The sequence below is a fragment of the Manis javanica genome, unplaced genomic scaffold (assembly GCF_040802235.1).
Source record: "Manis javanica isolate MJ-LG unplaced genomic scaffold, MJ_LKY HiC_scaffold_35, whole genome shotgun sequence".
Lineage (NCBI taxonomy): Eukaryota > Metazoa > Chordata > Mammalia > Pholidota > Manidae > Manis > Manis javanica.
In genome coordinates, this window is record NW_027332181.1 from 232,300 (window position 1) to 500,000 (window position 267,701).

A 267,701-nucleotide genomic window follows, 5' to 3' on the forward strand; every position below is an offset into this window, starting at 1 on the left:
ACATTATTTCCCTTTCCCTTTTTGATTTTAAATCAGATTCTGCAAAGGATGGCAGGATGGAGTGCTGGCCAAAGGTAAAAGCTATGACAGTGCAGACTCACCCTTCTAAAATGGAACTCTTTGCCCTAGAGGGTCACAAGACAGAGGAGTCTGGTGGGTGAAGTACCTCCATCTCCTATTCTTCAGGAGAATGACCAGGTGCCAGGGAATGACACAGAAAGGGCCTTCTGGGTTGGAAGTTTGACTTGGGTCACTTGAGCTATAGCTGGTGCTCATATCCTTGAAGGCCATACTCCAAGGTGGCAGTGTGCAATAGTGGAACAAATGTGGGCTTTAGCCCCACAGAGGGACAGGTCCACATCCTACAAATCCTGGCTCTGCCTCTTACTAGCAGTATGACTTCAAACATCCCAATTTCACTGCATTTATGTGTTGACTATGAGTATAATATCTCAAACCTCACAACTCAGCAAGATGATAATCCTTATTGCCATTTTACAAATGTGAAAACTGACATTTAGAGAAGTTAAATAAATCACTTAAGATCTCAAGATGGCTCCAAGACCATTACCCTTTCCATGGTACCATACTGCCTACCTTCCCTTCCGCCTCTAGTTTTGCATAATCTCCCTGAGCTGTCTCTCTAGTGTCCTGTAGTTTGTTTGCCTAAACAAATCAAACAAAACAAATCAAACAAGGAATTTGAATTTCCTGAACATGACACAGCAGAATGGAATGTAAAATCCACCTGCACTGGTCAGAGATGAAAAATCTGCTTTGCATAATTCAAAGAGCAGACAGCCAAAATAACTGAGGGCTGAATGTAAAAATGCTCTTGAGTTAGGGCAGATCACGCACTCACCATCCTATTTCCAGGTCTTCTTCACTAATAACTGGTGATTTACTTAATCATGATAATCCAGAGAAATATTTTCTATAAAGATATCATGGATTAGCAGGTCTAACCAATGCTACATATTTATTTGGCCCCCTGAGAATTTGTGTTTCAACTGGTTAGCTGTGTGAACATAGGTGAGTTATTTGACTTTTCTGGGTCTCATTTATTATTGTATAAAGAAATAATATCATTATCTAGCTCATAGGGTTGATATGAGAATGACATGAATATGTGGAAAGCACTTAAAAAGTGCATAGTAGGTGCTACATCCATTTTTTGGTTTGATGTTCACCCAGTGTGGACCACATTGTCTTCTGTGGAATTTTGACCAAAGCAGCCCAGCCTTAAATGCCCAGATAAGCACATGGCCATTTCATTTTCTATGTTCTGGTGTTCATAGGGTATGAGTATACTGGTTCCAGCCCCTAGTACCCTAGGACCAGGAATCCTGGCCTTCCATTTGGACTTTGCCCTTGGCTCTTTGGCCAGTCTAATCAGCCCTGGACACAACTCTGTTCAGAGGGCACACCCTGCTGGCAGCTAGACCCAGTGTACAGTCTCACATGGGCTGGGCACCCCAGCCTAGAACACTACCCCAGTTCATGGTTGCTCTCACAGGGCATGGACCCACTCTGAACCCTCTTCGTATCAGTCTTGCCTCACATGCCACAGCCCTCTATCTTCTGTTAAATTTATTAAATAAGGGGGTGGTTAAACTGAGGTGGTTCTGATGCCTTAGCAGCCTATGTAAGCAAACCAGAACCTAAGCCTGTAAGTGCCTCAAGCTTAAAAATTCAAAATCTAAGGACAGCTAATCACAAATAGCCAAGTAGGCTTTCCCCAGTAAGACAACCACTTAAGCTATAGTCAGTCAAATAATATCCTTGCTTTGCTTCTGCCTCCTCTATATGAAAGTCTTTCCCTCAGCTCCAGTCAGTAGAGAACTCCTTGCCACTTCTGGTTTGATGCTGCTGAGTACAATTTCTGTTCACATAAACTCCTAAAATGTCTAATATGCCTCCATTTATCTTTTAAGACTTCTCAGCTCCCATCACTGAAATTTTGCTTCCAGAAAGAGCTCACGAGGGCAAGCCTTTTCAAGTTTCCAAACCTGACCACATGTCAGAATCACTTTGTGAGTTTGTTAAAAAAAATACAGATTCCCAGGCCTGGTTCCAGATCTACTGAGTTACAATCTCCAGGGGTGGTACCTGGGAATCTATATTAAGTAGTGAGTTCCCCAAGTGATGTGGGTGCACCTAGCCCAACTCCTATTCATTCACTGGTATTTAGGAACAAAAGTGAACTAAACTCAGCCTTCCTGTGTGTGTGCTCTCTGATGCAGCAAATTCCATTTTTTGGATATCTCTGGCTTTGGTCTGTCTCTTCAAGTGCAGATGTTTTGGGGAGCATCTCTTATTAGTGACAATTATATATCTCTCACCAGTCTTACATAGAAAGAGAAAGGAGACATCGAAAAGGAAGTTTGCCCTCCCTGCCAGTTTACCTCAAGCCTAACTCCATGCTCCAGTTCCCTCTAGGCTGAGTTTTATGGCTGTTTCTAACTACAGATGTTCTTGGCTCCACAGCTATGCTTTGGGGGAAAAATACTTTAGTTGTGTGTGTGTTTCAAAAATCCTACTTGCACTGTTTTTTAAATAAGTTTACTGGTATTTGAAGGACAAACATTTTTCTAGGTGTAACAGATTTATTTGATATATCATTGCCTTTCCTTTCCAAAGATGAAAAAAGCAGTTGCAGTGTGAGTGAGAGGTATAGCCAACAAGATTGATGGTTCCCTCCCAAAAGATGCACATATGTCCCTCTGCAACAGCTCAAGACTCTCTCCCTGGCTGTCCCTCCAGCCAAAGTCTTTGCTCACTCAAAAGCATGCCTGCAATCCTTCTAGCAACCAGCCTGCAGCCCCACTTTCCCAGATGCTCATGTGAAGGTCACATCACATGATGCTTTGCCTTAGCAAACCCTGCAAGCAGCTTGGTTTCCTCCTAATTTGAGATGCAGTGTTTGTTACTCCAGGCTGTCCTGGCAGCTGCTGCTATCCAATCTACGCTGAAGTCCTAGTGGAGATTCGTCTTGGGATGAGCAGTGTCTCTTTGCTCTGGCTTCTTTCGACTTCTCTGTGAGCATACATTCCAGCCCTTGAATGGCTAGAGGGCTGCCTGGCAGGTTGATCAAACAGTTATGAAGTGGATGTGTTGAAATCTGTGGTGTGTCTGGATATGAAATCTCAGAAGGAACTTCTGCTAAGCAGATCTTAGGATTTCCCAGTATGTGGGCTCACTCTTGCAGCTGTCCAGAGAACTTTCCGGATCCATTTCTCCACCAAGTCCTCTCCAAAGCAAATCTTGAACTTCTGTGCAGGTGAGGACATACTTGCCTTTGCCCTCAGGAAATGGAGTCAGAGATGCCCTTCTAAAGGCCAAAGGAGTTTGTCCTATCCTAGAAATATTTTTTATTTTAATACATCTTTTCCATCTCTAATCACACTAACAATTGAGACAACTCTGCAAAAGATATGGAGAGAATTTTTTAAAAACAGAGCCAAAAATCTTTGCCTTTGAATCATATAACTTCAATTTAAATTACTCACTAGGTCAAGTCTCTGTTTTTCCCCCATGACTCACAGTATCATTCTGCATTTCTCTTCCCTCTGTAAATCACTGAAAAGGGCAGGATGAGAGAGAAGGCACAAAATAAAATAAATATGCAGAAATATTATTAAATAAAAAGTCCCTCAAGTGTCTCTGAGATCTAGATTAGTATTTTGATTTGAAAATATTTCTGTAGCACTTCTCAGCAAGTAAGCAGTAAATTAAGACAATCTGAATTGTTCAAAGGGCAAGAAGAAACTGACCACTGGTTTCTAACTCTCAGAGTGATCTCTCTCCTGCTTCATGAGATGAATCCTCCCAGAGTCTCTTTAAGCTCAGACTACTGACTCAAGACCAAAACCTTTCCTCTCTACCCTCAGGCCAACTTGCTGTGTTCTCAGAGACCTCCCAAATTTTATTGATTCATAGTTGTGTAGGGAGGATTTAAGCCTGTTCGACAGCTGAGGGACTTGCAGAGAGGAAACTTCCATGGAATGTACAGAAGACACTGAAGCAGGCTGCATGCTGAAGACAGTATCTGCCCCCATGGAGTAATGTCAGTCACAACCCCTCCAGTCTACCTTCTGTTAGCGACCCCTCACTTCAAGTAGATTGTTTTTTCTCCCTTCCAACCTGTATCAAATTTCCAGCATCAAAGAAGCTTCACTGAATCAGAGCCGTAGTTCTCAAACTAGCGTGCATCAGAATCATCTGGAGGGCGTGTTAAAACAAGGATTGCTGGGTACGGACCCCAGAATTTCTGATTCATCAGGACTATGTTGGAACCCCAGAAATTACATTTCTAAAGAAGTTCCAGATATTGCTCATGCTGTTAGCCTTGGTATCACCCTTTGAAAACAAATGAGTTAGGGTATTATGAAGACTGAGGTTAATGTACAAATATCTTAGTTAGAAGTAGCACATTAGGATGTTAATACCTAACACATAATAGAATTGAGTGTGATATGAGCTTAAAGTGATCCTGAACTAATAATAACTACCCCTTATTAAATGCTTATTATGGTCCTGTCATTGTGTCCAATAATTTACATCTCCTTTAATCCTCATAATGTCTTATGAGGTGATGATTCCAATTTACAGATGAGGAAACCCATGCTTAAAGCGAATTGAAACAACTCACCTAAGGGTAAGTGATAGTGACAGGATTTGAACTCAGATATGTCTCTTAAAAAAACCCATTCGTGCTGTTGCAAAGCTTTAGGAAAACCTAAGAGTCAAAGAAGACCAAAACTCTCAGGTCAACAAGATTCTTAAGGGTTCTCTTAATGTATCTGGAAGCCCCACATCAGCAAAGGATCTAATTTGACTCGTACAGGAGAAAAAATGCCAAAACTAGAGACAGCGATTTAGAATTTTTCCCTAGATACAATGAATTGTTTGGTGTAGATGCCCTCAAATGATCTGGTTTACTCTTGTATTTGAGAGTCTTGCAGGATTTCTACAAAGATATGCTTAAAGAGAGGCCAAATTTCAGACTCAAGACTGAACCTTGCTAAGGGAGAAGCCAAGGTCAAGGGTATCCCAAGAGGGACAGAAGGAGGGGAAAGTAGTGACTTCGTTCAGTGCTTCTCAAAATTCAAGAGTGTTAGAATCACCTGGGAACCTGATACAAGTGCAGAGGCCCAGGCCCTATTCCATTTCAATAGACCTGGGCCTCTACAGTCTATTGGATCTCCAGGAGAGTCTGATACACACCCGAGTTTGAGAACTACTACCTATGCAGTGTTTCTCAAACTTAAATACGCATATGAATCACCTGGGCATTTAGTAAATCAAGGTGGAGCCAGAGATTGTACATTTTTTACAGCTTTCTGGTGATGCTGATGAGCAGCAAGGTCTGAGTGATGGTTTTCAAGCATTTTTTTTTTAAGCATTGCAATTCTTTCCTTAACAAAATCTTAGGCAAGGCCAGTATATAATACAACGTTCTTCTCCTAGGGTTCCCCAAGACACTTCTACTACCCCTCTATGGCTCAAGGAACACTGATTAAACATCCCCATAACACTGGAAGTAGGTTCTAAAGATGCAGACCTGGATCTGTGTACATTTCACTGAAGACCAGAGCTTCTGTTAATTAGTACTTTGGGAATTTTTAAAAGTAATTTTTATAATTTTGTAAGTTCCTCACAGTTTGCTTTCAATAAGCCAGATCTGTTTCCCTGTAGTCACTGGAAGCAGAAACCTCTTAAAAATTAATAGGGATTGTGTTTATTTCAGACCTGCAGGTAGCACAAGAATTGGTAAAGCATGTGTCCTGTGTCCTGTGTCCTGTGTCCTGTGTCCTACAGTGCTCAGAGAAGCAATGGACTGAGAGAGGGAGTAGAGAACAGGCAGTGGGAGAGATTCCAGACCAATCCCTGCCAAGGTAAAGAAGTGTCAGATGAGGAGCTGGCCCAGACAGGGAGGGTTTTACTAGTAGGAAGGCATCATTTCCACACACGGCGTCTGAAGTCAGCCACGTCCGACTCTGCTTGTGTGTGTGTGTGTGAGTGCATGCATGTGTATGTATGCACACACACGTGCACATGTTCTGTCTGTAGTTTGTGGTTGATAATATTCCCTGGAGATTTTCCCAAGGCCTCAAACAAAGCAGGCCTCTGGAAGGTATGGCAAGGATTCCCCATGAAACAGCACTTGCTGCTGACTGGGTCAGCACACGCAGTTCTGTGTGGTCATCTCCGCAGTTGGGCCCAAGAGTAGCCTCCATGGAGCACCCGGAAAAGCCTAGATGGGATCAGCCCTGAGTGGATCAACCAACAATTGAGGACAGAGTGAGGATTACCTTTATTCCACTTCCCTTATTCAGCACCCTTTTTTATCCACAGGGCATATCTGCCATGCAAACTGGAAGCAGGCATCCTGGCTCTCTGTGGTCTGTCAACAGATTCCCACTAAAGCCTGCCTACTACAAGTGCGGTCACACCAGCAGCATCAATATCATGGGCATCACCTGGACCTTCCTAAAAATGAAAAGTCTAGACCCTTCCCACATCTACCAAATCAGAATCTGGTTTTAACAAGGCCTGGGTGATTTTGTGCACACTAAAATTTGAGACGGCCTGCTCTAAAGCAGCAGTTCTCAGCCTTGCTACATTTTAGAATGATCTATGGAGCTTTTAAAAATCCTGATGCCCAGACTAATTAAATCAAACCTTCTTGGAATAGAGCCCAAGCATCAATTACTTTGAAGCTTCCAATGTGACTCAGTGTAAGCAGCCCTGGGAGCCACTCTCTGAAGGAAGTGAAGCAACTGCCTCTCTGAAACATGTTTATATTTTCCTGTGGAACCTGGAAGACTGATATGACTTCAGGAATTCATTTCAACTGATAGAATCTGAGGGAAGACATTCTAATAGGAGAGAAAAGTTTCTGGGAAGGGAGAGCAAGAAACTCTCACATCAGAGAAAGAAAACATTTTCCTTTCTAATTGAAGTTAGCTTTGATCCCGAATTCATTAAGTCACCCTAAAGATCAACAACAAAAATTTGCTTCTATTTCATCAATGAGAAAAATGACTTACCCATTCCAAGTGTACTTCCAGAGCAGGTTACTGTAATAAATAAAAACACAAGCATTTAAGATATATATTTATGAATATACTTTAAGATGGTAAAGATATCACTTTAGAAAAAATAATGGGTAAATGAACTAAAGAATGAATAAGAACCAGCTTGGGTGATAAGAAAAGGAGATACCAACTATCAGGATGACCTTGGGCAAGAAACATCACTTTTCTGTGCCTCAGTTTATCTGCTAAGTAGTAAGAATAAGCATGTCATCTTGATAGAGTTGTTATGAGGAACCAGTGAGTTAATACATGTAAAGCGCTTAGAATAGTACCTGGCACATAGCACTCAATAAATATTAGTCATGATTATCAGTTACAATATTATCCTGATTATCAAAGGAAGGCAGCACTGATGTTGGGGGAAAAAAAAAACTTGCCTCAAATGCATGGTTTTTACCAGAGACAGAACAAAGATGGATTCTCTAACTTAATTCTAGACACCCATTCCTTGCTAAAGTGAAATGGCTGCAGAATTAAGCTAGCACCACACCAAAGGATGTATTGGAGTTCTAACTAACAAGGACTTTTGGTGGCTAACAGATTCTTAAAGGAATGACTCTCTAAGAGTTGAATTGTGGGTATGTGGCAGGGGAAAGAATAAAGACTTCCATTGCTCACTTACTGGCTGTATGATCATAGGCAAACACATAAACTCATTTATTCATTCTTTTTTTTTAAATTTAAAATATATAGGACAACAGTTGTGTGCTAAGCACTGAGAGTCCAAGAGATCACCACTTATTAGGGGAAATACAGTATATTCAACTCACAGTAATATGGTGTGGTGAAGATAAGGGTGATATGGGGTCATAAAGAAGGGAGGAAGGAGGCTCAGCCTGTGGGAATTTGGGGAGACTTCACAGAGGAGGGGAAACTTGGGCTGGTGGATTCCCTTGGTGGAGGTGAGATGGAGTGCCAAGCAAAGAGGAGACACAGCATTATCTCAGAAGCATGTATGGTATGGTATGTGTGTGTGGTAAGAGTAGGTGTGTGGATGATAACATGGCATTAAATTAAAGAATAGAATCCTCTCCAGAGCTCTCCAAATGTGGCTAGTCTCAACTGAGAAGTGTCATGAGTATTAAATGCACACCAGATTTTGAAGACTTAGTATGGAAAAAAATAATGCAAAATTTTTATATTGATTCCATGTTGAATTTATTATATTTTGGATATGTTGGCTTAACAAAAATATATTATTAAATTAATTTACCTATTTGTTTTTACTTTTTTAATGTGGCTACTAGAAAATTTAAATTTTTATATGTGATTTGCATTAAATTTCTAGTAGACAGTGCAGGTGTACAAAGACAGACTGGGAACAGATTATGAGGGACCTTGAATGCCATGCTCAGAGGTATTGGATTTTACCCTATGGAGGAAAGTAACACTTCTGAAGATTTTGAAGCATAAAAATAACACAAGCAGATCAGTGTCCTGGAATAATAACTCTGGTTATGAAGACAAGACGAACACAGTAGTCCAGGCGAGAGGTGGTGAGGGCCTAACAGTAGCTGTAGGAATGAGGAGAAGACGGTGGATTTAGAAACCGTCATGAAGTGAACAGAACAGGACTTGGAGATTACTTAGATATGAAGGATGAGGGAGAGTGAAGCTGACTCTAGGGTTTTCAGCTCATGTACCTAAAAAAGGGATAATGGGAGGAAGATCGGAAACTGCAGAAGATATAGGACTTCTTTTTGGCCCTGAGGAGTTGAAATGCCTGGGACACCTCCAGCTTGAGGTGACAAGTTCAAATATGGATTTAGAGCTTAGAAGAAGAGAAGTGCTGCAGATAGAAATTTGGGAGTCTCTGCATGTCAGTTTTTCATTTACAATTTGGAGATAATAAGATGTGTTAAGCCTACCTCATAGAGTTATTCTGAACATTTAGTGAGATATTCAATGTGAAAACACTTGATAAACTGTAAAAACATTATACAAATATGATGAAGCACTGTCATTGGGCTGTAAGTTCCTCTTCCTAAGGGTTCATCCTCACCCCAAGAACCTATTCCTGCCTCTTCCCACAGGACCATGCTTTGGGCCAGCTTGTCCTTCAGACAAGATAATGAAAAAGCAATGAAAGCATGACCATCAAGGAGAGTGTGAGCACTCCCTCAAAGAGGAACTGGCCCCGTTCTATCACCAGGAGCCATCTTAAACCTTCTTGTCACCTAACAGTACCTGGAAACTTTACATTGTGGTTATCAGTGAAGGTTTCTGAACCAATATTTATTCTTCTTATGTTCATCTGCAAAGTTCCAGAGCTTTATCATAGCTTTCCTTTTTTCAGATTTTAGAAATACATGAAAAATAAATGACTATGCGCTGGGCAAGGTAGCAGCAGGTGCTGGAATACAGAGCAGGATAGTGAGGCACATACCTACAGCAACATAGCACCCTTTCTACTAGCCCCTGGAGTGAAGAACTCCAAAGCTTACTGAGGCCAGTGACATATACCAGTGAAAGGCAGGAAGAATTTGCTTTAGAGCCATTAGTAGCAGAGAGCCCCTACTGGAAGGAGAGAGCCGCTATACCCAAAGATGCACAGTACACAGATGGCTCCAGCCATGGGCAGGCCCTGAAATGGAGGGCTGTATTCTCTAATGTGTTCCTGCCAGCTCTGGTGAGATGGCAATTGCTGACAGTCATGTTTTGTGATCACAGACTGTCTGCCCACTCATATTTCCAAACCTAGATTATGAATTATAATTCTTTTTTTCTGATCCTCCAACTCTTCCTCAGTCATAAGTCTGAATCTGTGCAAATAAAGGTTCGGTTCTCTAATTTCCAATATTCTAGGGTGCCTATCATTATCTCTGAAACTATGTTAAAAATCTACCCCCAACTCTCAGAACAGAAACTCATTTGAAATCTGCTTTATTATTTAAACAGCAAGCATCTGGTCCTTTTTCTGAAGGAGAAGAGAGGGACAGGGAAAAGAGGAGTGTCTCTAAATCAAATAATATTAAAACATCAACAATACCAAAGAAGCTTGGGGTCCCTGGTAGCCAGACTGCCTAAAGGATGTAGAAGTTTCACATCCTCTTTGACCTTTCTACTTGGCAAATACGTGGGATTGATCTGAATCTTAATTCACAGACTGAGTTGAGGGTTAGTTTTAAGTAAAGGGTCATAACTTGCTCTACCTGAGTATATTTTTTTTGGACAGAAAGTGACCGTCAGTCCTGTCTCAGCAACTGGTGAGACCATCACGGTATATACATCCCCACAGGGTATCTCAGCGACATCACAAAAACTGAGGCCAGGGCGTGGGGCACAAGTAAAAATGCCTTTGGAACCATAGAGGTCAGTGCTATAATTGGCAGAGCCCCTGGAGGCTTGCCAGTAGATCCGGATGCCATTAGGGCCCAGCCTATATAATTTCACCCCCAAAGGACAGCAGGCACCTGAAAGATAAAAACAAACACACACACAAATTACTTATTCCACCATCACACAAACATGGCCTTAATTGCTGCAGGGAAACCATATAAGTAACCTCTTCTAAAAATATATGACTAGAGCAATATTTGCAGAGGTACTCAAGCTCTTTCCATGGTGGCCACATGACTAGAAATTCACATGTGAGGGTGAGGTGGGGCATGAAGTTTAAATAGAGGACAATGGTGAGTCAGTCCACCTGAGGCAGAGATGTATGGTATATGACTCAAACTTTATTATGAGTCAAAAGCAGGAAGTTCTTGTCAAGGTACTTGATAATGCCCTAGTTTCATGATTTTAGTGGGAATGAATTTACATGTAATTAATTGCATTCAGCTTGAATTGAAAAGACCTATTTTGCTGAGCTGAGCAGCATGTCGCCTGGGGAGCAGTCACTTACACAAAGAGGCAGGTGACTAAGCTTTGCTCGTCCATGCTTCATCCATACTGGCTGACGTGGTACTATTTTTTTTCTTTTCTAAGAATCTTGAGTAGGCGGTACATTAGGTGTCAAACAGGGCACCAAATGGTGGATTCCTCAGTAACTAAAGTAATGATGTTATTGTATAATAATAAAAAATATTCAGTTACCATCAGTCTCATTTGATTTATAATTATTTTTTTTAAAAAGATGTTTTAGCCTCGAGACAAGTGCTGGGCATAGAAGCCACAGGGCATAAATCTGCAAAGAAGTAAAAAGCTAACCTTTTCAAACAATATGGCTTCTCTCTCACTTACCAACTTTACATTTCCCTGTATGGCCCCGGAAGATGGCTGGTTAGCCAGAGACGGGTAAGATTCCTCAAGGGAGGAACAACCTAAGACAGGCACAGTCGCAGGGGGGCCATCAGGTGAGAATTTGGGGATCAACAGAGGTGAGGCTCAGAACCTCACCCCCCCTGCTTTGAGAGAAATCTTCTGCATCCGTGGATGTCTTGCTGCCCTTGTCTAGCCTGGATTAATACTTAGTCCATAGGCACACACCTGATCATCTGATCATCTACATTTGCCCTCTTACAGCACTAAACTATGTTTTCTACCTTTATCTTGCATCTACCTACCACTTCAGCATTTTATTAAAAATAAAAATAATAATAATAATAGGAGAAATGTGGGATCAACATATAAATCAAGTACAAAAATCAAACGAATATTCATATTTGACCTGATTGTTTATAGGTCATAATGCATGATCAAAACCGATAGTTTCTGTGATGAATGCCCTTGTACTGTTCACCATGTAAGAATTTATTCACTATGTAAGAATTCATTCACCATGTAAGAACTTGTTCGTTATGCTTCAGAAGATTGGAGACTGACGAGAATTAGGCTTGAGATGGATTAATGATTGTACATTGAGCGTTGACCCCCCTATACTGAATTTTATTGTTGTTAACAACCATTTGATCAATAAATATGAGAGATGCCCTCTAAAAAAAAAAAAAAAAAAAAAAAAAGATGTTTTAGGTGTGAAGATAAGCCATGGGCCATATTTCCAGAATTGGGTATCAGGGTGAGAATTTAGGCAGCAAGTCTAATGGAAGAAATGGGCCACAAGAAAGTGTAAACCAGCATACATATGTGGAGCATGTTATACACGCTTTCACATTACAGTTATTCCTGTTTCTCTTACCAGTGAGGAAACAGAATCAGGGAAGGTAAGGCAAAGCAGCTTATAAGAAACCATGTCTTAGTAGGGACTGTGGCATCTTACTACACTGATGGACAGTGACTGCAATGGGGTATGGGGGAGGACTCGATAATATGGGTGAATGTAGTAACCACATTGTTTTTCATGTGAAACCTTCATAAGAGTGTGTATCAATAATACCTTAATTAAAAATAATAATAATAATAAAAGAAAGAAGCCATGTCTTTAGACTCCTAGTTGAAGACTCTTTCTACTACCCCTGGGATGGCAACATTATGTTTCACCTCTTCCATCCCATGCCCTGGGGCAGACACAACGAACAGATTATTGTACTCTTTCCTTGAAAGGCATCCTCAGTTTTTGTTTTGTTTTGTTTTTTTAAACAGTGCTCCAAGCGGCCACTTCAGTGGCTATTCCCTAATGGTTTGGTCTTTGTGAGGAACAAGATACAATACTGTCAGTCAACTGTGCTCTTTTAGCCTGTTGTAATAAGAAACTGTAATAAGAAACTGGAGTGGTTTCAAAGAGAGAGGCAGCAGCTTAAAAATAAGAAGACAAAAAAGTTCAGGCCAAATAGAATGTGTGATCCACTTTCTGGAAATTCTAACTCTGAGTTACTCTGTACTGCAGGGAGCTGGATCATATAAAAATCTGTTCTTTTGGAAAAAGTATACCCAAACCTTGTTATCAATGGGAGTTAATTCATCAACAACCAACAGAAGCCTCTGAAGCTTTGAGGTTCTAAGTCAAGAGAAAACTGTAAACATTTTAGGAAGTAAACAGAATTTTCAATGCAAGCTAGGCGGAGATGCAGCAGCTTCTTAAATGAGAAGGAAGGATTATAATAGTAGAAGTCATTATTGATTCTCTAGAGTTAGAGTTTGGAGTTCACTTACTAGAGGAATAGCTTCGGTAGGTGCAGTCCGCAGTCGACCCAGTGGCACTAACTGCTTTTAATGATACTGTGTAATTGACGCCACATGTGATGCATCCCAGGAGGCAGTGGTTTTGTTGGGTATGACACTTAGACACCCCAGTGCGCGACTCCAGAACTGTCACATAGGTTTGGGCCCCAGTCCCAACAGTCCAGCTCACATTGATTACTGACTGGGTGACCTGAGTTACTGTCAGACCCATTGGACAGCATGGCACTTAAATGGGGGAAAAAAAGAAAGAGTTGAGGATTTATTTCCACATATAACTTCCATAATATATTATTTCTGCTGAGGGTTATTTGTGAAAAACAGTCGAGAATGGCATTTTGCCTGTTTCAAAATCCTAATTTTCTCAAACCTTCAATTGTTAATCAAAATTTCCTTTTGTTAAGCAAAATTTTATTTCCTCTGATACATCTTTTAACATCAGCTCTATATGGTGGGTGCTTCCCCAAGAATGCAGAGCCCTAACTGGCTGTCAGTAATGTGAGGTCCTCCTGGTTATTTTTCAGAATAAGAAATTCTTCATTGTCTCCCCCAGTTTTAACAATTCCAGCTGTAAACTTCAAAGCACTGGTTGCATTCATCTCTTCTCCCAGTATAATATTTCACAGCACTTCAATTAAATGTATTTTGCCTTTCTCGTGCATTTCTAGTACATAATTGATATAAAAGCTTGAAATACTCTTGGCCACCTAAGAATACCATAGCCAGTTCTCAATTTTTCAGGGACCCATTATGCAGGACATAGGATGTCTAGACTCTTCCTGTATATTTGGTACTGTCTCTATTCTGCTGCTTCTTACATTCTGACTTTTATAGTCTAACGTGCCATCTATCATTGTATATAAGGGAAAATAATATCCAAAGGCCTTAAATGATTTACTAAGTTTCATTCACACATAATGCTATCAAGCAATGACAGCCTTCTTTTATCAAGCTCTTCCTATGCACCAGGCACTATGCTAAGCACTTTGTAGTAGTAACTTAATACAACTCTGTGATGAAGCTGTTATCCCCCTTTACCAATTAGGAAACCAATGCTCTGAAAGCATTTTTTTTTAAGTAAGATTTCAAAGGGTTGAGCCAAAGAAATGAATAATAAGCCAGCTCATTTGGTCACTTGTTAGTTGTTTTGGTAGACTGTGTTATGGGGGAATATGAGTTCAAATAACTGTTTTCACAGAATCACTGTATTACTTCTTTGGCATCAGTGTACAAATATAGCAGAGTCTTCTGACAGTGCTTTTACTGAACCTGTGTCCAAAGGTTGAAAATTTTATTTCTAAGACTGGGGCTCTTCAAAAGGCCTCTGAGATTAATGGATTTCTATCACATTTAGGGTAGAGCGGATAAGACAGTTCATGTCTTACAACAATCCTTAAGGAATTAGTGTTCAGGCTGGCATTGCTACATACCTGTTTCTAGGGGTACACTGTAGCTTGGAAGGCTCTGTCCTGCCTGCGTTTCGGCTACAGCGGTGACAGAGAACACAGAGCCGCAGGGCAAGCTGCCCATGGCACAGGACTCCCCTGTGCTACTGCACCTGTACAGCCCTTTGTCTCCCTGTGCAGTCACGGTGTAAGTAGCATCATCATTAGTGGATCGCCAGTGCACATTAACCATGGAGAATGCATCCTTTGAAACATTTTTTATCTCAGGACTGCAAGGAGCTAAGAGATTTTAGATTATTAATTCAAACAGTGAAAGTGAATAGTATCATTGTTGACCATGAGAGACAAAAATACCACAAGTGCCATTTGGTCTAATACTGGTTTTTTCCCCAAGTGAGATCTTACATTCAGCCACACCATGCATGTCAGCCAAACTCTTAGAACCTCAGTATGGATACGGTATTGGGTTCCTATAGAGTCAGACTAACTGGAAATGTTAAGAAGCATTTTAAACTCCAAAAAGCAGAAGTAATTAAGGCAAATATTTGTGATCTTAACCTTGATGGTATGAATACATGCATGCCTCCAAAGGTAGCAGGCAGTGAATGGCTGGGGTACTCACTGTGAAAACTTCCACTCTCCCGAAAGTCTCCTTTTCTGTTTTTTTCCTCACTTCCCCTCTTCCACTTCTTCTTTTGCCCATCCTTAGTAAGATAGGGGCTCTAATAGTCCCCACTAAGAGTGGCTAAGGGGAGTTGGCCTTTTCATAATTATTGCTGAATGCCCATCTTGAGGGACACAGAGGGAGTGAATTGTTCAGACATGAGTGAATGAAATTATAGCTGTATTGTACCTGTGGTTACAAATTGGGAAGTACATGACATATTGCTGCCCCGCACTTCACTGAAGGAATACACTGTAATGTTGTACGTGGTGTCACATTCCAGAGCTGAAAGGGTGCAAGCAGGAGCCGTGTCATTGCACTCAACCACGTTGAGCCCATCCACTGCCTTGGTTTCATAAAGTTCTGCACCACGGACAGGAGACCAGACAATCTCTACTCTGTCACTAGACACCAACACAGGGTTAATGTCACTAGGACAACAGGGAGCTGAAAGCAGGAGCAGAGAGAGAATGTAGGTCAAACAGGAGCAGTGATGTCAGAGAGGAGCATTGAGTCTGACTTCTCCATGCCCAGAGCCTCTGCCGCCGCCTTTCTATATTACTGCAAGAATCTCTCTCGTATCGTACAGCTCTGTCCAGTTCCAATCCTGGCCTAATACCCACTCCATAGAGTCCAACCTACATTCTGTCAATTCTTAAATATCCAGTTCAAGGCCACTCCTTCTGGAAGGCCCTCCTGTGCTCTTGAAACTATTGATAGCCTCTTATTCTGAATTCCAAAGACACCAATGACATGAGTCCCTCATCCTGGTAATATTTATTATAATCTAGATAACATTATATACATAATTATAGTACGCTTATTTGTAAGCCTAATTAATTTCAAGTCTCTCACTCCATTCATTCTTCAAATATCGAACATCTCCCATATGCTGATCACACTATGATAAGCACTGAGGATGAAGAGATAAAACAGAATCCCTGCCCTGTAGAAGATCCCAGCCTAGTGGAAGAGAATAGTTGTAAGAGTAATAATGATACTAATAAGAATATATGCATTGTGCTTTACCACATAGAAAGACTTTTCCTACTCATGTTCTCATTATTATTTGTCTCATTTTGCCATGGAGAATTGTAAAGAACTAGCAGGGTAACGTCATTATGCCCATTTTACACACGAGTTAGTGGCCAGGTTAGGCCCAGGTTGCGATGCTGATTTCCCACTGCAAAGCCCTCTCCAATAGGCAGCATCTGTGCCATTGCATCTCTGTGTCCTGGTCTCAGGGAAGAAGCGAACTGAGACAGGAAGACTGCATCCCCTTCAGCACCCAGCACAGGGTGCTGAACACTGAGCAGATCAGGCAGAGGGGTCAGTTTTTCAGAGCAGATTTGAAAACTCATTCTTTCCCCTCTCTTCACTCCTAAACCTTGCATTCTTGTTAGGCTTGTCCATGAAGCCGAAATTTCCTAGTCTGGAAAGAATGTGAGAGAAGAGATTCACTTTTCATTCTTGGCCCTAGAATGACTCCCAGCTGGTTTATGCAAATCAGTAAGTACAATAGGTGATTCGTTCTGCTGCTGAGTTTATGAACTTAGACCTCCTTTATAAGCATCAAGAGCAACTTACCTGTGGTATAATTGAACACATCACCCAAAGGACTCTGCCCTGCCTTGTTAAAGGCAAATATACTAATAAAGTAAGTGAAGCCACATTCAGATAAGAAATTGCACTGGGTGAAGGATGTGTTGCAGTGTACTTCCAAGCCATCGTCACTCTTCACAAAGGCCACATAGTAGTCACTCAGAGCTACACTGGACCAAGCCACAGACAGGTGGCCAGGGGGGTCCTCTTGGATTGTCACTCTTCCAGGTGCACAAGCAACTAGAAATGATAAATAATAAACAATTGTGAGAGTACTGCAAGAGATTTTTTTTGTATCTTTGCAATTGTTCAGGATACCAGATGCTATGGACAAAGAATAAACCAAATAGTATGTGCAAGCCAATGTGACATTCTCACATGTCCTAAAATTTATCTCACACAGTACATGCCAGACTATGTCAGAAACAGGCACAGATCATCTTGGCTAATATTGTCTGTGTTTCTAAACTATGTTTTCTACCTTTATCTTGTATCTACCTACCACTTCAGCATTTTATTAAAAATAATAATAATAAAGAGAGAAATGTGGTATCCACATATAAATCAAGTATAAAAATCAAATGAGTATTCATATTTGAACTGACTGTTTATAGTTCATAATGCATGAGCAAAACTGAAAGCTTCTGTGGTGAAAGCTTAATTGGTCTTAGGTGAATTTTATAAAAGCTCCCCAGATGCTCTTAATGTGAATCTAAGATTGAAAAACACTGGATGGTTCTCTCCTGCTTTAAATGACTAACTTGGAACTGCTGTGCTTTTGGAAGTGTATTTCTTATCTCTCCCCTCACCCTCAGCTATCCCATCTTCAAAATAATTTCTGATGTGCCATCCACATTAATTTATAGTGGTCAAAAGAGAAGCTGAATCACCAAGTGTAGGGAAAATGGAAGTTCCTATGGCCAGAATCCTCATCTGACCCTAAACTACTTGATGATGTAATTGGCCTACTGCTGGGCTACTGCTTCCACATCTGTAGGCAATGAGCTGTTACTGATTGAGTCACCATATAAAGAGCTCTGCCCAGTACTCTGGGCAGAGGCGGAGATGGGGGTGGATTACAGGCCTGCAGACTGCTGGGTGCAGATGTGATTCTAGTGTTCTACCAGCCCCAGTGAGATTAAAGCCGGGTATAAACCCTTTTACCCAAAGAACATTCTGTTGCCATTTCTCAGTCTCATCAAACCATAGTGAACTTGCCTGGGGCAGAAACCTTCAAGTGAGACACTAAGTGTGTTGTTAGTGACCTTAATTTAACATAACCTAAGAAACCGTGGCTCTCAGGTTGGCTGCACTTTTTTCCTGTGAAAGAGTGCATCAATTTGGTGATGCCTCTTTTCCTCTCTGTCTTTTAAAGTTAGAATGATGTAATTCTGACTGTTTGATAAAGTGGACATTATTGTAATATCTACATTTGCTTTGGCTTTGCTTTGGCTTTGAGGAGTAAAATCAGGCAAACTTGGGCTTGAATCCCAGCCCTACCACTTATTTTTGGAGTGCCCTTTGAAAAATGATTTCACTTCTCTGGGCTAAAATTTTCATATTTGATAAAGGACAACCTACTGAGTTGTCACGAGAATTATTTAAAATGATGTACTTACAGTGCCTGGAACGTAGTAGGTTTTCACCAAATGCTAGTTCTCATCACCAAAACAGAGATATTTCTAATAAAGGAGTAAATTTCCACATGTGTTAAGTCTTTATCTCTCTTAAGAATGAAAATGGGAAGACACCTAAACACAAATTCTAAGCTATAGATATTCCATCTTTATCTTAAAAAATAGCTCCCACCAAGCCCTAGGTCTGTGAAACATAACGAAAGAAGAGGCTGTTATCTGTACTGCACAGTTAGGCTATACATAACTCAAACTGAATCTTAGAATTTTTACAAAGAAAATGAACTAATTAGTGAAATATCTGGTCTAGGAGCCAGGCAGGCCTCCTAATTTTCGAAGAAGAGCTTTTCCCAAAGCACAATATCTGGGTTCTCTATTAACATAATTCAAATTCATCAGAATGTCTAATTTAATACTTTCACTTAGACCAGGTTTTCATTTTCATTTCACCCAGAGTGTTCTGGAACATTGTTGGGTGATTGTTTGTTTCCCTTATGGCAGTTACTTTGGCTTGCCAGCCCCACAGTGCTCTCACTCTTGTTTACATACCAGTTTTCAGGGTCACTGTTGAAGCTGATTTGCTTGATCCAGCATCGTTACTTGCTAAAACTGAAATCAAATACTCAGTTCCACACTGGAGAGAGGAGATGGTACAGGAACTGGAAGTTGTATTACAGCTCAGTTCTGAAGAGTCACTGAAAGCCATCACAGTATAGTTGAAAGCTCCTTCTGTCAGTGCCCATGAAACAGATGCCTTCAGAGCCCCGATATCAAAAAAGACTTGAATGTTGGCAGGAGCACGAGGACCTACATTTTTGAGGAACAATTAAGATTTTGTAGTAGGCTCAAGAACCCAAATAAAATTTGGCCTAACAATGTGGAACTTGGAGGACAAGGTGCCCTAATAGTAGGATAATTACAGGTGTTGAGAGCATAAAATTGGGATGTAGGGTACCTGAAAGCTGATAACACATCTGCCACTAATTATGCAAATTCATAACTAGCTATGTGACCATGTTACTTAATCTTTTTCTCATCTTAAAATGGACCTGATAAGATCAATCCTTAGCACACATTGATGCTACATAAGCACATTTTGAATGAATGAATGAATGAATGAGTGAGTGAATGCACAACCTGACAAGTGACTGAGATAAGTAAATGTGAAAGGCTTAAAGGGCCATGTGGGTAGTTATCTTTAAATGGTAGGTAAATACTTTCTCTAAAAAATTAGCTTCATAATATCCCTTCTTCACTTTTGACATCTGCTAAGCCTTTTTCTGTAAGAACTTTGAGGTCATAATTATTTCTAAGGGAAGACTTTCATTCTATTCTAAAAAAGGGAAGCAAGGAAAGTATCAAGTGTGATCACACATTAAGGTAGTCTTTTTAGTGTCTCCAAATGCTTCTTTCTACATTCTTAGAAATATGCCTTCTTATTTTAAGGATTATTGTTTTCAAAAAGCTTGAGGAGTGTCCTCCTGGGCCGGAACAGAGAGAAGTTGGCCTCAGTTCTCTGGAATCTTCTATAATAAAGCTCACCCTGCAGGCCTTAAAGATCTGTGTAGGCAACCTATGAGCACACACTAGCACCCACCAGACACACGTGGGGGAAAACAGGGAAGGCGCTGTTTGAGGAAACCAGGGACTCAACTCATCCTCTGCAAGGCAGGTGCCTGCCATATTTCTCCAGTAAGCCGTCTCAACAGGAGCCTTCCCCGGCTTCACGGTCAGCTTGTCTGCAGAGGCAGATCTGCTCTGAGGTAATTCTTGGCCCAAGGCTGCTAAGGGTAGTCTGCTATATTTTAGGACAACCTGCTTTTCCCTCATGGGGCAATGGGAAAACCTGGAGTAGTGGGGAGCTGTTTGGGGTTGGACCTGAGTCCCCTCTAAATTCCTATGTTGAAGTCCTAATGCTTAGTACCTTAGAATGTGATCTTACTTAGAATAGGGTGGCAGCGGATGTAATTAGTTAAAATGAAGTCAGTAGGGTGGGCTCGAATCCAGTCTTTACACAGAGAGGAAATTAGAACCCAGGCATATACATTAGGGGAGAGGAAAGCCATGTACAAGCCAAGGAGAAAGGCCTGCGGCAGATCCTTCCCCCGCAGCCTCACAAGGAACCAACCCCGCCAACACCTTGATTTCAGACTTCTTGCTCTACAACCACGAGGCAACACATTTCTGGTGTTCAAGCCTCCTGGTTTGCGGTACTTTGTTATGGCGGCCCTAGCAAGCCGGTATAGAGGCTAAATCTAAACTCTTCAAAACTTTTTAAGATATAGGAAACAAAGTGGAAGGCTTTCAGAAAACAGTCACTTCTGGAGCTGATTCTCTGTTCCCAGCCTGCTGTAGGTGTTCCTGTAACACTTTGTGTCTGGGCACCCTTCTATCAAAGCACTTGTAGCACAGACCTGCAGCCATCGATTTCCCCATCGGTTTCTCATAGAACACAGTCAGCTTTGTGAGTGTGGGGATCATGCTTTCTTTGATTTTGTATCCTGCCAGTTGAACTATGCCCAGCACATAGTGGGACCTCAACAAATGTTTGTGGAAAGAAAGAATGAATGAATCCCAAGAAAAGGTCCAGGGAAACTGGTCTGTCACAGACATACTGATTCATGGGGCCCATCATGAATCACCTATGGCCACCATGCTATGATTTCACCCAGAGGAATGTAAAAGGCAAACTTTTCTCTTCTCCCTGAACTTTTGCCTTGACCCAAAGACAGTGGGGCTTTCACTCCCCTCCAAATCTAGGAAATGTTGGAGAGAACATTTCTGATTTCTTTCCACCCTTTCCTTGGTGCTCCCCCAGGGATGAAACGGCTAGTTCAGTTGATGAGAGTTGGCACCTAGTAGCCATACTACTTGTCAGTGGGTGGCTTATTCTGCCTCCAGAGGAGAAAACACCTTTGTCCTTCCCTCTCTCTCCTTCTTGGATCACTCCAGCAGCTCCTTTGGGGACTCCGGTTATCATATAGTCGGATCCCCTGGCCGGGGTCCCTGCAGTGGGGCGGTGAGGGAACACACCCCTTGCTCCAGCTTCTCAGCCCCCAGCTGGAGGAGGGGCGACGGGAAACCCCATGTTAGAGCTTTAGGCCTAAGCTGAGGCCTTTGGGAAATGTATCTGAAATAATGATTCCTACTCCAGTACAAAGTACCGTAACAGCAATGTTGTTTTGTTTGCTGCTGTATCTCTAGAACAATGCCTGTTCGAAGTTGGCACACATTCATTAAATATCTACTGAATAGATGAATTCCTGTTGGTCCCAATTTTTTGGTTTATACTATCAGTCTGAACCCAGGAAGGGACAGGGTGAAACTAATACACTCCTACTGTGTGATATTGGATGTGTATGCTGAAACTAAGCTGGATATCAGAAGGGTAGGTGCCATGCTCTGTGTATTTTGAGCACCATTTCCTTATATATGCGGCAAGTATTTAAACTTCTGAGGGGGAATAGTCAAGGCCCTATAAATAAACTCATAATGAATTTAAATATCTGCTGCCAGTTGTTCTGTACTCATCACTTAACACTGCTCTTAAAGGCCACAATGCACAGCCTCTCCCATTAATCAAAAGGGAGATTGTTTGGGGCTGAGCTGAGAAGTCCTTACTTGTTCTCTGATCGCAAGTGGAGTCATCCCCTGGGGTTCCATTCGCATTCCACGCATACGCCTTTATGGTGTAGAGAGTCCCGGCATCTAAACTGGTGAATGTCAAGGAGGTGTTTGTGGTATTCTCTTTCCACATTCTACCCAAACCATTGGCTTGCATAATGGACACAGAGAATCCAACTGCCATATATACAGCTTCCCACTGCACAAGAATAGAGTCTGGACTTGGAGAACTTACTTCTAGAATTGGTGCAGCCAACACTACAAAGACAAAAACACATGCATTTGTGTTATGAAAGTGCAATAGAGAATAATTCAGATTTAGGAATAAGTGATTTGAGGTTGACTGTCCATATTATGAAATAGTATTTTGCATTGCAAAAGGATTCACGGCAAATTTCCACTAAATAATTGATGTCTAAATGTGTATTAATTATAAATGACTCATCAGAGGAATAGGAACAGAGGAACTAATACTAGGCATTACTTTCAACTGGAGGTTGGTAAGAAATTAGATGAAATATCCCTGTAATCATAATATAAATCAATGGGGGAAATGATGGCTTATACTATTTTAATGTGCACACAACCTTTCAGAAATATGCCTGGGTCCAAGTTCATCAAATTAAGTAACGATGATGACAAACTGCAAATGTTTTCATTTCAAACAAATCTAAGTGTAGCAAAAATCCCTTTTATGAGTTCTTCATTCAGCACGGTCTTTATGGATATGGGTGAAAAACACAAGACCCCTTTACAGAGATTTGAAAGCAGGAATGATTTTAAACATGCCCAGAAATGGGTTTTACTTTCCAAAGCATCTGGAATCTAAATACTACTTCCTCCACAGAAAGCTGAATTCCCCAAAAACATCGTTTGTAGCTTTCACTTGTGGGCCCTGATTTTAAGTACTCATGTGACACAAAATACCACCCTGTATTTACAGCCTCAGTGTAAGTGATTCAGGTCACAGTCGCTCAGCAGAGGATGAGCATCAGCTACCTGTGTTTGCCTGCTTTGGAGGGGATGCCTGGCTTCTCCCAGTGGCACTGACGGATCTGACAGTGACCTGGTACAGGGTTGCAGCCTTCAGGCCTGACACTGTGCCTGGGGACCTGGCCACCATGGTTTCAATGACAGTGTCTCCATCTTCAGCCATGAGGAGATAACTGGTAGCCCCTGGCACTGTTCCCCATTCCACAGTGATGCTATTGCTGAGTTTTGAATATGCCTGATCAATAGTGGGTATTTCAGGAGCTGAAAGAGATTTTGAAGTTGTACATTAGCTAAGATACCTATAAGGGTGACTTCTTTCATCATTTTACTCTTCAAATGAGATCATTCTCATGCCATCCTTCAGACAAACTTTGCCCTTATTTTGCAGATCAAGAAAGCAGCAGAGAAGAAAGGTAAAGCAACTTTCCAGAAGAGAGAACACTCAAACCTCTTGTTTAGAAATGGGGTTTCAAAGAGGTTTTCCCCAGGTGCCCCTCAGACAATTTGTACTTTTTGTATTTTTCAAAGAGTTCAAAAAAGAGTGGGGAGTGAGTTGAGGAAAGAACTCTGAGAGGAGAGAGAGAGAGAGAAACTGAGGGGCTTCAATCCTGAGGCTTCTGCTCTGATTGGGCATTCTGTGAATCCCCCAGCCAGCTCTGGCACTCATCTCCCCACCCTGCCCCACGGCTGTGCTCCACTGCGTCCAGCTCAGTCACCCTCCACGCGGCTTGTGGCCTCCATCTCCTGCACTTGGAACTCTTCCAAGGGGCATTTAATCTGGTGGAGGAAGGGAGATAATTGAGTTCTTTTGTTCTATAATTGCTTCATTGTACTTTCATATTATCAGAGTGGAACCATTTCAGACTCTTCTATGTAAAAAAAAAGTAAACTTTATTTTCCCATTTTTGATCAACACATCTGCCCCAGCATAAGAAGAAGATGCTGTGTTCCCTCCTCACCTGGGCTTGGCCATGGCTTGCCAGGGGTATATCAATGCTTCGTCACAAATTTACACAAGGCATTCCTGTACTTTGCGTATGGCATAGGAAAAACAGCATGGTAATTAGATTTATTACTCTGCAAAACGTCAGACACAAAAATGCCCTGGGTGTAGGAAATTCAAGTGGGGAAAAAGGTCAAATAAAAATAGCTGGGTTTTAGGCTTGAAACTGGCACTTAGCCTTTTATGTTTAATGTACTGCAATTGCTGGGGGAAAAAATCATGAGATATCAAATTCAAAACTAACGGTCAAAACAAAACTATAGGGTAAGGAGGAGAAAGAGCAAATACAGACCAAATATGTGCTTTGCCATTATCAACTCCCTCCCCTCAGCAGGCCCCCAGCTGCCAAATCCCTATGTGTATGATACAGACTCCTGTCTTTCTGTACCAATAGCCCTGAGACTTGGCTCTGGCAGCATCTCAGAAATAACCGTGCTGCAAGGATGAACAAAGTTTCCACTGTGCACTGGACAGACATTCCTTGAACATCACCCAGGGCTGTCTCCTTTGCCACTGAAAGAAAACTATGATGGTTATGTATGCAAGGGAAAAGTTGCAGGCCTGTTTATCTTTGGCATTTGCCAGCAGAAGCTGACTCTGCAGGAAGGGCCCATGTGCCCTCTCCCACCACAGGACAAAAAGCCCCAGCAGGGCTCCCACTTCCATCCCTCCCACACACTCATCCCTTTTCTCCTTCCCCAATTCTTTGTCCTGTGTTACATGCCTTCCTTCCTCTAACTCTGGTTTTCCTCAGTTCCTCTGTTTCCTTTGTCTCCACAGTTTCTCTTACTTCCTTTGTTATCCAGTCCTGCTCATCAGAATGGACTGACTTCCCGGAAAAATGACACCCAAACTAGCCACTGACATGGGAGCTCCACGCATTCATGGAGCTGTTTGAAGGGTATCTAAAAGACCAGCATGACATAGACTATCTCCCACAGGCCTGTCAAGGGGCCTGAGGACTCCAAACCTGCCCCATGGTTTTGAGCTGGGAGAGACACATTGACCAGATGGAACGCAGGGCTGCATGGCAGAAAAAGAGCAAAGGTTTGGATTCAGGAACTCTGGGTTTGAGCCTTAGCTCTGCCATTTACTTCTGCAGGTAAAAGTGTACAAATAAATTAACCTCTTCTAATCTCAGTTTTCTCCCTTAAGAATGTGGAATACTAATAATACCTTCATTTTGGGATTTCCTTTAACGTGTAAAATACCTACATTTTGGGATTGTTACAAAGATTAAGGGAAATAGTGTATGTAAGGGCACTTTGAAAGGCAGGAAGTGTTAGTGTGTACCAGGATAAAACAATTTTGTGTTTGAAAAAGCCAGATGGCATGACACTGGAGGGGTGCCAGGGAAGGTGTCTGGGGTAAGCACAGGCTACAGAGACAGACTGCCGGTTTTTTACTTGGTTCTAGGGCAGGATCTGACCACTAATAACGATGAAAGATCAACACCTTTGTACTATTTCCCTTAAACAGATGAGACGCTTGAGTGGGATGTGTAAGCCTCCAAACATTAGCTGTTCTCCATTCTTTCTTAGTTCTGTTTGGCTCATTTACTGCATTGGTGAAAGAGAAAACTTTATTCCCTAGATGTGCAATCAATCTCATCAGTCAAAAGTGAAACCCTTTGATTCTCAGCATCTCTGTATTCTACCAACTCAAAGAGTTCTAAATTAGCCCATGCAGGCCCCAAACAGATAAAGAAAGAGCTGATTCCAGAGCCCAAAGAGAACCAAATACACACACCCCAAATGAAAGATCCTATACAGTATTGATAAAACACATCTCATCTATTGAAAAGCCGGGATGAATCAATTAACAGCATCACTGTATCCCAGCCTGCCCAACTCTTTCTCTTGAATAGTGTGGATAGCGTGGGACCTAAAGGGAGCCTGTTCTGAGGGATCAGTGTGTCTTGGGAGTACTGGGACCTTCTAAGAGACAGTAGAGCTAGATTTTATCTACTCAAAGGCCACTTATTAGAAAAAGTCATTTTGTATATGGCCAAACAATCCTCATAGCTTCCCCTCAATCATAAGGTTTCTCAAGAATAAGATAAGTGAATAAGAATAAAGCAAGGAATAATAATTTTTAAAACCTATTGAATATGCATGGATTTTATGGATAAGCCATATGTCTATATCAAACTTTTAGTTGCCTTATTTACACTTCCTTTTCTGTGGTACAGAGTAATAAAAAGTGTTACTTATGTTGAATTGTTATGAGAGTTTATTGGTGATATAATTTATATTATATGGGTCCTCCAGATAATCTAAATCTCACTGAACATAAATTTCCATTCTGAGGGCTTAGATTTCTAGAATGTGTGAGCTAGGAAAGGTTTCCAGAGAATTTATCCTTGCCTTCAGTCATTTATTCAATAAAAATGGTGATAAAGTATTTGTAAAAGAAAGTCTTTTTCCAGCTTTGAGTTATCTTTGCATATTAAGAATACAATATTAGAAGAGTAAAATCCTTTTTTATTAATGTAGAGAATCTTGAAATTTTAATCAAAAACATTTTGAGTTTTCTCCTCTATTCTCCAGTAGACAAATAAGAAAAGTTATTTATGTAAGTTATACTTCACTATTTATGACTAAAATTTTGTTTCTTGGACTGGAATACTGATCATTGTAATACTTTAGTAATGGGTAACTGTATTTGAGAAAATACATGACTAGGTGACTCTATACATCTCAGTACAATAAGAATAACTTATCTTTTAAGTTTGATCCATGTATTTGCCTTACCAGTTACACTCATAGTGTGAATGCTCAGAAAATGTTGAATATTTTTCTTGGGAAAGCCTTTATATTTCAGGGTAGCCCAATAATTAATAATAGAAATCAAAATCTAATAGGAGGAAAAACTTGCTTTTCAGGAAATTTTACCTTTTTTTGCTGAAGCAATCTGAAAAGGAAAGTTTAGAAAATTAGAACTATAAATAAAACCATCATTTGGGGAAATGTAAAACATAAATCAGAGCAGTAATAAATTTGTCATATTTTTATATATAATGTGAGCAATATTTCAATCTATACAGAGTATTTACTTGCACAAATCATTTCCCAGCCCTCAAATCTACCACAAAGCAATCCAAAATAGAATTGAGAGGCTGGAGGCAGATCACATTACTATTTCATTTTTCTTCCTGAATCTGTCTATTGAACTAAGTCAGTAGCTGCTGACAGATTTTTCAGAAATCTTTGTTCTTGAAATATAATGATAATCTTGTTTTTTATCCTCTAGTAAATGACATTAAATTTCAAATACACAAACATATACTATCCTGGTATTTTGATTTTTATCTCACCACCCCCTAGTCCCTCAAAAAAATATAAATATAATATTTTTTTTTCCCCTAAAAAGTTACAGATCAGTTGGAATGGTGAACTCACCATTTTAAGACAGATGAGACTGAATCCAATTAAAGACAAGCATTTCTTGGGTCCACCAGACATCCTGTTTAATACAGCACTCACACTCACATAACACAGCAGGTGAGCAGGGTCCTCTGGTGCCCAGGAGGGCAGCACTGTTGGCCGCTGGGCTGTGGGGCTGGGCTGTGATGCTGGGAACAGACCCTGGGAAGTAGCTCCTCCCCTTTACTGTGAAGCTGGCCTGTAACAAGGGGCACTTGAAGACTGGCAGGGATGGACATTGCAAAGACTGAAAAAGAGAAAGTTGGAGAAAGCCACACCAAGCATGCCAAAAAGCTACTAAAGCTGGGCTTCAAGGTAATATGCAGAATGCTCTCCTTTTCTTTAAAAAAATTTTTTCTGCATACAAAATTTACAAAGCTCTTAGAAAATTGTTGATATAGTAGAATGATCATTTTTAAATGGGGGAATCCTGGCCAGTTTTACTTATTCTTTCTCACCTTTGCTGATTTTGTTTCAGTACAAAGCAATCAGTCTTGCTGTTGGGAGTGATTTGCTGCAAAGTTTCAGTATCTAAGATGAAAGTGTAGGGGGTTTGGTGGGTGAGGGAATCGGGGAGATTTGTTTAAAAGTACAAACTTACAGCTATTAGATAAATAAGTTCTAGAGATCTAATCTACAACATAGTAATTATAGTAAACAATATTGTATTATAAACTTCAAAGTTGCTAAGAGACTAAATATTAACTGTCCTCAACACAAAAAAGAAATGATAATTATGTGATGTGACAGAGGTGTTAGCTAATGCTACTATAGTTGCAATACGTAAATGTCAACACATTGTACATCTCAAACCTACAGGTTATATGTCAATTATATATCAAAAAAAAAAAGAACAGGCAAAAGTGTGTCCTTGTGCTAAGATAGTGAGAGGTCCTTGATGAGCACATTAAATTCATCCAACCCAATACCACCCTGCAGTACCTTTTATTTCCAGAGCCATCTTCTTAGTTCCTACTTTTAATAATAATTAAATTAGCATTTAATCTAAACACTATGATATTTAACTCTAACAGTAAACAAGTATGTAAATGAGCAATAAACATTATTACCTGACTTGTATGGAATCACACAGCTAGTAAATAATGTGGGACTAAAACTGGCTGGGATTTAAAATGGTTGAGATTAAAACCCATCAGTCTGACTTCTGCTTTCAACCAAGATAAGGTAAAAAGGACTGGATTAACCTCCCTGACTTTAAGACTTATTATGAAGTTATAATAATTAATACAGGATTCATTACAAGGATTGGCATCAAGATAGATAAATCAATGCAACAGAATAAATGGTCAAAAAACAGACCCACATATATACAGACAGTTGATTTTCAAGAAAGGTGCAACAGCAATCCAGTAAAGAAAGGATGGTCTTTTCAACAAATGATAATGGAACAACTGGACAAACATATGTAAAAGACATGAACTTAGATCCATATCTCACACCATATATAAAAATTAACTCAAAATAGATTATAGATCAAATGTAACACCTAAAACTATGAATCTTCCTAAAAAAATAGGAGAAAATCTTTGTGACTTTAAGTTAGATGAAGATTTCTTAGATACAACACTGAAAACATGGTCTATTTAAAAAATTGATAAACTGGACTTCAAAATCAAGGATTTTTGCACTATTAAGAGAAAGAAAAGACAACCATAGATGGGGGGAAACTATTTGCAAATCAGTTATTTAAAATAGCAGTTCATCCAAAAACTTTCTGTAATTAAAAAATTTTAAATATGTATGCATGTATGCATATATGTACATGCTCTCAAAACACAATAAGAAAACAAGTAACTCAATAAAAAATAGGCAAAAGGTTTGAACAAACACTTCACAAACGATATACACATGGAAAATAAGTGTATGAGAAAACCTTCAACATTCTTAGTCATTAGGACAATGCAAATTAAAACTACAAGGAGATACTACTACCTACTTATTAGATGCCTTAAGTTAGAAAGATCAACTATACCAAATGCTGGCAAGAATATAGAGCAACTGGTAATCTCATACCTGGTAAGAACATAAAATGGTACAGCCAGAAAACAATTTGGCTATTTTTTAAAAAGGTAAACATACACCTCTTGTATGACCCAATTACTCCACTCCTAGTTATTTACCCAAGAGAAATGCAAGTATATATACATAAACATATGTACAAATATTCATCATAGCATTATTTTTAATAGCCCCAAACTGTAAGCACACCAAATGTCCATCTACAAAGGTGAACTGATAAACAAATGAAATATTTCTCAGCAAAAAAGGAACAAAATTTTGAAACACTCAGTGTGGATGAATCTCCAAATAATTATGCTGAATGAAAAAAGCCAGGCCAAAAAAGTATATATAGAATATTTGATCCAATTATATAAAATTCTAGAAAATGCAAAATACGCAACAGAAAGCAATGGTTGCCTGGGGATGGGAAAGGGTGGGAAGGAGGGATTTTGAGAGTGCAAGAGGAAACTCTTGGGGATGAAGCCTATGTTCATTATCTGCATTGTGGTTATGGCTCCATGAGTGTATACATATCAAAACAATGAGTTTATGCTTTAAATAAGTGCAATTTATTGTGTCAGTTCTATCTCAATAAAGTTGTTTTAAAAACTCAGTCTAATTCCAACATTCTAAGGTCCTCCCACTGAACCACTCTTACCTTCTATGAGTTAAGGCATTTTTGTTTGTGCCTCCAAATATATAGATTGAGTACTGTGCATTAGGAACTATTCTGGACACTGGGGATATAAACATGAGCAAACCAGAGCCCTGCTCTCAGGAGCATATACTCTAAGAGAGGAAAGCCAAATAAGCAGCTGAAGTGATACATATCTAAGATGTCAGATGTTGCTAAATGTTATGAAGAAAGATAAAGTAGGAAACAGGAGAGAATATGGAGGGATAGAGTTTGGTTTATACACTGTGGTCAGGGAAGGCTTCTCTAGCAACAAGGGGCTTCTTTGGCACAGGCCCCAGGGAAGTAGAATGAGTCCTTTGGAAACAGGAAGAGAATGCCAGGCAGAAGGAAGAGCATGGGCAAGGGCCCTGAGAAGCAGGAGGGCTTGGCTAGAATAAGGCAGGCACTCATCCCCTTGACTTGGGGACTGTTGTGGCTGACGGCTCTAGCTGAGTCTCTCTCAGACTTGCCTGTTTTTTTCTGAGCAAGAGCTGCCTTGCTCAAAGTCATACCCTCTTCCCTGGGACAGCCCCATCTAAAGACTGGGAGGTGAAGGAATAGAAGTGCTCCTTGCCTGAATTCAGGACAACTCTGGAGGGAGATCCAAATGGTGCACTATGGCTTCCACCGGGACTGGATGAGAGTGAGGCTGGAAGTGCCAGTCAGCATGATTGCATATGCTCTCCAGTCTTTTCAGCCACTCGTGTGCAGGCTCAGAGTAGGCTGAGAGTTTATCTAAATAGGACGAGGGTATTACTAGGTAAGTATAATGGAGAAAGATGGCAGCAAGGGAATGGAGGGCATTTCAAGGGAGTGATTTACACGATTGGACTGTGGAAACTAAGCTGGATGGGCAAGGAAGTAAGGCTTGCAATGGCTCACTACCATGGACGCTAAGGGGACTGGAATGCAATGGAGTGAAAAGTTGGCAGGGACAATAGATTGGAGGACCCAGTGGGTTAAAGAATCACTGGAAAGGGTATTAGGGGAAAATAAGCAGAAAATGTAGGTGCTTAATGATTAGAGAATGGGATGCTTGAAATGGAAACTGTGGAGAAGTTTCAGTTATTGGTAATGGTCAGTTCTAGGATGTAACCATGGGAACTGGCATCAGAGGTCGGGTGGAAGAAAAAACCACTGTGGTCAGAAGATCAAGAAATTGAGAGACCTGGGTGTTGGAAAGATTGTTTAATGGACATTGGCAAGAATACTGAGGAAAAGGGTATTGAGACATTTGTTAGACTCTAAAATTTTAAATATTAGGGGAGTATCTTTCAAGGTCTGTGGATGACATGAACAGTTGTGGTATAGAGGATGGCATAATCTGATGAACTTTAGAGGGGCTAGCAGGTCCAGAGAAGAGGGAGAAACAACAGTCTGGAAGTACAGTGATTGGATGATAGCAACTGATTTCTGGCTAATGTCAAATTCTTGGTTGTCAAATAGGTTATGAGTGTTATGGCTGAACAGTTCCACTGGGAAACAGTGCAAATAAAGCCATCATTTTGTAATATAAATTTACTTTAAAACTTTGAATTACTAAATTTACCAGCTGTTTGAAATTCTCCTCTCAAAAATGAGATTCTGCAAAATAGTAAATGCTGGGGTTTAGGTCCTGAGGGGTGTGGAGCTAAGACAACTGAGAAGGGAAACAGCTACAAGAGTGAGTCTGTTTAAACATGCTTAGTGTACTGATAGGGTAATGTTAAGGTTCAGAGTGGTCAATTGATACAAAGGCTGGGAGAGGGCTGACAATAAAAGATAAAGGCAAGGGTCTGGAATGACCGGGATAAAATATTAGGATGCTGCATAACAAGAGCCATCAACTCTCTAGCCCACAATACCTGTGTCTATGCTTCATGACATACAACCACCTTCATGAAGCTACTGCTAAATATTTTAAGGTTTGTTAGTTGGCATACAATTCCAGATACCAAATCTGTGAGATTAGGATTAGGTTTTGCTGAGCATGACATAAGAGAGTGGCATAAACAGAATTTATATTCTTTCTGATATAAAATAAAATAGTGGAGGCAGAGTATCCAAGACTGGTGTGGCAATTCTATTCCATGGAGTCCTCAGGGACCCAGGCTCGTTCAGTTTTTGAGTCTGCCATCCCTAGGATTATGCCCTTTTTCTAGTTCCAAGATAAAGCTCAAGCTATCATACCAAAGTTCTAAGGAGCAGAAGTCAATCAAGGGAGAGAGAAAAAAGCTGAACAGCAAGCTCTCAAGAAAGGTTCCTGCTGCCATTTTACATCCCATAGGTCAGAAGTTGGTCTCATGATTATGTCCAGCCAAAAAAAAAGGCATACCCAGTGGAAAAATTCTATTCCTATGGAAGAAGGTAAGAAAGGACATTGAACACTTGACAGCCTCTGCCAAATGAATGAATGAATGTGATTCAGAGCATAAAGATAGAAGAATAAGCCTAGGGCATAATTTGCAACATTTAACTGAAGGATCAAAAAGAGGGAAGTAAAGAGGAAAAAAGGATAGATGTCATTGCAGCTAACCTTGCAGTTCTGGGCAGAGAAGCCAGGAAGTTGAAGGACTTTTCTTTTTTTAAATTAAGGTATCATTGCGTGATCAAAACCGAAAGTTTCTGTGATATGACTGCCCTTGCACTGTTCACCATGTAAGAACTTATTCACTATGTAAGAACTTGTTCACCATATAAGAACTTGTTCATTATGCTTCAGAAGATGGGAGACTGTTGAGAAATAGGCTTGGGGTTGATTAATGACTGTGCATTGAGTCCCCTACACAGAATTTTATTGTTGTTAACAACCATTTGATCAATAAATATGAGAGATGCCCTCTCAAAAAAAAAAAATTAAGGTATCATTGATACACAATCTTACGAAGGTTTCACATGAGTAACATTGTGGTTTCAACATTCACCCATGTTATTAAGTCCCCACCCCAAACCCCATTGCAGTCACTGTCCATCAGCCTAGATGCTATAGAGTCATTACTTGTCTTCTCTGTGCTGTACTTGCCTTTCCTGTAACCTACCTGTATTGTGATTGCTAATTATAGTGCCCCCTAATCCCCTTTTCGTTGAGGAATTTTTTCACCTGATCATTTGTGTGTGCGAAGTAGGATTGTGCTGAGGTGGAGTAGGGGATTTAAGAAACCAGTGAAAGTTTGCAGTAGACATTAAGGGAAAATACAAGATTTGTTTACTGATATACAAGGAATATGGAGTAGGAATAATTGTCCATAAAGATTGGACACCACGAGATTTAGTGACCCTGATTCAAACTCTATCCTTCCACCATACCCATACATCCCTCTTCTGACCTTGAGCAGACCATTTCTACCAAGGAAAAGCAATTGTAGCTGGAACTTTTATTTCTTTGTCAAGTCCAATGCAGTGATGACATTTCTATCTGCTGAGCCCAGATAGATAAGAATTAAATGTCAAGAAAACCTTCCGTGGTCAAGGCCCTGATAATTACGATAAAAGAAACCAAGATTAGGCTTGTGACTTCCAAGGAAGAGAAACTCAGGCCATCCTAAGGAAAACAAAGAAACTGCAAGGATATCCACTGAAAAAAACTAGGAAGCCAGCAGGAAGTGAGGCAGCTTCAGGGTGGTATTATATTGTGGTATCTCTTTCACGTGGGCATCCTCATATGACAACTACACAAGTCTTGTCCATTCTTCTAAGGACTACACAATTCTTGCTGGTCTCAACATTTTGGAAGGAGCCAGCTTGATTCACTTACATAATTCTCAACAAATTTATTGGATTAAGCTCTTTACACTTGTCTACACCAGGGTTATCAACCAGCTTGAGGTGGCACCATTATGATTGGTATCTTAGTCTACTCTTATCAGCCAGGCTCCAGCCGGGAGACAGAAAACACAGTAGTTTGAACAAGGCAACCTCGATATGAAGAATTACTAATGAGTAACAGGGGATTAACTACAAAGGGTGAACAGAACTCTTAAGAATACAGGAGCAGCCAACCTCTAGTGCTGAAGCAGAGTACCCAAGGAGGGTACAAATTTGGCTGAGGTTCTCTTGCAAGACTGAGATTCAGACTTGGTCGGTGGGGGTATGGTTGAGACCCACTTGTTGAGCTACTGAAGTCCAGGGTTGGAGAGGTAGGAATATCAACAAAATTAGTTAGGAAGCTACCTACTGGGGTGCCTCAAAACTTACTGGGACTGTGAGGTTGTCTGCTAGGGCACCAGCAAAACCTGCTGGGAAGCTATCAAGGGGACCGGTGGGCTTGCTGGGGACCACCCTTCCATTGAGGTGCCACTGGCCCCTCTATGCTACAGAAGAAAAATCCCACCAGAACCAGGGAGAGAAGCTCCTTTCTTCTACAGCATCCCTCCAGCATCACGCACCAAGTGTTAACATTGTGTCAGCAGGCAAGACAAATGTTTATGAAAGGGCTAGCCCCAGCATCACAAAGCAAGGCAGTGAGGGGTGGAGGGGCCTGAGAGCACATCGATGGTGGGCACACCACAAATCAGTGATGGTCTCTGCACAAGGCTCAGCAGACCTCTATTTCCCAGAACATGGGTCGGATAGAACACTTTATTTAGGAAGAAATTCACTCTAGTTCTTGGACTGGCTGGATGTATCCAGCATTTAAGAAATTTCCTGTTGATACTACTGAATATTCAGGACACTGGTGACTTCAGATAATTACTGAATAGGAGGGAAGGAGAAGGCAAGAGAACCTCTTATATTTGCTCAGCAAGCACTGTTGTTTTTGCTTAGATTTTATTTGGGAGATTAGGAGGGCAGGACTGGTGGAATTTGGGGGCAGGGGTGTGACTAAATCTACTGATCCAATAAAAAATAATTTCACCTCAGAATAGCCAGACTATGGAGCTTGCGTGAGGATTTCCTTGCAGAAATCCAGTCCAAGAACTAGTTCAGTGAATTTCTTCCTGAATGAAGGGTGGTCCAATCCCTTCTGGGAAATGGAGGTCTGCTGACCCTTGTGCAGAGATCACCACTGATTTGTGATGTGCCCATCAATGTGTTCTCAGCCCCCTTCAGGAAAGAAATCTCAAGATTTCTCTTCCTAATCCTTGTGTTAAAACCTCATGGCTTTCATGTTAACTGATGTTTTAAGGTCAACTGTAACATGGAGTATTAACTTATTTGTTGCAATAGGATGAAAAGACCTCCCCAAGGTGGATACGTTTCACCTGTGCATTATACATCATGACTCTGTAATAGAAGCCCTTCAACTACCAATGCGCCAAGAAACAGATTTTCAGCCAGCCATGACAGTAACATTTTTCAGTTGATTTATCATTTTCTACAGTAAATGTTGACAGCCAGTGATCCTAAAGTGAAAGGTGCCACTTCAGATGTATTTGCAAAGTGCTGTGAGATCTCATAGGATGGAATGATGGAGGAATTTCAGAGACAAGACTACCAGGGAAAAAGTTTCCTTCCTCCTAAAATCAGCTCTACTGAAGAGGGCCTCTAATTGGGTTAGTTATTCAAGGCTGAATTCATCATTTACAAGATTAAAGAACCGGGATTAGGACTAGAAGCAATTAAAAACCCATCAGTTTGCCAATATAACCAAGTGAAAACTGGTCAGCTAGTCGTTTAATTGAGGCTAGACATTGGAATCAGTTGAAAACTTAAAGACACAGCTAGTGTCCGGGCTCCACTGCCAACAGTCCAAATAAAAATTTATATTCATAAAGGACAACTCTTTTGGAGAAGGTGAATACCAATACTGTTTTCCCATTTCATCTTTTAAGTAAAAATAAAAACAAGCTATTGCCTTTGGACCCTTTGGGACATTCTCAGTAACTTAAAATTTGCCTTCATTCCCTATCACTCAACACCTAAGCACAGCTTTTTAAAAATTTCTAAGTAAACGGCACTAAAGCCCTACAGCAGATTAGCTTTCAAGTTGCATGCATTTTAAAGTACTTTTATTTTTCTAGACATGTTTTGTAACTTTCATTAGATTCCTAAAATGGAGCCCATAACTCAAAGGTTAAGAATCACTTAGAGAACTAAGAAACTAAACCCAACTAATAAATTATAAATTGGGCATTAAAATGGAAGTTTTATACTAAAATTTCAAGATTGGTAATACACTAACCCACGGAGAGAATTTAACTGCAAATTGAACATTAGAAAACAGGTGAAAGATATTTATACATGAAAAGGCAACATCATTTCAGTAAGCTGAGAAAAACTGGATGGAGACTCCTAAAATAAGCTCTATCAAAAGCTTTTCAAGTTTCTCATGTTGTAACACATAATCCTGAGAATTCTTTAACAGCCACTTGTTTTCCCAGTTTAGAAAGCTACTCTCCAATTTCAATCATGTATATACTTGACATTAACAGTATTACTTACATGCTCTATCAAAATGTTCCTCAAAAGCAAACATTAAAAATCATGTGAAATCACATGCAGCTCTTCAGTAGAGCTGATTTTAGGAGGAAGGAAACTTTTTCCCTGGTAGTCTTGTCTCTGAAATTCCTCCATCATTCCATCCTATGAGATCTCACAGCACTTTGCAAATAGTTCTGAAGTGGCACTTTTCACTTTAGGATCACTGGCTATCAACATTTGTTACTGTAGGAAGTTATAAAAGTAGCACTTTCACCTCTATTCGAAACAAATTCTTTCCACATTTTGCCTAAAACACAGTTGAATTAACATGTGAGGTAGACTGTATTCAAGAATAGCACCATGAATTTAGGAATGCTAAAGCTATTTTTATGTGATATATTGGTTTTCATATTCAAAGTCTTCTCATTTCTACAGTCTTCACTTGATGCGCAACTTAAAAGGCAAGATGACTGAATCTTCTCTTAAAAAAACATACATAGCAATTTCACAGAGGAATTCATTTAATGAGTTTTTTTTTGAAGTTAGGTAGGTATTCAAGCCCACATATGATGGGACTCTTCCAAATGTACTTATTTGCTTCATTTAACACTTTCACAAGGTGGCTTCTGAGTGCCCATAGGTTGGGTGATATAAACAGTGAAAGAAGAGAAATGTCAGGTGGTATACATTGTCAGGAACACAACTTTTAGTCCTGGCACTGATTGAACAAATCACTTTGGGTCTCTACTTCTCTGTTCTAAAAAGAACTGGATAACTTCCGTCTTCCCAAGTGCAAATTTCAAATGAATTCTAATCTGTAAATTAAATGTAAAGTACCTCAATAAGCACCTGTGATATTAAACTAATCACCCAATCCAAAGAACCAGCTAGGGACTCAGTACACCCACTGACAATGAGCTGCCATTACTAAGAAACCCAGTAAGGACCACTGACTATTACTAAGTCCAATTCTAGTTTACATGTTTAAAATTCACTTGTCATCTGGGCACTGAGACACCCCTGAACACCAAGTTACTCAGTTACTAACATTTTATCAACTTTCACAAAAATATTTTTTTTTAAACCTTGACAAAAGGGGGATAAGGCCAACACCCAGCATAGAGGATTTAATCCAGTATTTATTCCACACTCATGATCGTTCTCTGTAATCAGAATACAAATCATAAGAACAATCTATCAAATAATTTGCTGACAATCTCAAATAATGCAGCATAGCATTACTTTTAATACTTCTGTTCTAGATTAACTTTTAAAACTCAAACAACAATCTTCATTATCAATAAAAAAAGTTCTGAATTTTAAAAAAAGGACACTATACCAAGCTGTTACTCATAATTTAAGTATTTTCCATTTATAAAAATGCTTTGAAAGCTTGCGGCTTAAATCTGTTTTTCTACTACCTGCCCCACCCTCTCCCAATATCATGTTAGTACAGGGGTGCTGCAAGAATGTTAGGCTTTAGACATTAATTTTTCCTTTAACATAGTACTTTAAAATCTGAGAAATCCAAGAAAAAAAGGTTGCATGTCATGTATTTTTTTCAAATAAAAAACAACTGGGTGAGCAAATTTTAGGCATACTAACAGTGTCCCTTTGAGGTAGAATGCTAAAAGGACTTTTGATCAAATCACAGCCTAATTTAAACCTCTGCATCAGAAACTAACTTCTCATAAATTCTCTCTAAAGTTAACTGTGGAGAATATGAAGTATAACATATTAACAAGAGCCTTCCAAGATAATATACAGTGGACAAGAATGTTAATCCTACAACTGCTGCCTTCATGTACATTGAAAGCACGTAATTCTCCTATAATAGACATCAAAGATCCATTCTCAAAGTCTTTAGCATTCTATTAGGAAAAGCACAGCCATGCTAACTTCAGTACACAAACCATAATCCCACACCTACAAAACAAAAATAGAATTAGTGGCAGTTTATTGCCTTATACAAATTTAACCAACATGGCAACCATGCCAAAGGAATTAAAACATTTTCAGGACATATGTACAGACTGTACATCTCAAAATCAAATGATAAAAATGCAAGAACAATCTGCATCATGTATCAAACTCAACAACTGGGTGAAAACATCAATGCAATAAATGGGATTACAAAGGCACTTCCCTACACAGAAGAGGAAATGAAAATGCAGCCTACAGGGAGCTTGAAGAGTGCATTAGCTACTGCACAATCTCAACTCAGGAAGGGGGAAAAAAGCAGATTTAATCAAACATTTATAGGATTCAATGTGATCCACTTTTACAAAAAAACTTTCACGGAGTCTCGTCTTTGTTTTTATGCTGTTTTTCTTGGCTCTCTGGTTCTATACTTGGGCTCCTTCGGCGATCATGTTTGTCAGACTGGTCCTTACTATCACTGTGATCTCGTTTGTGGGAACGGTCTTTGCTTCTGCTACGCTTTCTAGATTTTTCTTTGCTGGGGCTGTGTTCCCGTTTTCTTGCTTTCTCAACACTGTCAGTTCTTCCTTGACTGCCACTTCGACTTCGCTTGTTTGGTTTTTCTTTACTGTCATTTTTATGTTTACTTGGTTTTTCTTTGCTCCTGCTTCTACTTCTTTTCCCTGCATTTCTGCTTCTGCTTCTGCTTCTGTGCTTCCTTTCTCTGCTTCTACTTCTGCTGTGCCTTTTCTCTTTCTTGGAATCTTTTTTGTCATCTCTGTGCCGCCTATCATCTTTGTCTTCTTTATGTTTCTTGTCTTCTACCTCACCCCTACTTCGCCGTTCCTTAGACCGTTCTCTCTCCTTTTCTCGGTCATTACCTCTTTCCTTGTCATAGTCTCGATCTCGTCTTCTACCTCTTTCATTTTCTTTCTCTCTTTCCCGATCCCTGTCCCTTCTATCCCCCTTCCTATCACGACTTCGACTACGACTTCTATGCCTTTCTCTACTCCTGCTACGCCTCCGTTCCAAGCCCCGATCAATACTTCGAGATCTTCGCCTTTCTTTCTCCCTTTCTTTGGCTTCACGCTCTAGTCGCTGGCGTTCTTTCTCTCTTTCTAATTCTCGGTCAAAACTAGAAGACCCATGGCCCTCCCGATGATGGCTTCTACTTCTTGATCTTCTTGGGGACCTCCGTGGACTCAGTGATCTCCTGGGAGACCTAATATTTGAGGAGAGAGAAGAGAATTTCAATGAATAAAGCATACTCTAAAACTTAATTTTCATCAGTGTCATTTACTTAGGTTCCCAAGTTACATAGCATGTCAATAATAATAAAGGCAAAAAATTTGCTAGTTCTCATTTACAGATGCATAATTTTGTTGAAAATGCCCTGAAAGGCAGAACACAAACTAATAAAATGTAGACTACAAACAAAATTTCCAAAGAACTTGCCACTGATTGCCAAGGACCTTTGTGGAGTATAAAGCATACCTTAAAAATAAGTGCAATTGAAGAGTTACATTACCTTGAACGTCTACGTTCAACATGTCTGTCTATTTCCTCAGCACCTTCCTTCCCATCTTTCTTGATTTTTCTAGGCCGGGTTTTAATCTGCTGATCAATATTCTTCTGAACTGGAACAGGAATTCTTGGGAACAGGGTAGAAAACCACTCCAGTTTTGTGAGAAAAGACCGGAGCATTTCTCCAATGGTCATTACACAGCCTCCACCAGCTTTCACATCTAGGTCCTACAGAAACACAAAAGATACCCTAGCCGTCAAAAAAAGTATTTCAACCAAAACATGAATACTATAAAAAATATCACCATCTTTGGAATCTCACATACAAAAAAATTCTACTGGAAAAACTTCAATTTGTGTACCCTTCTAATCTGGTAATGAATGATACAAACATTCAGGCTCAGTGTATGCATGCAGGTGAGAACGACCCCTGCAGCCTCATGGGGACAGACAGAGCTGACCTCACTCAGTTAACAAGAACATGGAACAGCCCCTTAGAGAATCAAACTACGTGGAACAACCAACTTAAATTTACATTCCACATACCTACTAAATAATATTTCTTTCTGTGGACATGTTTGCACACATCATTCCTAGCACTGTAACCTAGCTACATATAAACTACTTCAAATAATTTCTGTCTAAAGTTTTTCTTTTAACAACTATTAATATAAAATGAAGCCCTAATAAAACTGGAAGCAATAGCAAACCAACTGCCATGAAGCAGTGAGGTTTCTAATTTAGAGTTATGTAGAAAATAAATAAATGAACAAATAATTGGAAACGCATAATCCATGATGACCATTGTCTCTGAAAAGGGTCATTACCGCATGAAGGCCTTCTTGCTATGCCCTCTCACAGCTCAGGACATGTTAGTCAGCTATTGTCAGTCCCAAACCTATAGTGCAAGCACACAAGGAAAGTGAGATTTGTTATCTAAACAGGAAAACAAGAGCTAAAGGTAAAACTGCTTGCACTCACACACATTTAAGTGTTCAGATATACAGTATTTCCAAATATAATCGCTGCAGATATCTAAGGAAGAAAACAATAAGTTAGCTTAAGTAGAGATCCTCAGGTTTGTAAACACAGTAAAAAAACAGATTAAATAGAAGCATTCAGAAACAAACCTAATGCAATACCAATTATGAAGAGGAGACAGACACGCTTTTTAAATATAGAAGGGAGAAGTGCTTTGGCCTGAAAAATCTCATCTAAAAATAAAAGACTTTATGAAGATTGTGATTTGTCACCTAACACAGTTTTGCTTCTCCTGAGATAGTAAGTAAATAGCTCAATGAAAAGAGCACCCCCCAAATAATACAGAGAGAAGTTCTCCATGTCTACATGACTGAGTTTTTTTTAGGTGTGCATGTAATAGTAAAAACACACTAGGAAGATTTCTATTACAATTATCCTTTAAGTCAATGAATTCTTTGGCAAACTTTTAAACAGGACTACTGAAACACAACACTCAGTTTATTTTGTGAACCTTAAAATATAAATTAGTGGTGGGGGAAGAAGTATTTTTTGAAATTTTGGACTTCACCATGTAGGTTTATTAATACATATGAGATTTAAATCTCACACAGTGATGTTTCCCAAAGTAACTTTTCCCTTCTGAACATACATAACAAGTTCAATCCCATTAAGCTTGAATGGCAAACTAGATTTATAATTTTATTTTAAAGTTTAACAACTAGTTTAAATGAAAGTTTTCTTTCCAGCTTTATAAATATGTTTAATATAACAGGAGTCAGAAAGCTAGAAATGAAGTATTTTGGTCACCTTAAAAAGGGCATCCAAACAGCCAATTTAGTCCCACCTAGCTATTCAATTCTGCACATCTATCCAAGTGGTAACATTAATATTTGGAAGAAGAGGATAAAGAACTGAAAAGTTCCAAGAAAAAAAGCTGTATTAGTATTATTCTATGTGCATGTCTTATCACTTCAATCTCTAGCATGGCCCACCTTAAGAAGTCACTATCAACTATACAAGAGCAGTGCAATACACAGAATACAGGAAGAGAAAATTTCAAGTCACCAAAATACATTAAATCATTAAGAAATAAGAAAATGTAAGAAATTTCACCTAAGATATAAAAGAATGCATCAAGTCTTAGTAAAAGGACATTAATTATTAAAGTATTTCAGTGAAATATATTTAACTACAATAAATTCTAGAAGACATTAAACCTATGTAAGAGTAATCAGAAGAAAACTAATTATTACCCTTGTTGACATACCTCTTCATCATCAAGGAAGGATTCAAACCAATCCCACAGATCTGTAGGGGGCTGTGTGTACCTAGAATTACAAGATCGATTAGGCTTAAGTGAATTATAATGAGATACTGATTGGAAATGCAGATAAACACTTGCTCACCTTATATACATAAATCCAAGGGCTCTAATATATGGAGAGTCTGTGTGCGTTATGAGACCCATCACTTGCTTGCGAGTTAACTTTAGAGTAAATAATTTGTATAACAAGCAAAAAGCTGTAGAAACAATTCCTCCTGTTCCAACACCTCGAACCTTTAGGGGAAACAGAGTTAAGAAAAAGAAGCAAAATAACTGAGAGATAGTTAACACCAATTGAGTAATCCTGTTAGATATTAACAACAGGAGTAACAAATATACTCCAGAACTAAGAATGGAGCATAAAAACGTAATACTTGTCTAACCCCATTTATCAGGCACTTGAATTTAGATTAAAAAATAAAAAAAGGGCTTCTAAGACTTGTCAATTGACTGTCATTTGAGGAATTGTCAGGCTTTCAATTTTCTAAATATAAACTTAGTTATTAGACACAGAAATACTGAAAAAATGCACGTACTTCTACTTACCCCTCCGCACATCCCTGTTTGGCCTGCCGTTTTCCTGCTTCCTTTCTCCCATGGTTCAACATGTGTGACCTGAAAATAGAAAAGAGGAACACAACAAATATTCATACTTTGAATTTTTGTTTTAAGTGTGATTAAAGTGAACCCAAGTCTACAATAGAGCAGCTCTTCCAAAAGTTTGGAAGATATGTTAGTGAGTACCAATAAAGCCACTGGGGTTTAACAAAACCTCAACAGCTTTACAGAACAGAAATCCCATTCAAGTAGCTTTGTGGAGAAATCCCATTAAAGGATACATGTAGCTGAAACATGTGGAGCCAGGAATTTCTAGTCTCAAACACTTATTAAAAACACTTGGTAATACTATCAGCTTTGTATCTTATCATGAGTTTCTTCTAAAAAATCTCAGTTTAAAATGAACTTAAGGATCCAACCTAAAGCAAAACTAATAATAAAGCTTAAATATTTATTTCAAAAAAACCTTTTTTAACCTTTAATAGTTCAATCTTACAGTGCTTTAAAATTCATTATAAAATAAAAATATTTTAAATAAAAACTTGACGTATGCTAAAACAGTAACAGAAGGTACTTTTGATGCAAAATTATGGAACCTAATGCATGTATATATGTATTTTTTTTACCATGATCAGGCATTATGTTCATTCCTGATTAAAGTTGAAATTACAAAAGCCACACCTACACAGAGAACATTCCTGCTAGTTAGTGTACAATTTATTTTCTGCCTAATCCTGTGAACCAATTCAATTTTTTTCCCAGAATATAAACTGTGTCAAAAGCTAAGTAGGACTAGTCATTATACTCAATATCACCTTTCCTAAGGTGGGTACCCTTTAAAAACCACAAACTTACCCTAAAAATAGCAAAGAAAATTAACTCTGCAACAGATAAAACTCAAGGTGTTTTATAAAGGTTAAGATATCTATTTGCTTCTTAATTTAAATATAAAATGGTGTTCTTTCACTATGTATTTCCAAAACTGTATTTCCACCCACCCATGGTTACATTTTCTACTCTTCAGTGGCTGCAGCCAGGAAAGCATGCATTTAAATATAAGCACTACACTTTTGCTCAGGGGACTCCTGTATTGCTTTACTGCTTCACGTCCTGAGCCTCCAGCTTGCTGTATGTAAAAGATGTTTCAATTACTTAAAAGCTACCCAAAGGGGTGGATGCAGCACAAGATGGACTTACAAAACTGGAAGTCTACATATTTCAATAATTATTTAATCTGGACATATGAACAAAACCAAAATCTTCAGTTTTATAATTAAATTGAAATAATTTCTAGTACAATCTTGTTTCAAAACACAGTATTTTAAATTTGAAAACAAATTTTTCCTCTATTGCATTAACATTTGTCTGCCATTAAACAGAATCTGCCACAGCAAGAGCAGGAAACCAATTTTCGACTGTTTGAAGTTTACTACACAAATACAGCTAAGGGTTAAATATTCGCCATATTGTATCCATGGTGAAAAAGACCTTACCTTTTAAAAGCTAAAAAACTAGTTTGTAGTATTACAATTACTTACAATACTCTTGTAAGAGGATATCAAAATATCCGTATACTTTATATACCCAAAGTTGAACTGTATTTTCAAAATACGGTTTTTGTATCAAAAGGAACTTATTCCCCTCCCCCCACCCCGCCTAAATCCCCATAACCTCATGACTTAACTGGGGTGGGGATGGACAAAAACATAACCTAAAAGCAAACAGCATTTTCTTTTGTTAGCACCCTTACAGATATGTGCAGATCACAGAAAATATGCGGTCTGTTAAGTGTTTTAAGTGTCAAAAGAGACAAAACGGATTGTATTCCATTAGCAGCTCTAGCTTACATATTTAAAATCTTTAAGGCTACCAGTAATATTCTTTAAAATACAAACTAACCTTAGGAGGCCTGGAAGGTATTTCTTAAATTACATAATTTGCAGGGAAGTGGAGAAAGCCTATCTAGTCTAAGGAAAGACCAAAACCAATGGCCAAAAAAAAATCTAATTAGCCGTTCATTTAACCAGGGAAATGCATACATGGCGATTGAGCATGATTAATAGTGCATACCTCTACCTGCGACCCTGGGCTGCTCCGAGCCTCGCTGCAAGACTGAGTCAATCCTGCTAACGAAACAAGAACTGAGACAAGAGTGCAGTGAGGAGGCGCCAGGTGAGCTCCCCAGCACAGCCAAGCCAGCACCGACCCTGCCGCAGAAGCCCAGGGCCCAGATAATTCTAAATAAGCCCAATGCACAGGTAACTGAGACCACTTACTCCTGACTTCCTGCTGGGAAAATTTCCAGGCCTTCTGAATACCTCTTGCACTGGCACCTCTCCACCCTCAACCCTCCAGCCCCGCGCGACATACGCACTGACCATTACCCTGTCTGGACCGGAAAGTGAATACCAACAACACAAGGCAATCACTGAAATCAATACATGCCCTGGCCCGGGGTGGGGACGGGTGCAGCACCAACAAGTTGGCGCTGAGTAAATCCACGTCAAAAGAGTAATTTTAATACTGCAAACTGCTGAAAGGCTTCAGTTACTCTCTTCTCCTCTCCCCCACCCCTCCCGTCCAGATCCCCCTCCCCCCAGAGGTGGGCAGGAGGCTGGGGGAGGAGTGAGATGAGTAGTGGCGGGCTCTCTGTGCCCCGCAAACTGAAAAGGAAATGAGAGCGCGGCCCCAGTCTGACCCCTTGCCGGCCAACAAGACACCGCTCCCCATGCCCCACCTTCCCGCACCTACGGAGCCTCCAGCCTCAGGGGGCCGCCACCGCCCGGTTCCTCCGTATCCCCTCCTCCGAACTTAACCGCCCCCCGGCCGCCGCCCCGGCCCCAGCCGCTTCGTACCTTAAAGTAGATCTCGTCCACTACCTCGTGGTAGGTCTTGAGCTCGTAGAGCTGCACTTTGAAGTAAGGCGACGACAGGATATTGGTCAGGATCATGGGGTTGAGGTTCATAGTCTTCTCGTTGCCCCACAGCGGCAGCACATTGCCCTGCTTGCCCGAGACCGCAGGCTTCGCGGTGCCGCCGCCGCCGCACTGCTGCTGCTGCTGGGCCGCGGCCGCGGCCGCCTGGTGCTGTGGCTGCGAGTTGCCTGTCAGCGCGGGGCTGTTGTTAGCCATGTTGCGGCGGCAGGAAGGAGGGAGGGAGGGGGAGGGGGCCAAGCTCGATCTCGCTCTTCGGGACAACGGTCCGGGACCTACTCCATGGACCGCCGTCGGGAGGAGGGGCGCTCGCTCTGCCCCAGCCGGGTGAGGGAGGGTACCCGAGATACCAACAGATGGACCCCGGTCCAGAGCAAACGCCGAGACTAGGGCCGCGAGAACTCCGGCAGAAGGCGAGCCGGCGGCCCAAGAGCGCGATCTCTTCCGCCAACTGCCCCTGGGAACAAGATGGCGGTCCGGCGGAAATGACGGCACGGGTCCAGAGGTCTAAGCTGAGCCAGCGGCCAATCAGAGACGCCCAGTTGGGCCGGAGATTCCTCTTCCTAGTTCCGCGCGTTCGGAGCACTGTGCTGTTGCTGCTGCGGTCTCCAGTGCCGGGCGCTTGTTGGATTTTTCGCTGGCAATTTGGGGCCGAGGGGAGGGCACTTAGGCCCAATTCGTTTGTTTTAGTATTGGATTAGGGGCCCAACTTCTCCTCTCAAAGGCCGTGCAGGAAAGGTTTCGCATGGCTAGTTGCTTGCTAGTTCGTGACTCTGACTCCCATAGAGTATCCTAGTCTCCGAGTTCAGTTTTAAGATTCCCTGGAAGGGATGTTGGTTAGGACCTCATTCCTTCGTGTAATTCCGATGCAGTGATTACATCTCTCTGCCCTCCGCTGGGCTGTAATGTCCGGCCCGAGGCCTTACCTTCTGAGTCTAAGTTGATTCAACTGTAAAATCAGGATAACATCTTGCTGAGCATTAACAGAACTAGTGTAACTATCGCCTAGTAGAATGCCCCAAGCATTTGTTAGATGTCTTTATCTTTCCTCCCTACTCGAGTTCCATTCTGTGGATGCATTCTGGATGGTAAATACTGAGCGAAGCACTGAATGGGGGATGACGGTGAGAAGAGGTGGGGGAGAGGTGTAAAAATGAGGCAGAATTGCTCTCATCTTTCAAAAGGTGCTGTTAACCTAGAGAAGGTTCCTGATGTTTGGGAGTTAAGAGGAGGCTACAAGACGCACTTAGGTTTCCGTAGGTATGACTAGGCTGGGCAGTTTTATCAGCAGAGAGCAGCCTGGGCATAAGGAGAAGGGAAAATCAGGCTTGTTAGAGGGTGACTAGTTCGGTCGACAGGAGCCAGGACGTATGCTTATGGGAGGGTAAGACTGAATAAGGATTGTGCCACTGGGAAGTGCTAAGATAAAACATTTGGAGTTAAATGATATTTAAATTCAGGGGTTGCATAATTACATCTGTGACCCCAAGTCTACTTTAAGATGCTAATATTCCTAATATTCTCTGGCTCCAATCCATTCTTCGCAGTGTTGCCAAATTCATCATTCCAAAAGTGCAGCACTCCCTACTCAAAACCTTTGATGGCTCTCAGTGACATCCTAATTGCCAAAAATCCAATGACCATTTTCATTTTTATCATACTTGATTTCTCTTTGTAGCCATTTTTATCATCTACTCTTTCCTAGAAACCACTGGGGCAGGAAGTTTGAAGATGGAGATCTTAAATTTCAGCGGCTTATTTCACAGAAGAGAGGAAAAGGATAAGACAAATCTTGGGGCAAATCCACACTTGGTGAAGATGAACCATCAGGGGAGAGAAGACGAGAGAAGTAGGAGGCAAACCTGAAGACTGGTTCAGAATGTAAGGAATGATAATTGATAAATATAAGTGAATGATTGGAATGATTAGTATTTAGAGCTGGAGAATACATAAATGATCATTCTATCTAGTTCCTTTATTTTACATTGGGGAACTGAAGCTTTGAGAGAAGTGGGTTTTGCTTCCTTCTTAGTAGAGCTTGTTTTTCTATACATTACCTTACACCAACTTAACTTCCCAAGGAAAATGGCTGATGCCAACCTCTAATGAATTACCAAGTTAAAAATAAAAAGAAATTCAGTTCTTCTTTTTACATGTATTTTTTGCCTTGATAAGATTATTGAATTTACGTAGTGATATTCTAATGCCAAATCCTATGATCTTCAAAACATTTCTTAGCATATATGATCCATGTATTCTTAAGACATTCATTTACCCCTAGATTGTGAGTAAAAAGAGTTCAATAGAGGGGTTGAAGTTTAATAACAAAGTTTCTGTGACATCAACTAAAGGAACCAGACATTATGATAAAGTGCTTAGCATATTCAATGAATCCCTATAACACTCTGAAAATATTACTATTGTCCTCATTTAAAAAAACTAGTAATACTTACTTTGGGAACACTACATTGCATATGGATAAAACTGGGAAGTTTGGTTTGATCGGTGTTGACATGTGCATACCCATTGCCTTGGTCCATTCATGCTGCTATAACAAAATACTACAGATTGGGTAGCTTATAAACAACAGTTATTTATTTCTCACAATTCTGGAGGCTAGAGTCCAAGATGAAGGGACAGTCCTCTTCCTGGTTCATAGCTGGTCCGTTCTAGTTGTGTACTTATATGTTTGAAGGGGTGAGGGAGTTCCTTGGAACTCTCTTTATAAGAGCACTTAATCTCATTGAACAAAAAAACAATCAAGGGTGTTAGACAAACCTACCCTTGTTTATTAGGTACCTCATGATTTAAGCACTTCCCAAAGGCCCCAATTCCTAATACCATCATTTTTTGGAGGTTAGGATTTCAGCATGAGTTTTCCAAGGACACATTCAGACTTGTTAAACCATGACCACAATCAAGATAACAATCATACATTACCCCCAGCTGTTCTCTTCTGCCCTTTTGTAATCTATCTGTCCCTCTAGCTCCATCTCCAGACAGCCACTCTCTGTCAATATAGATTAGTTTGCATTTCCTTGAATTTAAATTAATGGAATCATACACTATGTTCTCTTTTTGCCTAGCTTCTTTGACTCAGCATAATTTTGAAATTCATTTTTGTTGCTTCTACGAACAGGTTGTAGTTTGTTTTTATTACTGGATAGTATTCCATTATAGGATTTGCCACAATTTGTTTATCCAGTCGTCTGCTGATGAGCATTTGGATTTCTAGTTTGGGCTGTTAAAAATAAAGCTGCTGTGAACATTTGTGTACTTGTCTCTGTATGAACATGTTTTCATTTCTCTTGGCTAAATGCCAGCATGTAGAGTAACTGGGTCAAGTGATAGGTGTTCCAACTTTTTAAGAAACAGTGAACCCTTTTCCGAAGTGGTTGTACAATTTCACATTCCCACCAGTGGTGTATGAGAATCCAGTTGATTCACATCTTCACCAACACTTGGTATGGTAAGTTTTCTTAAATGGTAGCCATTCTAAAGGGTGTGTAGTGGTGTCTCACTGTGGTTTTAATTTACATTTCCCTTATGACTAAGGTTGAACATTTTGTCAGGTGCATATTCACATTCCTGTATCTTCTATTGTGAAGTAACTTCTGTTGTTCCAACTTGAGGCAAGGGAGCTGACTTTCATACATCCACAGCACTCAGTCATTAGCAAAATGCTACCTCAGGGATGTAAATTCTGATACTCCAGCTTTCTGTGCATTTGGGGAAAAGTGCTCTAGTAGCCTCCAGACAGTTAGCTAAAGTGGCTCAACTGTGTCTGGAGTATTCAAGATGGTTCACTCACACGGCTAATAAAAACACAGGTTGATGGCTGTCAGCTGGGGTTAGGAGTGGGGCAGGGGCAGATTTGGTTTCTCTCTAATGGATCTCCCCAAGGGACTTTTTATTCCTCCGGCACAGCATGGCATCTGGATTCCAGGAGTGGGTGTTCCAAGGGACAGGAAGTACAAGTTGCCAGTTTCTTAACATCTGGCCCCAAACTGGCACTTCAGTATTCTATTCATTGGTAAAGCTACAAAACTCATCCGGATGCAAAAGGAGAAAGAATAGACCCTTTCTCAACAAGGATGTTAAAGAATTTGTGCATCTTCATTGTAACACTCCTCCTTCTGGTCACAGACTCTTTACATTTTTTTTACATACAAAAGATAATCACCCCTCCCAAGACCTCCAAATATTTCGTTATACTTAGCATCAGGCTCAAGCTGACATTCAGGATCACTTTTGATCACTTATTACGTGGCAGACACCTACACCTGCTGGACAAGATGAGCCATAAGAGAATGACCTTTGTTTTTTTCACTCAGATCAATATTTGGACTATAATATGTACACTATACATATTTACTGAATGTGTCAACTTATTTAAATCTCATTTTTCAACTGAAAAATTTGACATTCAGAGAAGGTTAAGTAAATTTTCAAATGTTAGAGTCTAACAGTCAAGTCTAAGGTCTATTTGACTTAAAACTTGTGAAAATGCATAATACAATCTATCTCAGTGAGACTGAGAATCTGATGGAGGAAGTAAGATTAGGCCTAATGAGAAAATGAGATGACAAAGGGTAAGCTACGGATTGGTTGTAGGGAGGAACAGATGCAACTGACAGCTTGAGGTAAAGATTTGGTGATTTGGGAGAGGCGGAAATGGCAAAGCCAAGGACGATTTTCTCTCTCAGAGAGTAGGAGACTAAGACAATAGACTAGGAAAATAAAATAAGCAAATCTGAGACAGAGCTGGACATGAGAATTGAAGTTCAATAATAATCCAACAGCAAGTAAAACAAGAACTCTATATCAGGGACTACTGCACAAATTATTTAAAAAAATTTTTCTTTAAAAATTTCAAAATTGCAGTAAAATATATATAAAACCTACCATTTAAAAAAAGGACACTTATAAAGTGTACACTTCAGTGGTATTGTCTCGTTCAAAGGTTTAAGCTCCAAGCAAGTTCACTATGGTTTCGGTGAGACCAAAAAATGACAAATGAGATTTGGGGGTTTAAAATAGGGGCTCATACCAAGCTTTATTCTCATGGTGGGCAGGTCAAGTGCTAGAATCACATCTGCCTCCATCTCTGCTCCTGGCTCAGCCTCTGCTCCCCTCTCCTGCTCTCCCACGTCCCTCTGTCCTTAGCACCAGGTGGAACTCTTCTAGCAATACCAGTAGTAATGGCTTATTGCCAACAGGTATGCAAACATGTGCTTGTGCAGTAGGTTAAGTACTACCTCATTGCACATACACAATGAGTATCAGGTGAGGATCCTGGCCAGGAACTTCCATTTTCCCTACTGAACACATTTTCACTACTAAGCACGTTCACACCGTTATGACCCATCCCCATCATCCCAAACTGAAACTCTAAACCCTTTAAACAACAACTCTCAAGTCCCTCCTCCTCTCAGCCCCAGGCAACTGCCATTCTACTTTCTATCTCTATAAATTTGAGTACCCTAGGTATCGGATATAAATGAAATACTGAAGGGGAGGAAAAATAATTTTCCTTCTACCCTCTGATTTCTTGACTGATACCCCTGTAATAAAAGACAGATTAACAAAAGAAAAAAAAAGTTTATTGGCATATATATTTCATGCATACATGAGATACCCAAGAAGAACAAGTAACTCCCTAACAAGGCCCAGGCCACCACCTTAAATACCATCTTCTGTAAAGACAAAAGAAAGATGTTGGGGTGGGGGCGGGGAGGCTAGGGATAGGACTTACCAGGAAAAGCACAGTAAACAAGCAGTAAGGTCTGTTTTGCAGATTTGTATCAGTGTCTTCTCCATTGACAAGATTCTTGTGATTTAAGCATCTTTCTCTGGCTGGTATAGAGAGGGAGACAGCCTTACAAATAGAGACTTCCTTTTAAATGTAAATTTCCTTAGCTTCCCCTGTGTTTTTAATCAACTTGAGTCAATCCTTATGCCAAGAGGCGTTTTTTAGGGTGGCATATTCTGTTACTCTTCATTCCTGCCTTTGAAATTTCCCAGTAAGTCTCACAGTCCAGAGCTTGAGTTGGTAGATTGTTCCATATCTCGCTGAATCCGTCTCTTACTCCTGAGAATGGGTCAGTTAAGTCCAAGATTTGTGTCTCAGTTCGGGAGCTGGTATTGCAGATGGGCTCCTAAAGTTAGTCTATATTGTGCAAGCAATCATATATTTAATAACAGGTATTTCTATGGAAACAAGAGAAAAACAGAAGGTTGTGAAAACAGACCAGAGGGAAGTTAATCAAGATTTCTAGTTGTTGGGCTGGAAGCGTCTTTAGTCAGAGTGAGGAGAGGCAATGGCAGTCTGATAGATTTGCTTGGTTTGCAGTTTGAGTATCTCTGGTGATGTCATAAGGTGTTGCAGTGAACTTTCTGAGTGGCCCACACAGCAAAGACACAAAGTTTGTCCATACACGAGCTGATGTGATTTCTCTGCAGTTTCTATCAGGTCATCCAGCTCCAGCTTTTAGGGCTTTAGGAAAAGGGCAGTTTTTGTTCTTAGTGAATTCAAGTCAGAAGCGTGGGAGCAAACTGGAAACGTTCGAGTCAGATATTGCAGAAACTAGAAGAATTCAAGATTCAGTTCAGTTTGCAGGTAGACAAATTGAAAGACATCTGATATTCACAAAAGTGCACTACTGAAAATTATTTTCTTTCCCCCTACTCCCCTATAATATTTTGTCTTTTTGTGACTGGCTTATTTCACTTAGCGTAACATCTTCAAGTTCATCCATGTTCTAGCATGTCAGAATTTCATTCTTTTTAAGGGTTGAATAATTTTTCATTGTATATATGTCATTTTTGTTTATCCTTTGATGGATTATTTGTTTCTACCTTTTGCTATTCTGAACAACACTGCTGTGAACATTGATGTATGTTATCTGTTCAAATCTCTGCTTTCAATTCTTTTGAGTATATACTGTTAATAAACTGAGGCATATTGAAATTTTTAAGAATTTGAGCAAAATCAATTCAGATCTGGTAGCTCCTACCACTGTCAGAAGGAAATAGAAGAAAGGCTTTATAGGGAAGGTGCCAAAGCAAAGCATGGAAATTATTTGATTCACTAGGCTCTAACAGGTGCCTCATCTGGGAAAGCCTCGCTGGCTGTTTGTGATTGGTTGTCCTGACTTTCCTATTTCTTAGCCCTGAAGCATTTGCAGGCTGAGGTTTTGTTTTGCCATTGTAGGCTGCCCCAGCACTGGAGCCCCTTTAGTCTAACTTTAACTAATTAAGAAATACCCAGAAGTAGAATTCAGTTACCAACCTTTAAAGGTTCTGTTTAAATGATATATTCCATGATAAGGAATACGCTCCTTTAATGAAGGCAGTCTGTTAAATCTGCAGTTTCCCCGGGCCAACAGGAACCTCTCGAACAGTGAAGCTGAACTTGAGTTACCTACTTTTTACTGGGACTAGATTCCTCAAGCATCGTCTTGTATTTGTGATACCTCAAAGCTGTTGGCATAGTGTTTTGCATAGTAGGTATTAAGTGTTTGAAAATACAGTTCCAATATATTTCTTACGGTATATTAACGGATTATTAATTCATTAGTAAACACAAGCTTTTGAGTCTTTTTAAAGTAGGTTCAATTTTTGCCTCCCTTCCATCCCCAAAGAACAGTTTCACTTCTCTCCCTCTCCTTAAAAACTCTTCCATTGCATACAAGAAGAAAAAACTGATTCATAAAGTGTCAAGTTCAATCTCTTCAGAAGGACGATGCAGTAACTTAGTTCTAAGAGATCAGATAGATGTGTCCCCAGCATGCGCAAATTACCAGTTGGAGGTTCGGCGGCTTAAAGTTTTTCTGAGTTGTGATGTTATTGGGCCAACTTTCCCAGCCCAGAGTCCTCTTAAGGCCCTAGTGGACGGACGGTCTGGGCATCCGAGTGGCGGCTGGTCGCTCCCTTGCCGCCTTCCATTGGCCGGGACTGTTTTCAGTTCTTTGATGAGCACGGGGAGAGTCAGTCTCTGGAACCGGCCGACCTGCTCGCGGCCAGCGACGCGCTGGTTGCGGCGCCGCCTCCGTCCAACAGCCGCGACTCCCGTACGGCCGCCGAGGGTCGCAGCAGCCTGCGGGTAGGGGTGTGGCGGGCGGAGGAGGTTCCCCCTCAGGCTGGGAAGGAGATCTGGAAAATGGCTTTGGGGAATACGCCATGGCGGTCGTTAAGAGACGCATAACCGACGCGGCGGGTCCCGGAGCTTGGAGGAATAGGGGTGGGCGCCGGCTCCGGGCACCTCGGACGGAGGACAGCGCCAAACGCCACGCAGCAGGCACAGGTGGTGTGGGCGGTGCAGGTGGCGTGGGCGGCGCAGGTGGTGTGGGCGCGGGCGGGTTTAGTCACGTAGCGAGACTGCGCGTGCGCAGGCGCCAAGGGCGGGGCCCGGAGTTAAATGGGGCTTCTGTCTGCCGAACCTCGTGGGTTTCGCTGCTCTGTGTCTTTTTTCTATTTGGCTTGATCTTCACTCTAAGACGACTCTTGCTCTGTGAAGGTACCGTTGGGTCGCTTGAGGAGGGCTTCGGAATACGAATTGGAGAAGAATTGAGAAGTTAGCTGATTGACATGTTGCCTGCATTTTAGCTCCGGTTCTAGTAGATAGGAACAGGTGTACAATAGAGAATCAAAATTTAAATTCAAGTCCATCAGTCAGTTGGATAAATGTTCTAACATCGTTAGCGTATCAGTTACTTAGGACATTCTTTCCTTCTGTATTTTGGCCAGGTGTGGAAGAGTAATTGAAAGCAATTTGAGGGAGATTGAGGGCTTTAATGAAATAGGGGATAGGATTGTTTAATTTGTATCAAATTTAATAGTAAAAGGGAAGAATGGGTGTTGTTGCATATACCTGGGTTTGACGTAGTGAAACGTTACTTAGACTTTTTGAGCCTATTTGCTAAAAAAAAAAAAAAAAAAAAAAAAGTCTGAAGTAATAGTTACCGAATAAATCCTGTGGAATAAATGGTAACATGTAAAAGAAGAAAGCCTGCTCTCCCTTCCCTGTTGATGTAGGGAGCTATTTCGCCCATTTTCCTCCTCTTTGTAAAAACTGTGTTTTGTATATACAGCCAAGTGACTGTTGATGCATAGAGCTTGAAGGATACGTCTACAGTTTTGTTTCAATGAAACGTGGGGAAAACATGGAAGAAAACGGCATAGAGGTAATACTACCCTTAACTGGTTTGTTTGACTCTCAAGAGTTATTCTGGTGATGTACTGTGAGGTAATGAGGAGTAAAATCCATCACATTTAGCTCCTGACATTGTCCAGGATGTTGGCTGAGCTTAACAAGGATGTACATAGATGAAATTTCACCTTTGGTGTATATAAAGTGAAATGTATTTACTTTTATCTCTTGTTTTAAGTAGGAAAATCTATAAGAACTCTGAGTAGTGTCTGTCTAATGTTAATGTGCTCTTGAATCACCTGGCTTCTTTGTTAACTGCAGATTCTGATTGAGGTGGTGTGGGTGAGGCCTAAGATTCTGCATTTTTGATACATTTTCAGATGAAGAGGACACTGGTTTGGGAACCACTTTTGGAGTACCTAGACTGTAGATCTGTGCTTTCCAATAGGTAGCCACTTACCACACAGTGTTATTGAAGACTTGAAGCAGTTGGCTTGTGTAGCTGAGGAATGGAACTTCATTTAATTTTAAGTTTAAAGAGGATACTCATTATACTTCATTATTGGAAAAGTTCTTAAGTATGTTTGGAGTAACTCAGGGTGTCAGTTTACTTTTTTTAAAAAATTTTTTATTAAGGTATCATTGATATACACTCTTATGAAGGTTTCACACGAAAAAACAATGTGGTTACTACATTCACCCATATCAAGTCCCCACTCATACCCCAGTGCAGTCACTGTCCATCAGTGCAGCAAGATGCCCACTATGTGCCTTCTCTGTGCTACATTGTTTTCCCCGTGATCCCCCCACACCATGTGTACTAAACATAATACCCCTCAGTCCCTTCTCCCTCCCTCCTCACCTGCCCTCCCACACCCCTCCCCTGTGGTGCTATTTTGTTCCTTCAGTTTTGCTTCATTGTTATACTCCACAAATGAGGGAAATCATTTGGCATTTGTCAGTCTACTTTTTAAATGTAAATTTTTTCGAGTCCAAATACAGAGCAAACATTTCTGAGGAAAAATTTGGAATTTAGATGTATAAGAGTAAAATACACTGGACTTTGAAGATTGAATATGAAAAACAAGAATGTAGTGTTAAAAAACAAAACTCAACCAAGTAAATTTGAAGATCTAACTGGTTTTAAGCAGCAATTCATGAATCATCCTATCTAGCAAGTAGACAGATGCTCCCAGGAGTTACACAGAATGGAAGGTTTTTATACGCAGGAGGGTGGGACAAAAAGTTATAAGCAAAAGAAGAGATTAGGGGTCGTTTCAGGTAAGGTCACTCTCCATTAGTAGGAGCAGGGGGTCTTTTTTGCAGATTCCCTCACTAGTGACTGGGAAATTCCAGACTGATTGGCATAAAATCCCCTAATTAGGTTGGGCTTTAAGCCCCAGTTTGGTAACTTGGCCTAGCAGAATTGACCTTATGTTGGGTCTGTGTTTTTCTTTTTTTTTTTAATCTTGCTTTCATCTTGAAATGATAGATATATTGTGTTAATAAAATACTAATTACAACTTAAAAACATAAAAAAAATAGGCTACAAGAAAATTGTATATTTGGCTTATATTTTATTTCCATTGGACAGTACCGCTCTAGATATTAAGTGCTGTTTGGACTGTACTCCTTTATAATACTTGTATTTAGGAACAGCAATAACAGCTGTTATGGATTAATCATGATTGCTTTTCTAATAGCATCATGTTAAAGAAAAATTAATTCTGATGATTGTAAAAAGGCTTTATTAGAAAGGAAGACTTTATTTAGAACTGTTTTAATAAGAGCATGCAATAGGGGCGAGAGATTGGGCTCTACTCCACATACAATAGACAGCTGGGGATTCATAGTCCATGAGCAGAGGGGGTCAGTGGATGGAAAAGAGAAATCAAGGTTGGGTGGTTCTTGCTGAAGACAGGCCAAGGTGAACAGATATCAGGGCTGGGGCTTGAGATGTTTGATCAGATATGGGAGTTTGGTCGGGGGTAGGGGGGATTCTCTCTAAACTGACTTAGGATTCTTGCTAAAACTGGGCTAGACAGGACAAGGTGGGTCCAGGCAGAGGCCTCCTCAGAAGCAGTCTTAAAGGAAGCTGACTTCCATTTGGTCAAGGAAAATCTTTGGTAGTAATAACCAGTTTCTAGTCTCCTGCCTGCCCAGTCCCCAGGCTTTGGCAGTTGGCTCCACTGAAGGTCCCCTGTGGCTAGGAGACTTGTTTAAATGCATTCATAAGTAATTTGACTCTAAGCCATAGGAAACAAAGCTAGACTTTCACTTAATAAAAGTCATGGAGGATGCTTAGATGAACTTGGAGGGGATGCAGTGTCACTTAATGTTTTTAGGACATAGGTGGGTGAAGGGCCAATGCGTTCAACAAAGTGATTGGGGGAAATTAAGCCTTTTTTCTTATTTAATTCCTGAAGTCAAGCATGATTAAGAACACTTCCTTTTTTGTTTGTAAACTTCCAGTGTAATAGTGTGGTTGATGGTAACTTTGAAGAAGTTCCCAGAAAGAAGGTAATTGAATTTAAACCTCCATTATACAGACAGCGTTACCACTTCGTTAAAAATTTAGTGAATAAACATCAACCCAAGAAGGTAGGTAATTCTCTTTACATTTAATTATTAACATTGTCTTAAGAAATGTTTTGTCAAACAGAAAACCTTAACAAGGACTTAGCAAAGAAGCAGAGACTATTCTGCTCAAAAAGAATATTGCAAGGAGGGAAAGGGATTTTTGCAATAAGGAGAATGCTGACCATAAGATACTTGTGTTGTAGTAGTTGGGCAAAAAGGGTTTTTCTTTGTAAAGAGGAGTACACTAAGCTAGGAAGAACTGGCTGAGGGGTAGTGGGATAAAAGGGTGGTGTATTTGGATGGTAGACCAACACCTGTTACCCTGAGGCCATCCTATTTTCTAGAAAGGACCCTTGAGTGAGGCTGCCGTTTGCTCAGGCTGAGGGCAATCCACAGTTCTGGGGTGGGGAAAGGAGAGACGCTTAAGCTAAATTGGGTTAACAAGAACTTTGTTCCAATTAACCAGTGGGACAAGTAGTTAGCTGATCATTCTTGGCAAAGAATGGGAACATGTGGCATCTGTGAGTATAGGGGAAAGTCGTACTTTCCAGAAAGCCCTCTTTGGGAACACAAAGTATAGGTGGATTCCTGTAACTTGTTTACCAGAACAGGACTCAGGCAGAATCAATGGTATTGCTGATTTCAAATGTAAAGAAAATCTTGAAATTTTATAGCTGGATGTGATTTTACGGGTTACATATTTCTAGAGAGTTTATTCAAAACAGGAGGTGAACCAATCTTTGGTCACAGGTATTGTGGTTCTTTATTTTTTCTTTATTGGAAAAAAGTTGATAATAATATATTGGTTTCATATGTATGACATAGTGACTCAGTAATTATGTATATATTACTAGATGCTTGCCAGGGTAAGTGTAGTTCCCTGGTACTGTACCAGCATATGACACTGTCATTGGTTATATTCTGCATGTAGTAGTACTTCCATTCCTATGGCTAACTTATTTTACAGTTTACAGTTTTTACCTCTTTATCCCCTTCACCTATTTCACCCATCCCCTCACCCTGTTCTGAGGTTCTTTTTAAATATGCAGTCATGGGTCTGCTCAGATAGTTTCCAGTGACAGTCCTGATTTCAAACAGTCTACTTATATTTGGCAGTAGATAACTGGTTACTAAGTTATGGATTGGATAGTCTGGATGGGGAGAAGATGCTGGTAAATTGAATTTCTAAATGGAAGTGTTTTTTTTCCTGTTTTACCTTCAAGATTCTGTGTGTGAAGGCTTCCCTTACTTCAGCTTCTTCCCTGTGGTTTTACACTTGCATACCACCTTGCAGTGACTTGTTTAAATCCTGTAGCCAACATGGCACAAGTATTCAGTTGAAGCATTTCAGATTGCCTTTTTGTTGGTCCCGAGTTCAGTACAGTTTTTCATATGGTTTGACCTAAAGTTTTGTTAAATAGGAAATTAAACGACTATCTCCTGTATGAGAAATGAAAGTAAAGAAAGTTTTCCTTTTGCTGAAGCATGATGCTGAGAGTATTTAAGTTTCAGGTTTTGATTCTGAATGGGAGAAGTGAGCGTGGACCTAATTTTTTCTCATTCGTGTACTACAAACACTAAGTTGTTCTGGAATAAGAGTGGTTGTGTCTGTGAAGAAATGAGTTTCCCTTCTTTGAAAGGGAATTACGTATGCTAAATCTCAAAAGGGAAATTAAAATCATCCCAAGAACTCTTCTCTACACACTGGTTCCTTTCTTTGAGCTCTTTTCTTGACCAATCCAAATTCAAACCTGCTTTGAATCTCTCCAGTCTTTAAGGTAAGTTTGTTACTTTCTGATCGCCTGCAGTTACTTTATGATCACCTTGCTCTTGAAAGCTTTGCTGTTAGTGGTAGTGGGTAGGGTGAAGGTAGTGGGTGGGGTGAAGTGGGAAGGGGTCCCTGACATCCTCATTCCCTTTGTACCAATGGTTCATGATCAGGGTTGGCACCATCTGCCCACTGGATTCTGTCTGGTCCTGCCTCCCTTCTGTGTCCATTGTAGAGTGTGTGGGATTTCCTAGGACCAAGAGAGTCCATGGACTAGCCCAGTGAACCTCTGAATTCTGCAGCATCAATTATTTAGCTATGCAGGCTAAAGAATGATAGACTTAGGAAAAATGGTTAGTAGTTTAATTCTTTCTAAAGAGTTACATAAAGTGAAACACCACGAACTTCTTTTTGCTAGGTTATTTGTGGCTATTGAAGGGCTCATGTTATATCCTGCTTATTAATAAAGTTTCAGCTCAATTCCTGCTTGAAAGAAATTGAGTATACTACATAAAAGCATAATCTAATGCTCTTAATGGTAAAATTTACTTTCTGGGACAAGGTTTTTATTTTTTAATTCTGTGTTCCTCTCCTCCCACTGTTCCATAAATGTACAGACTTCGAAAAAGGAAAATTACTGAATGAGACCAAGGGTGTCACATTGAGATAGACTGCAGGGTTTACTAATATGTTTAAGGAAAAGGGTCTGTAGTCAAATACATTTGAGGAAAAATTGGGTTAAAAAAGATAGAATGTGTCTTTATTCCTAAAGTTATAGTATGAATTTTCAAAGGGAAATTCGCCTTCTCTGGAAAACAACCTGGTAAATGCTGCAGTAGAGAATTGATCTTAGTTTTACAGAGTGCAGTTTTCTGATGGAATGAATTTTGAGATAATTTTAATCTGTTAGTTTTAACCCTTTGGAGCCTATTGTGTGTGTGTGTGTGTGCATGTTAAAACAATACATGGGATCTTCATGAGTGAGTATCCAGAAATAGTTCATAACCCACTTAAGGCTGCATATGAGCCAATTAGCTATCCTAGGAGCTGATTTTTAATTTTTTTGGTATGGTTACTTTAAAATGTTTAATATGAGTTTTATCTTCATTTGCTCTTTTTCTCATAAAGTGGGGCTCAGGGATTTAAGTGATTCAGCTATGGTTGATGAAGACTTTATTGTATGATGAAGAAAATCAGATTTAATAAAAATCTATAAGAATGCGTATCAATGCATTTAGGCGATTAGATTAGTCAGATTGTCCATATGAATTGTAAAGTCCTGGTCAAGATTAGGCTCTGTCCTTACATGCCTGGTAGGTAACCTTTTTTGTTTTAAATTATGAAGCTGCTCAGAGGTACAAAGTTTCCTTTTTGGGGATACCTGCCTGCCATGTGTGGTGTTCCTGTGCCAGGCTCCTGATCAATGATTTACCTGTACTCATCTGAATTACGAGTTTCTTATAAAAGCCCAAACACTCTTTAGTAAGTCAAGGGAAGTTACCAGGATTTATCCCTCTACCCTGCACCTCTAGGCTCATAATATCTCAGATTAATTTCCTTTTTGCGTACTTTTTCTATCAAAAAAGATCTTTTCATATAATGATTTTATTAGGGCTTTATTTCTGATACCTACTTGTCTCAAAAAAGGTTTTATCATATTTAAATGTCCTTGAAACAATGTTCTGTTTCATCTGCAGGTTGCAGACTTGGGTTGTGGTGATACTTCACTCATATGGATGTTAAAATTCCACAGTTGCATTGAACTGCTTGTCGGAGTAGATATTGATCAAGCTACGCTGCAATGGAGAAAGTAATGCCTAGGTTCTGAAAGAATCGTGCATTAATCTGAAAGTAGTGGCACAATTATACTTAAAGGAAATGTCAATTTTTTATAACTTGTTTTAAAAGATTGATACTATGAGAGTCTGGAGCTCACCAAATGACTCTGTCATAACACTAATTGACTATACATTGTGAATAATACCTATGTTATACTTCTACCATGCAGAGGGTATGGTCTTAATTCCAGTAGTCAAAGCATACTGGATAACTTGTAGCAAAGGACTTAAATTGCCTCATCTCCTTCAGTTTGAATCAGAGCAGCTGTCCAGTCTCATTCATACATGTGTACATACACACATAAATAAAATTAGACTTAAATGGATTGTTTCAGGAATGTTTTTATTCTAAAAGAACAAAAAGATGAAAGTCATTGATCCAAACTGAGCTAGATGACCGAAATTATTAATAATGAGAGCAATAGCAATGTTTAAAATCTTGTTTTCATTGGCCACTTCCCTGTGTGAGAGGAAGTTCCCCTATGATCTGGTGCTTAACACATCAAGTCATGGAAGGCAGGCTTTGTCAGACTTAATGCAGGTAGAAGATAACTATCAGAGGAGGAGACAGTTATCAGAATTCTATAGTTGATGAGATATTCTGAATAGATGATTGTGTTCAGATGTCCCTTACTTTTACAATAATGCTTTTTGCAGGAAGACATTGTCTCCAGTCATGGGGGAATATCTAAGTCCCCGGGATCTGGATTTGACTATAACCTTGTACCATGGCTCTGCTGTGGAGAGAGACTCTCGTTTGCTTGGATTTGACTTGATAACATGTATTGAATTGTAAGTATTAAACTGATTCTAATTCATTAAAAAATATGAATTAGTCTCAGTAAACTTGGTGAAGGGACTTCCTCTGGGGTCAGTTTGCCTGGTGCTGTGTTCAGATTGATTTTCAATTTTTAGTAATGTGTTCTGCAGAGCGGAGTTTACTTTTTATGTCTTTTCTATTACATATTGCTTGCCTGGCACATGGTAGGCACCTAAAGAGTGTGTGAAATGACTTATGGAAAATGTTAGAGCATTATTTTTTCATTGTAGTGATATATACAGAACAATTTACCACCTAAACTTTTTTTAAGTGGCATGAAGATTTATTTGCACTGCTGTGCAGTCATCACCACATCTATAGAACCATTTTTTGTCTTGCAAAACTGCAACTCTGTGCACATCAGCAATGACTCCCCATTACCTCAACCCTCCGCCCCTGGCAACCACCATTCTGTCTCCTGTCTGCGTGAGTTTGACTGTTCTAGGTTCCCTGTATAAGTGTAATCATGTAGTATTTGTGGTTTTGTGACTAGCTTATTTCACTTAGCACAATGAATGTCTTTAAGATTGATCTGTGTTGTAGCTCAGGTCTGAATTTCCTTTTTAAGGTTGAATACTATTCCATTGTGTGTATATACCACAGTTTGTTTATCCATTCATTTGATTATGGACACTTGCATTGCTTCCACATTTTGGCTATTGTGAAAATGCTACTATGAACATGGGTGTACAAAATATCTGTCCCTGTTTTTAGGTATTTTGGATAAATCCTCAGAAGTGGAATTGCTGGATCACACTAATTCTATTTTTAAATTTTGGAGGAAGCTTCATACTGTTTTCCATAGCTGATACACTATTTTATGTTCCCACTAATAGTGCACAAATGTTACAATTTCTTCACATTTTTGGCAACACTTGTTATTTTTCTTGTTTTTTTGTTTTGATGTCTCATATCCATTAGGATGGCTATCTCATTATGGTTTTGATTGTTTTTACCCCTAAGGCTTAATAGAGGATCTTTTTCATTTGCTTTTTGGTCATTTGCATATATACATATGGTCATTTGTCCCCTTTAGAAATATGATTTGCAAATATTTCCTCCTATTCCTACATTCTCAGTGCTTTTACACTGGATTAAATAAGATGGTATGGTTAATTTTTGCTAAATTCTATTTTGTAGCATGTGTGATACTCTTTTTTCTGTTTAGTTGGGCTTAACTCCTAAAACCTGCTCTCTTGGGTCTCTGTGTAGTTCTCCAGTAATTCAACAGAGGTTTTTCTTTCTTTTTATGCCCTTCTATCTTCTACACTTTCCCACCTCCCCAGATTGTTATCTAGGTAAGTCAGTTTAAAGAGGGGTTCCTGCCAGAGAATCTTACTCTGTTCTATGTCATTACATTCATTATTTATTAGTTATGTCTACATAAATCCTTTGGTCCTTTTATTTATTCCTTTTATTTATTAATTACTATGAAATTATATACATGTAACAAGTCTTCTAGTGCTTGTTTTCCCTTTCAACTTCCTACCTGCACCTTGAGCTTCTCCTTTACCTTTCTTGTCCTTAAAAAGGCAATTTACCCATTTCAAAAAATGGGTTACACTTATATATGATAACATTCTACAAGTACAAATAATAAATAGTAAAATCTCCTTCTTTCTTTCAGCAACCCATTTTCCCTCCCCAAGGCAGTCACTGTTAACACTTTGTTGTGTAGACTTCCAGAAATAGCCCGTCCAGTACAAATACATGTATGCACTTCAGTTTTCTTTATACAAGTGATAGTGTACTGCACATTGTATGTACCTTATTTCTCTTATGAGAATATCTGGAGATCTTCCATGTCAGACCTCAAGTGCTGCTGTATTTTATTGCTGTACATTTCCCACTATCTGAATATAAACATAATGTGCTTAGCCAGTGTCATGGGAGGAGTGCTTAGGATTACCTGATGTTTTGCTATTGCAATACATGACTTTGTATATTTCTCAGCTTTGCTCGTATATCTGTAGTATAAATTCCTCGAAGTAAAATTGCTGAGTCAAAGAATGTATTTGTGATTATGATAGCCTTTTTAGTTAGGGGGAAAGTTGAGATGGTAGAACACAGGCCCAAAAATAGCAGTTTAAAGAAAGTAGAACCTTATTTCTCTTACCTTATCTGAGCGGTCCATGATTGGCAGTGGTTTAACTCTTTGAAGTCAGTCAGGAGCCAGATTCCTTCTGTCTTGTTTTACCAGCCCCTGGAGTCACAGGCACATTCTTGTAGCAATTCACAGGAGAGGGGAAAATCAGAGAGGCATGTGTGACAGATGTTTATGACCCAGACCTGGAACTTTCACTTCACTAGTGAGAACTTAGGCTTGTAGTCACACCTTGCTTGAAAGGAGACTGAATATATCCTTTAATTGACAGCCGTATGCCTGTGACAACTCTTGTAGGTGAAGAAGAGTAGCATAGACGTGGTGGGCACTGCTAGTTGTCCACCTGCAAGCTGCTGCCCAGCTGCTGTCCCTAGTGCCTCTGTGGCACACTCCTACTGCCGCGTAGGAAGGCCTGCTTTCCTTGTCCTCCACCGGCTCTTTTACAGCCTTGTCCTTTCCAGCTTTCTACCTTTGACAATCTGATAAAGGAGTATAATACAATCTCAGTGAAGTTCTGATTTATGTTTCTCTTGGAGAAAAGGTAAACACCTTTCACATGCTCAAGTGACATTTTTTTCTCTGAACCATGTATCTTTAATGAATTTCACTATTGGGTTTATGATATTTTTCGTACCGATTCATATGCTCTCTTAGTACATTAGGGGAATGAATCAGTTACCCATGATACAGATTGCTGACATTTCCTCCAATGTCGGTTTTTTTTTAGTAGTTAAAAAAACAGTATGATTACTATTTTTGGGCAGAGGTACAATTCTGTGGCACATGTGTACTTTATGTGACCATCACTCAGCATACAGAACAGTTCCATCACCCCATACAACTCTACCTGTTTGTGGCCATCCCTGCCTGTCCCTCTGACCCCGGCAACCACCGCTTTGTTCCCTCTCATATACTTTTATTCTTTTGAGAACATGGTGATAATCATACAGCATGTAACCTTTTAGGCTGTTTTCTTTTGCTCAGTTAATGCCTTTGAGATTCATCCAGCTCCCTGTCAGTGTCATTGGTTTTTTCCTTTTGATTCCTGAGTTGTATCCCATTGTATAGCTGTGTCACCTTTTCAGCCATTTAAGGACATTTGGCTTCTTTACAATGTGGGGTGATTATAAATGGAGATGTTATAAATATTCGCATACAGGTTTTGTGATAACACAAGTTTCATTTCACCTGGGTGTGGGATAACTGGGTCATACGCTTTAGGTGTGTGTTTTGCTTTTTAAATGTTTGCTCTGTATTTCCTTCCATCTACTGATTGGGTTTCATTTGCTGTCTTACCCTAACTTTTTGAAATACGTACTTGCTTATTTTTTTAGCTTTTCTAATGTGTAAATTTAAAACAATGGGATTTCTCTCTGGATGCATTATAGCTGTAAGTTTCGATATTCCATATATGCAGTGATGATGCAGAGAAGTCAAATAGAGTAAGAAGACTCAAGAGGCTTCTAGATTTGGTAGCTTGGAGACCATCCATTACTGATTAGTGTGCCTAGTCATCAGTTCACCTTCCATGCTTCTCCCAGTAACTGGCTGAAAACTCATAATGCTGCCCCCCCCCCCCCGACCATCCTGTTGAGAAATGGTGTTTATGGGAGATGCACAGGCTTTCAGGAACATTTGCCTTAAAATCACCTGTCAGTTTATGTTCATCTCTTTAGAAACTGCATTTTTCAGGCAAACTCAGTCTCTCATATTGCCTCCATCTTCTCTTTTCCTCTCCAAGGTAAGGTTAGAGAGGTGGGTTGGGCGAACAGGTGGCATTGGGATAGGTGGGTGCTCCTCTGGCCTCCTCCTTGTCCTAGTGGCTGCCTGAAGTGGGATAGTTGATCTGGCCCTTGGGTGTGTGTGGGATCTGCAAAAGTCTATGGCGTGTGTGAGGCATGTTCTGTTCTCTCTGCCCCTTGGGGCTCCAGGGGAGCTCGACCTCCTCTCTTGCACACTTGAACCTACCCTGCTTATTGGCGCTGCAGACTTGCCAGGTCAGTCCCTGACCTGTGGCACCATCAGTTGGTTCTCAGGTATGCTCCCAGCCAGATAATCTGTACATCTTCATCTCCTTCCCGAAGCATACCCCCTTGGAAGCTGAGAGTGGGTCAGCTGTGCTAACTCCAGCTCAGCCTGTAACTCATTGCACCATGTTGCCACCTTTAGTGAAGTAGCCCCAGATTTCTTGGTAGAGTGATGTAGGGAGTAGGGAAGGAAGGTAGAGATGGTAGAAACCAATGACCCATGGGCAGCCTTGTGATAAAAGGGTTGTCCTGGAAGCCTGGGGAAGCAGATTGTCTTCCTTCTCCATATTCAGAGTGGCTCCATGTTTGTGGATTGGTTTGAAGCTCAGGTCCTTGTGAAGCACTTCTGTGGATAGCTGGTTTCTTTAGGACACATGAGTTTAGCTGGTATAGTACAACTACCAGAGCCATGTCTTGGTAACTTGTTATATAATTGCAGGTTTACAGAGAAGTTGCAAGAATAAGACAAGGAACTGCATGTCCTTTACCCATATTCACCAGTTGTTTACATTCGACTCCATTTCCTTTCTTTAAATGTATTTATGTACATGTATTATTTTTATCTGAACCATTTGAAAGTTAGACATCATGACCTTTTCCCCTAAATATCCCACTATGTATTTTCTAAGAACAAACATGGTGTTTTACATAACTACAGTATAATATCAGGAAATTTAACAGTGGCAACAATTCTGTTATCCAGTCTACGGTCCATACTCAGAATTCATCAGTTCCCGCTACTTGAAAATTGAGCTCTCATTTAAAATGGTTCAGAAGGGCAGTGCATTTGTCTCTTTGGCTTCCTTCAATCTGGGACAGGTCTCCTCCATCTTGCATTGTCTCATTTACTGTTGATATTTCTGAAGAGTCCTTGCTGTTTTGTAGGCTGTCTCTCAATCTGGTTGTGTCTGGTTCCTCATTGTACATTCAGGGAATGCTCTTTTAATGAGAAGACCACAGAAGTGATGTTGTGTTCTTATTGGTGCATTGTGTCAGGGAGGTACATGCTCAGATACCCTTTTTAGAGTTCCAGAGAATGAGGCCCAGAGAGCATAGTAAAGGACCTTAGTTAGACAAGGGGACCATGGATAGCAAGGATGAGAATATGTGAATATGTGATTTTATATCATTTAAGCACTCTTACATATTCAAAGAAGGGATAAAGCAACATAGAGATAGCAATTGTTTTTACTAAATTAACCTGGAAAATATGTGTAAGTGAAGCTATTTTATTATCTTTCTCATTAACCATTTTAGAATAGAGCACTTGGATTCAGAAGACCTGGCCAGGTTCCCCAAAGTTGTCTTTGGGTACTTGTCCCCAGCAATGGTTGTCATCAGCACCCCAAACTCCGAATTCAATCCCCTGTTCCCAACAGTGACTTTAAGAGATGCAGACCACAAATTTGAGTGGACCAGAATGCAGTTTCAGACCTGGTGAGTTAATAAGCATTCTAGAATGTTTTATTTGTTTGATTTTTGAGACCTCACTGGAGTTTAAAATCCTATAACGTAAATCTTGATCTCTATGTATTACTGAGATTTTTTTTTCCCAGTAAAACTGATTCCCAAAGTAATATGATCATGAAGGAACCACCACATTTGGGCAAAATAAACAAGGAAGTTTTATCTTAGGTCTCACAGGCGGGCCAGTGTGGGAAGGGTGTGTAGGCACCAGGTACCTTTTATATGAAGAATGAAGACTGTAGGGTTTTTTATTTGGAGCTCAGGAAACAAAACAGAGGGAAGGTGTGGGGTGAGGGAGGCTGAGCCTCATGACTTGGCCAACGGGTGTCTCCTCCCAGGGCCTTGTTTCTGGCTTTATTTCAAACCCCGTAGGAGATGGGATTGTAACCCTTGTCGTCTCCTTGTCCACTCCCACTCTCTGGGGTATAACTTTTCCTTTTCTCCTTCATATTCTTGTAGTTACTTGGAAACTGACACTTTCATTGCCTTGATGCCCCTCAGAGAACTAAGCAAAGATTTTTACAGAGAAAGTGTAAATGAATGTGGCATTATGTGGTGCTAATAAGAATTTCCAACTTAGAAGTATTTTAGTTCATTGTATTTTTCATATCCTATTCTACTGGAAGTTGGTTCACGATAGCTCTAAGTGTAGTGAAATGATTTCTCTTGTGATTTCAGGGCTTTAGAGGTGGCCAATCTCTACAATTACTCTGTGGAATTTACTGGTGTGGGGGAACCACCAGCAGGTGCTGAGGATGTTGGCTATTGTACCCAGATAGGGATCTTTCAGAAAAATCTAGCAAAGGCCACTGAAACCTGCTTTTCAGAGCAGCATGGTGAACACATTTATAAAGCTGTGAGTATTCTTTGTGAGGTAGCTATCAGGGCAAAAAGTAGTTCATTTATTAGGATGGTGAACTGGTTTTTTTTTTGAGTCCCCACTGTAAAGATAAATGTTAATGATTTTATTTTGAGGTTGACCCTAGGACAATGCTTCATGTCCCACAACTGCTGTCAGGGTTGGTCTATGACATGGTTTTGCCATGTCTCACAGCTTATTATAGAGAACAATCTGCTGGAGTCTTAATACTTCCAAGCTGTTTGTGCCAGCAAACCCCCCTTTTGTAATCTGTTAGGATCATCAGCAGGAAAGAGGGAAAGCCAGTTCCTCCACAGCTTGGCTCAGGAAATGACTATTGGAAATGAACCTCCAAGCTTCTCAGACCCTGTCGGTTTCAGGAAGTATGGTAAAGAATAAAAACATTTTCCTTTTAATTAACAATTTTTTTTTTACCCTTTTCACTCTAATATCAAGTAGGAATATTGGGTTGGTATGACTTGGTGGAAACCTGGCTTGGAGGTTTAGATCATTATAATTTTGAAAGCAAGTCAGATAGTTAAGGTCTGTATGTTAATAGCTTGACTCCCATTATAATTGTGGCATTCATGGTTAGAAGGGTTTGACTTAAGTAAATAACAGTTAATATGTACATACAGTTAAATTTTAATGTGGTAAAAGTTAGTAACGGTTTTGAAAAATTTCCTATATTCCAAGTGTTTTTTTCCCCTCAGGTTTTTACAGTTTCATACCCAAGTTTGCAACAACAAAAATTCCGCAAACTTGTATTGGCTAATGAGGTGCTCCGAGAAGTCGAAAGCATGAGACAGAGATTTGTCCAAAGTATGAAACTACAGGAAGATATGGAAACTGGTAATCAGTCAGAAGACATTGGCCACTCAGTGACCCACAGCACACTGCTTGGACAAGGTTACACAGAAGCCGAAAAAGCCAACATAGAGAAGTCTCCCAAACCTTTCCGTGTCGGAGATAGGTTCTATGTACCCTTGGAAAGACTCCTTGCTTACCCTAAGGTGAACCGACTGTGCAGTAATGTAGAGACTCTGCGAGTGCTCATTGCTGACTCAGTAGCACTGAACAGGGATGGGTCTGCAGTTAGAGCTGACCTGTGTGATGAGCTGGATGACTGAGCAATCCATATTTGCTGCACTTCAGCATTTTAGTAGTAGTTGAGCTCATGCATTTAAACTTTTTGTGTATTCATAATTCAAGTAACTTTTTATTTTGGAATTATTGAACCTTGGTTTTCTTTGAATAAGCCTTCATTGGGGTGGGGGCTTCATTGGGGTGGGGGGATGGTTGTAGAGAGTTTGTTGTATGCTTGGTTTTTGTTAGAGCCGTATGTTGAATGTGACATTAAAATTTTTAAAGAAAATTGAACTATCAAATTGAGTGTGTAAAACCTTGTTCCGGGGAATAAGAGTAGTTTTGAAGGCTTTTGAGGATTCTCTCCCTCCTTTGGTCTTAATCCTAACCTCTGTAATACTTGGCCTAGAACATCATAGAAAAACAGGAATGCAGTTGTTTGAAGGACTAGAAGGCTCTTTGTGATATAAACACTGGGTCCCTGGTTTTTGAGTGCCCTCTTCTGGCAGCTTGCTGGTTGGAATTAGGGTGGCAGTAGCAATGGGGGACAGAGAAATAACAGCTTCATGTATAATAAGGGAAAAACTGGTCAAAATGAGAGAGATTTCTTTCGGAGGCTCAGGAGTACAGAGGTAAGCAGGCAGGCATGGCGGCCTTGCCACTATAGGGACTGACGTGCCATCTTGCTTTTCTGTACTTGGCATGTGCTTCAGGGGTAAGATTGATGTTTGAGCTTTAGCTACCCCTTGCATATTCCAAATTAACCAAAAGGAAAAAAAGGTAGAAAAGGGAGCTGGGACATGTGCTGGCTGGCTGGTAGGTTTGCTGCGGGCTGTTAGATGTCACTACTGCTTGCTTCTTACCAACCAGAGGGGAGGCTCCTGGCCACGACAGCTTATGGAAGGGAAGCTGGGAAATGTAGTCTTTTCTTCAGGGAGGCTGTGTGCCCACTTGGTGGTCTTCTGCCAAGGAATGACAGGGAGAGAAAGAACTGTGGTAACTAACCAGTCTGGGCCACACCTGGAATTTCCCGACGCAGGCTGTGGCTGTGTGGAGTTGGTGCCTGGGAAAGGTCTCCTGGGGCCTGCAATAAAGGGTTTATAACAAAGTAGATGGAAAGTGAATTTGATGAGGGGGGAGGGGAAAGAAAGGATTCTGGAAGACAGTCTGTTAATCCCATAGCCACAGTTTACCAGCTCTTTTCGCCTTCCACTTCATAGACTGCGTCATTAGATCCCCCAACCTTTGTACTTACACTCATTTTCGTTCCTGAATTTGCATGATTGAGAGACTTACACTTCTGCCTCACCCCAGCCTCACCCCAGCCCCACAAAAGGCCGTGTCTGACCTCACCTTCCTAGGCCTCCGCATGCACAACTTTCACCTACGGACTTCCTTATCACTGTTCTGTTAACAACCACGCTTTCCAGCCAAGGGCAGCACTTTGTCCTGTGTTTCCTCAAGTCAACTGATTAACTTTGTTCGTGGTTAATCACCTAGAAGCCTTTAAATACTCAAGACTGCCATGGGGGTTGGAGCCACTGTCTCTTCCTCATGGCTTCCTCGTGTCTCCCCCATTATCTCTGCAACCTCAGTACCTGCATTCTTCTGGAAAGTTGTCTTTACCTCTCTATCTTGATACAGGACTTCCTTTGCACGTGAAAGGTTCATGAATGCTCTCAGTTGGGGGTCAGATATTCTTGTGGGGACAGTGAATCTTTGAAACGTTGTAGCTCCTCAGCTCTGTGAATTGAAGTGGAAAAGCAGCCATAGGTAATGTGTGAATAAGCGGACATGCTGTGTTCTGCTAAAATATTGTTTACTAGAAAAGGCAGCTGTCAGATTTTGTCCATAGTTTGCAGATTGTTTTAAACAAAAGCCATAGGCTCATACCCTTTAGCAGCACAGAGATGGAGTTCTTTCTAAAGGAAGGAAAGCAATCACAGATTTTCTGTTGGTATAAATGCAGCCAAAATCAAGTTTGCTAAGGGAATTCTTGACCCACTTGTGTATCATGGGGGCCATAACCCCATGGTAGAATTTTTGTAGGCACTAAGTGTAGAATGCCTAGCCCAGGGTAATGTTCCTTCTGAAGAAGCTATGTTAATCTTTAGGGGTGTGGTTAAGAAATTTAAATATCCTTTCTGGATAATAAGGCTTTCTTGTAACCAGGCGGCCACTATTCACAGCAATGCATATTGCAGACCTAGAAAGTGAACAGTCATTCTTATACAGGATTGTTTCTGGAGCAGAATGATCAAATACCTGATTGGTTTAAAGAAAAAAGAAAAGCAGAGCAGTGGCCGTCCTACACATGCTCCTCTCTGCTCTATGTGCAGAAAGGGCCAGGTATAGCTCACACAGCCATAGTTCACGTACCTCATAGGTATTTACAGAGGGTGGAACCTGCTGTAAGGAGCCCAGTCCTCTCCAGCCACTGCCTTTCCTACAGCTTTCCCCAGGGGGCAGTGCTGGGTGGCCCTATCCCTGCTCTGTATTTCGGAGAATAATCTTCAAGGAGCTCCTGAGAAAGGAGACATGAAAGGAATTGTGTTTTTATTATTGAATATCTGAAAATGTTTATTCTATCTTCCCATCGGAAATCTCACAATCATGTGACTTGGGAGTTTGCACATAATTCCCCCTCTGGCCCTACCTGCCTCCCTGGGCCATGCCTCATTTGGTGGGCTGCATATTTGTCCCTCTCTATCTGGGGACATGTATTTTAATTATAAAGTGTTCTTTAACAAAAATCTTCCCTTTGCTTTCCTGTTGGGGAACTCTTCCTGGTTGTATATTGTACCTTCATATGTTGGGTAAAGCAGTTTTGCTGCTGTCATAAAACCGGGGCTAAACTTTGGTTTTAGATTGGTTTGAGAAGCCTTTGGCTGCAGAGACTGGAGGGGAAGGAAAGCATAGTATATCTTAAACTTAAACTCTGGTTGAACTTGACATTAAGGTGTTTGAAATATTGGTGGGGAAGGCAATCGCTGCCTTACCTCTAGTCCCACTCCAAACAGCAACAAAATCCTGCTGGTTGAAAACTGTAAATTGTTTTTTCTACAGTAACAAAAAAGTTGAAATTAAGAAAGTAATACTGTACAAATTTAAGATAATTAAGAACTATATAGAATTTAAACTTTATATAGATTTTTTTTCCTTAATACCTGCCCTCCAACACTACCTTTGGAACTCCTGCCTCTCAAATTCACCACGTGTCTTGAAGGGAACAGTCTGGGCCACCATTCCTCATAGAATTCCAGTGGATAAAATGTCTCTTTTCTGATACCAATTACTTCACATAAATGGTATTTATTGTATATTTTTTGGTGCAGCTTCCTTAGCAATACTTTTGTAAATTCATTTCCATCTATTCTAATGATTACATGTGCTTCTGGGGAAAAAAACATTAATAGTAATGCAAAATTATGCGAAAAAATTTAGACTGCTCATAAGGAATGAAGAAGAAATTAAATGTTCCTCAACAGTTTGCCCCCCATCCTTCCATTTCACTCCCTAGAGAAAACTGAAAGGTTTCTTATGTTTCTAACCTGTTAACTACACGTGGACTCCAGTTTTGCAAGAACAGTGGCCTTTTGTGGTGGGGTTGGGGTGGGGAACAGCAGTTTTTCCTTTTCTTAGAGGAAAACCACTTGAATGGCTTTGTAAACTATGTAGAGAAACTTAGGATGTCTGCTCCAAGGCTTTAAACTACATTGTATGGCAATGAAAATTAATATTCTGTAGGAGGCAGAGTTTTATCTGTAGATGTTGCGTGGAAAGTTCTCACTGCCACAACTACTGTGGCCCACACCCCAGAATAAGTGTGAAATTTGGGTTAACAGATATTGGTTGGAACCTTCCTGGCCCTTGAGGATTTCTGCGATTTCCATTAGCTTGAGTTCTCACAGCACTCCCTGTCTTCAGGTTAAGTTTTCATACAATTGAGATGTGCAATTGCCTCCTCACAAAACACTTCCATACAGCAGCTGCCATCTCCCGTTCTTCCCATCCCTCCCACCCTTCTCTTTCCTCTGTTCTCATTTCCAATCTTCCCATCTACAGCATACCTAGCAGCTGAGCTCTTTTTAGGTATTGCTCTCAGCTTCTGGGACTTTCAGTTTTGTCAGTGATTATCAATGAATAATTACAAATAAAATGAATTCCCTTAGCGGGACTGCAGACACCAACTCCCTTGGTTACACCCGGTCCTGGGATGGTGAGACGGGAAGTCAGGGACTGAGCACTGGCAGCAGTGGCAAAGTGCAATCTTACCTGGATCTTCATCCAGGACAGTAGGTGTTAACTACGGCTAACATGGCTTTTGTTGTATGTAATGCACATCTTTGGGGAATACCCTGAACACTTAGGCGGAGATCTAGCAATACTCTAAGCTGGCGGGAGTGGGGAGTCCTACCTTTGTACAGTGAATGTTAATTTCACCTCTTCTGCAACTAGTTTTTGAAGCCAGTGGCAGGCTAGTTCTATACCTTTCTGTTGCTTGTATTGAAAATTTAACTCTCAATGCTCTCTGCCCATTTATCTGTTGGGTTCTTAACACTCCTGTCAGGGCGCATGTCCTCTTGGCCTGCATTGCTGCAGTTACCTCTACTCCCTTTCGTCTTGTGGGCTGTGACCCCAGCTGGAATTAGTAAAATTAAGTTCTGTTCATAATCTTGTCTTTCCTAGAAACACTACATTGGTCCTACTTTCCTACCTCAGCCCCCACCCAGTCAGATTCATTGCTTTTTTGAATAGGCTGATTTCCCACCACTGTATCTTGTCCAGTCTTGTCCTTCTTGAAGCCTCTATCATGTTGATCAACCAGTTTCTTTCTAATGGGACTCCTCAAGGAACTGAACTTACACAGAATCTTCCATTAATCCCATACTAAGGGAAAACAATTTTACCTTATTTCCATGAAGTATGCTTAAATTCTTGCTTCAATCAGGGCTTTCAAATCTTTTTATGGTTATATCAAATTTTTTAAAATACTGAAAAAATGTAAAATGTGTTTCTCCTTTGTTCTTAGTTCCATGAAATCAGGGAAAGAAGTGCAGACAGAGGTTCATTTAGGAGACTTGAGCTGAATCACTGAAGTTCAATACCAGAAGGTGGCATATTTTTCCCACTGAAAAGTAACTGCACTCCCCTGCTTTGAGGGCCCCCTGACATACATCATAAGAAGAAAAAGTTATACCAATTTTCTATAGAGGTTTGAAGCTTTTTGCAGTGCATACTCAGGAAGATTATTGCTGAAATGGTTTAAGGGTCTAGTGGTGAACGCAAGAGATACAGTTGAGGAAACATCTCAACCTAGCTGAGTTGTAATTGCATAGGAATGGGGTCTAAGTCATACAGGAAGGTCTCTGATAGTTCCTTATTTTATGGGTCCATATGGAATAGAGATCACTGATTCAGGAATGTCTAAATTTAAGCCTTATCTGTTTGTTTCCTAAATTTTTTGTTACCTTTTGTGTAATGCGGGATGGATTCACTCTGGTATGCAAATGGGAAAAAAGATTTCATGGCCTCATATGTGCCACTACCGTAGGCACAGGAAGAGGTAGAATAAGGTGAAGAAGAGAGGGAGAGAAATACAAAGGTGGAATAAGTTATAACTAGAAGGCTGGGCCTGGGTCCTCCATGCCTGAGATGTGGGCGGGCAGATCAGGAGGTCCTGCCCAGCTTTGCTGTCATCTGGCGCAGAGTGATCCTGTATGATCCTGTGTACTGGGAGGAGGTTTGCAGGGTTCCAAGTGCCCGTGCCCTACCCCACTATTCACAGCAAGACAATATGCAGAGAAAGATCTGGGTTCAGACTCATACTAAACTACAATATAGTTCATTAACTTTTAGTGGATATTGCAATTTGATTATCAGCAGAGAGAATGTGCTGGCATTGTTCTTCCTCTGTGCGAGGACACTAGTCAAAGCACAATCTGTACGAGGGAGCTGTGACACTGAATGTCATTTGTGGTAGTGACCTCTAATAGTGCCACATTTACGGACTATCTTCTGTGTATCTAACACTAGAATTCAGATACATATTTAGATGTTACACAAGGCAAATTTTGGCTTGCTAAAACACCGAGAGCCTACCAAGTGGCACAGTCTTAACATGAGCTCCTGTGTTCTTCATCACAACCCCAACAAATCAGAGGAACTACCCAATGCAGGCTCAGGAGGGCATGTGGATTCAGACTCAGGTCTGTGTGACTCCAGAGCCCACGGCCACACTGTGGCAGGGGCTGACCTGGGACAAAAAAATGTCTGTCACTGGAGACACTGGAGTCTGTCCTCTCCTATCTGGCAATAAGGGGAAACCCTCAGGGGAAAGTTATACTGGTCCTTTCACTTTTGTTTTCTTACCCTGGCAAGAATGAGACAGATTTCTGACAGAACTGTAATTGAAATTTTAAAGTAAAAAAAAAATTCTAAACTTTTAAGACACAATTTTTATTGAACATATATAAGATTCACCTTTACATTATTACAAATACTTTACAATAAAACATTAGTTTTTGTAAAAGAAAAGAACACATATCCTAGATTTACAGTTGTAGAGTAAAACAAAGACATATATAAATATAAAGGTCATTCTCCAAGTATTAGAACAGAATACTAATGGAATCACTTCAATAGTTTTTTCTAAAGACATTTACATGATTACCCACAACAGCATTAACTTTCAAAGGATCAAATAAATGCGTAATAGGAAGGTGATACCCCAAATTAAGATGTATTTCCAGAAAAATTGAATATATCCTAAATGTCTTCCTCTGCATGGGATTTGATCAATGACTATCAGCAGGATTTTCTTTGTTATATACATAAGATGGGCAAAGACATTTGTGAATGCGAACTGCATTGTCTGTAAATTAAAAATTCTGCCTGCTTGTGGCGTGGGGGCGGGGGTAGACTAGAGATAACCATAACCCCACATGACCATTTAAAATACACTTTGTATTTATCATGAAAAGTCACATACATAAGGGAATAATAAAGCCTTTATATCCAGAGCAGTCTCAAAACAGGGTTAATATAGGCATATTTCATCCTTTATATTTTAGACTTAATGTTTAACATCTCAGCTATTAAAATTATGCATAGTACCCATGCCAACATCCGAGTAGCAGCATAACAATTTCAACTACAGTACTTGATTCAACTACAACTGAGATGTGGGCGGGCAGATCAGGAGGTCCTGCCCAGCTTTGCTGTCATCTGGCGCAGAGTGATCCTGTATGATCCTGTGTACTGGGAGGAGGTTTGCAGGGTTCCAAGTGCCCGTGCCCTACCCCACTATTCACAGCAAGACAATATGCAGAGAAAGATCTGGGTTCAGACTCATACTAAACTCAAACTAAACTCAAACTAAGTTTTGAGTTTAAGAGAACTAAATATACCATTTAAGAGAACTAAATATAATTTCTGAACTGCCTCAGTTAAAGACCTGTTGAAATGCAACCCTGTTATATGAGTCCAATCTCTTTCAGAGCTTTATATTTACTGAAAGCCTAATACTTCAGAGTACTTAAGAAATGAAGTATTTAATATTACTGTCAGCTTGAGCTTGTAACAGTCTAGTTAGCATGGAAATCTCAAGTCTAGAATTACTCCTAGATGTTTTAATTAATACTCAATGCTACTTGAATATGTTTTGACTGGAGGATAGCTGGAGTTTTTTGCCTCCTAGCAACAAAGGGGCTAAGTGGTAGATCTCTGTGTAAGGCTGGAGGAAGGAAAAACAAGGACATACAAACAGAACAGAGAGATGCCATAGGGGGAGAACAGACCAGACCCCAAGGTCTGTGCCTTATATGGAAAGGGGACAGCTCTTCCTGAATTCCATCCTTCTGATGTGCCAACTAAGACCCAGATGTCAGCCTCCTCCTTCTTGGAAGGAAAAAGTTTCTAGTTGTCTATTTTGTCACCTTTAGCCAATCATACCTCTCCACACCCCCTAGGATAGCTTGCCCACTCCTCCCCCTCCTAACCCCTTATAAGGCCCCACCTACCTGACCGGGTGTGACTTCCCCGGCCTGTAGTACCCAGACCGCGGAACATCACCTGGGAGTGGCATTCAAATAAACTACCTGGCCCTTTGTTGCCACTCTTCGCCTGCTTATTTGGTTAAAATTTATCTTACACTCTGTGGTTCACAGTTTTCATGCAAAACAGAAGACAAAAAACATACAAAAGAACTGAACTTGGATACCATAACTCTCATAGAATTTGCTGGAATGGGACAGTGGACTTAAGGATTCTTAGTCAAGACTTTCTCAGATTATAAATACTAATCCACGTTAATTTCTATACAGAAGCCTTCAAGACCACCACAAAGGCAGGTCAACTGTCAAAGTGTAAACTGATGGCCTGGAGCCTTCTCTGTGCTTTACTACCCCTTCACATCCTCTCTGGTCTAAGTCACCTGCTGAAATCACAGAAAGTGGGCCCCCTCCTGCCTTTGTATTTCCCCCAAAACAAGGTATTTAAGACTCTTACCTGATCAAAATATATTGCTTTAAAATACCATTAAAATCTCTTTCTCTAGGATAGAATTAGAAAAAAAAAACTATTTTTTTTCACCCATCTGCAAATTCTCCAAATGGGTGATTTGAAATTTGACTTTAATATTAAAAAATGATTAAGATCTAATTTTTCAAATCTGATGTTTAAACTCAAAATGGAACCAAAAGTAGACTTGGTATTTGATACGCACATTTTTTTTTCAGTAGTTACATCATTAAGGTATAGCTACACTGTACATGTTCTAAAGAAAAAAACAGGAAATAAGGGAGGCACTTAAGCAAACATGAACAATTATTTTCAATATACTGAAATCTGATTGCAGAGTATGCCCTTGGAACACAAAACAGAGTATAACGAATCCAGACTTTCGCTGATGACAGAGGACATAGCCATTATTTTTTTTTCTTCCTAATCATTGGTTTTGTTTATTTTTTCTTGCCAGTCATTGGTTCTGTTCATTAAAATGTTTGATTTCCTATCATATGTCAAGATGTAGCTGGTGGCTGCTAAAGTTATAAAGGCATGATTTTTGTTTCTCAAAATCTCTCCATATTTTGCTTTTTAAAAATTATTCTATATCATTCTAAATACTGACAGCCAGCCTTGTATAAAGGTATGAGGCCAGGGGCAGCCAAGGACGAGTCAGACAGGCATCTCCCTGATCACAGCACCTTTTACACGTCTGGAGGAAGTCCTCACTAAACCTTGCTTACAATCCATTCTTTTATCATTTTCAAAACCGCAAAAGCATTTGCACAAGCGCCAACAAAAAAGATAGCCTAGAAATAACATTTTAAAGATAGAAAAATAGGTTTTTAAAATGTCATAAATATCTCTAAACAGTATCTTCATATCTGTGAAAAACTTTGATTTTTTTCCCTCACAATATACAGTGAATGTTATCAGTTCACTTGTTATTCACAGACAGCCAAGTCTTCACCACTTAAAATAACATTTTCCTGGGTTAGACTAAAATATTCAGTTCAATTTTTTTTACTTAACACAAATCTTAAAAATGAAGTATAATTAATGACTCAGGAAGCCCTATCTCTGAACATTCAAAATATTCTAAAATGGGGCATCATCTTTTTAAAAGTCTCAGCATCTATTTGTCATAGCAGTATTGGATTAATTTGGAATATTCAATCCAAAATGTTAACATGAACTATTCAAATTTTTCCAAACCTCCAATTTGGATATTAAAGTGTTTTCTTAATAACATATTTTTTCCCTTATTTTGGCAACATGAAAATATCCAGACCAAATTCTATTCTAACATATTATGTTTCTTGGACATCATTTTGAAAGGACTGGGAAATATTGGTTCCATAGAAACTACATTTTTCTTCAGTGACTGATTCAACAAAATTGAAACTGTCACCAGAAAAACGTTTAAGGTTTGGTTTTTCTGTTCTACTGTTAAACTGAACACAAATCAGACAGGTCTATTTTTGCCTCAAAACAACTAACTTTGATATAGTGAAGAAGAAAGCACAGTATCTGATCGTGGGGGGGCTGAAATAGAAGACCACAGGCCCATGTCAGTGATGTCAAGCAGCTGCCCCAGGTCTTTTTATCTACTACCTCCTTGGAATAATACTCAGTTTCAGATAAGTCTTAACATAGAAAAGGCCTCTCTGTTTCTGATCAAATCACAAATTTCTTCCTGTTTTTCTGAATTTTGACTCCTAAAACCAGCAGATATTAATTCAGTTAGTTAAAATAGCTCTTATGTTAAGGTGCCTTATGGTTGCCTAACATTTTAAATATTAAACTTATTCTGAATTTCTTATATAGTGCTAATGGGAGTTCGGCAGCTCACCTAGCATCAACAGGTAACAGTACATACTGCATAAAAAGGGCATTAGACCCATTCACGTGTCTCAGACTTAAACACACACATTATTCAAGTTATGACTGATGTGTTTATAATTAAACATTTTACTTGTTAAATTGTAGTATAACATTTTCCCAAAGCACAAACACCCATACTTTATATCGGTTATTGCATCAAAAAGTTAAACTTAGTACAATACTGTAGGTAGTATAATATGGAAGCTTTCCTTAACAGGAATTCTAACTATCTTGACAGAATTTATAGGGTTTAAACATAAAATTTAAGTAAGTGGAGCCCAACTCTGTTGAGCACCACTATTACAGGTCTTACATGTCACACATCAGGGTTACACTTGGAGGGTGTTCTTCTCCCCACCAGGATGTCTGAAAGAAAAAGCAGGCCTTTCCTTATCATGTGCAGTGACCACAGAGGCCGTGTCCCTCTAAATGCACACAGCACATGCCTTGACACCACCATGCCGGTATTTCCTTTGGTGAGTGGGGAAGGATGGGCTCTTTCAGGGAAGAAATCAATGTCGGCTTTCCTCTTGATAGATGAACATACTTGATTTTTAATAGGTCCATTTTCTCATAAGTGCTTGAATAAAGTACCTTGGTAGCTCAATTGCTCCACATCATAAACCCACAGCGAAGCTTCAGTTCACCAGCTTGACTTCTAGCGTTTGATCACCACTTGTTCATAAGCTCCAGATCCTGCCCTAAAACATTAGGAAAAAAAGTCAAAATTTTGAGCTGTAGTGTTTGAAATTGTTTTAGTTAACTTTGCCCTCAAAGAGTGCAGTAGGTATTTTCTAAGAGATTTTATTTCTGGCAGATAGGGTATAAAGAAAGATATCACAGGGTTTAAAGCAATCACTTACAGAAAATACTTGAAATATTAAATATTTATAAATGCACTGAGCCCTGATCCTCTGACACTTATTCCCACAACAGTCACTTACTGTTTCCTAAATCTCAACCTGTCAACACACTGTGGCAAGAAATCTCTTGTTCAAACATGTTTATATATAAGTCCTAAAATCAGTCACCCAAGAGCAGATGTGCTCTGGCAGTTTATCAGCCTTGCTCTTAGTTAATGGATGATAGTTCTTAGGTGGAAAAGTTGTGTGGCATCTTAACGTACTTTCCCGGAAAGTGTGAGATTCTTTTAGTCAACATGCAAATGTCTTTATACGGGGTCAAAAATGTAAATTACACCTGTGTAATGTAGATTTAAAGGAGAAATGATCTTGAAGAGGGGTGTTTTTTTTCACTGGCTTGGTTTGGCAGACTGGTGTCCCTCCAATCTGTTCTCCCCTTCTTTATGACTTAGCTGGGCACCAGTGCTTGGTGAGAGAGCATGTTTCTAAACCCCTGTATAGACAGGTATCGCCGTGTGACTAAGCCTCCGCCCATGGAATGTGAGTGGAGATGTGTCCACTTCTGCCTTACTTGCTTAAAGAGAAATGCTTGCCTTAGATTGGTAGCAGTCTGACTTTGACGATGCAGGTAAGGAGGATGGGGAAGGACAAAATGGAGGGTAGCTAGGTCAGTGCATCACCTTTTGAGGCAAAGTGGTCCCACTGTCTGGCCATTGTACTTTTGGTTATCTTTGTTCCTAGCAGCTTAGCCTTTGTCCTGACGTGCTAGGTACTGACTGCATTCCATTAATGAAATATGCCGAATTCTAAAAAACTTTAAATTGGCAAGCTTTGTGAATAAAGTACTTAGAGTTATTTAAACGGCCTCATCAGCAGTTTGTTATTGCTGATGCACCTAATACCTTAGTCCTATGTTACAATGGAATGAACCCATGTTCCCTTCATTGTTCTTGGTCTGGGAAGATAAAGGTTTTCTTTAAAAACACAGTGTTTTTTTGATGGCAGCTGGATTTATTTTTGGATGAGAATCATTCTACCCTTCTCTGACCCCTTGTGACTGATAAGGAGGAGAGTGGAAGTGATGGTGCTATGTGCAGAGGGAGGGATTACTGCTTACAGGTGGGTACCACTAGGTACCTGTCTCCTCCGGTGCCAAGATGTCAGGGGCTACTACCAGGCATTTCATTCGGAGTATGCCAGAGAGAAGTAAGACCGGAAGCAACCGCCACGACTCATTTCTTTCTTTAATGGAATTTTAAGAGGAAATTATAAAAAATGGAAGTTAGGTGGTAGTGGTAACCAGCCCACCATGGACTGAAAAAGACTTCTCAGTTGATTGTTCAGACTCCTGTTCTTACAGATTCTTCCTGCAGGAGAAACAGGAACATCCTCAACAGAACACCAGTGAGCACCCATCCATAGCCACAAATAACCAGAATCTGAAGGAGCCCTGGTGAGCGCCACTGCACACTGGCTTTTAAAATGCCCCCAAATGGTTCTGCTTTAGGCAGTGGTGGAGTTACAGGAACCAGACTTTCTCTCCTGCTTTAAATAACTAGAACACTCTATAGGATATATAGAAAAACAGTTTTCACACACTGGCCAACAGGCAGAGAAGGGAAATAAATGAAGAGAGTCAGGCATTGTCCTGGCTTCTTCCTGAAGCAGTTTCCTCCAGGATCACCTCAGCCCACAGCACAGGGAGGGAGAATTCAAACACAGCCAGGGCTCTTTCTGAGAGCTTAGCAAGGTTGGGGGCTAGGATCTGTAGGTTAGGATACCAGAAGGAGGGGTAGTGGAAAATAACTGAGGGAGAATTTGATGGGACTGTAAACCCACAGATTCCGGAGGCTCAATGGACCCTAAGCAAAGTAAACACAAAGAGAAACACACCAAGGCACATAAAAACCAAACTACTAAGGACATGGGATAAAGAGAAAGTCTCAAAAGCAGCTAGAAATGAAAGATAAATTACACAGAAAGAAATAAAAACAAAAATGAAAGTAGACTTACAGTCAGAAATTAAATGTCCTGAAGGTAAGCAAGGTTAAGCAGCCCTGAGCTGGCCAGGCCATATGCCGCACACTTAAAATGGATCACTGCAGATAGTCCTGCCCAGGTCCCTACCACTTCACTTGTCTGCTCTCTGCATTCTCCTGGGTTCCCTTTCGACGAAGGCACTATGGTCCTGTGCCTCTTATGCGCCCCAAGTAAATGATTCTGGTGCTGCTCATAGAATAGGCCTAGTGCTAACTCATTAGCTTCTATGGTGGATACCCAGTAGTTATGGAAAGCCTATGTGTACAAATACTGTGCTAGGCACATTAACTAGATTAATCTCCACAATAACTTTGCAAGATCAATGTTTAATTAGAGAACATAAAGTACTTGAGCGTTTACTGCATGCCAGATTTTGTTGTGAGCCTTTACACATCTTACCTCATTTAATTTAAACCGTGTAACTCCTATGAGATGTATTATTTTATCACCCAGGAAACTGAGGCAGAGAGAAGTGAAATAACTTACCAATGTCACACAGCTGGTAAGTCGTGGAGCCTGGGACTGAACCCACCTAACCCAGCCCCAGAGCCTGCGTTGTTAACACCAGTGATTCAGTTATCTTTTTGGTGGCAAGTGAGATATGTAATTTGCCAGGACCATGGCTAAGCTGGGTCATGATGGCTAAGGTAGGAATGAAGCCCAGGTCTGACTCCATGGCTCATTCTCTGATGCTCCTCAGCCTCTCTGTGGCATCTAACATTAATCATCTACTTCAGCTCCTAATTATTACTTTTTCTTGGATTGGGTGATGATTATTCATTTGGGAAAAGGTAGGGGCCAGAATGCTTTTCTTAGCTGCATAAATGCCTTCATATCTCAGTTCTCGATTCTCTCTCAACTAGAAGTTATCTTTCTTTCCTCTGAATAACAGCAGTACAAATAGCTAGCATATGTTGAGAGCTTTCTGTGTCAGGCACTATGTTAAATACTTCACATAAATTATCTAACTTAATCTTCACAAATATCCTGTGAGTTAGGTAAATTTATTTATCACTCCCACTTTACAGGTGAGGAAAACAAACTTATAGAGGTTAACAACATCAGTAAAATAAATGGGGAAAGAGTTACTACTTGATCCTAAGCAGTGTGATGAGACAGCTCATGCTTCTGAGCATTTACTATTTTGGTTCATTTTGGGGTCCTCTACCTAAACTAATACTAGCTACTGAATATATTACAGCATTTACCCTTTACAACAACCCCATGATTATCACCACTTTTCAACAGAGGTAGCTGAAATTCCACTGAAAGTAAGTGATTTTACCTAGGCCCCAAAAGTGATCTGGCTAAGATGTGAACCCAAGTCTCTTCAACTCAAAAACACATGTTCCCTCTACCCTCCTTATCATTGTCTTCATAAATGTTACTTTTCTACCTGTCTCTGCTACTAGTCTGTCCTTGCTCCAAACTACCCTCTACTTTATGGCCAGTTACTTTTTAAAAATGCCAATCTGATAGATCACTTCCCTCCTAAGGAATGGCCAAACTGTATACATGGTAAAGGATAAACTCTGTTATGGTGGCAGAGGCCCTGACAACCTGGCTTCAGAACACTTGCCAACTTCATGTCCCACAGCTCCCTTCCACATACACCTCTCCTCAGAAAAACCTGTTTGTTTCTTGGCAATTCTCTGAGTACGTTATATTATGCATTAACCAGTAAGAACAATGGTCAAGAACAATGAATGAGCTTTGGACTCTGAGAGATTATATTGAATCTTGGTTTTATCACTTAGTTTTAAGGCCTTGGGCAAACTGCCTCAACCTCTTTGAATCTGTTGTTTCTTCTTTTTAAAAAGCAGTAGGAGTACGTTGTGGGTATTCAAAGAGGCAGTGTAAGAACTGAGTGAAACATCTATGTGCTCGGCACATAAGTAAATGCTCAATAAGTGCTATCTGTTATTTTGTGTATTTATTATCATATAATTGTTATGCCTCTAGGTTCACTCTATTTGTTCCTACCACCAGGAATATTTGTCTTCCTTCCATATCCCCATTTATTTTTTATTCTCCCAAAGACTCTGAAGTGCCAATTCCTCTAGGAAGCTTTCTCTGGGTGAGGTCCCATTTATGTTCTCTGAGTTTACTCTACTTTGTGTTATAGTACATACCATACTATCACAAATTTTAGTTTATACATTTTAAATTTATAGTTCATAAATATGTGGTTTTAGTTACATAGATTTAGTGTATAATAATATAAATAATAGTTTGTCTATTCCACCTGATAGAAAGTCAGATAATAAATATTTTAGTCTTGATGATCAAATGGTCCTATTGTACTACTCAATTCTGTTCTTCTAGCATCAAAGCAGCCAGAGACGATAGATAAACAGGCGTTGTTGTGCTCCAATAAAACACTACTTACAAAAACAGGCAGTGGGCTAACTTGGCCTGTGGGTTGTAGTCTGCCATCCCCATGTGCTAGACCACACAGGTTGGTCCAATAGATAGTTTCTGAATTTAATGAGTGGATAAGACACTGAAATTTAGTGAAAGTTCTAAATTGGGTTTACATCCTCTATAAACCCCTTTTCAAATTAATCCTCATAGCATCTTTATATGTCCCTCTCTTACCTACCTATCACATCTGATTGTAGCTAGTTGTTGATGTATCCTTCAGGCCCTGCATGTGCTGGACAAATGAGAGGTACTCAATACAATGAGAATTGGTAGAAGTGAATTAAAAATTCTTTCAGGTTTTGAGATGAGAGAATAAAGTATCTGTCGGACCAAGGGGGCTCCTGACGCAACTCTGACTCACTCTGGAACTCTACATAAATATTACCTGGAAAGTGCGTATCAGGGGAACACAGCAAGTCACTTTGGATGTGATACTAATAACTAATATCAAACACACTGCAAACAAACATTCTTCTCCCACACCACAGAGTGGGGAAGCTGGGAAGTGATCAGAATTCCCTGGCATCTGTGCCCACTACTATTTGCTGCAGAGCTGGGAGTCAGAACAGTAAGTCTGGCAGGTGCCTTTTCTTCACCTGAATCTGAATAATGGCCAAAAGGATGTTTGGTTTTCCTGATTTTCCTTAGTATGTGTGTTAGACACTAGTGAGGTGGAGAAAGGGCTAGTACCAGAAAGCTTAATATCAGTGTGTGTTGCTGAATGGCTGTGCGACTGCTCATAACAGATAAGATCACTGACTGAGAATGTGATTTTGCTTTGCTCTTTCTAAAATATAAGACTAAGAACTGTTTTCTAAATGTCCTTTTTATATTGTATCTCCAATGCTCTTCTGGTCTTCTAGTAATATATTCTAAAGATATATCTACAGAAATCAACCAGTAAACTTACGTAATTTCAAACATACTCAGAATAAGGAAAACTAAGAATACCCTAAGAGCTGTAACTTTTCACACAGAACTACTAACATTTGTGTTTTCTAGCCTCAGTCTAATACAAACCTTGTAACCTTCATCTTCTACACATGAACATTTAAAAGAGAAAGTTTGTTATTTATTTAGTAAGATACTATTTGGACTACATACCTATTTGGAAGATGGTGACTACCAAAGGTCGTCCTTCCCCCAGGACCCACAAAGAGTCTCAGTCCTTCTTCTGCAATGCATATTTCAAACAGTTCTTACAGGTGCAAATCAAATAATACTCATATTGCACTAATTCATGTTTTGTACATTTTCATAATAAATTCATTATTTTACCTTTCAGTTTTATTGCAGAGATAAAAAACTTTAAAGAGCTACATGAGTGTTTTAAAGCACGCAATTTAAAAGATATCCTAGTAGTTCTCACCAACTCTCCTAGAGCTATTTTTCTTAAAACTAAGGAAGAAGATAGCTCCTCTTACAAATTTGCACAAGTAAGGTTTAATTATTTCTCCTTATGATCAGTTACATAATGAAACCAAGCCCATTGTTAACTGCTCACTATTGACACCAGCATGAACAATTATACCTTTCAAATTGGTGGCATGTAAATTTTCAGTTGCAGTGAAATTGCTAAGGAGGGAATGAAGGTTCTGTTATTCACTATCATTTCAAGATTACCATCCAACCCTACAAATTACAATAGTGACTTCAAATACTTATGTCTAAGTATGACAAGGCAGATATAGATATCATAAGGTATATAAACATGGTTGACATTGATAGAATTAAAAAATACAAGCTTTCTTTAAAATTGATCTTGTAAAATTTAAGTTCATTCTTTTCCAAATTGAATACCCACTTTAGAAAAATATGAACTACACAGTTATCTTCAGATTTTTATGGGCATGAAATTTATTTTACAAATGTGTAACGGTATCATGATGTACCAACTCTTTACTGCTGACTAATGGATTACACATACATATTCTTAAATTATATGCACACCTTCTGCACTGGAGTCCAGGCTGAAGTCTTGACTTTGTAATATTTTCTCCACAATGTCATCTGCATCCACTCTGGTGTCATCAACTCGCTTCAGCTGAGATTCTACAGAATCTTGTTTCACTGGGCATCTTTGAAAATAATTTTTAAAAATTTCTTCCTTGTTATGAAAACAAAGTTTTTCCCATCATTTATACAAAGACCAAAGGGATACCTGTTGAGTGTTTCTGAAGCTGAATCTTCTCTACCAACTGTGTCAAAATTTGGTTCAGCTATTTTTTGCTCAATTTCATCACATGGCTCTAGATTACTTTCAATTCCTGTTGATGTACTTCCCTCTGAGGTATTTCTCCTGTGGCAGAGCTCAGAGAAACTAGATGACCGAGAGTGGCATGTGCTATACCCTGTCAGAGAAAGTCACTTTGGATGTGATACTAATAACTAATATCAAACACACTGCAAACAAACATTCTTCTCCCACACCACAGTCATTTCAAGTCCCTTGAGGGCAATAAATATCTAAGGAATTCAATTTCACTTTTAGGCTCTACCTGATACTTTTGACTGCTGGCTTGCATAGCTTGATGTTCTAGAATGTCCATAGGCACCAATTTCATCTGGAACAGAGGCACTCTTTGCTGAAAGATCTGCAATATGTAATAACATAATGTTACTATAACTGCCAGCATGTCAATAGCCAATTTGTATTCTAACCTGTGGACTTAATGAACTGCCAAATTCATTATCAAGAAAAATAAGTTACGAAGTGAAAGAGATCCCTTTAAATCAGTGCAATGTAAATAACTGTGTTGCAATGGTATATAATTTAGTTTATTGAAAAACTATAGTATTTTTCATATGACTTAACTGTATTTTTCATAAGATTTACTACCTTAAGTAAAATGATTTCAGTTTTTATGTTCAGTATTTCTTCAATAAAAATGATTAAAATCTGTTCTTATAAACTCTCAAAAAATTACCAGGTTTTGTGTGTTTTTGAGGAAATCTTGCTCTCAAAAATCCATTACAGCAGTAAACTAAAGAGTGCTTTGTTACTTTAATGTTAGTATTGCTAGTGCTGGGCTGTAGTTTCTGCAAATGTCTGTAATTTAAATCAACACAGCATGGGATGTAGCACTGAGAATAAAAGTTCTTGAAAAATTGATTATAGTATTCAGTTTCAAAGTAAATGTACAAAAAAGCAGTGTCAAAGCCATTTCCAGTAGTTCTCTGATAATGTGCATATTCCAGATGCCAATTATCTATTTCCAGGACCAGGCTTCCACAGAATGCAAGAACTAGAACTGTTTTTCACTTAGAGGCAAAAGGAAACCAATTGAGTAACACAGCAATTATAGCAGCAGTTCTATAAATGGTATTAAATGCAGTTGGAACAACAAATGCTGCCAAACAAGCTACAGGGCTGACTTGGCCCTTCTGCAAAGGTTTCTCATTTATGGACAGACTGAAAATACAAATTGAAACCAGCATCTCTGGTCCTGCTTTACAGTGGCCCTAAACCCTAAGGTGAGCTACCACAAAATCTCAACTCAAAGAGTTGGTTCATACCAAGAATTATATAGGACTAAATCCTTTATGCCTAAGGTTGGCTCATCATTCAACCATTATCTATTTGTTTCCAAAATTTATTCATTTCATAAATATTTATTAACCTCTTACCAAGTCAGGAATCTAAGATATATGTATAGATATAGGGGGTACAAAATAAGTAAGACAAAATATATGCTCACAGTTTAGAGGTAGAAGCAGCTATAAATACAACATGACAAGTGCTAAAATACAAGCACCAAAAAGAAGCTATTAAGAATCCCAAAGGACAAGAACACTGACCACTACCTGGAACTGAGGGAAAGATCTCATACAGGATGTTAATCCAGGTCTTGAACAATGCATACGAATTCCTCGGCTAGATTAGGTGGGGAAAAGTACAGAGAAGAGCATCCTGGTTTGTCAAAGTGAGATAGAGCAGGGAAATGGGACAATGGTCATGCCACTATAAAATCTACTTAGCCTGTAAAAAAGGCCCAGCTTATTATTTAACTTAATTTATATGCTGTTTTTCCTCTTCTTCCAGCCCTTTAATCAAGTAACTTTGTAACCAGGACAGGAGATAGACCTCTGATGTATAAATAAACCTATGTGCATAAAGGATGCTGAGATCTGAACCAACACAATCTCCTAAGCAACCCTATTCTTTTTTTTTTTTTAATTTTTTTATTTTGGTATCATTAATCTACAATTACATGAAGAACATTATGTTTACTAGGCTCCCCCCTTCACCAAGTCCCCCACACATACCCCTTCACAGTCACTGTCCATCAGTGTAGTAAGATGCTGTAAAATCACTACTTGTCTGCTCTGTCGCACAGCCCTCCCCGTGCCCACCCCACACTATACATGCTAATTGTAATGCCCCCTTTCTTTTTCCCCACCCTTGTCCCTCCCTTCCCACCCATCCTCCCCAGTCCCTTTCCCTTTAGTAACTGTTAGTCCATTCTTGGGTTCTGTGATTCTGCTGCTGTTTTGTTCCTTCAGTTTTCCTTTGTTCTTATACTCCACATATGAGTGAAATCATTTAGTACTTGTCTTTCTCCACCTGGCTTATTTCACTGAGCATAATAACCTCTAGCTCCATCCATGTTGTTGCAAATGGTAGGATCTGTTTTTTTCTTATGGCTGAGTAATATTCCATTGTGTATATGTACCACGTCCTCTCTATCCATTCATCTACTGATGGACATTTAGGTTGCTTCCATATCTTAGCTATTGTAAATAGTGCAGCGATAAACATAGGGGTACATCTGTCTTTTTCAAACTGGAGTGCTGCATTCTTAGGGTAAATTCCTAGGAGTGGAATTCCTGGGTCAAATGGTAAGTCTGTTTTGAGCATTCTGAGGAACCTCCATACTGCTTTCCACAATAGTTGAACTAATTTATATTCCCACCAGCAGTGTAGGAGGGTTCCCCTTTCTCCACAACCTCGCCAACATTTGTTGTTATTTGTCTTTTCGATGATAGCGATCCTTACTGGTGTGAGGTGATATCTCATTGTGGTTTTAATTTGCATTTCTCTGATGACAAGTGATGTGGAGCATCTTTTCATGTTAAGCAACCCTATTCTTAAGACAAAACTTAAAAAGAATTATGAATCACCTGTATACATCATGCCTTATGCTGACCTCTATACAAAAAGCCCTATAAAACTGTAACCCTAAACTCTTACATGTGGCTCCTCTCTGAGGTCACCCAAACTCCTATCTGAGTGTGTACTGTCTTATATCAAATAAGCTTTCTTGTTGTATAAGCCCAATGCACTTGTCTCTGAACTCTTTTCCATGATAAAGACAAGAACTCTCCAACCTCCACCGCTGGTGGTAAATGTCTTTGCCACTTTGCTATTTCATTCAGCTTCCTAGTCTTAACACAATCCTCTTCTCTCTACCTGTTTTATTTCAGACCAGTAGGGAACTGAAAGTTCTCAGAACATAAACCCACTCCATCCAATGCTCTGTGGCTCCCCCAAATCCTGGGGTGGTAGGGACTTAGTTCCCATGCTGTGCAGATTCAGGTGGACACTGGATGCCAGGTGACCCTGGGTTTACGAGTTGGCAAGGGATTTGCCCTGTGCTGAGCTGAAGTTCAATGAATGTCCCTTTCCTCCCTTTTCTTCCTTGCTCTCAACTGCTCGAACAGCTGCTGACACTCACTTCTGTTCTTGCTTTAATGAATTCCTTCCTTACTGATACTTGTCTGACCTGGTTGGGAATTTTTTCTTGATCAGAGTCAAGCATCCTCCCATCTGGGGTGAGGTTTTACCTACTGCACAGGGACAGACCTCTCCCCACACAGCTGCCCGACAACAACAAAAAAGCAAATAGTTTGGTAAAGCTGGAATATAGGGTAGTGGTGTACAGGAAAAGAGAGATGGAGAAGATGTCTGCTAATGAAGGACCTTCTATGAGTTTAAAGAAGGAAATCATTCAATGGTTTTAAGCAAGTATATGACCCAATGACATGAGAAAGATCTACATTTGGGGAGCTAACTTTGGCAACAGGATGAACAAGGAGTAAAGGAGTGAGTTTTCATAATAATCTAGCTGAGAGTGAAAGATTTTTAGCAAGCACAAATGACAGAATGCAATTACTAAGTGGAAGGGTGTGTCAGGATAACTGAGATAGAAATATAGGAGGAAGAGTTAGGGGGACTTGTGCTGGAAATGGGGAATTTGAGACACATGAGGACACCCATTCACTAGTCACTGAATTTCTACTGTTTCCCTGGCATTATGTTGGAGATACAAAGACAAATAAGACCTGATTATGAAGAACTTAAGAGTTTAGCTGAGAATAAAGAAATAACAGATGGATTTCAGCATAACATGTGACATGAAGCTGGCCTTTCCAGAAGGCCTTTGGAAATATGCACCTGGAATTCAAAAGCGAGGTCTACAGTCAACACAGATTTGTAAATCAGAAATACTTAACTAATATTTACATGACTGTATTTACATTTGTGTGAAAAATCCAAGGGTATAGATGACACTGCCCAGGGAGGGTGAGCAGAGGGAACCAAACTCTGTGGAGCTGTAGAAAAAATGGAAGTCTATGCCAGGATTCCTCGCCTGGCTTTACTATTGCCCGCTGTAGACCTGAAAGAGCCTATCTGCATATCTATGGGATGTTTGCCAGACAGGGCAGCTCAGTCAGTTACAGGAGTACTGGCTCAGGGGAGGGGTGGAAAGGAAACACCCATTCTCTCCTCTCAGTTCCTGGCATGTAATTGGTTGGGTGTCCACCAGTCACCACAGAGACCCGCCTGCAGAGTTCCTCCTTGAGCTAGGGGTGGGGAGGCGGGGAGAACGGGTGAGAACAGAGAAGGGAAGACTAGAGGGAGAGCCAGGGGAGAGTGGAGGCTGGTGCACAAAAGCCTGGAGCCCTGGTGCCCCTCGAGGATTACTCCTGTGCTGGGGAGGAGGAGGGAGCGGTGCTGGGGATGGAGAGACTGAGCTGTCTTTGCCACTTGTACACAGCTGGGTGACTGCCCTGAGAATAAACATGGTTTGAACCCCTTTTACCACCCCCGACTTGCCCTTGTCTTTATTTGGTCTCATCAAATTGTGAACTTGCCCAGAGCAGGGAATCCCCTCCTCCTGGGGCAACAGGAACATCAGTATTTACGAGGAAATGGGAAAAGATGAAGAAGCCGCCAAGAACCTAGAAAAGGGAAGGTCAGAGAGGTTTGATCCAAGGGAATAGAAAGCTTCAAGAAAGAGTGAATGGCCAAGTCAGATAAGAGCAGGAAAAGTGCCCACAGAATTAGACACAGGACATCATCAAGAGAGGGCAGAAGACAGGAGCCAGACAGCATTTGTATTTAGGAATAAATGGGCAATACAGTCTTTCTAGAAGTTTGGTTATAAACAGTGTGAGAGAGAGAGGGAGGGAAGGCAGAAGAGCCAAGCACACAGAGGAGCAGCAGCTAAGGGATGTGGGGCCAAGAGTTCTTGGTTTCTTCTCAGTATGAGAAAGAACTCAGAATATGTAAATCCTGAGGAGAAGCAGGTAACGGAAAGGTTAAAAGCATACAAAGGATTCACGACACTAAATCAGGACATTTCACAGCCCTCATCATCTATGAGAAGCCTTATCTTTGCCTATCTGAAAAGGTGGTAAGCATGTTAATTGTATCGCTACACCTTTCTTTCCATTCTTTCAAATGATAACCCAGCTCACATAATATGAGAGAAAAAAGAAGCTCCTAAGTCCTTTTTCTCCAGCCAACTTGACATTTTCCTCCCCCTGCTTTTAGCTCCTGGAGCAGATTCTGACTGCCCCTGGGAGTTGGCCTGGAGAAGCGGTTTTCAAGGTGTGGCATGGGCCCAGCAGATCTACCTCATCAAAAACTCACTGCATAATATCTGGTTTAACAAGCTCACAAGGTGATTCTGATGTACCCATAATCAGTAACAGAGAAAAAGTGATTCACAGAAGAGAACCATCACCTAAGAGGTGAGTGGTAGAAGCTGCTGGGCATGTGGAATGGGAAAAATCCTGTAGAATCTTGTTCTGTCTGTGAGCAGTAGAAGAATACAATGGTGGGGGCATGTGGCACTACAACATTTAGCTTTTAATCCATCAAAGTATAACATTTTAGATGAAATGAAGTATTAGCTTAACCAAAAATTGCATAATTAAAACTCTGCTGGTAATTATCAGCCCATTTCAAATCATGTACTCACAGAATTTTACATCTGGGAGAGACTTTGGGGATCTTTTAGGATATCCAGTAGTACTTTTTCTCACAAATTAAAAAAATCAGTACTCTACAATCCATACCTGCTATTCCAAGATGGATTTTGAGAGTCTCTCCACCTTTTCTATCTTCTTCCAGAGATTCAGATTCACCAGCAATTGGTATAGACATTGATGTAGAAGGAGGCCTGTAAATCAACATTTCTGATCAGAACTTGATTTGAGCATGATCTGAAAGTCTGAAATATTGTTAGAGATTGGTGTGCAATCAGTACACAGCCTTAGAAAGTAATCTGATAATGTTACTGGTGACAGTAACAAAAAGCAATAAATGATACATGAGCATCATCAAAACTTGAATAAAATTCATGGTGGAAGCAACCTAAGGGTCCATCAGTAGATGAATGGATAAAGAAGATGTGGTACATATACACAATGGAATATTATTCAGCCATAAGAAGAAAACAAATCCTACCATTGGCAACAACATGGATGGAGCTAGAGGGTGTTATGCTCAGTGAAATAAGCTGGGCGGAGAAAGACAAGTATCAAATGATTTCACTCATCTGTGAAGTATAAGAACAAAGCAAAAACTGAAGGAAGAAAACAGCAGCAGACTCACAGAACTCAAGAATGGACTAACAGTAGCCAAAGGGAAAGGGATTGGGAAGGATGGGTGGGAAGGGAGGGATAAGGGGGGAAAAGGGGCATTATGATTAGCACACAAATGTAGGGGGGGCACACGGGGAAGGCAGTATATAGCTCAGAGAAGACAAATAGTGATTCTATAGCATCTTACTATGCTGATGGTCAGTAACTGTAATGGGGTATGTGGTGGGGACTTGATAAATACAGGGAGTCTAGTAACTATAATGTAATTGTACATTAATAATACCAAAATAAAAACTTAAAATTAAAAAAAAATTCATGGGGGAAAAAAAGGTTTTTTACTCAGCATAAAATATGAGATTAGAAAAGGCACTGCCTCCATGGAGTCCAGAAAAGAGAGGACTCTGTCAGTGTGTTCCCTGCACTATGAGCAGAGGGTATCTTCAACTGTCAGCTCAACTCAAAACAGGCAGAGAGGAATCTGTGAGGTGGGGCAGGCAGCCCCAAGCCCCTCTGTGAGGCTGGAGGAGATAGCTCCTCTTCTGCTCCAGTGCCTAAGCTCTCTTGCTGGCTCCACTAGCTTCTGAAACAGTATCCATGGTTTTATCTTCTTTCTTCTCTGTAAACAGTTCACCTGCCTCAGGGAGAGTCTACAAAGAGCCCCAGTTGTTGAGATTTGCCTTTGGGGCTGGGTGCTCTGGGAGTAGGTAATGGATATATTTTCGTTAGCTAATCCAAGGCTCCTATCTTAAAGTGGAAGCTGTGAAACAGGGAAGGGCAAGTTTTAGTTCTAACAATAATAATAAGAAAAATACCCTAACCTTTGGAGGTTGATATTCTACAGAAAAATCACATCTTAGAGACTATCCCTTGGTGACCCAGCCATTGAAGGCACCATGAAGCTGAACCAGTATGTGGCAATTCTTAAATTCTTACCATATTATCTCAATGGAATCCTCAATTAATTCAGATCCTTGGGGATACAGACACCCAAGATTGCCATTAAACCTATTTAATTTATAGAAAATTTCTATTTCAGGATCTCCAAAATGCCAAAGTTGCATATTCTTTGGATATTTTCAAGTACTTGTTCTGCAAGTACATCAAAGTCAGTATATCCTCAACTGAACTGATCTTCTTTCCCCAAATCTGTTTTCTTTTTGTGTTCCCTATCTCTGTGAGTACCATCACAATCCACAAAGTCACCAAAAGCAGAATCCTAGACAATGCCTCTCCTTTCTACTCACATTTCTCCCTATCCAATCAATTTCCAAATCCCACAGATTCTCTCTTAATATTTTTCCTGTTCATCATCTCCTCTCCATTGCCACTAGTTGCTTTAGTTTGGCCTTTGTGCCTTTTCCTGAATATCTGCAAAAATCTCCTAGCTCATCAACCTACCTCTATTCCACGCTACTGTTACTGTGGTCTTTCTGCAATGTTTACATAAACATGTTATTTCTGATTTAAAATGCGTCAGTAACTCCTTGGGGTAAAGCTCACACTCCCTAGAAGGACATGGCCCTCTGCAGTCTGGACTAGACCTACCTCTTCAATGACCAAAAGCTGTATTTTTAAATAATGTAAAACAGCTCGGTAAAAAATAACATGCATTCAATATTCTGTAAGACAAACTAATATGTAAAAGAAGTACAGTTACAAAGAATGGAGTTTATAGACATAATCCTTAATTACTGATGGTGAACATGCCTACCTATCTTTTCTTTCTAATGCCAGTTCCCTTGTTTGTGTTTCTGCAGGTGGTCTGCTTACAGGTCTCCATCCCTCTACTTTCTACACCTGCTTCCTAACCCTGCAAACTCCCAGCCTGTGGCCTCTTCACCTCCTTCCTCTCTGTCTCTGGCTCCATTCTTTCCTGTCCAGCGTGACTTCATAGCCTCACTTTGAGCAATAACAGTTTGGCACCCCTTGTCCTACAGTCTCAAAAACCTGGAGGAATCCCAACCCTTGATAAATTGCCATCTGGACTAACTGCACAAACCGCCCCTAAGCATTATAGAGAAAAGTCAGCAACCACGGAGATTGATATGAAGGCAAATTTAGAATGTAAAATCGTAGCTGGGCCTTGCAGCTCTCCTGAGTCTCCTCACTTATTTCTTTGCTCAACATCTCCCAGTAGCTTTTTATCTCATTCAGATTATAGGTGACCTAGACTATTTTAATAGTGGCCTCTTGGCATAGTGGTCTCCTGGTAGTTACTTGAACTTTCCAAACACACTCCTCCCTCAAGGCCTCTGTCCTTGTTCCCTCTACCTCGAATGCTCTCCCCGAATACCTCCATGGCCTGCTTCCCACCCCTTCAGGTCTCTGCTCAAATATTGCCTTTGCCAGGGAGGACTTCCCTGACAATAAAAAATAATTATACTTCTCACCACAGCCCTTGTACCCTGCTTTGTTATTTTTATATTATATATTTACTTGTTTGTTGTTTTTCTCTTGGAATACAAACTCTGAGACATCAGGGATGTAGTCTTATTTTTATTCCACTACTGTTTCTCTAGTATCTAGAATAAGGCGTAGCACACAGTAAGGAACTTACTAGGTATTTGTTGAAGAAATGAGCAAGTCCACAGAGGCCAAATTAAAATTTTTAATTTGTATAATTTCATAAAAACCTGAAGATGACAAAATACCTATAAGCTTAAATAGTTTAGAATGTGGACAATGTGCTTGCTAATAGGTAATGTTAACTTCTATGAGGGTCAGGTCAGTTTCTTAGGAAAGGAACTATGTCCCTTCACTGGTATTAATCTATAAACAGTACAAAATGTGAATGTAAAAATTTAAGCAAATAAATCACTGTTATACTTTTCAGATGATTCACTTATTAAGCATCAACTTACGTTTTAAAACATGGGTCACCAGACATTAGCTGCATACTGATCAAAACCTAAACATAAGAGAAAGAAATATGATTGCAAAAGATCTCTTGAGAGGAGAAGCTATGTCCTGCTCCTCCGTGCATTCTCCACAGCACCGAGTTCAGTATTTCCTATTTACAAAGGCTCTCATCTTCCCAGGAGTGCATAATACTAAAACTCATGGTCTTAATGAAGAACAGAAAATATATGTATGTATATGTTAGTGCTCGTTTCATGTATCTTTGTATAACCTCCTTTTATTCTTACCTCTTCACACCAGTGCCTCCACAGCTATTCTTTTTCTCTTTAAATGCTAAACTTATCAAATGCATGCCTATACCTATGTGCTCTTCCTTCACAGAACTCTACATTCTGGCCTCCAACTCCATCTGAACAGCATCCTTGAATATGCTGTATGTCTTAGGAAGGAGATGGACATGGCACATAGAATTTTTAAGAAACTGTGTAGGGAAGTAGAATAGAGAAGTGGAACAGTGGTTGGAGGAGGTAAGCTGATTTTTGTTTTTTGTTTGTTTTTTTAAATACAGGAGATACTAGAGCTGTTTCTTTATATGTTAATAAGGACGGTTCATTAGAGGGAGAGGTAATTGGGAGAAGGGATAATCTAAAGAGCAAACCTCTTGGGTGAGCACGCAAGCTTGGGAATCTGGAACCTAAGAGGAAGGATTGACTTCTGACAGGAAGAGGGATACTTCATTCATTGTAACAGGAGGAAAAATGATAATAGGGCTGGAGAAACAGGAAGACTGTAAATTCTGTGATGGCAAGATGAGATAATTTGAACTTAATGGCTTCTACTTTCTCAGTAAAGGATAAAGGAAGGCCCTTAGATGACTGCAAGAATGGTGTGGAGTTAGGAGGAGGGGAAGATATGGAACAGAGTATCTAGGAAATTGGGAAGGGAAGCTTACGAAAAAGTGGGGTACATTGTTTGATGTCAGTGAACATGACTTCAGTAATGCCAGCTGGACTGGTTGTGTGATCTTCTCCAGCAGTGCTTTGCAACTAGGATGCAGACCCAGAGAGGACAGCTGAGTTTGACTAGGGTTCGAGATTACTCAGGAGAGAGCAACGGAGGAAGATGGGGCAAAGGAGCAAGGAGTATTTTTAAGGGTATGATAATCATGGATCATGGAACCTAAGTGGGGAAAAAAGGGAAGTGAAAGCAAGTGGTAGAGAGTGAGAAAGTGGTAAGGTTAAGAGCGAAGTGACTAGCAGATCAAGAGGACTAGAAACATAGAGATGGCAGTAGGAGAGAAGAGTACTTCAAGCTGAAATTTTGGAGGTGGTGGAACTGTAGTGGTAAGAAAGTCTACAGTGTGATTATAGGAGTAGGAATTGAGGTGAAGAAAAAGAAAAGGTTGCTGGAGATGGGCAGTAATTTAAGAAACTGAGATTAGCTAGAGGGAGAGAATATACAGAGTAGACAGTCCACAAGGGTGGATTACTCACAGATGGTGAAGGCACCAAAAAATAATGGCACAAGGGCTGGATAGAAAACCTGTGAGCCAGGACCTAAGGTATCAATGCATGGGAGACAGAAGGTAACTAAGTGGCTAGGAGATGACAGGGATAAGGAAGGGAGAGACTGTGAGAGTAGAATGGTGTGATCTATAAAAGAGTTTGGTTTCTGCAGGACAAAATGGGAGGCATGATGTGAAAAGATCAGTGGGAACCAGAAGGAAACTACCCCATGAGCTGACCCTAAATGTGGGGCCTAAAATTAGTTATTCCAATTTTCAATGAAACACTGCAATTCAGAGAAGGATTATTCATCTTCTTATACTAGAAATATGAAGAAACTGAATTAAGTGGCTTGCTTGGGATAAGTCTAATAATGCACAGCATAGTCTGTTTATTTCTTACCATCATCTAAGTTACCCTGATGGGATAACCTATCTAAAATACACCAAAAGGTTTATCCAGTGAGTTTTACTGGGTACCAGGCACTTAACATTTTCTCAAATGATCTCATTTAACACTCTTACTAAGTCTCTGAAGCGTATATTCTCTCTGTGGCCACCAGAATATGTGGTTCCTGATGGTACTTGGAAACAACAGGGCAGATGCCCACCTGTTATGTCACTAGTTATAAGAGAACCCAGCAACTTTGATGTGCCCACAGCTGCTTTGGAAGTCACCTTTTGGGAACTACAAAGAGTTTAAGGTATTCTTTCATCATGCCTCCTCCTCCCAATGGGCCTTTATGTTGTCGTGGTTGTGTGTACTGTTCCCTGAAAGTTCACAGCACCAAAGAGAAGCGACTTAGGATCATGAAGGTGAACATCTGTCACTTCCACTGCTTCTGTGCTTGGGGTAGTTTTTCTCCCAGGTGTTTTAGCAGCATGGTCACCTTATATCTCAGGGTTGATTCCCATCTTGCCCTTGACAGGATATACCTATGCTAACTTAAAGGCAGAGAATCTCATTTGTTACATGTAAATCTTGAACATGCTTACTTTAAGAATGGAATTATCCTGTCTTGTATTTTTGGTATCATAGCCTTCCAGTAAACAGCGACGAGTGGTATTTCCTGATCCAGCAAACTCTGCCAGGTTTAGATCTGCAAAGCCCAGCTATGAAAAGAAAGAGCATTATATTAATAGAATGTCTGCTAGGCTTCTATCATATTCTCCTTAAAATAAACATTCAATCCATGCCCTAGACAAGTTTTCTCAAACTTGAGTCATTTGCAATTTTTACCATCTTAACAATACCTGTTCTATTATTTGCTTCATATAGATCTTTAAATTGCTCACTTTTGGTAAAAATTTACTACCTATTCTACTTCTGTCTAAGCAACATCTTTGAAATCACAGATTTGATGTGCTAAATATATATTTTTTTCTGTACACATTAAAATGTATAACTGCTGAAGTAAAAATATGCATATCAATCAATGAAAATCATTGCAAGCAGCAGTGGTACTCACCCTTCACTATGAGAAATACTATAGTCAGATCATGCTCCATTGCATATACATACAGAAAACTGATCAGACTTCCTTCTCACTATTCTGCTCTGGTTCTATTTCCAGGTAACCACTGGGCACTGCAGGTAATTACAGGTTATAAAGTTCTAACTCTCCACACAAGAGCTAGAATGATTTAGGTGTACAACATACTTTCTCTGGTTCATGCTCCACACATTTACCTTGCTGATCACCCCTGAGCTGAATCTTTTTCTATGAAATCTCTTTCTCTCATCCATCCCCAAAGCTGCAGCCCATACCGGCCCTTTCTGCTGCTATCTAGAAGTTTAACTCAAACCTGCTCCTCCCTTACCCAGGTTCTGTCTCCATTTTCTGCAGCCACCAAAAACTGCCATCTGCTCTTTCCTTGGATATTGCTCACCTCTATTTATCACTTCCAAGTGTTACAACAAATCAATCCCATTATATCATTTTTAAAAAAAAGGTATTTTCTACATGACTAAGTATATATAGAGTCTTGTATTAACAGAATGTTTTGACTTTGCAATAAATTTAACACTGTTGTTTTGCATGATACATTCTCTTGTAGATCTTACAGCTTTCTTTCTCACTCCATTCAGGTCTGTGTTCAAATGTCATCTCTCTAAAGGGGCCTCCCTGACCATTCTGATACCTGCCCCACCTCCTCCATCCCCTCCCCTGCAGTTGCCACCCTTTAGCCCTTATTTGCTTTATTTTTCTCCCTAGTAGTTATCATCACATCATGTACATACACATTTCATCTTCAAACACTGCTGTAATTTTAAGTTGCTTGCTTTCATTTTTAAAACCACAGATTGGGCACATATGAACAGCATTCAAGATCAAGATTCTAGTTGCAGGCTGGAGCATCATGTTAGTAGCTTTAAATGGTACAAAGGAAATGAAGAGAAAGAACTAAGAGACCAGTTGAAGGGCCATACGCCCCAAATGCAAAAGATCAGAGCACATCAAACCACAGGTAACACCTGCCTAATTGTCACATGGTCTTCCTGCCTCTGTTAGGGGTCCAACATAACAGCAGAAAAGGCTGGATCTGTCCGGGCCAAAGTCTACAGGTGAAGCCTTATGTGGCTATTTGATTACACATCATTCATATGGCCTATTTCATACATTGTCCTTTCTCTTTTAACCTCCAACTCCTCCTTTCCATCTGTACTCTCTGCTGATACCTCGCTTCCTATTTCACTCAGATGATAAAAGCAATCAAAAGAGCACTTAACTTCCACAAGCTCTTATTGCCAGCTGCATGCGCTCCCCTTCCAGCATCTGTGCCCATGCATTAGCTTTCCCATTTACTGTAAATGAACTGGCTGTGCTCCAATTTGAGGCCAATGGCTCCCCTCTTGCTTCCTCAAATTCTTTGCTTCCTGAATTCTTCCCCCTCTTTGCATTCTAAAATTTCCCTTCTCCATTGGATCATTCCCATCAGTACACAAACATGTTGGATTTTCTCCCATCTTAATGAACAAAAGAAAACAAAACCTTGCCCCACATCCCTCTCCAGTCTATCTGCTCTCCTTTGTGGCAAAACTCCCTGGAAGAGTTGTTTATGTTGGCTGTCTCTGATCCCTCCATTTTCTCACCACGTCAACTTTGTTTCCCCATTCTCTTCCTTATTTACCATTCTAGCCACAGTGTTCTTTTTCTTAAAAGTGCCAAGACCATTTCAGAACCTTTAACACTTACTGTTCTTTTGCCCATACATTCTCTTGTAGATCTTGTAGCTTTCCTCCTCACTCCATTCAGGTCTACGGTCACATGTCATCTCTCTAAAAGAGCCTCTGTGACCATTCTAATGCCTGCCCTCCCCTCCCCTGCAGCTGTCACCCTTTACCCCTCATCTGCTTTATTTTTCTCCCTAGTAATCACCACATCATGTACATATACATTTCACATTATTTTGTTTACTGTCTGTCCCCACAACCCTCCATTAGAATGTAAGCTCCACAAAGGCAGGGATTTTTATTTGTTTTGTTTACTGCTGCATTTCCAGTACTTAGAAGAGTGCCAGGAACAATACCTGGCACATGATGGGCAGTTAACATATATTTGTTGAATAAAAACAGCCCATTGGCTTACCATCCATTGTTGGAATGCTGGTATTACAGTGTCACTAAGCACAACATAAGTTTAAAAAAATAGAATCTGGTTAATCCCCACTAAAAAAACACATTAAAAGATAGGCTATGTCATGTGACATTTTAGGCTGGAGGTTACCAATGAAGGTTATGACGTTCCAGCCTGAAGGTCAACATTTACTGAGTACCTTTTACGTGCCAGGCCCTGTCCTAGACACTGGGAAACAGCGATGAATAGGACAGATAAGGATGTCTTGAGAGAGCTTACATTCTAGTAAGGTACCAGACAGTCCTTGTTTCCTTATGATTTTCTTGTTGGCCTCACTGAGATAACTGTCTCATTAAAGTGGCATATATACATAAATACTAGTTATACCTGTGGTAGATATTATTTCATTGGGCAAATAATTTTGAGCATCTATGTTCCAAGTCATGTCAGGCATTAGGAATGCAAATCATTCCTCTTCTCATGGTGCTCATAGTGTAATAAGAAAAGACAGAAAAGAAACAAATTCCTATAAAAAAGTTTAAGTGCTATGACAGAAGGAGGCACAATTACAATAAAGAGGAAAAGAAAATTTCTCAGTGGGCAGGGATGACTAAGCTGAGTTTTCAATGAGTTGACAGGACAAGAGAAGGGAGAAGCATATGCATGGTAGGGAAAACATTAAGTCCCAAGGCAAAGAGGCTAAAATAGCATGGCACACTCCAGGAGGTTTATGAAGGCCCCTGAAGTCTAAGGATGAATGAGTGTGTGAATGTGTGAGAGTGTGTGCGCACGTGCAGATAGGTGATTTGCAAACCAACATGGGTCTAATACGTAGGGTTAAAGACTTTACATTTCATTTCCCTTCACAGGCAAAATATAGCTCCTGAAGGACTAAAAGGGGGAATGACCATGTTGGCAGTTTAAAATGATCTCTGTGGCAACAACATAGTGGATGGACTGCAGGGACAGAACAGAGGCAAAGAATGAAAGATAGGAGGCCAGTGCAGGTTTTAAATAAGAAGGTGTAACCTAAGGCAGTGACCTAGGTAACAGAGAGAAGAGATGGTTTCAAAAACTTTTTAGAAGAGAGAAATCAAGGGGACTTGTCAATCGCAACAGACCCTGTTCTTTGCCTACCTACCATTCAACCCTCTGATATTCCTTGCTAGCAGAGCCCTGATTTTATTCTAGAGACCACTCTTAGCTCATCCATGTGCACTAGGAAAGGAACCCAAACTCTAGCTCATTGTTAAGTTGTGGTTAGTACAAACTAACCGTGGTAATCCATTCCTATTGCCCATGGCTGGTTTAGGAGTGGGCAGCATATGATGGTTGTGGCTAATGAAAGATGTGTGGAAATCCTCTGAAGGTCATCTCACAACAGTTTTCTCACTCAAAAATAGTCACACATGGAGGAACAGCTTGATTTTGTCATAATGTGAATGTGTTGACTGAAACTCCAGCAGCGAGTCACCTGATGAGGAGCTAGCCAAGGACAGACTTGTCACACAGAGAACAGGAGACTGAAAAGGGAAAAGGAACATGCGTCCCTGGGGACCTTCCTCAGTCAGTGGGTCAACCAATTTGGGAGCAGCTCTATGTCACATTTACAGCTTTAAAAATCTCTGAGTGAGGAGGGTTTTCTGTTACTTGTTGCAAAGAGCAGACTAACAGACATCATAACCCACTAGTTTTAGGGAGTTAGGAGACTTCATGGTTGAAATTAGTCTCCTGGTCTTTGGCTCAGAAAACTGAACTGAGACTGGAAATAAAGACAAGTTTGTGGCTTTCTGGTATTACTAATTACTAATTCCTTCTATTCAGCAAAAAGGTGAGCTTACTCATTAATTCCACTTAGCTAGTAAAAGTAGAAAGAACAATACTGATCAATCATATACAGATACAGCTAAGAGAGCAAAGAGGAGGGGCCCTATTCCACTTGAGACTTGGTATACTCCCTACCATGCATGTGCTTCTCCCTTCTCTTGTCCTATCAACTCACTAAAATTCTATTGCAATACTTCTCAGGGGTGACTGAATTAACAGATGCAATTGTTAATGCAAACTAGAGCTCATCTTCTAGTAGGGAAATGGAAATGTAAGAATAATACCCCATAATCTGTAATCAGAAAGAATATACCTATAATTTATTGTTGGATCCAACTATTCAATCTCTAAGCTGCTTTATTTTTGAAAAGCCAACTTGAACAGTAATTAGAAGAAACCATTTAATTTTTAAGTTTATAAATAGCAAAAAGTGATATTACAAATTCTGAAACAGCTAAAGCTACTTACCTTTGCATAAGCTTTTCCACCTTTTAATTCCTGCCAAAGATAGGGAACACTGTAAGGATATCATATGATTAAAGACTTTGAATTAAATAGATGTCAAATAATTCTGAAGTATAACAAATATAGATAGTAAAATTCTGATGATCTTATATCATCCAACTCTCCACCCTCAAAATGACCAGAATTTTTATTCAGAATTTAAATGAAATCTGAAAGAGACAAATGGTGAGAAGACAAGCTAACATTTAATCTATTTGCTGAAGAAGAAATTGTCAAAAAGTATCCTAGATTCATTTCAAGAACCTGAATCACCAAAGAAAACTTAAATTAATTACTTTCCTAGTTAGGCACATCAATACATTGTAGAAAGATTTTAACAAGAGTTGAAACCCATACACCAGAGGTCACGATTACCAATTTTTAGGAATTGTCCAAAAGATGCTCTATACATATATGTGTGTGTGTATTTTCCCTCTTTACTCAAATGATAGTGTACTACACACACAGTTCTATATTTTACTTTTTTCCACTTAATATGTATTGCTGTGGGTACTGTTCCACGTTAGTATAGTAGAAACCCTCTTGTCTAATGTGAACAAGACTGGAAAAAGCAAAATAAATAAATAAATAAATAAATATTTTAATTTAAAACATTTAACTGTAGATTAATTTGCCAAATCTTTGGATAACATATTACACAGATGTGAGAATTAAGGGTAAAACACTTAGAACAATGCCTAGAACACAGTGTACTCTGTGCATGTGTTTGCCATTACAGTTAAGACCAAACTCCCCTCTCCCCATTCACTTTAAAATATATGTTTGCTGAGTAGAGTTGTCTCTTATCTTTCTCGTATTAACCAGATACATAATGTATTATGAACCATTTTCATCTTTAAAATGGTGAATTTAAATAAACTGAGAAGTGATCTACTGAGAGTGAAGCAACTCTGTTATTCATGAATGCTTGCTGCCTCTCCCCTTCCCTGCCCCACTGATGTCACATGTAGCCAGGTGAGATCTATCAAATTTGCTTCTTTATTAGGTCACTGTCATAGTCCTTAATTAAATAAAGCAAAACAGGACAGAACTTTCTCCAGATGATCCTTTTCTCTTCTAACAATTCTTTTCATTGCTCCTCTCTACAGCCCAACTCCTCAAAAGGCTCACCCAAGCTCGCTGCATCTCACTGTATTCAGTCTACTCCAGTTGGGCTTTTGTCCTCACTTTCCTCTTCAGTGGCTCCTATGATCACCAATGATCGCCATTTTTATTCATGCAAAGATTCTGTCTTCATCTTACTTAATATATCGTAATAGTATTTGACCCACTTGGCCACTCTGCCTCCTTTCTTACATAATTTTCTCTATAAACTTCATGGTGCCACAGTTGTTTGGTTTTATTCCTACCTCACTGACTGCTCTTCTCTCTCCTTTGCTGGATCTAGTCCTGTTTTCAACCTCTGTAGAATGAATTCTAGTCGTACCCCTTACCTGTCTCCCCTTCTCCACAGTAATAGAATTCTCTGTTTGAGAATTCTACCTGGCTACCCAAAATAAAGTACAGTCGACCCTCAAACAACATGAGAATTAGGGCACTGATGCCCCTTTGTAGTTGGAAATCCTCATATAACTGACTCCCCCAAACTTAACTACTAATAGTCTGTTGTTGACTGGAAGCCTTACTGATAACATAAACAGTCACTTAACACATATTTTGTATGTTAGATGTACCATACAGTGTATTCTTACAATAAAGTAAACTAAAAAGGAAATGTTCTTTTCAAATCATTACAAATCTCCAAAAAATCTCCCAATATATTTATTGGAAAAAATCCACATATATGGGGACCTGCAATAGCATTTAACACACGTGGTCACTCTGCCTGCTAAAACTCTATAATAAGCATTCCTCACCCAATTCAAACTTATCCCAGCTTGCTGCATCCCACTGTATTCAATCTACTCTAGTTCAAGGATCAACTGTAATGATGACATTTTCTACCTGCTTTTTGTGCTATGGCCCTGTGACTAAGATTTGGCCAAAAGCACACAAGAAGTGGTAAGTATGAATCCCTGCTCCTTTCTTGTACCTACTAGCAGTAATCTCTAAGTGACAGTGATCAAGAATTTGCTCCAGGGCCTCCCATCTTCTCTAGCTACACTTTCTCTCTGGGTGATTTTATTCAGGTCTATGGCTTAAAATAACGACTGTATGTTGATGACCCTCAAATCTCTCTTTCTAGTCTGAACTTTCCCTGAGTTCCAGAACTAGTACTAGTTCCTAACATTTCATAGATGGCTCAAGTTTAACATGGGCAAAATAGACCTACTGTTCTCAATTTACCCATCCCCAATTATTCTGAATCTTCACCATTTCAATAAATAGCATTATCCATCCATGTACTTGGGCAAAAGGTCTAAGAGCTACCCTCAATTCTTTTTCCTTCACTCACCATATCCAATCCATTAGTGTGTGTGTGTGGAGGTCTACCTCCAAATATATCCTGAAGCATACCATCCAAACTGTTAAAACTCTATAACAAGCATTCCTCACCCAAACCATCCCAACCACCTAAGTGGTCTCTCTGCAATTCATTCTCCATATAGCAGTTAAACTGATCTTATAAAATCATGTCTCTCCTTATTAAAATCTTCCAACGGTTTAAATTATAATTAGAATAAAATTGAAGCTCATTACCATGGCCTATAAGGCCCTACCTGATACAGTATCTCTGACCTCATCATCAACAACTGGTCTTACATGCAAGATTTGTTGTTTATCCTAAATGGGGGTCAGGTACTTTTCAATACGTGCCTTGATATTTTTCATCAGTTTTAGAAGATTCTTAGCCACAATTTCTCATCTCCTTCTGTGGCTCCAATTACATATATGTTAGACCTTCTTACCATTTCCTATGTCTTACACTCTTTTCTTTATATTCTACCCCTTTTCTCTCCATGATTTAGCCTGGACATTTTCTTTTGTTTTATTTTTCAGTTTACCAATGCTCTCTTCAGTTGTGGCAAACCTGTTGTTAAATCCACCTGTTGAGATTTATTTTCATCTATTTAGCTTTAAATTTTAGTTACTGTATTTTTCAGTTCTAAAATTCAATTTGCTTTTAAAAAATAGTTTCTAGTTCTCTAATAAAATCCTCCATATTGTTCATTAATATATAGTTACTGTCAAAGTTAGTCTCTGATCTTTCCCAAATCTGTACTTTCATAGTCTGTTTCTATTACCTATTTTCCTTTTGATTTTTGGTCATGTAGTCATATCTCTTGGTATGCTTGGTATTTTTGTGCATGATAATTTGAAGAAATAATTTGAAATATTTTCCTTCAGAGAAGATATACATTTGCTCTGGCAAATAATAATGTAGGGCCAGATCACCTTCACCCAAGCAGGGATGGAGCTGATTGAAAGCTGAGTTCTGTCTTTGTAAGAGTTGATCTATATCTACTAAACTCCTTCTAGGATGAAACTTCTAGGGTGTCCCAAAGAAAAGCTTGGGGTATTTACCAAGGCCTTTCCTGATGATGGGCCCTGGACTCCAGGTTTCATCCCTTTAGTTCTATAAAATTGCAGGAATCTCAGCTCCTTAGCCTCTCAATCACTGCTTTTGGTACAACTTCTTGAGAACTGCTTGCAAATCAGCAAATGCTTGAGGGTAAGACAACATCAAACATCAGGCTAATCACTTTACTCTTCTTTGTCTCATTATAATAAACCTTTCAAGTCCTCACTGCCTTGGCAGCTTCTGATACCTTCAAGCACCTATTTTTAATATTTTCTCTAGTTTTTCTGATTGTTTTCAGAGGGAGGGGTGGTCTGTAAAAAGATAGTCCATTAATTTCAGAAGTGTAAATCCCCAGGTTTATTATTTTAAAGTTTATTATTATCCCTAGCCTTATATGGATTGAACTGTATATCCCCCAAAAAGATATACTTAAGTCCTAACCCTGAGTACCTCAGAACATGGCTGTATTTTGAAATCAAGTCTTTATACAGGTAATCTGGTTAGAATGAGGTACTACTCTAATATGACTGGTGTCCTTATAAAAAGGGGAAATCTGAACATAGACAGAGACACACACAGGGGGAAGATAATGTGAAGACACAAAAGAAGACAGCCTTGTAACTGGAATGATGTGTCGACAAGCCCAGGAATACTTGAGGCTACAAGAAGCAAGAAGAAAGGGATGGAACAGTTTCTTTCTTGGCACCTGCAGAGGGAGCACAGTCCTGCTGAGACCCTGCTGATTTGACTTCTGGCCTCTAGAACTGTAAGACAAATTTCTGTTTTAAGCCACCCAGTGTGTGGTACTTTGTGAGAGCGGCTCTAGGAAACTAACACAGGACTCTTCTACTTTTAGGTCTGATAGTTAATTTTATTGTCAACTTGTGCATGATAAGTCACAGGGTACCCATATATTTGGTTAAACATTATTCTGGATGTGTCTGTGAGGATGTTTCTGGAAGATACTAATATTTTAATCAGCTGACTAAGTAAAGCAGATTGCTCTCCCCAAGGTAGGTGGACACGATTCAATCTGCTGAGGGCTTCAGTAGAAAAAACATGCAGAGGCAGGCTGAATTCTCTCTCTCACTGTTTGAGCTGGACATCTGTCTTCTGCCCTCACTAGACTTATACCATCAGCTGCCCTGGTTCTCAGATTTTTAGGGTCTGGACTTATACCATTGACTTTCCAGGTCTCAGGCCTTTCGACTCAGGCTGGAACTACACTACAAGCTTTTATGGGGCTCCGGCTTGCAGACAGCAAACTGTGGGACTTCTCAGCCTCTATAATTGCATAAGCCAAATCCTTATGATAACTCTCTTTTATGTCTATGTCTATATCTATATCTATCTCCACTCTATTGCTTCTGTACAAGGTTCTAATCCTTTAGAATGGTGCTTTCCTAGATCTTTACATGGGTGCCTCCTCTTCAAATGTTACCCTTCAGAGAAGTCTTCATTGTCCCCTCCCCCAATTTCCTAAAATGATTTCCTCTTCCTAAGTTATTCTCTATTACATCATTGTATTTTATATATAACACTTGTCACTCTATCTCAAATAATCTGGTTACATGTTTACTATTTGTCTTTCTTACCACTCTTCCCTTAACTCCAACTAGAAAGTAGAGTTCTTGAGGACAGAACTTATTCCAGTTCACCACTGTCTGTTCAGTGCCTAGAATAGTACCTGGCACATGGTAGAAATTCACCTATTTGCTGACTTGTGATTGATTGCTTCCCTTTTTCCTAGGTGCTAGAGTATATTATCAAACTTTTTCATCTTTGTCAAGTTTATAGGTAAAAACTAGTATCATATTTGTAGTTTTAAAATATATGAGATTGAGTAACCTTTTATATGTTTAAAGCTATTCATATTTTCAGTTTTGTGACATGTATATTCTGTCCCTTGCCTATTTTTCTAAACGGTTTTTGACATTTCTTACTGATTTATTTGAAGGTGTTCTTTCTATGCTAAAGAAATCAGTCCTTTGACATGATTTGCAGGTATTTTCCCCTAATTTATTACTTTGCTTAAGGTTTTTTTTGCAAAGCAGAAAATGTTTGTATAGTTGAGTTTACTTATTTTTCTTTATCTTCCTTACTTTTATCTTTATTATTCTCATGTGGCTTTTTCTCTTTTCTCACTACTTGAAAGATAACAAGACTGGAGCCACTCCCTTGGATCCAGCAATGGGCACCAAATGGTGAGGATGGAGGAGCTGCTCTACCAGCCCTGGATCCCGTGCCTTATTACCCATGGGAGACATAAACTTCTATCTTCTTTAAGTCATTATATATTTGGGTATGCATTACATACACTTATAACATATGCCCTAACTAATATATCAAACCATGATAATCTGAGGAACTGGGATGAACAAGTCCTATCTTAAATAGAAAAAGGAAGTAAAAAAAAAAAGAGAGACTCTGAGTCTCTTTAATTAGCAGTTATGCTTCACTCTCAACTTGTTACATGTTTTCTTTTTCCTAAAATTCAAAGACCAACAGATCATCTTCCAAAAATCTTGATTAGAAATCCATTTAGAAAAGGTTTCAATGTGAGAGTTGCAGCAGTAATTGAAGTAGAAAGGCAAGAAGATAGGATGCTTTACTCATATCTTGGTTAATCCTTATAATATCTTTTTTTTCTTATAATATCTTGAGGAAGCAATTATTATGGCCTTATTTGAATGAAAAAACTGATTTTTGGAAAGTCAGAAGAATTGACTATGGTCTCATAGTTAGTAAGTGGAATACATGGGATTCAAGCCCAGTTCAGTATGATGCCATATACATGACTGCAGTATACTTCCTTAGGGAAGTCTCTAATCAATTATTGCTACTCCAAATATGACTGTTTCAGAGGTCTATTTTCATTAAAGGCTTAAAACCTATAAAATGTACATATATATTTATATTTAACTTATATAGAGCAATATAAGAGAATTTAAAATACAGCCACACACATCATAGTGCTACCAGTTCACTCAAAAAGCAGAATGAGAAAGCTAAAAAATGCAACTTCATATCAGCAACAGCAGGATGCAAGACTGGAGTAGAAAGAACAAGGCAAGGGACTTCTGCTTTTCATTCTAAATCCTTCTGTATTTAATTTTTGAATGTGTATTTGAATTGAATTTTTAAAAATGTATATAAGATGTAAACATAAGGTTTACATTTTAAAGTAGCTTAATTCCCCAGTAGTAGTGGTGACTAATGGATTCCTCTGTTTCATCCAAAGAAAGTAGGATCATATATTTATATATGTATATATATATATATATATATACACATACACATATATGTGTGTATACACATACACACACAAATTATATATATATATATATAGCTGAACCATTTGAGATTGCCATTTTTGTAGATTATAAGTAATATGCCTTAACCTAATATGTGGAAAGGAAATGTAATAAAAAGAAAACACGGAACTAGAGGGATTTGAGTCCCCTACTGTGCCATTTATTAGCCATGTAAATTTGGCTAATAACAACCTCTCTGAGCCTTGGTTTTCCTGAAAAAAATGGTAAAAATAACACCTATTTTCAGGGTTGTTATTAGACATGACATATGTAGTCCCTGAAACAATGCCTAACAGGAATTTAATGAATGTCAGGATATAAACATCTATAGCTTCTAAAATAATAGAAATGAGATTAATACTTACATGTATAGTGATAGTAAGATAACATCCCTGAATGATTTTAATTTATAATTTCAGATTCTTCACTTTATTTGTCACAGTAACTTAAATTATTGCTGTGGGGTGAAGTGAAATCACATATAACAGTTCTAACGATAAAGCAGAGCTAAGTAAAGTGAGTCAGTGATTATGGAACTAATTATGGTTTCTGAAAGGCGAGAAGTAATAGGCTATTTCTGTACCTTCCTCACAGATACTCTGTAGATACAAGGATCTAAGATGCCTGTGGTGGCACTTGCACTCATTTTGCACATAAATGAGAACTTCTTCCTCCAGTGAACACAGTTTGCTTGCACCACCTCCCTGAAGAAGAAGAAAAAAACAACCAGTTAATTAACTATTATTGATGACTTGTTAAAAAAGCACACATACTTTTTTCACTCAAGTCTATAAATGCAAAAGTGACATATTAAAATCCAGGATTTGGAAATAGTGAAACATGGAGAAAACAAATTCCTGACAATGTGATCTGAAAACCACTGAAAGATTTTAATTACCCACAAAAACTGAAAGAAGGCGAACTGGCTTATCAATTCAGTCCGTATAAATTGAAGCTTCACCATTTATTCATTCAATATACAACACAAATTTATTTTAGGTGTTTGGGTATGTGCTAGGTGCTTAAAATATGAAGGTGAGAATGTTAGCATTCCTAACCTTGTAGGGCTTACAGATTACAGTTAATGTAAGGGACAGAAATATAAACATACTTTTTCTAAAATACACTACTGTCACAGTTTTACTCTTATTCTAGCCATAAAAGCAACAGCAGCTACCATTTACCAACAGCTTACTACATGCTGTTTAATGTCACAACATCCCTAGGAGGTAGCTGGCATCCCCTTTATAGATAAGGAAACTGAAGCACAAGGAGAGAACTTAACTCAAAGTCACTTAGGTAGGAAGTAGCAGAACTAGCATTCGTACCATACCTGTTTACCTCATGAGCCTACTTGTCCACAAAGGAAAATCTATTATTTTTCTAAGAACTCTGCTCTTTCAAGTTTCCAGGTTTTTGTACATACTGATCCCTCTACTGTTCTGTGTAAATACAGGGGCCTTAGCCTTAGAAAGAAAGGATAATTATTTCTCTGACACAGGAAGAAAAGAAAGACAATGGATGAACACAGAAAAGTGGAGAAAGCAAAAGGGGAAGGCAAGAGAGGGCAGGTTGAAAAGTTTTGATCTTAGTGAAGTCATAGGTGAGGTTACCTCTAAGGAGTGAAGGGGGCTGATGGGTGAGGTGAATGCACATTTAGAGAAAGGATGAGGACAGTTAGGAATAACTGACATGGTAAATGTGATAGGGAATCAACTTGCAGCTGTCTCAGTGAATAAAATGGATTTGTACTGGGACGAGTTTGGTTTTATGGATTTCTCCATCAATACACAAAAATACATGAACAGGATTTGCAAAAACAAATATAATTTTAAAATCAAGCATGTGTTTGAGTGTGCTGTCTACATATATGCTTACTTATGTACCTATAAACAGGCACACAAATGGGAGAGGAGGGCATGTATTTTATCATAGGTTTCATTGTGATGACTTTAGCCATTTTATTTTTTTCATTAGGAGCCTTTAGGTGATTTAATGAATTACGATGTGAAGAAAACGTTTGTGTTCTTAAAGGAGTTTTTCTTTAAATCCAGAAGGAGTGCAATTTATTTGTATGGTCATAACAGGCTGGATGAGAATTATCTGACAAAGAAGGGAACTGGAGGTATTTGTCAGGCAGCATGAGACATCTCAAGTAAGATAAGCAGCAGCTAACCTGTGCACTCAAAAGGAAATGAATTTAGAAAAATAAGTGAATAATAATAACAAAGAGGAAAAAACTAGAATTATTTTCATTGTTGCCTTGCCCTCAACATCTCTTGGCTTCAAGACTTAGATGTATAACTCATGGCCTCTGGAGCTCTGCAAAAGTTATGCAGGTACAATGATGTGCTGGGCCCTGCAGGAGCGTGCTGTGCTTCAAGGCACTGCGTTTTCCTGCCACTGAGACCACTGAAGTATGATCAGAAATCAGATACAACATTAAAAAAGAAACTGGTATTTTGCTTCTCTTGAAAATTACATAAAACTTCTAGTTAGAGATGCAGGTTGAGTGCATGTATAGCCTCTGCTCCCTCCCAAACACCTATTTAAATTCTAAGGCACCATCTCAGGAGGACAAAGAGAACCAGATAGGAGGCAAAAATAAGTGGCCAGGGATGGATAAGTGACAACTGATACAGCAAATCAAAGAAAGCTGAACCTTAAAGCTGGTAATAGTGAAAACCACGATCAAGAATCTTATATTGTGTCAAAGTAGAATGAAGAGGGACAAAAGGCTCAAGGACTGATTAAAAACTGTTTAGAAACAGACCCTTAGACCATCTCCATGTCTCCTGCAGAAGACTGGGATTTAGTCCCTGACAAGGTAAACAAGAGGCATCTCTGCATTGCCTGACTTGGGTGTGGGAGATGGGGATGGCTAAGGGGATGCAAATGACTTTCTGATGCTGAGACCTCCAACCGTCTTTCCCTAACCCGGCTCTTCAGAATATATTCTTCATGAAGATGTGGGAAGAACATTCTCTGGGGAATCGAATCAGCCCCAAAGAAAAGATCTAATGAGGTAGATGGTAAGGGTTTCCAAAGAGGTAGCTCAGTCAAATCAATCTACAGTAAAAACCTGAGTCAACAAACACTCTCAACATGTACAAAGCTTCTAGGCAGTTTTTATTTCTTCACAGTTAAATATGAGCAGAGAGGAGAGTCTCTTAATAGGAAAAAGAGACAGAAATGAATAGCAAAAAGGCAATTTGAACAAAACGGTGTATGCTGGAAGAAGAAAAAAGATTCTCAGAGAGATAGAAACTGCATCTACCACACAGGAATAAGATGCTATTGAAAAAAAGAGAACCTACAGCGAAACTAAAGAAGTACTCACAGAAATAAAAAATTCCGGGCTTGATATTCTATTCGTCATTCCAAACCCACTCTCCCCTTCTCTCTGGCCCAGGAGGCTGGCCTGTATGAACTGTATCAACCAGGCTCCTTAGCCATCTGACTCTGAATCTGCCAGAGGGACAAACACCAGAAGGACAGTGCACTAGGATAGAGGAGTTGCTGTATTGATTCTCCTGGTTTCTTCCCTTACATGCCATGTGGGAAATGGGTAGAGGTTGGTGACTACAGTTTTCCACAATATGCCTTGTAGCATATTGTGCATTTATAATTTGGTTAAAAACCAAATCAACAAATTGAAAATTTCAACTGTCAAAGTACTAAATTCAGTTTTCAAGTACTGAATCTGAAAATAGGAACAAAAATACACAACACTGTAAGCCATTTTTTCTTACCTGCATAAAAAAAACTCTGAAAACTTTCTTTATTGGGTAACATGAAAATTGAATGGTGTCTTAAAATGTTATTCAGCCAATTATTCTAGGAATGATGTCATAAGTATATAAAATTCCATTAATACTAATTGCAAAATCCTAAAACTTTGCTTTATATTTTGTTACTTTTCACTTGTTTGTGAAATAACAATTCCTCAGCAATACTAATTATGGAAACACATCTTTAGATTTTTATTTAGTTTAAAACCCTCTTATAATGTAGCAGCCTTTCCATACCAAGTAGTATATACTATCATTTGCACAAATTGCGGGCAGCTTTGGCTGAGTAACATGAATAAAAGAAATCAAGTGAACTCTGTATGTGGATGTTTCTCTTAAAAAAAACACAACAAGAAGGATTATTTACAGAAATACTGATCTAGTTTAGTGATGGAATGGAGGAAGGCAACACTAAATCTGGTGGGCTTGTGAACAAATAAGAGACTAAAAAATTTCAGCATGGTATCATAAATGTGCACAGAAAACTAAAATTATGTTGTAGAACACAGATTAAGAATACATCTTAATAAAAAACATGACATTAAATCTTAAGGGAAAAAAATACACCTCGTAACCCTTTGTTCCCATCTACTTACTACCATTTTCTTTTCCTTCAGATCCAGGCTCCTTGGAGATGATAATATTAATGATGATAACAAGGACAGTATTTACTGAGTGTTTATTATATACCAGGTATTGTCATAAACATTTTCTCTGTATTAAATCTATCATCCACAAAAGAACTTTATGAAGAAAGTACTGTTAGCTCCATTTTATAGATAAAAGAACCAGGATAAGGGGAAATGAAGTGACTTGTTCAAGGTCACTCAGCTAGAAAGGGTTGGAAGTGGTGTTTGAAAAACTGTCTACAGTATAGACAATTTCCTCACCTGTCACTTTTCAATCACCTCTAATCAGGCTTCTGTCCCCTACCACTCTATTGAAACTGCTCACCAGTGAGCAACTAATTGCCAAAGCCATATACTGGATTATTCCCAGTTTCTCCTTCCTCTGTCTCCTTAAAATGTTGTGTCTACCAAGGTTCTACAGACTTGGCTCTTTTCTTTATACTTTTATGGCCTTAACTACTATGCATATACTAAGAACATATAAATCTGAAGTCTTCCACTTTTAGTCTTTGGATTCACGTAGCCACCTATTTACTGCTGGTTTCCACCCAGGACTACTAATCTCTAGGTAAGGCCTCTGACCTCTTTTCACCATGGTACTCACCAGCAACCTGGTTACCCATCAGCTTGAAGAGTTAGTTAAACTAGTCACATGGTTTGCCTAGGTGCAAAAGTGACAGAGACAGCCAGCTGCTTCTCCAACATCATCTCTTCCCTTCCTTAAAAACAGAACCCTGACTTGATTCAGAATAGCAATGTGTCCATTTGAAAGACTGCATTTTTCCATTCTCCTTTGTAGCTAGAGGTATGCTTACTACAAGTCAGTAAGATATAAAGAAGGTTATCAGGCATGACTTCTGAAAAGGCATAGTAAAAGAAAAACAGCTGTCCTTTTTACCTTACCCCTTCTTTCTTCCTCTCCCTGGAGAATGGTCATAATGATAGTTAAACTGTCAAAAGCTATCTTGGACCACAAGGCTACCCTGAGGAGCGCCATGGTGATGGTGCACAGAGATGGAAGGAAGATGGTCCCAATAACCATGTAGCCCTGGACTGTCTCCCTCCAAACTTTTAAAATCTTGTTTAACATGCTGATTTTGGGCTTTGCTATACACAGCTGAACTAAATTCTAACTGATGGAGGCTCAGTCAAATGATTCCCTAATAAAGGAATCTACAGGGTTCAAATATTAATTCACATTGAGGTAGTGCTCCAAGAATCAGTCACTAGCCTTCATCAGCCCACAGAAACGGTCTGAGATATCCACAAATAAACATGGGTTTGGGGGGGCCTTGCATTCTAGCTGGTGGCTGTGACACCAGTGGAGCCCACTGAGGAGGGCTGCTCTGAGAAGGCAGGCCCATGCCTTGGCTGGCGCTGGAACTTTATTAGTTTCCTTTGGTGATATCACGTTTACCTGATTCTTCACGATCTGTGTAGCCTCGCATTGTGTCTGTACATTTGAAAGAGCAGAAAACCCTTCTAGTAATTACAGACTGTTTTTTTTCCCCACAAAAAAACTGAGGGCTTTTCAATTTTCTCAAGGGCCACTTAAGCCTTCAGTATTCAAACAATTATTTTTGAGTCTCTCACTACTTCATTATCTTTGTTTCTTTCATTTAAAAAAATTTTTTTTATTGAAGTGTAGTTGATATGTGATATTACATTGGTTTCAAGTATACAACATAGTGATTCAACAGTTATATATATTATTAAATCCTCACTTCAGCTAGTGTAGTTACTACCTGTCAACATAGAAAGATGTTAACAGAAATATATTCTCTGTACTGTACTTTCATCCCCATGACTAATACATATTTTGATTTAGATCTTGTGCCTATCTCCTTCACCTATTTCACCTCCCCCACCCTCACCTGTCCCCATGGTAACCACGAATCACTTCTCAATTACAGACTAGTTTTGGCAGGTAAAGACCTTCTCTTGCAGGTTCCTGAACTGATAGGAATTCCTCTGGGATTGTGGTCAAGTGGGGATGGAGCTGGGTCACATGGCTGCTTCCAGGTCCACAGTGAAGGCTGACTCTGGTCCTGGCTGCTCAACTGGAAGAAGCTTGCCCCCTACAGACTTAGCACCAGCCCCATCCACCAAGGGATGGCAGTCCTGCCACCAGTCCCATCTATCAAGCGATGGAGCCACATCCATCTGTGCCTCCCAGTAACATGAGTAGCTCCATGATGTACCCAGCCCTGCTTGAACCATCTTGGAGATGGTCCTGTCTGCCCAGCGATACAAGAGAAGACACACTTGTTGGTGCCCTTGGAAATAGGTCTACTGACCACAAACGCAACTGCACACCCTGAAGCAGCCCTGTGGCCCTGCTCTAGTCCTACTGTAGTCTAGTGGCAGCCCTGCCTGCCCAGGGACCCAGTGGGAATCACGTCTGTACACCAGAAAATAGGCCTGCCAACCTTGAACCAGACTGTGTTCCCTGAAGGAGCCCTACAGCCCAATTCCAGCCCTGCTCTGTCATGGTCCTAAAGGTAGTCCTACCCACCCGGGGACCTGACAGGAACTAGCTATTATCAAAAAAGACAAAAGGTAAGCGTTGGTGCAAATACGGAGAAAAAGGAACCCTTGTACACTGTTGGTAGGAATACTCACTGGTATAGCCATTATGGAAAACAGTTATGGAGATTTCTTGAAAATTAAAATAGAATTACCATTTGACCCAGCAATCCCACTTCTTCTGGGTACATATCCAGAAGAAATGAAATCTGTAACCTACAGTGATATCTGTATATCTGTACCCCCCCCACAGTCACTGCAGAATTATTCACAATAGCCAAGATATGGAAACAACCTAAGTGTCTGGGTTTGTGGTCAAGTGGGGATGGAGCTGGGTCACAAGGCTGGACAGATGAATGCATAAAGGAAATGTGGTATATACATACAATGAAATATTATTCAGTCATAAAGAAGAAGGAAAGATGGTATCATGAATGGACCTCAAGGACATAATGCTAAGTGAAGTAAGCCAGACATACAAAGACAAATACTACATGATCTCATTTACATGTGCAAACTAAAACAGTTGAACTCACAGAAGCACAGAGTAGGACAGTAGTTGCCAGGGGTTGAGAAGTGGGGGTCATGGGGGAGATGCTGGAAAAAATCAGTTATGCAAGATGAGTAAATCCTGGAGATCTAATGTACAGTATGGTGACACAGTCAACAATACTGTACTGCATACTTGAAATATGCTAAGACAGTAGATAGATAGTAAGTGTTCTCACCAGAAAAAAAAAAGGTAGCTATATGAGGTGATGGATATATGAATTACCTTGACTGTGGCGGTCACTTCACAATATAGATGAATATCAAACATCAAACTATATACCTTAAATATTTACAACTGTCAGTTATGCTCAATAAAGGTAAAACTATTATGTGGATGGAACCTATATATTATATAGGCTTTGGAACCTAGTGTACATATTTTCATGATGTGTATAGCCCCATACCATGAAGCCACAAACAATCTCACATCTACTTGCTAGAGATTAAGACGCTACTGACACATGAATACTGCCTCCCAAGTAGTAGACTAACATGTATTCTAGGACTCTGGAACAGGTTCTTCTGTGAGAGTAAGAAAGTCTAATCAGGTTGGGATGAACTAGGGCTATGAAAAGTGTACTTGTTCATTAATTACTTCACATTATCATACAATAAAGGGTCCGTATCGGAGGAGGAACCCAGAGATGGTGAAAACAGAAAACAGCCCAGCAAAACACTCTGGACAATATACTGCCAACCACAGTAAACACTCAGTAAATATTTGTTAATTGAATGAATAAATATTGTGTATGGGCCACAAATAAAGAGTCCCAGCAACCAATTCTTGCCTATGTTATTTCACAATTATTCCTAAAAAAACACCTTTCCTGTGTCTAGCACCACTACCTTAATTCAGACCCTCAATAGCTCTGAGCTGAAACATGGTCACAGCTTCTTAAATGGTCCTCAAATCTACCTTCCTCATTGCTACCAGAGAGCTCCTTCTAAAATACAAGTTTGAAAATGTCATTCTTCTGTTTAAGATATCCTTCACTACTTCCCTCTATCTTAGAGGATTAGGTCCAGCCTCCTGAATATGGCATCTCTATGATTAGGTCCCTGCCTATCTTTAGTCTTATCTCTTGACCCTTTCTTTCTCATAAGACTTGTCATTCTCCATTTACTTCATACTATGTCTCATTTGTATGCCTTTATTCATGTTTTCTTTCCCTTGTATGCCATCTACTCTCCCTTTCAACTTCCCACATTCACCCACTTAATTCTAACTCATTTAGTTCACTCACTACCTCCTCTAGGAATCTTCCCCAACTTAAGCCTTCAGGTAAAGCCTGGTGTTTTGTATGACCTTGCCTGCCTTGGTTCCTTCACACCTCAGCATCCACAGTCCCTACCCTAGAGCACTGCCACCCAGGGGGCTGGCGAGAACTGGCTGAGTCGGCTTCCTTCATCATTCCATTCCATCCTTACCTCTCACAACGTGGTCCTAATTTCCTTTTTCCCTGCCTTGTTTCTGGCAGATTTTCCTCTGGTTACAAATATTTCAAATGAGCCAATATTGTAAATGAAATTTTTAAACTTATAAGTTTAAAAGATTGTGGCTTATGCCCATTCTTAATAGGAACTCAAGTAGAAATAGGTATGTCAATTTAATCAATCTTTAAGATTTTTATAAAATCAAAACAATAGCTCTGGAGTATTAAATAATTTGGCTAAATTTTCTTTTTAATGTGTGTCTACGGCAGTTACTCAGAATTTTTTTCATGTGATAATCTTTAATGAGTACATACACACTTGCACACACACATACATACACATACCTGCTAGAAAGCTGTCCAAACTACACAAACAAAAAATGTGGCAGTTAGTTTGTGACAGTTTGTTTTACTGATGGGTTACCCTGGAAACAAACTCAGACTACTTGGCAACTGAGACAAAAGTCACATTGATAAATGCTTTCCGTTATGTGAGTCATTAAATTTCCTATGAGTTTTATATGGTTGCTTAAACACTTTCAAAAAACAATGCAACAGAATATGATTTGTGTTGATATTGTAGAAAGCCAAGTATTACTAAGATAAAGTGATAAAGTTGCTGATTGTGAAATACGTAAGTAGAGGGCCTACCAGAAGATAAATGTTGCTATGGCCATTGTTAATGCTTCAAAGGAGTCAGAAAATCTAACAAAGTCTTTAAAAAATAAAAGTAATGTAAAATAAAATGAAAATTATGGATCCACTTTTTGTGACTACTTAGTTACTGTACCAACAAATTGCATTACTTACTATTCTAAGAATAACTTGCATATGTATAATCTAGGCACATATTTAAAATTTGCCATGTCTTCTTGGTAATTCAAAGTATTTTTAGCTTTTTAGAAAAGAGTTATTCAAAACCTGCTATGAGGAATGCAAGCTGTTTTGCCACACAATATTATTGCAAGGTTAAGAGTGTATATCCAGCGCCAGACCTCTTGGGTTCAAATCCTACCTCTGCCATTTGCCAAGTGTCACACACGGGACACATTCACTAACCTCTCAGCATTTCTGTTTCCTCTTCTGTGAAACTGGGATGGTATCATGCCTACATCTCGTGGGAATTTGGGGAAACCAAGTGTATTATTACACATGGTATTTGGAACAGTGCCTGGCTTACAGTGGATCTCAATAATAAATATTATTATTAGCAGTTGATATTATCAAGGATATAAGTAGTTCTAAGTCCACCTAGATTTGCCTCCAGAGAGAAATAATGGTTAAACTTACAGGTAGAGATTTTTTCTTCAATATTAATGGAAGATATTTCTATTTTACTACAGCTACAGATTCCTGAGAAAATGAACCTTCAGGAACTAAGGCAAAGACACATATTTTAAGACTCCAAGGATAAATTAAATCTATAAAATTCTGACTTTTAATTATAATACTAAGGATAAATGAATCTCTCACACTCCAGAGATATTTTTGCTTTAGTAATCGGGTAGACAATTAGCAGTCGTTATTATCAAGGATATAAGTAGTTCTAAGTCACAGAATTACCATTCAGTGGAAAAAATTGAACACTGTATTTCCTTCCTATCTTCCTCCCTCCCTTCCTCTCTCCTTCCCTCTCTTCCTTCATTCTTTCCTTTAGCTAAAGTGGTGAGGGAAATGATAATAACCATTTTTGGACATTTTGAGGTTGAAGAGCCTGACCGCCCCTCACTTAGAAATGTCCAGTAGGCAGTTAAATACAGAGACCTAGAACTCAGAGATGACAGGGCTAAAACTACACATGTGAAAGTCCTCAGTATGTAAATGCCCACTGAGGCCATGCGGATGGATGAGGCCATTCAGGGAGAGTGGGTGGGGCAGGAAGGGCAGAGAGCTGAGCCTGGAACCCCAGGAAACACCAAGGTGTGGAAGAAGGGGGTGGGGCTGGCCAAAATGACTGAAGAGTCAATGGAAAGAAGACAAGATCATGTTAATACCAAAACCAAGGGAAAATATTTGAAAGAAGGAATTGCTCAACAACATCAAATGTGGTAGAGAGATCAGGTAACGTAAAGATTAAAAAGCAACAATGAAGTCACTGATGACACTGGTAAGTGTAGTTTTAGTGAAAAGGTGGGGATGGAAGGCATATTACTATAGGAAGTGGAGACAGGGAATACAGACAATTGATTTAAAACATTTTAGTAATAAAGTGGAGAAAATTAGGGTGGCAGTTGATGAGGGTATGGAGAGGAGGGAGGACTTCATTTTAACAGGCAAGAGACTTAAGCATGCCTTAGTGCCAAAAGGAAAGAACCACTCAGTAAACAGAAAAAGTCAAAGATCTGAGAGGGTATGAATGAAGGCACCAGAGGGGATTATCCCGGAGCATGACAGCAGGCGTGGGATCCAGCCAGCAGGTGGGGGGATTGGCCCTGGACAGGAGGAGGGGCTCTTCTTGCATCATGGGGAGGGATGAGAAAAGAAGCTCCAAAGCAGGCAAGTTTGCTAACCAGTCACTGTTCATTGCCCAGAAATGAGAAATCTCATGTAAAAAGCACAGTTCACTTACTATACAGCAGGTCCTCAAATAAACGTTTGTGGAACACGTGCTTGTTATTAATATGCAGTATATATTACAAAAAAACTTCGAAGACTCATGCAAGAATGACTACGCATTCAGTGACTTGCCATTTCTCATGTCCTCATGAGAAATTTCATTTAAAAAAATGTATACAAAGTTATTCCTATTTTTTATGATAGTATGATAATTGCGTAATTGTTTTAACAAGTAAAAATATTTAAACTCAAAATATGAATTTATGTTAATCTAAAGAGACATTATTTAAGCTTCCTCAATTCTTGTCAAAGATAATTTTTTCTATATTTATCTTATTTCTAGACATTTAATACACATAATTAGAATAGCATAAAAAAGGGACACTAGCACCCAGTTCACATGTCAGTGTACGTAGAGTTTTCCATTCATAACTTTTCAGCTTCTCAGCCAGTGAAAGGAAAGCAGGGTGGTATAACAGAAAGAGTAAAGGGTAGAGAATCAAAATGTTATTATTATGAACTATATATAAAGTGACTTGACACTAGTCATGCAACATGTTGGGGCCTTAATTTATTTATGAAACAGAAGTGTTGAATAAGATGCTAGACAGAATGAAAATTTCATGATTCCACATATCAAAATGATATTTTTGACAAAAATATTTTATCATCCAAGAAAATTAATTTATTTTGCTGTGACTACACACATTCTACATAGCATCACTTCCTTACTTTCTAGAAAGGACGGTACAGATTAAGAAGACACAATAAAATGAAATAACAGGAAAAACAATCCTAATCTAAGGAAAGACCTCATACTAAAAATTTAAGAATACATATTATTGTTTAGAAAAATTTAATGAAAGAAAACTACTCAAAACTTCCAATGTAAAAATCCTCTATGAATATAGGAAATTAAAATCAGGTTATACATAAGAATGAAAATATGTCCTCCACAACTCTTAAAAAAAGGGACTAGGGACTAATCTTACAGAACTCAGAAGCTGATGTGAACTATAGATTCCATACCTAGCCCAAACTATGCATTGTGTATGAAGGAAAAAGATACTATTTCAGATATGCAAGAACAAAATGAAACAAAACAAAAAAGTATCACCAAAATACCCTTTCGGAATAAGACACTTGAAAATATGTGCAATAACAAGAAAATAAATTAAAAAGTTAGATTTTAAGAATAAAAAAGGGAAGAAACCAAGCCAGTAGGTTACCTGTTCATTAAAAAATACTTCATTTTTGAACAAAAGGGCTTTTTTGGTCCTTTCTGAATAGTCTAAAAAAAGTGTGAAAATAATAGCCATGAACAGTTTATTTAATCACAGTCAGTTTCCAGATTAAGAAATATATGGTTCCTTTTTGTCAGTAGACTAACAGCCAAATTCTTCAACTACATATTCAGCCTTCCATGGTTTGCCCTCAACTTCTCAAATTTGATCCCTTATGATTTACCTTCACTGAATCTTCACTCAACTGAAATACCCACTGTTCCCTACCCAGGCACCATGCCCCTGCATGTCTGCTTTCTTTCTGTCCTTTCTCTTTGGGATGCCCTCCCAAACACTTTCTGTCCTTTTCCTGCCAGCCAACCTCATGCATATGATAAAATGAAGAGGGAACAAATTTTAGATTCAGAAGACCAGGGCTTAAGACTAATGTCAACACTGAATGATTTTGAACAAATTACATAAGTTTCCTCTTTTACAAAATGTTTTGAAGTCAGCTATGAATTGGTAAACATATGTTGGTTGGGTTTATAAAATAGTATAAAATCTTACTTCAAAGAGTAGTTTGCAAATTAAGTGGTGTATATCTATATATATATATACACACACATATATGTATATATATGTATATGTATGTATATATAAAGTATTGTGTAAATCACAAAGTGTTATGAGTCAAGACTTCACTCAAAAGCTTTTCGTATGACACATTTCCTGAGTCCCTGGGTAAAATTATTCTCTTGTTCCTATAAACTCCTGGGACATTAACAAAACTTTTTTTATTAAGGTATCATTGATATACACTCTTATGAAGGTTTCACATGAAAAACACTGTGGTTACTACATTCACCTATATTATCAAGACACCCCCACACCTCACTGAAGTCACTGTCTATCAACGTAGTAAGATGTCACAGAGTTCCTACTTGTCTTCTTTGTGCTACAGTCTTCCCTGTGACCCCACACACCATGTACACCAATCCTGATACCCCACAATCCCCTTCTCCCTCCCTCCCCACCTGCCCTCCCCCACTCCTCCTTCTTTAAAACTCCAGGGACATTTTATATGTGCAGCTGGAGCTGCTTTGCAAATGAAACATAGTAAGAATGAAAGATAAGACTTTAATGAAGTTTTGCTGTGTGTTATAAAAAGTACTCCTCCTTTGGTATTTTCACAAGTATAGTTATTTAAAGGGAACTCTATAGTATCAGAAGTTTTCTAGTACAGTGATATTAAGTAGTGAATTTCAAAGAACATGTGTAGGCCATCAAGACCTATTTGGAGATACAGATAAGAAGACTGCAGAATAAATACATTCTTGAGTTGGAGAGTCAAATGAGCCAGTGACAAGCTGAACTGTGACAAAACAGCACAACGAATATTATAAACTGTATTGTGAAAGCTCTACTCTGGTTGTCTTGGTTATCTTTAAAATAATGGTTCTGATATAATAATGAGGAAAAACTCATGCAAATGAAGTAAATTAAAATCAAAGTCACAGCTAGTGTCGCTAGCTCTCCTTTGAAGGGAGATCTGGGGAAGAGCCTGGAAGAGATCTGTACAGAGGTGAAAGGATGAGATTACAAGGGAGTTGTACACAGAAGGACTGTGCTGAGCATACATGTTGGGGTATTTCTTAAGTGGCACAGATCTGGATTGGTATGTCCTGCTGACTTTGATCACAGTCAGCGTAAACTTCATGTTTATGCATCGCATTGTATTACTTGACATGTCTGATACCATTCCTCACATGACCCCAGTGGAAGCAGAGCAGGTAAATTAAGAGAAATTGCAATAAATATCTTTAAAAGCTTTTGCATATTTTTATTATTTGCATAATTTGTTATTTTGCATGCTGGTTTTATATGGGCCACCTTAGCAAAAATAGCTCTTGGATTCATTCTGGCTTACTATCATTTGGTACTAATTTACCATTTCTCAAATTAGGAGATGGCAAGTGGTGACAGTGCAGTTATTACTGAGTGCCTGGTTGCTTTTGCAAGGCTCATGCTTTATTAATATTATGAGAGAGTTTAAGTCCTAAATTGTATATCATTACAAATGCATATTATCTCTATCACTAACTTAATGGTTGAGTTTATTTTCCATTAACATAAATGCATTAATTGAAATTATAAAAGTAATTTATGGTTGCTTATAAGAGGTTCTTTACTAATTTAGTCTATAAGCAAATTTTGGAACTAATTACTTTCTTTTGCAAGGACTGTGAATAATCTTTTCTAACTACCTCTCTGGGGTTTTATTTCTAAAAGTGTTTCTGCCTTATACAAAGAGGAAATAGTGATGTCCACAGGACTGTCCAAGTAAGATAATCATTCAAGCTTTCTGGAAGTCATTCCTTTACCATAAGGAATAACCAGATTGGGGAGAACTTCATGTCCGGGAAGGTCCAGAGAGGAGATACCTTAAAAAATACAATACCTTGTGGGACCCTGAACTAATCTCAAAAGGTAACAACAGAAGATAAAATATTTTTAACTTTATGTTTAGACACCAGCACTAGAGAATTTCCAGAAACCACTGGAATGTGGTTATAGTCTGAATAAGGAAATACATAAAATTTTAACTAGGAAAAAAATGTTACTAAACTAAATGCCATGCTAGTGATGACTCACTAAAGAGAAATGAAGCAAACATGTGAAGTCCAGAATCAATACTATGGTTAGTTCCTCATTCCATTACGATAAAATAGGTCTTGAATGTAAGCTAATTTCTAAGCCACAATGCTAGGAAATAGCATTTGGGAAAAGCCTGAAAATTTCTTCTGAAACAGTAAGCAGTTTTTAGGACAGAAAAACATTTTTTTCAATATACAGACTTTCAATCATGGGTTTGTTTTTAATATTTGTATCCCTATTTTCTCTTACACTATTCCTTTGCCTCAACTTATAATCCTATTGGTCTCTATCCTAAAAATGAACACATAATGTAAAACTGTTGTTTGTTCCTGTTTTCCTCCTTATTCCAATTCTACCTTTCTTGTCTTCTTTAACAAAGATCCCCAAAGAACAATTAAACTCAGTGCTTCTGCTGCTTCACCACATGCTCAGTTCCTAAACCTTTAGAACCTGTTTTCTGCTCCTATGACTCCAAAGAAACTATTCTCTTAAGTTCACCACTAAGCAGCCACATTGAAAAGAATGAAACTGGGCTGTTCTCTTACTACAGATGGTAACAGATGTTAACTAAACATATAGTGGTGATTATCTCATAATAGAAACAAAGACTGAATCATTATGTTGTACTTCTGAAACTAACATAATGCTATATGTCAATTATGCCTCAACAATGAAAAAGAAAATTTCACCGAAGATTTACTGATTATCAAATAGAGCAGCTCTTACACCACTCCATCTGCCATACCAAGATAACATGATCAAGATTGCTCTTGACTACAGCCACAAAAATTAAGAATTATTAACAGAATTGAGATATGTGAAATCTGATTCTGAGAAAGTGGACTTTATAAAAATAACAGCCACTATACAGATAATGGCAGGTTAATACAAATTAGGTAGACATTATAATCTTTACAGTTTTATAACTTGTGTTTATTGTAAAATAGAAAAGAGGATAAATACAAAGGGAAATAATTTCAAAAAATAAAAACAGAAGTGAAAAAATAGAAATAGTTCAATTGCCTGGAATAGTGACTGGCACTAGACACTCAACAGATATTTTGTTGTTAAATGAAAGAGTAAACTGTTCTGTATAGAAAATTGTCAAGGAGTTAGACTGGCTTAGTAGAGCTTTGTTAGAAAATGTTTTTTTGAGATATATCTCAAAATACATTATTTTGATACCTAAAATATATCTTGGATATGTTTTTTTGAGATATATTAGTTTTATGGAGATGTAATTCACATACTATATAATCCACCCATTTAAAATGGACAAGTCAATGATTTTTAGTATTCATGAAGTGTGAAAACACCTCACAATCAATTTTATTTCATTGTGGCCTAGTATGTGGTCTATTCTGGAGAATGTTCCTTGTGCACTTGAGAAGAATGTGTATCCTGTTGCTTTTGGATGTAGAGTTCTATAGATGTCTATTAGGTCCATCTGTTCTAGCGTGTTGTTCAGTGCCTCTGTGTCCTTACTTATTTTCTGTCTGGTGGATCTGTCCTCTGGGGTGAGTGGTTTGTTAAAGTTTCCCAAAATGAATGCATTGCATTCTATTTCCTCCTTTAATTCTGTTAGTATTTGTTTCACATATATTGGTGCTCCTGTATTGGGTGCATATATGTTTATAATGGTTATATCCTCTTGTTGGACTGAGCCCTTTATCATTACATAAAGTCCTTCTTTATCTCTTGTTACTTTCTTTATTTTGAAGTCTATTTTGTCTGATACTAGTAATGCAACACCTGCTTTCTTCTCTTTGTTGTTTGCATGAAATATCTTTCTCCAACCCTTGACTTTTAATCTGTGCATGTCTTTGGGTTTGAGGTGAGTTTCTTATAAGCAGCATATAGATTGTTCTTGCTTTTTTATCCATTCAGTGACTCTGTGTCTTTTGATTGGTGCATTCAGTTCATTTACATTTAGGGTGCCTATTGAAAGATATGTACTTACTGCCATTGCAGGCTTTAGATTTGTGGTTACCAAAGGTTCAAGGTTAGCTTGTTTACTACCTTACTGTCTGACCTCACTTGCTTATTGTGCTGTTATAAACACAGTCTGATGATTATTTCTTTCCCTTCTTTTTTCTCCTCCTCCATTCTTCATATGTTGGGTGTTTTGTTCTGTGCTCTTTTTAGGAGTGCTCCCATCTAGAGCAGTCCCTCTAAGATACCCTGTAGAGGTGGTTTGTGGGAGGCAAATTCCCTCAACTTTTGCTTGTCTGGGAATTGTTTAATCCCTCCTTCATATTTAAATGATAAGCGTGCTGGATACACGCTTGGCCCTTGGTTCAAGGCCCTTCTGTTTCATTGCATTAAATATATCATGCCATTCTCTTCTGGCCTGTAAGGTTTCTGTTGAGAAGTCTGATGATAGCCTCATGGGTTTTCCTTTGTAGGTGACCTTTTTACTCTCTCTGGCTTCCTTTAATACTCTGTCCTTGTCCTTGATCTTTGCCATTTTAATTATTATGTGTCTTGGTGTTGTCCTCTTTGGATCCGGTCTCTCAGGAGTTCTGTGTGCCTCCATAGTCTGAGCAACTATTTCCTCCCCCAGTTTGGGGAAGTTCTCAGCAATTATTTCTTCAAAGACACTTTCTATCCCTTTTTCCTCTCTCTTCTTCTTCTGGTACCCCTATAATGCAGATATTGTTCCTTTTGGATTGGTCACACAGTTCTCTTAATATTGTTTCCTTCCTGGAGATCCTTTTATCTCTCTCTGCATCAGCTTCTATGCGTTCCTGTTCTCTGGTTTCTATTCCATCAATGGCCTCTTGCATCTTATCCATTCTGCTTATTAATCCTTCCAGAGTTTGTTTCACTTCTGTAATCTCCCTCCAGACATCTGTGATCTCCCTCCGGACTTCATCCCTTAGCTCTTGCATATTTCTCTGCAGCTCTGTCAGCACGTTTATGATTTTTATTTTGAATTCTTTCTAAGGGAGACTGGTTAGGTCTGCCTCTGCAGATCCTTTCTCAGGTGTAACTATCTTGGACTGGACCAGATTTTTTTGCCTTTTCATGATGATAGCAGTGGCTGTAGGCAGGTTGCGGGTGTGTCAGCTGGGAGAAGAAAGTCCTTTCCTGCTTGCTGGATGCCTTGCCCTTCTCCGCTGCCTGTGACGGTTACCTGTACTCCTTGAGCAGCCACCGGGTTAATCTCCTAAGCTGCTGTGGGCAGGGTGTCCGTCAGAGCAGTGCGGAGCCCTGCGGGGAGTGGCAGGCACGCCAGGTGCTCTCCTCCGTGCTAGCGGTGACCCTGCTGGGCAGCTGTGTGGCAGCAGCAGCCTTTGGGTCTGGCCCAGGTGGCTGTGCGTTGGGCTGGGATTCTGGTCGGCTCCTGGGAACGCGCCTGCTCCCTCTGGCTCCGCTGCCAGTGTGCGTGGGGCTTTTCTGCGCAGGCTTCTACCGGGTTCTGGCTTCACTGCCGCCGGTGTGCACGAGCCTTGCCCGGGCTGTTCGGCCACGCTGCTGCGGGCTGGCCCAAGCCTCTCCTGTGGCACACAGATCTGCTCTCGGTTCCTTCCAGCGCTTCCGCCCCCGGCGCGCGCTCCCACTCTCCTGCTACTGGGCCAGTGTGTCAGGGTCCGCGCCAGTTGGAGGAATGACTGGCAGGCTGCCTAGTCCTGTGAGGGGCTTCAGAGCTGCACTGCCTCTGTTTAGGGTGCCTAAGTTTCCCCGGTATTCCCAGCTGCCGGGACAACTTCGTCCAGCTGTGGGGTCCCTGTCTCTTTAAGACTTGCAGAAAGCATTCTCGCTTTTCTTTTGTCTCAGGGGTGCTGGTTGTGGGGACCTGCCCACAGGTTTTGCTTTTCCGTTTCTCTAATATCCAGCACCCCGTGCACCTTGTGTCTGCGTTCCAGGTGCGGATTTCTAGAGCTGGTTGTTTAGCAGTCCTGGGCTTTCACTCCCTCCCCGTTCCGACTCCTTTCTTCCCGCCGGGTTTTGGGGTGGGGGAGCATTTGGGTCCCGCCTGGCCGTGGCTTGTATCTTACCCCCTTCATTTGATGCTGAGTTCTCACAGATGTAGATGTATCCTGGCTGTTGTACTGCATCCACTGGTGTCTCTTTTAGGAATAGTTGTATTTATTGTATTTTCATAAATATATATGTTTTGGGGAGGAGATTTCCTCTGAACTACTCATGCCGCCATCTTCCCATCCACAATCAATTTTAGAATACTTTTATCACCTCCAAAAGAAACCTCATACCCAACAGTAGTCACTCCCCCCATTTTCCTCCTACCCACCAGCCCTAGGCACCACTAGTCTACTTTACATCTCTGTAGATTTTGCCTATGCTGGACATTTCATATAAATTGAATTATACAATATGTGGCCTTTTGGGCCTGGCTTCTTTCAGTTAGCATGATATTTTCAAGTTTCATTCATATTGTAGCATGAATCAGTATTCATTACTTTTTATTGCCAAGTAATAAAAACTACTCTTTAGACATTCCACATTTTATTTGTCTATTCACCAGTTCACAGACATTGGGGTTGTTGCAATTTTTTGGCTTATAAATGTGTTATGAAAATTCACATATAAATTTTTGTGTTGACATGTTTTCATTTCTCTTGGATGTATCAGTGGAATTGCTGGATCATATGATAACTGTTTAACATCTGAGGAGAAGGCAGTTGGTTCAAAGTGGTTGTACTAGAAAATGCTTTCTTGATGAAGATTTAGTATTGTTACTCTGCCCTATATATGTCACTTTTTAAAATGGTTTTTAACAATAAACCAAGTCAAAATGTTACTAGTCAAAATGTCTGACATTCTATCATCTTATTTCTCCTCTACTGGTTAAATCTTACTAAGCTTTCAAAGTGTAGCTCACATGCCACCTCTTCTAAGGAGTCTTCCCTACTTTCTCAGTCATAATAGCTCCCTTCCTCCTCTGAACTGTCATACAATTTTATTTGCATATTTACCACAGCCTGTGTCACCCTATCCTAACTGCACTTAATAATATATGTGTCAGTATCTTCCACTAAACTTTAGTTTCCTTTATGGTAAAAATTACATTTTATACCTAAGTTTACAGTAAAGATTATTATGAAGAATGTAGCACTTGAGATAATGAAAAGGGCTCATGGAAAAGATGAAAGTAAATGTCATACATAGAGATTTACAGAAAATTATCTACAAGATAATACATTTAATAAAAAAAATTTGAAATAATATTATAAATATATTCTGGTATTTGTTGATGAGTAACAAATAAAATATATCTCAAAACTTACATAACAAGCAAAAATAATGGCTTAGATAAGAAAAAAAAGGACTTTCCTAAAACTGTTAAATAAAAATGATCACTATATAAGTCTATGTATCTATATTTTATTAAATCCTATTAGTTAGTAGAATGACTGAATGGACTCATCTATGCTATTATAGAAAATTGATTGTAAAATGTCTCTAAATTACAAAGTTTAAAATAACAAGGAGAAAGCTTTATTTTAATCTTCTTTATTTGAATATACTAACATGTAAACAATTGGCTTGGCTTAATAAGAATTTGTGGGTGGGGGGGCTAAAATATCTATTCATTTTTTAAAATTGTGGTAACATACATGCCATAGAATTTACTATCTTAACCATTTTAAAGTGTACAGTTCACTAGTCTTATATACATTCATAGAGTTTTACACCAATCTTCAAGAACTCTGTTCATCTCATAAAACTGAAACTCTGTACCCATTTAACAACAACTCCCCATTCCTCCCTCCCCACCGCCAGCCCCTGGCAATCACCCTTCTACCTTCTGTCTCTATGAGTGTGACCACTCTAGGTACCTCATGTAAATGGAATCATACAGTGAATGGCAGGTGAATGGATATATAAACTGTGGTAAATTCAGACAACAGAATACTATTCAGTAAAGAAAGGAACTATCAAGCCATAAAAATATAGAGGAATCTTAAATGCATATCACTAATTGAAAGAAGCCAATGTGAACAAGGCTACCTACTGCATGATTCTAACTATATGACATTCTGGAAAAGGCTAAACAATGGAGACAGTAAAAAGATCAGTGGTCACCTGGGGTTAAGGGGCAGGGATGAATAGGTGGCACACAGATGATTTTTAGGGCACTGATACAATTTTGTATGATGCTACAAAAGTGGATATATGTCATTATACATTTGTCAAAGCCCTAATACAAATCATGGACTTTGGGTAATAATGATGTGTCAACGTAGGTTCATCGATTGTAACAAATGTACCACTCTGGTGTGGGATGCTGATAGTGGGGAAGCCATGCATGAGTGTGGGCAGTGGGTATGTGGGAACTCTGTACTGTCCACCAATTTTGCTATGAATGTAATACTGCTCTAAAAAAAAAGTCTATTTAAAAAAAAAAGAGGGAGGGCAGAAGTACTCTCAGAGAATTCAGTGAAGGGATCAGAGAAGTTGGAGGTTAAGGATTAGGATAAGGTTCAAGGGAGCCAAGACAGTCAAGTTTCAAGATATAGGTAATTATCACAGAATTCTGAATAGAGCACAAAGGCACAAAGGAGAGAATACTAACTAGGTATGGCAATTAGAGATGGGTGATGATATTAGCAAGGGCAGTTTTCACTACGTGGTGCGGCAGAAGTCAGAGTACGGGGTTGAGGGGAGGGGAGGAATGCTTAAGAGGCAGCAAATGCATATTACTTTCTAATGAAGTTTGGATCCGGATTGTATAGAGAGGGAGAGGGAAGTTAGATAGAGACAGATCAAAGGTACAGGGAAATGGGTTGGCACTGAAGAGGAGGCAGAATATTTTGTCCTGAAATGAGAGTGAAAAGATTAGTGAGGATGAAGATTAAATTTGTAGATAGATGATGTGAGACACACAGAAAGAGACACAGACAATAAAGGGGACAGGGCCTCTTCAGCAGTGGAAGGTAAGACCTAACATGACCTCATTTTTGCACTCCTAGAAGTAGTAGCTGGAGAAGCTGTCTTCTATTATACAGGCCTTAGATACGACATTAAATTATTCTATAACCATATTGGAAATCTTAAGGCTATTCAGTTCTTCTGTACCTTTTATCCCTGTAAAGACCAAAATGCAGGTCCCTTTTATCACCTATTCTCCCCAAATCCTGTCTGCTCTTCCCACCATTCTATTCTTTCTCTCTCTGATTGATTCTACTATTGCTGCATTCTTCCCCAACACATTATAGCATACCACCTGAAACTCTGGTTCCAGGGTTAAATAAACTCTTACTTTCTCAAATTCTTTACTTAACACTCTACTCATTGCCTAACTGAAACCTGGCTATCTCATGAAGATACTAGTTGTACTGAGGACAGAATAGATGATGCTTATTCTCCACCCGCATCTTCTACAGAAGGCAGTGCTAGCACTTTCCTAACTCCTCAATGACCATTGTAGGCTGTTAACTGCTCTGCTTTCAAGTTTGAGGCTTAAAGGCTTGAAGCACATGATATTTGGCTATGTCACACTCTTCCTCCCAGTTAATGTCACCTAATGTACCTATGTTTTTTATCTTTCTCTCTTCATCCCAACAGCTGCAATCATACTGGCTCTAACACCATGCAAATAACTAACAGCCTAGACTCAGAGTTCTTTGCCCTATGCCTATCTTCATACCAAGTCAGTAACACTCATACCCTGGAATCTTGCCACCTCTCCAGGACTACTTTACTGAAGGAATTTCAAGCATTAATATCTCTGAGCATATCTCCTACCCTACCAAATCTGTCACAGCTTCATTCCTTTTGTATGTACCCTCCTTTACAATCACTGAGCCCTTCATCTTTCAACCATCTTTTATTTTCCTGATTTATCTTCCTGGCCTGGTTTTTCCCCTTATGAAGTGTAGACCCCTTGATGATTCCTTAAATTCTTTCTCACCAGCACTCTTAATCCCCTTGCCTCCTTGGCCTTTCCACATACCTACAAACTTCTAAACCTTGATCAATCCTATCATCCATTTTCTCTTATCTCAAACCTCTGAGCACTGCTGGGGGCAAATGCATGCACATGCACATTGCTATCACTAAAATTCATGTTTTAAATGCCAGTTGGGCCTTTTCGGTGTGTCTTTGATCAGCTTCCTCTCCTCTTCCTTATAGAAGCTTTTCTGATCTTTTATCATTATCCTCATGTCCTTTACTCCACCTCCTCTGTTGGTAAAGACAAAGCTAAGGTCTTCAGATGAGAATTCTCTTATATTGCAGTCCTAAACCAACTTACTGACTTTGCATGAGCCAATCCCCTGCTTTTGGCTCCCTAAACTGTACAGCACCAAAGCAAGTCTGGACTCCTTGAAATGACCTTTCTCCGCTAGCAATAATACACCACTACTTTAGGTTGTCCCCCTAATTCACTGGAGATCTGTCCCCAGAGCCCCATGGATGCCTGAAACCATGAATAGTACCAAACTTTACATTTACTTATACATACATAACTATGATAAAGTTTAACTTAAAAATTGGGCACAGGAAGAAATTAACAGTAATAAAATGGAACTGTAACAATAGTACTAAAATTTATGTCAATGTAGTCTCTTTCAAAATATCTTACTGCCTTTTATTCACCCTTCTTAAAATGATGATGTGAGATGGTAAAATGCCTACATAATGATATGAAGTGAGGCAAGTGACATAGGTGTGACGAAGTGGTAGGACCTTCTGACAATATGGCAGGAGGATCATCTGCTTTAATATCATGGTTCACCGTGGGCAAATGAAAACGTGGAAAGTAAAGCTGTAGATGGGGTGGGGGCTAATGTATGCTCCCAGCACTCCCGGCACACACACCAGGCTGGTTCTTGCACTCTGTATACTATTCCTTCTATGTCCCATTTCCTTCTCCAGCTAGACTTTTTTCAAAACACTGCTAAGGAATGCTCTTCCATGACACTTTCCCTAGACATAACTCCTTATCCCCCAAAAAAAGTCAGTTAAATACTTCTACCTACCTTATCTTGAATGTTTTTCACTACTGAAAATTTTACATTGCATGGAAATGTTTCATAAAGGTAGGTAAAAGAATGAATTTGGGTGAAATGACAGGTAGAAACAACTAGAGGAATTGAGTGAGAAGTGAAATCATAGTGAGCAAAGATTTCATTCACTTAACAAATAACCAACATTTATTAAGGACATAGTATACATAGTAAGTGTTGGAGTGAAATGGGTTGGGGTTGTACTTTGGGATAATTGTAGGCATAAAGCTGATGAGACGTTTGATCTGAATCTTTAAGGATGACTGGAATTTGAATTATCTAAAAGAATGGTGAAGAAGAGGTGGGAAAAGGAGAGAGTTCCAAGGAGACAGAAATGCATGCACATTTGCCTAAAATAAGCTGATCAGTCTTGGCTAAAACAGGAGATTTAGGAAATAAAATGACAAGCTTAGTTACAGAATCTTGGAGTTAGAAAGGGCCTTAAGAATTAGCTAGGTTACCCATCCTTCTAATTAAGTAACATTCTTGACAACATGGACAATGTACTGAGGTAGCCCATTCGCTACGCTACTCTTCTGCTAGAGATTATTTTTTCTAATAATATACTGACCAGAAACATGATACCTTCTTTAACAGCTCCCCACTGGTCCGAGTTCTATCCTCTGATACACCCAGCATAAATCTATTCCCTCATTATGGGATAGTCTTTCAAATATCTTTCATTTAACTGATGTGTGATCTTGAATGAAATACATTGCTTTTCTGAGAATCAACTTTCTCATCTAAGAGTGGAGTAGTAGAGGTTAACTCTTCCATGATACCTGTTTGCCTGTTTTCTTTATTGTGATTGAATCCTTTGCTAGGCACATGGACACCCAGCAAAGACTGTATTTCTCAACCTTCCATGGACTAGATGTAGTCCTGTACTTAACTTTTGGTTAATGTGCTTTGAGCAAATACCTATTCCTCTTCTCTTCTTCCCAGTGGCTGGAGTTCAAATGTGGGGTGAGACAAGTTGGTCTCTATGGATGAGAACAATACCCTGGGTATAATAGAGCAAGATGATAAAAAGTCAGAGCCCCTGACAATGTGATGGAGCAGAGACACCACTTAAATGAAAGAAATAAACTTCTATTCTGTTTAAGCCACTTGTTATTTTTTAAATAACTATTTTGCAGTACCTGACATATATCTAACCCAATAGTATGTAATACCTCATAAAAGGGATTTTATAAGGATTAAATAAAATTAGGAATGTATACATATATACAAGGGTTTTTTTAGTTTTTGAAGACCCATTATCTTCTCTCTTGTGACTACCTTAGTCCCATGTAATTACATTATTCAAGATTCCTCAGAATCTTAATATATTTCCTTGGTCTCTATTTGATAATATCTCTGAAAGGCAGACACCCCCAAATTGAACATTAGTTCTTTATAAGTTGTGTACATAGAACACAAAACAGATCTTTTCTGCAAATATCTGCATTTTTCAATAAGTATTCATGAATTGCCTACTGTGCTAGGTTTAGTGATACAATAGTGTATATTAACTAACTGGTGTAAAATGGCATTAATATTTTTACAAGGCACAACTACCCAGTAATGAAACTGAATTTTGAAGACTTATTACTGGAAAGTCACACCTTGAAAAAAAAATATGCATGAGTATGTTTCTTATCTTTCATATTCAATAACCTTGGGGCAAATCTAGAGGGGCCAGGTCTAGTTGTGCCACATATTGGAACCAGTTTTCTGACATTGTGCAGGGAAAATGGAAGTTCCATGGCCAGGATCCTCACCTGATCCTAATATACCCACTGCCTATGTGCAATGATGTAATACATAGCCTATTGCACAGGCACATGCTTGCATACCCATTGGCAATAAACCATTATTGCCAGTGTTGCTATAAAAAGAGCTCTGCCAGGTGCTAAGGCAGAGGAGAGCAGAGTCTGGAGAGGAGAACAAAGGAGCAAGACAGCAGGAGAGAAGAGAGAAGAGGCTGGGAGAAGTGGAGACAGAGCCTGGAGTGGAGGCAGTGCCTGGGGCAGAGGCTGAGCCGGAGGCAGAGACAGAGACTTGTTTACCTGCAGACTACTGGGTGCAGAAGGGGTTCCAACACTTGACCTACCACCATGAGAATAAAGCTTGGTATAAGTCTCTTTTTACCCCTAACATTCAATTGTCATTATTCAGTCTCACTGAATCCAGAGCTGAAACCCACTTTGGCATGGAGCTACAGCCTGTTATTCAGAAAAAGTCATATTACATATATTTTTTCTACTATTTCATTAAAACATAAAAATGAGAGAACATGCAACATAAAATCTGAGACATAGCAGAGTTTAGTTATCAAGAATGTACTGTGGAGCCAGACTGCCTCCACAGTTCTGCCACTTTGAGCTGTTTCAGTACAATTTTTTTATCTCTCATCAGGAATGATGGTAATAACAGTTGCAGTAATAGTACCTTTCTCCTAGGATTATTTTGAGGATAAAAAAGTTTAGAAAAATTCCTGGCCCATGGGGAAAGTGCTCAATAAATATCAGCTATCATTATGATAGCTATAATAATAATAATAATAATAATATGTGAATAGAGGACCCCATTTCTGGTCAGGGCATAAAGAATTCTGTGCCATAAGGAGAAAAGGGGTCCAAAATGGCAGTGTAGGAAGATCCTGAACTCCCCTCTTCCCAAGGACACATCAATCTAGAGCTACAGATTTATCATTTCCATCTGAAACATAATGGAATACTACTCAGCCATGAAAAAGAATTTTATCTTGCCATTTGCAACATAATGGATTGTCCTTGAGGGCCTTATGCTAAGTGAAATGAATCCCAGAAAGGCAAATATCACATGATCTCACTTATATGTGGAACCTAAAAAATAAAACAAACAAAATAAAACAAAATCTGGACCCACAGATACAGAGAACAGACTGGTGGTTGCCAGAAGGGAGGGGATTTGGAGAGGTCAGCAAATGGGTTAAGGGAATTAAGAAGTACAAGCTCCCAGTCATAAAATAAATGTCATGGGGATATAATATACATCATGGGGAATATAGTCCTAACATTGTTATTTGTAAGGTGACAGATGGTAATCAGACTTACTGTGGTGACCATTTTGCAACATATACAAATGCTAAATCATTATATTGTACACCTGAAACTAATACAATATTGTATGTCACTTATACCTCAAAAAAAAATTCTGTGCCATGTGGTCAAACACATTTTCTAATATTGGTTATTTTTTATATTTGCTACTTAAGCCTTAAAAATACATATGCCTTTTCATTCAATAATTCCATTTCTAGTGTTAATCCTAAATAATAATGGATGCACACAAAATTTGGCTATAATGATGCTCACTGTTGTATGCTTATAAAAGTATTTAAAAAAGAAAGCAAAGAAGACTACCTTGAAAGGGGCTTGGTTCAATAAATCATGGAAATAACATACAATGGAATGGCAGACATCAATTAAAAATAGTTTTACAATTTAATAATGGTTTGTGAAAAAAACAGATAAGTACAGCATTTTAAATATTAATAATAGTGATTACCTCTAGTTGGTTCATTTTTATGCTTTTTTGGTTCTTTTTCTTTTCTACTTGCTATGTTTTCCATATGAATCTTATTAGTTTTGAGTTATGGAAAAGAATTCCTAAAAAGAAGTGCACAGTGCGCAGTGAACTAAAATCTTCAAAACATGAAGGCATACTCTGGCCAAAGACAAGAAATCCCTTTAGCTTGTTTATAAAGTAAAAGGTCTAATACACAGATATGCTCATTAACTTCCTGGGCACTCCCTGAATTCACGTTTTTTTATCATAAGCTCATGTGAAACTTCGAAAAGTATTTAGCTATGAGCACAAAAAAGAATGAACAAAATGAGGCAAACTTGGGAATCCTCCAAAATACAGGAAAATTTTTTTCTTACTATTCCTTTATTAAAGCAGACCAGGTGTTAAACCTGCTCTGACAGTCTTAATAAACCTCAAAAGTGATTTAAATGATTTCACAAGGGAAGAGTGCTCTGAAAAGATTTAAGTAATGTTTTTTGGAAAGGTCTTCAAAACACTTTTTTAGGCAATAATTTGGCTTCAGTTTATATGATTACTATAATAATACAATGTATTTTCTGAATGTTTTATTAACTATGGTATATAAAATCTGCCCATTTTAATATTTATTACAAATATTATTATACAAAGATTACCTTTTAGTCTTTTTATTTTTTTCTAACCTCTTTAATGGACACATCTTCCCAGGAGAAACTGGGTCCTTATAAAATTAATTTTCACTAGTAACATTTAAAAAGGCAAAATGATGTAAGGAAATTCTAGATGAAAAGTTCAGTAAGCAGGCTTATTTCCAATAGAACAAAATAAAAGAAATCCATAATAAATACATCTCCACCTGCTTATCAGACTCACTGTTACACTCACATATTGTCTCAGCGTAATATGTTAAACATACAGTTTATGTCCTCATACCCTCTGCCCATGATATATTATATTCCCCATAACAGGACAAAATAAAACAATTCATCTTGACTTTATTCTGTCATATGAGCAAGGCATCTGTCATAGCATTATCATTTCATCAGTCACTTACATGAGAAATATCCAAGTTCAAGTTCTTATTAGCTTCTGCCTGGGTTATTTTAGAAGAGTCCTAATTTCTCTCCCCATTTCTAATCTACTCCCATTTGAATTCAAAGAGCATCAGCCTGCCTGCCAGCTTAAATACCACTTTAGTCACATTACAACTTAGTGCAAGAATCTTAAATTAATTTTCATTCTATGGGCAGTGAAAAGCAAACTCTTTTTAATGGCATTCAGTCTTTATCTTCCACTTCTGTCCAATGCGAACTCTCTTTGCAATCAGGCCAATCGATCACCAACTCCTATTCATGACTTACTCAAGCTGTCCACCCACCCTTACTTCCTTGTCAATGAAAATGCATCCTTCCAGAATGCTCAACTGAAAAGCTAATATAGTTTTCAGTAACCATTACAACTGTAAATAAACTCTCTACCTTCAGAATTTCAACAACACTCACATATTGTCTGCCCCATTGATTAGGCACTAAATTGTACTGTCTCCTACTCACATGATTACACATCTAATGATCTAATTTTACTAAGAGGAGGTAATTCCCTTATGGGCCTTTATATTTGTTGTGCTTCTCATAGTCCTTGAGAGAGAGCTAGAAATATGGTAAATGCTCAATTACTATTTAGTGAACAATAGATGATCTACATCTTTAGTTTTTGTGCAAAGCCCAATATATTTATAATTTGCTTATACCTCTAAGGCTTTTCTCTAACAAAATGAATTATTATCTTATGTAGGCTCATGCATTAGGGATCCCCAAGGCCACCCCCAGGGTCAGTGATCCTTTAGGAGGACTCAGAGGACTCAGCACCTAGCTGTACTCATGTATAGGATTTATTACAGTGAAAGGATACAAAGGCGAATCAGCCAGGGAAAAGGTGCATGGAGAAAATTCCAGAGAACCAGTGGAGTCTCCCAGAACACAATTTCTCTAGCATCAAATTGTGACAACACATGCTTTCTATCAAGGAAGCTCATTAGATATGCAGTACCTGGGAAGTTTTTTTTTAAAGGGTTGGTCATGTAGGCACCTGCTGCCTAGCATAAACCAAAATTCTAGACTCTCAGAAAGTATTCAACATAAACAACACTGTTGGTAGTCTAGGCACAGCTGAGCCACTCTAAAGTTTTACTATCAGTGTAGAGAACTACTGACCATTCAAGTTTCCAGATGCCAGCAAAAGCATGTAAGCAGGCCTTTCTAAGGAAAGTAGTCTAGCCTGTTATGTTAACCCTTTTCTATGTAGTTCATTTTTATGGGAGGAATGTTACAGTGGTAACTATATTTGATTTATAAGAGGCACACAAAGTGACTTTTGAAAAAATTAATATTTAGCATTTAATTAGAGATGCACTGCCTAGATTGACACCCCAAAATTAGAAGTTTTGCTATTTTTAAGTAATTCACATCCTTTAGATATTTTGGGTTTTCCTTTTTTTTCTTGTAGAATGAGATCTTTTTCAACACTCTCATAGCTGTCAAAGGAATTGAGTATTAACAACTAAAGGAAACAAGCTCCTTGTCTTTTCTTCAATTGGTACCACAGCACTGCAGTAGTTGTTTTAGGTTCATCATCTTACGAAACCCTCACAACAACCCCAAATGCCAGTGATGATTTCTATTTTATAGCTGGAAGTTTTGAGAGGCTAAGAACCCACCCAGGTTTATGAGGGGAGAGCTGGGATTTAGGTTCTGATCTGCCTCATTCCAAACCTTTGCACTTAGCTTTCTACGAGCTACCTCTACCTAAAAAGTCGTAAGCTTCTTATGAATCATTTCCCTCCTAACTATAGAGATCTGTTTTTCTTTTTTAGTTGTTTGGTTACAGAGCACTATTCTTAACTTTACTGACTTTAATTAAATTCAAATTTTAGTTGGAAGAGAAAGGGGGTAAATTTAACCCCAGATACTCTGAGTTTTCCTTTCCAACTCTCGCAAATTACAAATCAGATTATACACACTGCTTGTTAAAACCATTAGGAAGCTCCTTTTTCAGCACAGTACACAATTTTCTCCATTTTATCTGACATCAATCTGTTTGAAATAAGACATATCAGGATCATGGCATTTCACTCTTCAGATGTGGGGACCTTGGGAAAGTTATGATTTCTGAATCTGTTTATCCACCCACAAAATGGGAATCCCTACCTCACAGACTTGCTGTGAGAATTAATAAGTAAGATAATATATTTAAAGGGCCCAGCCTATATATATTTGCGGAATAAACGACTGCCTCCAACATTGTAATAACTGACCGGTGAGTAGCAAAGCCAAATCAATAATCTGAGGGAGAAAGGACGTAGTAGGAAGTACCCTGACCACCAGGTGTCACCACTGGCCCAGAAGAGCTGGTCTAACTGCCAGATAAGGGGGTGGGACCCTGCAGCAAAACAGAGTAAGACTCAGGGTTAAGACTGTCACTTGAACCTACAGGATATTCAAGAATTGACTTCGAATTTTCAGCATAAGCGGGGGTACAATATTGAGCGCACCATTCTAAGTTACACTATTCTCTTAGTGGTGTGTTAAAAATTATTACAGTACAATTAATTAGCTGAATAACCATAGATTTGTCATCTCAGTTTAATTTTAAAAGCCATCCTTGGCTGACTGTTTTTTAATTCTGAGAAGTAAGTGTTTCATACATCCTTTGGCCTATTAGACATTTATGTTTCTGGCTTTCATAGACTTCAATATTGCCACCACTGACAATTTTATGGGCCTAAGTTCACAACCCACTGACATTATTTCCTTTACATTATTAATAGGGATGACAGGTAAAAGAAAAGCAGAATGAATATTTTTAGGGTCACAATAAAGTCGATGTACGGTAAATTTAGGAAAATAAGTATTAACTATTAAGCTTTTCCACTGATCTCAGGAATTTAAAGGCTCATTTTTAAAAAATCTGTAAATTTTCCATTTTCTTATGGAACACTTACCTTAGGGTAAATATGTTAACCTAGAATAACCCTGACATTGCTCAAGGAACGCTACCACTCCTGCCTTCAATCTATAACCTGCCAAGGACTCTCCCTGAGAGTGTCCAGAGGCTCCCTTCAAAATGAGGGCATGGTCTGGGCTCTCCTAGTTCTAAGTCCTCCACGCGGAGAGCCACTAGCGGCCACTTTAAGATTGGTTATTCAGCGAGGGAGAGCGCGTAACTGGAGATGCAGCTCTCCGATGAAGCACAGACTGTTGTCCCGTGGGCCAGGGAACACATGACCAGGCCGACCCCGGCTGCATCCTGGGCTCTCCAGTCCCCGAGGAACCAACAAGGGAGGAGTTAGGCTGGCACAGGCTTCAGTTCAGAGCGGGCATTCTCGGAACTCGAGCAGTTTGGGTTATTTTTGCTTTTGTTTTAACAACAGCTCAAGTTCCACTTTGCATTTCACAAACAAATCGAAACGTCTTAAGAGAAACCAGAAGCATCTTTTCCCTTCTGGCCATTGCTTCCATGCCTAGAGAACTTAGGAGGGAAGCGCAGATACCAGGAACCATTTAGAATTAGGAGAGCAAAAGGAAGCCCATCCCAGCCGAGGTGGACCCATTTGTGAAGCACTTTCTGCGGATCAATAAATTCCTGCCTGGTTTCAGACTGATCTCTAAAGAGCAGCTCACGAGGCTGGCCACGCTCCTGGAGCAAATGGGCCAAGAAAGAGATGCAGCCCATCAAACAAGCCCCCGCGGGGCGGACGCGAGCGCAGCGGCTCGGAGGAGCTGGCGGCGCGGAGGGCGCGTTACCTGGAGGACTCGGCGGTGAAGCTGCCGCCGTCCAGCAGCCGCATCTTGCAGAAGAGAACCCCGTTGACGAAGGGCACCGAGGAGAGCTCCTCGAGCTCAAAGTCCACCTTAAACTTAAACTTCTTCTTCTTCATCATCGTGAGAGCCAGACGCCGGCGAGCGGGATGTGGGGGCGGCCCCAGGGGGCGCGCGGGCCGGCGCCGCCCCCTCAGCTCGCCAGAGCCCTGGGCCCGCTCGACTCCACGGCCGGGGCCGCGAGCTGCGCGCGGGGGCGCGGCCGGGGGACGCCGCGGACCGGCCGGGGCCGCCGCCGCCGTCGCCGCCCCTCGCAGCAGCCGGGGCCGGAGCGCGGCGGCGCGGACCCCGCCCGTCCGCGGGGAGCGGTCGTGCTGCAGCTCGCCTGGGCGGCGGGCGCCCTTTCGGTGCGCAGCTCGCTGCCACCGCCACCGCCGCCGCCGCCGCCGCCGCCGCCCGTCCGAGAGCCGGCGATGTGAAGCTTAGAGAGCGGCCGCTGCCTGAGCGCCACAGGGCCCGAGGTGCCCCCAGCGGCGGCAGCCGGCAGCGCACCGCGGGGCGGAAGCGGGAGGGCGGGCTAGGAAATTCGGGCCGGCGGGCGCTTCGCCGGGAAACTGCCCCGCGACGGCAGTTAGCGCGTCACGCTTCTCTCGGGTTAAAGAAAGACAAACCCAACCAAAAGGGAGCTTCCTTCTACAGCTTCCTCTCGGCCTTTCTTTCCGTTTTTGCTCCGCCCCCTCTGTCCTTCCCCCTCCAGTGATATTTTTTTTCCCTTGGGTTTGAGAGTCATGGGTTAGTAATAGGGAGAATCAGAATCACCAAGACGTTTTCGTCAAATTGAAATCCTAAAACTAAAATTTCCTTTGGGTACTGTAAATTCATGAGCCTTCTAAAGTAAAATGAGGACAAAGTAGGAAAAAGGAAAGGGATTAACTTGTGTTGAGGACCTACCAAGTGCCCAGGCTCTGTACTGCTACAGGCATTTTCTCTTGTTTATACTTTAGTTTCTGTCACCCAGAATAAAAGAGTACAGAAGATAAAATAAAACCTTCCCTTATAAAAGTTGGCTGTCCATACTGACCACTGAAAAGCCTAAACATAGTCTCCGCAGATGCATATCAATTACCTGCTTTCTATAGGCTATGTTGTTACAATGTATGTTGCTTACTTGGTTATATAATGTTTGTGTTTTCAAACCAAGTTACTGTCCTTTTAACTCATATTCCCTCGCAGTAATCTCTGAGAGGGTGTAATTGAAGAGGTTCTCCTTCCCAGGTCACTCATTTATTCGTGCAGTCCTGTAAAAATATTTCTCAATCACTACAATGTTAAAAACAAAAGAAACCTGAAGAATTTTATAATCTAGTGAGGGAGACATAAGTAAATCACATTAAAAAAAAACACACAAAAAACCCTAGCATCAAGGTGTGTTTGTTCAGAATGAAGAAGCAATTTGTCTAGAACTCAAAAGAGGAAGCAATTAATTAGTAACCAGTGTTCTGAATTTCAAAGAATGAATAGGATTTAAGACAAAGTGGGAGGGAGGTGTTTCAGGTGGAAAAAACGGAATAAAGACTCAGAGGCAGATCTTAGGAATTTGGGCTGGGGGGTTGGTAGTTGTTGCAAATGGAAGGATGCCTTTTTATGGCTGAATAATATGTAATAAAGCTGGTTCCCCAGCAGGGCCAAGCAGGAGAGGCAGTGGGAAGAGCTAGGGAGATTTTAAGGTTTGTAACTTGTATAACTAGATGGATGTTAATTCCATTGACTGAACTTTGGAATCAGGAGGAGAGTGGGTTTGGAATGGAAGAGATAATGAGTTGAAGAATACAGTTGAGTTGAAGAATACAGTGTGCCAGGCACTATGCTGGAGACTAGAGATACATGTGGACAGGACACACAAGTTTATCAATAATGGAAGTTAACATGGATGTGCAAAGTTAACATGAATCAATTAGAGAGAGACAGTGAGAGAGAGATCTTCATGATCCATAGAGTGCAGAGGAGGGAGTTTCTAGAAAGTGCTGCAGAACAATTGTGGAGGATTTGGACTGAAAAGAAGCTATTAAATTGAAAAACCAGGAGGTCATTGGTAATCTAGGCAAGAGAAATCACCATAGAAGGTGGTGGCAACATTAGATTAAAATCGCCTGGGAAGTGAATGGAAGGTAGTAATGAGGAGTGGGTGACTAAAAGTTTATTTTTTTCTGACTTTTGTCAGCGAATGAGGGCAGTAGCTACAGAAGGAGAGTTCAAGCTTTTTCAATGACATTCAGGTACTATCCAAGATTTATTGAGAGCCTAATTTGTGCCACGCACGTTAATAGGTCCTAGGGATCTAAAATGCAGTCCATGTTCTATATTACTGTGCCTATTAAGTAAGCAGGCAGTTGCAGTACTATGTAACGTTGAGTTCTGTCTATATATCATGGTGAGTAGAGGCTGCTGTAGTAGCATATAATAACATCTAACGAGGATAAAAAGGCTTATGGAAGGCTCTCTGGGGTAAGTGACTCTTGAACTGATGTCCGAATGATGAGAGTGGGGGTAGGAAGTGGTTTCCAGGAAGAAGGTGGTGCGTGTGCAAAGGCTCCGAGGAAGAGAGGCCATGTTGCAGGAGGAACTGAGAGTAGTTCAGTCTGGCTGCAGCTTAGACTGTGGTGTTGTGATGGGGCTGTAGAGAGCCACTGAAGTTTTAAAACACGAATGACATATTCTGATTTGCATTTTATAAAGCTCTCCAAGTACAGTAAAGCTGGAGGAAGGGAGAGAGGCTAGTACTCGTTTTTAGACTCATGGTTTGAGTATTAAACACCTTGTATAAGTCAAGATCCAGGCAAAAATTAGACATCATACTCTAAGTGTTTAAAGAAAGTTTATGAAAGGACTCCTTACAGAACTGAGGGCAGGGTCAGGACCCACTGTCTGATGGGGAGTGCAGAGAAGGGGGGATAAATATCCTGACTACTTTCTCCTCCTGCTTTCTGCTATCATGTCACTTTCTGCTGGTCCCTCCCATGATCCAAAACCAAAGCCAGAGGGCAGAGGGATGTGATGAAGCAGTTCACAGAGGATGGCCTCCTGGGACACAGAGAAGGGCAGAGAGTGGATGGAGGTAAAGAGACAAGAAGCTACCAGCGCACAGCTGATTTAAGCAGGGTTCACTTCAGGAACCCAAAACCACTCTAGATATTTTAAAAAACTAAGGGATATCAGTCAAGCAATTCAGTGTTTCTGAAACCTGTTGAAGGAGGGGTGGAGTCAATAGACTACTGAATTAAAGGTCACATCATTTGTGGCAAATATTCCTAGTGTTCACTAATACCTGGTCCTCCTTTATTTCCTGGGCATATGGGGGTTTCTATTTCCTGATACTCTTGCAGTCATGTGGGGCCATGTGACTAGCTCTAGCTACTAAAATTTGAGAAGTCATTGCCAAGATGAGATAGTGAAAACCCTTTGAGCAATTCTCTAAACTTTCTCTTCCCTGTTGCAAGTCATGGAGGAAACCTTGGATTAAGATGTAGTAGCCACAGACTGAAGAACCCAGATCACTGAGTCAGCACATGGAGAATTACTGCCCACTCCTACAGTAAACATTTTTTCCCCAGTTTTAATTGAGGTATAAATGACATATGACATTGTATGAGTCTAAGCTGTACATTTAGACTAATGTAAAATATGATTTGATATAGGTATATATGACAATGACCATAATAAATTTAGTTAACATTAATCACCTCAGTTACAATTTTTTTCTTGTGATGAGAAGTTATAATTGCTAAGAGATCTACTTTCTTAGCAATTTTCCAATATATACTATGTATTTTTTACTATAATCACCATGCTGTACATTACATCCCCAGGAATTAATTATCTTATAACAGGTAGTTTGTACCTTTTGATCACCCTTCACCCGTTGTAACACCCCCTACTCCCTGCCTCTGGCAACCAACAATCTGTTCTGTATCTGTGAGTTTGGTTTTTGAAGAATCCACATTTAAGTGAGATCATACAGTCTTTGTCTTTCTCTTAGTTCACTTAGCATAATGCCCTCAAGATCCATCCATGTTGTTGCAAATGGCAGGATGCCTTTTTATGGCTGAATAATATTTCATTGCATATGTGTCACATTTTCTTTATCCATCTGTCAGTGGACCCTTAGGTTGTTTCCATGAGTTAGCTATTGTAAATAATGCTGCGATGAATATGGGGGCTCAGATATCTCTTTAGAATGGTGACTTTTTCCATTGGATGTACACCCAGAAGTAGGATTGCTGGATCATATAAAAGTTCTGTTTTTAATTTTTAAAGGAATCTCCATACTGTTTTCTATAGTGGCTGCACCAATTTACAATCCCACCAATAGTGCCCACAAGGGTTCCCTTTTCTCCACATCCTCCCCATACTTGTTGCTTCTTAAGCTTTTTTATAATAGTCATTCTAATAGGTGTGAGGTAATATCTCTTTGTGGTTTTGATTTGCATTTCTCTGATTATCAGTGGTGTTGAGTGTCCCTTTTCATGTACCTGTTGGCCATTTGTATGTCTTCTTTGATAAAATGTTGATTCAGTTCCTCTGCTCATTTTTTAACTGGATTGTTTTCTCTTTCTTTTCTGTTTTTTGCTAATTGAGTTGTATGAATTCTTTATATATTTTAGATATTAACTCCTTATCTGATATATGATTTGCAAATGCTTTCTCCCATATGAAGAGGCTGAATGCCAGGAACATGTCATCATACCTTGCTTGCAAGCGGTCACAGCACCAGAAAGATGGCCCTCAATTCATTTTCACCTGCTATTTCCATAAGTGCATCTTTTTGGCAGACCTGATTTGCACTTGGAATTTGAGTGGCAAGGGATTCTGAAGGACGTAATTTTTAGCTTTCCAACTTCTTCAGACAGAATGATGGAATGGATGCTGAGCAACAGATCTTAGGATCTACCCCAATACCTATAATAAAGTTCCTCAAAGGCAGGGATGGCTTGGTAATCATCTTTGTATGTCTTGTGTCCGGCCCAGTACCTGGTATTAGTGTGTATTCAATAAACGTTTCTTGAAATGATCTGAATTTATGGACCATCTTAAGTGTTTTACCTCTCAGATAAAATGATAAAGGTGTCAGACATGTGCTAAAGCATCTTGTGTCAGAGATTTGACAGTTCTTATAGCACCCTCTTGTAAGTCTCCAACTGAAAGGAGTGGGCAAAAGAAAAAAAATAACCATACCAAACAATTACAGAATAATTATGTAAGTTAAAGTTAGGATTCAGCTGCAAATAAAACTCAAACAACAGTGGCTTAAATGTGACAGAATTAACTGGATTGTTTTTTTCTTTCTTTCTTTTTTGTTTTTTGTTTATGAAATGTGACAGAAGCTCATTTCTCTCCTAATTAAATAAAGTCAGGGGGCAAACAGTCCAGTGCTGGTATGGAGCTCCATAATCATCAGGCACCTAAACTCTGTTACTCCATCATCCTTAACATGTGGTTTTCATCCTACAGCCTAAGATGACCACTTGAGCTCCAGGCACCATTTCTCAATTCCAGCCAGCGAGAAGATGGAAAGAAGAAAGGCTAGCCTAGAAGGAAGAAAGGTATTCTCTTCCTTTCAGGAACACTTCCTGGATGATGTACAACCCACTTTTACTTAACGGAAATGATGGCACCAGTTTCAGGCCCAGACCATAAAAAGCTCCCACGCATGTTCTTTCCTCTCTTCCCATATCTGCTGGTTGGAATTTGATGTCTAGGAAACTCTCAAAGTTACACACTGAGAAGGCAGAGCCTTTATAAGCCTGGGTCTCTAGGTTAACTGTGTGGCAAAGTGTTACTCCCTTACTCCTATATTCCCCCCCAGGAACAATTACATTGAATTGTAATATGACCCTTGGATGTATGTTTGCCACAACAAGCTAGTTTTGCCTTAATGTAGAAATATTCACAGAGGTAGGGTGCTATTGTCAAAATCTAAAATTAGGCAAGCAGGCAGTAGACAACAAGGAAACTATCATTAGGAGCAGGAAATGGAAACCTACAACAAGACATTGGATACAAGAGTTGCCTATGATAATTCAGAAGGCTAATAAGGTACCTACAAAGCCCATAGCTCTAGAAGGGATTGGAAAATGAAATGGAGAGAGTATAGCACTAGGGAAGAAGGGTGAAATGGATATTTGATGACCAAACGTGTGGACCATGGCATGGAGTGCTAGGTCATCACCAAACCTGTTTTCTTTCCCTCCAGAGTACATAGTTAGATTATATTTTCCAGTCTCCCTTACAATTAAGTGTTGCTGCAAAACGGAGTTCCAGCCAATGAAATGTGTAAAACTTCCAGGCCTGGTCTGGAAAAGCCAGCATGTGATCCTTTCATTCCTCCCCTGTCAGATGGCTGGATGCGATGTCAAGATTCGTTGGAAGATGAAGACAGCCTTTATCAGCCTGGTTCTTCCTATTAGCAGCTTATAGCAGAATTGATGGAATTTCAAATGATCAGCCGATAGTATTAATAATAAAGAACATAGAAATGAAGGCATCAGGCATGTTTGTTTATTAAAAACTACTCACAAGTTTTGCAATAAAATATATCAGAATACTTTGAGGTGATATTTCTTAGAAAAGGTTATTTTATGTTGTTATGTAGATAAAAATATGTATTTCTTTTAATGTTCTTTTTTTGCTGGTGTTTATCTACAGTGTCAGGTCCAGTGTTTTTCTATGCATTAGATCATGCCTTTTACATAAAACTGTCTGTGTAAATGCCTTAGATTGGATATAACATACATATTTCTTTAACTATTATTTATTTAGTTGACTAGTATGCAGCTTTTTAATTAGAACACACAAAAGCAGTAAGAGTTGGATCTTCTCAGGGAGTCCAGGGTAGGAAAAACAGAAGAAAGTTGAGAAAGAGACATTTATGTAACTATCAGAGTGCTTCAGAGGAGGAAGCAGTTACTTCCAGATGAGACATTAAGAGAAGGCTTCATGGAGGATGTGGCATTGAGCTAGACCTTGAGCCTTAAACGAAGCGTAGGATCTACAAATGCAGAGAAGAAAGGAAAGATTGTTTCTGACATGAGCCAAGGCAGCAAGCAGCAAAGCGTGAAGTTAGGGAGGAGAAGAGTCTGCACTGAAACAAAGGAAAAAGCAGCTATGAAAAGGAGTAAAGGAAAACCATGTCTGAAACATAGATTGTGGCCAGAACCTGGTTTTAAATGCTAGGCTGGGTAATCTGGACTTTATTTTGTAGATTGTGAAGCATTTGAACAAGGAATGAAAAATCAGGGTTGTTCATAGGAACATTGATCTTACAAGAGTATTTAAGATATAACGGGCTAGGGAGAGGCTAATACAGGAGCCAGTTAGGAGGCTAGCTGTTACATCAGTGCAGACAATAGGTTATGAGGCTCTGAGGATACTAGAGGGGCATTAGAGAGAGGACTCAAGAGAGGTTATTGTAAAACTAGAATCAATAAGCCCTAGCAACCTATTGCCTATGGTGGTGGGATAGGGGAAGAAGTAAAAAAAAAAAGGACTCCAAATTATAAATCTCCATGATAGAGAGGATGGTGGTATTTCAAGCAAATTTACAGATTGCAGGAGGAAAAACAGATTAAGACTGATACAGAAGATATGCTCTTGTTACGAAGAATTATATTTACACTATGTTCTGGAAATGTACATATTCAATTCACTTTAACTGATACCAGTGATGGAAATGTGAAGTGCATTGGGGACATCTTGAATTTTGCACTATGACAATGATGTGTGTTCAGGATACTTATATTTAATGCTATTTCCTTTATTACTTAAGTATATTTATGTTCTCAGACTGCTGAGTTTGGAGAAATGCCTCTTGTAACCTTAAACTGACCTTCTTGGTTAGCAAATATCTGAGGTATATAGATTTTTTTTTATGCATTCAAAATCTTTAACCAAGGAGACTCTTAAAATAGTACAAAAGATCTTTATCTTGAACAACAAAAAAAGTGCCCATCCATGTTCTTTGAATGCTTAAACTCAAGGACTTTCCAGATTTAATCTGCTGTAGGTAATATATTTCAAATAAATAGCTCATAGACAACTACTGTCACTATCATAACTAATGCAATCAAATATTATTCCCCAGTTGGAAAGCATAATTTTTATTCAGATAATCTTTTGAAGAAGGAATATTCTAGTTTCAGTAGAATTAAGATAAGTTTTTAAAGGTTTCACACTGTTTTACTAAAATTCTTCTACATAGGGAAGATCTGTTGTGAAAAGTGAGACCGTGTATAACACAAAATGTTCTAGGTAGTATCTAACTTCATATCTTTTCATTTTCCATCTGAAAAAAATTATAGTAGGAATATGCAGTAGCCCTATTAACATGATACTTTTAATGCCACATTTAACTTGATTCATTTAAAATTCTCCTTTAAATTCTTACAGCTATCTTTATAGGAAGTTGTGTATTTTTAATGGTTGTTTTGGGAGATGAGGGCCAAAACTTAAGGTATCTTGACACACCCACTGTCATTTCTTTCCTTTGATATGCTTCAAAATACTAGCTAAGAAAAGATGGGAGGTTGCTGCATGGCAACAAGATGGTTACACGCTTGACATGTCAGGTTGGTCAAGGGTGATTGTAGCAAAACCTTCACCCTGATGGTTTTACTACGAAGCAATAGAACAGAATAGTAATGTGGATGATAAAAAAGAAAAGAAAAAAGTTTTCTAATGGCAATGTAGGAAAGGAAACTGGGTAAACATTCAAACAACTGATTTAAAAGCAAGTTTTGTCAAAATTATCCAGTGATTTGCTTTCATTTTTGGCTTTATTTTCAGTGCAGCCTTGATTATTTAACCCGTATCTTAGCTAATCAGGCACCTCCGTTTGTGGAAACTTTTTGGGGGGCCAAAAAATTGGCCTTGCGCTAATATGATAAGCCTGGGCTAGAGCCATGGTGCTGCCTCCCAGATGGAAGTTGTTAGCAGAGAGGAAATATAGTGGTTATGTGGTCTAGAAGGGACAAGGGCAGGAGGAAGTAGTTCCCATCTGTCCTTGCTGATGAGAGCGGCATTTACTGTTGAGAATACAGATGTGCTTTGTCTTACACTGTAGATGTATTCCTGAAAAATTGTGTATAAACTGATGTTTACTGTTAATCAAATATGAATGGCTTTATTATGTCTTCAGAATTCCTTGACTTTCATTTCTGATTGATCTTTAATTGGGAGGGGTTTCTATTACATTAATTCTAAATTTCTCTATTATAGCTCACATAGTCAAGACCTGCTTTGTTAATCCTAAAACTTTTATTGGTTATGACTTTTAAAATTCCCTCATAATGTGAAAAATGTCTGTTTCGTCTACCATATCAATTTAAAGTTTGCAAACTGTATGTCTGTTATGCTGTATATTTACTGATCTTATTACTGTTATTTCATAATAGCATTTATTGAGAGCACTTACCAGGTACTAGGCATAGTTCTAGTCTAAGCACTTTCATGTACTCATTTATTTAAACCTTATCATTCAATGATGTAGATACTAGTCTTCCATTTTACATCTGAGGAAACTGAGTCACAGGGCTATTAAGCAATTCTTTCAAACCTACACAATCAGTAAGTGGCAGAACCCTGTACACCAGGGTTTCCTAAATGAAGTTTATAACTGTAATTGAGTCAAACTTGGAAGGCTTTATTTCTGGAAGTAGTCTTTTTCTGCCTACATTCCATTGGGCAGAACTTAGTCACATGGTTGCACCTAATTGCAAGAGAGGCTGGGGAATGTAGTTTGTGTTGTATGCCCAGGAGAAAAATGGAAATACTTTGGTAAATAGTTAAGCAGTCTCTGGACATACAACTACAAATTAGTAAACACACAATTAAATAACTTGTGATAAATGCTGTAGTAAAATAGTATGTATGAGTGAGAATAATGGAGTGGGGGTGGGGAGTTATTTCAGAAAAGTCTTCGATGATGAGATACTTAAACTGAGACCTGAAAAATGAGAAGACAAAGAATGGTAGGAGAAAGAACATTCTAGGCATGTAAGGTGGTTCTGAGGTAGGAAAGAGCTTAGAGAATCTGAGGACCTGCAAAACCAGTGTGGCTAAGCCCAGGAAAGAGTGGCATGAGACAGGCTGGAAGAGGTAGGCAAGGACCACATCACGCAGTGCTCCATAGAACATATTAAAGAGTTAGCATTTAATCCTAATAGCAATGGAAAGACATAATATTTTAGTATTTCTAACGTGATGTTAAAACAGGACTCTTTCTGACTCAATTTCAGCTGAGGGGCCAATTACCCCACACTCCAAAATGAAGTGTAAGAGTCACATCATCAATAGCAAAATTACAAAGAAGGTGCTACCAACCAGTTCTGTAGATTCTTACTCCCCTGCCTATCTTAAAGCTACATAAGAGCAAAAGGCAAAAGGAGATTCAGAAAAGTTTCATGGAAAGAATGAAGAATGTGTTGTGACCCTTCCCTATACCCATAAAACACTGGTGGGACAGGCGTTTCAGGTTCACCTCAGGCCTAGTGGGTAAGGTGTTAAGAAGAAAACATGGTCAGTTTGATTTGTGCCCACTGGATTCCATGGCACACAGAAATACTGGGAAAATAGTTTACTGACATCAGAATAAGGAGCTTGTCTTGCCAATGGGTTTCAGTCCCAGGGCAAGTGGGGCTGAATGGATTCTGTGTGGCCAAAGAAATGACAGTAGAATGTTCTTGGGGTGAACGGGTTATACTCAACTTTATTTCCTCAGTGGCAGGTCAATCACTAGAATACCATCCACTCAGAGCGAGTCTGCATGCAGCAAGCTGGTCTCTGCCTCTGGGCCTTTCTGCCTGCACAGCCATCTCAGTCTCTGTCTTTGGTGCTGCCACCACTCCAGTCTCTGCTCTCCTGCAGCCTTGCAGCCATGCCACCGTGTTGCCCCGAACACTGGGCAGGGCTCTTTATATGAGTCAATAAGGACGCATTGCCCTCACATATGTAGTGAGCTAGCAAACCAGGGCCACAGGAACCTTCACTTTATCCACAGAGCTGCATTTAGAAACTAACTGTAATCCCTTCATTGACATCTTAAAGGTATGAAATCCTTGGTAGGAATTGTCTTACCAATGGGTTTGAGCCCCGGGCAAGTTCACTATGGATTGGGTGAGACCAAGGAATGATAACGGAATGTTCTTGGGGTAAATGGATTCATTACCCGGCTTGTTTTCCCAGCGATAGGTCAAGCACTAGAATTACATCTGCATCCAACAAGTCTGTAGGTCTATAATCTTCCTTTGTCTCTACCTCTTCCCAGAGCACTGGGCAGAGCTTTTTATTTAGTGACTCAGTTAATAATAGCTTATTGCCTGCAGGTGTGGAAGCAGTAGCCTAGCAACAGGCCAGGTACATCATAAAGTACTTTAGGTTCAGGTGAGGATCCTGGCCATAGGACCTTCAATTTTCCCCACAGGAATATATGCCTATATTTAAATAGATCTTATTTTAAAAGAGCTATCTTAAATATCTATATCTTTAAAAATATCTCATTTAAAAAGAGGTCATGGCCAAGAGGCCTGCCTAAGGCAGACAACCTTAGCAGAAAGGGGCTGGAGATGTGCTATTAGATTCAGAAGCTGAAGGTGAGGCGGGGGTTGGGGGGTTGGGTGGATGTTTAAGTGTCCCACTAAGGTAGAAGCTTTGCTTACTCCAAGAAAGCTGTAGTCAGAGGATATCACAGGGGAATATCCCAGGTGCTCATAAAAGCTCTACTGAGAGCAAAAGTCCATTTTAAACACCTGCCATGGCCAGAGCATACCAATGCTAGATTACACGTGTGCCTGTCAAACAAGAACTCTCCCGCCCCTTGTCTCTTCCTTTTCTGGCCCCTCCATCCCTGGCTGGCCAAAGAACAGCTGAGAGAAGGAAGAGGAGGAGGGCAGAGGAGAGAAGCTGACTCCTACCACAAAGGCCTCCAGCCCTAGCAGTTTGGGAGGGTGGTGGGAGGAGGATTAACTGGAATGAAGTTCAGAGTTTGGGCCAACTCTGTGGACTGAAAATTTTTATTATTGAAATGAGACTAATGAGTGGCTAAAAAGTAGGCTTTTCATTAATGAGGGTGTGTCTTGCCAATGGGTTTCAGCCCCAGGCAAGTTCGCTATGGATTCAGTGTGACCAAAGAAATTGACAGCAAAACGTTCTTTGGGGTGAAAGGGTTTATTACCTGGCTTGTTCTCCGGAGGTAGGTCAATCACTAACGTCTCTGTCTCCGCCCAGAGCACTGGGCTGAGCTCTCTATTGCCTACAGGTGTGGAAGCGGCAGCCCAGCAACAGGCCAGTTACATCTTCAGGTGGTTTAAGTTCAGTGAGGATCCTGGCCATGGGAACTCCAACTTCCCCACAGGGTGCTGTAAAAGTCAATGGATTTGCCCTAGGCACCTGGAAAGAACCTCGCCTGCAGAGCTAGTTCATCAGGATGAAAAGAATAAAGCTGTTTTCTGTTCTCACCTAAAGAGTTTCTGATTCTAGGTGAAAGTTCCTTGTTTTAAACATTCACACTGGTCCAGTAATGAATATCAGATAGGAGGTGCCAGGTGTGAATGCAGAGGGTGAGTTAGGAGGTGATTGATGGCTTCTCTACTTCCTAGTTGGGTGACTTTGGGCAAGTCATTTAATTTCTCAGTGCATTTGTTTCCTCATCTTAAAGTGGGAATGTACTAGAATGCCTTATAGGGTTGTTGAGAGGAATAAATGAGCTAATATATTTTATATTTAGAGGAGTGCCTGACCCATAACAAGTATTATGAAGTATTACTATTTTTACTTTAAAAATTATTATTGTGGCAGCCCAAATGAGAGACAGTGGTAACTTGGAGTATCTTTAACCAGAGAGCATGAAAAGGTTCATGATATATTTTAGAATTACAGTCAACAGTACTTTTTAGGTGATTATTAGATATGAAGAGTTAGGTAGAGGAGAGGACAAGAATTGCTCCAGGTTTCTAGCTTGGACATCTGGATGGAACCAAGATCAGTGAGATTGAGGAAGGCAGGAATTGTGTATGTGCTTAATAGAGATTCCTGGTTACTGATACTTTAAAAAGTCTACATTTTAATATCATTGAAAGACTGGGGCACACAGGAATGGTTTTTCTGAAATGTAAAGTGCTCTAAAGCAAAGTTACCTCCTGACTCTTTGCCCCATTATTTTGGAAAATGGTAGTGGTGAGGGGATAGGCAATTAAGTGATAATATTGTTTTTTTTTCCAAGAAGCAAGAATGATCTCAATGGACAATCAATCCTTGTATATAATAAATGTCAGAAAAAATGGCACATTGTCAAATCTAAAAGTAATATTGTGACCTTTGACAGATGTCCTCCAAAATTTAGTTGTCCTGTATTTCATAAGCATAATAAATTACATAATAATTTTATCCAGTGAGGGCTTCAAGATAGTCTTCAATTTTTTTTCAAAACACACATGCAAATGCACAGAAAAAATATTAGTCTTTATTGTTTTTAATATCTTGAATGGCTTGTCACCTTAGCTTTGCTGTACTAAGCTGTTGTTTGTAACCAGGATGACTACACATTCCCATCCTAAAGATAAGCTGTGGAGATCAAGGAACCCTTTGTCCTTTGGTAGTCACTCCTTATGTTCTTCCCCACCCTCTGGTGGCACAGGGTTGAGAATCTGTGTTACTCTTCTGCCTGATGTCTTGCCGATAGCTGTCTTACCACACCCCGGGTTTGCTGGGGATTGGTGGAGCAGTGGTATCAAATGCTAGGGCCAACCAATGAATAAGTGGCTAAGGGCCATTTTTAGTCTGAATCCTTGAGTTTGTAGAGCTCTGTGTAAATATGCATACCCTCATTATCAGAACTTTCCTCCCAGTTCTCCTTGAAAACACTGCAGAAGGAGTGACTGATCCTTCAATGCCCTGTGAAAGTGGAAAGAAACAGGTTGTTCCCTGAGCTCTTGGTATCTAAGCATACACCATTTTCCAGGGCTGGGGCCTCTTCTTGGTTTAATTATTACAGTAGTCCTGTTGTAACAAGCATTCTTGTAGGTAAAAGTAATAAATCTCCTGCTATTTAGTGTCAGAAGTTTGGTTTGGCATGGTACTTTTCTTTTGACAAACTTGTACAGAGAAAAAGCCAACCCATATTGTTATGGGCAGACACCAGAACAGGGTCCTTGGTCTTTGTCTTCTTTTATTAGAAGAATTTAACACTGAGTCTTAGTAGTAGGCAAGCAAGCAGTGCACTATATTAGAAAAGTAAGGAAACAGAAACACCTTGATAGACCAAGGTGGGCTGATGAAGGGAGTCATCCCTGAGAAGAATCAGGATAGCTTCTATTTTGGGGAGTGAGAATGTTTATTCATTAGTTATTATGTCACCTAACATGAATAGGGAGGGTTTCAATTAGAACATGAGTGGTTAGAGTGAATACATACACGTATGTTGGAACATCGTTTCATGTAGCATTAGCATATAAAATCACCCTGGGAAATTTAGTATTATGAGGAAAAGGCAACCATTGAACAAGAAATTTTCCATATGCACATGTCACAAGTTGTTTGTGTCTTGCTCTATTGATTGTCTGACCAAGGGGTCTCTAAATATAGGACATGGTGGCTATAAAACTTCTTAAAACAATAGGTTGACATGAAAAACAAGATGTGCTGGAGCCTCACAGAGCTAGTGGTCCGAGTCACAGGGCCTTCTGTCAGGGCTTAGGAATGTGGGGTTGGACTGATCTCTCCATGTTTTTCTACCCATCCCAATATGACCCAAAAAGCAGAAAATAAGGTCAAAGTCTAAAATGCTAGATTAATTCTCTAGTGGCTGACAGGTGGACAGGAGAAGAGGCCTTTGCTTTCACACAGAGACTATTTTAGATAATAGAGAAATATTTTGAAATCCATAAAGATATATATTTGGAAGTTAAAGTGCTTAAAACCAAAGATTTAATGTTACTTCATCTTATTTTAATTCTTTAGCCATAGTGATCACTTTGAAAGTTTCCAAAGCCAGAATCATCTGGCCATGACAGTATGGTACTTTGGGGAGTTTGTTTATGTGCTTGAGTGAACCAAGAACTTTTTCCTCTTTTTAAATTCATTTTACTCTTTTATCAAAGTAATACATGCACATGGTAAAAATAAAATAGTATTGAAGAATTTATACTGAAAAACAACATCTCTCTGCCCCATTTCCCAGTCCCACTTTCCAGAGGCAAGCGATCTTCTTTATTTGGTAAGAAGATAAAATTTTTTGTAATAATCACTGATTTTTACCCTTTTATTCCTTTAAACTATCTCCTGAATAGTTACAACTGAAAAAAATCTAGTAATGTGGTATGTAGCCCGCAAAACTTTGTTTCTATGCTTATAACAGACATACACACACATGTATGGAGGGAGCAGCCACTTTTTTTTTTTACTTTTTTATTGATTTTTTAAAATTCTAGTAAAATATCCATAACAAAAATTCACCATCTTAACTATTTTTTTAAATTAAAGTATCATTGATATACAATCTTATGAAAGTTTCACATGAGCAATATTGTGGCAGCAGGAGGGTGACCTGAGGAGTTAGCGCAGTAACCCAGAGATGATGGCAGCTCTGAGCAGGATTTACTTTGATGAAACTATTAGCTCTTTTCTCCTTTCTTCCACTTTCCATCCTCTCTAACTACCATATTTTGTCAAACTATACTTTTGTTTCTACATTTTCAAAGTTAATACCAAGTTCATTCTTTGTGACCCATCTTTCATGTGTTGTTTATAGGCTGATTCTGAAAGTAAAAAATCAGCCCTTTCCTCAATTTACATTATTATCAATTTTGATTATTGTTCATTGCATAGACAAATAATATGCAAAAATTACATTAAAAATAAGTCCAAGGTCATGACCTCTGGGTTCCTTGAAGAAGAATGTTCTAGTGTCCAAATTAAATGAATTCTCTTTTATAATTTCAGAAACCATTTAAAATTATGCCAGCAGTTTAGCTGGTTTCATCATTGTATCATGAGTTTTTTTTTTTAATTAAAAAAAATTATTGTCTCTCAAGAGATTTTCCAATTATCTTTCTTTTATCTTGTTGAGGAAAAAAATACTTGTTTTCTTTACCATATCACTGATATCATCCATTTACATAGTCATTCTATCTTTCGCAGACTACATTTCATTTTTCTTTTAAAAACATTTCTACCTGAGGCCCACTGGCTTCCTGTTCTGATTTAGATCATTTTGTAAACCCTGTGCACAGCCTCACCCTGGAATTGTTTTACATTAGATGCCTAAGGTAGTTCCACTCTTTTTTTATAGTCCATATTTTCTTTTTTGTTGGTTTGCACCCTCATTTCTCTGAAAGAAAGTAACAATTTTTCACTGGAAAACACAGGGAAGATGAAATTTCCAAGTATTTGTAAATCTTAAAATGTCTTTAGTATGCCTTCACATTGATTTGTAGCTTGGCAGAACACAGAATTCTATAATCAAACACTTTTGTCCTCTTAGAACTGTGGAGGAATTGTTCCACTCTTTTCTAGCAGAATTCTCCATCAGAGAATTATAGATTAGAAGTTTGATGTTAGTTTATTGTGTTCCTTGGTATGACCTTTTTTTTCTCTTTAAAACCTCTCTAGAGGTTTTTAAAAATCTTCTCTTCCCATTGTTCACTGTGGCATTATTCACAATAATCAAGATGTGGAAACGACCTAAATGCCCACCAATGGATGAATCGATTTAAAAAAGCAAAAAATACACAATGGAATATTTTTCAGCCATATAAAAGAAGGAAATCCTTCCCTATGTGACAACATGGATGCACCTTGAGGACATTATGCTAAAAGAAATAAGCCAGTCACAGAGGGACAAATACTGCATGATTGTGCTTTTATTAGGTATCTGAAATGGGCAAATTCCTAGAAGCAGAGAGTAGAATGGTGCCTGGAGGGAGGGAAAAATGGGTAATTCATGTTTGTGGGTAAAATGAGTTCCTGTGGCCAGGATTCTCACCGGGCCCTCGTTGACTAGCTCACTGCACGCCTGTGGGCAATACATGGCTGTTGACTCTATATAAAGAGCTCCACCCAGTGCTCTGGGCACAACACAGGGGCAGGGTTGCAAGGCTGCAGGAGAGCAGAGCAGAGGCTAGAGTGGTGGCAACGCTAGGACAGAGGCCCAGGGGGTGACTGTGTGGGACGACTGTGCAGGCAGAGAGGCTCAGAGGACAGCTGTGCAGAGGGGCCCAGAGGCAGAGACTGGCTTGCTGCATACAGACTCACTGTGAGTGAACAGGATTTTAGTGACTGACCTGCCACCTGGAAATAAAGTTGGGTATAACCCTTTCAGCCCAAGAAAGTTTTGCTGTCATTTTCTTTGGTCACACTGAATCCATAGCAAACTTGCCGGGGGTTGAAACCCATGGGCAAGACACTGTTCAACAGATATAATGTTTTAATTATGCAAGATGAATAAATTCTAGAGATTCACGGTATGACATTGTGCCTCTCTTGCCAATGCGTTTCAGCCACAGACAAGTTCACTGTGGATTCAGTGAGACTGAGGGGCTTTAATTGTCATCTAGTTCCATGCCTTCACTGATCTTCACAGAGAGGAACCTGAGGTCCTCTGTGGCTGGTGTTTCAGCTGAGCTCACAGGGAGCAGCACTGGGTCTCTATGACTCCAGGCTCCTCACTGGGGAGCAGTGCATCTCCCACCTTGGATGAGCAAGGACTGGGCACTTCCAATGGCCACAATCACCAGGCAAACACCATCTGGAAGGAGTAATGCCTAAAACTGTTACTACCCTCTCTTTGGCAGTTGCTATTAATGTAGAAAAGGAAAAGGAAAATCAAAAGTAGGACCAGTCTACTGGACCTGGAGCAGCCCGGTGCATGAGAAGGGCAGTGCAAGCCACACGTGTGATCTCAAGTTTCCTAGTAGCCACATTAACAAGTAAAAGAATCTAAATATATTTTAATTCTAGTTATGTCTTAATTACCTAATTAATTCTAATAAATATTTATTTAACCTGACACACACAAAACATAATTTCAATATAATAATTAACAAGATATTTTACATTATTTTTGTACTAAGCTTTGAAATCTGGAAGGCATGTTACACATTTGGCACACCTCAGGACTGGCCACATATCAAGTACTCAACAGCCACATGTGGACAGCGTATTGGAGAGCATGAGCCTAGTGTACTCTCTGCTGGGTCTCTGCTGTTTTCTGTTTGCTGCATTAGTGTGGGGGGCTTAGAGGTCAGAGCCATCACCCTGATTCTTCATACCCTATAAATAAGAGGATCATATACTTTATTAGGCAATCTAAGACACCATTGAGGGTAAAAGGAATGGGTGCTCTTAAAAATAGTGGCGGACAACAGACATGCATCAGTGAACAGCAGCGCAGGACATGTGGTCTCTTTGGTTATAAAGACACTCCCATCAGAGCTGGGAGTCCTCAGGTAGCCCTGGGCGGCCAGCAGGCAGCATGAGAGATGGCAGACACCTGACTTGAGGCATCACAGCTACAGGGCACTCTATGCTGAGTCACCCTATCTGGTCTCCCTTCAGTATTCCCTGGAGCCCCAGGTAGGGCTCAGGAATCAGAAGGGGCATCGACAGACACCTGGGCAAAGTACTTGCAATTTAATCCAGGATGAAAGAGGCCCTTATCAACTGAGGAAGTGCAGAAAAGAGGAAATTAGCTTAAACTGCACAATGTAAGATTTATGTCAGACCCAGGAAGGATTGCCTGGTGCTGAAGAACACCGGCCAGGCTGCTCCTCTATCCAGAAACCACTCTGTGCAGCACTCTGTTTGTTTTCCATGGCTGTGCTAACAAAGTACCACAAAGTGGAAGGCTTGGACTGCACACATGTATCATCTCAGTTCTGGAGGCCACAGGACTGTCTGCAAGCCTGTGCACCTTCCTTGGCCTCTACAGAAGGATCCTCTTCTGCTCTTCCAGCTTCTGGTAGCCTCAGGTGTTCCTTGGTTCGGCAGCATAATCTCCATCTCTGCCTTCAGCTCCATGCGGTCTTTTCCCCTCTTTGAGTGTCTCTGTCCAAATTTCCCTCTTCTTATAAGGACACCAGCCATACTGGATCAGGGCCCAGCCTAACAACCTTCTTCCTAACTTGATTACATTTGGAAAATCCCTATTTCCAAATGAGGCCACATTTATAGATACCAGAGGTTAGGACTTCTGCATAGCTTTTAGGGGGACATAATTCAACCCTTAATACACATGTAGCTACAAGGTAGGCACACCAGGACCAGACAGGGCTGGAGGATACCAAGGGATGTTTTCAAGGGTCAAGTCTGGAAATGGTTTCTTTCACTTTCATCCATCTCCCCTTGACCAAAACCTGGTCAATGTACACTGAGATTTTCTTCTCAGAGAGCTGACCCATCCAGGTCTGTAATCATACATTTGTGTTGTTCTTTATTTAATGTCTTTGCACTAGCATCTGTATATCATGAGGCTGTATCTATGATTTCTTTTTCCCACTACTGTATCTTCAGGATTTTCTAGAAAGATTGCTTTAATTACTTGCTTTAAATTGTCACTGGAAAATTTAGCTGTGTACCTTTCATGTACCTTTTTGTTTATAATTACCCATCCATTCACTCAACAAGTATTTATTATCTACCATGTGCTAGGCATGTGCTGTACCCTAAGAGTCAGATAGATGCGTGGGGAAGGGCAGGAGGCACAAAGCTGGAGTTGTGTACATCTTCACAACTTCCCCCTCAGGGCTTGGGAGCAGGCACGTGCTTAACTTGTGGAATTTGAGAGAGCAGCAGCTGTCACTATACCAGGAGATGCAAGTCAGCCTCACCTCAACAGAGACATATGAAGAGGGGATACCCCCACTTCCACATTCCCTGGCTAGCACGCAGTAGCATCTACTTCCAGGAGTGGCTAGGATCTCCCATGAGCCCAGGCAGGGAGTCCACATGCCCCAAACAGATCTGGTGCATCCATCTTTCTGGCCCTCACTTTCCCAGGGTCCCAATTTCCTCACCACTTGATTTAAGTGGCATTAAATCTTTTCTGAGAGAAGTTGGATGTAAGTAAGTAAAGGACCTCTCTAAGGCAGCAGAGCTGGTTTGCCTACCTCACCCATACCACTGTTTATTTATTAACAGGCTGAATGTCACCCAAACTCAGAGCTTAAGAGGTTGATCCCCAAAACTAGCTGACATAAACAGACAAGAAACCGAACTTAATATTGAAGTTACTCTATACCACTCTGAAGGAGCTTTTCTGTTACCATTTTGCTCAAGATGATTCATATTAACTATCAGTTTATTTTCCTCAACCAGAGTAGGTGGCAGCCTCAGTGATGTTTTATGGAAGTATGGAGTTCCTTAACCACAAAATGTCTTTCACACATCAATTAGAGAAAAGTTTGAAATGCAGTTCCCATCAGGCAATGACTTAGCTTTACAGTAAGTATAAATTATTAGTAACTCATATTGAGAAAGAAGGGGAAAAAGAGAGAGAAATTCTAGCACCTGCAAAGGGTGGGTAGAGAGAATCCCTTAACTGACAATTAAATTCTTGAGTCATTTCTTAAAACTACTCTATTATTAAATATAGGCCCAATAAAAATTTTCTGAGTAAATGCGAATTGGGATAAAGGTGAGGGGAGAAGGGAAATTTTGGAAAATAGAAACTGATTCTACTTTAAAAAGTCATTGAACAGTACTTTGGCAACAAACTAGGAGGGAATACAAAAGAATTTCCTCCAGATAAAAAGAGAATCTACTAAAAACCCACAACTAGCATCATATTTAATGGAGACAAACTGAAAGCTTTCCCCCTGAGAAGTCCATCCTCACCATTTCTATTCCATTGTATTAGAAGTTCTAGCCAGAGCATTTAGGCAAGAAAAACAAAGGCCTTCTTCCTTTCTAGATTGGAAAGGAAGAAGTAAAACAACTTTTATTTGCAGATGACCTGATCTTACATACACAAAATCCAAAAGAAGCCACTGAAAAACAATTAGAACTAATAAGTTCAGCAGAATGTCAAGATACAGAATTACCATACCAAAAAAATCAATTGCATTTTTGTACACTAGCAAAAAACAATCCAAAAATAAAGAAAACAATTCTGTCTACAATACATGAAAAATAGAATATTTGGGAATCCATTTAACAAAAGAGGTGCAATACTTATGCTCTGAAAGCTACAAAAAGCTCTCTTTTGAAAGAATTTTAAAAGATAGAAATAATGAAAGACATCCCACACTTGTGAATCAAAAGACAATACAGTTAAGATGGTGATACTTCTGAAACTGATCTCTAGATTCAATGCGATCCCTATCAAAATCCCAGCTGGATTTTTTCAGAAATTGACAAACTGATCATAAAATTTATATAGAAATGCAAGGGATTCAGAATAGACAAACAATTTTGAAAAAGAAAAACTTTGGGGGAATACACACTTCCCAGTTTGAAAGCTTACAAAAAATCTACAATAATCAAGACAGTATGGGACTGGCATAAGAACTGGCATAAGAATCAATAGAATAGAACTGAGGAAAACCAGAAAGAAAACCTTACATTTATGGTAAATTTTTAACAAGGACTCCAAGACAATTCAGTGGGGAAAGGATAGCCTATTCAATAAATGGTTCTGGTACAGCTGGATATTCACATGTGAAACAATAAAGTTGAACCCCTACCTCTCATCACATACAAAAATTAATTCAAAATTAATTGTAGGCCAAAATGTAAGAGCTAAAACTATAAAATTCCTAAAAGAAAACATAGAAGTAAATCTTTGTGACCTTGGATTAGGCAATGATTTCATATATACAAACCAAAATCATAGCAATAAAAGAAACAGTAGATAAATTAGACTATATCAAAACTAAAATGTTTTGTGCTTCAATGAACACTATCAAGAAGGTGAAAAGACAACCTACAGAATGGGAGAAAACATTTTCAAATCATGTATCTGACATGGGATTTATATGAGAATACATAGGGAATGCTTATAAATTAACAACAAAAGGACATAAAGAATTTAAAAGTGGGCAAAGAACTGAGTGGACATTGATTCAGAGAAAATATACAAAAGGCCAACAAGTACTTGAAAAGATGCTCACTATCATGGTTATAAGGGAATTAATCAAACCTCAATTAGATACCTGTTTACACCCACTGTGATGGCTAAAATAAAAAAGATGACAATAACAAGTATCCATAAATATGTGTTCATAAATATTGGAGCTCACCTTCATTGCTAGTGGGAATGTAAAATGGTATAGCTGCTTTGAAAATAGTTTGGCAATCCCTTAAAATACTAAACATAGACTTCCCATGTGACTCAGCAATTCCATTCCTAAGTATTTACCCAAGGGAATTGAAAACATATGTTCATGCCAAGATCTGCATAGAAACGCTTATACCATGATCGTTCATAATGGCCAAAAAGTGGTAGCAAAGCAAATGGCCATCTACTGATGAATGGATTTTAGAAAGTGGGTTTGTTTAAAATGGAATATTCGTTGGCAATAAAAAAAAGAATGAAGTTCTGATATGTGCTCCAATATGAATGAACCTCCAAGTCATTATGCTAAGTGAAAGAAGTCTGTCACACATGATTACAAATTATGATTCCATTTATGTGAAATGTCCAGAACTGACAAATTCATAGAAACAGAAAGTAGGTAGGGGTTGCCCAGTGCTGAAGCAGGGAAAGAGTGGGGAATTACTACTAATATGTATGGGGTTTGTTTTTAGGGTGATGGAAATGTTCTAAATTAAGCTGTGATGTTTGCATGGCTGTGAATACACTAAAAACCACTGTACACTTTAGGTGGGTGAATTTTATGTGTATGAAGTATATCGCAAATCTTATAAAAACATACCTCGTCATAGGATCTATAAGGAAAATAATTAATTTATTACAGTACTTGATTTTCAAATTTGGATTAACATATTTGGTAGACTCTGGGAGCAGACTACCCAACAGCCATTCTGTTCTTGTTCTTGGGGGTAGAATCCCAATTTTGTCTAGGTAAGAGACATTGTGCCTGATTCCCCATGAGTATTGATTGGCTTAACTCCTACTCCATCATGATAACCTCATTTACCTTTAACAGTGAGTTTAGAGGTGGCAGGTGACCCAGTCCTGGTCACTGAACCAAAAGAGGAATCTTCTTCTGTGTCCTAATGGGATAAAAGGTTCTGGATATAAAGAAAGTTCCCTCCATTCCCTGCCTTTTAGCTCCATTTAGTAAGGAAGTAATACTTGTGCATACACATTCACAGGAAGGACAGAGGCTGCTCCAAAGCTGCTGTGTTAACTGTCTCTGCAATTACCTACCTCCAGAGTTCTCAAAAAATTAGATTTATTAATAAACCCCGCTGTTTAAGCCACATTTTGTCCCATATGCTATTTATTGTGGCCAAAAGCCTACTAACTGGTATGTTTCCTCACAAGTGGGAATATTTGTGAATCTCATACAATTACATTTTTCAGTCCTACAGCAATGTTCTTTAGAATATGACAAAAGTTGATCTGGATTTTATCAGAAGACAGGCCTCGTGCTAGTCAAATGAAAGATATAAGAAGGGAGCATTTTGCTCAACAGGAGAAACAACCTTCTGCACATGAAATGGGTCTGAGGATTGGTCAGGGTTTGTTAAAATGCAAAAGGGTTCCTGAGGGTCAGCTGTCACAGATGTTAATGGGCATCATCTGGAGCCTGGGCTAGATTAGAGTCTTCTTAAGATTCTAAATTCTATGCGCTTTAATTTTCACATGACAACCTCTAGGATCACAGACATTTTCATATGAAGATGAAATCAAGCAACTCTTCTTCCAGATGTTAATATTTTATAACTTTGTTAGCTTCAGCTCAGACTAACAACCAGAAGCCAGCTCTTAATTGCTTTTGTCTAATTATTTATGAAAATTAAAATATTCTTAGCATTCACCATTTAAAAATAATTTCATAAGTCATTTTAGAAGTGAGCAAGAAATAAATCATAATAGAAAAGCAGGCATTTTAATAATTCTGAGGAAAAATTACCATTTTCTTTAAATTGTTTATCTTAATAGAAAGTAGGAAATGTGTGAAAATATGTACAATTGTTAATGCCATGATGGAATCTATAAACCTGTAAGCATGGGATTTACATGTATCTCATACGTGATTTAATTCTTTACGTGTACAAATTCTTTGAGCAATATGATTTGACCTACATCAATGCAAAATTATGCTATGAAATACTGAGGCAATCTCAAATTTTATTTAATGATAGAATTAATCCAAAGCCAGTGTAACTGTTGTTATTTTTAACATTCAAGTTTTATGGTAAAAAGACAATTGAATAATCCTCTTCCCAAGCATCTAACAGCCGGATATGATGCCAACAGGGGCACATAGCTGAACTGGGCGATCAGGGAGAACGGCAGTCAGACAGAGCCCAGATAAAACTATCATCCCAGGGTGACCATGTACACGCGCAGTGCTGTGCGCTCTACATGAAAGGCTTAACACTGCAAAGAAAGTAGACTTCACTAAAAATGTCCAACGAAGACACTCAGTAAATAAACAGGCAAACAACAAAAACATGCCCTGGGGTTGGGAGTAGTCAAGCAAAACGCGGGCCCAGAACTTCGAGGGTCCCTCGATATCTGGTCTCCTCCAGGCCCGCTGCGCTGAAGTGACGGCGGGGCGAAGACGCCCGAAAAGGGCTGGCGAACCTAAGCACAGAGAGCGCCGCGTGAACTGACTCTCCCGGCGCTCGCGTTCCTACTGGTTGTTGAATAAGGCGGCGGGGGCGCCTGCAGCTACTGCGCACCCGCCGGACTGACGTATTCTGCGCGCCCGCCCAATGGCTGCTTGCGCCGCGGCTCCGCGCGCTCATTGGCCGTTGGGGTCGCGCTCAGACTACGTAAGTTCGGCGGCTGCGAAGTAGCTACAGGCGCCGCGTCCGCCAAATTCAGTAGTAGCATCGCCAGCGCCGCCTGCCCTCTCGGTTCCCTCCGTGCTTCCGTCCGCCGGCCCAGTCCGGGTGCGTCCCGCCCCCTGTCCCATCCGCTCAGGGAACCCCGCGGAGACCAGATGTTGATGGACCGTGAAGTTCTGGGCCCGTGCTCTGCTTGGCTGCGCCGTCCTCCCGGCGCGCATGCGGGGGCGGCACTGGCCTCTTCCCCCCCCCCCCACCCCCCCCACCCCCCGGCCTCGGATCGTCTCTTCGCGCCCGCTGGGCCCCCGGCGGCGCACTCGCCCCTTCTCGGCTCTCCCGCTGAGGGCGGAGGGCGGCGATAGGCCCGGACTTGGAGCCGCTGGCCCGGCTGGACTTCAGAGAGCTCGTCTGAGAAGCGGCTCCTGCTGCCGCAGATCTGCGGTGGAGGGTCCAGAGCGGGCCCCTCTTCAGGGGTGAAGGCGACAGCGACGGCTCTGCGGGCTGGAAGGTACGTGGCCCCGGGGCGCGGCGGGACCCGGACCGGGTGCGGGGACCCCTGCCTACGTCTGAGGGCGCGGGGGAGCCGGACGAGGGGGCGGCCGTGTGAGTGGCTCGGCGGGCAACGCGTGCCTCGCGGGGCCGGGAAGCGGCCGACGCGGGTGGTGGGCTCGCGGGGCCTGGCCGGGGGCCGGGAGTCGGCGTTCTCCGCGGGCAGGGCTGCCCGGGAAGGGAGGGAGCGGAGAAGGTGCTCCCGGGGTGGACGTCCGAGCGGCCGGCGAAGTTCGCCGGCTCAGGGGGGGAGGGGCTCGCTGGAGCCACTGCTCCTCAGTCCGGGCTCGGGTGGTGAGGGCGGCTGCTATGCGCCCCGCGGCGCGCGTCCTCCCGGCCTGGGGCCGCCCCGTCGACCTGCTACCGCCGCCTTGGACGGGCCCGCAGGGGGAGGGGCCGGACCGGGCTGCGCAGACGGGGGAGGCCGGTGGGCGTTTTGCCGTGTATGTGGATTTTCTCGGCGGGGGCCTTGAGGGCGAGGGCCGGGCGAGCTGAGGTTCAAGTGTGACCCGCGGCGGGGCGGCGGGGTAGAGGCCGCCCGGAGGCAGCGCCTTTAAAGTAAAACATTTTTTCGTGAGGTAACTCTCGTATTTTTTATTTGGGAATGAACTTTCTTTACTTTGATCTGGGAACTGACAGTGCATTTGCTTGTATTTAGAAATTCATGTCTTTTTGTAATTTCGGTTTGTAATTTGCAGCTGAGTAATTTGTAACTAGCCACAGAGATTCTGAGATGGGGACGGTGGGTAGTCAGAGTAGGGTGAGGGCCTCTGGAAAAAGACCACTACCAAAACAACGAATTAAACAGTTAAACTTAAGTCAGAGTCACATTAATTCTCTAAAGTAAAATATCAAACTGGGAGCATTCTTCATTGAAGATTAGTTAAAACTAAAAAGCCAGTAGTAACCTGGCTTGGAATGTTTGAACATCTCCCAGATAAGAAAGTACATCAGCATAGCCCATGTCTTCATGTGTCAATTAAATGAGGCTATTGTAAAATTTACTTTAGCCTGCTAAAAGGCCCAGTTTATCTTAAACTTTGCCCAAATGCTGCTTTTCCTCCTCCAGCCCCTAATCAAATGCTATATAACCTGGGCAATTAATATGGCAATAAGCCCAGCCACAAACAATATAGTAAAAGGTAGGAAGGATCCCATCTTAAAGATAAGATTGCATTTTAACACCTAGGAAGTTAACAAGTAAGATTCTTAACTTTCTCTTTAGCAAACAGACAAGACCTCAGCCCACCTTTGAGGAGCAGTGGAGGAGGAGGGGGAGAGGTGTAGGTGGGGTGGGGGCTGAGCAGCGTTCAGGGGTCGCGCGATCAGTGTTTGGAAGGCCGGGTGCTGTGTTTACAGGTGCCTGCTGCTAGGGCAACCCGCGTGTGTGTCAGTCCCCCAGTTCTAGGACTGAGCCGCCTCCTGTGTACAAAACCAGTTTTCATACTAGTCTTTATTTTGTAAAAGAATTCCCTACAGGATCCCTGAGAATGGCAAGCTCCTCCCACTCCATTCCCTGCAGGAAGGGTAAAATAAGGTTGACAGGTTACACTCCCAAACACCCCGACTTAGGAAGCACCCACTGTACGCCCGTGAGAAGCCCCAGGAGGGCAAAGTTTGCAGCTATGTAAGGCATTGGGAGAATGGGGGCAGTGTACGTGTGCATGTCTGCCCTCAGGTGTCTGAGCCCTGCTGGGTTCCTGAAAGGCTGTGTGGCCTTAGCTCAGTCCCCTTTCTTCTTTGGGCTAGTGACTAAGTTGGACTAGATGATCTCTTGCAGCCCCTGCCTGCCCCGACTCTTTTGAGAAGTGTGTTTGAAAGAAGTTTCACAGAAGTGGTGAGGGCTTGCAGAAATTGGAATTGATATGAGGAAAGAGTTCAGCCTTCCTCAGGGACCTTTGTCTAGAAAAGGCCTAGACATCTCAAAGGGCATGTGTCTTTAAAGAAATGGGAGGCAGAATCTAAGCCCAGCTGATCTGAGAGCCAGACAGACAGTAGGTGTGAATGTACTTGTGAGTGGTTGAGTGCTGTGCCAACATTACTGAAGCACTGTTGCTGTTGTGAAAGCCCCTCCCCCTCCCTACAGTAATTTTGCACCTTTCTTCCATCTGTTTCTCTGCTGTGCTGAGGCCCCCCAGGAAGAAAACTAGCACTGACTGGGGATGTGGAAGCTACAGGAGGCTTTGGCATGAAGCCTGGACTCCGGCTACCAAGATTTTCCCAGAATATTGTTTCTGCTAATTTAGTTTGAGTTCCTAAATTTTTGTTGTATGCCATCTTTTTTTTGAAAATTTTGGTATCATTAATCTACAATTACATGAGGAACACTATGTTCACTCGACTCCCCGCATCACCAAGTCCTCCCACATACCCCATTACAGTCACTGTCCATCAGCATAGTAAGATGCTATAGAATCACCACTTGTCTTCTGTGTTGTACAGCCCTCCCCATGCTCCCCCTACATTATGTCTGGTAATAGTGATGCCCCTCCTTTTTTCCTCCTTATCCCTCCTTTCCTACTCATTCTCCCCAGTCCCTTCCCCTTTGGTAACAGTTAGTCCAGTGAGTACCGTCTTTTATTTTTCATGGATGCTGCACAGAAAGGGGAGTGTGGGATTGATGCGCGCGCGCGCTCCGTCATTGGGGGATTGGGGGCAGCGCCCGAGGGGGGAGGGGGTCTGCCTGTAACCAACGCTGCGCACGCTCGTCCCACAAGCCAGCTCCGCCCACTTCCGGTGCCAGCTGCGCATGCTCGTCCTGCCGGCCAGCACCGCCTACTTCTGGTGCCCGCCATGTTTCCTTCTAACTGCGCGCAGAGAAGGAAGCTTCTTGCCTGAGCCCGCCTGTCGCTCGTCTGTGCCTCTTGCTCACACCGTTCTCGCCGGCTACTGCCGGGCCGTTGCCCGGCCGCCGCCAAGGCCTCCTCCCTCTGATGTTGCCGTCGCTGGCCAAAGCCCTGCGCTGCCGGCTGGAGCCCTCCAACAGCAGCCGTCCGCCGGCTCCAGGGGCTCACCTCGCCAGGGTCCCTGCGTCCTCTTCCTCACTCAGGCATGACCTTGCAGAGGCAGCTCAACGTAAGCAGCCACCCCCAGGGGGCGGGCGGCGTCGGCTCGGGAAGGAGTCCGCTGCGGGGAGCTGTGGGCTGGGGCTCCTTGGCGGCCGGGTCTGCGGCTGGGGGCGGAGTCCAACCGCCGTCTGCCGGTGTGCCGTGAGAGGCGGCAGAGGCAGCAGTGGGGAGCGGGGTTTGCAGTAGGTGGCAGCGTGGACAGGCTGTGCTCCATAGTGAGCCATGGCATCTGCCGCAGCGGGAGGCACGGGTGTCTGTGCCCGAGGTGGACCTCCGAAGCTGCTGTCGGCAGGTGCACAGCCAGAGGCGAGGGGAAGGGCGTTGGCAGTGGGAGGGTAGCATCCATGGCTGGCGATGGCGTCGGTTGGGCGGCAACTGGTGATGGTGAGCGACACTTGGTGGCAGCTGGCCCTGTCGGTTGGTGTTGGTTCTGGGGTTGGAGGGGCAGCAGTGTAAGGGGACGGAGTCTTCCCGCAGCTGAAGCTCAGCATGGCCCCCCCCCCCCCCCACGCGCCAGGCAAAGCCAGTGGCCTCCGACACTGCGGGGGGCCTCCTGTGCTCCCAAACGGGTCAGCGCGGGAGTCCAGGGAGTGGGTCAAGGTCCCAATCAGCCAGCTCCGCCCACCTCTGGTGCCTGCCGCGCATGCTTGTCTTGCCGGCCAGCGCCGCCTACTTCTGGTGCCCGGCATGTTTCTTTCCAACTGCACATGGCCCAGTGGTGAGTGCATTCCTGTGGTGTCAGCTGCCCTCCTCCATGTGTGTATGTTTGTGGTAGCTCTTGCGCGTGTGGTGGTGTGTGTGTGTTAGAGCACTGTGCGGCCTGGGACAGTGTTTGTGTCTCTGGGTGCCTGTGCACTGGGAGAGCTTGAGAAAGGCAGCTGGCTTTCCATAACTGCCTCGTAGAGAAGTCAGCTGGGGAGACCGGGGCGGGCTGCTGGGGAGATTGGCCTCAGCAGGGAGGCCCCTGGAGCATGCATAGTCCTAGGTGAGAGCATCCTTCCCCACCCCCTTCCACCTGGCAGGTTGCCTGCAAATCAGGGCTTCCCCTGTGACCCACTCTCCCTGCCTCCGAAAAGCCATCTGCTAGTGGACTGTCCTTTCTTAGTGGGGAATCCCAGTGGGTCAGGTTCACCCTCTTAGTGACATTTTTGTTTTTCCTGTAAGGTCTCCACAGGGAACAACTTTGTTTCTCTGAAGTCAACTCATGAAAGTTCTACTTGATCCATTTCTGCAAACATCTGCTGTTCCCTACCTCCAGGGTCACAGGCGGCAGGTAAGTAATTCCTTTAGGATCCTTAGCAAGCCACCATTCAGTGCCCTTCCGCATCCCTTAGCATGACAGAGAACACAGCTATTCTTTGAGAAACCTCCCTCCTGCTTTCCACGGTAGCTGCACCAACTTGGAGCCGTTGTCCCACCAGCATTCTGTTGTCTCCACATCCTTGCCAGCACCTGTTATTTTTTTGTTTCTTGGATTTTGGACATTCTGACTGATGGAATGTGACATCTCATAGGGTTTAGTCTTGCATTTCCCTGATGATGAGTGATATTGAGCATCTGTTGGCCATCTGTATGCCTCCTTGGCAAGTCTTTGAAGTAGGTGAGGGGTGAGAAAATGAGAATATTTGATATCTTGATCTAGGTGATGGTGATGTGTGTACATATGTCAGAATTCATCGAACTTTACGATTTGTGCATTTTATTGTATGTATTTTGGTGTAAAGTTTTTTTCAGAGCAAAAATTCTGGTCCTTTGACAAGGGTCACTGGTGGAGAGACACACCGTGTATTCTGGCACTCTAGAGGTGAACTCGGGCTGCTCTAATATACATGCATCTGTGGGTGTAGGAATGGGTAGTTTCTGTCTTGCAGCCCTCTAGGCGGGCTACTTAGTGAAGTGGTCATTCCTGCTTGCTGATGCAACTCAATCTGGTACATGCTATTAGAAAATTAATAAATAATGAAGTACAGTGTATGAATTAAAATTTTGTTCCATGGTGCCATCAAAACAGAGGGTAGCTTTGGGACAGAGGTGAGGCCTTAAGTGCACATAAACCCCTGACTTACAGACCCTGATGGGCACCGTGAAGCCCAGCCAGAGGGTCAGTTTCCTGGGGTAAACGTCAGGTAGCAACGAGTTCATTCTCCCTCTAGGCTTGTGGCTCCCAAGGCCTTAGCCTGAGTTGAAAGGGGCATGCCATGGAAGTATAAAGGACTTAAGACCTATAATTTAACTTTGACGAAGTTATGTAAATTTTACTCATACTTTAATAATCGAGAAAGAGGTTATGATACTGGTTTGAAACCATTTTTTGGGAGTTTGATTCCTTCCTTGTTTGCTTAAGTATACAAAGGCTGGCCCCTCAAATGTATGGTAAGGTGGGGAGCAGCTGTGTAATCATTCAAGATAAGTATTAGTTCTACCATGTGCACCTCTCATTTAGAAGCAAAAGCTTCTCAGATTATAAAAATTCTAACAGCACCTAGTGAAATCAAGGATCCTATGGACGACACAGTATTTCATGTTGTGTAAGCATCTGGGTAATCAGAATAACATGGCTTTCCTGAAAGTCTGAGAAAATGTTGAGGGGAAAAAATTATATTAACACCCACAAATATAATTGTAAAGTGAATCTTTGCTCATGTAGGGTTGAGGGTGTATCCTGAAAATAGAGGAAATCAATGTACAAATCCCCCCATAATAGCAAAAACATGCTCCTATGGAGAGCACATAATAAAATGGGCTCTACTACATAGTAAGTATCATAAAGAACAATATCTAATGATGAATTAACTAGTACAATACCAGTTAAGCCCCCTACTGTAAACAAGAAAATAAAGCTCAGGGCCCATAATATGGCCGGCGATCATTTTACATTTCTGCCATGCAGAGTTGCTAATCAACTGAATACTTTCACACCTGTTGGAATTGCAATAATTATAGTGGCAGAAGTGAAACAGCCTTGTGTATCAATGTCTGTGCCTACTGTAAATATATATGCTCATATAATGAAGCCTAGAAAGCCAATTGACATTAGTGCCCAGACTATGCCCATATACCCAAAAGGTTCTTTTTTCCCAGAATAGTAGGTTACAATATGAGAGATGATTCCAAAGCCAGGAAGGATTAAAATATGTACTTTGGGGTGACCAAAAATCAGAGTAAGTGTTGATATAAAATTGGATCCCCTCCCCTAGCAGGATCAAAAAATGTATTTAGTTTATGTTTTGTTAAAAGCATAGTAATGCTGGCAGCTAGAACAGGGTAGACAGAGACAGTAGTAGGAGTACGGCTGTAACTAGAACTGATCACACAAATAGTGGAGTTTGATATTGGCTTATAGTGGGAGGTTTTATGTTAATAATAGTTGTGATGAAGTTAATAGCCCCTAGAATTGATAAGACACCTGCTAAGTGAAGAGAAAAAATAGTTAAATCCACTGAGGCCCTTGCATGTGCTAAACTACCTGCTAAGGAATTTATATGGTTTAACCAGTTCCAGCTCCTGTTTCGACTGTAGAGGATGTTAGGAGAAGAAGAAAGGACGGAGGGAGGAGTCAAAAGCTTATGTTATTTGTATGGGGAAATGCTATGTCTGGCGCACTAATTATTAAAGGTACCAGTTTACAAAGCGCCCAGTTATAATAGTATCACCATAAAGAAAATTATTAAAAAGGTGTGCGCGGTTACACTTACATTATAGATGTGGTCACCACCTAAGAGGGTCCCAGGCTGGCCTAGTTCAGCACCATAAGGTTGGAGGCTTAGAGCGGGTCCCACTATTCCAGCTTAAGCGCCAAAAAGAGGGTATAATGTGCCGATGTCTTTGTGATTAGTTGAAAATAATCAACGATTGATGAACATGGCTAAGGTGGCTGAATAAAAGTATTAGACTGTAAATGTAAAGATAGAGGTAAAGGTCTCTTCTTGCCAAGTCCTGAGGTGTTTTACATACTGAATTGCAAATTCAGAGAAGCAGCTTCAATTCTGCTGGGACTTCTCCCGCCACCTTTTTTTTTATGGTGGGAGAAGTAGATTGAACCCAGCTGATTAGGGTTTTTAGCTGTTAAACTAAAGTTTCATGGGTTTGTATCCCATCAATCTCGTGAGGATTTAGCTTAATAAAAGTGTTTGATTTGCATTCAAGTGATGTAGGATACAGTCTTACAGTCCTTAGGATTAGAAGTGAAGTGTTTTATACTTGCTTAGAGCTTTGAAGGGTCGTGGTCTGTGTAACTTAAATTTCTAGTTTAGAATTGATATGGTTGGAATTAGTGGAAGTATTATTGTGGGTAGAATAATTAGGGGTGGAGCTAATTTTATGTGTTTTGTAGTTTCAAATTGTCACTTTTATGTTGTTATTAGAAATATTGTTAGTGTTGTGGAGTAAGTCATTGCATATAAAAACAAGTTTAGTAGAGCTATCACTGCTATTATTGGTAATATTACGTTGTTTCTGCTAAGTTCTTGAATGATCATTCATTTGGCTAATGGTGGAAGGCCTCCAAGTATAGTTAGGATTGTGAGCATAATCCTTTTAATTAGCAGTGTCTTATTTGATAGGTGAGACAAAGATAAAGTTGTTGTCAGTGAGTTGTATACTAGCATTATGAATATTGATAGGGTCATTATAATATAAATTAGATTTAGAATAGTAATAGTTGGATTATATGTTGTTATTCAACCTATGTGGGCAATTGAGGAGTAAGCTATAATTTTTTGTTATTGTGTTTTTAGACCCACTCAGCTTCCAATTAAAATTGAGAGTGTTGCTGTAGGTATTACCAAGTTTATGTTAACTGTGGGTGAAATTTGACACAGAACTGAGATGGGTGTGATTTTTTGTCGTGTTAATAGTAGTATGCCCTATGACAGCAGGGTTCCTTCTGCTACTTCTGAAACTCAGAGGTGGAATGGGGCTATTCCCAGTTTTATGGCTATGGCTATGGTAATGATGATAGATGCCATGGTATCATACATTTTTGTAATAGCCCATTGTCCAGAGAATATGAGGTTGATAGTGATGGCTAGCATTAGTAATATAGACACGGTGGCGTGTTCTAGGAAATATTTTGTTGTTGCCTCTATAGCTTGTGGATTAAATTTTTTTCATTAAAATAGGAATCATAGCAAGTGTGTTTATTTTGAGTCCTGGAGGAGACCTGGAGAGAGCCAGCTGGACTGCAGAGCTGTAGGAGATGCATCAGTAGCAGACAGTGCCTGGGGATGGGAAAGGGGAATGAGAGGATTTAGGAGCCCAAGGCCCTGGGTTAGGAGTGGATGCCTGGTCTCACCTTTTCCAGGAACGTGGCTGTGGGTGTGGACTCAGCCCATGTGGTTCCCTCTCCTGTACAGCAGCAGCTGAATGCTGGTGTTGCTGGGCAGGTTTCTCCCTGGGTACTAGGTGAAACCGCAACCCGGATCAGAAACAGTTCTTGACTCTGAAAGGGAAAGAATTTTAGACCAGGTCAAACGTGTACCAGGAAGAAAGGAATTCATTACAGCAAGAGTAGAAGCGAATGTCAGCAGCTGTGCAGGCAGTAGAGAGCAAGGCAGAGCAGAGGGAGAAAAAGAAAGTTCATCGAATTGCTGCACGGCACAGGGCATATTCCTTGGCAACTCATGAAGCCAGAGTCACCTGGCATCTTGTGTCCACTTGATCTGCATTGCGTGAGAATTATATCCCTACAATCCCAGAATTTGGGGGAGCCATGGAGCACTGGATGGAGTGAGATTATGTTCTAAGAACTACTGATTCCTCACTGGCCTTAAGTAAAACAGGGAGAGAGAAAAGGATTGTAAAACTAGAAAGCTGAATAAAGTAGCAGAGTGACAGAGACGTTTACTTGTGGCGGTGGAGGTCAGAGGGCTTTTGTCTTTATTAGGGTAAAGAGTTCAGAGACAAGTCCAGTTGGCTTGTGCAACAAGAAGGTTTATTTACTGTCAGACAGTACACACCCAGACAGGAGTACAGGTGACCTGAGAGAGGAGGCGCAGTTACGGGCCTTTTGGGTAGCTGTGGGCATAAGGCATGCTGCATACAGGTGATTCCTAATTGCTTTGAAGTTTTGTCTTAAGAGTAGGGTTATTCAGGGGACTGTCTTGATCCAGATCTCAGCATTTTTTATCCCCCTAGGTTCACTTACACTTCGGAGGTCTATCTCCCGTCCTGGTTACAAGGTTCTTTAATTGATAAGGGGGCTGGAAGAAGCAGAACAGCATGTAGATGAAGTTAAAGTATAAAGTGGTCTTTTTTCAGGCTGAGTATGTTTTACAGTGGCATGACCCTCGTCCCATTTCTCTGCTCTGTCTCACTGCGAATGCAGAGAGTGGATTGAGAAGGTGTATCAAAAACCTCTGCACTTCTGTTTGACAGTCAAAACTTCCTAGTAACATCCAGCTAGTTCTCATCTTGGTCACCAAGAGGCAGCAGCGAATGGGTAACGTGGGTGCTGTCACTTGGAAGTGGGACCTGCTGCTTAGACATTCTTTGTGCTCCAGTGTATTCAGAGCAGCAGAAAGTCTACTCATACGCAGGAAATTAAAATTCTAGATTTGGGAAATTTCCCCCCTAACTACACCCTATCGTGCTGTCTTGCCAAGTGCTCAGATAGCCAGGAAACATCTCTGCTGGAAGTGGAGCTTGCCTTGCCCCATTCGACATGGCAACTGGGAGTCACTGGGCCACCTCCTCTTCCCTGTCAGGTTTTTCCAATCTGAACCCTGAGAGGAGCGGAGCCACTCGCGTTGCAAAGCTGAGCACACACGGCAGCTGTTCAGCTGCTCTGACACCAGGATTTTGTTCTTTGCAGGCCCCTGTGTGTCAGGTTGGGTGGTGAGGTTGACAGCTGAGGCTGGGGGACTGGAGAGCTGCTGACAGGAAAACAGACTCCTGAAGCCATTTCTCCCGTCTTTCTGCCCCATGGCTCTGGGGTCCCAGGAGGGCCTCCTCGGCTTTGGCATATGCTGGAAGCCTTGACTTTATCCTCCTGAAAGGGATTGTCTTTCATGCAGATCAATGTCATGACTAGGAAGAAAATTATGGTGGAAGTGGGAAGCTTTGTGCCTCCTCTCTGGGAGAGAGAGGTCCCTGCTGGTATTATGGGTATTTGGGGGCACATGTTGTGATATAATGATTGATAAGTAAATATTTGGTAATTCAGATGACCAAAATACATTTCCTAGGTATTTTTTTTTTGTTATCGTTAATCTACAATTACATGAAGAACATTATGTTTACTAGGCTCCCCCTTCACCAAGTCCCCCCCACTTCCCCGTTCACAGTCACTGTCCATCAACATAGTAAGATGCTGTAAAATCACTACTTGTCTTCTCTGTGTTGCACAGCCCTCCCCGTGCCCCCCTACACTATACATGCTAATCGTAATGCCCCCTTTTTTCCCACCCTTATCCCTCCCTTCCCACCTGTCCTCCCCAGTCCTTTTCCCTTTGTTAACTATTAGTCCATTCTTGGGTTCTGTGCTTCTACTGCTGTTTTGTTCCTTCAGTTTTCTTTTGTTCTTATACTCCACATATGAGTGAAATCATTTGGTACTTGTCTTTCTCCGCCTGGCTTATTTCACTGAGCATAATGCCCTCTAGCTCCATCCATGTTGTTGCAAATGGTAGGATCTGTTTTTTTCTTATGGCTGCGTAATATTCCATTGTGTATATGTACCACATCTTCTTTATCCATTCATCTCCTGATGGACATTTAGGTTGCTTCCATATTTTGGCTATTGTAAATAGTGCAGCAATAAACATAGGAGTGCATCTGTGTTTTTGAAATTGGAGTGCTGCATTCTTAGGGTAAATTCCTAGAAGTGGAATTCCTGGGTCGAATGGTATTTCTATTTTGAGCATTTTGAGGGACCTCCATACTGCTTTCCACAATGGTTGAACTAATTTACATTCCCACCAGCAGTGTGGGTGGGTTCCCCTTTCTCCACAGCCTCGCCAACATTCCTTGTTGTTTGTCTTTTGGATGGTAGCCATCCTTACTGGTGTGAGGTGATATCTCATTGTGGTTTTAATTTGCATTTCTCTGATGACAAGCGATGTGGAGCATCTTTTCATGTGTCTGTTGTCCATCTGAATTTCTTCTTTAGAGAACTGTCTATTCAGCTCCTCTGCCCATTTTTTAATTGGATTATTTGCTTGTTTGTTGAGGTGTATGAGCTCTTTATATATTTTGGATGTCCAGCCTTTATCAGATCTATCATTTACGAATATATTCTCCCATACTACAGGATACCTTTTTGTTCTACTGATGGTGTCCTTTGCTGTACAGAAGCTTCTCAGGTTGATGTAGTCCCATTTGTTCATTTTTGCGTTTGTTTCCCTTACCCGGGGAGATATGTTCAAGAAGAGGTCACTCATGTTTATGTCTAAGAGATTTTTGCCTATGTTTTTTTCTAAGAGTTTTATGGTTTCATGACTTACATTCAAGTCTTTGATCCATTTCGAATTTACTTTTGTGTATGGGGTTAGACAGTGACCAGTTTAATTCTCTTACATGTAGCTGTCCAGTTTTGCCAGCACCATCTGTTGAAGAGACTGTCATTTCCCCATTGTATGTCCGTGGCCCCTTTATCGAATATTAGTTGACCATATATGTCTGGGTTAATATCTGGATTCTCTAGTCAGTTCCATTGGTCTGTGGCTCTGTTCTCGTGCCAGTACAAAATTGTCGTGATTACTATGGCTCTGTAATAGAGCTTTGAAGTTGGGGAGTGAGATCCCCCCCTCTTTATCCTTCTTTCTCAGGATTGCTTTGGCTATTTGGTGTCTTTGGTGTTTCCATATGAATTTTTGAACTATTTGTTCCAGTTCGTTGAAGAATGTCGCTGGTAATTTGATAGGGATTGCATCAAATCTGTATATTGCTTTGGGCAGGATGGCCATTTTCACAATATTAATTCTTCCTAGCCAAGAGCATGTGATGAGTTTCCATTTGCTAGTGTCCCCTTTAATTTCTCTTAAGAGTGTCTTGTAGTTTTCAGGGTATAGGTCTTTCACTTCTTTGGTTAGGTTTATTCCTTGGTATTTTATTCTTTTTGATGCAATTGTGAATAGAGTTGTTTTCCTGATTTCTCTTTCTATTGGTTCATCGTTAGTGTATAGAAAGCCACAGATTTCTGTGTGTTAAGTTTTGTATCCTGCAACTTTGCTGTATTCTGATATCAGTTCTAGTAGTTTTGGAGTGGAGTCTTTAGGGTTTTTTATGTACAATGTCATGTCATCTGCAAATAGGGACAGTTTAACTTCTTTACCAATCTGGATTCCTTGTATTTCTTTGTTTTGTCTGATTGCCGTGGGTAGGACCTCCAGTACTATGTTAAATAACAGTGGGGAGAGTGGGCATCCCTGTCTTGTTCCCGATCTCAGAGGAAAAGCTTTCAGCTTCTCGCTGTTCAGTATAATGTTGGCTGTGGGTTTATCATATATGGCCTTTTGTATGTTGAGGTACTTGCCCTCTATACCCATTTTGCTGAGAGTTTTTATCATGAATGGATGTTGAATTTTGTCAAATGCTTTTTCAGCATCTATGGAGATGATCATGTGGTTTTTGTCTTTTCTTTTTGTTGATGTGGTGGATGATGTTGTTGGATTTGTGAATGTTGTACCATCCTTGCATCCCTGGAATGAATCCCACTTGGTCCTGGTGTATGATCCTTTTGATATATTTTTGAATTCGGTTTGGTAATATTTTAATTGAGTATGTTTGCATCTACATTCATCAGGGATATTGGTCTGTAATTTTCTTTTTTGGTGGGGTCTTTGCCTGGTTTTGGTATTAGGGTGATGTTGGCTTCATAGAATGAGTTTGGGAGTATTCCCTCCTCTTCTATTTTTTGGAACCTTTAAGGAGTATAGGTATTAAGTCTTCTGTATGTCTGATAAAATTCCGAGGTAAATCCGTTCGGCCCGTGTTTGTGTTCTTGGGTAGTTTTTGATTACCATTTCAATTTCTTTGCTCGTAATTGGTTTGTTTAACTTCTGTGTTTCTTCCTTGGTCAGTTATGGAAGGTTGTATTTTTCTAGGTAGTTGTCCGTTTCTTCTAGGTTTTCCAGCTTGGTAGCATATAGGTTTTGATGGTATTCTGTAATAATTCTTAATATTTCTTTGGTGTCTGTCATGATTTTTCCTTTCTTATTTCTGTTTCTCTTTATGTGTGTTGATTCTCTTTTTCTCTTAATAAGTCTAGCTATATTTTGTTTTTATTCTCTGAGAAGCAGCTCCTGGTTTCATTGATTTTTTTCTATTGTATTCTTCTCAATTTGGTTTATTTCTTCTCTGATCTTTATTATGTCCCTCCTTCTGCTGACTTTAGGCCTCATTTGTTCTTCTTTTTCCAGTTTCGATAATTGTGATGTTAGACTATTCATTTGGGTTTGTTCTTCCTTCTTTAAGTGTGTGTGGATCGCTATATACTTTCCTCTTAAAGACTGCTTTCGCTGCATCGCACAAGTTGGGCTTTGTGTTGTTGTTGTCAGTTGTTTCCATATATTCCTTGATCTCTATTTTAATTTGTTTGTTGATCCATTGATTATTTAGGAGGATGTTGTTAAGCCTCCATGTGTTTGTGAGCCTTTTTGCTTTCTTTGTAGAATTTATTTCTAGTTTTATACCTTTGTGGTCTGTAAAGTTGGTTGGTAGAATTTCAATCTTTTGGAGTTTACTGAGGCTCTTTTTGTGGGCTAGTATGTGGTCTATTCTGGAGAATGTTCCTTGTGCACTTGAGAAGAATGTATATCCTGTTGCTTTTTGATGTAGAGTTCTATAGATGTGTATTAGGTCCATCTATTGTAGTGTGTTGTTCAGTGCTTCCGTGTTCTTACTTATTTTCTGTCCATTGGATCTATCCTTTGGGGTGAGTGGTGTGTTGAAGTCTCCTAACATGAATGCATTGCATTCTATTTCCCCCTTTAGTTCTCGTAGTATTTGTTTCAGATATGGTGGTGTTCCTGTGTTGGGTGCATATATATTTAGAATGGTTATATCCTCTGGTTGGACTAAACCCTTTATCATTATGTAATGTCCTTCTTTGTCTCGTTACTTTCTTTATTTTGAAGTCTATTTTGTCTCATACTAGTACTGCAATGCCTGCTTTCTTCTCTCTGTTGTTTGCCTGAAATATGTTTTTCCATCCCTTGACTTTTAGTTTGTGCATGTCTTTGGGTTTGAGGTGAGTTTCTTATAAGCAGCATATAGATTGTTCTTGCTTTTTTATCCATTCAGTGATTCTGTGTGTTTTGATTGGTGCATTCAGTCCATTTACATTTAGGGTGACTATTGAAAGATATGTACTTATTGCCATTGCAGGCTTTAGATTCGTGGTTACCAAAGGTTCAAGGTTAGCTTCTTTAGTATCTTACTGCCTACCTTCGCTCGCTTATTGAGCTGTTACATACACTGTCTGGTGATTGTTTTCTTCTCTCCCTTCTTATTCCTCCTCCTCCATTCTTTATATGTTGGTTGTTTTATTCTGTGCTGTTTCGTATTTCCTTTAACTGCTTTTAGTGGGTATTTGATTTTATTTTTTGCCTTTAGTTAGTATTTGGTTGTTCTGCTTTCTTTGCTGTGATTTTATTTTCTCTGGTGACATCTGTTTAGTCTTAGGAGTGCTCCTGTCTAGAATAGTCCCTCTAGAATACCCTGTAGAGGTGGTTTGTGGGAGGCAAATTCCCCCAACTTTTGCTTGTCTGGGAATTGTTTAATCCCTCCTTCATATTTAAATGATAATCGTGCTGGATACAGTGTCCTTCATTCAAGGCCCTTCTGTTGCATTGCATGAAATATACCATGCCATTCTCTTCTGGCCTGTAAGGTTTCTGTTGAGAAGTGTAATAATAGCCTGATCGTTTTCCTTTCTTTGTAGGTGACCTTTTTCCTCTCTCTGGCTGCCTTTAAAACTCTATCCTTGTCCTTGATCTTTGCCATTTTAATTATTATGTGTCTTGGTATTGTCCTGTTTGGGTCATTTCTGTTGGGAGTTCTGTGTGCTTCCGTAGTCTGAGCAACTATTTCCTCCCACAGTTTGTTTAAGTTTTCAGCAATTATTTCTTCAAAGACACTCTCTATCCCTTTTTCCTCTGTCTTGTTCTTCTGGTACCCCTATAATGCGGATATTGTTCCATTTAGATTCATCTCACAGTTGTCTTAATATTCTTTTATTTCTGGAGATCCTTTTATCTCTCTCTGCCTCAGCTTCTCTGCGTTCCTGTTCTCTGATTTCTATTCTGTTATCGGGCTCTTGCATCCCGTCCATTCTGCTTTTAAGTCCTTCTGGAGAGTGTTTTATTTCTGTTGTCTCCCTCTGTACTTGCTCCTTTAGCTCTTTCATATTTCTCTTAAGATGCATCAGCATGTTTATTGATTTTATTTTGAAGTCTTTTTCAGGGAGATTGATTAGGTTTATCTCTGCAGATCCTCTCTGGACTATTTTGTACTGGACTAAATTTTTCTGCCTTTTCATGGTGATAGCGGTGCCTCTAGGCAGGTTGCGGATTTGTCAGCTGGGAGAAGAACGTCCTTTCCTGCTTGCTGGATGACTTGCCCTTCTCCGCTGCCTGTGTCATTTACCCGCACTCCTGGAGTAGCCACCGCATAAATGCCCTATTCCTCTGTCAGCAAGGTCTCTGTCAGCAGTGCAGAGCCCTGCAGGGAGTGGCAGGTACGCCAGGTGAGCTCCTTGGCGATAGTGGCACCCCTGCCAGGCAGCTGTGTACCAGCAGCGGCCTTTGGGTCTGGCCCTGCTGGCTGTTCGTTGGGCTGGGATTCTGGTCGGGTGCTGGGAGTGAGGCTGCTCCTGGGATGCTGTGCCACCGCCCCTGGCTCCCGCAGGCTGTTCCTGGTCCCCTCTGGTGCCACCACTCCCTGCACGCGCTGCTTCTCTCCCACTACTGGTCCGGTGTGTCGGGGTCCGCCCCAGTTGGGGGAACGACTGGCAGGCTTCTTAGTGCCATGAGGGGCTTCAGTGCTGCACTGCCTCCCCGGGGTTTAGGGTGCCTAAAATTCCCCTGGATTCCCAGCTGCTGGCTAAGTGTGCCGGGACGACTTCGTCCAGCTGTGGGGTCCCTGTCTCTTTAAGACTTGCAAAAAGCACTTGCTTTTCTTTTGTCTCAGGGTTGCCGGTTGCGGGGACCTGCTTGCAGGTTTTGCTTTTCTGTTTCTCTAATATATAGCACCCTGTGCACCATGTGTCTGCGCTCCAGGTACAGATTTCTTGAGCTGTTTGTTTAATATTCCTGGGCTTTCACTCTCTTCCCGTTCGGACTCCTTTCTTCCCGGCGGGTTGTGGGTTTGGGGGCGTTCGGGTCCTGCAGGCTGCGGCTTGTATCTTACATCCTTTGTGTGATGGTGAGTTCTCGCAGATGTAGATGTAGCCTGGCTGTTGTACTGTATCCACTGGTGTCTCTTTTAGGAATAGTTGTATTTTTTGTATATTTATAAATATATATGTTTTTGGGAGGAGATTTCCACTGAACTACTCACTCTGCCATCCTGGCTCCTCCCCATCCCTTCACTTTTAGGCTGTATGTCTTTGGGTTTAAAGTGAGTCTCTTGTAGGCAGCATATAGATGGGTCTTGTTTTTTTAACCATTCAGTGACTCTGTGTCTTTTGATTGGTGCATTCAGTCCATTTACATTTAGGGTGATTGTCGATAGTTATGTACTGATTTCCATTGCAGGCTTTAGATTCATGGTTACCAAAGGTTTAAGGTTACCTTCCTTACTGTCTTAGAGTCTAACTTAACTCACGTAATATGCTATTAGAAACATAATCTAATGGTTCTTTTCTTTTTCTCCTCCTTTTTCTTCCTCCTCTATTTGTTATATATTAAGTGTTCTACTCTGTACTGTTTGTCTATCCCTTGTTTGACTTTTGGGATAGTTAATTTACTTTTGCATTTGCTTATTAATTAGCTGTTCTACTTTCTTTACTGTGATTTTATTACCTCTGATGTTAAACCTTAAGCCTTAGGAACACTTCCATTTATAGCAGTCCATCTAAAATAGACTGTTGAGGTGGTTTGTGGGACGCATATTCTCTCAACTTTTGCTTATCTGGAAATTGTTTAATCCCTCCTTCAAATTTAAATGATAATCTTACCAGATAAAGTAATCTTGGTTTGAGGCCATTCTCTTTCATTGCATTAAATACATCATGCCACTACCTTCTGGCCTGTAATGTTTCGGCTGGGAAATCTGATGATAGCCTGTTGGGCTTTCCTTTGTATGTGATCTTTTTTCTCTCTCTGGCTGTTTTTAATAGTATGTCCTTATCCTTAATCTGTGGCATTTTAATTACTATATGTCTTGGTGTTGTCTTCTTTGGGTCCCTTGGTTGGGAGATCTGTCCATCTCCATGGCCTGAGAGACTATCTCCTTCTGCAGATGGGGGAAGTTTTCAGCAACTACCTCTTCAAAGAGACTTTCTATCCATTTTTCTCTTCTTCTTCTGGTACCCCTATAATGTGAATATTGTTCCGTTTGGGTTGGTCATAAAGTTCTCTCAATATTCTTTCATTCTTAGGTACCCTTTTTTCTGTCTGTGCCTCATCTTCTTTGTATTCCTCTTCTCTAGTTTCTATTTCATTTATTATCTCCTCCACCATATCCAATCTGCTTTTAATACCCTCCATTGTGCTGTTGAACAATTGTAACCATGACTGGAATTCATTCCTGAGTTCTTGAATATCTTTCTGTGCCTCCATGAGCATGTTAATGATTTTTGATTTGAACTCCCTTTCAGGAAGATTCATGAGGTTCATGTCATCTTTCTCAGGAGTTACACTAATTTTACTCTGAACCAGGTTCCTTTGGCATTTCATAGTTGTATATGGCGCCCTCTAGTGTCCAGAACTTCTACTCTCTGGCGCTTCTCAGCCCCTGAAGCAATGTGGGTTGCAGGGTAGCAGTATTGGTGCCTGGGAGGAGTATAGAGTTGTTTCCTGCTTCCTGACTGCTATGCCTGTCTCCACTGCCTGAAGTAGTGGGCCAAGCACACAGCTATAAGCCTCTATGCTTTGGTTTGTAGTTGCTGTAGACAGATCTTCCCTCTGGCTGGTCTAAGACCAGAGTAGTGTTTGCTGGTTTGTGAGCCAGGTGGTGCTGGCCAGGAGAAAGGCACAGTAGGCTGCGTATAACAGATGGGGTCCTTGGAGTTGTGTAGCCGGCCAGGGAGCTGGAGCACCTGGAAATTGTGAAAGCTCCCAACCTGCTGGGCAGAGTGCACCTGGAAAATTTTTTCTACCTGTCCTTTCTCCTGAGCAGTAAGCTCTGTGCAATCCTTGCCCCTTTAGTATCCCTGTTGCTAAGCTCTTCTTTGTTAGGAAGTCTCTCAGGGTGCCCACCTTTCTTCTGTCCTAGAGTAGCTGCATATGGATCCCTGCTTTCCCACAAGTGGCTGGAATCTCAGTCTCTCCAGGAATTCTGCCTGTCTTAGCTTTCCAATCCCTCAATCATGAGAGTATCATGAAAGCATTATGAAATGTGGGTCTTTGCTCCCAGAGCAAATCTCCGGAGTTAGGTATTCAGCAGTCCCAGGCCTCTACTCACTCCCCGCTCCTTTTCTCTTCCTCCCACCCGTCAGCTGGGGTGGGGGAAGGGCTTGGGTCCCGTCGGGCCACAGCTTTGGTATGTTACCTTGTTCCGTGAGGTCTGCTCTTTTCTCCAGGTATATGCAGTCTGGCGCAGTCCTCTTTCCTATTGCTCTTTCCGGAGTAATCTTATTAATTATATTTTCTTACTATATGCGGTTTTAGGAGGTAGCCTGTGTCTCACCTCTCCAGCCACCGTCTTTAATCCCTCTGTCTGTATGTCTTTGTTGTAATGTATTGTGAAATTCATTGGCCATTTCTTGAGTAAATTGTCTTTTTATCAGAGTGTTAAGGGTTTTTTATATAATCTGAATAAAAGACCTTATCAGAAATACAATTTTCAAATATTTTCTCCCATTCTGTGCATTGTCTTCTCATGTTTTGATGGTGATTCTTGATGCACAGTAGCTTTTGATTTTTATGAAGTCTAACTGGTCAATTTTTCTTTGGTTGCTTTTGTTTTAGATGTCAGATCCAAGAAATTGCTGTTCCATAGTCATGGAGATTTGATTTAAACCTACTTTCCTTCTAAGAGTTTTATTGTTTTAACTCTTACATTTAGGGCTTATTTCCATATGTAGTTAATTTTGTATATGGACTGAGGTAGGAATCCAAATTCATTCTTTTGAATGTGAATGTTTTCCCAGCATGACTTTTCAAAGGACTGTTCTTTCCTATCAAACTGTCTTGACACTTTTGCTGAAAGTCAATTATATATGTATGGGACTTCCTTCCTGAACTCTGAATTCTATTCCATTGTTCTCTATGTCTATGCTTATGCCAGTATCGCACAGTCATGATTACATTGCTTTGTAGTAAGTTTTGATCAGGAAGCATGAGCTCTTCAACTTTGCTCCTCTTTTTCAAGATTTCTTTGGGTGTTCTTCATCCCTTGTATTTCTGTATCAGTTTTAGAGTCAGCTTGTCCAGTATCTGCCCCAAAGGTACCTGGAATTTTAATAGAGATTATGCCGAATTTGTAGATCAATTTGGGGAGTATTACCATCTTAACAATAGTAAGTCCTCCATTCAGTGATCATGAAATATGTCTCTACTTTCTTAAGATCACTTCATTTATATCAATGTTTTGTAGTTTTCTGTGTACAAAACTTATACTTCTTTTGTTGAATTTATTACTAAGTATTTAATTCTTTTTGATACTACTTTAAATGGAATTGTTTTCTTAATTTCCAGATTGTTCATTGCCAGCATATAGTAATAAAACTGTGGATTTTTGTGTATTGATTTTTCATCTTGTATCCACCAACTTTGCTGAACTTGCATATTAGCACTAATAAGGGTTTTTTGTGTGTTGTCCTTACTATTTTACAATTGTTATCCTTATTATAATACAAGGTTATACCATTCACAAATAGAGATTGTTTTACTTCTTTCTTTCCTATCTGCATGCCTTTTATTACTTTATCTTGCGTAATTACCCTGGCTAGAACCTCCAGAACAATGTTGAGTAGAAGAAGTGAGAGTGAACCTCCTTGTCTTTTTCCTAATCTTAGGGAGAAGACTTCTAGTCTTTTACTATGAAGCATGATGTTAGCTCTGGGTTTTCATAGATGACCTTACCATACAGAGATGGCCTAATGAACTATTTGTAATTTATTGATTGTATTTTTTTCATCTTGAAAAGGTATTGGATTTTTCAAAGTTTTTTTGCATCTACTGAGATGATCATGTAGGCTTTGTATTACAAATATGGTGTGTTACATTATTTGATTTTCATATGTTGCAATAACCTTGCATTCCTGTGATCAACCCTATTTGCTCATGGTATATGGTTCTTATGTGTTGGTGGATTTGGTTTGCTTGTATTTTGAGGATTTTTGACTATATTCATAAGGGATATTGATCTATAGTTTGCTTTGCTTTTGATGTCTTTGTCTAGTTTTGGAATTAGGTTATTACTGACCTCATAAAATTAAGTTGGAAAGTGTTTCCTCTTCAATTTCTTTTTTTTTGGAAGAGTTTGTGAAAGACTGATGTTAATTCCTCTTTAATTGGTAGATTTCACCTATGAAGCTACCTGGTCTCGAGCTTTTTTTCTGGGAAGTTTTTGATTACTAATTCAAACTCTTTGTTATAGGTCTATTCAGTGTTCTATTTCTCCTGGAGTCAGTTTTGGCAGTTTGTACCTTTTATAGAAATTTGTTCATTTAGGTTACCTAATTTTTTGATATACAATTGGTCAGTGGTCCTTATCATTCTCTTTGTATTCCGTCTTCAAGGTCACTAGTGATGTCCCCTCATTCATTCTTGATGTTGGTATTCATAGTCTTCTCCCTTTTTTTTCTTCATCATTGTAGCTAAAGGTTTGTCAGTTTTGTTGATATTTTCAAACAACTTTTGGTTTCATTGATTTTTCTGTTATTTTTCTATGTCCTATTTCTTTTATTTCCAGTGTCATCTTTATATCTATTATTTCCAGCTTTTTAAAATTTAGTTCATGTTTCTTTTTCTAATTTCTTCAGTTGGAAGCTTAAGTTACTGATTTGAGATCTTTCTTTGTTTTTAATACAGGCATGTACATTTCCCTCTAAGCAATGTTTTTCCTGCATCGCATTAGTTTTGGTATGTTGTGACTTCATTTCAAAGTATTTCCTAATTTCCCTTGTGATTTCATTGTGGCCCATTTTTTACATAGATATGTGCTGCTTAATTTTTACATATTTGAATTTCCTGAATTTCCTACTGTTAAAGGTTTCTTATTTAATTCTTTTGTGATTGGAGAACATACTTTGTATAATTAGTGTGCTTTTAAATTTATTGAGGTTTGTTTTTGTTTGTCCATGTGTATTATTTTCCCTGGAAATAATGTGCACTTGATAAGAAAGTATATTCTGCAATAGTTAGGTGTGTGTACTATAGGTGTTTGTTAGGTCTAGTGGTTTACAGTGTTTTTCAAGTCTTCTAGCTCCTTGTTGATCTTCTGTCTAGTTCTTCTATCCATTATTGAAAGTGGGGTTCTAGAGTTTCCAACTATTATTGTTGAGTTGTCTTTTTTACCCTTTAATTCTGTAACTTATTACTTCATTTATTTTAGGTTTGTTAGCTGTGTGTATATGTTTATACTTGTTATATCTTCTTGAATCGACCCCCTTCATCATTTAAAAATATCCTTTTTGTCTCTAGTAACAGTTTTATTTTGAAGTATATTTTGACTAATATTGGTATATCATCTCTAGCTCTCTTTGTCTTGTTTTGTTTTATATCAAGTCTCCTTAAAACACATCAGTGGAAGCATGAGAATTTGGTATTCACTTCCTCTCACTGAGAGAAGCCAGTGCTGGATGTCTCTTTCTTTATTTTTTATTGGAGTATGTATAGCTGATATACAATGTTCCAACTAAGCTAGTTACTCTCTGACAACATAGAAAGATATTACAGTATTATCAACTATTTTTACTATGCTATACTTTCATCCCTATGACTAATTTATTTTTTAACTGAAATTTTGTGCCTCTTTAGCTCCTTCACTTATTTCTCACACATACCCCAATACCTGCCCATCAGTTTGTGAGACAATTTTTTTCATTTGGTTTTTGTTTAGAGTCCACATGTAAGTGAAATCATATGGTATTTGTCTTTCTCTGCCTGGCTTATTTCACTTAGCATAATACCTTTGGTGTCCATCATATTGTCAGGTATGGCAAGATTTCTTTCTTTTTGTGGCTGAATACTATCCTATTGTATATAAGTACCACATCTACTTTATCCATTCATCTAGTGATGGACACCAGTTGCTTCCATATCTTGGCTATTGTAAATAATGTGGCAATAAATATAAGGGCACTCCAGCTCTCTTTTGGTCATTGTGTCTTTTCCATCCTTTTACTTTCAACTTATTTATACCTTTGAATCTAAAGTATGTCTCTTATAAACAGCATAGAGTTGGATCATTGCTTTTAAAAAATTCTGTTGTTCTCTGCCTATTAGAATGCTCAATCCACTTATGTTTAATGTAATTGTTGATAAGTTAGGGTTTATGTTTGCCATTTTGCTATTTGTTTTCTATATATCTTATGTCCTTTTTGTTCTTCTGTTCCTCCATTATACCATCTTTTGTGTTAGAAATTTTCATTTTAATTTCATTGTCATTTCACTTACACTTATTTTCTTTGTGGTTGTACTGATTACAATTAACATCTTAACTCATACAATCTAATTCAGATTGATGCCAGCCTAACTTGAATAGTATATAAAAACATTGCTCCTGTATAGTCTATTCCTTACCTCCCTCTTTTATGCTGTTTAACATACAAATAACATCTTTATGCTTCATGTGCCTCTCAACACAGATTCCCAATTATTTTTTTATGGAATTGTCTCCTAAATTAGGAGAAAAAAGAGATACAAAAATATACATTCATATTCTATATTTACCTGTATGGTTACATTTGCTGATGTTGCTTATCTTTTATATGGACTCATGCTACTGTCTAATGTCTTTTCATTTTGGCTTGAAGGAATCCTTTTAGTGTTTCTTGTAGAGCCAGTTTGCTAGTGATAAATTCTCTCAGTTCTGTATTATCTGTGACTATCTTAATTTCCTCACCTTTGAAAGATAGAATTGCTAGAATTCTTGGTTGGCAGGGTTTCTTTTAGCACCTTGTATCTCTCATCCCACTGCTCCCTGGGCTCCATGGCTCCTGATGAGAAATCAGCAGTTAACTTTATGAAGAACCCCTTTTATATGAAGAGTTACTTGTTTCTTGAGGCTTTCAAGATTCTGTACTTGCCTTTCAACAGTTTGATTATGATGTGTCTAGGTGTTAATGTCTCAGTTTTCCTTCTTGCAGTTTATTGGTCTTCTTGTACATGCAGAATAGTGTTTTTCATCAAATTTAGGAACTCTTCAAATATACTGTCTTCCCTCATCTCTCTGCTCTTCTGGGATTTCTATAATGCATGTATTGCAAATTTGATTGTGTCCCACAGGTATCTGAGGCTCTGTTAATTTTTATTTATTTTTTGAATTATTTTCTCTCATCAGACATTATAACTGCAATTGGCCTATCTTTTTAAGTTTGCTGATTCTTTCTACTTTCTGCTCATATCTGATATTGATCCCCTTCAGTGAATTTTTAATTTTAGTTATTGTACATTTCAACTCAAGAATTTCTGTTTGGTTCCTTTTCATAAATTCTGTCTCTTGCTGACACTTGCTCCTTGATGAAACATTCTCACTCTTTCTTTTAGATCTTAGATGTGGTTTCCTTTAGTGTTGAACCTATTTAGGAATAGCTGACATAGTCTTTGTCTAATACATCAATGTGTCTGTGTCCTCAGGGACAGCTTCTACTGATTGTTTTTTTCCTTGTGCATGTGCCATCATGTCTTCATTGTTTTTTGTTGGAAACTAGACATCTTAAATACACAGCATTACAACTCTGATCAGATTCCTTCTCTCCCCAGAGTCTGTTGTTTATCTATTGTAATTATTTTTATTTGTTTAGTGATTTTTCTGAACCAAATTTCTAGTCTTGGTTCTCTGTTGTATGTGGCCATGGAAGTCTTTGCTTATTTAAGTTAGTGGTCAGCTAATGATGGGACATGGATTTTCTTAACTACCTGGAAACAATGTCTCCCAGCCTTTGCCAAGCGACTGTGTTGTGTGTGGGGTTTTGCCTTCAACAAACAGCCAGGCAGTTCAAAATTCTGCATCAGTCTTTACTTCTGCTTGTGCAAAGCCTCCAGACAGCCAGAGGTGAGAGCTTAGGCTCTTCCCAGATCTTTCCCGAACATGTTTATAGCCCTGGAACTATGCACAACCCTATGTATAGACATAGCCTGCTAGATTTTGAGAAATATACTCTTGTTCTCCAAAACCCCTAAGAACATCTCATTCTCCATATCTTCCTTTTAAGCTCTTAGTTAGTCTGTTGTTTGCCCCAACTGTTACTCACCTCCTCAGGTGAAGTTAAACAGCCATCAAGTTAAACAATTGACTGTAATTTTTTGTGACAAATGGTACTTAGGGATGAATCTGTGTACTGGAGAACCCTGGGTCAGTGAGGCCTCCGAGGGAGCCACTAGCTGGACTGAATGATGAAGTTCTTTGTGAATGAGGCTTTGGAGGATCCACCCCTGTTCTGCTTCCTCTGGTGGCTGCCAAGCTGTTGGATTTAACAGTGAGTATGGGCTGTTTAATTTTAAAGGATACTGTAGAGTGGGAGAGTGAAATATAGGAAAAGTTAAAGTATCACAAAACTCTCTCGTCTTAGCAACAAGATTCAGCTCCATGTCTGTCTCTTTCATTAGCACTTTCCTCTTCCACTGAACATCTCTTTGCTAGAGTTCCTTCTGGCTTGGTCTTGGATTTTATCTTCCACTCACTTTACACACACCATTTAGTAGTTTTCTCTCTGCCTATGGCTTCAAGCGCCTTGGCTGCCATGACTCTTCCCGATGACCTCCAGCCCATACCTCTCTTCCAAACAGCAGGCCTTATAGCATCTTGACAACTGGGGATCTCCTTTAGATATCTTAAAGATTTCTCAAAATCAACAAACCTAATTGATTAGTTTATGTTTTCTATCATAAAATTAATATATTCTTACTACTAGTGGAAACATTAGAAATATGAAAAGAAAAATAAATCTCTGTATCACTGCATTTGCATACACATACCATTTAGGTTTTGTTTTTGTTGTTTCTTTTTATAAAAATTGGATAATATATAAACTTTCTCTGCATCTCACTCCCTAACAATATAGTGTAGAAATTCCTACCCCACCCCACCATATTTACTGTTATAGACAGAATTCATTCTTTGGCTATATAATAGTCCATGGTATAAATGTGCCACAATTTACTCCATTTCTGATGGGCATTCCCTTTGTTTCAAAGTTTTTGCTTTTGAAACAAACAATGCTGCAAGTCATCTATATTTTTTGATGATCTAGAATGGCTTAAATAATATAAGAAAGGTCTTTTCTCCAAACCTTATGCCATAGATTTACTTATTAATGTTTATGATTATTTTCATCTCTTTCATATTAAACTCTTAATATTTCTCTAAAATCTGCTCTTTATCCAGTTTTAAGGGGATCAGAAAAAGGAACCACCATCATCCCCAAATCAAAGTCATCTTTGATTCAATCTTAGCCTTCACCTCCCACATCCAATCTGAGTCATTTGTACCCCATTTATTAACTAATAAAAACCATATGTTTATTTCCATACTTTTTTGTGTTTTACATGTAATACTTTTTCCATGTTACTATATGGAAATATAAATATATACTACATATTATTATATCTTTCCCACATTATTACAAATTATATTATTTATATAAATATACCAAAGAAATAATCATATATCAGATGTATGTAATAATATATTAATATGTATATTATCTATGTATATTATAATAATATGGAATAGTTATAATAACAGTATATAATTTGTATACTATGTCTACATCTATATTGTATGTACCTATATCTTCAGACTATATTTGTAGTACACAGATATAGAGACACACATACACATACACACACACAAAACACACAAGTGGGTGTTTTGTATGTCACTGTTTTCAAAACTGGAATTATAGTATATATCCTTCTAGGCATGCTTAGCAATTTGTTATGGACAGCCCTCCATGTTAACTGCCAAATATCTAACTCAATGACTTGTACCGTAATTGGCCCCCAGACAGTGATTTAATTGGTTTGGGGTGGGGCCCAAGCATCTGTGTTTTTCAAAAGTTCCCCAGATGATCCTATGTATAGGCAGGGCTGAGAACCACTAATCCTAATCATTCTTTTAAATAGTTGCACACTGTTGTGTAATATAGATGGTCCCATTTTATTCAGTTATTCCACCACTGCCAATCCCTTTTTCTGCATTATAAATAATGTTGTAATTAACATCCTTGTACTTACATTTTCCAGCTTATTTGTAAAATGAAAATAATAGTATTCATCTCATTGGGCTGTCTTGTAGATAAAGCAGCTTAATATTTATAAAATATTTTAAATAGTACCTGGCATATAAAGTGTACTTAATATATTAGCAATTTTTTTGATGATCAATATTTATCTCTCTTGCATGCATTATTAGCTATTATTATTATTAAAGACAGCATCATTATTACTAGTATCTGATAGTCTTATATATGATTATTTCTTTGGATCCCCAAGGGTGAGATTTCTAGAATATATTTTTTAAATTTGGGTAGATAGCCAGATTACTTTCCAAAAGGAATAATTATTCAGTTATACCAGCAATGCTTCAGAAGTACTATAAAATGGGAAAGATGTTCAGCTCACCTTGCAGTGTGAGAAATGCAAAATAAAGTAATGAACTGAAGAAGTAATATCACTTTTTACCTATCTGTGACTGGCAAGTGTTAAAAAGAGTAGGAAATCCTGTTGCTGGTAAGGATTTGAAGAAAGAGTGAGAGAGTGATATGATCCAGTGGAATTTTAAACCCCAGGAGTCTCATATATTTGTGGGGCTCCCATATGTCTATATGTAATAGAATTTTTTTTTCTCTTCTTTTAGAAAAAAAGAGTTCTCACTCCAGTGTGGAAATGGTGCAGAGAGGAGCAAGTGAGGAAGTAGAGGGATAATTTAGAAGGAATTGCAATAGTCCAGGAAAGATACGATGACAGTGTAGAGTAGCAGTGGTAATGACAGTCAAGAGGATGGATGGATGGGCCTAAGGGCTCTTTTAGGGGCACACAGGATTGAATGTTGGTGGTGATTTGTGAATGAGAAAGAGAAAAAAGAGGGGAGGGAGGAAAAGATTCTCCTACTGTCCTTTGCCTGTATTTTCTATTTGGATATTTGTCTTTCACTTATTATTTGTAAGCTCTTTGTTGACACATATAGTGACCTTATTTCTTCATTTGTCTCATAAATATTTTATCCCAAGCTATTATTTAACTTTTTAGTTTTTTATGGTACCTTTTATTGACATAATCAGTTGTAATGTTTGTGTTATCAAATATACCCAGCTTTTCTTCTATATCTTCTGGGTTTCTTGACCCAATTCTTACATTATACATATATTCTCTTAAAATGGTTTTTTAAATATGAATTTATTTTACATTAAAAATATGGTGTGAGGTGAAGAAAACTTAATTGTCTTCAGATGAGGAGCCAGTATTTATAGCACCATTTATTAAGCCACCCTTTCTAGCTTGATGCTTTTAGAGAAATAAAAAAAAAAAGTTACTGGGGCTAGAACTATGGGATTGTGGGAAGAAGAGTAGTAAAAGCTGAGAGTTGAAAAGTAGGCAGGAATCAGGTTACACAGGGCTGTAGGCAAAAAATGGGCTTTGGAATTTACCGTAACAATGCAATTCTGTATAATGAGAATAGGGGCCACCCTCATTTATTCATTTGTTGTTGCATGAATGCATACATTCCACCGGTATTTATTCAACATTTACTCTGTGTCAAGTACTGTGATCAAAAAGGTAAACCTTTGCCTTCAAGGAGCATATGGTATGATAGGTGACAGATAGTACAAGCAAACCAGCAAGTGGTCTAGGAGCACCTCACAGAGGCTTCTACTCAGCCTTGAGAATTAAAGCAAGTGGCAACTGAGACAAATCTTGGAGGACAAATGCAAGTTGGCCTGGTGAATGCCCAGTGAATGACAGAATGTCCAAGCAGAGAGCATTGCTGGTGTAAGAGCCCACAGAAGCCATCAAGGCTTTTTCAGGGAACTGCAACAATTTTAGTATTACAGGAGCTTGGAGTAGAGGACTAGGCTTCGTATTATGATGTATTTGATAGTACAGTATTCTCAAACACACACACACACACACAAGAATATCCTAGATCAAGAATATATTCTTGAATCCACCACAGACTCCCCCTCCTTTCCACTGTTCTTTTCTATCCTGATTCATTTTATCACCTGCCTGGCCCACGGAAGCATTTGAGTTGGGTGTCTTCTACCTCTGAACTTAAACAAAGATCAAGTTCAAACTATCTCAATTGTCGTCTCTGGTATGAGAGGAAAGGAGATAGCTTTCTGAAGAGATATGAAGACCAACCTTATGAAAGATCTTACACAGGAGATTAGACCAGGAGAATTTCTTACATACATTAAAAGGATCATTTTCCTCAGGGAAAAAAATAGAGTATGAAGACAAATATTTATTGAGGTCTTATCATGTGCCAGGTACTCTGCTAAGTTCTTTTATATAAGGTCTTTCTATGAAAGGTGATAGTAGCTTAAGAGGTCACAGGTGCATGTATGATATTAAACTTGTTATTTACAAAGTGATTTTACATATCTCGGAATATTTTATTAGAAAGTAACTTTATAATGTTTATAATAAATGCCCACCGTTATTTGTTGAGGGTCAGTTATGTGTTAGGTGCTGGGTCACCCTGGGGCACAGAACAGAACCTTAGCCCTGTTGACTCTTAGAGCCTTCTTCACAACCAGGATAATTACCCCTGGTCCTTGGAGCTGTCATATTTGAGTCATGTCAGAGTTTGTAACCTTGGAGAACTTTAACAAATTTGTATATTTCGGGTTGATCTGGATCAAGACAAACTTTATCCTTCCTGGGATGAAAATCTCAGCTGCTGGTCTATCAGTAGCAAACTTGGTGAACCAGGTGACATTATCTTCCTCGGACGTCTCCTATTGATGGTTTAGGATGTTGAATACCTTGTTAAACTGACTTTAAAAAATAACTTCTTGATCCTCACAACAGAAATTGTGCCGAAGCGGGTTTACTTGTTCATACTGGTATTTAGGGTGAGTCATGAGAAATGAGGATGCTTATCTGCTGAGGAAGGAGAATTGGACTTAAGTTTGAATCCCTGTCAGTGGCATAGTGTAGTGCTACAGGCAAACCATTGCTAAATATATACATATTTGCTAATCCAATATCCAGCTGACCAGAGACCTGTAGCTGCACAGAAATGTTGTCTTCGCCAATCTGTCAGAGGTCCTGCATTTGTGGGACTGGCCTGTAGTTTGGAACCGTTGCCCAGAAGGAACTGTATTATGGAGTAAGGAACTGGTTATTTCAGTAACACCGCTATTTCCATATAGCTATGCCACTTGCTATATAGAACCTTAAAATCTTATAGGTTCACATCCATTATATTCATCATGACAGGTGCTCAAATGCCATTCGTGGCCTATGAAAAATTCTAGAAATAAATTAAGGCTCTGGATGTTAAGGTATGGCATCTAGGTCAAATCAGACTGTAGCAGGCCATGCTGAGCACATGCCTCTTCCTTCTTTACCTCCCAGGCTCCTTGATTGGCACTGTTTGTTGTTTTCCCTGTTCACATCTGGCAAATGCCACTGGGCCCTAGTGAGAGAGAATTCCAGTTTCAACATTTTGATTCCCTGTAGTCGTGGAGCAGTTGATGTTGGGCAGCCACAGGTGCAAAATGATGAAATTTTGTGTATCTGATGACAGATGTCTGGGGTAACCTTGGAACAGCAGGAAAGCCCCCTCCCCCACCCCAGAGGAAAGGGACTCTCAGGTTAATGATTATAATAAGGCAGAAGTAAGGACAAAACAAGCACCTAGGAGAAACAGGAGGGCTTTGATGAAGTTGAAAATGAGGTGGAGAGAGAGCTCTGAATTACTAGAAGTTCAGAGAGAGAGAGACTCTGTTCTGTTTATGAAAAACCAGTAGTTTGGAACTATTGACCAGCTGTAAGAGAAGCCCAGGGAAAGAGATTTTGAAATATTCAGGAGCATTTGATATCAAAAGAAAGAGATTTAGAATTATAAATAAAAGAAAATGGAAAATCAAGATAGTAATGAGGAGGAGTAGCTTTACACTATTTCTAGCAGACTGCAGATTCACAGAAGGAACCTGTGGAAGTTGGATGAAGACGAGACTAATGAGGCGGGTGGGGCATGAAGCTGCGAGGATCTCTTTCAGGCCTGGCGGAGAACGGAAGACATGCAGGGGCCGTGGCCGCAGAGAGCCGAGTATCCCAGGAAGCCAGCACCGTTGCTGGGAAATCAGAGGTAGCCCTCAGAGGTGGGTTTGGAAAAACCCGTGCTTTGGAACACTGCCCAGAAGTGAGCTGGGCTCCCAGAAGCACTATAATTTCTTCAGATCATCTGATAGCAGACTCTGATGTTTACCAACTTCAGGGAGATAGGGCCATTGTGAATTTTTTTTTTTTAATCATAAATAAAACTAGCCCCAGCCAGCCAGACTGGGAATTTACTGCCTGAGCTGTATTCCAACATGGTTTTGCTGGCAAAACCAGACCTGAATGTTTCCTTGACTCCTAAGGGGCCTGTTTACACTGACTATTTTTATTGCCAGCTTTCGAGTGGGAAGAGGGAGATTATATTTAAAGGTCAGCAGGTGAGCCGAAGGGTCCCTGTTGTGCTCTTCCTGGGTGTGCCTGTATCTGTAACTGCTCATTCCATGCCTCTGTGCTCTGTGTGTGTGCGCTTTCCTACATGCAAATTGCTGTACCCCTGATCTGGTTGACAAGACCTGCTCACTTGTTTGTAGGCATAATCATGGGTGCCAGGTTGGTTGTTTGGCAGTTCCCTATTTGTTTATTGTAAAGAACGTAAATCAATCTTCGGGATTTTCTGGATTGGAGGGCAAGGGATACTTACTGTCAACAATTTAAGAACAAGGAGATATAAGATACTGAGCTTAAAGGGTGCATCTAGTGTCAGGACGAGAGCATGAAAAGGTGGGAAGAAGCCAACTACGGGCTATTTCTGCACTGAATAGAATGTTTAAGTACTTGAGTGTGAGATACAACTTGGAAAATTGCCCTTTGGTCAAAGCACCAGTCAACAGAGCTAATACAGTGAAATCAGATTGGACTCAAATTCAATTTCACTGACAACCTTTTTAAATTCTTGTTTTTGCAATTCCCCAAAGGATGACTCATGGAAGCCCACCAATTTGGAAATGAGAACTGAAGAATTGAGAAGGCATGTCTGTACACATTCCCAGAGAAATTTGGCCCCCAGAGACTAGTGTTACTAGGAAAGCAGCCCACGGGTTTTGCCCTCCCCTGAGCCACAACCAAATCGTTGCTGTGCCACTCAGGACTGACCGGGAAGCCATGAAACTGCTGCCTGCAGTAAGCATAGGAGACTGCCTTCTGAATCAGGTAAGGACTGCTGCTGGTGTCATCACCGACTCCTCCCAGCCCTCCCACCCCACCAACCTGATTCGGAAGGGATTTCAGACTGTTTCCACAGATGGAGAAAATGCTCCTCAGGGCCCAAGACTTTTTCTCTTAAGAGTGTTTCAAGACCTACCATATTTCAGTCCTCAGTTTGAGGGTCTAGTACCAGAGGCACTTTGGGTATAAAATGTGGAACAGAGGGTTAGTTAGAACTTGGAACTCCAGCTCTGCCACTAATACTTTTGTGATCACAAGCCAGACACTTTACTGTCTGAGCCTCAAGTTTCTTCTCTGTAAAATGGGAGTGATAATAGGGCCTCATCAGCGTCATTGAAAGAGAGTAAATGAAATTAGTAAAGTTTTTTGAAAACTATAAAACCACTAGATTAAAAATAGGTATCATTATATTTTTAGTCCATGTCAATTAAGAATTAATTTAATTTCACTTTATAGAATCTTAGACTCTTAGAATGTTAGAACTTGAAGAGACCTTAAATATTATCTAATTTAAGGCTTTCCATTTACATAAGAAGCTACTAAGGCACAGAGCCACCCTTAGAACTAAAACATTTCAACCAAGAGTCAGGGACTTGTGCAGGGTTTTCATGCCTTAACAAGTAAATAAAGCAGAGCTCATGATTGCTGTCATAAGGAAAGTTAATTTCTCAGGCAAAACCATTACGAGTGATAAACAGAGAAAACACGTTTTTATATAGCAAAATTATACATGTATGGATTATAATTTTATACTTTATATAAATTTATATACTTTATATATATAATTTTATACTTTGTATATATTTTGTACTTTATATTTTTATTATATATTATAATTTTATACTTTATATATATACACTTATACTTTATATATAAATTTATATTATATATAAATATAATTTATAATCATTTTATATTAATTACACATACTCATTTTTATATAATAGTATTATATGTAATTATATTTTATACAGCTACATTAGGTAGTTAAAATTAGAGCAAACAAAGTGATTTCCCATTATGCAGCTCCTTTTGGGAGCTATAAATGGGCATTCAGGGTTTAGCTTCAGGGTTCATTGAAAATAATGCAAGAATAGTATAAAAGGTGCTGGCAGCTTGAGGCCGTACAAGATCTCATTCAAGTTTATCAACAGTCATCTGACACCGCATATTACCTCCATTCTCACAGATGTAAGTAAATACAGAGGCTCATATGGAGTAAATAACTTGTCACACAGCTAGACAATGAAGGTGCTGAGGTTTCAGTCTGCTCTGTTTTACCTGAAAGCCATATCCTCCCCTAACCCCTCTGTGTCTCTATAAACACGCACCAAGCACCTGCTTTGTGCAAAACACTGTGCCCAAAACATGGGGCTGGGATGTAGGGTGCTAAGTGAGAGTGCACTTCTGTCTTTCAGGTATCTTTCAGGATGGCTCTGCCCTACCTGCAGATTTGTGCATGACTCCAGAGGTAAAAGGAGGAAGTTCCTTGTGCAGACAGGCAAAAGTTTAATATAACACATGGCAACCATGAGGGCTACAGTAGAGGTGTACAGTAAAGGTGCTGGAGGAGGACAGAGGAGCGTTAGCTCTGACAAGACAAGTGAGTCACAAACAGAGGAGTGGAGACAAAGCCTTAGAGCATGTGTAGGATTCTAGTAAGTGGAAGAGCACAGGAGGGTCCTTCCAGGCTAACAGAACCCCATTCAAGAAGTTGGCCTGGCTTTCATTTCTGGTCTCCTTGTCCTTGGGAAGACAGAGCAGAGCAGTGTTTATGGACATGGGCTTCAGCATGGTGCTGTCTGGCTGTGGATCCCTGCTGTGTGACTTAATTGACTCTGGGACCCTGGGCAAATTATTTACGCTTTCTGAACTGCAGTGTCTTCATCTGTAAAATGGGGATAATCATAGCATGTACCTTAAGGGATTATCATGAGGCTCAGAAGAGCTAATCCTTACCAAGCATCCTGCATACAGGAGGGACACACCAGTTTTGGCTCCACGGGGCTGCTGGTGCTTCTGCTTCTGCTACAGATGGGAGCTGCAAAGATCCTGTGCTTCGTGGAAGAATTAGCCTGCAAAGATGTGGATGTGGTGGTAACAAGCCTACTGTCTTATCCTTATGCATCACTTAATTTAAGGTTTCATCCCTTTAAAGGATGGAAGGGCTTTCTAGCATCTCTTGAAGCTAGAGATGGTATCTGTCGTTATTTTATTTTTAAACTGATTGTTAGATTTAAAACAATTCCCAAATTAAAAGTCTGACTTCCTATCGTGTGGAAGGAAGTGCTGAGCCTTTTCTCCCTGGTAGTTTTTGTTATGGATGACATTTGCACAGACCTCATGCTCACAAGTATGACCAGGCCTGTGTGACCTTCCTGGTACACTATTTAGCACCACCCCTCTACCCATCTCTTATGAAAACGTTATCAGAATGATGTTATTATAGGGAATAACCTTAACTTCTCAATAATTTATATTTGAAACAGTAATTGTTCACCAACTTGAGCTATTAATAGTAGCAAATGATGTGTGGGAAAACAGTGGGCCTGGAACTGCAGCTGGGGAGGAGGGAAGTAGCCAGGAATGGGGGTGGGTATGTGCATGTGGGCATGTAGGCATGTCCTGCACAGAGGGAGGCCCCCCCAAAATGGATGGTGCCCTTAAAGGGTGCCTCTGATGACTGTTTGCATAAACTCTGTGTTAGTTAGAGTAACTGAATCTGAATGCTAACAAATGTGGCCCATCTTTCCCAAGGTCAGTTCATAGCAGGGTTGGGTTAGATGGCCCAGCAACATCTAGCATCATGTGCCTGAGTATCTCAACCCCGTTAATCTCCACTTCTGCTCTGTCACATCCATAAACGCAGTCTTTTAAGAAGCAAAACACACCTTTATTCATGGGACTAATCAACAGAGGGTGTTAGTTACCTAAACTTAACTGTTAGAAACCTAAACAGGCCTCTGAGATCAAGTTTGAATTGAACCTGCTTTGATTCCATCTGCTTAATTGTCATGTTTCCCCCTTCAATTTTTTCCCAAGCTTTGCTATGAAATACATTTTGTGATAAGGCTGCTTTAAGGCTGCTAATGGCTTCTTGCTTTCTTCCTGAAGTTTGAGAGTCAATAAAGAGGTTCTGGGGTTCGACTGGCAGCAGGTGTCTACCTGTGGGAGAGCCTTCTTCCTTCTCCAAGATCACTCCCTGCAAAGCTGCCTCGGGCCCATTCCCTGCTTTTCCACACCCTGAACTGGAATCTTCTTGCTCAGACCTCAGTAGGCTGTGGTCAGGACAAGCAGAGGAAAAAAGCCTAGTTTGTGATTTATACCATGGAAATGACAGGAGTTATGGGGGACCCAGCCTGGGAAATGCCCAGCACAAGCCCCTTCTACAGCTGCTGAACAGGACTGGGTCCTGCATAAGAACGCACTGCAGGAGTGCAGCCAGAGACTCGGAGGATGGGAGTGCCCACCACCTAACGGGAAGGATGCTCCCACTCCACTGAGCAGCTCAGGCACTGGAGGTCAGGCCTGTCCAGGGCAGGGCTCTCCCGTCATAGCCCTGGCTAAGCCCTGCATCACTGTCAGGCCCCTGCTGTGTTGCTCTTGTGTGCCTGTGGGATGCTGGGACAGTCAGTGATGCCCAGATAAATGGAGACTTTGCACTTGCTATTTAGTGATCCTTGTCTCCAAATGGAGGGCATGGTTAGGTTCAGAAAGAGGGTAATGGCATGTATTACTTCTGGAGCTTCTACTTGGGGATGTGGGACAGTGGGACAGAAAGAGCTAGAGAACTTGGGTGTTAGGTCTAGTCGTCCTGGTAACAACTGCTGTGACATTAGGACAACCACCTTGTCACTCTGGCTTTCTGTAAAGGTACACCAGGCAAGATGACTTCCAAAGTCTCTTCCAATTCGAAGACCCTGAGTCTAAATTGCAGCAGAAGTGATGGATGAAGAAAATCAAATCAGAATATGTGGCTATAGGTCCAAAAAGTACTCCCTTATTCAGTCACCTTCAGAAATAAAAACAGATAATAAAGATTATAATGAGTAAGAGATTATAGATATCTTCTAAGGAGTGTGTGAACTTGTCCTACCCAGTAAGAAAATTCCACCATCAAATGAGGGCTTAATTTGTAGAAGAGATTCATCATGAAGAACCTATACCAATAGGCCCCTCATCGTGTGTTAAGGGCATACACACACATGCGCATGCTTTCTCTATTTCAAGCTTTTATCAGTTAAAAATTATTTGAAGGTGTCAGTATTAGAAATCTTCCATTAGTTTATTTACTTGGGAAATGAAAAATAACACGTATGTACACTCATCATTATGTTAACTAACATTCAAGTTCTATGGAGTCACATCAGTGGACTTGGAGAATTTGGGGGATGTTAGCCTTAGTCCCCGACACATTCTGAGACCGTAACTATGTATCTGAGAATACTATTTCCCAACCACCCTGACGGCAATGTCCTTTCCAGTTAGCCTTTGTGTTACTTTTTCCCGCTATTCCTGATCAGACTTCTAGTCCCTGAACTTGTCCAATGTGACTTTGTCAGTCCCCACCCAGGCTGGAAAACATGGCCTGCCACTGAAACCTTCCCTTGCTCTTTTATCGTCTGTATCTTGCCCAGAAAACTCCAGTCTTAGTGCTCCCACTGTTAGCTTTGCGGGGATGAGAGGTGCTGGAGATCCTCTGGTGTCTGAGCTCACTGGTATCCCACAGCCTCATGGACCTGCCCACAGACGAGCCCTGGCACTACCAGGCAGCCTTTACATGTGTGCCTAGCCTGCACCTTGTTCATTAGAGAAACTGTTTCCAAAGTCCGTCACCTGAAGTCCCTTACCTTTTATCCCTCCATCTCTCTCAGCACATTGCTGTATCTCCTACTCTATAAAGAAAATAGATGTCACACAGAAAATCTGATTCCTACCAATCCCCACCCTTTTATCTGTATTCACACCCACCTTTCTTTGCTTCTGATACCCCAAACTGAATTCCTCACCAGGATCCTGGATTTGCACACCTTTCTGGCTGGGAAGTCCTTACTCAATGGTTTTGTTCTCCACTTGCCTCTTCCTTCTTCACTGGCTGTTTTCTCTCAGCATTTGAACGTGTTCAAACCTGTGTGTCGTTCTGAAAAAACCTGTTGCTGTCCTTTTTTTTTTCTTTCTCTAGCCAAACTTCCTGGAGGAGTTGCTCGCCTGTCTTCACTAGCTCATCTCCCATTCAGTCTTAACCCACTGCAATCTGGCTTAATGCTCATCACTTCCCTGAACACATCAATCCTGTTCTAGCTGCCAAACTGGACATTTTTCAGGCCTTATCTCACTCGATTGCTTGCTGTTAACCTTATTCTCAAAATTCTTTTTCGTTGATTTTTCCCTACAACCTCCAAACGAGATGACATCTCTCTTTTTCTGAGAACATATAGCATCCTGTGCAAACTTCTAGAGTGCTGTGATTTTACTTTCCAGTTTGTCTTGCTTTGTCCTTTCATCTGTAAACTTCTTGACAACATGTGCATAGAGCTGGGCATGAAGTGGATGTTCCACAGAAATTGGTTGAATGGTGTTGAATCACAGCACATAGGAGAAGTCCTACACTGGTGAGGACACTTAATCATAGGCCTCAAAAAGCAATTTTCTTTCCTTTTGGCATGGTAAGTGATGTGGCCTCTCTGTGACCACCTTCTCTCTTCCACTTCCACACTTTGGAGGATGCAGCATCTTGATAGTTTACAAAATGCTCAAGACACATACCCTTGGTCCTTTCTCCTGCGATGAATATAGTGGGTGACATTTTGGGGGGTGGGAGTGGCCACTGGTGGCAAGAAGATGATATTTAAAGCTAGTATAACATGATCATCTTGTTTAAGGTCAGACAAGACACGTGGATTTTGAAAAGAATTAAATCTTCATCCTGTTTCCAATGAGATTGCAAGCTCGTTGAGAACAAGGGCCTCTTAAATTTCTTGTTACTCCTAGGCACCTGGAGTGTAGTAGATGTTCAAAGACAGTCCTTGTGCAGGGATATATACATATAAACAGGTCTCAGGCTGCAGATGACGCCAACTGCCCCATTGTACCCAGAGATACTCTCCACTTTCCTGTCATAGCCCCCATACTCACATTCTGTACTTATGTTTGTGTTTCCCAACACTGTGAGTACAGGGTTATCTGTGTTACTTATTTCTGTGCCCCACAATGTAAAGAGTGCCAGGTACATAGCAGGTGCTAAATACATGGCTGTTGAAGAACTGACTTTATATGTGACATAAGATATGTGAGCAAATAGATGCTTATGCACATTTGAGCTCTATGTCCACATGTAGATAGCTTGTTTGTTGGTAGGAGATACGAAGTCTCAGGTGACTGGACTGGTGATGACTTAATGTAGGAAACAAATAGAAATCTCTCTGACTTGGGCTTTTTTTCTTGAACAGTTTACAGGTGTCTTCAAATACTCTAGAATGTATAGAAAGAACCATTATGTAAAACGCAAGGGGAATATAAAGATTCACGGGTGAGTGTTGCATTTAGGTGTATCAAATACTGCTTCTTACCAGTTCCCGGCCAGGCTCAGCAGCAGCTCTCTGAGGGAGAATCTTGTAATGGCACCAGCTCGCAGCTGCCTCCTGAGCAACGTAACAAAGAGACTCTCCATTTCAGAAAACCTTGCAGACTCTTCCCACTTCTTCATGTGGATTTTTCTGACTCTTCTGGAGTTTACTGAAAGTTCCTTTGTGTTTCCCACAAACACCTATCCCCCTAAACCTTAAGTATCCTTTAAGGCCTGTATTTTTTGGTGTTCTATTTCATTTGGGTATTCTCCAGTTCTTTGAGATTTGCTGTGCAAATTAGAAGAAACAAATGCATACCTTTTCCTATCGGTCTAGTAGCCAAAGGAGAGGGTGAGTATGAAGGAGAAGGAAACCATCCCTGACCAACAACATAAGCAGGAAAAAAATCTGTTGAATTTTTTCATGCCTTAAACTTTTAATAGTCAACTACCTGGACAGCAGGTATTATTATCCCATTTCATACACTCACTGAAGTTCACAAAACCCTGGAGCCTCCTTTCTGGCCCTTGAGCCTCACCAAGCATATATGTGCTTCAGAATTTGCTTTCCCAAGTGGTTTTCAGGGCCCACTCAAATGTCACCTCCTTATGGAGGACTTCCATGACCACGCCACCTAAAACAGTAGCCTGGAAATAACCACCTTTGCGGGTCTCTTCACACTCAGGTTGACTTGCGGCGCCAGTGGATTTCCCAGATTGTGGAAGAGGTGCAGAAGGTTGTCCACCTGACCACAGAAATCAGCCACCAAGACATACGATTTCAAGCCGTCCCTTACTCTGACACATACAATGAGAACATTAAGGTGAGCAGGTCTCACTTGCTCTGAGTTGCCCACCCACAGAGCCAGGAAGTCTGGGCAGGCAAGTCTCAGTATTTGACAGACACACACAGCACTGAGATTACTAACCATACCTCACGTTTCTGCAGGAACCCTGAGTATTTACCATTCACAAACTCATTCCACAGATTTCTCACCGTGGCCCCCACATTCCTCCTTTACAGATGATAAAAATAGAGGTTTACAGAAGCCAAATGATTTAATTATGTTATAGTAGGCCCTAAAGCCAGAACTCCACCCGGGGTTTCTGACTCCAAAGCACGTGCCACCGTAGTGATTAAAGTGAGTTCAGCACATACTCATTTATTAAGCACCTACTCTATTTAGTAGGGCACTTATAGGCTGGGGACTAGGTAAGAGGGAACTCAGGACATTGGTGAGAAAGTCTGTTGGTTGCAGGTGGAAGAAGGGAGAAAGTAGAAGGGGTGGCCGTTAGAAACTTCAGGAGAAGCTGTGCCACTCCTGTCCGTGCTGTAGCATCCCACAGTGCCATAAGCTACCAGGACCCATATGTGACAGTCACCGTGCATGCAACACTGTGCTGTGGGCAACACTGTTCTCACAGAAATGAGCTCAAACTTACAAACTACCTTGTGAAACAGACATTATGACTTGCTCTCATTCAGAGATTGGAGAGGTGAAGCTCTGAGTCACTCTGAATTCCCATGCTCCTTTATCTTGATTTTTCTTTTGGCACATAAGAACCCTTTCCCTTGTATTAAACTTACACATATTCATGCGCTGTCTCTTCCACAAGACTGTAAGTTCTTTGATTGTAAGGATCGTGCTTACTGATTGGTCTATTCCTAGCACCAGCATGGTGTATGGCCCACTCAGCTTCAGTGAATGAATGAATGAATGAATGAATGAATGAGCAAAAGAGTTAGTACCTGAATAAAAGACCATCACTGGTCCAGCGCATTTCAAGGTTGGTGGGGACAAGGACCACCAGAAGTTCTGGGACATGTAGATCTGGGGACATAGTCAGATCTTAGAAAATTTACCCTGGGATAAAAGTTATAAAATGAGATTGGATCCTGGAATGTCAGAACATCATCTGCCCACGTCTACCTCCCTGCCAATCCAAATTAGACAAATGTAGAACAGTGACTAGGAACAGAAACATAGCAACACTTTTCCTAGAACTATATCCTAGGAAATTTCTGTGGTCTCACCCAGATTTTATAGCTTAAAATATATCTTACATTTATGTATATCCTGTTCTGCACATTAAATTTTGAAAATAATTAACAATGAGGCATATAAAAATCGCTTTTATTTTATCTTGGACCAAATTCAACATGTATTTCTTAAGCACCATTTACATGACTAGTAACATTACAGCTGTGCTCTTGAATTCACAGGCATGTGGGTTCAAATAACGTATAGATTTTAAATGCCATAGTTTATGCAGTTTTTTACCCCCTCTCTTTTAATCTCATCACCTTTCTATGGACACTAGAAGCCTTGCGGACCCATCCGCTAAAGCATCAAACTATTGTTCTCTGAGAATGAGGCAGAATCAGTGTTGCTGATTTTTGTGTTCAACCCCGAACTGGTGGATGACTAGGCTCTAGGCAGAGGTTAACCAAAGTTTAACCGAATACCACTGTCAGAACTTCCCATGGTAAGGAGGCAGCTCCTCCAGTGCGTGGCTGATTGATGGGGAAAGGCGCAGAGTGGAGAAGGCTGCCACGTGATGTGGTCAAAGGTCACGTGCCCTTTGGTGGTGCTGTACTATTGACCCATTTCTTCTACTCCTTGGACTATTGGCCTGAACTGGTTCCTATAGAAACAGTAGATAAACTGATTGTTTGCTTTTCTCCATAAACAGAGTTATCTCACTAGCTCACATTGTCTCCATAAACAGGCTTTCACTGCACCTGTAATTTTTTAAGTGTTAGTCATTAATACTGGCCATGGGTCACCAGTACAGTCAAACAGAAAGGGAGGCATTTTACAGAATGCTTTTACCTCCTCTCCCATCCCTTCCCGCCCTCTCTTTACACCAGCTCTTTAACCCTCCAGGTCATTCTTTCTTGACTGAGAGCCAGCCCAGGGTAGAAAAACAACTGTTGAACAAGCCATCAGAAGGCCCAAGCTCAAGTTCTGGCTCTAACACTTACTGGCTCTGTGTCCTTGAGATCTCAGAGCCCCTCTGAATCTCAGGTTCCTCATCTGGGAATCATTAACAAAGCCACCTCATTGTGTAACTGTGAAGGTTAAACAGCTAATGCATGAGAATTGCAGTTAGAATGTGGAACCCAGTCAATGCTAATTCCTTTCCCAGATTTTCCTTCTCCCCCCCTAAACTTTAGGTGCCCTCTAGACGGTTTCCTTGCAGAGTCATGAAACAAGGACTCAGTACCTGACCTGCCTGAGATGTTTCAGTGGGTTAGTTAGTGGCAGGGCAAAGACAGAATCTCTGGCAACAGCAGTTGCAATTCTCTGTTTGCCTCACGTTGCTGAGGGTCAGTGGTTAACTAGCTGCCCGGTTCAGCAGGTCAGCTTCCTGAGGATTTCTGTGGCCTCCCGAATCTAGGACCCACACTCATTCTCTCTCCTTTCCTGACTCCAGGTTTTGGCCCCCAGCCAGTTCCTCATCACAGTCCCAGTGAAAGGTCTGGCCGGGTACAGGGAGGCCCGGGAGCGGTGCTGGCGGTACTAACACCCTGCAGGGTGCCAGGCTCTCCTGCCCCCTGAGGGACCCCAAGGACCTGCAGCAGTGGCTGCAGGTGGAGCAGTTTATGAGGAGCCTATGGCAGTGGCACCAGGCAGACGTGAACATGGAAGGGTATATTGTGCCCACTAAGGTCCTCCACGTGTTCCGGAAACTGGTTGAAGATGCAATTGGGACCTGTCACCTCTCAGGTGAGCTGATCAGGAAAAGTCCAAGGGCAATGTCTGGCATTTCCCCTTTCCTCCATGTGGGTGTTATCTGAAGCTCACGCCTGTGAATGGATCATGTGCTCTTTACATCTGTTCAGCCCTCATAATATGAACCAGTTTTTTCTGCTGCGACACATAGAAGAATGGAATTCAAACTCACAACATGCTCCCCTGGATTTAAATCGGTTTCTGCTGTGTCACAGATAGCACCGGCTTCAGGCTATGCACTCCTAGGAAGCCAGCTTAGAAACTTGGGTATTCTTTTTACAAAGCAAGTTCCTCACAAACCTCAGAGTTTTGTTAATGGCACATCTCTACAACACCCTCCAACCGACTACAGCACCCCAGTGTGTTGTCATGTTTGGAAACCACCAATTTTGTACCAAAACAGAAAACCCAGAAGCCGTAAAGAACTTGATTAGGTTTATAGCCCCCCAATTTTTTTTAGCTACAGTATAATGTGGCATATGTGTCCCCCCCACCCCTTTTGTTCACGTAGAGTTAAAAGATGAATTTTAAACTGGGGTAAAAAAGGACTAATTTACTTAACTGTAAGAGTATAAGCCAAGAAGAAAAAGTATGAGCAGACCAATAGAAATAATGACCAAAAAAAAAGGCTCAGAAAAATAATATGAACTGCTAGGAAAAATAAGAAAAAAAAATGTGCCATCTAACATTTCAAGGAATGTATGTTAAAATACTGAACAGGTTGAGATGGAGTGTGAATCATGCTCTGTATAGTGGTGAGTGTGTGAAACAGGCGCTTTCATGCCTTGCCCTTGGAAGTGTAAATTGGTGCCTACTTTTTAAAGGGCAATTAGTCCATTTTTATTTTTATAGTATGCTTACTTGGCAGTTCAATAGTTTCAGTTCTAGAAATATGTCCATACGCATACAGAAAGAAACATGTCCAAGGATATCCACTGCCTTAGGCTTTGTAATAGTAACTAGAAATAATCTAAATGGCTAACAAAGGAAAATTAAATAAATCATGCTACTTCTGCCTAGTAGACTACTATGCAGCCTTTAAAAGAATGAAATATATGTGTACACACACACACAGTTATGAAAAACTCCCAGGCCAGATAATTAAAAAACTCAAATGCTCAATAATATGTGATTCATTTGTATAGAAAGAAAAGGACTTAGGTGTACATTTACTTGTCTAAAACAGAATAGTTCTGAAAGGTTCCATGATAGAAATAGCTCACATTCAGTGGATTTTACTATATACAGATGCTTTCATAGACTATTTAACACTTAAAACCACACTGTAGTGTTAGAACTATCTTCTACCTGTTTTTACAGGTGAGAAAACTGAAATTTAGAGATTAAGCAACATGCTGATGTCACACATCAAGTACGCAGAGTGAGCCGGCAGCGAGGGGCAGAGGTGGGGTGTGGGCTGGGAAGGCTGGTTCCAGCAGGGGCCCATGTCTTCACTTTGCAACAGTGTTAATAGTGAAAGTGCAAATAAGAGATTCAAACCCGGCCAGGTTGATGAGGTGCTGCCAGTAAATAATGCTGAAGTGCCAGATGTCATCAGGCAGTTCTGATGAGACCGGACAGTAAGCTCTTCATCACATCCCAGCCGAAGAGAGGAAGGTCTTCCTTTTGAACCGGGTAACACAATGAATGAATGAGCTTCCATTTTCATCTCCAAGCGAGGAAAAGCAATAATAGATTCTGCCTCCTCATCCTTTTCTATAATGAAGGCAAACAAACCAAAAAACTACTCTATCTTCTGAATGAAGGGAGAACAGATTAGAAATGAATTCTAGTATGTGAGCTGGAAAAATCTACCAGATGCATTTATTTTCTCTCTCTCCCTCTGTCTGGCTGAGAAAGGCAGCAGGGTCTTTCCAAGCACTCGACCCTTTAAGTCAGTGGCTATGACACACTTTGAAGTACTTTATGATCGCAAGGGCTTGTGATGATAAATACATGAGGCTTAATGGGTGGCAGAAACAAATGCCATCTGTGACACTGTGACACAGATACAAAACGGGTTAAGCCAAACTCCACTGAAGGTAGATGGGTAAATAAGGACTGTCCTAAATAAGGCTGGGACTTCCTTTACAGTAGCCAATGCCATACCTTTTCTTTGTCTCCTGTGTCTCCTTTTAGTTAAGACTTCTGAAAAGCATCCATTGCCTTAAAAGAAAAGGCATCACCAAAGCCTTGGGGCTGGGGAGAAGGAAAAAAGAAAAGCCCACCAACCATGAGATGTTCCAGCAGCTTAGGACTTAGCTAATGGTCTAAGTTTTGACATACACACTCCACCCTTGGCGTGCTGCTGATACTGAGCACTGCCCAGCCCATTGCAAAGAGCTAGTCAGACCCACTGCTCCCCAGTTCCTTCTTTGAATGCTCATACTGAGCCGAGCTTTCTCTCATTGTCTGCCACTTCCAATCAGGTAAAGTCAGCATGCTAACAAACCGCTCCGCAGTTTGGGTTGCCATAGAAACATCCACTTGTCAGGTGGAACTAGAGCTGGCCCCTGCTGTGGAGATCCCCACCTCCTGGTCCGGGAAAGCCCAGTGGCCGCCTTGTCTGAAGCGCTGGCCTTCTCCAGAGAGTGGAGTGCATCAAGGTATGGGTCGGCAGGCCCCAGGTCAGCAGAGCAGAGGCGCTCACAGCTTAACCAGCTGGGGCATCACTGACTGCCAACTGGCAATGGAAGGAAAACAGCTTTCCCTAGATCAGTGGTTCTCAAAGTGCAGGCCCCAGAACTTGCAGCAGCTCCTGTCAGCCTATTAGGAATTCAGGTTCCTGGGTCCTACTCTGGACCTACTGAATGAAACCGAGTGGGCAGGGCCCAGAAATCTGAGTATTAAAAGCTCCAGGTGATTCTCGTTGGGCTCAATTTGGAGAACCGGTGCCCGAGGGAAAGCAGACACGGCCTCTCCAAGTACGTGCGCAAGTGCAAGGTTGCTTGCCCCGAGGTGCCCTCCGTGTCCCCTGTGAGATGGACTGCCTTCCCGGTGGCGGGGGCCCCAGACTAGTGGACTGCTTTGGAGGTGGCTTTCTACTCTAGCAAGCATCGTCCTTCTCGTCTCCCCGCTGTCTTCCTCTGCTTCAGTCTTTGGGGTTTGCCTTGCTGGACTGTTCCAGTTACCACTGGCAGCTGAGCTTCCTGCAGGCAGAGCAGGTGCTGCTGGAGCAGCTGGATGAGGACGAGGGCTGCCGCAGGAGATGTTTTCAGGCCATGAGGCAGATGAAGGAGGATGTCTGGTGTCCAGGGAAGAGGCCTGTTATCACATCCCACCATCTGCAGGTGAGTGTAGGCTGCGGGCCATCCAGGGAGGCTGGGGTTCTTGGTCCCCTCTGTAGGACCAGGTCAGAGCAACTCAGAACAGGGGTGTTAGTGATGAGCTCAGGATGGGGCTCTACTATCCTCATTTGCCATCCTGCAAATTACCACTCAGTATAGAGATGCATAAGCCCGGACTACAAGTGTATGCACGACACCCCTGCCCAGGCGAGCAGCCTCCTCCTCTTCCCTTCCCTTACCCACTTGCCTTCTTTTTCTTTTTGTTCTTTTCTCATTCCCTCTTTTTCTTCTTTCTCTGCCTCTCTCTCACTGTCTTTCCAATCTGCTTCATTCTGCAAACCAACATGTGTGCCCACTCTGTGCCAGATACCTGCTGAGATTCAGAGGTGAATTACATATGGTCTCTGCCCTTGAGAAACCTACACTCTGGTGAAATCTCGTGAGTTGCTCAAACCTTGGAGGAATTCATGTTCTTTCTGGTGTTATGACTCAGTCCCCACTGCAGCCCACGTGCAGCCACTCATGCACACACACACTCAGCACAGGGCAAACCAGGAAATGCTCAGATTTCCACAGGAGCATTGTGGCAAATCTGAGCTTCCGGGCTCCAGATCACAGGGCAAGGATTTCCCCTCGCTCTGCCAGCACCTGTCTCCTTTTGCCCCAAACCCAAATTATACATTCAGGAGTGCCTTCACTCAGCAAATGTTTACTAGGGGCCAGACCTGCCCCTGCCGTGTGCGCTGCACCTGGAGGTACCAGGTGAACAATCACAGACGTATTCCTGCTATCATGGAGCTCATGGTCTGCAGGGGAGCAGATGTTGGTCAAAGGGTCCCACAAGTGCAGTGGGGAGCATCAGGGAGAGCTGCTGCATTCTGTGAGGGCTCAAGGCAGCAGAACCTGATCTGGACTGGGACAGCACTCCTTGCCTTCAATCACATTCCCAACTCCTCTTTCTCAAATTTCCGACCACACATGGTGAACTGGGCATTCACAGGACACCATGTGCAGCACACGGGGGATCCAGACTCACAGAAAACAGCCCAAGCCTAGCTAATATCTGTCGGGGAGCTTTAGCCCCTCTCTCACACCATCTGCTACGCAGGGGTCACAGGTCTCTGGGGTAGCCACCTGTCTGTGTGATGCCTTCGTTGCATGCTCCTACTTGTGCCCCTCTCATTTAGTGGACAAGCATCTTCCAGCTCCATGTTGCTCTTTCAGCTCTGAAGTAAGTTATTTAAAGGCAACTGCTACTGAACACTTACATCTCTCCCAGTGCTTTGTACATAGCAGTTACTCGGTAAATATTTGTTGATCAAAGGAATGAATGAATAACTTCATATCTTATTTAACCTTTTTTCCCACAAAATCCTTAGTCTTTGCTTTGCTTTCTTATCTTCCCTAATAACCTGTCCTCCCTGACCTGTCCAAGAATCAGTTAACATCTCACTTATACATACAGAGGCCTCTCTCCAGAGTTTCAACATTCTCAACATGTCCCCGAACATCTTCCCCTAAAATCACACACCTGTTCTCCTTGATCGAGGGCATGAGCTTCCTGCAGATAGTCTAATTCATTCGGTGGATTTAGCTTCTTGCTTGCTTACCTTTCTATAGGCCACACTAGGCAGAGTCAGAGTGAGATACAAATTCCAGTCTGTCTCATAGTAAAGCCCCCTAACGTTAACCACTGACTTCATTGCTTCCCAATTAAGATGGATGGAAACAGTGACATTAAGTGGCATGAATATTTTAGGCAAGATTGAAAAGGGCCACCAAGGGCCTCCCGGCCCCTGACTGATCACAGAAATGCATACACCATAAGATTTACTTTTATTCCAGTGGCTTCTCAATCACTTAGAGGATTTTAAGGCAACTTTTTCAATTGAAGTTGCCTACGGGGCACAGTAGAATTGGGCATTCTCAAGAATGGGCATGTATAAAGAGGGTTATTTGTTGAGAAGGGTGACATGAGCAGAAACAGCACACCTTGGCTTTCCTCTGGTCCCCAACCCTTGGCCCAAGAGCAGAATGTTCTCACATCTAGACACTGGGCTGGCCATGGCTGATGACTCTATGGTGTTAGAACACCAGCACCTTTTTTTTTTGAGTGTGCAGGATCCTTGCGAAGGCTTTAGTCTGAGGGAACGCAGAAAGGATTGGGTTGCAAAACAGCCTCAGGAAGGATGTGCCTGTCAGGTCACCTCCCCTTACGTCTGACACTGTCTGATGAGGTCTTTCTCTCCTCCCCAAAGCAATTTCCCATGAAGCATGGGATTGCTTCCATGATTGGCTCCTTTATTCCTACAACCACGCAAAGGCACAGAGGCTTGATTATATATAATAGACTTAACTGTTTTGGTTTGCTTAGGGAAATAAAAGCTCAACTACAAGAGGAATTAATACAATTTTTTGTAGGTAGGTTATCTTGACTAGTGCAAAATTACTGCCAACTCACTTACTCAACCCATATAATCTAAATAAAAACATATTCAGTAGCTTGCTGTGAACCTAAAACTCCTCTGTTACTTTTTAGTAAAGACTGTTTTAAAAAGAGTCAACAGCTAAACCATAACATTAATTATTTCATTTAGTCAATAAATGTTTGTTGACTTCTCTCATGGGCCAGTTCCTCTTTTGGGTGCTACTAACATTAGAGTGATTATAGGTATAGTCCTCTGCTCTCATGAAGTTTACAGTCTAGTAGGGGATCACAGAAATAAACATAAAAATGACCACTGCTGTGATCGTTGCTACTTATGAGAAGTACATGTTGAAGAGAGTGTTCAATGGGAGTCATAGAGGAATTCGACCTGATGGATGCGTTTCCTGGGCCAGTGGGGGAGGAAGTGTGCTCCCTGAGAAGGAGTCAGATGTGAAAGGCCCTGTGGTGAAAGAGGGCATGCATGAGGCCGGTGTGGCTGGAGGAGTGCAGGAGGGAACACAGCGCAAGACAAGGACAGAGACAAGGGTAGGGACCAACACATGTTTAACCAACAATGGGAAGACAAGAAACCCAGATGTGTACCTCAGAATGATCATGTTGGCTGTAGTGTGATGGTGACAGGATAGTCACAAGAAGAGATGCAGCCTGGTTAGACGGTTGTCACAGAGGTCCAGGGGAGATGGAAGAGAAGGGTGATATTGGAGATGAAAGTAAGTGGGTAGATTTGGGAAATACTCAGAATTGGCAAGACTTGACTGTAGGTGTGAAGCAGGGGGATGACTCCCAGGTTTGTATCTTGCATAACTAGGTGTATAAGCAACTCTGGGGGCAGACCAGGTTGTGGGCAAGGCTGTGAGTTCAGTTGGGACATATTGACTGAGATAACAGATTTCCAAGAGATACTGAGTAAGAAGTTCAGGAGAGAAGTCTGGGCTGGAGAAAGAAAATTGCAGAACGCCTGTATTTAGTGGGGATTAGAGCTGCTGTTGTGGAAGAAGACAGTGAGAGGAGAAGAGAGTCTGGTACTGAGCCTCCAAAACTCCACACTTGAGAGGCAGGCAAAGGGAACAATATGCCGAGGAGTAGCCATAGTCCCAGAGAAACCCAGAAAGCATGATACGGCCTGGAAGCCAAGTGAAGAATGACTCAAGAAAAAGGGTTTGGGTGGGATAATCAGATTCTTCCAGAAGTCAGGTAAGGTGAAACCTGGAAAAGGCTTTTTGGATTAAACAACATGGCCAGTGCACCTTAGGGAGAACAGCTTTTGAGGACTGATGGCAGAAGAATCTCTATCAGGGAACTGGAGGAGAGGAAATGATGACATATAATTGAGATGTTTCTTGATTTTGTGGAGAGCTGAGAGGGCAGGAAGACTGGGATTGGGTGAGCAGGAGAGCTTTGAACAGGTTTAAAGCCAGGGAGGAAGAGGGAAGTCAATCACATACAGCTCCCGGAAGGAGAGGTCCAGAGCTCTCCAGAGGGACTCACCCAATTGGGAGGAGTAGCGAATGCAGAGAGGAAGAGAGAAAGATGTCCATGCAGGCAGGACTGTATGGTTTGCAGGCATGAGGGTTTCCATTCTCCCCATAAAGTAGGAGGCAAAGGCATCTGCCACGGATCGCAGATTTAAGGAGAGTGTCAATCATTGGAAATATCAGTGCAGAGAGAATAAACTAACACAGGTATAGGAGACCAGCAGGGCAAGGCTGAGAGTCACCTGAGGTCAAGCATCAGGAGCTCACGGCAGAACCAGCTTGCCCCAGGTGACTCCTTTCTCCCTCCTTCCAAGTCCATGTAAGCTCAATATATTGTCCTCAGTGGCCCAGAACAATGTCTGACACCACCTCTTCCCTCCACAGACAGTGCTCTTTTGGACTTGTGAGAAATATCCCCGCTTGAAGGACTGGCAGATCTTCAACAAAGCATTCCTGCGCCTGGTGAGGAAGCTGCACAAATGCGTGAGCCAGCACTTTCTGAAACACTATTTCGTGCGAAAGAGCAACCTCCTTCAATATGCCAACTCAGGTGAGTTGGACACTGTGGCCCAGAAACTGGCCTCCTTCCTTAAGAACCCCCACATCAGCCTGCCCTGAGGCTCCCCTGCCCAGAACTCTCTTGGACATTTCATTCTGGTTTGACCTCGTTCATTCTCTGTGGATTGTTCCTAGGCAGATGCCAGGATCCTGCCTAGGAGAGAAGCAACATGCAGCAGGGGAAATTACATCCACACAGTGATACTTAAGGGAGGAAATCTGCTTCAAGATGTCTGAATCAGGCCTCCCTGGAGCCAAGCAAGCATCTCTAGCTACCTCTTTTGGGGACGGCTCTCATCAAGCCCCTGCAAGCCATAGATTCTGAACCAACGACAGCTCTGAATTTATTTTCCTTTGCTCAGGCTCCGATTGTTTGAAGGGAGGTTGGAGACAAGAACCCTTTGAACAAACAGTAAAATGGACATGGGCTTACCTGATGGGGATGACACCCAAAACAGATAAATAGACAGGATTATTACAAATTGTAGCAAGTGCCCTGAAGGAACAGGATACTGAAATAGAGCCACAGATCCTTGAAGGCTGAAAATGCAAGCAGCTGAAGGGGAAGGAAAAGGGGCCAAGGGCAGACTTGGAGGGGCTGGCATGAGTCAGATCACTTGGCTTTGTAAAGCTGGTAAGGAATTTGTATTTTATTCTAAAATCAAACGTGTGACATTTGGCCTCTTCTGGAGCAGAAGGGTATCATTATCATGATCTGATTTGCATTTTAAGTGCCTGTTCTAGTGGCTGCATAAAAGGGGCCTGGGGAACCACCCAAGAGCATGAAGGCCCTTGAGCTCATGCATTTTGAATTTCACTGAGGACCTCAGTGCCATACACCCAGTGCAGTATATTAGCCAGGAATTCTAGATGTTCTTAGGGAGATCAGTAGTTTATTCTGGTGCTTGTTTATGCTTCTCAACTCAAAGGAATCCTTTATTAGAACATGTTCCCCCAAAATATAACAGTGAAATTCCCAAAAGCATGAACTGATTTTTTTTTTCAAGAAAAGTCACATTTAAAAATAAAAACAATTACTTTTTCAAAAATACTGTAACCACATGATGGAGTCCCTGGTCTGTCACATAGGAAATCATGGTTTCAAAATGTTAGGAAAAACATCCTTCCAAACATACAGTGAATTTATAATTTTTGAAAACATGAAATGATAAGCAAACCAGTGTTTTGTTAAGTCATCAAGCTTGCATTCAAATTGTCATATTCTTGGATTTTGAGAAAAATCATTTTTAAAAAGGTGGTAGATACGTAAGCGTTTTTTTTTTTAATGATGAAACAGCTGAACCAAGTTTTAAAACAGATGTACAGTCACGGAATGCCAAAAACAGTGAAAGCTGACTGCACCGTTGATTTGAAATGTGTGTATGTATATGAGAGGAGTGAGACTGACACACTCCACAGTCTAATTTCCAGTAAATTCTTCCCACCATTCCCCATGGAGCTGTGGCTTTCAGGGAAGTGGGGCCACCTGCCAGATGGCCGAGTGTTCCTACTTGCTGGCCAGCAGAGGGCAGTGAGAGACTGCGTGTGAGAAGAGCCAGGGTCTCACCCACACTCCTCAGAGCCCAGCAGGTGTCACCCTCCTTGGCCCATAACTTCAACAGGGAACCAGGGACAGTGGGTTTCAGCTGAAGTTAAACTGTTGACTTTTCCTGCCATTTTGGCTCACCATCACAGTCTTTCTGCCTAACGCTCAGATTTAAAAAGGGAGCCCATGAGAGGATAGTTCATCTATTCTATTTCCCAAGACAGATTCCACAACTCTGAAAAACCTGGTAATGTTGCTCCTTTGTTCTGATTGGCTTTTTTGTTTTTCCTCGTCTCCATTCATCTCCAGTCTTCCAGGCATAGGACTGTTCCATGGTGGGATGGCTGGTGCTCGTCTGCCACCTGGGGTGACTGCATTTGCGCCCCAGCTCTGACACTAACTGCAGGCCCGCAGGGTTTTCACCCTCTCTCCATCTCCATTTTCTTGTGGGCATTGTGGTGGGCTGAATTGTGCCCCCACAAAATTCATACTTTGAAGCCCTCACCCCCAGTACCTCAGAATGTGACTGTTTTTGGAGACTGTGCCCTTAAAGAGGTAATTAAGTTAAAGTTAAAAAAGCAGCCGTTAGGGAACTGTTTTCCCTAATCAGATAAACTTGATGATGTTCTTAGAAGAGGAAGACACTATGGTCAAAGTGCAAAGAGAAGAGGCTGTCTGCAAGCCCAGGAGAGAGGCTTCAGCAGAAACCAATACTGCAGGCACCTTGATCTTGGCCTTTTAGCCTCCCAAAGTGTGAGAAAATATCTGTCTGTTGTTCAAGCCATGTAGTCTGTGGTATTTTGTTATGGCCTCCCTGGAAAACTTACACAGGCATCATAAGAGCATATATACCTCATCACTTTGGTTAAGGGAATAAATGGAATAATGGATATAAAAACTTCACTTATTACCTGCCATGGAGTAACTGTTGAATAAATGTTTGACATTTTAGCCTCCTGCTTCTCATGGCCATTCCTCTGCCTCTGCTATTTCTGATAACTATCCCCATGTATAAGTAAAGAGATTAAAAACTCTTACAAGGAGAACATACATAATATCGTACCACAACCCCATAAAGCTGTCTTATCCTTTGTCCCTCTCACTAAAATAGAGGAAGTATCTCTCCTGATTTCTCCACATGCAATAGACAGATGCTCCCAACTTCTCAGGGACATCTTTACATTTACTTCCTATAGCGTCTCCCACATCCTCCTGCAACTATCTCCTGCCTCTCTTCTCCCCTTCTCTGTCCAGCTTCCTGAGGTACATGCATCTCCACTGCCTTTGCTCATCACTTTTATTTGTGAAAATATCATACATGCAAGGAGTCTGAACGGTTTAAAGAATAATAATGAAATGAACTCGAATATACTCACTAGATAGATTAAAAAACAGTATTTTGCGAGTACTTTAGAATGCTCCTGTGTACCTCTTCTATTCCCTTTCCCTCCCTCCCTGACATAAATGATCATGATCTCAAATTTGATTGTAGTCATTCTGCTTTTCTTTGTAGTTTTGCCACCTCCCGTACTTCAGTGAACCTAAGCCCCCAGCAATTAGAAGATGTATTATTTCATGTCTAAGAAAACATCCTGTTAAATGTAATTGCAAGACACCACTGATTATAAGCTACATCCCATTTTTAGAGACATTAAAATGTTAAAAGATGTGTTTTAGAATGAACAAAATATGACTTACATATATCCTACTGTCTTTTTAATGTGCCTGTTTCTGAGCTTTATATGAATGGAATTGTGCTGTACGTTCTTCTGTGATTTGCTTATGCCCGAAGTATGCTTTTGAAACTCTCCCATGTGATTGCATGTGACAGTAGTTTGTTCCTGTTCACTGATGTATAATATTCCACTGTAAGATTATGTCACTTTATGTTTCTGTACTTGAGCATGGGGGTTGTTTCCAGTTTTAGTGATTTGCACATTCTTATGCAGGACTTCTGATGTACTCAAGTCTTTTAAGGGAATGTACACGAGTGAAATTACAGATTTAGAGAATATTTTAAGAATATATGTATGTTTACATTTACGAGGTCATGTCAACATATTTTCTGAAGTGGTAACATCATCTAAATTCTCCATTTTAGTGAAGGTGAATTTTCAGTGGCTTTCTCCATTATAATAGAGCACATTTTGTGTCTTTTTAAGAAATCCATCCCATTTTTAATGTCATGGAGATACACTCCTATATTGCTCTCTAAAATTGGATAGTTGTGCCTTTCACCAGAGTTAAGAAGTGCTCTCTGGTTTTTCTATTCAAATAAAATCAAGATAATCCCATTGTTTGCAAATTTGGTAAAACATCCAAAAAGCTGACTAGGCCTTGTGTTGTGTTTGTCAGAAGATTTTAAACTATTATTCATTTTCTTCTGGGGATAAAGGTTATTTAGGTTTTCTATTTCTTCTTGAACAGGTGTTAATTTGTATTTTACCAGAATTTATCCATTTCATCTGTTTTCAAATTTTGCAAAACATTATTCATAATATTTCATTGTTATCAATTTAAATTCTGATGCATCTTTGCCCATCTTTTTGATAAGTCTGTTAGAGATTTATCAAAGAATCAATTGTTAGTTTTGTTGATCTTATCTATTATATATTTACTTTCTGTTTCATTAACTTCTGTTTATATCTTTCTTTCCCTCTACTTTCTTAAGCTCTATTCTGATGTTCTTTTTTTTTAATACAACTTTTTTTTTTTTTTTTTAGGAGAGCAAAGCAGAGGCTTTATTTAGAGAGAAAGCGAGAGGACAGAGCTCCTGGCTCACGCCTGGAGGGGACAAGAGAGCCCCTAATATAACTTTTTAAGAGCTTAGCTCAGAAATCCTGTTATTTTTCTTTTCTAAGTATATAAATTTCCTGTTAATATAATTTTAATGAAATTGTACAGGTTTTGGTATATTGTATTTTCATCTTTGAGTTCTATTTAGTTTTAAATTTCTACTCATTAAATGCTTAGTTCTTAAAAAGTAATATTTTCAAATATACTGTGTTCCCTAGTAATGTTTTTGTTACTGATTTTTAACTAAATTGCACTACAGTCAGAAGTGGTCTGAAAGGCGCTAATCCTTTGCTACTCAGTAAGGTCAGCTTTTTAGCTGAGCACATCTTCATTGTTTCATGTGCATACAAAGAAGGTACATAAGTTTAGATGCAACATTCAAGAAATATCAATTAGATCATACACTGCTCAGATTTCTATATTTTAAAGATTTCCTTGTGGCTGCATTTTCTTACATTTACTTGGAGAGTTGTTTTAAAATCTCATTAGGAGTGTGGATTTTTCCATTTCTTATTACAATTCTGTCAAAATTTTGCTTCATATGCTCTGAGACCATTATTGTTAGGGACATACAGGTTTAGAATTTGTATGTCTTCCCTGCTAATTGAAGATTTTAGTGTTATAAGGTGACCTTTATTGAAACAATTTTTGCCTAAACATAAGTTTTGTCTGATACTAACATAAGGACAACACTTAATTTTGGTTATTAGTTACCTAGTATATCTTTCTTCATCCTTTAAGTTTCAATATGTTTGTATCTTTATGTTGTAGATAACTGTATCTCTTGTAAATGGTTGGTTTTCTAAAAAAAAAATCCCATCTGGCGGCTGAGGTCTTTTGACCATGTCTATTTACATATGAGCAACAGAATTTATTGCCACTCTCTTGTTATGTACTTTCTATTTGACCCATTTTGTAAATCTCTGCCACTCTCTCTGCCTTCTTGCCTTTCCAAATATTAAAGGTATTTTTTTCTTTTTTCATTCCCTTTCCCCTCCTTGACTCGTTTGGAAGGTCCATATGCTACCTCTGTACTTTTAATGGTTACCAAGACTATTTGTCAATATAAACTAAATTCTACAGATGAAAGTCAAAAGTTAATCAATACCTTTATTTGCCTTCAATAAGGACTCTGGGAAGTTTGGCTCCACCAGCCCCCATCCCATGTTCTCTGCATTCGTGCCACAGGATTTTGGTTTAGCCTGTTTGCTACCCCTCCACACACATACACACATGTACATAAAATGGATATTTTATTATTATTTTATAAAATTCTTCCTTATTTATATATTTGCCACTATCTTTTCTCACCACTCTTTCTTGAATCTCGAACTTTCTATCAGGGATCATTTTTCTTCTGCTTGGACTACATGCTCTAGCATTTCATATAGTGAGAGTATGCAAGCGTAAAATCTCTGGGTTTTTTTTGTCTGAAATTGCCCTTAGTCGCCTACATTCTTCAAAGATAGTTTCTCCAAGTATTTTCTTTTAGGTTCACATAGTTGTTCTCAGCAAATTGAAGGTGTTTTCCATTGTTGCTATTTACAAGTGAATCATTAGACCATTTGCTGTTTATTCATAGGGTGTCTGCCTTTTCTCTCTAGCTGCCTTTAATGATTTCTGTCTTCTCCCCATCCCTCCCTTCCCTCTCTCCACTCCCTCTCCCCACCCCTGTTCTTTCCCTCAGACATCTGTCTCTCTTTTTCTTTGGATTTGTTAGGCTTCCTGAGTCTGAGGAATTATTTCCAGTTTCTGGAAAATTCTCAGCAGTTAATACTATTGCATCTTCCCCATTCTTTCTATATTCCATTATAGGAGGAAAGCCAATTTAATGTATAGTAGACTCTATTCTACCCTCTATCTTTTTACTTAAAATTAACTTGTTATAATCTGAATATTTTTAATCAGTCAAAATTGCATTCTTAGTAATTTCTTTGGATTTGTCTTCTAGTTGACACTCTTTAGCTGCATCTAATCTAATGTTTAATTGATGTACTGAATATTCAATTTCCAGTGTCATAGTTCTTATTTTAAAAACCTATTTGATTATTTATCAAGACTTCCTGTTCATTCTTTAAAAGCCCTTGTTCCTGCTCATATTCTTAAGCTTCTCTTTTATTTGCTTAAATATAATAAACATAATTGTTCTATATTCCATGTCTGAGATTCTAATATCTGAAGTCTTTGGTTGTTTCTGCTGGTCTTTGTTAATTTTTTTGCTGATTGTCATAGAGCTTGTTTCCTTGAGTGTTTTATAAATTTTAAATGTGAACTGTTCCCTTTTCCTTAAAACTTTATCTGTGAGAATTGTTTGAGGTCTGCGTTGGAGTTGTCTGAGGTACTTAGAAAGGATTTTATTTTTAATCCTGCCAGTTATCTGAGAGTACTAACAACCCAAGACCATTTAAATTAAGTTTAAATGTTTGAGATTTTTCATGTCTATAGATAGATGGATTCAGACAGAAAACATTTGAGTCTAGCTTGTGGTTGCAAACCTTTGGGGGAATTTCTTTCATCCCTCCAGTGCCAGGGTCAGGACAGGCTAGATTCATTCTTCATGGCAGATTTGTTTCTTATTCACCTTTCATCTAAGGGCATAGTCTTTGTGCTCCAAATTTATGCAGGAGAACAGTACTATATTTCCCACCACAGGCAGGCCTGAGACATTCCCACCTGTCCTCTAGGCTTGTATAGCTGCCAATGAAAAGTCCCTGTCTCTAGGGGTCAGCAAACCCTTCAGGATAAAAGTGAGCTTTGTTTGTTCACTTACCTAGTTTTACTTAATTTTTGGAGTCTGTGGACTTACTACTTTCATTCAATCTCAGGGAGACTTATAGGGGTTTTAAAATATATGTGTTTAACCCAGCATTTTAGCTCTTTCAGTTGGTAGGGTTATACAGAGTGCCTAATCTGCTGTACTACTGGATACATAGCCTGACCCAAGCCAGCTGGAATAGTCATTCACACATAAACTCAAATGTGGCTTCTGCCCCACACTCCATGCTAAATCAAATGCCACTTCTCAGGTCTCATCTTACACAACCTCTCAGAGGCATTTGGCACAGCTGACCTCTCCTGACCTAGAAGGTTCCTCTTCTCTAGGTTCCTGTGACCGCAGTCTGTTGCTGCTCCTTCTTTTCCTTCTTGGTCTCCTTTCCCACTTCTCCTCTGCTACCCCTAAAGGTTGTCACCCCTCCATCAAGGGCTCAGCCCTGGCCTCTCTTCTCTTCAAACTCTACACACTCAGCCTAGGCAATTTTACCCATTCCTGTACCTTCAAATATCATCTGTAATCCCTGTATGTCCAAGGGCACAGCTCTAGCCAGGCCTCCTGTATACTCTAGATAATTCCTGGTGTTTCCGTAGGCAGTTCCAACATAACAGGTGTGAACCCCACCAAAGGTAAGTATCCATGACTGCTCAGGCAGAATCATGTAATTCTTGTAGAGAATTCCTCAAGCTTATACTCCACAGGGCATCAATACCTTTGATATAACTATACAAAGGAAGCCCTTTTAAAAAAAATACCTGAGTACCACTCTGTCCATTACCCAACACCTCCAAAGAGTGGAGAGAAACAGATTAGTCAAATCTTGGAGGTTAAGGGGGATCAAATAAAATGAGAGGAAAATGAAAAGCATTTTTAAATGGAAAATATGGTAGGAAAAATAGCCTAAAGAGAATTTTTTTTTTTGAGAGGGCATCTCATATTTATTGATCATATGGTTGTTAACAACAATAAAATTCTGTATAGGGGACTCAATGCACAATCATTAATCAACCCCAAGCCTAATTCTCAACAGTCTCCAATCTTCTGAAGGATGACGAACAAGTTCTTACATGGTGGACAAGTTCTTACATAGTGAATAAGTTCTTACATGGTGAACAGTGCAAGGGCAGTCATCACAGAAACTTTTGATTTCAATCACGCTTCATGAACTATAAACAATCAGGTCAATTATGATTATTTGATTTTTATACTTGATTTATATGTGAATCCCACATTTCTCCCTTATTATTATTATTATTATTTTTAAATAAAAATGCTGAAGTGGTAGGTAGATGCAAGATAAAGGTAGAAAACATAGTTTAGTTCTGTAAAAGGGCAAATGTAGATGATCAGGTGTGTGCCTATGGACTAAGTATTACTCCAAGCTAGACAAGGGCAGCAAAACATCCACGGATGCAGAAGATTTCTCTCATAATGGGGGGGTGAGGTTCTAGGCCTCACCTCTGTTGATTCCCAATTTCTCATCTGATGGCCCCCCTGCGACTGTGCCTGTCTTAGGTTGTTCCTCCCTTGAGGAATCTTGCCCGTCTCTGCCTAACCAGTCATCTTCCGGAGCCATACAGGGAAATGTTAAGTTGGTAAGTGAGAGAGAAGCAATATTGTTTGAAAAGGTTAGGTTAGCTTTTTACTTTTTGGCAGATTTATGCCCTGTGACTTCTATGCCCAGCATTTGTCTTGAGGTATCTTTACCACTTGGAAGAATTATGATACTCGGTAATTTCGATATGAGGCATGAATTCTACTTAGGGGTTGTAATTATGAAGGAAGAGGAGAAGCTATAGAAGTAGTAGATGGAAGAAAACATGGGAAGATTGATTATTTCATTGACATATCTTCTTGTAGTGTAACATAAGTTTGTACAGGTTTTAACCTAATTAAATTGCGTGTACACATTAACATAATAGGAATACAGCTACATCACCAAAGCAGATCAAGGATTACCAGCCATATCCAGTAAAAACAAGAAAACCAGTTAGGCACCCAAGGCATTTGTGAAAACTTATCAATGATATAATGGATATTGTCTGACTGAGTTTGAATATTTTGAGAAAAATCAGACAAATTAAAACAACACATTCCTGGGAACTGTTCACATCCCATATGTTCTTTTAACAGTAGATAGTCTATAGTGCAAGATTTTGGAGCGCTGCAACCTGTACTTCTCATAATTCTTGGTTGAGTTCCGACAGTATAGATCCAGTCAAATTTGTTGTTTTACTGTATGCACAGGCCAGCTTAGATATCTCCTTTTTCATTCCAATGGCAAGTCCAGGAACTGGTGGGATGAATGCGGCTACAACTGCAACAGCACCAGGATCTTTGTTGAAATTTTTTGATGATCATCTTCTGGAATGACTCTTCCAGAGAATGTTGATGTTGGAAGTTCTTCTTCATATCGTATCTTAATTTGTTTACTGGGTAGCCAAATTAGGCTTTGATCCTCTGTATAAACACAAACTAACCCTTTGCCCCCACTTTGATATGCCCTTTATACCATTGTGAAGAACCTATTGGAGATGACCACACAGGAACTGCCTTTTTTCCTTTTTTTTTTTTTTAAGAGAAAGGAATATTATCAGAAAAATGTACTTCCATAGCTGATCATCTCACACCCTTTAAATGATCAAAATTAGGGATATTTAAAGCATGCATTACTCGGTGATTTGCAGTTAGTTTTATCCTATCATGGAGTAAACCCCCTTTTCTCCTTTTTTTATTGTTATCTTTAATCTACAATTACATGAAGAACATTATGTTTACTAGGCTCTCCCCTATACCAGGTCCCCCCCACAAACCCTCTTACAGTCACTGTCCATCAGCATAGCAAAATGTTGTATAATCACTACCTGTCTTTGTGTTGTACAGCCCTCCCCTTTCTCCCACCCCCCCATTATGCATGCTAATCAGAATAGCCCCTTCTCCCCCCTTTATCTCTCCCTACCCACCCATCCTCCCCAGTCCCTTTCCCTTTGGTACCTGTTAGTCCATTCTTAGGTTCTGTGATTCTGCTGCTGTTTTGTTCCTTCAGTTTTTCCTTTGTTCTTATACTCCACAGATGAGTGAAATCATTTGGTATTTCTCTTTCTCCACTTGGCTTATTTCACTGAGCATAATACCCTCTAGCTCCATCCATGTTGTTGCAAATGGTAGGATTTGTTTTCTTCTTATGGCTGAATAATATTCCATTGTGTATATGTACCACATCTTCTTTATCCATTCATCTACTGATGGACACTTAGGTTACTTCCAATTCTTGGCTATTGTCAATAGTGCTGCAATAAACATATGGGTGCATCTGTCTTTTTCAAACTTGAGTGCTGCATTCTTACAGTAAATTCCTAGGAGTGGAATTCCTGGGTCAAATGGTAAGTCTATTTTGAGCATTCTGAGGAACCTCCATACTGCTTTCCACAATGGTTGAACTAATTTACATTCCCACCAGCAGTGTAGGAGGGTTCCCCTTTCTCCACAACCTTGCCAACATTTGTTGTTTGTCTTTGGATAGCAGCCATCCTTACTGGTGTGAGGTGATACCTCATTGTGGTTTTAATTTGCATTTCTCTGATAATTAGCGATGTGGAGCATCTTTTCATGTGTCTGTTGGCCATCTCTATTTCTTTTTTGGAGAACTGTCTGTTCAGTTTCTCTGCCCATTTTTTAATTGGATTATTTGTTTTTTGTTTGTTGAGGTGGGTGAGCTCTTTATATATTTTGGACATCAACCCTTTATCAGATCTGTCATTTAGAAATATATTCTCCCATACTGTAGGGTACCTTTTTGTTCTATTGATGGTGTCTTTTGCTGTACAGAAGCTTTTCAGCTTAATATAGTTCCACTTGTTCATTTTTGCTGTTGTTTTCCTTGCCCGGGGAGAGATGTTCAAGAAGAGGTCACTCATGTTTATGTCTAAGAGGTTTTTGCCTATGTTTTTTTCCAAGAGTTTTATGGTTTCATGACTTACATTCAGGTCTTTGATCCATTTTGAATTTACTTTTATGTATGGGGTTAGACAATGGTCCAGTTTCGTTTTCCTACATGTAGCTGTCCAGTTTTGCCAACACCATCTGTTGAAGAGACTGTTGTTTTGCCATTGTAAGTCCATGGCTCTTTTATCAAATATTAATTGACAATATATGTTTGGGTTAATATCTGGAGTCTGTAATCTGTTCCACTGGTCTGTGGCTCTGTTCTTGTGCCAGTACCAAATTGTCTTGATTACTATGGCTTTGTAGTAGAGCTTGAAGTTGGGGAGTGAGATCCCCCCTACTTTATTCTTCTTTCTCAGGATTGCTTTGGCTATTCGAGGTCTTTAGTGATTCCATATGAATTTTTGAACTATTTGTTCGAGTTCGTTGAAAAATGTTGTTGGTAATTTGATAGGGATTGCATCAAGTCTGTATATTGCTTTGGGCAGATGGCCATTTTGACGATATTAATTTTTCCTAGCCATGAGAATGGGATGAGTTTCCATTTGTTAGTGTCCCCTTTAATTTCTCTTAAGAGTGACTTGTAGTTTTCAAGGTATAGGTCTTTTACTCCTTTGGTTAGGTTTATTCCTAGGTATTTTATTCTTTTTGATGCAGTTGTGAATGGAGTTGTTTTCCTGATTTCTCTTTCTATTGGTTCCTTGTTAGTGTGTAGGACAGCCACAGATTTCTGTGTGTTAGTTTTGTATCCTGCAACTTTGCTGTATTCTGATATCAGTTCTAGTAGTTTTGGAGTGGAGTCTTAGGGTTTTTTATATACAATATCATGTCATCTGCAAATAGTGACAGTTTTACTTCTTCTTTACCAATCTGGATTCCTTGTATTTCTTTGTTTTGTCTGATTGCCGTCGCTAGGACCTCCAGTACTATGTTGAATAACAGTGGGGATAGTGGGCATCCCTGTCTTGTTCCCGATCTCAGAGGAAAAGCTTTCAGCTTCTCGCTGTTCAGTATAACGTTGGCTGTGGGTTTATCATATATGGCCTTTATTATGTTGAGGTACTTGCCCTCTATACCCATTTTGCTGAGAGTTTTTATCATGAGTGGATGTTGAATTTTGTCAAATGCTATTTCAGCATCTATGGAGATGATCATGTGGTTTTTCTTTTTGTTGATGTGGTGGATGATGTTGATGGATTTGCGAATGTTGTACCATCCTTGCATCCCTGGGATGAACCGCACTTGGTCCTGGTGTATGATCCTTTTGATATATTTTTGAATTCTGTTTGCTAATATTTTATTTAGTATTTTTGCATCTATATTCATCAGGGATAGTGATAATTTTCTTTTTTAGTGGGGTCTTTGCCTGGTTTTGGTATTAGGGTGATGTTGGCTTCATAGAATAAGTTTGGGAGTATTCCCTCCACTTCTGTTTTTTGAAAACTTCAAGGAGAATGGGTATTATGTCTTCTCTGTGTGTCTGATAAAATTCCGAGGTAAATCCGTCCAGCCCGGGGGTTTTGTTCTTGGGTAGTTTTTTGATTACCGTTTGAATTTCTTTGCTCGTAATTGGTTTGTTTAACTTTTGTATTTCTTCCTTGGTCAGTCTTGGAAGTTTGTATTTTTCTAGGAAGTTGTCCATTTCTTCTAGGTATTCCGGCTTGTTGGCATATAGGTTTTCATGGTAGTCTTTAATAATTCTTTGTATTTCTGTGGAGTCTGTCATGATTTTTCCATTCTCATTTCTGATTCTGTTGGTTTGTGTTGATTCTCTTTTTCTCTTAATAAGTTTGGCTGGAGGCTTATCTGTTTTGTTTATTTTCTCAAAGAACCAGCTCTTGGTTTTGTTGATTTTGCTATTGTTTTATTCTTCTCAATTTTGTTTATTTCTTCCCTGATCTTTATTATGTCCCTCCTTCTTCTGATTTTAAGCCTCATTTGTTCTTCTTTTTCCAGTTTTGATAATTGTGATGTTAGACTATTCATTTGGGATTGTTCTTCCTTCTTCAAGTGTGCCTGGATCGCTATATACTTTCCTCTTAAGACTGCTTTCACTGTGTCCCACAGAAGTTGGGGCTTTGTGTTGTTGTTGTCATTTGTTTCCATATATTCCTTGATCTCTATTTTAATTTGTTCATTGATCCATTGATTATTTAGGAGGATGTTGTTATGCCTCCATGTGTTTGTGAGCCTTTTTGTTTTCTTTGTAGAATTTATTTCTAGTTTTATACCTTTGTGGTCTGGAAAGTTGGTTGGTAGAATTTCAATCTTTTGTAATTTACTGAGGCTCTTTTTGTGAGCTAGTATGTAGTCTATTCTGGAGAATGTTCCATGTGCACTTGAGGAGAATGTATATCCTGTTGCTTTTGGATGTAGAGTTCTATAGATGTCTATTAGGTCCATTTGTTCTAGTGTGTTGTTGAGTGCCTCTGTGTCCTTATTTTCTGTCCAATGGATCTATCCTTTGGGGTGAGTGGCGTGTTGAAGTGTCCTAACATGAATGCATTGCATTCTGTTTCCCCCTTTAGTTCTCGTAGTATTTGTTTCAGATATGGTGGTGCTCCTGTGTTGGGTGCATATATATTTAGAATGGTTATATCCTCTGGTTGGACTGAGCCATTTATCATTATGTAATGTCCTTCTTTGTCTCTTGTTACTTTCTTTGTTTTGAAGTCTATTTTGTCTGATACTAGTACTGCAATGCCTGCTTTCTTCTCTCTGTTGTTTGCCTGAAATATGTTTTTCCATCCCTTGACTTTTAGTCTGTGTATGTCTTTGGGTTTGAGGTGAGATTCTTGTACGCAGCATATAGATGGGTCTGGCTTTTTTATTCATTCTATTACTCTGTGTCTTTTGATTGGTGCATTCTGTCCATTTACATTTAGTGTGCCTATTAAAAGATATGTACTTATTGCCATTGCAGGCTTTAGATTCGTGGTTACCAAAGGTTCAAGGTTAGCTTCTTTAGTATCTTACTGCCTAACTTAGCTTGCTTATTGAGCTGTTATATACACTGTCTGGAGATTGTTTTCTTCTCTCCCTTTGTATTCCTCCTCCTCCATTCTTCATATGTTGGGTGTTTCGTTCTGTGCTTTTTTTTGGGAGTGCTCCCATCTAGAGCAGTCGCTGTAAGGTGCCATGTAGAGGTGGTTTGTGGGAGGCAAATTCCCTCAACTTTTGCTTGTCTGGTAATTGTTTAATCCCTCCACCGTATTTAAATGATAATCGTGCTGGATACAGTATCCTTCATTCAAGGCCCTTCTGTTTCATTGCATTAAATATATCATGCCATTCTCTTCTGGCCTGTAAGGTGTAAGGTTTCTATCAAGAAGTCTGATGATAGCCTGATGAGTTTTCCTTTAAAGGTGACCTTTTTCTCTCTAGCTGCCTTTAAAACTCTTTCTTTGTCCTTGATCTTTGCCATTTTAATTATTATGTGTTTTGGTGTTGTCCTCCTTGGGTCTGTTCTGTTGGGAGTTCTGTGTATTTCCATGGTCTGTTCGAATATTTCCTCCCCCAGTTTGGGGAAGTTTTCAGCAAGTATTTCTTCAAAGACACTTTCTATCCCTTTTTCTCTTCTTCTTCTTCTGGTACCCCTATAATACGGATATTGTTCCTTTTGGATTGGTCACACAGTTCTCTCAATATTGTTTCATTCCTGGAGATCCTTTTATCTCTCTCTGCATCAGCTTCTATGCGTTCCTGTTCTCTGGTTTCTATTCCATCAATGGCCTCTTGCATCTTATCCATTCTGCTCTTAAATCCTTCCAGAGTTTGTTTCACTTCTGTAATCTCTTTCTGGGCATCTGTAATCTCCCTCCAGACTTCATCCCTTAGCTCTTGTATATTTCTCTGCATCTCCATCAGCATGTTTATGATTTTTATTTTGATTTCTTTTTCAGGAAGACTGGTTAGGTCTGTCTCCTTCTCAGGTGTTGTCTGTCTGATCTTTGTCTGCCTCTAATTTTGCCTTTTCATGGTGATAGAGATAGTTTGCAGAGCTGGCACGAGTGATGGCTGGAAGAACTTTCCTTCTTGTTGGTTTGTGGCCTTCCGCCCTGGGAGAACAGCCATCTCCCTCTTGTGGCTTGTGCTGGGTAGCTGCGCACAGACAGGGCTTATGATTCCTGCCGGGCTGCTATGGAGTTTATCTCTGCTGTTGCCCTGGGCGTGGCTTGCCTCGGGCTGCTGCTCCGATATGGTGGAGCCATGTTGGAGGGGGAGCAGCCGGGATGGTGTTTATCTCCGTGAGGGGCCTCTGTGCTCCCTGCTGCCCAGGGGGTTAGAGTGCCCAGAGATCCCTAGATTCCATGCTGCCGGACTAAGTGTCCCGGGATGCATCCGTCCGGTTTTGTGGTCCCTGTCCCTTTAAGACTTCCAAAAAGCACTCGCAAAAAAAAAAAAAAAAAATTAAGTAAATAATTAAAAAAAAAAAAAAAGCCATTGGCTTTTCTTTGTCCCCGGGCGCCGGCCTCAGGGACCAGCTCACAGGTCTTGCTGACCTGTTTCCCTAGTATCCAGGATCCCCTGCATGCACTGTGTCTGCGCTCTGGTCCAGATGGCTGGGGCTGGGTGATCAGCAGTCCTGGGCTCCCTCTCCCTCCTCGCTCTGACTCCTCTCCTCCCGCCAGGAGCTGGGGGGAGAGGCGCTTGCATCCTTCCGGGCTGGGGCTTGTATGTTACCCCCTTCGCAAGGCGCTGTGTTCTCGCAGGTGTGGATGTGGTCTGAATGTTGTCCTGTGTCCTCTGGTCTCTATTCTAGGAAGAGTTGTCTTTGTTATATTTTCATAAATATATGTGGTTTTGGTAGGAGATTTCTGCTGCTCTACTCACGCTGCCATCTTGGTTCCACCCTATATCAGTGTGGTTCTATAACTTGAAAGAGGCCTAGGGACATCACTGCGAGTATGTGATGAGAAAGAACATGTATGTGATGTCACCCAAATCCCTCTGGATGGAATAAAGAGGTGAAGGACTCATTTCCTGCCAGGTGCTGGGAAGATGGCCCTTCGACCTTTGGGGATGGCCTTGGCTGCAGAAAACTGCCTCACCCAGGGTTACTCCCCACTTCCAAGGGCAGCCCAGACCCAAGCACTGATTAGTGTGGTATGTAAAGTCCCAGCCCTGCACCCCAGATTGGGATGACTCTGAGGCCTGCTCCCACTGCTGAGTTTCCTCGGGGCTGGGCTAAGGCCTGTGTTGGTCCTGCATTAGAGCTCAGCTATCTGCTCTGCCCAGCCCCACCTCCTTCCCCTGCTCCCTGCAGGTGTTGATCTCCAGAGCACTCCCTAACACCTTGCTGCCATCTCCATCGCAGAGCTGCTCTCCCCTGCGGCGAAGTCACCTTGTAACAACACAGGACAGAGACTCTGCAGGCATCTACTGGAGACCCAGCTCGGCACTTGTAACTGTGTGGTCTGGGGCAAGTCTCTTCATTTCTCAAAATGCTTTTCCTCATCTGAATATCCTGCAGGATTGCAAATGTTGGTTGTTCTGTCTAGAGTCAGACAGCCCTGGGTTAGAATTCCAGCCCTGCCATTTATTAACCTGAAACTTTGGTTATTACTCAACTCGACAAGACCTCAACTTCTGTGTCTATAGACTGGGTAGAGATGATGTCTTTCATCCCGTTGTATCCCCACCGTGTGGCACCTAGCAGACAGTAACCCTACAGTGGATGAACAAATGAAGCTGCTGGCAGGGATGGTACAGGTTTCTCACCAACGCCCAAGATTCTGGTTTTAGCGTTTGCTAGAACAAATATGCCTAATTGCTTTAGAGTATTTTGACATGGTGCCTAATATCCCCAGGACCTCTTGTTTCCATGTACCACTCAGAACCTGAATCCTCTTTCAGTTTTTCAAATCATGTTATTCCTCTGCTCATAATCCTCCAGTCACTTCATCTCACTCATACTAAAACCCAAATGTCCTAGAAGATCTACACTGGCTCCCTCACCTCTCTGAATCTGTTTGCTCCTCTTTTTCCCCTTTCTCACTCTCATCTCCAGTCATCCTGCTTCCTTGCTCTTCCTAGAACCCCCCAAGCATGATTCCACCTTGGGACTTTTATACCTGCTGCTTCCTCCTTCTGGAGACATTCCCTAACTTCCTTATATAAAATAGGATCACTGCATCCCCGCCTCACCCTAGACATGACATACTGTGCCCTCTTTTCTGCTTTATTTCTCTCCAAAGCCCTTAACACCAGTTAGACCTTCCTTCCTGTTTCTTCCTCCTCTCCTCCTCTCCCTCTCCCTCTGCCTACCTGCCTTCCTTCCTTCCTTTCTCCCTCCCTTCTTCATCTCTGTCTGTCTGTCTATCTATCTATCTATCAATCATCCATCCATCCATCCAATCTATTTCTCAATCACTGCCACCAGAGTGAAGCTCCATGAGAAAGGGACTTTATCTGTATTTTCAGAGTTACACCTTCACAATCCTGGGTGCATATAGTAACTAGTAACTGCCCAAGAAAAGATGTGTTGAATGAGAATGTTTGCAAAACCTCTTCAAAAACTATCCATTCAGGTCTCAAGTTTCTTGGATTTTTACATGCATGCATTTGGTTTTTTCTTCTTATAGCAATAAAATCTTAGAATTTTCTAACTTGGAGAGAGAGTAGAGTTCTTTAGATTCAGAATGGAGGAAACTGAAGTTCAGAGAGGTTGAACTGTGTGGTCTGGGGCTTGTATGTTACCCCCTTCACAGGCTTTGAGATAGTTTCTAAGTGAAGTATAAATTGCTTTTCCATTCAGCAGCCCTTGAAACCTCTAAAATGCAAACCTAAGAAATGTAGGAAATGAAATCTACTTCACTCTGTGGCCAGTCATACATTTTTTGGTGATTCTTCCTCATCTGTGTCCTCTGCTCTGACTCCTGCCCCTTGCCCTCCACCCTGGTTCCTCTTTCAAGGTCGTCAGGATATTGGCACTGGGTAGGGCTCCTTGTGGGATACAGACACTTGCTATCATGTTCTTGCTCTCTCCGTCTTTCATGCCTTCTCCCTCTCCCCAAGAGAGAACTAAAAGGGTCATGGCACTTTTCCCTGAATTCGAAGTATTATCTGTGGGCTTAACAGAGATGGGTATGTGACAGAATTAGAAGAAGTAACCTTAAACAGGGCAGAAAAGATCCTGGGGATGAACTGGGCACGCCTTCATTTTAGAGGTGAGAAGGCTCAGGCCAAAAGAGAAGAGGGAGGGTGCTTTGGTCAAATTTATTATGTTCCAATCTGAACTCCTGATCTCCCCTGTCCAGTCTGCCCCTCCCTTTGGTAAACGGAGTCATTATTCAAGCAGTTGTTTTTGCCAGAAACCCAGGAGTTATCCTTGAACCCTCTCTTTCCATCACGCAGCACCTTCAATCCACCAGCAAATCCTTCTGGCTTTACTTTCTAAATATAGTCCAAGCATGAGTCCCACGCCCTCCAGGCTGCCCTCAGCCCCAAGCCAAGTCATCCTCCTCTTCTCTCCAGACTGCTGTCTAGAGATTTAACCTACAAATCTTCTGTCAGGACCTAACCCTTCAGGACTTCCCCATTGATTTCCTGGCACCCCCTCTTGCCACCCCACCCTTTCCACAAGTCTTCCCCACTCAAGAATCAGAGTGGTCTTTTAAACATGCAAATCAAATCATATTTTCCCTTTTCTAATCCTCCCAGTAGCTTTCACTCCTCTTAGAAAACAAACCTGAAACTCTGTACCATAGCCCACAAGATCTGCAGCTTACCTTCTCTCTGCCCTCACTCACTACCACTCCCTGCCTTCCAGCCACAGGACGCTGGCTTCCTTACTTTGCTTCAATTTCATTCCTGCCCCAGGGCCTTTGTATCCCCTGCCAGTGGGGATACTGCTGCATAGTGGCTGTAGCTGGTGTTTGCTGGACACAGCTAGCATGGCTGGGGCCCAGCGTGTGCATTTAGTGGAAGCTACAAGCAACACACACACTTTGCATTTAAAAAGAGCACATCAGAAAAGATTTTAGGCCCTCACCGTCCCTGTCAAGTATGGCGACAAACAGTAGTGGTTTTGGCAGAAGGTCTCTGTCCAGTTCTCTTTGTCTCTGAGTCTTACACCATTCATTCCTCCCATTCAACCGGTTTTACTTTGGCTATGTGACTTTATTTTGTGAGCTTCTGTCTTCTGTTCTTACACTTTAACCTATAAATCTTATGTCAGGACCTAAGTCTTCAACACATGGAGTGCAAAAACCGAGTGAGAAGTGTGCCTGTGAGAGAGAATGTCTTTGTAAAAGAACTGGAAGCCATAACAACATAATGCAGAACTCTCCATTATCTTGTAATATGCCACCTCTCTCTTCAGGGCAGAGAGGGATATCCAGGTAATAGGTGGCGCGCCCAGCACATTGGTCGCTTACTAGAGTGCCTCAACGTGTGGCTTCAGACCTGAGAGACCAGGTGAGCAAGCCAGGCTGCCCTGGCGCGGTGGAAGGCACGGTTTGGGTCATTCAGTGGTCGGGGACAGAGGGACCTGAGCTCCGGGCCCCTTCCAAAAGGTTCCTCATCCACACAGTGAGGGGCACCAGGAAAGGTTCCCTGCCCTTGACTCCCTCTGTCCAGGGGCTACTACAGTGATCTGTGCCCTTCATAACCGGGACATGGGGTCTTGAAGGAGCGAGGAGCAGAGCGAGGGGGCAATGGGCGCGCTGCTCCCTGCGCGAGCGGGCCGGGCCCGGAGCTCTGCGGGCTGGAGCCTGGGGGAAATGAACGAGGAGCGTCTGCAGCGCTGTCGCCCGCTGTGTGATTCTGAAGCAGCAGGGGGCGCCCGCAGCTTCCCTGCGCGCCCCGCCCCCAAGCTCGCTGCCCGCTGAGAGCGGGCCAGGACCCCGCGGACGTGGACGCCGTCCGGCCCCGTGGACCTGTGGTCCAGAGCGGGCGCTCGCCGCGCGGCCTCCCCCCCCACGCCGGCTCCGCGGACGCGCAGCGCTCGCTCACAGCGGCCCCCACCTGAACCCTGCACCCTTGCGTGACCCCGCGGCTCTTAGGTGCCCGCAAACTGTTCTGATCCGCAGGGCTGACCACGCGCTCCATGGGGCCCCTCTTTTGAGAGAGTACTTATCGCACGAGGGGAGTGAAGGACCCTCCAGCACAGACACGGGTTCCTGCGACACGTGTGCCACCTCAGGGCTCCCAGCCACCTCCCCTGAAAGACGAGGGTATTCGGAAGAGGACGGGAAGCTCCACATGGGACTCCTTTTCCCTAGAAGACGCCAGAGGGAGGAGAAGCCCCAGGGGGTTGCGGTGGGAGGGTTGGGAAGGGGTGAGGGGATCCTCCAGGGTATGTGCTGGCACATTGTGGGGGTGCTTTATGCTTTATCTCGTTTAATGTCCTCAACAGCCCTTTGAGGTAGGTGGGCATAAACCCATTCTGCCGAGGCTCAGAAAGAGAATGGAACTACCCCAAGGCCACTGTGCTGGATATGAGGAGAGCCATGTTTTGTACATTTGTCCTAATGAATTTCTCACAGTGCAGGTGACAGGTGACAGGAGAGAGACGCCGAAACTGAATAGACCAAGGCCTGGGTTCAAAGTGGAAGCCTCAGCCATCTCTGCTGGTTCCGCAGCCAAATGAGCCACAGGACCAAGGGAGAGGGGCTGGCAGTGGGGGAGCCACGCCCTCCGGCCTTGACATAGGTAGGACACTCCTCACCTGGATATAGGTGAAGGTCCTTGAAGGAAAGGAGAAGGACTAGTAGAGCAGGTGGGATAACACTGGGAGAGAGAGCTCCTTGTAGAATTTGCCCTGGGCTAAAATTTTCTAGTTGCGCCTTTGAACACTACAAAATACTCAAAAGTCACTTTCTCAGCAGTTAATCATTCACTCTCTCCACAGGCCAGATGACCTTTACAAGGTGGTTGGGATTTTGTTTGCCTTTATTAAAAGTCCTGGCGTTTGTGATTGGAACAGTATCCTTTAGGTGAAGAAGAAAGGAATTTGGGTGCAGTACAGACTTGGTTTTCTTCCTGTGTTCCATCTGCCAGGAGTTCGGAAGCACTTTCTCAACTTTCATCACTGAGAGGATGAGTTCAGGACTCAGAACTAACTGATCATTTCTAGCTGGGGCCCTGTGGGGTGTTGTGTGCTACAGTACCCTAATCAGCTTTGCACATAGAGACATACAAGTTTTCAATTTTAATATAACCATGTAAAAGGTAATTGTCCTCCTCTAAGAATTATGGAGGGCAAACTGGCCATGTGATCTGGGACAAGTCAGCCAACCTCTAAGCCGCAGATACCCCTTCTGCCCAGAGGCAGAGAACTTCCAAGTTGCCTTCTGAGGCAGATGCTCGGCAACCTGTAATCTTGGAGGTGACTATGAAAAGCTATCCCTGTTCCAATGACTATTTTTGACTCAGCGATTAGAGGAGCTTATCAGGCTGCACCCGAAACTCTGACATTTTGATGGCTGGACAATTTCCTAGGCTTCCCACTGGGCACTCCGATTTAAGATCCCTAGCCAAACACATCATCCCTCCCCTCTTCCCTCTTCTCAGCCTGATTCCTCTGGCTGCTCTGTTTCTCTTCCTGGCACCGAGCTGGGCAGCTCAATTGCATTTTTGAAGTCTGCTATAATTCATCCTCCATGTTCATTTGGCTCCTGAGACATGAACCTTCTCGTTGTGAAGTGCCCGTTTTATTTATAGTCCCATAACTTCTACCCAGTTCAGGGCCTCGTCACCTCCACATGGGCCCTTGCTCCTGCCCTGAACACCCTCAACGGCCTTCCTCCTTTCCCTCCCTACCTGACCCGTGAGGGTTTGCTACCAGCTGCACTGCACTAACCCTCAGCTCTGGCCAGTCACTCCCTGCTACAGACCCTTGAATGGTATCAGGCTTCAGCAGAGCTCAGCGCCCCTTCCACACAGCCCAGATGTTCTCACCTCTCCCCACATCTTCACATTTCATCTGGAATGTGCAGCTTCCATACCTGCCTGTAAAATCTATCTCTTCATCAAGGCCCATTGCAAATGTTACCTTTTCCTTGAAATTTTCCAGGAGTCTCCATTAAGGATCAATTTTTCATTTATTCATTGAACAAATATTTATTGTGCACCAACTGTGTGCCAGGTGCTATTCCAAGCACTGAGCATTCAATGGTGAGGTGAGTAAGACATATGAGTTCCTGCTTGCAGGGAGCATGCTGTTGATGGATAGCAGAATAGGAACAAATACAGAAGAAATTTTTTTATAGATTCCAATAAGTACAACAGAGGAGCTTAGATCCATCGGCCTTTACTACAGTGGCTTATAACCTTCCTATTTATGATCAAATATTCACTTGTAAGCCCTCTGAGGGAAGAATCTGAGTCTCCTTTACCTTTGTAACTTCCACCATGCCCAACCTCATCATCTCCGTGTAGCAGTCCCCCAGTGTGTGTTTGTGAAAGGAAGTGCGGAAAGAAGTCTTGGATTCAGAAAACATTTAAGCAAGTACTCCTGGCCAGCAAAGGAGCACCTATTAATGTCTTTACCTGTTAAATTCAGAATTAAAATATAAGGAAATTCTCATCTTGTAGTTTTCGACTTCTCAATCCATAGAGATGGCTGTCAGCATAAAAACCTCACTCCAGATAGGAGACGTAATGTAGGGCAGGGGATGAGCATGGTTACAGACCTGGGATTTAGTGCCTGCTCCACCACGCAATTGCTGAGAGGTTCTGAGCAAGATCCTTAATCTCTCTGAGCCTTACTTTCCTTGTATGTAGAATGGGGGTCATAAAACCCACCTCAATCCAAAATTGATTCAGGATTATCCTGGTCTGTTGCTGGCTCTGTTTGGGAAACTAAGGCAGGCTATCTACCCTCAAAAGAAGAAACCTTTTAGATACAGAGATATTTTAATATGTCTAAGTCTACCATTCTGGATCCTTAAGGAAAAAAGAACAGAAAGAATCCTGGGCCACTAGGATAACCTTAGGCTGCCTAAGAAGCAACTGGCTTCTTTCTTATTCTTCCCTAAAATATGTCTTCCTAGGGTTGTACCTCTTCCAACTATTAGGGTTTATTGCTTCAAGCACACAATTGGCTTCCCTAAAAAGCATGCCCAGATGACCCCATAAAAAATAAAGTCTCTTCTTGCCCTTTGCCGTGATTTGCTAGTGTCAGTATCTGAAATGTGGCTTGTCCATTATCTACTCACCAAACAGATTGCAAAGCCCCGGCTGACCTCTCTCTAGCCCACCACTCCCTTCCACCAGAGTTGCAGACTGTTTTACATCTTCTGTGTCTGCCAAAAGTCATTCATCCTTGCAGCCTCCATGCTAGACGTATTCCAGTGTGGTTGAGTGGTAGGGAATGACTCAGCCTCAGGACATTGCAGTCAGAATTAAGCCTCTTGAAGCATAATATTAGTCCAAAATGATGTGATTTCAGTAAGATAAGGATTACACCAGTGACCACTGAGAAATACACTGCCCCTTGCTTGTCCAAAGTTTCCTGACAGGTTCCAGAGTCTTGGCAAAAATTCCTGCTACATTGTGAGCTGTTACTCCATTTTAAAATTAAGTCCCCCCAAAATGGCTTTTGGCCATCAAGGTCTCCTTTATGATGAAGAGGGGATATAAACAACTGCTTGTTCACATATCCCTCCACTTTGATAAATATTAATTGAATTGAAAAAGGGGAGTGAAACATAATACATAGCAATCTTTCCTTGGCACATTTCTTTCTCATTAGCATGCTCCAGGCACATCACCCACTCCTGACTGCTGCAACTAACCAGGACCCCGGTGAGGAGCTTCTGCAGTTTCTGCTCTCTCCTCTTAGCACAGGTGTAATTTTCTGGGGAGGGTGGGAATGGGGAATAGAGGGTTCTCCGAGTTTATTAAAGTTGCAGGGAATTGGAGAAAATAGACTGGAATACTCTATCAATCCTTATTCTTGATGCCCAGTATACCTCCTCTGCCCTTACTTGGAACATGGTAGAATACCTTACCCTTAACAGAAGAAAAGATAATCACAAAATAAAAAGACACCATCTGTATTTAAAGGGTGGCAGAAGCCTCCTCTGTTGTGGATGAACTAGACTCAGTTTTATGGGGATTACCTGCCCCTGCTGGTGCTGTGCCACAGCCCCTGCACTGAGTCCCAGGAGTGCTGAAATCCTTCTCCAGTAGGGTCCCAGCAGCTGCTGCCTTTGAGAAGAATTGCTCCTGCATTTACTTTCCATCCAGGGGTCATAGGATTTCACTGCTACCACTATCTGGGGGTATAAGCACAGAGCCAGGAGAGTTTGTGGGAACCTCTACTGACAAGAGACCATCCTCTGAGGGTCGGGACCTGGCTCTGCTCATTAACTCATATGAAGACATTCTACCTCTAAGATTCAGCTGTAAAAAGGAGATCAGAAATATATTATCATAGGTGATTGTTGTTGAGAGAATTATGTGATGTGCATTGGAAAGCACTTTGTGCTGAAAGCATAGTACAAATTTTGTCACATAGCTATCACAAAAAACGGTTTTGAAACTTTATTTTGGAAATTGAAATACAATAAAATTGGTGTGTATGTCTGTGTCCTTGTGTGTGTGGAGAACTCTGTGACTCATACATGGATAGTTGTGTAATGACCATCACCATAGTGAGAATGCAGAACTGTATCACTTCCTCATTCACTCCCTGAAGGACATTAGTCATGGTATATTATTAATATATTGCTGGATTCAATTTGCTAACATTTTGTTGAGGATTTTGCATCTATGTTCATGAGGGATATTGATTGGAAATTTTCTTCTACTCTCACTGTCTGATTTGGCATTAGGATAATGCCGACCTCATAAAATAAGCTAGGAAGTGTGCTCCTCTTCTATTTACTCATTTCTTCTTGAAGCAGTTGCTAGAATTCACCAGCAAGACTATGTGAGCCTGGAAATCTCTTTCTTAAAGGGTTTTAAATTATGAATTCAATGTCTTGAATCATGAAAGGAATATTCAGATTATCTGTTTCATCATGACTGAATTGATAATTTGTGGTTTTCAAGAAATTGGTCCATTTCATCTAAATCTGTATGGAGTGGTGTGTAGTAATTCCTTTATTATCCCATTAATGTCTATAGCGCCTGTGGTTATAGCCTTCTTTCTTACCTGATATTGGTGATTTGTGTCTTCTCTCATTTTTTTATTAGATGCTTATCAATTTTATTGATCTTTTTGAAGAATTATTTTTTGACCTCAGTGATTTTTCTCTCTGATTCTTCTGTTTTCAGTTTCATTGACATCTGCTCTTACTTTGTTATTTCCTTTTTCCTGCTTGTTTTGCATTGATTTTGCCCTTCTTGTTCTCATTTCTTAAGGTTAGATGATTCATCTGACATCTTTCTTCCTTTCTAATATAAACACTTAATCCTATAAGTGTCCCTCTAAATATTGCTTTAGCGGCATCTCATAATTTTCCCTGAGTCATCTTGCCTAACTAATGGATTATTTTGAAGTGTTTTGTTTAATTTTCAAGTTTTTGGACATCTTGCTACATATACTTTTTATAACTATTAAACCTAAGAAATCTAGAGAAGCCATAATTTTAAGAACAAAATAATTGAGCACCTCCTGTGTGCAAAGCACTAGGCTAGGTGCTGTTTTGTGTGCAAGGCTGCATGAGATTTAGCTCCAAACTTCAAGGAACTGACTGGGAGGAAACCAAGACATTCATGTAAACAAGTGAGATGCACAGCAGTCTGTTATACATGTGTCTAATGTGGTGCAGAGCAGTGCTGAAACAAGGCTCTTTTCCTGCTGAGTTAGGGTGAAGGGTACGAGGTGGGCCTTGAGATTCCCATAGTGAAGGTCTGGACCATTTCTATTTAGAGGGTACTTTTCCTGGCAGTAGGTCCTGCCTAGGGGCACTGTCCTCCCAGTGCCCAGCATAGCCTGCTACCACTTGGCACATTTCGCCTGCTCAATTCACACATGCCTATGGAGTTGAACGCAGTAATCAGACTCACTAGGCTGAGGTTCTTCCATAGGGTGAAGGCAGCTCCTATCCTTTAGAAAAGTGGTCATTGGTGAGTGTTTTCTGGGCCAGCAGAGGTGAAGGTGGAGTGACAAAAATAAAACTACTATCAGAAGAGTAATCTACTTCTCGCCCATCCTGCCACCTCACAGATACAGTCTATCCTGTTCTTTGTCAGAAATTGAGCAAGAGTCTAGAAGTCAAGGACTCAAACCAGAAACCAGCTTGTTGGCAGACCCTGGAGCATGCTGCCACATTGTGAACATGAGTCAGGTTAGTTGTTAGGGATCTTGGCCTGTCTGGTCTAAAGAAGCCAGAGAAATGCTAGTCAGTGAAGCCAAAGGAGAGTGAAATGGCAAGGAGTGGGAGAGAGAATATTGTCTTAATCCTGAGGGCTCAGAATCATTGCATGAAGGAACAGGGAAATATGATGTAAAAGTAGCTCCCATCCCCTTGACACATATCAAAGATCAGCAAAAGAAAAAATCCTGGGGAACATGAGAATGAGTGAACACAAAGTCCTAAAACCTTATCCTTTTCATTCTTCTGAAGTTTTCAGTCATATTTTATCCCCTTTCCCATTTTTCCTCAAAAACAGATTTGCAGTGTCTAGTTCTAACTAAGGTCTCTACGGCCTAGGGAACTATGGCTAAAGCACTTCAAGAGGAAGATTGAAGTCTTTTGTACTTACTGGCTCATTTTTGTAAAGCATTGGAAAACTGAAAATTCTAAAGCATTTTCTATCAGCATTTGAGTAATAGTTTGGGCTAAAATTTGATTTGTTTTCATGATGTCAGCATGTGGGGTTTTACCTAGTTACTTATGTCGCAAATGTGTGCATAAATTCCAGATGTGTAATGGGAATGAAGTGAGGGAGGATGTGCAAGCCAAGCACATGACTGCAGGCCGCTCTGGGCTCTGGGACTGACCGCTCACCAAGCCTCCGATGGCATGGTTCCTGCGCCTTAGTCATGCACTCTCAGCGAAGCCTGCCAACACGCAGCTTCATGTCCCCCAAGACTCAGCAGGGGACAAACCTTACAGATGGATCTGGCGTGCCCAGGAGGGACTGTGACCATTCTCTAAGCAATTGCGGCTTCCATTCAGTCTCCTCAAGTGATTCTCCAGCTCTTCAGGGCCTAGCCTGCTCTGGGGCAGACCTCAGAAGGCACAGCAAGCTTCAGCAGGCCTTGCAGTGCTGAAACCTTCAGCCAAGCCTCAGCAGCCCCGAAGGGTAAGACTCACAGACATGGAGACTGACACCTGCTGCACATGGTGCCAGGTATCCCACCAAGAGCCAAAAAGAGTCTTTGCCTTACGGCATGTATTTCTCGCTTCTCCTACTCTTACTACCTAAGTAATTGGGAAGGAATTGGTGTCTTTTCTTTCAGTGAATTCCTAAGGTGGTTTCATTGCTGCCAGGAAGCAGGGAGGGAGAGGCAGCCAACAGCCAGCCTGTGCTCTTGGTGAGGCTCCGTCCAGTTCTGTGGGGTTGCCCTGAGCACTGCCAGATGGCTAGCATTCCAGGACCCTGGGCACCAGCATGCTAATCTCCTACCCCTGTCACCGTGACACTCTAAACATTTGCCACTCCCAACCCCCACATTTTGAAATGCCTGTATTGTCCTATTACATGAGAATCACTGAATTCTCTTGACTAGTGACTTTTTTGTTTGGAAACATCTTACCCAGTGATGGTGGAGTTGGCAAACTGAACCACAGGCACAGTTTGGCACAGGGCCTGTTTGGTTTAACCATCAAGCTTAGAATGGTTTTCATATTTTTAAAGGGTTGGGAGGAGAAGGAGGGGAAGTGATAGAATCTGAACATGGTCTGCAAAGTTTACATTCACCCTGTGACCTTTACAGGTGAAGTTCATGACTCAGCGAACGATGGCTAAGTACCAACCATACTGCCAGGTGCTGGAGATACGATGTTCAAGAAGACATCATTGTCGTCCCAAGGGAATATCAGGCAGAAAATAGGTGTGGGAGGAAATAAATGCACCGTAACACCAAGTGCAGTTGTGCAGTGGTAGGGTCATTGGGGCTATGGATGCACAAAAGAGGGGCATCCAGCTCAGCTTTGGAGACTTAAGAACTACAGATAAGGGAAACCTTCCAGGAGGAGGTGCAGGTAAAATGAATCTTGAAAGAGAAATAGGTACTAGCCAGGAGAAGTGTGTAGTGAAACTCAGAAGAGGTAGAAAAAGCAGCCCAGGCAGAGAGAGAAGGGCATGTATAGAGGCTGCTAATGGGACACAAGTAGAGTGCTAAGAGCTGAAGGGGCAGAGGGGGCTGAGATCTGTGCCAAAAGACTTTGTATCTCACGCCTAGAAGATTGGACTTTACCCAGGTTCAGATGCTGGCCCCATCACTCTGTGTAACTGCATAGCCTTAAGTGAAGTACTTATGACCTTTCTGTGCCTCAACTGTCTCATCTGTAACATGTAGTTAAGAAGAGTACCTGTCCCATAGGGTTGCTAAGAACATTAAACGAGACAGTGCGTATAAAGCATGCAGAACTGTAGCAGTGCATCATCAGCACTCAGAAAATGTTGGTGACTGCTGTTGCCATCAGTCACTGTTCTTGTCATGCTGTCAGCAATAAGCAGGCATTGCAAGCTGTGAGCACCTCCCATGCGCCTATCTCTGCAGTAAGCAGTAGACACAGAGGCCTTACATATCTTACTATATCTGTGTGAGACTTAGATCGTGAAGACTTTTCTGCAGGCAGAAAGTGTGAGAACCAGTTCCCTGATGCTGTTGGCCAGTCAGGAAATGGTACTTGTCTCCCTGCTCTTTGCTGAAGGTGCTCAGGTCAGCATCAGCACAGTGTCAGTGCAGTGTTTGCATCTGAGAGCCCAGGAATGCCGAGGTCTGGAATGAGAGCATTACAAACTCCTCAAGTTGTCATTCATATGCTTCCTTCCTTGTCCTACGAGAAAATACCAAATATGGCTTAATAGTGGAGAAAAGTGTCAAGCCTTCATCAGACCAGACTCATACTTGACTGTGGACTGCTTTTTTCTGCTTCAATGGCCCTACCAAGTCATCTGCTTTCTAAAGTTTCTTTGGACTCATGAAGTCCTTCGGTGGCTCTTTACTTCTTAATACAAAAGACAAAAGCTCTTGACATGCATGTGTTGACCAACCCCAGGCAGAAGTACACGAGAGGGCAGGGCCCTCATCCATGAGTTGTGCCCCTGGGCTTCTCATCCCTGGAAATGGAGTCCACAATGCAGTGAGGAATTGTGCTGAACGGAAGAGGAGTCACTTCTGCTCTCCTTTGTGGACTCTCCCTCCAGCTGCTTGCCTCAGCTCATGGACCCTTCTCAGACACAGACAGAGCCTGGAAACAGGCTGGGGAGTACATGCCAGTTTGCAGCAGGCAGGCCTCCTTTTCTTTTTCCTGTCAACAGTGCAGTGAGCAGAGAGGGCTCCCTCCTTCTGTTAAGCCCCTCCACAGCTTCTAAGCTGGTGATGGCCTCTAAGGTTGGCAGCCTCTCTGTGCAGGTCAGCCATGTGGTAGTGGAGCACCAAGGATGTAGAGCTGCTGAGCGTGTGGCGGGGCCTCTCCATGATGCTCTTAGCCAGGTTTCACCGTCCCCACAGCGGGAGCAGCCTGGTACCGGCAGCAGGCAGCCTCAGTCACTGAGCCCAAGGCCCATGCTAGCCTGGGCTGTGATTATGCAATCTCTAAGTGCACTGGGCTCCTATGAGAAGGAAGACATTATCTCTGATATTATTGTATAGGAAAGAGAAAATGTTCCTGTGCTCTGCAGCTTTCTGGCTGAGCACTCTGTGCTTCATGCTCTTATTTATTTCCTCCAGAATATCAAACTTGACATCACAGAGACACAGGTCTGTGGACATTTACAGACCATCTACCTCTCCCCACCCCACTCTCCTCTCTTCCTCAGCCAACCTGTCCTCTGCCTGTGGGCCTCAGGCCTTCTCAGCTGTCTACCCACAGCCTTCCAGTGCTTACCATGTACAGCCACTGTTTTAAGAGCTTTGCTCCATTGTATTCATTCAGTTCTTACAATAGCCCCGGGAGGTGGGGATTACCATTGTTCTCATTTTACAGTTAAGGACACTGAGGCCTAGAGAGGTTAAGTAACTCCTCCCAGGTCACACAGTAAGAGCAGAGCATGGACTCACCCTCAGGCCATCTGTCTCCATAATTTGTGATTTTTAACCCTGCCCTATTCAGCCTCCAGGTCTGGTGCTTTATCTGTGTGGATCTACATACAGAACAAACCATGGGCACCAGGGTGTTTGGCATCCAGGCCAGTGGACCCCATGGAGTCAGGGAGCACTACTGATCCACAGTGACCTCTGGCCATGTGAGAAGAGCAACCCCTTGGAGGCTTTAGATAATTCAAAGTGGGCAAAGCTCTCCTTTCTCCCTGAATTGCTCACAGAGCTTCTCAGGTAACCCCACAGTTTGAGTGTCTGAAATCCCAATGAGAGGCCTGGCACTTCCAGAGCAATGCCTGGGGCTCTGAGAGCTTCCCGGAACCAGCCCTTCTTTGAGCAGTGGAGCTATGGGCAGTGGGGACTGGACACCTGGGCTCTGGGGCCAGCCACCTGGGCATGGCCAGCAGCTGGCCACAGGGACCCTTCCCAGAAATGCCCAGGCTTCATGTCTTGGAGTCTGTCACAGTCTATCTCAGTCCGGGCCTGTCTGTGGTTGTAAGTGGACAAATGTGTATCTCACGTATGTGTCCATTGGGTCGCCACATTTGTGTCTTCATTTTGTGTCTGTGTGTCAGGGCTCATGTCAAAATATGGATGTGTACCAATGTGAGCATGAAGGATTTATGTATATAAAAACGGGACAGGCTGGAGGTATGTAGCTGTGTATCCACGAGTGTATGTGGAGGCAAGTTCTCCACGGTGGTGCTTTTAGCCACCTTGACATCCTTCCTTTGCTGCTACGGGGTGATGGGGCCCTGCCTAGCGGTTGGAAGCAACTTAGTTCCTTTCAGCTGGATTTTGTTCTGTAGGTAACAGCCCCTCCAGCTTTCCGAGGCTCCCACTGGCTTCTGCTTTCCCATCCTGCTCTGCAGCAGCCATGTGGTCTGCCCACATCAGAAGGGAGCTGCTAAACCTTTGGTTCAGAGGCAGTTTTTGAGCCAAAGAAAAGACAGTGCCTGGGAGTCCCTGAGCCATGGCAGGTCTGTGTCAGTGAATTTCTGCATCGCATACCACTATCTCCTTTTGAACCAAGCCTCTCTCCCCTATCCCCAGATGGCACAACTCACGGGTGAGGGCCCTCTGCTCTCTAGTCATTCTGCTGCTGACTGGTTCTGAGTGGGGGCTAACACCACTCTGTGCCGCCTCCAGCAGCCCTTTAAGGTCTCCGGGGATTCTAGCGTAGCCTCCACAGTGCCCTCCCTACAAAGCTAGGGGAACCCGGGAGGGGGCCCTGCAGCCTGTGACTATTTGGAGTCTGATGGAGAGGGAGATACCAAGCCGCTGGTGGGCTCTGAAAAGAGGAGCCACACTGAGCGGCAGATGTGGGAGCTGGGCTTGCAGCCTGGCAGGGAGCAGCCTGGGCACCGGTGCAAGAGCACAGGTGCGGAGTCACTCCATCTGCAGCAGTCCTCACGCTGTCTTGCGCTCCCTCCTCAGCACCATTTCCTTCCCCTCCCCAACCCCTGTGCTCTGGTCTTCTGGGGGTGACCGTCCTCAAGACTGCTCTTGGGCCAGCAGGGCTTAGGCAGGGTTCCCCAGATGGGGAGTCTCCTATAATGAAAACAGTCAGAAAGCTCTGTGACCTCTGACAAATTGCTTAAGCCCTCTGTGACTCCATTTTTCAGTCTGTACAATGGGGATAGTAATAGGATTATGGTGAGAATCAAATGAGCTTCTGTGTGTAAAGCACTTAGAAGAGTACCTGGCAGGCAGGAAGTACTCAGTAATCCTCTGCTGTTAGGAGACCATCCCAGACATCAGTCTGGCCTTTCCCCAGGGTCTGCTGGGGTGGGTGGGAGTGAGTAAGGAGATGATTTGTCTTTTGTTGTTGATTGTCTAGGCTTGGAAAGGAGGAGCAATGCCCTTCACCCCTGGAAAGGCTTCCCACTGTCCTAGCGTAGGTGGCTCCATCCAGCATGACCCAGCCTACAGCAGCCTCCCAGTCAGGGCAGATGAGGGCTGTAAGGGTATCAAAAACCTACTCTCCTAGGACAGAATCAGTCTCTTTCTGCTCTTGGCTCATCTCTGAAGTCTTTTCTTAAAGGTCAGTAGAGCAGAGACCCCTCTAGAGTTTGACTCTGGTGGGAAGGCCAGCAGACATAGGCTCTAAAAATAACCCTTAAGAAGATTTTAAGTAAATACTTTCTACAATTCAGATCACAATTCTTTTTTGTTTCCTAGAGAAATGTTGTGAAGCCCATTTCTACAGGGGAGGAAATGTCAAAGTTTCCAGAATGCAGGACCAGTTTTGGATAAGGCTCTGCTCTGGGGGTCCCAGCCATGCCAGAATGACCAGCAGTCTCAGTGTGGGTCGCCCCCATCCAGTCCCACCTCAGGGGTGGTCCCAGTGCTGCTGCCCCCTCCCCAGCTGGGCACATTGAATGATCTGAGCCCTATCAGCTTGTTTCTGTACCCAGAAGCAAACTGGCAGAAGGGAAGGCGGCTTTGGTTTGTTACAATTCGCTTTTCCCCCAGCATATGGCTCTCAGAGGTGGTATCTGGAGAGCACCGAGTCTGTCCAGTTTACAGGGACCAGCCTAGACTGGGCACATAGGGCAGTTCCCGGGCTGTGGAATGCCCAGGGGAAGGGCCCAGGGACCCGGTATAGCGCAATGCAGGCCGACTGGGACAAGCCAGCCCTGGCCAGCGACGGAGATGTCTTTCCAGTTCCTTCTCACTGCAAAGGGAGAAAAGGTCAGCGGGGTGCTGGGATCGCTGTCGGGGGCACAGCCTTCCCCTGGGGAGGTCCAGACCCCGGAGGCCATCGGGGTGGGGAGAGCAGAGAGCGGAGGGCCGGGAGGAACGTGGGGAAGAGAGAGGGGGAGAAGAGGAGGGAAAGAGGAAGGAAGTGGGGGAGGAGCGGCGGGGAGGCGGAGGCCGGAGCTCGGGCACCTGCGGAGCGGGGCGGGCGCGGAGGAGAAGGCGGCGGGGCTGGAGACTCGCCGCAGCGGGAGGGAGCCCGGCCTGGTTTTAGTGACGCCCGGGGGGAGGCCGCGCCCGCGGAGTTGCCCCGCCAGCCAGCCGGGGATTTCCTGCCGGCTCTCCGGTGAATGGTGGGCTGTTGTCGCCGTGTCCTTCCTGGGGCGGGGGTTGAGGCCGAGCGCCTCCGCGGAAATGAAATGTTGTTGTACTCGCCTCTGCCTCTGGTTCGGAATTTGGGGATGGAGAAGATGGCTTCTCTCATAATTTATTCAGGTGGCTGTCACTGTGGTCACAGCTGGCCCCGGGCCAAGAGCAGAGCTGGAGAAATTGAAGCGAGGGAAGGGAAATGCGGCCACAGTACAGACAGGCCGCAGAGAGAACACTGCCCAGCGGTAGAGCCAAGCCGCGCAGTCCTGCTGGCCCTCCGGCCCCTGGGGGCCCCTGACGCGTGAGCATCGACCAACTACTAAGCACTTTTTACATAGCCACTCTTTACCCCCAGAGTCCCCCCTATATTAGCTAGTATTAACCCCATTTTACAGATCAGAAAACTACAGGTCACAGAGGTTAAGTAACTTGTTCACAGTCACCCTTGCAGGAGCAGGAAAGCTCAGAGTTGAACCTGATCTCCCTGACTTTGCAATGTTTTCCTGCATACCAGGCAGCTCTCCTGGTTTCTCTTCTTCAGAGTCCCAACACTTCCTTCTCACCAGTGTTCTCCTCACCCTCTCTCCCTAACCCACCAGCAGCCCTGCTCAGGCACCCAGTTGCCCTCCTACCTCACTTCAACTCTACAGTGTCTGAGAGGCTCTGGGACTAGTTCACACTGAGGTTTCAGTGACTGGGAACAGCCTGAAGTGGTCTCTGGCTTGTCTCTCCCCAAGATTTGCCTTTAAAAAAGAATCTCAGCCTCATGTTAAAGGACAAGTTCTTAAGAGAACTGATGTAAGTTACAGCCAAGAATGTGGAGCAGGACTGGCGCAGCAAGGCCTGTGGGGGCCCCAGCCGCACGTGGGCAAAGCCCCTTCCATCAGTGCGCATGGCTCTAGGAGGTGGGTATGGGGAAGAAGAGCATCTGAAACTTGTTGAGAACCTACTGTGTGCCTGGCACATTCTCCACACACTTCACAAATGTTATTACCCTGTTACTCCTCACAGCTACCATGGGGGTACCCATCACAGAGAAGGAAACCATGGTTTTCTTTGAAATGAAATAACTTGCCCAAGGAAATGCTGCTAGTAAGTGCCTGGGCTGGACTTCAAACCCATTCACTCAATCTGTTATTCATTAAGTGTATTTTTCTTTTCTTTTTTTTTTCTGTGTCTAGGTATTAGGTGATGAGATGTATGATCCTCCTCTGCTTATGTTGGCAAGTGGGGAAATAGATGTAAACAAATCAATACACTAAGGTGCCATGTGACAGTCTGATAGTTGCAGTATGGGGTTCCCACGGTGGGCCACAGACGCAAACTCTGTGGCCGCAGCTACCTAGGAGCAGGTGGTATGGAGGTGGCAGGGAGTCAGGAAAAAAAGAAAACCTTCTTGAAAGAGACCTAGGGCCAAGCCGTTTTCCTCACTCTCCCCGGTGCCGCTTTCAGAAGCCCTTGGCATGGAGGGGAGTGGGGAGAGGGGCCTCATCTGGGGCCTCTTTAAATGTCCCTCGACTCCCCTGCTCTGGCCACCTGACTTCACTGCGGCGTTTTGAGGATTATTAGATCGTTATGAAGTACCTTGTATTTCTGGTATTTAGGAGCAACGTCAATGTACAGGAATCAGCTTCTCAGTTTTTTTTTCTCCCCCGGTTCAACAGAGGTTGGTTTTAAAATATCTTTGACTTGAAGAACAGGATAAAAAAAACAAATGTGGGAGCCTGAGGTAAAAACAGAAAATAGATGAAACCCAAAGTATTTTCAAGGTGTCTTTCTCTGTGTTTCTGTTTGGCAGGTTTTAAAAGTGTAAAGCAAAGAGAAATTTATCTGATGCAGCATTTACATAAGAAGCACGTTCAGAAAAAGAGACTGTGATTCTGAAGGTGTCCTTATACTGCACTAAAAATCTCCCTTGGGACCAGAGGAGGTTTAAATTAGCTGGAGAGAGGAGGGAATAAAATCCCCCTTTCCAAATTGCAGATCTCTTCTAAATTGAAAATTTCACCTGAGGAAGTGATCACACTGTTCAAGAACAGACAAAGCCCTCTTTTGTAAGGGCTCCACCTTCTCTAACTTTCACTACAATTCCCTGGCTCTTTCTACAGCCACTTAACAAGTCCTGACATTGCGCTGTTCACAGCTATGTCACAGGCCTTGAGCACAGCTCTCAAAGAGGCCCTTGTTTGTAGTGGCTGTGCATTTTGCTCTAGAAAAATATCAACAAGCCATTTAATTGATTTAAGAATTCAGTCAGTGGGAATAGCACAAACTCTCCTGCACTTCCACAGGCTCTTATCATGTGTGTGTGTGTGTATTTGTATATATTTTCTCTAATGTCTACCAGATATTTGCATGTTAAACTGCACAGAATTTCACAAACAGGGATAATGCTATTTACACAGTGTTCTGGTTATCTATTGCTGCATAAGAGAATACCCTAAACTTAGTAACCAGCTACCATTCTGTGAGGTTTTGTGAATCTGAGGATCAGAAATGAGGGCAGGGCTCAGCTGGGTGATTCTCCTGCTCTAGGTGGCATTAGCTGGAATGCTCAGTGGTATTCACCTGGTTGGTTTCTGATCTGAAGGGCCCAAAACAGTTTTTCTGACACACCCTGCACCTTGGCAGTGTGGCTCTAAGGCTGGACTCCATGCGCTCCTTCCCTCCATAGACTCAAGGCCTCTCTGCCCAGTCTCGCCTTACATATAGACTTCCTACATAACAGTTCAGGTCTCTCAGAACAAGCGTTCCAGGACACATCAAGTGGAAACTGCTAGACCCTATCAAAGAGCTTTCTTTGGAGTCCAGCATTCCCGGTGTCTTCCTCACCCTCTCGCACCCTACCTCACCCCAGCCCTGCCTCAGGCACTCATGCCCAGAACTGGCACAGTGTCACCTCAGCTACAGTCTGTTATTGTCAGAGGCAAGTCACAGTGCCGCCCAGAAGCACGGGATGGGAAATAGACCACACCTCTCTGTGGGAGGAGGCTTGGAGAATTTGATCTAAAATTTTATCTCTAACCCAGTGGCCAACTACACTCAGTGTTGCCAGACTTCATGTTTAAACTTATTTTTCTAGGGATAAGGCTAGAATCTGAGGTTTGGATGGAACTTAAAGATCATCTAGTTCAACATTCTAATTTTACAGGTAAGATAAGAGAGACCAAGAGAAATTCAAGAATCTGGGGCTCCGAGATACAAATTCCAAAGGCAAGCTCAGATCCAAGTGTCTGACCCCAGATTCAATTAGATACTTACTGACTGCCTACTAAATTCACAGTGTGGCATTTGTACTGAAGGAGGACAATACAAAGTTAAGTTACAAGTTTCTGGTGTCCAAGAGTTTACAATTCAGTGGAAGGGAAGAGTGAAGAAAGTAGTTAATACAGGAAAGTAAAAACTGCAGAAATATGCCATGAATTTGATAGAAGGATAAATCCAATCTGGTGAGGTGGATTATGAAGGGATTTCTGAAGATCTGGGTTTGATGTGGGCCTTTAAAGGAGTAAAACTTTAGGTGACAATAGAGCAGGCGGCATTCTAGCCAGAGCACATAGGTAACAAAAAGAGAGAGAGGATAGCCAGGGATGAGGCTGAGTGCCAGGTTGAGGAGAAGGACAACTATGCATTGTCCACACACTGTGACCTGGTCACCCTGGAGATCTGAGGGGCACACTGTTCAGATAGCCATCCAGACCTACACGGGCCTGGGCTGGGTTCACCGAGATGCTTTACAGCAAACTCTCCTACATGAGCACAATGAACTTGTTTCTAACCCAGCTGTTCTCATCTCCGTGGATGCCCTTAAAATATCCTTGGGTCCTACTAAGTTAGTTTCTCTGAGATGGGACCCAGGTCTTGATTTTTTTGACTCCTCAGGTGATTTTAATGTGCTGGAGCAGTGGTTTTCAAAGCTAGTGGGCATCAGAATCACATGCAGGGCTTATCAAAACACAGACTACAGGCCCCACCTCCAGAGTTTCTGGTTTAGAAACCCTCAGGAAGGGGCCCAAGAATCAGCATCTCTAACAAGTTCCTGGTGTTGCCCCTGCTGCTAGTCCCTGGACCACACTGTGAGAGCCATTGCTCCAGACAGTCAATTTAAACAGTGACACATAGAATCCACCTCCTTGGAAACTCTCTCTCTGGAAAGAGAACTGAGGTTGCACACTGCCTAGCCCAGAACCCTGCTACTCCAAGTGTGGTCAGTCTCCGGCCCAGCAGCACAGGCAGCGCCTGGGAGCTTATTAGAGATGAAGAATCTCAAGCCACACCCCAGACCCAGGGAATCAGAATCTGCATTTTAACAAGATTGCTCAGGTAATCCGAAGGCACAGTACAGTTTAACAAGCTCTACTCTTGAGTTAAATTCTGAGTGTTAATGCCTCCTGGACACCTGAATCTTGATGGCACCATAGCAGAGGTCCCCAGGCATAGCAACTATAAGGACTTTCCAGAGTTGGGGCTCTGACTAAGCCATCTGTAACACGTGAACTCACCTGAGCATTTTAACACATGAACTCTGAATTTGGATAATAAAGCTAGATAACAAAATATATTTTGTAAAAGCCTTTTAGCAGTTTATGAAGGACTTTCACCTATTACTAGTTCTACATCTGTTAAAAAATATTGAAATACCCAACTCAAGCACAAGTAAAAGGAAACAAACTCTAATCATTCAAGTATCAGGAGTACCTGCTACTTTAAATTTCCTTCCTGGCTCCTACCAATGGGTGGCCCCAGGCCTTTTTCACAACCTTGGACCCACTTCCAGACTGGATGAAGCTGCTATTTTCAATGCAGGTGTTAATTACCTCCTTCACACTGGTCTGCTACCCTCAAAACGAAATGCCCCCAACTGTCTCTTAGTTTCTTGCCTAAGGAGTTTTTTTCTTCCTCTTTCCACTGTGGAGAGTTAATGATCTAGTCAGCATTTCACCCAGTGGGTTTGGAATTTGGCCTTATTTTCAGGTGACTTGCTCCAAACCAGTTCCACCTATGCTTACCATTGGTAAGATAATAAAAGTCTTCCTGACCCCTTCCAGCAGCCCAGACCTCCTGCTTTAGCTTTTTCTCCAGGTAAATCCATTTAATCTCCTTCAGTGGAGGAGTGAAGCGTGGTTCAGGCTGCTGCCCTGACTCATGTCCACTCTCCAATAGCCAATCTCAGTATCTATTGGATTGTTCCCAAACCAGAAGAGCAGTCTTTCATAGAAGAGAAAAATCACCTGGGGAGGTCACTTCAGCTCTTTCAGCAGTGCAGGCATGGATTAAATGCCATGCTGGCAAGGCTCCAAGTGAGACAATTCCTTGTGGAAATTCTTGTCATTTTCACAGGATGCATATTTTCTATTTTTAACAAAAGAACACCATTCTCTGAGGATGAGAAAAAGCTTTGGCTCACAGGAAAGAAGAAAGCCACGTCCATGCCAGTAAAAGAGTGAGTGAAGCCTCTTGAAAGAAAAATCAATTTTCTTATCAAGATGTAGGTAGTTAGACTATGACTAGACACAGTCATCAAGATGACCTGGCAAATCAGGTAGTTTGCATTATCTTGTGGCAGGAAAGGATAGGAATAAACTATGCCAGGTAGGTTTCTTTGTGGGTATGTGTGTGTGGCCAGCTTTAAGAAAAACAATGTACAAAAATGAGTGCTTGTGAACTTGATCAATTAGGAAGGGATTACCTATATTGGAAAAATTATTTTCCCCAAGTTTCCTTAAATACTAAGTACCCAGGACTTGAGGACTCTAAGAGGAGATGGAGCTCCTTTGAGGGCAGCTAGCTGACTTGGTCTCGCAGGATGACAAGCACCCACAGAGGGATAATGTAGCCCAGAGTCTGTTTCTTGGCCTCGCAGATGCAGAAGCTCAGTCTGGAAATACAGAGCTGATAGGCCTCTGTAGAACTAAGTACCACTAATCTGACTCATAAGAGTCCAAAGTATAAATTATTTCCCAATTTGTTGCTTTACTGTGGGGTCTCCCCTTTTTGTTACTTAATTCTACAAATTTTATTGAGTGCCCACTATGGGCTCAAATTCCCTGCCCTCATACTGCATTCATTCTAGGGGCAGAGATATATGATAAGCAAATAGCTATATAATGTGTCAGGTAGTAATATGTGCTATAAGAAAATTAATGCAGGTAAAGGGTAAGAGAAAATGTTGGGGTGGAAGGGAGACTATAGGTTTATTCCCATTTCATTTAGGGATGTCAGAGAAAGCCTTACTAATCAGGACAGTTTGAGCAGAACCCTAAAGAAACAAGGCCCAGAGATTTCTGCAGGAGGGGAACTCTTGGTAAAATCACAGCAAGTTAAAGGGGAGCAGGAACTTGGTGTGGTGAGGGAACTGCAGGGAGGCCAATGCAGCTGCAGAGAAGCGAGAAGGGGAGTAGGAGGTAATATTTGCTGATGGCTTGGGTGGGACGTGTGAGAGAAAAGAATAGAATCCAGGATAACTCCAAGCTTTGGGTGTGAGGAACGGGAAGAATGAAGCCTCCATTTGCTATGAGTCGGGAGAAAAACTTGGTGAACATGTGGGTTGTGTTGCTGGGGAAGAAGCAGGAGACCGGTTTTGGAGATGCTAATTTTGACATACCCATTGTATATCTGGAGACGCCTGCCATGGGCTACATGTGTCTGGAATTCAGTAGAGATCTAGGGTGAAGATACAAATTTGGGGGTCATGGCATATAGGTGGCATTTAAAATCCTGACGCGAGAGGAAATGACCTAAAGCGAGAGTGTAGATGGAGAGATCTGAGCTTCAGGACTCTCCAACCTTTACAGGTCAGTGAAATGAAGGAAACTCAGCAAAAACCCAGCCAGAGATAAGGGAGGAGAACCAAGAGAGAGCAATGGCCAGAAGCCAACAGAGAGCGTTCCAAGGGAGAAGCGACAAGCTGTGTCAGATGCTGCAAACAGGCTGAGTAACATGGAAACTGAGACTTCATCCTGCAATTAGGAACCAGGAAGTCCTCGCTAACCTTGACAAGAGCAGTTTCAATGGAGAGGTGGGAACAAAAGCCGGATTGGATGGGGTTCAAGAGAGAATGAAAGAAAGGAAGCAAGGGGGGTGAGTGGAGAGATCTTAAGAATTTTGCTGGGAAAGGAAACAGAATTGAGGTAATGGTGGAGGAGGTGGAGGAGGGATTAGGGTCCAGAGAATTTGTGCGGGTTTTGTTAATTTTTGTTTTGTTTTAGGATGGAAAGTAACAGAGCATGTTTGCTGGTGAAGGAACATTTTTTGGAGTGAAGTCCTTGGATGGGGGAGAGAAGGTCAAGTGCACAGATATAATGATGGCCTTAAACAGGATCCTGGTGGGTGAGCCTTAGTAACGGGGAAAGCAAAGTGCCCAAGAACAGTGTTAGACGTAATGGTGGGAGCGGGCTGTCTTCTGCTTTCAGTGAAATGGGCAAGATTTCAGTTGAGATTGAGGTCCAGGTTAGACGTTTGATGAAAAAATGGGAGAGGCTGATGATGTCTAGGACATGAAGAGCCAGTGATTGGTCGGTGGTTCCCAAAGTGTGGTCCTGAGACCCACAGCATCAGTGTCATCTGAGAACTTGTCTGAGATGCAAATTCTCAGGCCCCATTCTTTCTTTGAGAGGGCATCTCTCATATTTATTGATCAAATGGTTGTTAACAACAATAAAATTCTGTATAGGGGACTCAATGCACAGTCATTAATCAACCCCAAGCCTATTTCTCAACAGTCTCCAATCTTCTGAAGCATAACAAGTTCTTACATGGTGAACAAGTTCTTACATAGTGAATAAGTTCTTACATGGTGCAAGGGCAGTCATATCACAGAAACTTTCAATTTTGATCATACATCATGATTTATAAACAATCAAGTCAGATATGATTATTCATCTGATTTTTATACTTGATTTATATGTGAATCCCACATTTCTCCCTTATTATTATTATTATTATTATTATTATTATTATTTTAATAAAATGCTGAAGTGGTAGGTAGATGCAAGATAAAGGTAGAAAACATAATTTAGTGCTGTAAGAGGGCAATTGTAGATGATCAGGTGTGTACCTATAGACTAAGTATTAATCCAAGCTAGACAAGGGCAACGAAACATCCACGGATGCAGAAGATTTCTCTCAAAACAGGGAGGGTGAGGTTCTAAGTCAGGCCCCATTCTTGACCTCCGGGATCAGAAACTCTGGTGCCAAGTTCAAGCCTCTGTGCTCTAACAAGCCCTCCAGCTGACTTGGCTACAAGCTTCAATTGGAGAAGCAGTAGTTTAGGGATATAAGGTGTGTTGCAAGGCAGCAGTAAGAGCCTTCTTGAGGTTAGTGGTTGTTGAGTTTAGAGTGAAACCAGTCAGTGCATTTCATCCGAGTCCATCCTGAGAATGCATTCCCCCTTCCAGCAATTCTATGAGGAATGGGTAGAAAACCCAGTTCTAGCTAATTCGCTGCAGAAGACTGTGGGGAAGGGCTTCTAGAGAAGAGCCCTTCACTTTTACAAATGAACTCAAGGAAGTCAGAATCCCTTCTCTCCTTTGGGACCTTTCTTCATCTCATGTCCCTGCCATTCAGCAGCAAGAGGAGTTTCTTTCATGTTCTTAGTTTCTAAGGTTCATTTTCAAAACCCAAGTTAGGCCCACCCATTACCTTTGAGGTCAGTTCATAGAGCCCATTAAACAAGCACCGTGTGTGTGCTGGGCATTGAAAGAAACAGGGCCCCTTGGCCTGTATAACCTTTAAGTGTAGACTTTCTTCCTCACACTTAGCTGAGGGATCCTTTAGTTCTCCAATAAATAGACTGACACTAAGGCTGCTGGCATTTTAAACATTATTTTATCATTCACTCCTTTGCTGTCACTGTTTCTTGCTTGGTGCTAAATGCTGCTGACCCTGCCCCTGCCCACTGTGAGAAGTCTCTGACCAAAGGTGGCATCAGGAGAGCCTTGGCAAGTCCACCTTGGGAAGGAGACACCACACATCTGAGGGAAGCAGGGAGAGCAGGAGGAGGGAGGGACCAGAGTGCATGCAGTACCCACAGTAAAGCAGTAATAGCAAAACAATACAACAATTCACTAAAGGAACAGTGATACACAGAGGGCGGGTGCCCCACGACTGTTGGAGATCTGGCACAGATGACTCCTGCCTGTCATCGTTGGGTCTCCCCTACCTGTCTGCAGAGGCAGGCAGAACAGGCTGGTGCAGGATGGCACCTGGATTGAGAGCCAGCCCACACCCAGGTACTCACAGGACAACTGGTTACACCTCAAGGGATCAGCTCTCGCTGCTCTGGAATTGTGCCCTCGGTGGTATCATGAGTGGCTAGGGCCCCTTGCAGGAGCCACATTATCTCAAACTGGAATCTCTATGCAAACTGGGGGTCCCAGGATGGATCTGGCGCCTCCAGGAACTAGGTGTTCAATCTGAGTGCTCGTCTACTAGACCTTGGGCCTCCCGAGGACAGAGGCAGCACTTTATTCATCAGGGTGCCCCCCGGGATGAGCCCAGAGCCTGCCATGAGACATAGCATTGAAAATGTGTTGAATTGAAGGCCTGCTTGCTTAACTGAAGGGCAAACTTTTCCTATAAAGGGCCCAATAGTAATATTTCCCTATAAAGTAAATAGTAAATATGGGCTTAGGGAACCATATGATCTCTATTGCCATCTCTTCCAGCAGTTACAGTAGCCACAGATGCTATATGTGAACAAAGGACTGGAGATGTTCCAATAAAACTTTATTTCATGGACACTGATATTTGAATTTCATGTAACTTTCACATGTCATGGAATATTCTTCTGATTTTTTAGCCATTTAAAAATATAAAAGCTACTCTTACCTTATGAGCTCACAGAAACAGGCAACAGGCCAGATTTGATGTTTGGGTTATAGTTTACAGATCCCTGGTCTAATGTATCAAAAAAGGCCACTTCTGGTTTCCAATGACAGTAAGCATAGCTTTTCACATTTTGGTCTCCTAATAGCCATTGGGATGTGCAGTGCCTCAACAGTTGAATAACCCACATTCCTCCCTGGTATGTGTGCATGCACACACATGCACACTCACACGCACATACACACTCACTCACAGACCTACCTAATACATGGCCACTGTTCGGGACACCAAGGTGTGAGGCAGCCAGTCTCCAGGTTGCCAGGGTAATTGCTGACTCACTTTTAGGCCTATTGCTGCTTCTAGGTAAGAGAGAGATGTGTAGACTGTTAGCAATTTGAGGCTGATTTATCTTTCTGCCTCCTCCACCCCCCATCACGCCAGTGCATATTAGGCCAGGGTGGGAGGCCGCAAATTAGTGTGAAGCTGAGAGAGAGACTGGGTAGCAAAAAATATAGCAAGGGGTCAGGAAAAGGATTTCTAATGTTAGCAATGATTCCACCTGGAATTTTACACTTTTTAGTGCATTTTAATTTATCAGGCTGCTCATTCATTCCTTACAGCACCATGAGGGATAATTCACCTCACTGAGGAAACTATAGTCCAGAGAACTTTGGGGATTTGCTTATAGTCACGTGGCCTTCATGTGGAAGAGCCATGACTCAGATACGGGTATTTATCCAAAGTTAATTTGTTCATTAGTCAGTAAACAAGCGTTGAGGGTTGCAAATGTCACACATGTGCTACACAGGAGGAATGTAAAGATGAATATGACCTAGTCCTTGTCCTCCGCTGAGCTTCTCAGGCCTGCTTTATCATTGCCTGCCTGTGAGACCTCTGCAATGACGATTCTCAGGCCCACTTTTCATGGGCTGCATCGGGGTCTGCAGTCGGGGCAAACACCCCATAGCCTGGGCACCCTCCTTCACCACCCCCTCCTCAGACCAGCACCCGGCCTGGGAAAGGTGGGCTCCAGACCTAGGAGGGTGCTCCTCCTGTCTAGCTGGTGGGGGCCAATTCTAGAATAGGATCTAGTGTCAGGGTCCACTGGGAACCCCAAGGGATCTCCACACCTCCCTGTACATATTTCAGTATTTTATTCCGGAGGGGTATTCCCACTGAAAGTTTTTCATGCTGAGTTGGAATTTGGCACAGCCTCGTAGTGAAATGACAAAAGCTTGAGATTTGAAACAAGAGGCCCCAGATTATGTGACCCTAAGCAAGTCACCTAACCTCTCTGAACTTCTGTTTCCTCATTTGAAGGGACAATGGGGACAATAAGAATAATACCCCAAGTGCAAACATTCCAAAAGAATGGGCCTAGGAATTTGTGGACGTGCCATCACCTTAGGGAGTCCTGCCATCTTCCTCCATGTAGTTCTGCCATGGGCCTGCGCTTGACTGTGGCCAGTCACGGAGTGGCTTGCAGTGTCCTAAGTTAAGTAGACCAAGATTTTGTCCCTAGATGCTGGCATCACCGTCTGAGAAGAATCAATGTGTTCCAAAGCAGTAGATGCCCAGACATCTTGCAGGATGAAGACAAGCCTTAGTTGTCCTCCTGCAGCCAGTCAGTGTTTGAAGTGAACTCACTGCTGAGAATATAAAATGAAATTCCCATTAAATTCCTTAAAATACCATAGAACTCAATTTCCAAATGTATTTTGTTGACAAGCCATATTTAGGGGACACTTCTGACCTTTATGTAAGCTTGCGATGTTTCTTTTTCTGTTTTCCAGATGAACTCTTCTGTCCTCCCTTCCAACTTGCAGCTTTTGCAGCCATCAGGTAAGCGCCATCAGGTGTGGTCTGACGCTGCTGCTTTCCCACGCTGCACCCCTCTTCCTGGCCCAGGGGTGGAGGCTCTGCTTCCCTGTCCTCAGGGATGACATGCTGCTCTGGCCTGCCACTGAGCCCTGAGCCTGAACTAGGGAGTTTTCTTTCCACAGAGTGGGGGCTCCTGCCTCATTTCCATGGTTTCTTACCTCAGTTAGATGGGGTTTTTATTTAATACTTAGATTTTAATAGCTGATTGCTTCAGATGGGCTTTGGAGTTGTTTATCTTGCCTCTGATGAATGTTTTATTATCTAAAGTTTTAAGTCCCTCTCTCTTTTGGGATTTACAGCCTGGCTGCTCTAGGTTCACAGAGCTTTTCCATTAAAGGTCTCTCTCCTCTGCCAATATTTATTGCTAGCGTCACTGTTTGCCCAGAAGCTACTGTCTGCTGCACCTTCTGGGAAGTGAAATTTATGTCCTGGCACTGATGGGGGTGACATCACCAAAGCAATGTTCACATCATCGAGTGGCATAAACCCTGAGCCCAAGTCTCCAGTGGTTGGCAAGGGGGAGATGGGAGCGAACCGAGTGGGTTTACCTTCATCTACCTCTTCCTTCCCCTCCCCTCCCTGCACCAGCCCACCCACCACTGGTATTGACAGCATCATTATGTAATTATAGAATCTCTTAAAATTGACACACCTTCTTAAAATTAGTATTGAGGGGCTGGGGTCAGTAGCGCTGGAGGGGGATGCCCAGGCCTTATGCGAGGGTGTTTGGTCAAAGGGCAACAGCCCTGCTTTCCCTTTGCAGCAAGTCCCCCGCATATGAACCCTGTTTTGCTCTCCTCTGTGGACAGTGAGAGAGTCTCACTACTCCCTAGCAGAACTGGGATTTGAGCCTAGTAGCTCTTCGGACCCAGGGCTCTCTCCTCTGCTTCCATGACCGGATTCGGTGGCATGTACCTCCAGGAAGGCTGGGTGGAGCTCTCAGCCCCACCCCTCACCTACCTGCCCTACGTGAAAGTCACCCCCAGGCTCCCCTGAGAGCTGGGGAGAGAGAAACAGAACCTGTGGGGGCAGCAGTTTGCTGGGCACAGGCAGCCTCAGCCCACTCTCTTCGCTCCTTCCCTATTTAGCCAGCTTTCTCCTACTACACCATGGCTATTTTCTCTAGGGAGTGTTGGTGCCATCTCTACTTCCTCACCTTCTATTGAATCAGGGCTCTTCCCCTCCCTCCCAGTTCACCTGAAATGACCAGTGGTCTCCCAAATGCCCAGCTCAGTGAATGGCTTTGGTCCAGGGGCGACTTCATGGACACGAGATGGGTACAGTGACCCAGAGCCCTGCACCCAGAAAGTCCCCATGTTTGCTTTAATGCTGCACTGCTGTAGTCTTGAAATACTTAATACATTCTGAATAAAATGAGGACTCTAAATTCCCATTTTGCACTGGGCCCCACGAATAATGCAGGCCATCTTCTCTGAGTTTTTCTCAAAGGTCACCTCTATGACGCACACCTACCCAGCCTGAGTTCTCCCTCCTTCTCTCCAGCAGAATCCCATTTTTTTCAGTCACCATCAGAGACCCTGTAATCTCAGGAAGAGGCCCTTTCCTCATCCACAGAGAATGAATCTGATTAAAACAGTGATGGAACCTCAAAACTATTGATCAGGAATTGATCTAAAATGGATCATATGACCTAGATCTCATCAAGAGAAGAGAGGAAAATAAAATTTGTTCTGGGAAAACTTTGGTGTTCCTGAGAAAAACGGACAGACTCAGCTGGCCTGCCGCTCACCCTTGTGCCCATTCCCCCTCCATCTGCTGTGGAAGTGGACACGGGCCCTGGAGGGGCAGCAGCCACCTTGTCCAACACGCTGTGAACAGCAGACAGAGAGAGAGAGAGAGGAGCTGGGTCTCTAATGGCATTGTGATGCCGCTGCCCCTTCCAACATCCTGTCATGTACCAAACAACAACAGTATCAAAACCCTTGCTTTTTAAGTCACTGCTGTGATGTCTTTCTTTTCTACTGCCGATTAACTGTATTGTAGCTGCCACAACTTTTAACACAATGTCGTCTTTTCCCACCACTCAAAACATTCTTTCCCTGGCATTCATGACACCATGTCCCTGGATTGTCTGATCACTCCTCATGTTCCTCTCCTTATCTCAGTCCTCAATGTGGGGTCTGGCAGGATTTTGTGCCTTGTTCTTTCATTCATTGTGAGGTATTTATTGAGTCCTCCTGGGTTGGGCCTTAACCTCAGTGAGGCAGATGCAGCCCGAAGCCAGGCGAGGCCCTGCTCTCACGGAGCTCACATGGGAGTCTCAGCCCACCTCCCCAGCCTCTGTCCGCATTCCTCCTGCGTGATTTCATTTACTTTCTCAGGACTTCCCACTGACCTAATTCATCAGCAGTCAACAGATACTCCTAGAAAAGAAAGAGAGAAGAGCTAGAGCCGCCCTCTGTGCGTTCGTCACCAAACAGCCTGTACTCCGCATGCTCAGCTAAGGTAGGAAGAGAAGACGTGGTCTGCCTTTCCTCATCCCTGCGCTCCACCTTTCCTTCTGCGCAGCACACAGACATGTCGGGGGTTCTGCAAGAGTAAATGCCTCTGACAGAATCCTGTCGTATGTGGAGAGTTTTATTTGTCTCCCATGAAGCACAGTGCAAGTTCCCATCAGGCTTCACAGTTACAGAGCTGACAGTTGCGGCGGCCCCTCACTCACATGCAGACTGACAGAAAACAAGAGAGGCCCTCGGAAGCGGAAATGTGCCCGTTTCCCCAGGCCACCTGTGAAGGAAAACCTTTGCTATTGATAATGGCATTTTTTTTTAAGTGCTTCATTTGGGAAAAGTTTAAAATTAAATGGTAACCCACATTGTTTCCATTTGTGAGAATGTTAAGGGATTTGACATAAGGATATAGTCCAAATGATAGAAAATAATTGATACATAGACAGGCTTATTGTTTATATATGATAACAGAAGATTGAGGAGAAATTTTCTTATTGTTATCCATTTAATTCACTACAGTCTTAGGTTAGAGGAGAAATACAATGTGATCGTACTACATGATAGATGCCTGAGAAAGCACTTGTTAAACTTCAACAACCATTCCTAATCTTTTTTTTAGTAAGCCAGGAATAAAACAATCAACAACACACATACTGAACATGGAAACAGAAAAAGCCTTCCCATCAGACCTTGGCAAAACACCTTACAGGTATTTTAGAGCCAGGACTGTAGTTAGGTGAGGGATGTAGTTAGGACTGAGGTACAAAATTTAAAAGCATGTCAAGAAATCCTCAGTAATCAGAAAAATAAATACTATTTTGATCAATATTTTTTAAAAAAATCAAAATTAATGCAAAAACTCTGTGAAGAACAAAATATACAAATTTTAAGTAATAGGATCAGCATTTTTCCTGATTTTTCTTTTGCCTCCAGCTCTAACATGATTCTCACATTTATTAAAATATTCTTTATCTTGAGCTTTCTGGTACCTCCCTAAATTTTGTGCCCAAGTCAAGTCCCTCACCTCAAACCGGCGGGTACTGAGCTGTAAGTGAGCTCCCTGCAGTCCTCTGCAGTGGTCT

General features: G+C 41.1%; 5 protein-coding genes and 3 long non-coding RNA genes across 13 annotated transcripts; 4 read left to right on the plus strand and 4 right to left on the minus strand.

Moving 5' to 3' along the window:
- Window positions 1–3,509: 3,509 nt before the first annotated feature.
- Window positions 3,510–27,703, minus strand: FNDC7 (fibronectin type III domain containing 7). The gene is made up of 12 exons (XM_017675082.3): window positions 27,449–27,703; window positions 26,942–26,960; window positions 23,051–23,305; window positions 22,049–22,309; window positions 18,977–19,234; window positions 16,779–17,033; window positions 15,381–15,638; window positions 14,552–14,806; window positions 13,095–13,349; window positions 10,253–10,513; window positions 7,053–7,082; window positions 3,510–3,579 (listed from the first exon to the last, which is right to left on the minus strand). Exons 1-12 carry the CDS (start codon window positions 27,509–27,511, stop codon window positions 3,548–3,550), a joined length of 2,202 nt encoding a protein of 733 aa, XP_017530571.3. The 5' UTR covers window positions 27,512–27,703; the 3' UTR covers window positions 3,510–3,547.
- A 7,777-nt stretch (window positions 27,704–35,480) lies between these two features.
- Window positions 35,481–46,198, minus strand: PRPF38B (pre-mRNA processing factor 38B). The gene is made up of 6 exons (XM_017675083.3): window positions 45,672–46,198; window positions 42,805–42,873; window positions 42,341–42,492; window positions 42,202–42,262; window positions 39,958–40,181; window positions 35,481–39,651 (listed from the first exon to the last, which is right to left on the minus strand). Exons 1-6 carry the CDS (start codon window positions 45,945–45,947, stop codon window positions 38,805–38,807), a joined length of 1,629 nt encoding a protein of 542 aa, XP_017530572.3. The 5' UTR covers window positions 45,948–46,198; the 3' UTR covers window positions 35,481–38,804.
- A 94-nt stretch (window positions 46,199–46,292) lies between these two features.
- Window positions 46,293–49,020, plus strand: LOC118968955 (uncharacterized). Its single transcript, XR_005056838.2, has 2 exons — window positions 46,293–46,837; window positions 47,455–49,020. It is a non-coding gene; the product is annotated as an uncharacterized lncRNA (long non-coding RNA).
- Window positions 49,021–51,330: 2,310 nt separating this feature from the next.
- Window positions 51,331–53,912, minus strand: LOC118968961 (uncharacterized). Its single transcript, XR_005056843.2, has 2 exons — window positions 53,041–53,912; window positions 51,331–52,335 (listed from the first exon to the last, which is right to left on the minus strand). It is a non-coding gene; the product is annotated as an uncharacterized lncRNA (long non-coding RNA).
- Window positions 53,718–69,751, plus strand: HENMT1 (HEN methyltransferase 1). Of its 3 annotated transcripts, none has more exons than XM_037001596.2 (8): window positions 53,718–53,853; window positions 54,842–54,934; window positions 57,373–57,501; window positions 60,946–61,058; window positions 61,744–61,878; window positions 67,295–67,474; window positions 68,183–68,360; window positions 69,077–69,751. In XM_037001596.2, exons 2-8 carry the CDS (start codon window positions 54,896–54,898, stop codon window positions 69,491–69,493), a joined length of 1,191 nt encoding a protein of 396 aa, XP_036857491.1. In that variant the 5' UTR covers window positions 53,718–53,853; window positions 54,842–54,895; the 3' UTR covers window positions 69,494–69,751. The 3 variants fall into 3 exon arrangements, with proteins under 3 accessions (XP_036857491.1, XP_017530575.1, XP_017530574.1); XM_017675086.3 differs by lacking the exon at window positions 53,718–53,853 and adding an exon at window positions 53,920–54,054; XM_017675085.3 differs by lacking the exon at window positions 53,718–53,853 and adding an exon at window positions 54,119–54,267.
- A 6,141-nt stretch (window positions 69,752–75,892) lies between these two features.
- EEIG2 (EEIG family member 2) lies at window positions 75,893–144,191 on the minus strand. The gene is made up of 11 exons (XM_037001589.2): window positions 143,747–144,191; window positions 111,651–111,771; window positions 104,234–104,263; window positions 99,357–99,473; window positions 96,859–96,905; window positions 93,470–93,573; window positions 87,664–87,759; window positions 87,327–87,516; window positions 87,116–87,243; window positions 86,270–86,339; window positions 75,893–80,539 (listed from the first exon to the last, which is right to left on the minus strand). The coding sequence occupies exons 1-11, from the start codon at window positions 143,881–143,883 to the stop codon at window positions 80,497–80,499; spliced, it is 1,083 nt and encodes a 360-aa protein (XP_036857484.1). The 5' UTR covers window positions 143,884–144,191; the 3' UTR covers window positions 75,893–80,496.
- Window positions 144,192–168,698: 24,507 nt separating this feature from the next.
- On the plus strand, window positions 168,699–219,251 carry LOC140847667 (protein mab-21-like 3). The gene is given in 11 exon segments (XM_073228394.1): window positions 168,699–169,235; window positions 173,509–173,617; window positions 193,940–194,092; window positions 200,822–201,056; window positions 208,323–208,460; window positions 211,075–211,161; window positions 211,163–211,367; window positions 213,803–213,956; window positions 213,958–213,979; window positions 214,469–214,663; window positions 218,969–219,251. Coding segments are annotated over 8 exon segments (1,215 nt in total). The 5' UTR covers window positions 168,699–169,235; window positions 173,509–173,617; window positions 193,940–194,092; window positions 200,822–200,876; the 3' UTR covers window positions 219,203–219,251.
- Window positions 219,252–239,440: 20,189 nt separating this feature from the next.
- On the plus strand, window positions 239,441–267,669 carry LOC140847668 (uncharacterized). Of its 4 annotated transcripts, XR_012127669.1 has the most exons (6): window positions 239,441–239,856; window positions 240,056–252,067; window positions 259,237–259,460; window positions 259,651–259,767; window positions 264,061–264,109; window positions 266,491–267,669. It is a non-coding gene; the product is annotated as an uncharacterized lncRNA (long non-coding RNA). The 4 variants fall into 4 exon arrangements; XR_012127668.1 differs by having other exon boundaries at window positions 239,471–252,067; XR_012127670.1 differs by lacking the exon at window positions 240,056–252,067 and having other exon boundaries at window positions 239,471–239,856.
- The last annotated feature ends 32 nt before the right edge of the window (window positions 267,670–267,701 follow it).

Coding starts and splice junctions, on each gene's coding strand:
- FNDC7 (XM_017675082.3), bottom strand. CDS start 27,511: ATGTCTGGTGGACCCAAGAAATGCTTGTCTTTAATTGGATTCAGTCTC. Junction 7,083..10,252: donor TCCAAAAAAAATATACTCAG/GTAGAGCAAGTT, acceptor TATTTATTACAG/TAACCTGCTCTGGAAGTACA. Junction 3,580..7,052: donor TGGAAGTACACTTGGAATGG/GTAAGTCATTTT, acceptor TGCCCTTTTCAG/TGATTTACAGAGGGAAGAGA.
- PRPF38B (XM_017675083.3), bottom strand. CDS start 45,947: ATGGCTAACAACAGCCCCGCGCTGACAGGCAACTCGCAGCCACAGCAC. Junction 42,493..42,804: donor AAACAGGGATGTGCGGAGGG/GTAAGTAGAAGT, acceptor TTTCCCCTAAAG/GTTCGAGGTGTTGGAACAGG. Junction 40,182..42,201: donor CCTTCCTTGATGATGAAGAG/GTATGTCAACAA, acceptor GTGTTTCTGTAG/GACCTAGATGTGAAAGCTGG.
- HENMT1 (XM_037001596.2), top strand. CDS start 54,896: ATGAAACGTGGGGAAAACATGGAAGAAAACGGCATAGAG. Junction 54,935..57,372: donor TGGAAGAAAACGGCATAGAG/GTAATACTACCC, acceptor GTAAACTTCCAG/TGTAATAGTGTGGTTGATGG. Junction 61,059..61,743: donor GCTACGCTGCAATGGAGAAA/GTAATGCCTAGG, acceptor TGCTTTTTGCAG/GAAGACATTGTCTCCAGTCA.
- EEIG2 (XM_037001589.2), bottom strand. CDS start 143,883: ATGATGAAGAAGAAGAAGTTTAAGTTTAAGGTGGACTTTGAGCTCGAG. Junction 111,772..143,746: donor TTCACCGCCGAGTCCTCCAG/GTAACGCGCCCT, acceptor CTTCTTCTTCAG/GGAGGTGGTGCAAGCAAACT. Junction 87,760..93,469: donor AATCCATCTTGGAATAGCAG/GTATGGATTGTA, acceptor TACATATTGCAG/ATCTTTCAGCAAAGAGTGCC.